Raw genomic sequence first — 260,409 nt, 5'->3', positions numbered from 1 at the left:
TTTTAAATAGGGGAAGTCTGGGGGTATGGGCAGAGTGTTTGTTTACCATCCCTTTTTCCATTCTCATATTTGCACCAAATATACTAAGATCTAAGTGTAGAGAATGCTAACAACTTTAGTAGGTATTTCAGATATATTTATAAAGTAAACATAATGCCCTACAGTAGATGGCAAAATGTTTCAAAGGCACCTTCACTGTGAGATCCTATTTTATAAGGAATCATTTTTATATTAATGTACTTATTCTGTTAGATCTCAACCCTTGAATATATACTGCTTATTATATAAAGTGAGAGATTCTTGAGGTTTCTTAGAATTGTCCTGGAGAGAAAGTTGTCTTTGAAATGAGATCAGCAGTGTCTTAATTTCACTGAGATATCTCAGTAAATGACACCTTTGAAAAACTTGGATATTAGGTCAATTAAATTTGAGGCTGGCATTATTCTACAAATTGAATTGGACTGGTTGGTTGCCAAGGTATGAATGGTACAGCTCTGAAATTCTGTAATTCTGCAGCTGGAACAGAACCTTTCTTTATGCATTTTGAATCTCTACTGATTTAAAATGTCTCAACATTTCCTGCATTTTGGTAGAAAATGAATAGCAAGTTATTTTTTTAACTACATAAATATTTTCAATAAAATTAAAACCAAGAACTTGTTCAAAATTTCATTATCCAAATGTATTCAGCTACCTGGCATATTTTATCTGTTTTATTAGTAAATATGAATACTCCATTTATCCTCTGGCTTTCGTGTTACAATGCATTTTAATTAAACTATTTAGACAAATGTTCCTGGCTTGTGGATTCATTGCAGAAACTAGCCATGTCTGACAGAACCTGGTCTTCATGAAACAAAATGAATTTCCTGGCTGAGCCCCCCTAGCTGATCTCCTACTAATGTCATTGGGGCTGCACACAGTCCTGCATCCCTGTTGGTAGAGGGATAGTCCTCAAATACCATTTTCATTGGCTCCCTTCCACTTGTGAAGCTGCAGCTGCTCCCTGTGGCATACTTATCCAATCTCTGTGGTCTCTTGTATTGTAAGCCCCTCAAATCAACAGACACTTCGTGAACCTATTGTTTTTGCCAAATACAGTTTTCCAAATCCCAATAGACTTATTCAGTGACGCAGAGTGCTGAGGAGTTTGGGCTCTGGGTTCAGGCCACCTGGCCTTCAGTTCCAGCTTGACCACGTGCCATAGATGAGTATGGACCTCCCTGAGCCCCAATGACCTCATTTATAAAATGGAGCTAAAACATTGTATTGCACAGGGTCACGGTGATGAAAAACAATCAATAGGCATGGCCAAGTCTCAATGGACAGAAAAAATAAAGCCTACTTGCCATCCCTCAACTCTGTTACACTTGGAGCAGATTGGAAGCCCCTTGAGAACTTTGTGTTCTATGGATTCTGCCTCTGCCCAGGGTTGTGCACGCAGAAGGGGTGTGAGCACCTTTTTCTTTGCTCTTTAACTGGGAGTTTGTACAAAGAGCTAGACATATGTTACTGATGATCACAGCTTCCCCAGTACTCATGAAGGTATTCAATCCAATCTCATATAAAAACAGACCATGTATTTGGAAGGTCCTCATATTTGGTTTAATGCTCTGCTATTGCTGTCTTAAAATCCTTAATACTTTTTGAAAAAAGTGTTCTGCATTTTCATTTTTGCACTGAGCCTCACAAATTTTGTAGCCTGTCTCGGCTAGGTTGGAATACCACCTGATGTCTGAAAAGGCCATTGGGAGAGGAAGGTGCCTTTTTTGCACTCAGCTTCCATCTCCCTTCTTTTAGTAAGAGGATCCTACTGAGGCAGGATAGAATAGGACATCAAGGCTGTGGTCCCTGGTCTTCTATTCAGCTTCGAAAGAGTTAATGCAAAGCTGTGAACTTCGGCTGCAAACCTCATGGGACAAAAATTTCCCCTAAAGCTCTGAAACCTCCCCAAACCATAAAAGCTTGTAAAATCATAGGCCCAAAGCAAATTCTTAGTTAATGACAGAAAGCCTGGGGTCAAAAAGGTTGTTAAACATCTGCCCAAAGACAACTTTTAGATATGTGACAGGAAGGCAGGTCACAAGTTCTGATAACTGTCTCCTCCTAGAACAAAGAAGACACTTGGTGTTCAAAGGTTGAGTATAAGAAAATCATTGTAAAACTTCCCTATATAACAAGCTAACCCACTGCCACTCAGTGAGAGCTTCTTCCTTGAACACATGCAGGTTATCTCTTTAACGTGTATTCTTTCTCTCTTTCTCTAATAAACTTTACTGCTTATTCCTACTGGCCCCTCTCGTCTCTGAATTCTTTCCACAGCAAGAGTCCTGAACCTGGAATGGGGTTCTGCCTGGCACTGTTGCCAGCAGGGTGCTGGTTATACTACTTCCCTTGAAGAAGATTATCTTTCAGTCTTGAGTGGTGACCCAAACTGGACATTAGTTCTCTTTATCAGGAATTTCAATCTTGAGAGCTATTGCCTCCTTCTTCCTTGCTAACAGAGCCCTGATCTAGATTTGGGCAGCAACAAATCCATGCCCAGAAGATGGAGCCCAATTGGTCAAAGTCAATTCCAGCTCTTCTGTCCCCGTTTGCCTGATACTCGCTTTTCCAGTCTTCCTTGTGCCTAGAGGTGGCCATTTGACCCTGTTCCAGCCAATGAAATGATAAAGGGAAGGGTGATGGGAGGCTGCCATAGCAAAAGGAAAGCCCCCTATCTCGCTCTTTCTTTTTGCTTGTGAGACTGAGAATGTGATATCTGGATTTGCAGCAGCCATCTTGTGACTGAAGAAAGAGCCAAAAGAATCTCAGAGATGCAGACCCTGACAGGCTTGAGTGGGCAACCCTCCACCCCCGAACTCCTTATCTCCAGGCTACTTGTTATACGAGATGACGAAATACCTTTCTTACATAAGCCGCTCTTGGGTATCTGTTACCTGTAGCTGAAAACATCCCAATAAAAGAGGAATGAAAGGCAGTGGGAGAGAAAGAAAACAGGAGCAGATTCATCACAACGTAAGCACCCTGAGCATACTGCTCATTTGTTCCTGTTGCTCAGATGCTCGTTACTACTTATGTTCCTTTCCTTCCTTTCCTGGATTTCAACTTTTCCCTACTTGCATAAACTACCTGGTGTATTTTGAATAAATTCACCTTCTGCTTAAATTGATCCGAGTTGGTTTCTATTGCTCATCAGGAAAGAAACCTAACCGATGCAGATGGTTTAAAAAGTACCTCTGATTATTTAAAATCCAAGATCTTGTCCACCAGTTTTAGGTGTGATTTTTTGGTTTAGCACAGGCACTTGTGGTTTCTAAATTCAAATGTCAGTAAGGGAGACCTCTAGAGAAGGGAGTAGAGGACTAAGACCAAATTCAAATACCTCTCTGGGGATGGTAAACCCATCAGGAGTGATTTGTCCAGCAAGGAGAAACTTGTGCATCAAGGTTCATTTCCCACAGGCTTTCTCCAAGCCCCTCCCTGTCCTGAAGGGGGACACAGAACCATAAACCTCCTCATTAGTGATCTTTTAGACCCTTTAGATTGCTGCCTTTTCATTGCTGTCTTTTACAATTGTTCGGTGCTAAGAACAAAGGGGACTGTGCTTTATGGTTTTGGGACAGCTTTCTGGTTCAATTAGTTTTGTCCATCACACTGTGAGCTGATCAGGAAGGGAAGTATTAGACCCAAATTACAGATGAGAAAGTTCAAACTACACAGGCAAAGGCATTTCTCCTCAAGGAGTCAGTACTCTGGCTACTGAGACAGACAATCAAGTAAAATACCCCCAAGGCTACCCTCCTGCCTGTCACTGACCAGCAGTGTGAACTCAGCTGAGTAACTTTCATTCATTCAATAAATATTTTTTTAAAAATTCTTTCTACGTGCCAAGCATTGTTCTAGTTGCTTTCTGGGCCTCGGCGTTGCATCTCAAAACTGGGGCTAATAAGACAAATCTCTCAGGGTTGTTGAAATTCAATGAATACTTGATAAACTAACTGTAAGATGTTGCTAATGTTTTCCTTCAACATGGGGACCAAATTTCTTAAGGCTAGTAAATATTCCTGTGTGATTAGTTTTTAATAATTTTTTAAAATAAACTTTAAGGATATATAAAAAAAAGTTTGGCTGTTGTGAGAAACAAGCACTATACCTAAAAAGGAATAAACGCTCATCTGATTGTGGAGAAGAAAAGAAATTTATTCACAATCTTGCAAGAACAGCACATAACCAAATTGTGGTGGCTGGCATGCAGAACAATAGAACACAGAACTATTTATCCCCTAAGCCTAACATGCAAGTCCCTCCCCTATTTCTCCATTGACTGGCTACTCCAGAGGTTACAGCCTATTCGACCCCCAGCTGCCCCCACCCTGTGTGAAAGCTAAACTTAATCTCATTCTCACAGTTGTTAACATTTACTGGATTTGGTATACTAAAACACAATCTCCTCCATCACCTCTCAGGAAATGCAGAAGGCAGCCTAGGTCTCCTTATTTTATTCTTTCAATGGGCTTGAGGTTTTGGCATCTCTGGGGAGTCTTCACTGGTCAACGGGGTAGGGTTGCCAGATTTAGCAAATAAATACACCGGACAGACAGGTAAATTGGAACTTCAAATAAACAATGAATGCTTCTTTTTAAAATCATACGTGTGTGCAATATTTGGGACACACTTAGGTAAAAAAAAAAAAAGTGTTTATCCGAAACTCAAATGTAACCGCATGTCCCGTGCTTTATGTAGCAACTCTACACGGCTGAGCAGGGGCCGTGTCTCCTGCAGGACACAACAACGAAAACTGCCTCCATTGCTCACCCCGGGCGACTCCAAACCTCCCAGTTTCGGAAGGCCGGACTAGGCTTTTGATTGGACACTCTACCCCTTCCCTTCCCTAGAGCGGGTCATGATTGGAGGAGGAGGAGGGGAAGGACCCGCCCCAGTCTGGTAACTGTTGGGCAGGAAGTTGAGCTTCAGGCGCTTGCGCACTGGAGAGAGGCGCCAAATTGGCCACGCACAGCCAGGGGCTGAAGCGACACCCACGGACGAGTGTGGGAATTCTCAACTGATTTGATTATTTTAAAGAAAAATAAAGAGAGAAGTTTTCTTTTTTATAATGGTGCTCCTCGGTGTGGAAAGTAGGAGGCAATTGGAAATTAGTAGTCCCTCTTAATTTACAGCCCAAAGAGATAATGAGTGGCAGGAATCTTGAGGTGGAAATGCCTGGGGCTGTATGCTGGGGGCAGCTAGCCTGATTGCAATGCCCGGAAGCTTCTGGATGGCCCTGTCGGACTGTCCGTAAACCCACTCGTGTAAGAGACCCAGCGTCCAGTCGGCCACCTCTCTAGGACTGAACAGCTGGGGTCCATGTTACTGTTTTTTTTTTTTTTCTGAGACTTATAGCCGAGTTAGAAATGCAGAGATGTGTGTCTCTGCATTTATGTGGATTGTCAGTGGTGGGTTTTTAATATTCATGTTTATTTTATCCTGAATGCACGCATGGTGTTCGGGATAAGGAACAGTTTCTTATTAACTACCTTACAATAAATAATTAGCACATCAGCGCCCTCCTTTCCCAACACTTTGTCCCAGGTCTTACCCCTGGGGTGAGGAGTTAAAAGCCAGGCCAAATGTCCCGTGCAAGTAGCTGGATGCTCCATAGGTGAAGGGCAAGGGAAAATCATTTTCCTCTGACTATAAAGGGAAGCAGGCAGCTGTCCCCCTCCCCTCTGGAAACTTAATGGGTCTGTATCCTAACACCAAACCTTTGGTATGTAAATAAAATCTGTCCAAGAACTAGGGAACCCAAGTCTCAGCTTTCTCACCTGGAGAAGTCTCTAAATTCTGGGATCTTTTGATGTAAACCCCTGGGGAGGTAATGCTGGAGTTTTCTGGCACTTGGGGGCTTAACCTAGAGACCTAGGCCTGGCTGTAGCCATTTGGCCTCCTCCTGGAGATCAGAGAAGGTTATTATCCTTTCATATGAGAGCAATTAAATTGACAAATGTCTACAGATCTAATTATCATGAGATGTGAAGAGTCCCAGGAGACTAGGGCTTTTTGTGGAGCACTGAGAAATCCGGGGAAGTTTTATTTCCCACTAGTCTGTATAAAAATGTATATTGTATGACTGCGTGGTTTGTGACTATATCTCAATAAAATTGAATTAATTAAAAAAAATGTGTGTATAGGCTGGTCAGTCCCACTTCCCATATTTCCAAATTTCTGAAACAAAAAGGGTTTTGCTCCTAAAAGAAAGAAGAGAAAAATGTGAAGTGTTTCCAGACAGGTCTAAAAGACTTTACTTTTGCAGAATAATTCAGATAATACATATATGAGTTTAAAATAAGTAAAAGATTTTAAAATCAGATCAACCTCAATCCAACAGAGAATAATTTGTTGAATGTCTTTTGACTGGGAAAGAAAGCTGCCAAGACAAAATATGAGCCAGAAGTTTTTTTGTGTACCAGAGAATAATGCTTTGCATTTTATCAGTATCTAAATTTATTTGGAAGGATAGGAATGAGGATGTAAGTAGATCCTTTATTTCTAATTATCCCTCAGAAACATTACATGATGACTATGAGGAAGAAATTTTTGAAGACTGGAAAAAGAGATTAGAAACTTGGTATGATTCAGATTTGAATTATCCACTGCAATCAAGGGTAATTGTTCCCTCCAGGTATGGGTAATACCTCTGCAGACAATAAACTGAAGCAAAGAATAATGTTTGTTGAATCACTGGATTTCTCAGATTTGCTTGAAGAAAAACAAAAGGCACCCAATTTTAATGAGTAGGATCCCAAACAATATCTACATGAAATTATTAACATAGAAAATAAGAATATTTCCCAATTAAATTGTCAGCAGAGGATGTGGCATTGAAGAAGCACAACTAACCTCATTCCTACTTATATAAATTTAGCAATTTTTTTTATGTTTGTGGAATATCTAGCAGAAGATTCACTATATAATTATCTAGAGACACTCTTTAATTTTTTTTTAATTCAGTTTTATTGAAATATATTCACAAACCATACAGTCATCCATGGTATACAATCAACTCTTCACAGTATGATCATATAGTTATGCGTTCATCACCACAATCTATTTCTGAACATTTTCCTTACATCAGAAAGAATCAGAATAAGAATAAAAAATAAAAGTGAAAAGAGAATACCCAAACCATCCCCCCATCCCACCCTATTTGTCATTTAGTTTTTACTCCCATTTTTCTACTGATTTTTTTTCAATTTTTTAACTTTGTTTATCAAAAAATTAAAAACAAACAGGCAAACAACAACCAAAAAAACCCCACAACATTTCAAACAAAGCAATGGATTAAGGAAAACAAATAACCTAAAATACCTACTTTGCTTCCAATATGTTCCTACCATACCCCAAGAAAATTAATAAACCATGTCCAAACAGAGGAGTAAGAAAAACAAATAATCTAATATAACTACATTGCTTCCAACATGTTCCTACCATACCCCAAGAAAATTAACAAGCCCTAAGAAAACAAAGGAATAAGAGAAAAAAAAACCTAAAATAACTCTATTGCTTCCAACATGATCTTACTATATCCGAGAAAGTTTACAAACCATAATCATTCCTGAGCATTCCCATAACATTGAGATTACCCTCCATAGTTTATCTGTTCTTATTAGATTATCATTCCCCCTCCACTAATTGGTATCTCTAGGTCCCCTACATTCTACAGTATAAAACATTGTACATTTTTCACAGAATTCACATTAGTGGTAACATACAATATCTCTCTTTTTGTGCCTGGCTTATTTTGCTTAGCATTATGTCTTTTTTTTTTTTTTTTTAATCTTCATTTTATTGAGATATATTCATATACCACGCAGTCATACAAAACAAATCGTACTTTCGATTGTTCACAGTACCATTACATAGTTGTACATTCATCACCCAAATCAATCCCTGACACCTTCATTAGCACACACACAAGAATAACAAGAATAATAATTAGAGTGAAAAAGAGCAATTGAAGTAAAAAAGAACACTGGGTACCTTTGTCTGTTTGTTTCCTTCCCCTATTTTTCTACTCATCCATCCATAAACTAGACAAAGTGGAGTGTGGTCCTTATGGCTTTCCCAATCCCCTTGTCACCCCTCATAAGCTACATTATTATACAACTGTAGAGACACTCTTTTAGAACAATATAACGAACTGAGGAAGTGATCAGTTATAGGGCCTTTATGCATTTTTTAATGTTTTGTTTCCTCATATATTTTGGCTTCTGCTGGAAATCTTGCTTATTTTAATTCCCTTCCTATGCCATGCATTGGTAAGCTGCATATTTGCAGTATCTTCAGTGAGCTTTCTTATATTCAATTGTGTGTTTTATTACTTATACTTACCACAGGACTGCTTTCCTTACTGCTATTACAATATTTGTGAATGATATCTAAATGCCCCTACATTACCATTGGGGTTCTTTACTGGATTTTTGATATTTAGCCTTGATGTTGTTCACATTTGATATTTACATTATCTAGATGTCCCTGCTTTACCCTTAGCCTTCTAGTCCTTGGGCTTGGCTCAGTTGATTCAACTCTTCCCATTGGATGCTGTGTCCAGCTCTCTTGGCTCTAGGTTTACATTGCCTTTCTTCCTATTTTATAGCAATTTAGATTTTTATGGTAATGAAAATTATGTATGCATGTCTTTGTTTCTTTTGAGGCCTACATTTTGTATATGTCTTCCCAGACATTGAAAGAAGTGTTTTTTGCTCTCCTTTATTTATTTGGGCCCCAGCATGGCATTTAGAGCTTATGTGAATACTTTCTCCTATTTATAATGTGGAACACACTTTTGGGGGTGGTCCATTATTTTATAGCTTTGGGATCACTAGACTTCATAATCCCCTTGACATTTATCTTGGTTTGCCAGAGCTGCAATGGCAAATACTACATGGTAGATTGGCTTAAACAACAAGCATTTATTGGCTCATGGATTTAGAGGCCAGAAGTCCCCCAAAAAATCTTTGGCCATGCCATGCTGTCTCCCTGGGTCGGTGGCATTCTGGTGATGGCAGTCCTCTGTCATTGTAGTGTCCTTGGTCTCCTCCTATAGTGTTCTCTTACTTCTGGCTTCTCTTTATGAGGCCTCAAGTAATATGGCTTAAAGCCCACCCTGATTCAGTTTGGCCACACCTAAATAGGCGGGACCAAGAACTTATTCGCAAATGAGTTCAACCCTTAATTGATAATACATCTTCAAAGGGTCCTATTTGCAAATGGGTTTATACCCATAGGAACTCTGATTAAGATTAAGAACATGTCTTTTGTGAAGGTACATGATTCAGTCCACTACAGAAAATTTTCAAGAATATTACCTGTACAGAGGCTTGGAGTAGCCTATAATCCTGCTTATTTACAATCTGATAGTTCTAATTCTTCCACTGAAATGGAATCTCACCAGCAACATCAAAAGTATAAGCAAAATTGGCCACCATAACACACAACCCGAAATGACTCTATGTCTGACTTTTCAAAGCAAAATATTTTCACTCAGGGCCTTTTTTTAACTCTCCCAACCAACTCTATTCTTGCAATACATTATCTCCAGGCAGAAACCAGAAAAAAGATTAATGTCGTTTATATTGATCTATGAATTGATTTAAAAGGTTAGGTAGAGTTTAGCTGACAGGAGTGAAAAATCGAAAAAAAAAAAAAATTGCCCTTTATATGAAGCTCATTATTTGAACAAAGGGAATCATTTCTATAGACTTAAATAATTCAATGATCTAATTTAATGTAATCTTCCTTATTATTAACAAAACGCTAAAATTTCAGTAGGTACATCTGGAAGATACATAAAGCTCATAACCCAGAAGAGGCTGAGAAGTGACATTTTTCAGGCTGACCCTTTGTTGGTAAGATATCAGCTCACTGGGTTGGCAGGTTCATTAATCAAAGGACACTAGCATCCAGCAAGCTGAAAAGACAGGCTTGAATTGCTGACTAGTCATTATAGGAAAACTAAATCTTATAAAAACCTCTAACAGAGCATACTTAACAAAAAAGGGATAATGACATTGGCACTGTGGATATATAGAATTTCCCAATGGAATCTCAGGATGAAATAGGGGAGTTTGGAGAATATGAGCACATTTACATTTCAATGGGTGCTAATTCAGAGGTAATTTTTCACATTAACCTAATATATTTTAAATCACAGGCCATGAAATTAATTACAGGTGTTTTCCTTGTTTGGGTTTTATTATGAAGCTGATGCCTTGGAGTTGAGCCAGGGAACCTTCTCCTGATGTGTTTTGGTTACCTATTAAGCATTACTAGAATTTAACATTTTTATTTGAAGTTTGTTTCCCAACTCTGAATGTTTGAAACTTTTTGAGTTTGTCAGATAAAATTTAGCTGATGCAAATAGAACATATCATCCATTATGTAACTGTATTAGACACAAAGGAGGTGCTTTTATTAAGCGTGCAGGTCGAGGCATATATTTAATGGCACGTAAAATATAAAAATCAGGCACAGACTTGCCTCGAAAGTCCATCCACCATAATTTGCCACATTCTTTCATGTTGTTAATGCCTGAAAGGCTTGTGCCCTGCGAGCCATTCCCCTCCTTCAAAGCTACCTCCAAAACCTACCTGATTCTCGCTGTAAAACATGGTCTTTTTTTTTCTCCTTCTGTACTTTATGCCTTTTCCAAACACATCTACATTATACATTTCCCAAGAAAGAAATAATCTGGAGGTGCACTGTACCAGCAGTCTCATTTCCCCTTTGTCTCTGTGTGACATTCTTGTCGGTACAGTTGGCCTCATTTTTGGTTTGGAAAATATGGTCACTGCTGTGATACGGTTCAGTTTCAGTGTTGTACTATATGCGTTTCTGGGGTTATGCAATAATAATCACTGCATTGTATAATGTGGTATCAGTCAACAGATATTTACTGAGATCCAATCGGACCCCAGTGAGGAATAAGGATTGATTTATAAGGTAATGTGCTATGCAGATGTAGGTTATTGGCAAACATAATTATGCACTATAATGGAATCACACTTTAGAGAAGATTTAAATGTAGGACTGATTTATCAAGGGCCCTTATTTACCTAAGGGTCTAAAGTGGCTACCTCTTTAAATGCCTGTGTTGCCTAGAAAGTGGTCTCAGGACATGGCCCTGGGGACAGATAATATAGTAAAGCCTCAGTGTAGTTCTCCTTCAGTAAATGTTCAATTGTTGTTTCTTTTTTATTTTTCGTTTGCTCAGGTGGTAGGTTGATTCTTACTTCTGACAACTGGAAAGTAATTTAGAATGTGAATGTTAGGTTAATAAATACTTAATGGAACTTACACACGAACATTGTTTAGACACTTATTTTGGGTTATTGTTTTGCTGCTTCTCTAAGAATCATCCTTCATGTCTTCTATGGTGTTTATAGATCATGTTTAGATTTTTAATGCTTACTCTACTCTGATGAAGGTAAAGAAAGAAATTTGAGAAAGACACATGCACTCTCAATGAAATACTTAATTTGTGGTTTTATTGGGTCGTTAGAGTCCTATGTCATAGGTTCTTCAAAAGTACGTTTACTCCCAAGGAAAATAATTAAAGTAACAAGCTGTGAGTTGATAAAAGAACAAGAGGACCATAACACACAGGAATTGTTTTGTTGGCTTCTTCATGTTTCAAGCACGCTACTTGGCTGCTTCATCCATGTTCTGAAGCTAATTAGTTATTCCACCACCAGGATAAAGGGCTCCAAGTCACTGCAGTCAGGCCTCTTGGCTTAGCCTAGCTGCAGGTTTGACCTAATTTCCTGCTGCCTCATAATATAATTAAGCTTGGGTTTCCTTCTCATGTTGCACCCCAAGTCTACCTGGCCTTTCCCCTCACTGCTACTGCACCTAGTTTTCACTAGATGGCGCTAACGCTCGGGTTAGAGCCACGCAAGACGATTAGGAAGCAGTTGTTCTTGGAGCCAAGCAGGCTGGAATTTGAGAACTGGAAGATACTTTTAAACATCATCTGGACAGCATTTTTGTTTTACAAATGGGGAAACAAATTCAGTGAAAATAAATATTTTGCCACAGTCCCATATAACTCTCCCCTCCTTTTCCCCCCGAATGGTTCCCGGTGTTTACTCAACACCCAGGAAGGAACCCAGGAAGAAATATAGCTAGAGAGCGACACGGTCAGATTTGCTTTTCAGAAAGTGCACCCTGGCAACTTCATGGGGTACTCTCCATTCATTCATTCATTCACTCATCATTCACTCATTAATTCAAAATGCTCTTCTTAAAAACTTACTCTTTGCTTTGCACTGTGCTAGACACTGGGATGGAAAAACTGATAAGACATGGTTCCTAGGGAAGTCATATTCTTTTAGAAATACAGAAATGCAAACAACAGCACTAAATCAAAGATGTTATAGTAGAGGTGACTATGGTACATTCTGGTCACTTATGAGAGGGATTTGCAACCAGCTGCTTGAGGAGTTTAAAGGAAGATTTTGGTGAGATAACATTGGAGTCTGAAGGACACATAGTGTCTTGTAGGCAGAGAAGAGCATGGGTGAAGGCTTAAGGAGGCGGGAAGGCTTGCTGGAGGGCAGCTGGTTGTGGCTGACGCCCAAAGTACATCAGGCAAGGGGGCACATGGCAATCCTGGAGAGAACCAGACAGACTAAAGGCCTCATCTGAGGTGTTAGGCTTAGGAATTTGACCTTTATCCTGAAGGCTGTGGGAGAGCCCAGGAAGGAGGACAGCTCAGACAGTGGTGTGGTCAGATTAGCTTTTCAGAAAGAACATTCTGCTTCATGGAGGCCCAGAGGCAGGGAAACCTCCAGATTGGAGGCTGGTGTAATGGAGCAGTGTGAGATGCAGAACAGCGGGAAGGGAGTGCAAGGTGTGTTGGAGAGAGATTTTAGCAGTAGGACCCATGGCCTTTGAAAAACAGAGATCGGAATTGCACCCACCATCCTTGGAGGGTCATTACAAGTATAATGCTTGAATTACTTATAAAGCACCAAAGAAATTAAGTTTTAATTAAATGCACATATTATTTGGATACAGATTTTGAAATTATTTTTACAATGCAACTAAATTGAAGTACATCCCATATCTTCCTTTGGAGCAACCCCCTACTTACAGGGGTCACACGGCCCCCAAATTGACTGATGGGATTTGGAAGAAACAGCACTTATATTGCCACCTTCGCCATCTCCTTCCTTTTCTGGGACATGCCACTGATGTTTTCCTTTTCATTGTCCAAATCCTTTTCCCATTAGAGCCCTCTTCCTTTGGCTACCGTCACTGATGTTGTCCAAAACATTATTTTCCTCTCTTGGGCCCACCATCACCAAGACCAGCCCGAAGTGGTCTCCTTGCTGGGGATCTGTGCTGTCTCTGAGCCTGGAGGGGCAGAACTTCTGGGGCTGGTCAGCAGCGATGCTCTGGTTAGGCCCTAAGCTACCACTTCCCCCGAGGGCCTGTGTCTTTTTAGGAATTTCCAAATCCAGAACCATCCTGCTTTCCCCTGCAGTGTTCCAGCATTAATTACATTATTAGTGTTTGTTTCATTTGGCACCAAACATTAAATATTCTGTGTTCCAGATCATATTTCCAGTGCACCCAGGGAGCTGTGATTGGAAAGAGGTGCAGCAAAGCCCTGGGTAAAATGAGGACTAAATGTTTTAAGCACATCATAATTTCTTTGTTTTGTTTGCATAGATTTCTGAGTTTGGAGTTTTCTTTAAGAGGTAATAACAGCTCCCATTTATTGAGGGCTTACCACGTGCCAGACATGTTTAGTATTTTGTCTCTAATCTTCCGAGAGCCTCCCCTGCCAGGAGGGCTCTGAGGCTGGGCTGTTTGGTCACCAGGGCACCCCCGAGCCTCGCTTGTCACCAGGGGCTCAATGCAGGTCGGTGGAGAGTGTTGACTCTCCTCATTCCATATGAGGAAGTGACCACTCAGACAAGGGGCTCCATTTCTTTAGTCCTTCATGAATTAATACTTACTCTCGTGGGGAAGTTAAGGATGGGCTCTCTGCAAAGGTGACACTCGAGCTGAGACCTGCAGGATGGGAAGGAGCCACCATATAAAGTGGTGAGTCAGCACACCCTGCCAGGGTTTGCACCCCCAAATCCCATCCTCATTCTGTGATGGTCTATGCATATTACCCACCAATACTTTCACTCCCTGAGCTTGAAAACATTTTTCCCTTAGGAAAAGGCTCTTGTGGTCACATGGCACCCCTCTGCCCTCCTGCCCCTCAGCACCACCATGAACCCTATTTCCTGAGTGTCCTCTGGGTCAAGTGTCAGCTGTGTGGTCAACAATCCTTTCCGCCACCTGCAGTGTTTCCTTAAGACCTCCCAGTCCAGTCATTTTCCCTGGTCAACTCTTTGATTTTTGCAAATGACAAAATATTTGTCTGAGTTGGCACGGTGGTACTATTAGAGGGAAGGCCCTCGTGATGGAAGATTGATAGTGGTAAAGAGTGAAAATATGGAATATAATTTCATTTGAATGTTCAGTTTTATTTCCTAAACTCTACTCTGCCCTTATATGATTGAGACCTTCATCTGCCATACTTATTTTTAATGTGTGTGTGTTGCAGTGTGTTTTGCAATGAAACCAATAGTTCAGAGTTTTTAACATCAGGAATGGAGGTGTGGGAGGAGAATTATATGAGGGAAGCTTCTAAAGTCAATATAGACAACATAATCTTGGGGTCTATGGCAGCTCAGCAGGAATGGGTGAACCCCCAGTGGAGTTCTGAAAGCTTGGTGAAAATAGCTATAATTAGTATCTCTTTAAGCAGTATTCTTTTGATTCTTAACTAAAGCCATTCATGCCATTTTAACTGCTTCAACCAAACCTTGGGGGAAGGAGGAAGCGGAGGGGAAACACAGCCTTTTCTTAAAATTGGAAGAGAAAGCAGGGAAAAATACTCAAGCAGAGAATATATATTAGTAAACTATCATATACCTATTGTCTATTTTTTATCAGAAAATATTATAATTCACTGAATGTGAAACATTTGCTAGACAATATTGCAAGTACTTTATATGTCATCTCTTTCAATTCTCACAAAAACTCCATAGAAAGGATTTCCTATGAGGAAAAGTTTAATTATGTGTTCTGTGGTCACACAGCTAGAAAATGGTGGCGTTGTGATTTGAACCTAGGACTATCTAAATCAAAATCCTGCATAGTTAAAACCTACTAATTCACATTGATTAGGGGACTACCTCACTGAATTAGTAAGCATTCTTATTAAAGAGAAAGGTTTAGTAATTTCATATCTATCTATTTTTGGTGTGTGGAAAACAAGTGTCTGTAGTGTAGACATTTCTCTTTGGGATCTGCCTTTTCTCTTTGGGATCGGGCCTAATATTATCTCTGCTGCCACCACAATGTGAAGTCCAAGGGCAGCCATGGCTTTGTGGAAATCTAACTCTTACTTTTCCAGAAAAGAAACCATTAAAGTCTTCCCTGAAGTAAAGAGGTGGATAGGGTCCTATATACTATATTAAGTTTACAAATTTATTTTCCAAACTTTTCTCTGCCCTTACATAATTGCCTTAGAAATCTAAAGGACAGGTGTCCTTTTGTTACCTTCTGTTGTCATAAAACCAAAAATACTTCACAGAATATTTTTCTATGCATTTGTCTGTCTTGATACACATTGAAATTGAAGTTGTTTTGAGAATTTGTTAACGTATTTTCATTTAAATCTGTTAAGGGAAGGGGAAGTAAAAAAGTAAAAGAAAACAAAATATGCTCGGGAATTAGTTAATAATAGAAAGTCAAAGACATTTAATTCCACGCCTGGAGCAGAACACCAGAGAGAGACAATTCTGGCCTGCATGCCGTGCATTTAATTTTTCTATGAATAGTTTGTGAACTATTCAGTGTGACAGGAAGGAAAAAGTAAAACTAAATAAACAAAAGCAAAAACAAAACAAAACCAAAAAACTAAAATTGCCTTCAGCTGCTTTAGTATTAGAACTTCACCTAGAGGCCAAGTGCTCTTGACCCTGGAGTACTTGTTGGTGAGCCTTAGGTTGGTGTAAGGAAGCTCTCAGAGTAAAAGAAGCGACCTTTCTCTGCTTTTTAAGTAGCAAGAAATTTGAAAAGAGAGTGAAAGGAAGTTTTGGGGGGTCCTGAGAGACTCAAGAAAGAGAAATGAGGAAAGGCTCTCAAGACAAGCTAAATTCAGGGAACCCGGAGGAGGGTCAAGCTCAGGCTTTCCCCACGTGGAGATGTCGTTGGACTCCTGTGGGTTTCTCTGACTTCTGGCTTCTACAGTCTTCCGGCTTCTCTGACTGCATCCAAATTTCCTCTCTTAATAAAACCTCTGGTCATATGGACTAAGGTCTGCCCTCAGTCAGCTTGGCCACAGGGAAATAGGATTGACCAAAATCTCATTCACAAATCAGTCCACACCTTAACTGATAATACATCTTCAAAGGGTCCTATTTGCAAATGGGTTCACACCCACACAGGGACGCAGATTAAGATTAAGAACGTGTCCTTGTTGGGCTACATGATTCAGTCTACCACTCCTGAACTTCACTCTGTTTTCTGGTAAGGCTGGTGGCCGCCGGGAGACTATTTGCTTCCCTTCTGAGCAGCCTTAGAAAGATAAGGCTGGCTGGTAGGGAGAGGGAAGCTGGTGCCACTCTGTCTCAGAACTAAAGCACTGACAAATCTTTAGCAGATGAGTATTTGTGACACCTGGTCCATTGTTGGCATTACTAAAACTGACCTGTCAGGCTCATTGGTATCAGGTGTCAACCAAGAAGTAAATTAAGCTGCAAGGCAACAAAGGCACTTATTTGGGGTCTTAGAATTGCAATTTGGAAGCACAGATTCAAGGAGCCACCAAATCCTGGGTCCAGTCTTGGCATTTCCAGGCAAGGGTTTTTAAAGAAAAAAAGATTACACATGTTGTTTGTGGTTGGAGCACTCTAATTGTCCTTCAGGTTAGATAGTTAATGGAGTTCTTTATCTTGTGGTTTATGGTGTCCAGTTATCCTTAGGGTTTTGAGGAACATCTTTGCTTGAGGCTTTGCATACTTTGGCAGTTATGATATCTGACTGAAACCTTCATAAGAGTAACCTCCAGAATGACCTCCTGACTCCATTTAAAATCTCTTAGCCATAGTAACTATATTTTATTTTATTTCTTTTAACACAGGGTAATACTGGCCTCATAAAATGAGCTGGGAAGTGTTCACTCTTCTATTTTCTGGAAGAGACTTTGGAGAATTGGTGTTATTTCTTCTTTAAATGTTTGGTAGATTTCACGAGAGAAATCATCTGGGCTTGGATTTTCTTTTTCAGAAGGTTTTTGACTATGAATTTGATTTCTTTTAATAGAAATAGGACTGTTTAGTTTCACTATTTTTCTTAAGAGAATTTTGGTAGTTTATGGCTTTCAGGGAATTAGTCCATTTAATCTAAGACATCACATTTATGTGCACAGGGTGCTCATATTTCCTCATTATCCTTTTAATGTCTGTGGAGTCTGTAATGACATCCACTCTTTCACCCCTTGTATTAGTAATATGTTTTTCCTCTTTTTTCTTTGTCAGTCTGCTAGAGGTTTATTAGTTTTATTAATATTTTCAAATAACCAACTTGTGGTTTCATTAAGTTTTCTCTATTGTTTCTCCATTTTCAATTTTGTTGATTTCTGTTCTTATTATTTCCCTGCTTCTGCTTGGTTTGGATTTATTTTTGTTCTTCTTTTCCTAGTTTCTTGAATGGAAGTATAACTGAGAAATTAAGAATTAAAAATGATTATAATTAACAAATTATTATATAGATATTTTTCTTTCTATATTGTAGAATAGGCAGAAGTTAATACCTGAAATTACTGAAACTCAACTAGTCTCACCTTTATTTATACTATTGTAATGGTTATTATAACCTAGTCTTGCCCTTGTTTATACTTTCTTTTGTAATGGTTACAACTCCATCCCACTCCCTTGTTTGAATCCGTAAGAACCCTGAACTCCTTAGACTTGGGGAGCTAGATTTTTGGGCTTATCGGCTGTCTGATCTCCTGCTTCACACAAGGCATTATACTCTTTCTCTTTTTGAAACCCTGGTGTCATGGATTGGCTGTTATGCCCATCCAGCAGAGAACCCACTGCTTTTGTTAGATACCAGAAACTTGGCATTATGTGTCGAGGCCTTTCTTCTTTTTGAATATAAGCATTTAATGTTATAAATTTCCCTCTGAGCACTGCTTAGTGGCACCCCACAATTTTTTCACAGATTATCTTTTCATCTGGTGAGAAACAAGCACTATTCCTAAAAAGGAATAAACGCTCACCCAATTGTGGAGAAGAAAAGAATTTATTCACAATCTTGCAAGAACGGGCCCCCAACCAAAATGTGGGGGGTTGGTGCACAGAACAATAAACCCAGCAGTATTTATTCCCTACACCTAACCACAAATCCCTCCCCTGTTTCTCCAGTGGCTGGATACATCAGAGGTTACATTCTATTAGACAAGCCTAACTAGCCCTACAAATTTGAAACATGCAGCCCACCCAAATTGGAAACATTTGAAAAAAAAGTCTCCTGAGCAAACTTGGAAGGTTTGAAACAAGTCTCCACCCCTCTTTCCTTTGTTCTTTAACTACAGAGCCAGTCTGAACTAGTTTGGTAACAACTTATGAAGCTATTTTAGGAAACTCTACTCACTCCCCAGTCTCCACCTTGCAAGGACAGTGGGCGGATAAACAGGAGGACTGGCCACCAATTATAGCTTGGCTTCTTGACCCTCTGCCATTCCCCTGAGCTGCCCCCACCCTGTGTGAAAGCTAAACTTAATCTAATTCTCACAATCTTCATTCAGTTAAAAATGTTTTCTAATTTCTCTTGAGTCTTCCTCCTTAATTCATGAATTATTTAGCAGTGTGTTTAATTTCCCAGCATCTACAGATTCTCCAGATATTTTTCTTTTTGTGTCTAGTTTAATTTCTTTATGATTAGAAAACATTCTTTATATAATTTCAAACTTTTAAATTTGTTAAGGTTTGTTTAATGACCCAGAATATGGTCTCTCTTGGTGCATGTCCTATGGGTCCTTGAAAAGAATGTGTATTCTTTTATTGGGTGGTGAGTTCCATAAAATGTCAGAGCCAGTGGGTTATTGGTGCTGCTCATTTCTTCTGTGTTCTTCGTGATTTCTGCTGACTTGTTCTATCAGTTACTGAGAAAGGAGTGTTGAAGTCTAACTATAAGATTGGATTTGTCCATTTCTTGTTTTGGTTCTATTAGTTTTTGTTTCTTGTAGTTTGAAGTTCTGCTATTAGGTGCATATACATTTAGAATTGTTATGTCTTCTTGGCGAATTGATGTTTTTATTATAATGTAATGTCCCTCCATTCCTGGTAATTTTCTTTGCTCTGGAATTTACTTTGATATTAATATAGCCATTTCCGCTTTTTATTTGCATATATATTTTTTCTATCTTTTTACTTTTAACATACCTATGTCATTATATGTAAAGTGGAGTTCTTGTACACAGCATATAGTTGGGTCAAATTCAATTTAACAATTTCTCTCTTTCAGCTGGTGTGTTTTACACTATTTGCATTCATATTTAATTATAAAAATTTAATGTAATATTAATATGTTGGATTTAGTTCCAGCATTTTATTGTTTTCTGTTTGTCCCCTCCATTTTTTATTCCACTATTTGCCCTTTTTTGCCCTCTTTTAGATTCTTTGGATGTTCTTTAGTATTCTATTTTCATTTGTCTATTGGTTTTTTAAACTATATTTCCTTGTATGGTTTTTTTATACAAAGACATTTTTATTTCTGTTAGAAAATACTCAGTTTTTTTAGTATTTTTCTAGCACTTGTATAAAAAGAAATAGTCTACAAAGTTTTTCTAATTGTTCTAGGAATTACAATATACATGCATAACTTTTCACAGTCTACTTAGAATCACTGTTTTGCCACTTCAGTGGAATGTAGAGATTTTGTCACCACACAGGTTCCCTTCCTCTCCCTGCCTGATGGGCTCATCAGAGCTCATGGAACTGTTACTCATAATATAAATGTGCTTTGAACTAAATCTCTTGAAGAAAATACAAACGTGTAGGGCTTCTAGTTAAGCACAGAGGCTTGAATATATGCATTCTTTTTACTCCTTCCGGATCCCAAATGAATGACTGTAGAGGATCAAAAAGTAAAAACCCTCAAGGATAAAGATAACAGGAGAAGAAACAATAGCAGATGAAAAGTGTCAAGGAATCTGCGTTTGGGAACACTCGGTACAGAGGAGGGGGCTGATGGGGCATCCCCTCTAGAACAGAGGGATTAAGTGAAACTCACTGAACAATGAGACTTCTGGCCTGCTTCCTCCTCTTAGGCCTCAGAATATTGGCAGGCAGGAAGGTTGACATCCAACTGAGAGGAGACAGGAGATTGACTCCTGGGGAAACTGCTCAGCTCAAGAAGAAGGGCTCAGTTGACAATGGAGGGCCACCAGGACAAGGTCCAGGTCCCCACTCCGTCTGCCTACAGCCAGGTCTTTCAATTACAAGCTCTGCCCCTATCCCACATAGTTTCCAATTAACTTTGCAGAGCCCCATTCTTAAATATGAGCAGAAAATCAGGATAATCTAACATGAAAGTCAAACTTTTTAGCAAAAGTTTTGGTTTGCTAAAGCTGCTGGAGTACAATATACCAGAAATGGATTGACTTTTACAATAGGGATTTATTAACTTGCAAATTTACAGTTCTAAGTTCATGAAAATGTCCAAATTAAGGCATCAACAGAAGGATATCTTTCCTGAAGAAAGGCTGCCGGCATCTGGGACAGCTCTGTCACATGGGAAGGCACGTGGCCAGTGTCTGCAGGTCCTTCTCTCTGGGTTCTGCTGCTTTCAGCTTCTGGCTTCAGTGGCCTTCTCTCTCAGCATCACTGGGGGTGTGGGGACCCAGGGCCCAGGCCCCCTCCCCTCCACAGTGAGACGGTTATTTCAGGAAGCTGCCTACTTGCCCAGGACAGACTTTAAAAGTCATTAGACCTCTCCAGGGGAGGAAAGAATGTATTCTAAACAAAGCATTGAAACTCCCCTCCCCTGATCCCTGTTGATAGCAAATCTCCATACCTCTGTGTCATAAGACCCTGCAGAGAAACTCTGTTCTCACACCCTATGGAACGTCCTTGTCCTAACCCTTGTAAACCACCCCCTGGCACCCCCCGCTTTGGCGGAGACTAACTTCCATCTTTCCTGGCTGGCCACTGCCATGGAACAGTCATCTCCTGTCGGTAAAGTCCTATTTACCTCGTGTCCAACTCGGTACCTGGTGTGTTCTTCGGTCTTGAAGCTAAGCTGGGTTGTAACAGGTGGATTTTCTCTTTAAACTCTCTCTTGGCTTTTTCTGCCTTTTATTCTCTCATAAAGTATTCCAGTAAAGGATTAAGACCTACCGTGAATTAGGGGGTAGGGGGTCACATCTCAGTTGAAGCAACCTAGTCAAAAAGTCCCACCGACAATAGGTCTGCACCCACAAGAATGGATTAAAAGAACATGGCCTTTTCTGAGGTACATAACAGCTTCAAACCAGCACAGTCTCTAACTAAAAAGTAAAGATCAAAACAAAACAAATAGAAAAAAGAAAACTCAGAGAATATAAACAATCCAGGGAGCAGAAGAGAAAAAACAAAACAAAACAAAACAAAACCCTATAATTAATAGTCCCAAAGAGATGAGATGCAATTGCATTCTTGAAATGCTATTAAAGAATGAATATTCACTAAACAAGAAAAAATTGCTGGTGAATTAAAAATACAATACAATGTGAAGAAAAAAATCAATAGATGGGTTGGGAGGTAAGTTGAGGAAATTTCTCAGGAACTGCAACAAAAAGAAATAGAGAAGAGAAAAAACAAGACAGTTAAAATCAAATCAGCAAATAAAAAAATTTACCAAAAGATATTACTGACAGAACAAAGAAAATGGAGGGGAGGAAAATATCAAAGAAATGACATAGGAAAATTTCCCACAGTTGAAGCATAGAGGTTTCCAGATTGAAAAAGACCTGCTGCCTGCCGAGCACAATGGCTGAAAAACTCATTCTTTAAAGGCTCAGATATCTCCGACCTGACCAGTTATTTTCACAGTGTGTTTTAATCAGCATTTTCCACTAACCAGGAAGAGTACGAGTAAGAGAGAAGAGTAGTTTGTCTCTCCCTTTAATAAATTTCTCCCTTTAAAAAATTTCCCATTACAAACTAGAGCAAAGCACTTGGACATTCTTCAATTCTTAAAATCAAGATTGTGAAGCACATGTAAGCCCAGATTCTGAGCACCTCTACTCATACCTTCTATTCTAGAAGCAGTGAGTTTACACTCTCCTCTTCTAATACAAAGGGTACTAGTAAACCTGCAGCTTAAAAGACTATATTGACTTTGACATTCTTGAAGACATTTGAGCACTTAATAAGTGCTTTAAACTAATTCCATCAGCAATGACAATGTAAAATGCCTTTCAGACACACACACAGCGGTTCATCTCAATTGGTCTGGTGTGTGTAAGTTTGCATTGTCATTATCTACAAGGTAATTTATCTCCATTAAACTGGTCTGTAGGGGATAAATTGATGAGTGGAAAATGGGTTGGACTGCTGTGCTTATTCACAATTTATTTACCCTTTCTACTGAGACCACCTATTATCAAGAAACCATTAGGGTGGTTGCCTTGAATTGGTTAACAGGGTTTTTGTCTTCAACAACAGGGCCCAATTTCAAACTAACAGAGCTACAGTTGTAAACCTCTAAGGCTTGCTGCAAGCCGGTCTGCTATTCTCCGGCACCATCTGATTACAGCAACTATTGTTCTCTGCTTGTTAAAAAGCACTGGAAGTGTGTTAATTATCATGACAGCAAAGGGGAAAACATGTTTAGGATTCTAGGATTAACGTTTCACCAAGGGGCAAAAAAGAGAGAAGAAATGAAATCATCATAGAAATTCTCTCACAAAGTTTAAGTCAATATTTTCTGCCTGGAAAACGAAAACAAAATTTCAGGTCACCACCTCCAGGGAATCTAAATTCTTTACATTTTTTTCCCAACTCAGAATTCATGCAACCTTGAAAGTTTGAAAGGGTCTGGCTACACCTCAGCTGTTTTTGTTTATGGCTGCATGAAGGAATCTCAAGCATTAAGTGCTAAATCAGGGTATATCTTTTCGTTGACAAACTATGCAGTCATTCTTAAGATTTCTTCTGTTCAGCACGAGAGGCCCTTCGGTGGTCTGCACGCCGAACTGAGAGCTGGATTCCTAAAGCATCTTAACGCTGGTCCTGACTTCCGGCTCTCTTTGTGGTCCTTCTGAAATCAATTAAATTGTTCTCTGTTTTCTTCCAGCTTTAGTCTAACAAAATCAATGAGTAAAGAACAATGACACAGGCACCTCTTACTTCCCAAGGGCATCATAAAAACAAATGAACACTCATCTGGACAAAATGAGCTTATAGCGTTAGACTCGGCAAAATGCGTGGCAATATCAAGGCATTAGATATATAAAATAATGACTTACTAAGAAAATCTTTGACTTCTGCTTTATTTTTTTAGCTAAGAACAAAGAAGCTCTGACAATAATTTTTCAGACATTTAAAAATTGTTTCACAAAGGACTCTTCCAGTATCTAAATTTAATCTATATGTATCCATATATATTTTGAACAATAAGGTGACGGGAAAGAAAAGTCTTGGTCTTCTCCTACCACACATCTGCAAATCCCCTTAAGGACTCATCCTGCCCCCCTAACAGAAAATCGGGCAGCCCTGTGCATGTTTGACATGCACAGAGTTAATTTGGAATCACAAAGGAAAACAAAGTCCTTTTTTTGATCACTTCTTTGTTTTGCTGATGAAAGAGTTTTTGTGGGTCATTGTTGAGCTCATGAAATTTATGTAAGAACTGGGTTTCCCCAGACCCAAAACCTGAGTGTTTGGGGAGGAAATCGGACTTGTTGGAAGTGAACGATGTGGACTGGTGGTACAGCCTTGAACCTGCTGCTCTGGTGACATTTTTAATCTGCTTTTCTCTTTCAACACTCGGAGAAGGAAAAAAAGAGGGGAGGACAGGTTGTCTGTGCCTAACTTCATTAAATAGTAGGGACTGGGGTGGGTCTGAGCTGGTGATGAGAGTCCACACCTGTTTGGGCTGAACAGTGCCTGCCACTCTCTCTCAGCCCAGGTGCCTGGACCCAAGGTTGGACTCCAAGCAGAACTTTGCGGTTCCAGTGTCTGCAGTGAGCCCACTTCTATTGTGATCACTCTCTATCATGCACCTTATTCAGAAATCAGTGTTTTCATTTAGAGAGTAGAGTACCTAGAAGGCCCTGCAACTGGATTGGAGGCAGCTGGGAGGCCCCAGATTGGGAAAGGAAAGGATGTGTCCGACAGCTCTCTATGCTTCTGCAGCCCCGGTGTCCGGTCTGTAGCTGAGCCCCACAGGGCTCTCAGGGCAACTGGGGACCCAGTGGGTGGGGGTTCTCCACCTCCCAGCTCCACCCAGGGCAGGGATGGTGCTCTCCCTCCACCGCCTCCTGGGATGGGGGTCGAGATGGACTTACACGAGCTGTGGCTATGATGGAGCTGTGCCTACAAGGTTGTCCACCACTCACTCCATCCACTCTCACCCTACCCCCCATCTAATCTCCCTGAGGAGCTGGAAAGTTAAAAACTTTTCCTCTGTTCTCTGTCTAATCTCTGTTCTGACAAAAATTCCATGCTCTCAGGGCCTCCTCTTCATTTCACAGATGTGTATGGAACCTCCAACACATGTCAGCCCTGAACCAACTGCCTGAGATAAACTGGCAACCCAAACAGGCAAAGATCTCCATCCTCGAAGAGCTTACTCCTCTTCACAGGTAATAAATAAACAACAGATCCCCAAAATGAGGAAATCACTTAGTATGTTACAAGGTGTTAAGGGTTTTGATGGAGAAAAGAGAAACCAGAGCAGGGTGAGGGGGTGTCAGGAGAGGGGGTTGGGGGTGGAGGACAGGGGTTGAGGAGTGGGTTGCAATTTTAAATATGGTGGTCAGGGAGGCTCACCTTGAGGAAATGACTCAAGCAGGTGGGAAGGAGGGGAGGGGATGCACCATGTGTCACCTGGGGAAAGGATATCTTAGGCAGAGGAAACAGCCCTGAGGGTGCCTGGTGGATTTAAGGAGCAGCCTGCAGGAGTTGGGGGAGGAGTTGGAGGTTCAGACCCCAGAGGAAGACAGCCAAGCAGAAGGGGCAGGGCCTCGAGGGCCGCTGTAGGTCTTTGGCTTTTTCTCTGGGTGAGATGCAAGCCATGGGAAGGTGTGGGAAACTGAGTCTTCCATGTTGCCTGAGGCATATCTAGGGTGGTGGCTTAGAACGCTAAGCCTGCATGCAACGCCATGCGGGCCCGCCCTGTAAAGATATGTGTCTTGTGACTATGATGACAACTGTTTACTATTGTCCTAAACCTAGATTGTTCCTTCTGATATGCAACAGGATATAAACATAGGTATCTGGTGGGCTCTCCTGAGCCTGAGGACATTTAGCATATACTCCCGGATCTTCTGAAATAAATAACTGGAGCAAAGGTGCATTATTGTCCACTTAGCAAGAGATGCAGTGGGCCCCCTGCTCCCTTAATTCTTAACTTTGTGTCTGTGTCTCATTCCTGCGCTGCCCTGTCAGCAACAGGAAGGTTCTGAGCATGATAATGACAAATTTTTCACTCAATCGGTCTGGCTGCTGAGTTGAGAATTGATGACCATATAGCAAGGGCTGAAGCTGGGAGACCAGTAGAAGCCCATTGCAGGAATCCAGTTGGTGGTAGCAGTGGAGATGGTGCGAAGGGGTCAGGTTCAGATAATATTTGAAGTTGGAATCAATAGGATTTGCTGACAAATGGGAACTGGGGAGTGAAAGAGAGTCAGAAGTTGAAGATGTCTTCAAGGTCTCGGGCCTGCATTGCTGGGAGGATGCAGTTGCTACCAACTGGGAGGGGAAGGGTAGGGGTGAAGCAGGATTTTTGGGTTGAAAATCAAAGTTCAAATTTAGGCATTTTGAGTTCTCACTTGAACATCAGAAGCCTAATTATCTTTGCTCCCCTTTGCCCCCCTTAACAATTCTAATTCTTCTCAAGACCATATGGGCTGTGGAAGAGACCCTGGCTGGAAAACTCAAAGAGTGACATTTCAAGATCTTCTCTAGCGACCTCGGTCTTTCCCTGGAAGCAGCAAGAGACTGCCCTCATTGTCTGTTAATTGCTGAACTAAAGACTGAATGCCCGCCTTGTTCAACACCAAAGCCACCGATGGGTCCAGCTAGGAATTGGTGAACCAAGCAGAAAATTCCCAGGCATAGGCTGCGGTAGCTCCAGCTCGGAAGATTCTGTTCCCACAGTTCATCAGAAAGAGCCTTGCTGCGAGCTGCCATGTTTGTGGCTCCAGCCCTGGTGCGGCTGAGCTGGAACAGCTGGGCCCTGCGGAGGGGGTGGATGGGAGGCCAGGAGAGAGACCCCAGTGCAGGCCGGGTTAGGGGGCCCTGGCTGTCACAGCCAGCGCTGGCCTGGGTCCAGCCCCTCCAGCAGCACCTCCAACAGAGCTGTTCTTGCCAAACTCGAAGCCCCCTCCCCAGGAAGCATCTGGATCTCCGAGATACCAGGTCCTGGCTTACAGGAAAGGAGCAGAGGGATGGGACCAGACATTGCCAAGGCGTTTGTGCTGCCTATAGATAAAGGTAAGACTCTTCTGCAGGATGGAGTGTGTGTCCTGCAAACTTTCTGAAGGTTGTTGGATCTAGGCATTTCTAGCATCTCTGTACTCTCAGAAGCTCCTGCTAACTACAGGTATCTAACCCACAGAGTACCAGATTCCTCCTGTGAATAAAATCCACAAAGACAGGCCTGAATTCAGAACCCAGCTCCATCACCTGCTGGCTGTGGGACCTGGAGCAAGTCACTTAATTGCTCAGTGCCTCCATTTCCTCATTTGTAAAGTGGGCATAATGCATGTAAAGTACTTAGTCCGGAGCCTGGCTGAGAGCAAGCATTTAATAAATGGTTGTTAATATTCACATTATGACTGTACTATGCAGCAGCTGGGTCTCTGGCAGGTAGTTCAGAATAAATTGAAAATGCTTTTATCTGAAAATTTTAGCCTTCTGGAAAATTGGAATAAGGAGTTATTTTTAAGGAAATACTTTACCCTGTCGATTTGCCTGTACACAATAGATGCTCCATGCTATTTACTTGGAGGAATTCAGTACAACTGGGTGGCCGCTCTTAGGATCCCGACTCTGCAGCCCATACTGGCTGTGAGGGCTCAAGCAAGTCACAAAACATCTCCAAAATCTCAATTTCTTCACCTATTAAAATGGGGATAATGGTCTGTATCTACTGGGTTTTTCTGAGAATAAAAAGAGAGAGTAAACTGCAAAGGGCTCTGAACAAATGCTCACGTTATTAGGATTATTTGAATTGTTTTTATTGAATTGAATTATTAAATTGAAGTATTGGACTCTTATCAAATTGTTCTCATTGCTTTTGTGCTCTTATCACTGATAGAACAATAGAGCCTGAGATGGGGGTGGGATGTGAGTGTTTGAGTGATTTCCGCTTTGTTGTGCCAGATAGCATTAATTATTTACAAGTTCATTATCTAGCGCTGCTTGATTGATTGATTCCTTCACTCACTAAGTATGTACTGAATGTTTGCTATGTTCCGGACCCCATTCCAGGCCCAGGGGATCTGGCCGGGAATAAAGAACACGTGGTTCTGCTCCCTTGGAGCTTGCAGGGCTGGTAGAGAAGGAAGGCTGAAAACAAGGTAACTTCCGGCAGTGATAAGAGCAAGTTCAAGCTTAAAATACAGAGAAGGGGGAAGGCAAGGGCTGGGAGTGGTCAGGGAAGAACTCTCTGAGGAGTTACATTTTTAGGACCTCAAGGCTGGACAGGAGCTAAGGGTGAGTGGTGGGGTGGGGGAGCCCAGACAGAGCAGAGCCCCTGAAAGGAGAAAGAGCCTGGTGTGGTGACAGAGCAGGAGGCCCCCGTTGCTAGAGACGTGCGCTGGAGGGGAGAGGCTGGGGGGCTGGATCCCCTGGGGCCTCAGGGGCCTTGGTAAGGCATTTGGGTTTAATTTAACGTAATGTGGAGTCATTGGAGGGCTGAACCTCTTCCCCAGGGTATTGTACGACAAGTCCCCTTCCCTTCCTCCTTCCAGTATTTCCTGAAATGTTCTGGACAGCGAGGCCTTCCCTGACCACCTCATCTAAATAGGCAACCCCCTATTTTAAAAGTGAGAATGAAATTCGGTCACCCACCCCACCTTCCTCCTTGGCTTCCTCCTTCCTGGTGTTACTTTTTCTCCAAAACTTGTATTCTCATCTAACACTGTACATTCCATTCTTTCATTTTATTGATTGTCATCTCCCCGACTAGAACTCAAGCTCCGGCAAGGTTGAGGAAGTGCTGGGACGGTGCTGGCCCAGAGCAGGTGCTCAAATATTTGTGGAATGAGAGACAGAAAAAGTGACCTTGACCTGGGTTACTTTATGCTTTTGCAAGGTCCCTCTGGCTGCCTTGTGGAGAGGGCATTGCTGAGGGGCCAGAGTGACACAGGAGATAGGGAGCAGGCTTCCATTGCCGTCTAGAACGAAGGTGGTAGGAGGTGGTCAATTTGACATTCACCTTGCACATGGGGCCCCCTGGACTCGCTGATGCCTGGGGCAGGAGAGGAGTCACTCCAGGTTTTTGGCTTGAGCACCTGGGGCCATTTGTTGAGATTGAGAAGGCCAGGAAAGAACAGAAGGGGAAGGAACAGTGCAAGGAGTCTATTAGACAGCTGAGAATGGGGTTGTCAATGGAAAGAGATGATGATGAAAAAGAAAGTGCTTAAAATAGTGGAGAAACCGTCAAAATGACAAATATGAATTGTTCAAGTATCATGTAATTTTAGAGCCAGGAAAAAAAAAAAAATCCAAGACCTAGATCTGAGTAAGTTTGGGTAAATAAACCTGACACTTTTATAATAAAAGCATAAAATAATATTAGCCAAAAGGCCTACATTTTAAAGTCATCAGAAGTGCTTTAAAATACATGTGCTGGTTTGGATGTATTATGTCCCCCAAAATGCCATGTTCTTTAATGCAATCTTGTGGGAGCCGCTGTATGTATTACTTTCTCCTGATCGCTGGTGTGAAGAGCAACCTGCTCCTCTCTGTTAGTTATTTGACCAATATTTAATAAATGTGTTATGTGCCAGACACTTTGCTAGGTGTGAGACAAAGCAGTGAAGAAGACAAACCCAGGATCCAGCCTCCTGGAGCTCACAAAGGCTCTTAGATTCTGTGATTGGACTCTTTGGATTAGGTTGTTTCCATGGAGATGTGACCCACCCAGCTGTGGGTAATACCTTTGGTTAGATTATTTCCATGGAGGTGTGGCCCCGTCCATTCAGCACGCGTCTTAATTAAATCACTGGAGCCCTATAAAAGCTCAGACAGAAGGAGCTCAGTGTTGCTGCAGCTTAGAAAGACAGCCACTGACAGCAGACTTTTGCTGAAACTTTGGAGATGTTAGCCCAGAGTTTGCTCCGGAGAAGCTAAGAGGAAAAACACCCCACGAGCAACATTTTGAAGAATGCACAGGAGCTGAGAGAGGAGCTGGAACACAACCTTGGATCAGCAGATTGCCAGCCACAGTGCCTTCCCAGCTAACATAGGTTTTCTGGACACCATTGGCCTTCCTTTGGTAAAGGTATACTCGTGTTGAAGCCTTAATTTGGACATTTTCATGGCCTTCAGACTGTAAATTTGTAACCAAGTAAACCCCCTTTATAAAAGCCAATCCATTTCTGATATTTTGCATAATGGCAGCATTAGCAAACCGGAACAATACATTTCAATGAAATTTAAAATAAAATGCAGGGAACAATAAAAGGAGTGTTCTCCAATTGAGAGGATTTTGTTTGTTTTTTTGCCTTTCAGTTACAGAGACATTTACAAATAATCTTTAATGTTTTAGAGAGGGATATCTCCTAAAATAAGAGTTATTTCTCAGAATGCCTTTCTCAGCTTTTACGAAGAGGCCGAGCCTGTGTGTCCCCTCTGCACGGTGCTATCCACGCCCCCCAGCAAATCCTGGAGCCAGTTCATATTTCATTCAAGTCACATTCAAGTGCAGCTCGCTGGCGCTGCACGTGGTGGTGCCTTTTTGTTGTTTGGTTCTCACATACACAGACGCTACTAATTTTCATATGATGATATTTGTGGTAATTATAAGATGCAGCAGCAGTGGTCCAGGAAGCAAACATCACAAGGCAAAACCTATAGAAAACAGATTAAGCAAAGCTCTGATAATTTACAACCCCGATAGTCTTCTTGAAAGCATTTTGCTTTTTGGAAAATGGACGGTGCAGCACCATGACAGTTTGTGCCTGTTCATTCCTTACAGGGAAGTCATAAAAGCAATATTTTCCACCCGAAGTTTTTCCTATCCCCACGAAAACGATTTGCTGATGGCTCATATTTTCCAGCACAGAGCGTGGTAACAGATACGCATGAAGCTGAGTCTTTGAGAGAAATTGCTGCAGACAAGAACAGGCAGGGCTGTAACCAGGTGACTGTATCGGGAACTCCTGGGATGTGTTTGGTATTCCATGTGTGTTGTCCTTGAAAACTGCGTGGCTGCGAGCATTGCATCAGGGCTGCCTCCAATGCTGCTGTGTATCTTGCAGGGCATGTGAATTCTGAACTAGAGACTGCTTGGAGGAGGTTTGTAGCTACAACATCAGCCACTTTTGCAAGGAAACCCCTGCCTCATTCTTTCCCCAATTGCTGAGCTTGGGGGTGCTGCTTGTTCCCCGATTTCTCTGTTCTTTGTCCTTTGTGTCAGATTTGCTGCAATATGTGGTTTGGCGCAGAAAATGGCTGTTCCTTGAGAAGAGAAAACGTGGCCGTGCATGTTAACAGTTGTAAACTACTATCTGCCGCCTCACCTCATTTCTTTTTCAACCCACTCTACTTGACCCTGGCTCAGCAAGTCAGTGTGGAACAGCACATCAGGAATCAGTGGATCTGGGTCCCCTCCTGGCTCTGCCACAGGCTGCCTACCTGAGCTGGGGGGCTCATGGCCCCCGAGCCTCATGGTTCCATCCACGCGGCGAGGAAGCTTGTGAGTATCGCCTCTTCCACCTCCGTTCCTGGTAAAGAGACAGTGGGTTCTCTGTACTGACTGTTAAAGAACCCCGGTCCAAGGGCTTTATCTGGGAGCAGCACTAGACCCCACTGAGAATACTGACAGCAGAAAATGGGCACACACTCACCCTCACACAGCCCCGAGGACACGTGTGCCGCTCACACCTGCCCAGCACAAATGCTGGGAAAATGCAAAAGTCAATTATATGATTGCCATGGCAACCTGAGCTCATGTTTGCTGCTGCATTCTCAGTGTTCTGATGGCTTTTTCTATGCAGTTGATTGAAATCTTCCGTTGTCGGGTTTGGTTATTTATAGGTTAGTAGCTGAATCGTTTGATTAAGTTACGGCCTCCTCCGTTGACCTCCCCACAATTCTCTTGTCCTCCCAAACACGCACGTGCACACACACGCACACACCCATCCACACTGGTTTGTAAAAACCTAACAGAACCCGTGACGCAAATCTTTAAAGGGCTGAGGTTAAACCCAAGAGAACTCTTCTGGAGTGAGTGTGTATGTTTTTGTTTTCTTGGTGGCCTCTGTTGCGTAAATCAAAGAGAAATGGACATTTTCATCCTGAGATCAGACAGGCTCTACCATTGATTCCCTCTTGACCTTGGATGGGCGCCCAACTTCTGGAGCCTGAGGTTGAGCTCTTTATCAGGGGAAACTGAGGCTCTTGCACCTGCTCAAGGGCTGTGACACAGGCCAAGGAGAAAACAACCTCTGTGCTGCCCCGTGCAGAGCAGCCTGCGAGCGGGGAGAGCCTGGTCTCTCTCTCGAGTCCAGCGTGTCCTGAGTTAGGGACAAGGGCCTGGGCTGGACTTGAGTTTTATTAACTGTGAAATTTTGGGTAAGTCACTTATTTCCTCTGTTCCTTGTCCATGCACTGGGGGTGACAAGAGGACTGATGACCTCTTCGGGTTGCTCTGATAATTACATGATATACCTAGAAAACACCGGCATGTCGTCAGTACCTGATTGACGTTAGCCTTTTCTTTCCCCCGTTGGTAAATGAGCTAATTTAATTTTGATATTTTTAAAATTTTGTTTTGCTTTTAAAAGAAGCTTTTTTTGTCTTTTCTGTTGTCAAAATCTTCAGATGAAATTACCTACCACAGCCTCAGATATCGGTGCAGAGACGCCTTGAGGGGCGGGGAAGGCAGCTCTCTCCCATGACTGGGCGTCTGGAACACGGGAGGGGATCGACTTCTGCTCTTACTCACGGGGTGGAGGGGCCTGCAGGAATCCAGTCATCTCTGGCAAAAGGAAAGCAGGGGAAGGGAGCTTCAGTTAGTTTTGTTTTAAATCTTCCTGAATTTTACCATCCCATCAGGGATCTTCTACTGTTTCTGCTTCCTTAGGGAAGGACGTGGAGCAGTGGCGATGGCAAAGGTCTGAGTCTGGCTAATTAACTGCCGCTTGTGCAGAGTCAAGCGCGGCCAATCTGGAAGCATTTTTACTTTACAGAAACATCAGAATTTTAACACTTGAGAAAACGTGGAGACGTGGTGAATATTGTCCAGTGAACTGGATAATCTGTATATAACCTTTGCGATAAACTTTTTTTTTAATGTTTAAAAAATGTTAGGGCAGGCAGTTTGCTCAGGGACAAACTGATGTTTCCCAGGTCTGGAATATTTGAGACAAGGAGAGCTCTGCTAAGAAGGAGCACTCAGAGACTATTTTAACAGATGGTGATCTTTTGCAAATTTTTACCAAGCAATTTGTTTGATAATATGTTTCTAAACTATGGTACGTGTATTATTTTAAAAGTAAAATGGTAAGTGCATTCCTAAATATGAATATCATTAAACTAAATATATGAAATGGGTGTGATTCTCAGCCCGAAACTCAGTTCTACACAAAACACCACTTTGAATTGCCATGGATGCATTCTAGTTTTAACCCCAAGCTCCCTTGGGGAGGGGTGGCTGCAAATTTCTTTTCAGCAATTTTAGGGCCCCGCGCCTTCCCAGGTAGCCCCGGAGCGGGGAGCTGGCTCAGAGCTGAGGAACGCGCTCTGCACATCGGTGTCCTGGTCTCCGATGCCAACACCGTGGGTGCCCTGGCTTGCAGTCCCCGGGGTGTGTGCAGGCAGCTCAGGTGGGGTTTTCTTGGGCTGGACACTCCCTCAGGCTGGGCCCTCCCTGGCCGCCACACGGGGCGCATGCTCCTGGCTCCCCAGTGCTGGGCTCACCCCTACCAGGAGGGAAGCTCCCCTGGAGCCTCAGCTCTGCATCTCCTGAGTCCTAAGCTGTCCAGGTTCAAGAATTGGGGGGGTGAGGAGGGGGCTGGTGGGGATGATGGCGAGGCTTCCCCTTGGTGCCATCACTACTCGTCCCCCACCTTGGACAAGGCGGGAAGGAGGAGCCACTGTCCCCTCCCGCAGCCTGGGTCCCTGACTTCTGTATTTATAAAAGAAAGGAAGAGCCCTTCCAAGATGATTCTGCAAAAATCCCTCTTTTAAAATACTTCTTCTGTAAGCATAAGCAAAGAAGTCCTAAGGTAGGAGCCAGGAGAGGTGGTGGCGGGAAAGGACTGGACTCTTAAAAGGAAAGCGTCTGAAGACTGTAAGTAGTTGTAATTTAAACATCTCTGTGGCAAGAAAGCACCAAAGGGTCTTGCTACCTGCCTGAAAAGGGTGGGGAGGGGAGAAAAAAAGAAACGAAACTTTCAATAAACTATCCTGCAGTGAGTGTTTACATTAAGTTCATTTTGCACCCCATCTCCCCACTACCACCAAAAGAAATCATGGGCATCTAGTTTATGGTAGTGATGCTGGTTCCTTGAGTTCCCAATTAAGGAGAATAGACTGTCGCAGGATCACATATCCTTGGGCTATCTGGTGAAGGACAGCCCTAGGTGCTAGTGGGACCAGAGGGGAGGCTGGGCCCTCACTGCTCAGAAGGTGGTCCACAGCCAGCTGCATCAGCGACACCTGGGAGCTGATTAGAAAAGCAGATGCAAGCCCCACCCCAGGCTTGCTGTGACACCCAGGTTGCATTTTAACATCCCAGGTGATTTGTGTGCACAATGCAGTTTGAGAAGCTCGGTTCCAGGTGATGGGGAATGGAGTGTGATGTCACCCAAGGAGCCTGACTCCTGCCAAGAGTTTTTGGAACACCTTGGGGTAGCAGGGTTCAGCCTTCCTGGTGTGAGCAGATGTGGTTCTAAATATAGCACTGAACTTCAGTGGTAAGACAAGCTTATCCGGAAGGAACCCCCAGTTCGGCTTAATTAGTCAGGCCCTTGTTCTGATTTCATGGTTTCTGCCTTGGGTTGTGTAATCCTCGGCTTGCAAGGCTCCAGTGTGGCATAAGTCATTGGGACTTATTTCCGACCCCAGTGACACCTCAATTGGAGGAGACGCTCCCTGGCATTGGTAAAGTCATTACCTTTGGTCTCAACTGTCCCCTCAAATATCTGAAGAGAAAAATAGTCTGACCTCATGGTGAGGTCTTTCTCACAGCAGCTGCTTCTCCAAATTTATCAGTTTCTCAGGAAAGCCCCAGTATCGCAATTACCCGAGACCCTGCGGTTGTTGGAATTGATCGTTTTGTTTCTTTCCTAAACAAGTGAATACTCTGCTTTTATTGGTTGCAACTGCTGTTAGAATAGAGGGGGCATTTTATTTTACCCAATTGTCACTACACCCCTATGAGCTGGTGGGGGTTATTACCATTTTACAGAAGGGAAAACAGGGTCAGAGGGGAAAAGTAACTTTCTCAAGATCACACAGCAAAGTAACTGGCAGAGCAGGGACTCGAATCCAGGTTCGTGTGAGTCCAAATGGGCTGTACCTGGACTTTCAGGAGACAGGATTCCTTCAGTCAAGGCTGTCTGGGGTTTTCTTTCAGGTGAGGGAGATAAGCTGGGACACCCTTCCGGATGATCCTTGTCATACTTCTTCTCCCAGCTCAGCCAAGCACCACCTGGGGCTTGCGTTGTCCCCTGGCTTCTCCTCACAGATGGCTCGGCCCCTGCAATGCGGGTCCCCTGCTCCAAGGGCTCTTAGAAAGCCAGGAAGTAACCAAGCCTAGCCCTCCAGGGACGTGCACAGCCAACAAGGGCCACGTGGCTGAGCTGCTATTCTGGCTGAGGCCCTCCCGGGGGCAGGTGCATGCCCTGCGGCTCCCTGGGACTGTCCTGGATGGGTCCTCTAACATGGGGCCTTTGGAAGGGAACAGATCTGGGTTCCAGTCCTGTTTGTGCAGGACCCATTTCACGACCCCTGGGCACTTTGGCCTTCGGGGGCCTGCCCTCCATCAAATAAACAAATAAACAAGCAAGCATATTTTTCAACTACACTGATACAAAGATAAATAGGTTACTATTATATATCAAAACTCTTTCTTTGTCATAGAAGTTCATTTTTTCCTTCTGATTTTAAATGAAGTTAAAACATTTTCATGGGCCCTTAGCATTGTGCCAACTGAGCTTAAAGGATAAGTTGCCCCTGTGCTTACTCGGTTTGTGGTGACCTTGAGCAAGTTGTCTGGCTGTTCTGAGCCTCAGTTTCCTCATCCATAAAATGGGTATAGCTGCAGTATCAGCTCTAATTCATGGAGGAATCCCCCGGGTGCCTGGTATCTAGTTAGCACTCACTCAGTGGTGCTGTTGCTGCTGCCCTCCGCTGGGGGTGAGGGCTTGACCGTGGAGGCCCACCACTGGACGCAAGCTGCTGTGTGGGGCACTTCTTTGAAAGGGCACCATGGGTGTCGCTTTAGGCTCCTCGCCCTGCTTCTTGCTCCCGCATTGCAAGGCATGAAGGCTGCGAGGGTCTGCAGTGCCTGCCCCCTCAGGCCGGTGAAGAAAACGGTCCATCAGGGCAGTGCTGGAACAGGAACCCAGGCCCAGGGCCCCACCCGGGCTGTCAGGGGGACCACACTCAGGCAGACGATTGCAAGCAAATCTCTGCAAAAATGCAGTCAATACTTTGCTGCAAGCTTCCTCCCTTCCTCCTGCCACCCACGTGGCCTCTTTGCCTCCCACCCCCCGCCTTTCACCCCAGCTTCTCAAGGCCTGTCTGCCTGCACGTGGGCTGCTGAGTGCAGCACCTGGTGAGGGCCTGGGCTGGCACAGCCCTGGGCCGAGTCCCAGCTCCACCACTGACTAGCTGCACAAGTTGCTTCACTCACAGAGCCCCGGCTTCCTGGCCTGGGAAAGGGACAAAAACACAGTTCCCACCTCACAGGGCAGTTGCAAAGATGACAGAAGCTGACGCAGGTAAAACTCCTGCAGGATGGGGAGGAGGATGGCTTGGAGCTGCTGCTTCCTCCCTTGTGCCTCTAGGAGGCTGCTTGGGGAGAGTGTACCCTCCAGGAAAGCCAACCCGGGTCTGTGGGCGCAGGGTGGGCTGCCTGGGTTAGAGCCCTCAGGCCTGCTGCCTACCAGGGGCGTGGCTCTGAGCAAGTACTCCACTTTTCTGTGCTTCAGTTCCTCACCTGAAAAGTGGGGATAATAATAGAACTTACCTTAAAGTGTTGTTGGGAGGAATAAATGCATCAAAAATGCTTAAATGGATAACTGGTACGTCATAGAGTGCTCAATGCAATTATTTTTTGTTTCTTGGTATAAGCCACAGATGAAAAAATGGCTTTTATCTTCAGGATGGAACCTTCTAGAATTCACATGGGGGTTCCAGAAAGGGAAGTTCTCAGTTCCTTCCTCTCCAAAGTGTGAGGGACTATTCGTCCCAATTCAGGGAGTTCAGGGGAATTTCTGTCCGGCATGGTCTTGTTCTTGTAGTCACTAAGACCCAAGCTGATGATCTCTCCTCAGCCTCAGAAAATGGCCACCTTACTGGGGAGGCTGTGGTCCTGAAAAATCCCTGTAACGCGCCCACAGGCAGCCTGAGGCTCTGGGCAGAGTTTGAGCTCCAGGAACTTCGAAGGAAAGGGGATAAGAAGGAAAGGGATAACAGGTGTCGAGCATCTTCTCTGTGCCAGGCCTCGGGTGCTCTTTGGCTTGGCTCCGGATTTGTGGAAACCGCCCAGCATGCAGCTCCGTCTGGTGAACGTCCTGGCAGTCGGCCGTCGGTCAGACCAAGGCACCTCGGCTCTCTGGCCTCAGCTTTTGCCGAGTCCTCACTGTGGGCAATGCCCTCGGACTTAGAACCAGCTGGATACCAAGATGTGGCCTGTGGCCTCGGCTCAAGGCAAGCTCCTGGCTCCCAAGATCACCGAAGCCAGACCCCGACCGCAAGCCCATGGAACCCACCTCGGGCTGTTCGCAGCTTGGTTTCCTTTTGGCTTTTCCCTCGTGGAATCCCTGCGATCTGATGTGGATCCTAAATGGGAGGCGATGGTGTCCGTGCCTTCCGGATGTTGCTTTCCTAAAGAGACATTTGCTAAGCCGAGTCCTTATTGGCTGCCAGCGTTAAATATTAATACCTAAGCGGGTGTGTGAGCTCCGGAGCTTCCTCGCGCGGGGTCAGGTTTCCCAGCCCCGAGGCGGCAGCCGTAGACGGGTCTGCAGCAGGTCCCGGGGTTCCCGGGCCTCAGGGCGCCGTGGAGAGGCCAGCGCTCCCGCTCCACAGCCACATTCTGGGGCCCGAGGTGCAGGCGCGTGACAGCGATGAGAGGTATGTACCTGGTGGAGCAGAGAGCGATAAGAATCTGACTTCTGGTATCTGAACTGAACTCGGCTGGGTGTCTGTGTCACTGGTCAGCAGAACAAGCTGGTTGCTTCCTGTCGAATGACTGAATCAAATCCCGCAGACACACAAGCGATGGTCAGATACAAATTCTCACACGTTCTTTCCCCCATAAACCACAGCTTCTTAATGTGGAGTCTGTGAACCCTCCTCCAGAAATGCAAAATAACTGTAGAGGTCTTCTTTTCTGGAGAGAGGATTCTCACTTTGCATTTGATTCTCAAAAGGGTCCGTACTCGAAATTTAAAAACGGTGATGTGGCAAGCAACTCCACGTCCAGGAATACATCCTACCTCGGGTAAATGAGAGGAAAGATCCAGGGACAAGGACGTGTCCCACAGGAAAAGACTAGAAATGACTCAATTATCTGCCAACAGGGGACTGATTATGTCAGTTGGGTACACTTGCCCTTCAGAAGACGTGTAACAGGAGCTGGCGGGGGTCGGGATGTGTGTTGTGGAGGGCTCTCCAGGAGGGCTTGGTGAGAAAAGCAAAGGGCTAATGTTTGTGGGGAAAGGGGCCCATTTCTTCATGTACACTTGTATACAGGGACTTTTTCTGGAAGGATCCACCAGCCATGTCAGTCATAGCAATGGTCTCAGAAGGGGAGTGGGAGACTTATTTTTCCCAATTGTATTGCTTGAAAACAGTCTGAGGAGAACAATTGCAGTGCATTGGGCTGACTTGGTTTTCAAAGGAACCCAGGCAGAGAGAGGCCCATGAGCGGTGTAACTGAGGCTAAACAAGGGGCAGCTAATTTGGGTGGGCAGCTGCCGCTCAACTAAATTAAGAAGGCGGCTGAGGGCCAAGCCTGACTCACAGCTGGCCCCGCAGTGACCACAAGAGTCATTGGAGTGGCGTCCTCCTTCCAGGGTGTTTAAAAGCCTGCTGCAGGCAAGCTCGTATCCTCGCCATAATGACAGTATCTGGGCCTCCATGGGTGGAGCCCAAAGCTCGTGTGCCAACCCCGGTTGCCCTCCTTGGAGCCCTGCGAGGCTGGGGGCAGGCCAGACTCTCACTATAGCACAGACGTGCAGTGGCTGCGGGGGACGGACAGGAGACAGGGGCCTGAGTAGCGGGGGGTGAGGTAACAGGAGGGAAGCTGCAAAATGCCTGTGCAAGGTTGGCAGCCTCCCTGTGGGGCAGAGCAGCCTGGGATTGCCCTTGGCCAGCCCCAGCCGTCCATCATCCTGCCAGGTGGATCACATTCCTCAGCCATCAAGTGCCCTGCCAATGGGCCCGAGCCCAGGTGGCTGATGCCATCCATCCTTCACGTTGGGTCCCAGCCACAGTGGCAGCTGAGGAGCCCCGAGATGCAGGTTAGCTGTGTGCCCGAGGGCCTGGCTGAGAGGTGCCACTCGGGTGGGGCCGGCTTTGTTCTGCCCATTGGCCTCACTGGCGAACCCCACAAAGGGCTGCTCACCGGCTTTGAAATCTTCTCTGAGGTGAACCCCTCATTTGGCTGGTCACCCACTGGCCCCAGCTCTCCTGGGATGGCTGGGACGTACAGCTTGCACTCTGCCTTCCTGCTGCACCCGGCCCCTGGCTGAGGATGCAGGCCCAATGGCTCTCCATGGCAGAGGAGTGGACGGCCCACAATGTTCATTTAGAGGGTTGCCTGGAAGCAGGGGGGCCAACCATCCTGCCTTGCAGAGGATTGCAGGATTTCCTAGGATGCAGGGATTTCTTTTGCTAAATCCAGGAAACCTGGACGATGGGCCACCCTCCCTGGCAGCCTGCCTCCAGGGGGCACACTCTCCCCTGCCAGCTCTGTGCACGTCTGTCCCGGAGTGGGCCTCTGTGCCTCCTTTAGAGGACAGGGACCATGTATTTTTCTTCAAATGCATAATTTCAGACTTACAGAAAAGTTGCAAGAATAATACCAAAAATTCCCAGATACCTTCCCCCAGAGCCCCAAATATTAACATTTGACTGCATTTGCTTTATCCTTTCCTCCCTCTCTCTGAACTGGTTAAGAGTAGATTGCAGAAATGATGCTTCTTTACTCAAATACTTCAGAGTATATTTCCTAAAAATCAAGGATTTCTTTTGATAGCCACTGTATAATAATCACAATCAGGAAATTAATTTTGAAACAATACTATTTACCTAACCTACAGATCTTATTGGGATTTAATCAATTGCCCCGATAATGTCCTTTATGGCAAAAGGAAATCTAAGGCCAGTGGTGTATTCAGTTGTCATGTCTTTAATCTCCTTCAGTCTCTAACAGTTGCTGATGCTTTCTTTGTATTTTATGATATTGACATTTTTGAAGAGTACAGGCCTGTTATTTGGTAGAATGAAGGGCCCTCCGGCAGTGCCTGGCACATAACTGGCACCTAGGAAATGCTACCATGTAGTGGGCGCCTACTGTATACCAGTCTTAATATACATTATCTCATTCATCTCTTCAACACACTTTGAGGGACAAGTGATGTGATTATCCCCATTTTGCACATGAGGAAGCAGGCTTAGGGAGGTTAAGAGGCTTGTCTGAGGTTGCACAGCCAGTGAGAGTTGGGCCAGGATTTTAGCCCATGCTGGTAACCATGGCACCACTGAGTGGTGGGGAATTTTACTTGCAGGTGTCATTTCCTCTAGCTTCTGGAATACAGAGGTCAGCAAATTGTTGTCAAGGTCCCCAGCCATCCCCTCCCCCCACCCCACCCCCCACACCCACAGAGATAAGAAGGCTGATCTTGGTGCTTTCCCCAGGCCTACCAGAAACAAGGGGCAATTAGCCTCAGCACCTTGGAGAGACTGTGAGCAAATGGGAGCAGAGGATTACAGGGTGTGAGTTCACCTTTGGAGTCTAAATGTCCGGCCTCCTAATTAGAATCCCTATTATGGGCTGGAATAGGATGTGGACTGAGGGATCATCCCTGGTTTGGTCCTTGTGGCTGAAGCAGCAGAGGGTCCCCTGGCTCCCCTGCCTGCCTGCTGCCCAGAACTACAGCCAGAGTCACAGGGACCTCTCCTGGGGCTCGTGCACCACGCACTGGTCACCTCCTCCAGGAGGTCCTCCCAACATGTGACCCTGGCCACCTCTCTCTGCTCTGCCCAGCAGACTTGTTCAGCACCCACCTCCTTCGCCCATTCCCAGTCCCTGTCCCCATGTCTGTCCTCTGCGGAATAGTCCTCCTCACTCACTACAGCCCTCAGCAGAGCTCACAATGAATGAATGAATGAGTGCAGGATGCCTCGGGGCCTACTTTTTGTTCGACAACTTGACAAGTAACCTTTGAAACCTTTGAGCTCTGACCAGATTCTCCATGGCCTCAGAGGCCTGCTCACTGGCCACGGGGTCTCCTCTGCACTGCTGTCGTGAAAACACCTCCTTCCGTTCCTCTCTTCTCCTGCGCTTGGCCAGGCTGGCTCCCTCGTGGCTTGTCCCCTCTCCTGGGATTTCCCCAACAGCTTCCACTGGGGCCTGGCTCCCCAGGACCACTCTCCTCGAGGCCTCGTAGCTGCCAGCCCTGTCTTTTCCCAGGCTTTCTTTGGGTCATCCATCCGGGACTCCAGATTCCCTATTGCATTCATTCACGTATTCATTCAGCAAATAGCTATTGAGCACCTACTGTGTGTCAGGCTCTGCGCTAGGTGCTGGCTGGGGTCAACAGGGAACAAGCAAAGTCCCTGCCATCATGGGAGAAAGGCAATTAAGGAGCAAACAGAACATAAGCCGGGTAACGGCAGGTCGTGTTAAGTGCACAGAGGAAATAAAGCAGGGGAACGAGATAGAGAATAACTGGGGGCCGGTGACTCTGGGCAGGTGGTCGGGGAAGGCTGCCCTGAGGAAGGGGTGGGGGGCTGAGATGGCAAGGATGGGAGCATTGTGTGCAGGATACGGGGAATGGCATTCCAGGTGGCGGAACAGCAGGTGCAAAGTCCTGGCGGCATGGCTGGGGAGCAAGAAGGAAGCCCGTGTGGCCGCCGCTGGGCTGGGTGGGCGAGGCCGGGGGGCAGCCCTGTAGGGCCTCATTGACCATGGTAAGGAGTTTGGATTCTGTTGTAAGCACCACCGAAAGCCACTGGGGATTTTTTTTTTTAATTAAATTCAGTTTTTTTGAAATATATTCATATACCACACAATCATCATGGTGTACAATCAACTGTTCACAGTACCATCACATAGTCATGCATTCATCACCCCAAACCATTCTTGAACATTTTCCTTACATCAGAAAGAATCAGAATAAAAATAAAAAATAAAAGTAAAAAAGAACACCCAAATTATCCCCCCCATTCCACCCTATTTTTCACTTAGCCTTTGTCCCCATTTATCTACTCATCCATCCATACACTGGATAAAGGGAGTGCGATCCACAAGGGTTACACAATCACGCTGTCACCCCTTGTCATCTACATTGTTATACAACCGTCTTCAAGATCCAGATTACTGGGTTGGAGTTTGACAGTTTCAGGTATTTACTTCTAGCTATTCCAATACATTAAAATCTAAAAAGTGGTATCTATATAGTGCATTAGAATGTCCACCAGAGTGACCTCTCGACTCCATTTGAAATCTCTCAGCCACTGAAGCTTTATTTCTTTTCATTTCGCATCCCCCTTTTGGTCAAGAAGATGTTCTCAATCCCACGATGTCGGGTCCAGACTCATCCCCGGGAATCATATCCTGCATTGCCAGGGAGATTCACCCCACTGGGAGTCAGGTCCCACGTAGTGGGGGAGGGCAGCGAGTTCACCTGCCGAGGCCACTGGGGATTTTTAAGCTGGAAGGTAATACAGTCTCCTTTATACCTTAAGAACTCTCTGGCTGACGTGTGGTGGGTCAGAGGGGGGCTCCCAGCTTCCCACCCTCCTGCCTGTGCCAAGTCGTGACCTCTCTCTCCCTCTGCCCCAGCCTCCTGGTCCTCAGTCCTGCTCCCCCTCCCACGAATCCCCCCCACCCTGCCCGTCTCTTCCCTGCTCTGAGAAGCTCTGAGAGTGGCATTCTCACATCCTCCCCAAGGGGCTCATCACATTGACTGTCCTTCCTGCAGACAGACCAACCCTGGGGCTTTGCACTCAGGCAAAGCTGAGCCTCAGTTTCCTCCTCTGGGAAAGGGGGGTTACTGATAGTACGTATTTCGTGGGATAGGCTGACAGCGGTGGCTGTGTCTGCACCTCGCCCCTTCTCACCTGGGAGCCGCTGGAGGAACAGCCCCCTCTGCCCTGCCTGCTGACCCCCCGGACCCCTCCACCACTCAGCTAGTAGATTCTGGACCTGGTTTCTCCCCCTTTGTAACCGCTCAAACAGCTGGCCTTGCTCAAGGCAGAGAACAATCCGGGGGAAGGGGTGGAAACCTGAGGAGGTGAATTTAAGCCACAGATTTATACTAGCTTTTATGAGCTTGGCGGGTGTAGCTGAAGCAGGTGTTATCAGTAAACACGGCAATGTCATTCACCACGCTGGGCGAATGCCCTCCGCAGGCAGAGCAGAGTCTTGGAGTGTTCACCTTAGATCCCTGTTGGGAGCCAAAGTCTCAGAGCGTGCTGCCCCTGGGGTCAAAAGATCTGCCTCTTTTGAGCTGCGTGACCTTGGCCAAGTGACTTAACAGAGCCCCGGTTTCCCCTGTGAACTATAAACCAGGCCCCTCAGGGTTGGGGTGGGGAGAATAGGAGATGATGGCCGGGAGCAGCTTTGCCAGCCTCTGGGCTGTCTTGAGGAGATGTGATGAGGGTGATGTTTGGGACAACACAGTATGGCTCTGGAGCTGGGGAGGCTGGGTTCCAGGCCCCGCTGTGTGGCCTTGGGTAAGCTGCTTAACTTCTCTGAGCCTTAGTCACCCTATCTGTAAGATGGGGCTAAGAGTTGCATCAGGGTTGTTGAGAGGATGACGTGATAATCCATGAAAAGTGCACAGTGCAATGTAATACATAGTCAGCACCATGTAAAGTTTAATGGTTGTTATTGTTCTTATTATCTTCATTTATGGCTCATGATGGGTGGTGATGGCCACGGACTTGGTGGGGGAGAGCCCTTCAAAGTCCCTGGTCCCAGCCTTGTTGAGGGTGGGGTTGACTGCCCTGGGCCTCCTGTGAGCCTTTGCCTGGGGGGTGGCTGCCCCTGGGGTGGGGCTGGCTTCCAGGAGTCCTTAGGGGGAGGGATGGGTGGGGAAGAAGGGAGGACGGGACGGGGAGGGTGGCGGCTGCCCACGGCCCGGCCCAGGCCTGGTTTCTGGAGCGCAGCTCAGCAGATGCCTCACAAACCTGTCTGGCAGCAACCCGCCCGCCGCCACCCGTAGCAGCTGCTCTCTCACTCCTCGCAGACGGCTGTGGTTTTGTAGCCGGTGCACGTGGAATGTCAGCTGCGCCGGCCGCTTGGCCAGGCCTGTGACTCACGTCGGCGGCTCTGAGCCCAGAGTTTCCCCTCTGGCTGCCAGAACCCTCGTCTTTCCGCCTAGCTCCTCCTCAGCCCCCAGAGCGGGGCCTTCCAGGGCCTTTCTCTCCAGGAAGGGAGGGCAAGACCGGCCTCTGGGACCCGTCAGCCTCCGAGGACAGATCTGTGAGGAGCCAGTTCCCCCTGGGGGCTTGTCACGGCTTCTGGGTTTGGGACAAGATGTGTGGAGGTCTGGGAGCAGTGGAGGAAAACGGCCTCCAGAATACCTGATTCCGGCACTTTCCTTGGATTGGCCACTTCCTCTTTGAGGGCCTCGGTTTGCTCTCCTGTAAATGGGGATGAAGAAGCTCCCCACAGAGGACCGTGGCCAGGACCTCAGGAGCCACTGGAAGTGGAGGGCGCTCCCCCTTCCCTTCTGCCCGACAGCGAGAGGCACATTTGCCGAACAACTATGGGTTACAGGCCAGTGGCTCAGATCTGCTGCTAAGGGGGTTTGCCCACTTCCTTCCTGCAGGTACCAGTTTATCTCCACTAATCAGGGCCAGTGCGCTTCGGGGGGTGAAGGCACTGACCACCCTCATGCCAACTGAGGTTGGAGGATGTGAAAACATGTCTGCTGGGCAGGGTGGCCCAGCCGAGTCCTTACCCAAATGGACTCCAAGGGCCCCTCAGACAGAGGTGCCCCCAGGGCACAGACTTCTAGGAGCCAAGCACTCATGGATGTCCTGAGTGGGAAGTGGCTGGAAAAGGATTCATCTGCAGGGGATTGGGGGTGTTTTTGGTGAGTCGGAAGAAAATTGTGACACCATGGACCCGGGCAACTTCTCTATGGGACCAGCCATGGCTGAGCATGGTTAAGATGCTGAAGTTTTCTCCCCTTTTCCCTGTCCCTGGAATGGAGTGTTTCTCAGGAGTGCTCCCACACTCTCACTTTCAGAGCTCATGTTTCCAACTTCAGGCATAGCACCCACTTTGGGGCACCCCAGCTTCCCTAGCAAGGAGGCCTCAGGTACTGGCACTGACATTGCAGAGTGTCCTGGTAGACCAGTCGGTCCAGGTGCTGGTGTGGTCCCAGCCCAGCCGGTGGGGGCGATGAATGAAGGACCTGTAAGCAGTCTCTGGGGCTTCTGGGAAATATTTGGAGGAGGATCCTAGAAAACACTGGGGCGGGTTGCAGCTTGGCATATGGAGACGTGGGGCATTCTGTACCTGTGGCCTGGAGCTGGCAAAACCAACACTGGAGCGATTCTGCTTATAATAATGTGCACAAATTCTGCCCCTACTCAGCCCCCCAGGATCCCCCAGGCTTGGTTATCATTTACCCAGGAGGCTTGTTGGCCATGAGAATTCGGGGCTAGTTCGGGCAGTGTCCATGACTGTGGATAAAGACAGGGTGGTCTGGAGAAGCAAAAGCAGGCCACCCCAGTCCCCAGCCATAACCTCTGATACCATCAAGTTCCAAAGATGGTATCACCCAGGACAGGGCTAGGCTAGAGCAATAGGGAGGATGCAAGACTGTTTCTAGAACTCCTTTCCTACCCAAGTCCCCTCCCATTTTCACCCACACTTGAGTTTAGCAGACTGGGTTCAGCATCTGCAGCTGCCTGGCCTCGTGGTGGACAGAAAGCACCTCAAAGATGGTAATGGTGGTCCTGACAGTAGTGATGGTGCCTCATCTGTAACATGGGATAATAGTATGTGTGCATGTCGAGTACTTAGAACATAGTACCTGGCACTTAATAAGTGCTCAATAAATGTGACCTATAATAATCATTATTGTTACAGTTGCCAATTATGAGGACTCTGAGGCTCAGAGAGGTTAAGTGCCTTACCCAAGGTCACACAGCATGAGAGCCTGAATCAGGGAGCTCCAGTCTAATGGAGACTGACCAGCTCCAATCCAGGGTGCTGAGTGACTAAGGGAAGAGTAGTGGTCCTGGGAGAGTGCTGACTGGGAAGTGTCAAGAAGGCTTCATGGAGGAGGTGATTTTTCCCTCGGCCCCTCAAGGTGAATAGTCTGCCATCGTGGGGAAGGGCATTTCAGTGGAAGTAACTGCACAAAGGTGGGGAGGCAGGAGCACATGGTAAACTCAAGGAACAGAAAAGGGTGGTCTGGGGATGGGAGGATCAATGGGAGAGAGAGCTGGGCAGGCCGGCTGCAAGTAGATGGTAAGGAGCCAGGAATGCATGCTGAGGAGTGACACACGGTGACAAGAACCCTCTTGACCGTACCCTCGAAAGGCATTATGGTGCAGCAGTTCACGACCTGGAGCAGCCTGGCTGGGGTCAAATTCAGTTTAGAGCTGGGTGCCCTTGGGTGGGTTACGTGACCTCTCAGGGCCTCAGGGCCTGCTTCTGTAGATGGGGGCTAACAGCACGTACACCTTCCAGCAGGAGGGATAAGCCCTCAGCCCAGGGCCGGGGTCTGTTCCCACAGCCTCTGCCGGTCTAGCCCCCTGGCGCGGGTTGGCTTTTCTGCCCAGGAGAGCAGTTCTGGTTCAGGGCTGCATCTCTGCCACTGCCTCGAGTCTCCTGAATCCTCCCATCTTCCCTCTGCAGGTTCCTGCTGTAGAGGCCGTGTGGACGCCAGGCCTGCCCAGGTGAGTGGTGCCGGCTGTTGGGAGTTGCTGGGCAAGGGCAGGCACAGGATGCCCAGGCTGGAGGTTTGCTTCCGAGCCGAGTGCAATCCTAGTCAGTGAGGGGCAGGTGCTTGGCCGGGACTCTCAGGAGGCGGTTACAGTCTCCTAGACTCAGCTCCCTCTGCTCACTTAGGACCGGGCATCCAGTGCTGTTTGCCCCAGATGCAGGTGAGAAGAGGATGTGCCCAGTAATCAGGGCGGCCGCTTGACTCCCCTTTCCAGCCTGCCTCCCTCCCTCCCTTCTTTCCTCCCTCCTTCCTTCCCTCTCCCCCACCCCCTTTCCTAAACAGCTTTAACATACTATAAATTTTTCCCACTTAAAGTATACCATTTAATGGTTTTTAGTATATTCACACAGTTTGCATTCATCACCTTAATCTAATTTTACATTTCCATCACCCCAAAAGGAACCTTGCACCTGTTAGCAGCCACTCTCCATCCCCGCTCTCCCAGCCCTAGGCAACTACTAATTACTCTCTTTTGCTGGTGTTCATTTGTGAAACAACTTAAGTGAGGCCGGAGCCCCCAGGTACTGAGCTGGAGTTACCCCTGCCTTGGGGGAGGCCTTCAGCGAAAGTCCTTGGGGGAACAGAATCTCAGAACCACAGGGTCCTCCCTTCCAGCTGGCCCACGTACTTCCTTGTGGCTTTAGTACTGCCAAGTTGCAAGTCAGCCCTCCTCATTTACCCAGGGAGGGATGTGAGACCCAGAGAGGGCAAGAAATCTGCCCAAGGTCACGCAGCAGGTTGGGGGTACAGCTCCTGCCTGAGTATGGACCTTTTTAAGGGCTCTGAGCCACCTTCCCACGGCCTCCCACTTGCCATTCTTCTAACAGAGTACCTCAGTTTCTCCTGTAAAATGGGATAATAACTGCTGCCCATACTGTTGTGAGGATTGAGTGAAACCAAAGGCGATCCTTTATGGAAAGAGTTTTGCACAGTGTGTGGCACACAGCTGTCCCTCAGCAAGTGTAAGGGAGCCGAAGTGGATCAAATTCCCACCTGGCCTTCAAGGCCCAGCGCATTCACACACACACACACACACACACACACACACACACACACACACACACCGAAGGTGACAGATAGAGGCCACTGAAACTACAGAGTTCCTGGTCACTGCTCCCCATCACCTGGAAGCTGGTGACGTCAGCAGGACGGGCGGAAGGTTGAGACTTGTTGTGATGACTAAGAATTGAGAGCTGTGGGAGTCTGGTTAATCAGCAGCTTCAAAATTTCCCCTTGCTGTTTGCAAACAAGTGCCACCCCGGGAGGAGGAGGACCGGGGTTTGGGGGAGAGGCTGCCAGCTGCCACAGAACCCGGGTGGGGTGATGCTGGAGGCTCAGGGCAGCCGAGAGGCTGGCAGGGCGGTCAGGGGCTGGGCTGTGGGTGTGTGTGCGCCAACGGGCCTCGCCACCCCTTACCTGGCTGCTTCCTCTGCACCGCACCCCGTCCCCAGAAACTGGAAGCTGAGTGCAGACATCAGGGCCTCTTGAGGGCTTCTCTTTCCAGGGCTGAACCATTGACGTCATTGCAAGAAGCCAGAATAGTGTTACTCCTGGCAGCCTGGGTAGAAGCTTTCCTCTATGGTGTCCCAGTGCGGTCCTGGATGGCAGGGTTGAGGGATGCCCCAGAGCCCACCTGGGGAGGTGTCTGTTCTCTGGCTGGTGGCTGGGGCTAGAGGAGCAGATGGGAGAGGGAACTCTGACTTAGGGCTCCCGGCTCGCCCTGCCCAGCCCAGCGGGCACAGACTGTCAGGCCTGAGCACCCATCAGGGGAACCAACCAGCCCCCCACACCTTGGCAGATATCGCTCAGGAGTCTTTTCATATGCCTCATCCTGCACAGGCGAGAGTTCCATGTCCAAGAGAAAACTGTAAATTACTGTGGAAAGTGCTTCTCGTCAAAAATGCTGCCAACGACTGTGTAAATTTAGTACAGCTCTCCTGAAAGCAATCTGGCAACATGCTTGGAAAGTGTAAAACAAATGTTGAGGCTCTTTATTCAGAAAGATTTTAAGAAATTAATAACCTCCCTCCCCTCAGGGGGTGCACAGGCTGCACATGGGGAGATGTTCCCAGAGATGCTGTTTATAAGAGCGAAAAAATGGGAGCTGCTCAGATACCGCAGACCTCATAGAATGGGCAGCTCAGTTGGGGCACAGCCGTTTAGAATGATCATTCTACAGAAATAAATAATTTTTAAAAATATATTTTTTATTGTGAAATATATATAAATGAAAGAGATAACTTGCAAAGTATGATTTAACAAGTAGAGAGCAAATTTCAAAGAATGTTACAGGTTACAGTTCCTCCATTTCAGCTATTTCCTTCTAGTTGTTCTAAAACCCTACAGACTAAGTACGTATATCTATATATAGATACATATTTACATAAAGATTCAGTATTCGTAATCCTTTGTTAAATCCTATCTTGTCAGTTGCTACCGTTCCCTCTCATTTGATCACTGTCTCAGTCTTCAGGGATATCTGGGCAGTGACCACCCTAACTTGTTCATATTGAAAGGGGGTGTTGACATTATGGGGAAGGGGGATGCATCTGGTTGATGTTCTTGAAGAGGCTGTTGCCTCTGGGTTTTGGGACTTATCTGGCATAGGTGTACTCTGGAGGACTTAAGTTTCTGTAAAATAAACTGAGTGAATGAAACTTGTAGAATCTCCAATAGGGACCTAGATACTTCAGGACTACTGTTGGTAAGGGCATGGCAAACTGTGGCCATTGGGAATATCTAGCCAAAGCTTGCAAAAGAGTAACCTCCAGGATAGCCTCTCGACTCTATTTGAAATCTCTCAGCCACCAAAACCTTATTTTGTTACCTTTCTTTTCCCCCTTTTGGTCAAGAAGGCCTTCTCAATCCCTTGATGCTAGGGCCAGGCTCATTCCTGGGAGTTGTGTCCCATGTCACCAGGGAGACTCACTCCCCTGGGAGTCATGTCCCATGTGTGTGGGGGGAGGGTAATGAATTTATTTGCAGAGTTAGGCTTAGAGAGAGAGAGGCCACATCTGAGCAACAAAAGAGGTTCTCTGGAAGTGACTCTTAGGCACAACCATAGGTAGGCCTAGCCTTCCTCTACAGCCATAAGTTTCACAAGAGCAAGCCTCATTATCAAGGGCTTTGACTTATTAAGTAGGGGGTTACTAATTTCACATAGCATATATTCTGTCAAAGAGAAACATTTGGTGTCTCACATTATCTTCAATTAGTTGTACAATCCTTATCACTCATAATTTTAAACAATTATCATAACCCCAAACACCCCAAAGCTCTTATCACCCCATAATTATTTATTCCTAGTATTAGTGTGGTACTAGTAAGGTATTCCTATTAAGTACAGTCCATAGTATGCAATAGGTAGTTTTTCCCATATACCACTCTGTTGTTAACTCTTTGTACCAGTGTGATATCTTAGAAGTAGATCCTGCAAGCACTTATGTATATTTGTAGAGCTAATCTGTGGGATACATGCCTTTAAACAACCCCTTTCAATCATATTCACCTTCAATATGGCACTGATACTTACAATCCCATTAACGAACCATCATTACCCCTGTCCATTCCCATGCCTTTAAGTTTACCCTCTGTTCTGGTTTGCTAATGCTGCCATTAGGCAAAATACCAGAAATGGGTTGGCTTTTATAAACAGGGTTTATTTAGTTACAAAGTTAGTCTTAAGGCCATAATAAGTGTCCAAGCTAAGGCATCAACAATAGGGTACTTTTGCTGAAGGATGGCCAATGGCATCCAGAAAACCTCTGTTAGACGGGAAGGCATGTGGCTGGCATCTGCTTGCTTCCAGGTAGCATTCCAAAATGGTGTTCTCCAAAATGTCAGCATCAGCTTTCAAGATCTTCATAGTGTCTCTCTAAGCTGCAGCAGGGCGCTCCTTCTGTCTGTGAACTCTCTTATAGGACACCAGTGATTTAATCAAGACCCATGCTGAATGGGTGGGGCCACAACTCCATGGAAATAATCTAATCAAAAGTATTACCCACAGTTGGGTGGGTGACATCTCCATGGAAACAACCTAATCCAAAGATTCCAACCTAGTCAACACTAATACCTCTGCCCCAAAAGATTGCATTAAAGAACATGGCGTTTTGGGGGACATAATACATCCAAACTGGTATACCCGCATTATCATATCTGTACATATTAGGTTATCATTCCCCCTTCACTAGCTTCTGACTATCTCTAGGTCCCCTATATTCTACATTATGAGACATTTATTTTACATTGTTCATGGAGTTCACATTAGTGGTAACACATTCAATATCTCTCCTTTTGTGTCTGACTTATTTCACTCAGCATATGTCTTCAGGGTTCATCCATGTTGTCACATGTTTCAGGACCTCACTTCTTCTTACTGCTGCACAGTATTCCATCGTATGTATACACCACTTTTTGTTTATCCATTCATTGGTTGATGGACACTTGGTTGTTTTACTCTTTTGGCAATTGGGAATAATGCTGCTATGAACATCAGTGTGCAAATATCTGTTTGGGTCACTGCTTTCAGATCTTCTGGTTATATACTGAGTAGTGGAATTGCTGGGTCATAGAGTAATCTGATATTTAGTTTTCTGAGGAACTGCCAAACTGTCTTCCACAGCAGCTGAACCATTTTACAGTCCCACCAGCAGTGAATAAGTGTTCCAATTTCTCCACATCCTCTCCAGCATTTGTAGTTTCCTGTTTGCTTAATGGCAGCCATTCTAATCGGTGTTAGATGGTATCTCATTGTGGTCTTAATTTGCATCTCCCTAATAGCTAGTGAAGGTGAACCTTTTTTCACTTGTTTTTAGTCATTCATATTTCCTCTTCAGAAAAATGTCTTTTCATATCTTTTTTCCGTTTCAGCTGTTTGTACTATTGTCATTGAGTTGTAGGATTTCTTTACATATGCTGGATATTAGTCTCTTATCAGATATATGGTTTCCAAATATTTTCTCCCATTGAGTTGGCTGCTTCTTTTTTGACAAAGTCCTTTGAGGCACAGAAGCTTTTGATTTTGAGGAGTTCCCATTTATCTATTTTTTCTTTCATTGCTTGTGCTTTAGGTGTAAGGTCTAAGAAGATATCTCCAATTACTAGGTCTTGAAGATGTTTTCCTACATTATCTTCTAGGAGTTTTATGGTACTGGCTCTTATATTGAGGTCTTTGATCCACTTTGAGTTAATTTTTGCATCATGTGTGAGGTAGGGGTTCTCTTTCATTCTTTTGGATATGGATATCTGGTTCTCCTAGCCCCATTTGTTGAAGAGACTATTCTGTCCCAGTTCAGTGGATCTGGGGGCCTTGTCAAAAATCAGTAGAACATAGATCTAGGGGTCTATTTCCGAACTCTTGATTCAATTCCATTGATCAGTATGTCTTTGTGCCAATACTATGCTGTTTTGACCACTGTGGCTTTATATCAGGATTCAAAATCAGGAAGTGTAGGTCCTCTACTTTGTTCTGCTTTTTTAGAATATTTTTGGGAATTCGAGGCTCATTTCCCTTCCAAATAAATTTGATAACTAGCTTTTCCAAGTCTGTGAAGTAGGTTGTTGGAAATTTGATTGGAATTGCATTGAATCTGTAAATCAGTTTGGGTGGAATTGACATCTTAATAATGTTTAGCCTTCCTAACCATGAACATGGAATGTCACCCCACTTATTTAGGTCCTCTTTGATTTCTTTTAGTAAAGTTTTGTAATTTTCTATGTAGAGGTAAAACTCCTTGGTTATGTTTATTCCTAGATACTTGATTCTTTTAGTTGTTATTGTGAATGGATTTTTTTTCTTGATTGCCTCTTCAGTTAGTTCATTACTAGTGTATAGAAACATTAGTGATTTTTGCTCATTAACCTCATATCCCACCACTTTGCTGAATTTGTTTATTAGCTCAAGTAGCTTTGTCATTGATTTCTCAGGATTTTCCAAATATAAGTCATATCATCTGCAAATAATGACAGTTTTACTTCTTCCTTTCCAATTTGGATGTCTTTTATTTCTTTTTCCTGCCCAATTGCTATAGCTAAGAAATGAATAATTTTTTAAAAACACAAAATAAAACTTACCTTTAAAAACAAAATAAGCAAGCAAGCAAATTAATTAATTAATTAATTAAATGGTCATTCTTTACAATCATTTTTCCTGAGCTCTAGGCATACTTCAGACTCTGAGAACCCAACACTGAATGGGATCTGGACATCGTCTTCAGTCTGGAACCCATGGTGCAGAACAGAGCAGACTTTTGTATGAAGAAGTAACTTGGAAAATGCTTATAATATGATTTAAAGTGAGTAAAGTCAGAGTGGAAAGTTGTCTCCACTCTCTGCCTCCCACCATCGCTGCTGCTAGTCTTTGTGTACCGGAAACTGGAGTAAGAGCATGACATGCCTGCTCTTATTTACTTCTCATAACAACCCAGTGTGTTAGGGACTTGGATGGCCATTTTCATAGGTGGAAACTGAGGCATGGAGAAAGTGACTGAGCTAGAATCCAAACTTGGGTCTGGCTGGTCCCCAAGCCCCCACTTTTTTTTCAATTTTTTATTGTGAAATATAACATATCTGCAGAAAAGTAATAAATTTCAAAGTATAATTTAACAAGTAGTTTTAGAGCAAATTTCAAAGTGTATTATGGGTTACAGTTCAACAATTTCAGTTATTTCCTTCTGGCAGTTTGAATACACTAGAAACTAAAAAGAAATATCTATATAATGTGTCAGTAGTCAATCATTTGTTAAATCCTAACTTCTCAGTTATAACTCCTCCCTCTCATTTGATCATTCTCTCAATCTTCAGGGATATCTGGGCAACGACCCTTCTAACGTCTTCATGCTGAAAGGGGTGTTGACATTATAGGACTGGTTGATGTTCTTGGAGAGAGACTGTACCTGTGCAACCCCCCACTTTTAACCATGGCTTTCTAGTGTCTCCCCTTAATGTAGAAATGATGTCTGCTCAAGGTAAAGTACCAGAATGAAAATCTGGGTCAATGACTATGAGTTAAGGGTGGTGTGATTTGGGGGGCTCTTTCCTCTCTTGGTTTCTACTACATTTATGCAAGCAAAAAAAATTTAAGTTTAAAAAATAAGCCACGAAGAATTTGCAGCAGATGGGGAGAAATGAACAGGCACGTGGAAGAGAAGTGGGAAGGATGTTGAGAAGGCATGTCTTGGTATAGAACAAGGAGATGGAACAATTTAGGAGCGAGAAGTGGAGCTCTGGGTGACGGGAGCAGAGGCGGTGCTGGGAGGTCTGTGGGAAGACAGTGAGTCAGAGGGGGCAGGACTAGCTCCTTGGTGAGCTTCTCCCACGGCCTTTCTTGCTAAATCTTTTTATTACCTGGTGCTTAAGTACATATCTGCTCAGTGTTTTCATTCCTCTCATTCTTTAGACTACAGGAAATGATAAAGAGGAACAACAAGTCTCATTTGCTTTTAAACTTGGAGCGCCAGGAGGGAGGGAGTTTCTGCCAAATTCTTCCTCTGGTCATAAAGGGATTTCAGGTTCCTCTCAACTTCTCAAGCTCTGTTGAGTCCGACTTCCTTGCAAATGCAGGAAAGTGGCCTCGGTCTAGATATTTTCAAGTTTGATGGTTTTACTGGAGATTGAGATGCCTCAGTTCTCTGCAGGGCCACCTGGAAATGGGAGATCTGTTTCCTTCTCCAGTGGACACGGCGAGGCTGGAGCAGGAAGGGAGAGGAGAGGAAAGTACCGTTCATTAAATGGTCTGTCGGGTACCTACTGCCTGCAGGAGGATCTCAACAGTCTGGCGTGGCCCTCCTGCACCCTGAGGCGTGTGGCTTCCCGAGGGCTGGCGCTGCTGAGCTTCCCCCAGGCTCCTAAGTTGCCCTTTATTTGCCTCGGCCCACTGCGTCCTCACCTGGTCCTCCTGGGAGGGAGGTATGTCCCCCAATTTCAGGGTGCAGGCGAGGCTCGGAAGTGAGCATGTGCCCAAGCCCTGCGGTTGATGAGGGGTGAACCTGGGACTCCAATTCACACTTGTAGGTCTGGGCACAGATCCACACCCTTCTCCTCCCAGTGACCCTTCCGGTTCTTTCTGTGGTGTTCATGACGACTATTTCAGGGGTGTCGGAAGACTTGGAATAAAAACAGTGGCTAACTGAGTCAGGATTACTTAATATGCAAGTCAACTCCAGAACATCATTCTTTAACTATTGCCCAGAACAGAGAAGGGATGTGTGCTCAGAGCAGCTGGAGGGAGCTCTTTACTGACCATGTTGACCTTATTGCTTTAAGAAGCCTTCCCCTTACTTCCTGTTGGCAAGAATTACCATCAATTTACATGGGAAGAACGTCTTTCTGATATATTTATTTAATCCACCCTGTGTTTTCCCTCTGAATTATATGTGCTCTGTTTCTTTATTCTACAAAAATGTATGTGCCACCAGCTACTGCCCAGGCTCTCCCAGTGATCAAGTCAGGGATGGGCTCTGCCCTCAGGGAGCTGGTGGACTGAGTGGCCGTGACAGTCCAGCGTGGGGAGTGTTGTGGGGTTGTGGGAGTGGAGGGGCCAGTGAGCCCAGTGGAGCCCCCCTGACCGTGCTGGGGAGGGCCAGGGAAGGCGGCCTCGAGCTTGAAGGTCAAGAAGGACCTGGCCAAGGCTGGTGGAGGCAGGTGAAGATGGGGCGAAGGCGAGAGGCCTGCCCTACGGGGAGCCCAGCATTTGCAAAGACCTAGAAGTGCTGGAATGCAAGTTAGAGCATTAAAACTGGAAAATCATGTACATCTTATCTGTGCTTTGCTCTGGGTCACTATGAGAATCAGATCAGACCCAAACTGGTTTTTCGTCCCCCCTGTTGGTTTCCCTCTGTACTCGTGACCCTTGACTGCCTCTCTGAAGGAAACCTCTACCGGGATGTTAAGGGCTTTCAAGACATTTGAGCACAAGGATGGTGCTGCTGAACCCGAAGGTACGGATTGCGGTGTTCTTGCCACTGCTTTTATGTTTGTCCCTCCCTGGGACAGCCATGCCCCGGCCAGGAGGTGGGCAGGGAGGCCAAAGGCAGAACCCAAGAGTCCTCATTCATGGGCTCCCCCAGAGGCCAGCTGAGATTCGCAGCCTGCCCGTCCGTGAAGTTTCTGGGGGTAGAAATGACCTTGGAGTCTGTATGTAGTCCCTGGTGACACTGTGCATTCCTTTTTTTTTTTAAATCCAACTGTCATGAGACAATTAGTTCTTCCATTTCAAACCAGAGTTGTGTTTGCTAGAATTCAGAAAATGCTCCTCCTAATGTCTCAGTTTTCTATTTCCTTCCCTGTTGCTTTGATTTCAATAAACTCTTAAAACTATATACATACGGCAGCGATGTATATGGGTGCACGGGTGTGCATGTGTGTACACACTGACCTATTGGATTCCTATCTCAGCTCGATCACTAAATTAATTAGTGGCTCAGTTTCCTCTGCTTTAAAAAAGGCAGATGGTGGTGCCCTCCTCCTTGGGTGTTTAGGGTTAAAGGGGAGCTTGTTTATAAAGAGCTTAGTGCCGTGCCCAGCCCAGCGTTAGCTCTGAATAAATGGCAACTATTATGTGCATAGGAAAAAAAAAAGTCTTCACTAAAATGTTGGCAGCATTTATCTCTGGTGGGTGGGATTATGGCTACAATGAACATCTATTACTTTTGTAATCAGAGAAAAGGAACAATAAATGTTATTATGAATTTTAAAACCTGGCTTTGGCTTTGTCGGAAGGAACCCGTGGTTGATGCCAATGTACTAACCCTTAATAAGATAAGGCCTCCGGATTTATACCAGGACTTTAAAGACAGCTTCTCTCCCCCAGTCAAATAATAGGGACTATAATAAATGCTTGGTTGGAAATCTAGAGGAATCTCATCCTTGCACAACCTTGTCGTCCCCTGACCACCGCTGTCTGGAGGGCAGGCAGGATTCAGAGATGTGAACTCCAAATAAGGCCTTTGCCCTAATCGGGAGGGCTCTCTGGGGCTCTTAGCTGGAAATCTCTAACTCCCCAGGGCACAATTCCAGGAGAGTGATCTTTACTCTTGTTGGGCCTTCACTCGGACATCTTGGTTAGAAAAGAAAACATACGCTAGCCCACTGCCTGTGGAGGGCCTGGGCGCGGCAGGGTCTGGCAGCTGGAGCAATCTGAGGCCCACCCAGCCTCCCAGCTCGGTGTTTGCTCCAGATTCTTGACCGCCAGGCCGGCACCCTGGCAGCGGCAGGAGATGGAGCCCACCTGGAGCCACACCAGCCCCTCTGGCCCACTCCTCACTTCTCCTGGACCACCCCCTGCCCACCATCCTCAGATTATCCGCGGAGCCATCGGCTGCAACCGGCTGGCTTCAGAGCTTGAGCTTCTGTTTTTCTCCTCCTTCCGCACCCTGGAGGGGGAATACTGCTGCTGGCTCTGGAATAAAACGCTGCCTCTGTTCGGGAGACAAAGAACAGCGTGGCTCCTCAGGTCAGCTGTCTTTCCTGGCTGGACGGCCCCTGGCCTCCCCCACAAGCCCCATAAGAAAAGCCAGGACTTCTGGGGCTAGGCTGGGAGCCCCTGCTGCTCCTGGTGCTGCGGCACGCTGAACATGTTTTCACTGGGGCTTTGAGGAATATTTTGCCTTAAAGAAACCCAAGTAGCTTCCCTGTTCTGGAAGATGCTATTTTGCTGGGGGGAAGGGTGCTGTGGCTGGGGAGGCGGCCTGTCCAATGCGTATACTAGAGCGAGTGACAGTATTAGGTGAAAGCATGTTTGAGGACTTGTGAAAGTCCATGTGTGTGCCAACTAAAGTGTGAGTAGACATGTGCAGTAGAGAGCACTGTGCAAAAGCATATGTGAGAACAGGTAGAAGTGCACGTGAGTGAACTAGGGTGTGCGAGAATGTGGGTGAAAGTGTGTGTTAGTGCATGGAAAAATGTGTACTAGAGCATGGAGAGAATGTGTGCACGTGTGAGTATGTGAAAGCAGATACATGTAAAAATAGTATGAGCATGTGTGTGAAAGCATGTGAGGGCATGTGGAAAGTGTGTGCATGTGCTACAGTGTGAGAGCATGTGTATGACAGTGTGTGAGAATGTGTGGGACTGGATAATTGTGAAAGTGTGTACTGGACTGTATACTGTATTTTGTGAGAGCATGCGAGCACATGGGAAAGTACATGTGTGGGAACCAACCAGAGTGTGTGAAAGCTTTATACTAGGGTTTGAGAATGTGTGTCCCAGAGTGTAAGAGAGTAGGTGAAAGTTGGTGTGCAAAGCATGTGGTACTAACTAGTGTGTGAATGCATGTAAGAATGTGTGAGTGTGTTTGTGTGTACTAAACGAGTGTGCAAGAACATGTGTGCAGGAGTGTCTAGCGTAAGAAAAAATGTGTACTGTGTGAGAGAGCCTGTGTGTGAAAACATGTGAGCATGTAAGTTTTCGAGTGTGCTAGCCAGAGTGTGTGCTGTGGTGTTTGAGAACCCGGGTGTGAAAGTGTGATCATGTGTGATGGGGTGTATGCCCCAGGGGGTGAGGACACACGTGAGCACCTGTGTGTGCAAGGTGCAGAAAGGCGGGAGAGCCCGAGTGGGCAGGTCTGGATGGAGCACGTGAGGCTGCAGGGTGGGAGCCCCTGCGTGTGCGTTCGAGTGGGATGGTGTGAGTGTGCAAGGGCGCGCACCCGGTCGGCGCGTGCCTGTGAGTGCGCGCGCGCCGCCAACCCCGCGGGGGTCGGAGCCGGTTGTCATGGGAACGCGCCGCGGCCGGAGCTAATCATTTCCTGTGGAAAGAGCGCGGGAGGGGCGGGCGCAGGGGCGGGCCGAGGCGGCGGCGGCGTGGAGCTGCCTCTGCCGGCGGACCCGGCCGGGCCGAGCCCCGGGCGCTGCGGCGACGCCGGAACCCTGCCTTCGCCAGGCGGGTGAGTCGGGGGCCCGGGCGGGCTGGGGACGGGCAGGGGTCCGGCTGAGACGGTCCGGTGCCGCTCGGGGCGCCGCGTGCGGGCCGGTGCTGCCCGCCGGACCCCCGTGCCCGGGCCCGCTGCGGGGGGCGCGGGGGAGGGCCCGGCCCGGGAGCCCCAGGTCTGCGCCCTCCTCCGCCGCCCCGGGGCCGTGCTGCCCTAAAGCGACCACTTTGCCCTGAGTTGGGCATGGGAGCAGTCCGTCCCCTGGCATCGGAATAGCCTGCGAGCCCCGGTTCCAGTTTCACCAGCCCCGGGGAACGTGAACCCTCCCGGGAGCCGGGTGTCAGCCAGTGCCACCCCTTCCCCTTGTGGGGTCCTCCCACCGCGGGGGGCCCTTGAAGGCTGCAGTTTTGGGCCCTCCCACCACCTCCGGGCCGTTGGCTTTCCCCTTAGCAGGGCCTGGGGGGGGCCTGCCCCTGGTTGGAAGGGCTTGGGCAGGTGCCCTCCTGCGCACGGGGGAATTGGGCCATTGCCAGCCGCAGGCTGGGGGTCCCAGCAGGAACCGTGAGCCCAGAGGCCACCCCTGTCAACCCCCACTGTCAGTTAGAGCAGAATTCAGGCGCAGTGCAGGGCCTGGTCCTGGGAAACTGGACTTTAAAGAGACACTGTATTTAAATTCTCACAGCCTTCCCCCTGTCCCATCACATCTGTCTCTAGGTTGGGGGTTGTGGCCACCCTTGGCCTTTCCCCCTTCCCTGGCTTTCCTTCTGCCTGAGGCCGGGTGAGCACCCATCTTTGCCCAGGCGGAATCCCCATGTCCTTGATAAAGTAGCTGTCTCCTTGGCCAGGGAGAGTCATTTGCCAGGAATGCAGCCTCAGAATGGGGCCCTGTGTTTGCCGTAACTGGACGTTATTAGGAATGTGGGGTGGCGAGTTCTGCTGTCCTTACGGGCACTTGGAAGCAAAGGATTGAAAATTCAGGGAGTTGTGTGTGTGCAGGGGAGGTCCCGACCCCTATACGACCTCCTTGACCTTTGCCTGCTCTGCTGGGGGCCTCAGCACCGCCCCCAGCAGCAGTCCCCAGGCACGTGTCAAGTCTGTTCCCCAGTTCCTGAAGTGTCCCTGGTCTTCAGGGGTTGGGGTGGGGGGGCTGTAGTTCTGCTGCCTTGGCCTAAACCTGAGAGGCAGCGACCCCTCTCTCCCAGCCGGCCCCTCGGCACTCACCCACCACTGGAGGGAGCTCCTTGAAAAATAAAATGTTTGAGCTCTGTGTAAGTGCCAGTATTGTTCTGAATACTTTATAGATGCATTAGCTGACCTTGACCCCAACCATGTGGAGTCCTCCCCATTTTACAGATGGAGAGAATGAGGCACAGAGAGGCAAGGTAATTCCCCCAAGGTCTCTATCATCTAGTATTTGGCAGAGTCAGGTTCCGAACCAGCATTTGGTCATAACCACTCCTCCTGAGAAACCCCCTACTCCCACTCCATGAATCCTAAGTTGGTAGAGGCCCCAGGATGCCAGGTTGGTCATCAAATGCCCTTGCAAATGAGGGGAGGGAGGGTGCTTCTTTCTGAACCCAGAATCTGGGGTTTATTTGAGGTTCCTTGATAATCTTGACCTGTCATGCACTTCTGGCTGCTAAATTTAGCTGCTTTTTCCTCTTCAGGGACTTGTACACACCCTTCCTCTTTCTTCCTGACATCTTCCTGGCTGCCTCCCCAACTTCCTTCCCTGAAAGCCACAGAAATATCATCTTCTCTGTCGCTGCCCCTCGGACCTAGCTGAGCTCTTTTAAAGTCTCTCCCGACCATGGAGGTGAGGCTCGGTGCCCTGTGCTGCCTCTTCTTTCCGGCAGCTCACCCGCAGGTGCAGCCGCCTCTCTCCCTTCTTGCCCTCTGGGCAGCTGGCCTGCAGGGTTGGTGGTGTGCCCAGCTCTGTGCCAAGCAGTCTGGAGAGAGGACGTTGGTGGCTGCCCTTGGTTTCGTCTACTCCACACTAGTCCATCTCGATTTCCTAAGTGGAGCCGGCCCAAATATTTGGATTGGCCTCCGCCCGCCCTTTGGCCCACATTCCTGCCCCCTGCCAGTGAGGTTGCACCCAGGAGCCGCCTCCTCCTGCTTGCCTTTCTCAGTCAAGGGAGGAAGAGGAGCGGGCCTTCTTCCAGGGCTCAACGTCAGACACCAGGTCTGTGTGCCTCCCAGCCCAGCCGGTTCCTGGCTCTCATCCTGCCCCTCTCTTGACCCAAATGCTAACTCTCCCCCATTCTAGAAACCACATCTTCTCTCTTCATCCCCTCTCTCCCATCCTAGCCAAACTGCCCCGAAGAGAAGGAAGTGGCTGCTTCCTCCAGCCCCCACTCCACTGCTTGAGCCTTCCCATGTCTGCCCCCTGCCCTGCCCCATTGCTCTGACCTCTCTTAAAGGGCCCCCAGGGGGTTTCTGCCTGTTTGGGTTTCCTTCCAGTTTGGTGCCTCTGTGGCATGGTTCGCTGGGAACTCACCATCCTTGCCGTCCTGTTCTCTCTCCCGTTGATTCCAAGGACTCTCCACTTGCCTGGTGTTTCTGCCATTCTCTGACCTTCTCCCTGTGGAAGTGAGCTCTATCCTCTCCCACTTGCCTCTCCTCTGCCATGGCACTGGGGATCCTTCTTTGCCTCCCAGCCTGAGTCTCAGTCTCCAGCGCCAATTTCTCTTCCGAGCTTCAATCTGAGCTTCTGCGTGCATTCGTTTCAGGGCACTCACTGTACAAGCCGTCATGGGGTGCTTGGTGTGGACATGGCATGGGCTGCAAAGAGAACGTGCTGTGGACCCTGCCCTCGGGGAGCCAGAGCCTGCTGGGGAGGTGGACACCATTCCAATAGATACCTTTACTGCCTGGTAGAAAGGGATCCACAACCCAGGTAGCGCCACTAGGAAGTCTCAGGTGCCTCCAACTCAATTTTAAAATCAAAAGCAATTCCATGTTCCCTCTCCAAGCTGACTTCTTTTCTTCTGTAAACTGCATCACCATTTGTCTGAGTCTGGGACTGTAGCTTGGTCGCCTTAAATGCCTTCTAAGCTGCCTTACACATAGTAGGTGCTCAGTAAAGACTGTGCAGTGACAGCGTGAACTCTCTTCCAATCAATTGCTCAGTTTGTGAGGGACCTATGGGCTTTCCTCCCCCAACCAGTGCTTCCCCAACCCCCATTTTCCCACAACCCTCCAGCCTCACCTGCATCCTGTTCAGATTGTGAAGGTTCGTTGAAGTGTTTATCTTCCTCCCGACCACGAGCTTTCAGTCTGTGTCTCTATGGATCAGATAGGACCCCTGGCAAGTGCCTGGCACATAGGAGTCACCCGGATAAATAATTATCAAATGACTGAATGAAACTTTGTATCCCAAACCTGTGCTTGGCACATTGTGTGCCCAGGGTGAAGACTAGTTGAATACATGAGTGAATGAGCTGACTTTAAGAGTATTTGACATCACAAACCTCACTGAGTAAGGGGACAGATGGAAATGTCACTGGCCATGACAGCCAGGGTTCCTTCTGAGCCTCGGCTCCATGAAATGTTAATATTCAGAGCAGTAGCTGGTTGGCTGACAGGCCTAGGGCAGAGGAGCCTGAAGCTTCAGGGTTAGGCACCCTGCTAAATGAAGTGAGAAAATAAGGTATGGGGGGGGGGGATCACATTTATGGAAATGCTGTCAACTCCTGCTTCCTTCATCTGAGGCTCTGTCTTCATGCTGCCAAGTTCCAGTCGGGAGTCCTGAGATGGGGAGTTTCCACCATGAGCTGATCAACTCCTTAACCCCCTACTCAATTTAACACCTCCCAAAATGATGACAGACCCAGATTCATCCCTAAGCCCGAGTCCTTGGGGGACATCGGAGTTTGGGCAGCAGCTCTGGGTAACAGGTGACCCTTCCAGGGGCCTGCCTCTAGTCCGGGGTGCCGGCCAATGGACATGACGCCCTGCCCCCCTTCTTCTCTCCGCAGGCCCCCCGGCGCCCGAAGCAGCCCGCCGAGCCCCGGGCCATGGTCCCGTCTCGCAGGACCTGGAACCTGGGAGCCACGCCCTCGCTGCGGGGCCTGTGGAGAGCGGGCGGGGCCCGGGAGCCCGCGCCGGGGATGGCTCGCCCCGCCCCCGCCGGCCCCGCCGCCCGCCCTTTCCCACACACCGGCCCGGGGAGGTTGAGAACTGGTGAGTCCGCATTTTTAAAATGCCTCTTTATTTCCCTTCGCTCCTCCAGATGCCAGGGATGGGGCTGAGGTTTCTCGCCGGTTCCTAAACTCAGTGCGAGCTGTCAGGTAATTGCAGGGCGCGCGGGGGCAGAGTGGCGAGCTCCCCGGGCGCCCCTGCCCCGCGCTCCTGCCCGCGGACGGAGGGCTCGGATCCCGAGTTACACTTCAACGCCGCCTGTGGAGCGGAGGGGAGAGCCCCGCAGGCGGGCGCGTCCTCTGGCCGGGCGGGGGACCCAGCCTCTGGGCGCCTCCGGGTCCCCGGCCGCGGGGCTCGTGGCGGCGCTGGGGCTTCTGCCCGCGGCTCGTAAACAAGGTAGGTGGAGCGGCTGCGAGCCCTTCGCGGCGCGCTGACACTCGATCCCGCTCGGGCTGGCCCGGGATGGTGTGAGGGGTGGACTGAGGCCGCTGGGGTGCGTGGCCTGGCGGGGTTGGGGTGCCATGCACTCGGGGCTTGGTGCCAGCCAGGGCGGCTTCCATGGAGACCCCGACGGCAGGTGGGTAGTGAAGGGGGACCCGAGGCTGGTTTCCGGCCGCCTCCGGGGGGAGCTGTCCACGCCAGCTCGCCTTTCTGGGTCAGGTCTCCGGGTGCCAGTCGGCAAGATGTGAGCGCCTTCTCTGATTCTGGGTAGGGGCTGGGGAGCTGCCGGTGGCCCTCCTCTCGAGCCCTGGCTTGGGCAGGTGGCCCTGGATGTGGGGAGGGGGATAGAGAAAGGGGTGTCCAGCCAGGGCACCTTTGGGAGTTTGCTGTCTGTCACTCCTGACCTATGGGGTAAAGGGGTTCGATTTCTAGACAGTCCAAGGCAAAGTCTCTTTCGCCGATCAGATCCCAAACTCCTTCAATACAGAAGGGGAAACTGAGGCCCACCAGCAAACTCCTTTTTCTTTCCCTCTCTTCTGCCACATTTGGGTTCTCAGTGGCAGACTACTTGGGGGACGCCTTTCAAGTTCTCTCTGCAGGGGGCTGACTTGGGGCTGACCACTCCCCAGTGCTGGGGCTGGTTGGGGAAAGGCTTGGGCTTTTGGGTCACATGGTCCCACTTGTCTGGAAGGGGTTGAGGATGGTCCTAAGGATTTCAAATGTCATATGAATGAGTAATGCTTTTCTGGTTAAAAACAAACAACAAATGTTCCCTTGGAAAACTAAAAAAAAACAGAAAAATATAAAGAGGAAATAAAAGCCACTTATAAGCTTGTCACTGAACATCTTATAAAGTTCCTTCCGGTCTTGTGTGTGTGCCCGCATAGAGGTCTAGTCACTGAGTATTAGGAGGATGATGGGACCATACAGAATCTTGTCCATTTTAAAAATTTAAGACAGGGGCCAAGTGAAATCCTGTGTGTGAAATGATGAGGATAATGCCTGCCACTAGGTAGGGTCTAGGCCAACTTAGCTGCCCCAAGCCCTTCTGTGCCCCGTTCCCCACCCCCCTCGCATTCTCACTGCCTCCCCTGAGCAGGACGGGGGGTAGGGTAGCCCGCCTCTGGGGCAGACTCCTGGTACCCCTGGCCTGGTGGTAACCCTCCTGGGCTTGTAGCTCCTTGCCTGTCAAGGGGGAGAGGGCACCCCCCTCTTGGGGTTGTTGTGAGATGCTGATGACAGTCATGGCCCTGGTGGTCTGCAGTGGTGGGTGCTTTGTGTTGCCAGGCACAGTACAAACATGTTATATGTCTTCTCCCGTTTAATCCTCACTGCAGGGGGTCCATTACCCACTCCCCCCATTTTGCTGATGAGGAAACTGAGGATCAAGAAGGGTGAAGGCCTGGAAAGCATTTAGACCAGGATATTATACATCCTAGGGCAGTGGTCCCAGAGTTTGCCCCAGGCAGTGAAGGGAGCCCTCTCCCCCAGCCCGTCCAGCCCCACAGGCTGGGCTGTGCCCTGGGGGGTGGAGGGTGGGGTGGGGAGGGGAGTTGGAGGATGGGTGCTGCAATCAGCACCCCCATCCCATCCAGTGGGGAGGCAATGTGTCAGAGGCATGAAGGGATGTGCTTTGCTTTAGCGAGTCCTAAATGTGCTTTTGGAGACCGCCGGGGCCAGACCACCCAACCTGGGTTAGGTCTTAATGAAGGTAGGGGAGAAGTTGCCACCTAGAGGCGTCCCGAGTAATGAAGCCGCGGCCCCGGGCTGCACCTCCTCTGAAGCTTTGCAGGCAGGTTGGCATCTGCTTCCCTCTACTGCTATCTCTAGAGGGTGCTAATGAGCAAGTGCCAGCTCCCACAGCTGCAGTGGGGTGAGAGGAGCCCCTGGGAGCAGCTTTTGGTAAGACAGGAGCACAGCCCCTGCCCCATGCTGCCCTCCCCTCTGCGTAGGGCAGGGCATGAGAGGGTGTGCGTCCCTCCTGGCCAAGCCTGGGCCAGCTGGGCATGCGTGAAAGCCGAGCTCATCCGCGGCCCTGGCCCGGTGTTGCGGTCTGCGGCTAGCAGTCTGAGTCTCACCTAACTCTCTGTCTCGGGACAGGGCGAGGAAAAGACAACCCAGTGTTACCCGGTGACGAGGACTCCGGTGCCCGAAGTGTGGCTCGCCCAGCTCTAGCTCAGTGCCGAGCCCTCAGCGTGGACTGGGCGGGGCCCGGGAGCCCCCACAGGCTCTACCTGACCGTGCAGGTAAGCCTGGGGCCGTGCGGGAATGACAGGCTCCCGGGGGAAGGAAGCACTGAGGGAGAGCCAGGGGCCTGCCGTGCACCTCTTTGCCAAGTCCTTGCACCACATCTGCCTGCGAGCCTGCCTGGATAGAGCAATTTGCTTTATTAAGTTATCTCGGGGAAAATCTCACAGGAGGTGTCAGGAGCTTTTTAGCTAAGGCGCTAAAGAGGAAATGCAGGACCTTGGCGGAGGTGGGCAGAGCCTAGAGAAGGTGTTGGGGAAACTGGCTGGCTTTGGGGCATTCATTTCCTCTTGGGAGTGTTTGTCTATGGGGGCAACACTTGTATTTCCTCATTTTTAAGTGAGAATCCAAAGTTAGACAGGGAACTTTACCAAAACTCGGGATTTCTTCTTTTGCAGTTATCACCCAGTGACTTTAAAAAGATACACTTTATGTACTTATATATATTTGACTGTAGAAGTAATACATAATGATAATGGTAACAGCCATCGTTTATTGAACACTCACCTTGGGCCAGCAGCTCTCCATGCTCTATCTACACTCATACCAGTCTGAAGACACAGATACAGTTTTTATCTGAGTTTTATAGATGAGGACATGGAAGCTCAGGGAGGGCAAGTAACTTGCTGCTGGTCACACAGTGAAATGGATCTGAACCCCTAAACATGCCTAGCATCTTGGTATGAAGAATTCACACAAGGCAGAAAAGCAGAACTGAAAACCTGAGCGCCACCCACAGTCCTGTCTCTCTGAGAAATCCACTGTTAAGAGTTTGGTTAGAACTTTTACTCTTCTGTACAATCAATTAATTATATTTATTTATATAAACCCTGTTTATTTTCACATGCTCTGTGATTGTCTCTTGCCCGCAACAGTCAATCTTGGTGATTTTTCCATACGTGCCAATATAGAGAGACCTGCCTCATTCCTTCAGACAGCTGCACAATATTCTACCGCAGGGTTCACTGTAAAGCATCTGACCGATCTCCTATTTGTATCGTTGCTGACTGCAGTGAGCCCCCTTTAACAAGGATCTGTGCGGATAGCATGGAGTATTAGCAGGGCAGCATGTTCTGGGTCAAAGGCTCTACCCATTTCTAATTAAGTCATGTGCTCAGCAGATATGTATGTAGTGCCTACTAAGTGTCAGGCACTGAGCTGGGTGCTGGGATACAGTGGAGAACAGAGATAGACTTCGCAGGCTAGTGGAGTCCCCAGAGAAGCATGGCACTTCCAGGAATGCATAAATGTGAATGTGTGAACAGCCATAAATGAAGGGACAGAGGGGAAGTAGCAGCGTTACCTGGAGATGTTGCGAAGGCCCTCCCAGAAAAGTTGTGCATGAGACAGGGGCCGCTGTTCTCACTCTCCCCTGATGTCCACGCACTTAGACACTGCCCTTTTGGGAACCACATTGGCAGAGACTTGAAGGGGAACGTCCAGGTGGGGCAGGGGTGGGGTGTGGGGACCCCTGTGCCTTTCGAGCATGTCCCTCGGGCAGAGGGAAGTCCTGGACCCTGGGCAGTGTGTGGCCCCAGGCCCTGCTCTGAACATGGGCCCAGAGGTGGATGTAGCTTTGGGGTTAATCTTGTGCTTCACGGTGTTCCCCGGCCTTTCTCGGGTTGGTTTACCTGCAAACCAAACCAGGTTTTCTAAACCCGTAAGTTCTGTGAGAGCAGGTCTGATGTGAGAACAGTTGAGGAAACCAGAGAACCCCTTGTTGCATGTTTTTATCTCCTACTCGAGCCATTGGTAGTTAAATTGGGAGGAGGATGTCAGAAACCCGGAGCCCCCAGTTGGGCGGAGGCTCTGTTCTTGAAGTTTGATTATGGGGTGTTGGGTTGTGGTTGCAGCCGAGTCCTGGGGTCAGCAGATCTGCTGAAGATCTCCAAGAAGCTCCCGCCAGCTCCCTGCGTCCACGTTCATACCCTTCCTGAGTGCTGCACAGCTCTATTATGTTTACAGGGTCACGAACGTGGGGCTGAACTAGGGCCTCAAACATTGCAATAAGGCAGACCCGGTGGGCTTGGTGATCCCCCAGCCTCTCGTCAAGCAGTTAAAATCTGAGAAGCTCCCTATGGAGGCGCCGCAGAAAATTCCTCACCCCCCGTGGGCCTGTCTGTCCTTTCTGTGGCTTGGCCAGCAGGCCAGAAATAGTATAACCCTTGCTCCAGCCAGCAAATGGAAACTTCCAGCTGCTGCCCTTGCCACCACCGCTGACCAGTCTGCTCGTAGCATGTCGTGGCAGTTGGTTGAGGTTAAGAATTCTCCTAAATCCAGGAGCCGTACTCCACCAGTCCTCCTCAAATAGAGTATGGGGTTGAGGGGTGGGGGGCGGACTGTGAAAGCACAGGCCTGCTGATACTGCTTTACTCTTCTCAATGCTCTTTACTGGCTTTTCTGAATATAAAAGTACACCAAACTGAAGGTTACAGAAATAACTTCATGATAATGGCTCCTATCTATTGCACTCTCACCACGTGCCAGGTATGTTCTGAGCCCTTTATTTAAGTTAGCTCAGCTCCTCTCACACAGGCGGCATGAGGGGGTTGCTGTCCTGTCATTTCTATTTTAACAATGAGAAACCCGAAGCTTCGGGGAAGGTAAGTAACTTGCCCACAGTCACACAGCTTCCAAGAGGCAGAGCCAGGCTTCACTCCCAGGCCTTTCTGGCCGGGCTCTGAGCATTAAAAAAATTAAAAAACAACATTTGTCTTTTTGTTTTGCATATAGAAAGTACAGGGGAACACACAAACTTATCCATTAGCTCTCTTCCCAGGTAACCTCCGTGGACATTAAAATACGAAACAAAACAAAAACACTGTAGATATTTATTAGGTTAAAAAATTCAAATTCCTAAAAGGTTCACAATGAAATATAAAAGCTCTGCTAAGTTTCTTTTTCTTCCTAATAAAGTTTAAGCAATGTATGCCTCTACCCTTAGCTACCACACAGTCATCCCGACCTCCCAGAGAGAACCACTGTCTACACTGCATGTTTCTCCAGATGTTTTCTCTGCCTATTTTATTTTTATCATCCTCAAAAGGGATCACGCTTTACATGTGGTTCTGCTGCTTGCTTTGGACATCTTTCTGTGGGAGCTGCAGGTGGTTACCTCTGGATGAAAGGCCTCTTTCTGCCCTGCTCCCCGGCCTCGTGCCCCGTCTTCCTTGGCAGGCCTGGGTGGTGCCAAGTGGGGGGAGGTGTGGGTGACAGTAGCTGGTGCCATGGGCGGGGGGGTTGCCCTGAGATTGGCGTGCACACAGTGGGGCGTGAGTAAGGAATGGGGCTGTGGGCCTCAGGCCAAGCAACTGAGTGTCTCACACTATGACACACCTGCGAGATGGCCGGGTGAGCTTCACCTGAGGCTTTCTAAGTGCCCAAGAACCTTCTCTGCTGGTGCAGAGGGCTGGCTGCTGACCGGGCCAGGAGAATGCCTGCCACCCGCTCTCCGTGGAGCCGGGCACGTCTCCTCCCCATCCGTACAGGGGACCCTCGGCAGCTGCAGGAGCACCCCATCCCCAGGCCCCAGGGGTCCCTCCCCCACAGTTGCCTTCACGTGAGGTTCTGGTTGTGTCTTGGCAGCAGGCCCTGCAGGACAAGGGGTGCGAGAGCAAGAGTCAGGGGACGAAAGAAGAGAAGCTTCTGAAGAGGCAGGCGCCAGCCCCCAGGCGGGACCGGGAGGCCCCGGAAGCTGGTGGCACCATGAATATAGAGAAATCAGGTAAAGGAGCTCTGCCCGCTGGCCAGAACAGCCCCGCCAGGGCTAGCGCAGGAGGGGAGGCCCATGCGGAGCCGGAGCTGTGCCCACACGCCGTCCTCCTGCCCCTCCCAGGCCTGGCCCGGCCAAACTGGCTGCCGTGACACAGAAACCCAGAGGCCCCAGCCTGCCGGTGCCCAGTCCCGGGGACAACTTCCCTCTCCCGCGCCACCCTCCTCCTGACGCCCCAGGGACCCCGCCCGGCGATAAGAGGCTTTGGCCAGTGAGGGCTGGGGTTGAATTTCTCGGCTTTTTGTCTTTTCCCGGCACCTGCCAAAAGCAGCGTGAGGGTGACAGCCTCGAAGACGCCACCGCTTGCAAAGAGAGGCTGAAGCCCTTCCCCTCTTATTCTCTGGGTCCGTCGTGGGGCCTGGGGGACTCCTAGGACAGGGCTTTCACTCCTCCGCTGTGAGGCTGAGAAAAGCAGCTCTTGGCTCTGCTCTTCTCTGGCGAGGCCTGCCAAGGCTTCCAGAGGCTGGCTGGCTCTGGAATATTCTACAGGTCTCCCCTTCCAGCCTCACAGGTCCATGCCGGGGGTCCCCAAAGGGAGGCCTGAGCCCAGGGGTTATCGGGAAAGAGCATCCTCGGGGAGCTGAGGGGAAGGCCAGGAGCACTTGGAGAGAAGAACAGTTGGGTCTTTGTATTGTTGTCTTCCTCCTGTTGCCAAAGGTTAATTGTGTGTCTGAAGTTGCCTGTTGGGGGGAAGGAGCCCCTCCCTTTTCTGAGGTGGTCCCAGGGCCACCCTTACCTGTCTAGGCTCCAGGCACACCTGTGTTTGGTGGCAGACATAGAGGTTTGGCCGAGGTGGGCGGACAGGCTGCAGGGAGCGGGCGTCACCTGCCCTTTGGGTAGGCTCTCCTGCCTGGGCAGCAGAGGCGTGAGAAGAGAAAGGCCCACTCCCATTCAGAGTCTGGGGCTAAGCCTGCGGTCTCTGAGTCCCGGTCCTGATGGGGTCCAGGGGAGGGGCTCTGAGGCGGCCTGTCTTTGGAAACTTGCACCGGACGCTGACCTCCGAGAGCTGTGCCTTCTCCGAGCACACGCGTTGGATCTCTTCCCCACCCCCCCAACCTCTCCCCCTGCGCCTCTTTAGAATATTTTCTCCCCGAGCACGCGCTGTTCCCGCAGCCCCATCCCCTGGAACACCGGCAAGGGCCAAGGGCAGGAGGAAACCCATCAGGCGTGGGGACTGCAGGGTTCATTAAGAACCTCCTGTGAGGCGAGCAGTGTCCCCACGAGAGGGGCTATCTGCTGTCCCATTCAGACCCCGTGGCTTGTTGCCTCCCAGGCCAGGCCTCCCTCCCGGGCCCCAGGCTCCTTTCCCAGGCTGCTTCTTTGGGCCTGGACCGTTGTCCCCATTTCATATACGAAGACCATGCCCCACCACCCACCCCGTCAAATGTCCAAGCCCGCCCCTGGGCCTGGAGTCCAGTGTGTTCCCCCCACACCGCAGCGATCTGCAGAGGCCCGAGTGCCTGCTGTCACATGCGCTCGTGGCTGCCCCGTGCCGGCCTGGAAGCCTCCCTCTGACCTCACTCTCCAGGACAGAGAGCGGAGGCCCGGCCCAGTGCACGCACATGGGCTGTGTCACATGCCAGCCACACAGCCGGGGTCGCTAGTTAAGGGACTGAGGCAGCCTGTGACTGCCCTGCCCAGCTCCCTGGGGGTTTTGAGTCAAAGTCGTCCTTCCCAGGGGCTTGGGAGCAGGGAAGAGCCGCCTTGTCCGTGAGCTCCCTGCTCTGGTTAGAGGGGCTCCCCGCCCAGCCACCCCTCCTGGGGCAGAGCTCAGGCACCCTCCCCTGCCCGGGAGCCGCTGCCCTCCCTGCGAGCTGCCTTTGGCTTTCTCTGCAGTCACAGGGAGCACACCCACTGCCTCCCAGTGGAAGCTACCAGCAGGGTGTGTGACTGCAGTGCAGGTGGCTTCCTTCACGGGGCTGCAGGTCCCGGGGGTCCCGGGGGTCCCGGGGGTCCGAGGCAGAGCGGGGCGGGTTGCTGGCACCCCAGATGCTGCTCTTCTTACTTGATTCAGCTTTGGCCAGGACCCCATCTGGGCTGCCTGAGGGTGGGAGGAGATGTGCCCCCTGCCCTCCTATCCCTCCTCTGCCCCCCTCTCTCCCCAAACTTCTTGTTGGCTCCCCACCTACAGAGAGCATGGCCTTTCATGGTGGCCTTCAAGCAAGCAGTGACCAGTTCCTCATTAGCAGGTCACCAGCCTTGATTCTTTGTCCTTCTGTCCATCCACCTCCTGCTCCTGGTGGCCGTGGGAGGAGGGGTGCTTGGCCGGAGGCCCCGTCCAGCTCGCCGTTTACAGGGTTCTCGCCCAGTGTGGTCCCAGCACAGGGCCCCGCTGAGTTCGGGCTGGGCTCCCGTCCTGTGTGCTGCGTCTGTCTCCTCTGTCCTGGTCCGTCTCTCTGTCACTCACATGCACATACTCGCCTTGCTCCCTCTCTGTGTACCGGGGCAAGGGGATAGGCTGGGGAGCCCCCACTCCTCTCCGCTGTACTCTGGAGAGGGTTTGGGCCTTAAAGAAATCCTGTTCCCCCAAGAATGGTGTTTTCTGGGGTGAGACCCTTAGACTCCTGAGGCTCTTCGTGAAGAATGTCCTTCTCAGCTGCGATTCCTCTTGGCCTGGGCGTGGGAGGGTTTAGCCCATCAGCCCGAGAACATGTGCTCAAAAGGAGTAGTCAGCAAACGTTGCTTTCCTGAGTGCTGAGCTGGGCAGACACCTGCTGCGTGGCTTCCTCCCGGGCAGGCCCTGGAGGCCCCCCGCTAACTGGTGCTGCTGCCCCCCAGCCCTCCCGCAGCTCGCCCAGCCCCTCCGCTTGCATTCCCTACCCGTGCCCGACTGTCCACCTGCGTGACGGGCACCTCTCCTCCACCAGGGTGGGCCCTCTGCTGATCGGTCATTTCTTTGCTCTAGGTGGGCGGCTCTTTGGCAGTGGCAGGTGCTCGAGCCTGTCCGGGTCACCAGGTGCGGCCCCCATGGTGCAGAGGATGGTGGAGGCCATGTCCCAGTTGCAGGAAGAGAAAGCCCGGCTGCAGGAGGAGCTGGCCGTCCTGCGGGAGAGGCTGGCCCTCCGCGACAGCGACCAGCAGGCCGCGTCCATCCAGCTGCAGAACCAGGTACCTGGGGAGTCTGGAACAGGCAGAGGCCCCTGCCCACCGTGGAACAGATCGGAGGACATTGGCCCAGGCACCTGGAATCTTCCTAGAGTCTGGCATAATAGATGGGATCCCCAATCTTCCCAGGCCCTGGGAACACTCTAGGAGGCAAGGGGGCAATAACAGAGGCCTGGGCCTCCCGTCCTGGTCATCTTTGGCCCCTTCTCCTCGCGGTTGCCAGGGGCCGGTACCTGCTTCTCCAGGAAGTGGCAGGGCCGCGGTGGAGGTGTGAGAGGAGCAGGCGGTTGCAGGGCTGCTTACCACCCGAGGCCCCGTCTCTCCCCTGTGCACCGGACTGGGCAGCCTGAGTGGCCACAGCTCACTGCAGTGGTCACCCCACAGGAAGCTGGTGAGAAATAAGAGCTCAATTTCCCATTAAAAGTAGAGGATTCAGGAGGGGCTGGTGTGTGTATATGGGAGGCAGCATTTCTGGAAATGTCTGGAAGCCAGGGAGAGCCAAAGGTTTATTCTGGTGGTGACATGTCCTTCATTGGCTGGCTGTGAGGACCCCTGGGGGCCCTGCTCCCAGCACGGCTGCTTCTCTCTCCCTTCTTTTTCTCTAACTGTGCGTGGTTCCCGAGGTCCTTTCCTGGAGCTCAGCTCCCCACCCCACCCTCACCCAAGCGCCTGTCTCCTGGGGCTGTGTCTGGCGCCCCCTGCACTCCACAAGGCCCCCAGCCCTGTCCGCTACAGCGTCCCCACTTCAGCTGTGCCCTGAGCCTTCAGGAGGGCAAGTCCTTTCTCGGTCCCAGTGGCCAGCGCTCCCTCATCAAGAGAACTTGCCCAGACACGTGGACCCACTGCTTGAGGAGGTGTCACTGAGTACTGCGATGTGTTCCCAGTTCACGGGGTAGCGGATCATTGTTATGTACTTTTTGCAGCTTACAGGTGCATCCACTTCTCTGAGGATTATGTGTCCGACCCCTCACCCCTTGCTGAGCTGAGGCCCTCACGCCCTGTCTCTCTCTGGCTACACTCACCTGTCGCTTTCCTGCCTGGCCTGCCCCTATCTGGGGGCTCCTCAAGGCAGGGGTGTCACCACCCTCATTGGGTCTCTGTTGCTGGCCATGGGGCCTGCCCACCTTCCTTGGGTGCTTGCTGAGGGCGTCCCACATGCCAGGACTGAGCCACATGTGGGAATGCCCAGCTGAACAGGTGTGTCCTGCCCTGCGGAGGCTCAAACCTGCAGGAGACGGGTTTTGTTACAGGCACACAAGTAAGGTTGGAAGAGTGACGGCCCTGAGAGAGGGGCACACACAGGGCCGGGAGGGCTTGGACGAGGGGCTCTGACCCTGTCGGGGCGGGCACTGCTGAGATAGGCCTGGAGCTGAGGGACGTGCATTCTGAGCCGCGGAGGGGCCAGCGCAAAGGGCCTGTGACAGGAGGCACAGGGTGCATCCAAGACGGACAGAAGGCCTGTGTGGCCAGGCTGTGGATGAGGGGAGGGGCTGAGGTGAGGCTGGAGGGGCCAGCAGGGCCTGACCGGGCAGGGCCTGGTGGGCAGAGGCATGGCCAGGCTGGGACACGGGCTGGAGAACTCAGGGTGGGTGAAGGAGAGAGTTGGGAAGTGGGAAGCAGGCCTGGGAGAGCCGTCGGCACGGCCTTGCAGTGTGGCATGCCCACCGCTCCCACGGTCGCCGCCAAGTCATTGGCTTGGCTTAAACACCGTTGGGAAGCTGTGCTTTTGGAGGGAATGCTCCCATCTCCCCCAGGGGCACATGAGCATGGAGACTGTGTGAAGGAGTTTTGACTGGATCCAAGGAGCACTGGGGAGCCGTGGAAGGGTCTGGGGCAGTGAGTGACCTGAGCCGAAGGAGGGCGAGGAGGGCGTAGGACTGGGGGCAGGCCATGGGCAGCCTCCCCGTCCTCCCTCCAGGTGTCAGCCTCCTCAACAGCCTCCACTGTGGGGACACAGCCCGGGGGGCCCCCAGGGGCCGTGGGGTCCGTCTGCCCCCCGCTGCAGGATGCTCGTCTCTGAGAGCTCAGCAGCAGCTCTTCCCTGCCTTGTCGGTCCCGGCTTAGGCCTTCTGGGTCCTTCACTTTCTAATCAAGTTCTTTTTAAAATTTTTGTCTTTTAAGTAACAGCTTTATTGAGATAAAATAAATATTCACCCCTTTGAAGCATAAGAATTCAATGGTTTTTCATATAGCCCCAGAATTGCGCAACTATTGCTACTGTCTAATTTCAGAACACTCTCATCACCCTAAAAAGAAACCCCATCCCCCATCCCCCCCACCCTCAGCCCGCGGCAACCACTAGTCTACTTTCTGTTTCTGTGAATTGGCCTATTCTGGACATTTTATATAAGTGGAATTATACAATATTTGGGCTTCTGTGACTTAAAACGAGTTTTTGAAAACCTTTCCCCCTTTAACTAGCAAAGCCTACTTTGCAGGGAAGGACCCAGGCTTTGCGGTACTTTAGACCTCCGGCTTTCCCACCTCTTTTCCTAGAACCAGCCGCCCCAGCTCCCTGGATGGCCCCGAACCAGAACCATTCTTAGTCTTTGCTCGCCCTTTGTCCTTGAACTTCCTAAGTGACAGCTCTTTTCTGATCGTTTCTCAGGGAGGCACCCGGAGCTGCAGTCCCCGAGCCTCTCTCTGGAGGATCCGACCCTGTGGCACTGTGACCCACCACGCAGTGCCCGGTTCAAATCTTGACTTTAGCCTGCTTGCTGTGTATCCTCAGGCTAGCTAACTGCCTCTCTGTGCCTCATTTCCTTGACTGTAAAATGGACATACTAACAGCTCTTGATGAGACGAGCTAGTGAGTTACTGGTGTTACTGCCACTGCCGCCATCCTTCCTGGGAAGGTTGGGATTTGGAACCACGTGACCAGGACTCAGGTTCTGGCTGTGCCACTTCAGAACCAGGCAGCTGCAGAAGTCACTTCTCTCTGAGCCTGCATTGCCCTGCATTTAAACGGGGGCTTATAAAAATTGTGTCATGGTTATCAAGCAGACCAGCTGAGGGGAGACAGGAACGGTAGGTGGTACACTGTAAAGGGCTGTGCCTTGGGAGGTGTCCTGCCCGGGTGCTCTGGCCTCCTGCCAGCCCCGCTGTGGTTTTTTGCACAGACTCTGACTTTCCTGGTCTTACGAACGTGGCTCCTCTAAGGAAGTCCCACCGTTGTCCCGGCTCGCCCCTGGCTGCGCCTGCTTTCCTGGAAGGCAGTGCCGCCTGGTGGTTGAGAAGGGGGGGCTGTGGAGGGGGCAGCGAGACCAGAGTTCAGACGCTAGGTCTCCCACTTCGTGGTCAGGTGACCTGGAGCTAAACCAAAGCTTACTAACCCCTGGGAACCTCGGTTTCCTCCTGTCAAGTGGGGATAAGAGTTTCTCCCTCAGGGATTGGGGGATTCACTGCCATGAGCCTAGGCAGCCCCCCAGCCCCCCGCAGCAAACACAAGGACTCAGTAAATGGGATTGCCGCTGTCACTGTTGGAACCTGGGTGTGTGGGGTCTGGGGTCTGTGCAGGCCTCCCGATCACAGGGGCTCAGGTTTACTGTGGGCAGCTCCCGGGCCCAAGGGGCATCGTCCCTGCTTGACCCCAGTCTTGGTCCGGTGGCCGGGCGGGGCTGAGGCTGCGACGACAGCTCCAGGCTGTGGACCTGCGCGCCCCTGACCTCCCGTGGATGGCCCCGGCACGGTGACCGCCACACTCCCGAGCCTCTGCCGGCTGTATGCTTCACCGGGGCTGCAGCCCTCCCCCAACATCCCCCTTAAAAAATAACTTGTCCTCAGAGGCCCCCGACTGGCCGGCTAGCCCTCGCCCCCAAATGTGTCTTGTTTGGCTTTTTAAATGATCACATTAGTTGCCAGCATTTAAATCTTAGTAACGCTCACAAAAAAATCTGGACTTCCTTTTGTTGTAAGACGTGGCCCCCATGGGCAGCCGCGTTCTTTCCGCGTGTGTTATGTTGAGCATCGGCGGTGTGTCAGGCGTTGTTCCAGCGCTGGGCTCAGCGCTACATGCACCAGCTGAAGCCCCTGCCTTCGTGTAACTTCTGCCTAGTGACTGAGCGTGTCGTGTGCTGGGCCTGCTTCCAAGCACTATGTTCTTTCTGTTGCTCTCACTTCATCCCTAACAGCACCCGCATGAGGTCAAGTCCAGGAGAAAACTGATGCCTGCCCCCAGAGCCCTCCGGAAGCACAGCCCTCAGGGTGGGAGGCTGAGGGCCTCCCTCTTGCAAGCTCACTTTCTTATTTCCCAGCCCCAGTGGAGCTGCTCATTGGGGTGCAGTCACCCCACACCGAGGGGGGCCTGTTGGGGCTGCCCGGCTGCCTTGACCAGGGCACCCTGTAGGTCAGTGGGCTGCTTACTGCCTCCACAAGCAGGAGCTGTCCGGGGGTCCAACACCCTGAGCACAGCCTCTTCCTCTAGCCCACCCCTCTGCCCCAGCCTGTCCTGTTGCAGCTGCTTCCTTCAGGAGTGACCCTCAGATTCCAGACTGAACCGGAAGTCACCCTGGGTTCTGATTATGATCCAAGAAGGAGGCAAAGTTTCGGCCACGGGTGGGTGGTGGGCAGCTGCTGAGGCCCCCCGAGCAAACCCTGGAAAACTCCGCTTCCCCTGCATTGGGGTCTGAGCGTGATGCAGCGTTAGGAGACGGTGAGGCCAGAGCGCAGCTGAGAGCCTGCTCGGGGTGGGGGTGGGGGGTGGGTGGGAGGCCCCAGTTCAGGCCAAATGGACCTTCTTGGGGTGGTTTCTGAGGGTGAAAGTGGAGGGTGGGGATACCCTGACCTTTTCCAAAGGCAGTAGATTCACTTATTCCAGGGTAGGGGGATTACACGAAGAATACATAGTCTTTGTGGAGACTTCAAAAAATACTGAAAAACATAAAGGATTTGTTGATTATAATGCTACAGCCCAGGGACCTTCACTTTTTGTATTGCATATACAATTTTGCTTTTTGATATTTTTCTTTTACTTAATATGCCGACGAGCCTTTTCCCGTCATTTGAAACTCTTGATAAACATAATGGTAATGATTACATAGTAGTCTCTGTTACATATTGATCTAACCATTCATTCCCCTAATGTTGGATTTTCGGGTTAGTCCCAGTTTTGGGACTAAGGAGTGAAAGGCTGGCTTATGCAAACCCCCCCCAACTCCCCACAAGGGAGAAGGAATCGAGCAGCCCTAACACCAGCCACTTAAGAACAGGAAGAGGGGACTGGGAGTGGGGAGGGGTGGTGCGCGCTTCGCTGTCCTGCTGTGGCCCGTGGCCCGGCGTAGTGCCAGGAATGAACTGGCAGCGACAGAGCCCTTTGTGGGTCCCGACGTGTCCGGGCCCAGCCCTTAGGTCACCTGCTTGTGCTCTAGGAGGCCGAGGGCAGCCCGGGGGGCTCCCAGCCACTCCCCCAGCCATGAGGGAGCAGCACTGGTGTCACCGGCCTGGTCTCAGAGGTGGGGGGATCCCACGGCCGCTTCCTCCCCGAGCCGCTCCAAGGACCTGAGGCCCAGCTGTCATGGCTCGGCCCAGGGAGGCAAGGCCTCTGAGCCCGAGTGCCACCTGCAGACTGACAGCATTTCAGCCACGTACAATGGGAAGCTCTGACACCCCACCCCCCACGAAATCCCAACGTCGGGCCTCACTCAAAACCTCAGAACTGGGGGCACTGGGTCTGCGTTCCCCCAGGTCCATAGTGGCTGTCTCTTTCTGGGGGACCTCAGGTGTCCAGTCCCGCACAGCCCTTCGCCCTTCTCACCTGGCCGGCTTTTGTTGGCAGTGGGTGTTGTCACCGGTTGTAGTAAGAGCCCAGTGCTCCTGTGGCCGCAGCAGGTAAACCCCCCACGCCTTCTCCAACCTGAGGCTGCTTGTCAGAAATGTCCAGCGAGAGGCACCCCAGATGTGCTCTGATGAGGGCCGGTGCCAAGTCTCTGTCTGCCTTCGGGTTACTTTCTGAGGCGAGACTCCGGGAGGTGGGCCAGTGTGGGCAGGGGCTGGGGCCTGCGGGGAGGGCAGCCGGAGGACAGCTCCGGGAAGGGTTACTGCCCTGGGCTCTGCTCTTGGGGCTGGCACTGCTGTGGGTCCCCTGGTCTCCTGATGGGGTGCACACCCCCTTCTCTCCTTAGCAGCCCTTGCCAGCCACAGCTCTCCTCCAAGGCACCTTGGGGGTCAGGTGGACACAGGGAAAATGCTGAGGACTGGGCGAGGGCAGATCTGGGTTTTGTAGGGCCTGGAGTTTATACAGTTTGGGGGCTCTTTTAAAGAAAAACAATACAAAATTACAAATACGAAAGTAGGTGCAGGGGTCCTGGAAAAGGGGCCTGTGCAATTGAGGGCCCTGAGGTGTCTGCTTCTGGAATCTTGTGCTGAGCCGCCCCTGGGTGGGCCTGGGGGTGGGTGTAGGGGTTCCTTCCCTGGCACTTGCTCTCCAGACTTCCCCACGGAAGTCTGGCCTGGTCCTGCGGGTGGGAGAGGGCACTGAAGGTTGTCGGTACCAGGCCAGGTCTGTCTCACCCAGTGCTTGAACACGGGAAGGTCGAGGCTCGTGGGGCCCCAAGAAGCCCCACTGGGCGTCCCTCGTGCTGGGAGTGGGGACTGGGTGTGGGCTGGATGTGCAGAGAGGCTCACGGTGACCCTGACCTCATCCTGGCAGGTGGAGAATCTGAAGGAGAAACTCATCAGCCAGGCCCAGGAAGTGAGCCGCCTCCGAGTGGAGCTGGTGAGGTTCGGCAGGGCCGCCCCGAGCAGGGGCAGGTGGCTGCCAGGCCCGGGCAGGGGTGCCGGTCCCGAGGCAGGGGTGCCGGCTGCAGCCCCATCCTGGCCGAGCACCCGCCGCCCTCCGAGGTCATGGGATTCGTGGCGGCGTGCGTGTGTGTGAATTCTCCTCTGCTGACGCACAATAGGAGTGTGAACTCTTGTGGATAAATATGACTTTTTCTTGTTACTTTCACACTCGGGAAAATAGAATGAAGGGGGAGGGGGCAGCAGGGAGAGCGGTTCCTGTTTTACCACCTTCTCGCACCCTCCCTCTCCTCTGCCTTATCTTTACTTCTCTCTTCTCTCTCCCTCACTGTCCTTTCTCTTTTGCTTGCTCTTTTTCTCGCTCCTTCTCCTGTTATCTGTGCCTGTCTCTCCTCATCCTTTTTCCCTCCCGTCTGCCCTTGCCACATACGCCCCCTTGGCTCTGGCTCTCTGCAGGGAGGCACCGACTTGGAGAAGCACCGGGACCTGCTGATGGTGGAGAACGAGCAACTGAGGCAGCAGCTGCGGCGCTGTGAGGCTGAGCTGCAGGAGCTGCGGGCAGAGAAGGGGGGGACCTGCCTGGGTTGCGAGCACAGCCAGGTGAGCAGGGCGGGACCCTCCCCAGACCCCCCCCCAATTCCTAACAGCGCCCTCACGCATCTTTTCTGCTTATACACCTGCCGTCTGCCTGTCTACCTTGCAGGAGAGCGCCCAGCTCCGCGACAAGCTGTCGCAGCTACAGCTGGAAGTGGCGGAGAGCAAGGGCATGCTGTCAGAGCTCAACCTGGAGGTGCAGCAGAAGACGGACCGGCTGGCCGAGGTGGAGCTGCGGCTCAAGGACTGCCTGGCAGAGAAGGCCCAGGAGGAGGAGCGGCTCAGCCGGCGCCTGCGCGACAGCCACGAGACCATCGCCAGCCTGCGTGCCCAGGCGCCGCCCGTCAAGGTGAGCCCAGGGCCGGATGGCGCACGGGGATGGAGCCGCCTGAGCTGTGCCCCCAGAGCCCGGGGCAGGGCCGGCACGTAGCGGGCTTGTCTTGGCCACTACACAGGGGTGAGCGGTTGAAGGAATCCTTTCAGCTCTGCGCTGGGTCTTGTCCCCTTCCCCTTCCTGCTGCCCAGGGCCAGGCACATAGTGGGCACCCAGCACCGATCTGGGGGTGCTCGGCGTGTCCGGGCTAAGATGCAATGCGCCCTCCGCTTCTGCCCTTGTCTTTGTCCTTCTTGTCTATTTTGTGTCCTGGCCGGGGCCACAACCAGGCTCATAGCAAGTTCTCACAAAGAGAAGATTCCAGGAGGCCCCTGCTGCATTCTGGAAAGCCAAGACCTCACAGCTCCCCTAGATTTTTCTGGGGGCCCTTAGTGGGATGTTTCTAAGGGTCCCCCCCCAACACCTCCACATTCCCGTCTCTCCCTCCCCTCACAGTATGTCATCAAGACGGTGGAGGTGGAGTCGTCCAAGAGCAAGCAGGCCCTCAGCGAGTCCCAGGCCCGGAACCAGCACCTGCAGGAGCAGGTGGCCATGCAGAGGCAGGTGCTGAAGGAGATGGAGCAGCAGCTGCAGGGCTCGCATCAACTCACGGCACAGCTCCGGGCGCAGGTGCACAGGCCACGTGGGGGTGCGTGCGTCTGCGGGTGGGGGGGGGGGGGCATGTGCACATCAGCCAGGGAGCCAGAGGGTCTGGAGGAGGCCAGAGGCCAAGCGCCCGGGGATCCCACAGACTGGGTCTGAGTCCCTCCTTCCCCCACTGGCATGGGACTAGGAGCAAGTATCGTCTCAGCCTCCGTTTCCTTATCTATAAAGTAAGTCTGAGCAGAGAAACCACTTCACAATGGGGACTCAGGGACACAGTCCCCAAGAGGCTCTTCCTGCAGGCCCAGCACACGGGTGGGCTCTAGCAGGACTGCCGCTCATCATCACCCTAAGACGTGCTCCCCCACGGCACGGCTGTGCCCCTGTATGTGCAGGGACCGGCTTGGTGCTGGGGATATTTATTGCAGGGAAGTGGTAGCTGCAGGGGGTAGCTATACGGGGCTGCAGGAAGAGAGGAGACAGCCTCTCTGCCCCCATGCTCTGTGTGTATTCACGTGCGTGTGCGGGGTAGGGGTGGGCCTCTTTCATGGTCCCCACCCCCCACCTCTGCGACACTGAGCTGTCCCCTGGCCTCCAGATTTCGATGTACGAGTCGGAGCTGGAGCGGGCACACGGGCAGATGCTGGAGGAGATGCAGTCCCTGGAGGAGGACAAGAACCGGGCCATCGAGGAGGCCTTTGCCAGAGCTCAGGTGGAGATGAAGGCTGTGCACGAGAACCTGGCAGGTGAGCTGCTGGCTGTGCCCCCCGCGCCCACCTCCGGGCCCGCCCTGGCCCTGGTGCACCCCTCGCCGCAGCCCTCAGCCCCACCTACTTCCCACCCCTGGTGGCCCACAGGCGTCCGGACCAACTTGCTGACGCTGCAGCCGGCGCTGCGGACCCTCACCAGTGACTACAACGGGCTCAAGCGGCAGGTGCGCAGCTTCCCCCTGCTGCTGCAGGAGGCCCTCAAGGGCGTCAAGGCCGAGGTGAGTGCCAGGGGGCTGGGGAGAGCTGGGGAGGTGGAGAAAGCTGAGGGGTGCTGAGGAGAGCCAGGGAGTCGCGGGGGCCGGGGAGAGCTGAGGGGTTCAGGGAGAACCAAGGCAGTGGAGCCCTCGGACAGACACAGTATCCACCCAGAGCTCCTCCAAAACTCAGACGAAGCCCCCCAGACTACAGTTCCCCTCCCCCCATACTGCTGCCCTCAGACTCCATTTGAAAGAAAACCAGACTAGGTTGGGGGCTGGTATATGGGTGCTTGTCTTACTATGAGTCTTTAAAGTGAACAAGCATGTTACATATATTTTTATACCCCAAACATGTAAGATTTCATTTAATTTTTTAAGATACACTTGCACGGACAAGTAGCATCTCTTAAGCGCCTCCTACATGCCGAGGCTTTTATAGCTGTCGGCTCCTTGAATTTGTATGACAGCTCTGCAGGGTAGACAGGCTGATGTATTTTGGGAGTAGAATATAGTTCTTCAAAAAAATATTGTGTTAAAAATACATGGACACGGTGAAGAATTCACATGCGGCCGAAGGGCATGAGATGAACGGAGCAGGGCTCTCCTGCCGCTGCAGCCCACCCCCCGAGACACCTGCCCCAGGGGGCGTCTGAGCACATTGAAGCCCATTAATGGGTACATGTGTACACTTCTTTTCACCCTACAAGAGGGAACGTGCTGGATGTGCAGATTTGCATCTTGCTGCTTTTTTCCCCTATGAAATGTCACGTGGAGACTTTTCATCTCCACCTCCAGATCCACAAGTTAGAAAATTATCTCCATTTTACGGATGACAACATCAAGGCTGAAGGAAACTGAGCAGGTTGCCGCAGGCCCAGGGGCAGAGCTGGACTGCGGGTCCAGGCACGTCGTGTCGTAGTTCGGTGCCGTGCTGCGGGTCAGGGCTGACTGGCTCTCTGCTCATAGGCAGGGCAACTGGGAGCCCCAGGCTCAGCCTCCCTGGGTCTCATCTGTACAGTGGGGGTGCGAGCAAGCAGTCGCTACCCAGAGGGTTACTGGGAAGTGCAATACATGACAGCTCGCGGAGAGTACTTAGCCCAGGGTGGGGTGGTCGAGCGAGGCCAGCGGGGCCCCGACAGCTGTGTGCACCCACCAGATCGGCCAGGCCATCGACGAGGTCAGCAGCAACAACCAGGAGCTGCTGCGCAAGTACCGGCGAGAGCTGCAGCTGCGAAAGAAGTGCCACAATGAGCTTGTGCGGCTGAAAGGTGACTGCCGGGCGGGCTGGGGCCTGTCAGTGAGGTGCTAGTTTAATCTCCCATGTAGACCAGGGCGCACAGGGAGGGTAGGAGCATGTCAGCTATGGTGAGTTTTCTCTTCATTCCGGGAACACTGGGATCCCCCTAAAGGGCTTGAAGCAAGGGGCTTCAAGAGCTGTGCCTCCAGATGCCCCGGGGGCTGCCCTGTGCCTGCACCCACTATATGTCACCAGGGACCACCTGTCTGTTCCTGTTTGCCCCTCTCATCCCCAAGCCTGTCCTACCATTCTCAGTGCCCTTTTAGAATGAAAGAACCTTCCCTTAGGCCCACGTGGGCTCAAGCCCCTCGTGGTGTAGGTGGGGAAACTGAAGTCCAGAGTGAATGAGTGTCCATTTGGCATCCCACCCAGATTGGGTGCCATGCCTGGCCCCGCACTTGACCTTTTCTCCCTGTCCCCAAGGTAAAGCTCCCACCCTCAGCTGGTCTGCTCAGGAAAAAAAATGTATCGATAAGTGAATTCATACTATAGTGTGAGTGATTGATGGCAGCTTTGTAGGACCCCTTGTCCTGGGGGGGCCTTGCTTAGAAGGCAGGGGGCAAGTCGGCTCAGGACACCAGTGGACGCCAGGGTGGGGGCAGGCTGGTCCTGACCCACTGGACCCATCGTGTGCCGCACCCAAACAATCCAGGGAACATCCGGGTGATTGCCCGTGTCCGGCCAGTCACCAAACAGGATGGGGAAGGGCCTGAGGCGGCCAATGCCGTGACCTTCGATCCCGACGATGACTCCATCATCCACCTGCTGCACAAGGGAAAGCCCGTGTCCTTCGAGTTGGACAAAGTCTTCTCCCCGCAGGCCTCGCAGCAGGACGTGAGTGTGGTCCTGGGGGGCACCCGCGGGGCAGGGGCAGAGAGCACTGGAGAGAGGGACAGACAGACTCGGGAAGAGGGAGGGATGGCAGGTGGACAGAAAGAAGTGTGAGAGTTGGGGAGACAGGACAGAAAGGGCGTAGGACCAGGGTCCCTCTTTCTCTGCCCCCCACCCCAGAGAGGAGGGCAGAAAGCTAGGACTGATGGCCTTCGGTGCCTCTCTCAGGGAGGAGAGGTCAAAGGCCAATGCCTGCGCGGCCCCTCCAGCCTATGGCCCTTCTGTGTCAGTCCCGTGGCTCTTCCGCAGGACCCCACCCACCCCACCCGAGCCCCCGCTGAGCCCTCCGTCCTGTGAGAACCATGTGGCCTCAGCCCCGCTCTCATCTCCACCCAGGGCCAGTCTGCCAGGCCTGTGTGGCCTGCGTACCTCTGCCCCAATGCCCGGCTCTACCTTTGCCCTGCTCTCTGCCCATGGATGGGCAGTGGAGGGGGTCCCAGGTGTGGGCAGACTGCTGCTGTCCTTTCACTGACCCCTGCCTTGAGAGCAGGTAAAGCCGGGGCAAGCCCCGAGCGCCAGAGCCAGCAGCCCCTTCCTCTGGGGTTTGCGGCAGGAAATGCTGCCCTGTCCCCCCACCCCCACCCCCACCCCAGCCCTCAGCAGCCAGATTGCCCACTGATGTCAGAGGTCAGTAACTACGTAGGAATCTGGGCTCCCCGGCAGCCACGGGGAGGACTGCAGCAGCGGTCCCAGCTGCCCTGGCAGGGCCTCACCCTCCACCCCACATGCCCTCCCAGGTGTTCCAGGAGGTGCAGGCCCTGATCACCTCCTGCATCGATGGCTTCAACGTCTGTATCTTTGCCTATGGCCAGACGGGCGCTGGCAAGACATACACGATGGAGGTGGGTGCAGCCGCCCTGGCGTCTCTGTGGCTGGTGAGGGAAGCCTGCCCCTTGCTGCCGCTGACCGAGGTTTCAGCATGGTCACCCCCACGGCCACCATGGGAGCAGAGCCCACTGTGCTCCGGCTGACCCTGGAGAGGGGCGCACCTTGCCGAGGTGGCACAGCAGGGAGAGAGCAGGGCTGGGGCCTCAGTGCCAGGCCACTCGGCTCTGCTCCACCTCTGCCTCCCTCCTGCCGTGGGGCTGAAAGGTTTCAAGCGGCCAGTCCCAGAGGTGATGGTACCTGGGGTACTGTCACAAACTGTCATCAGAGGCGCGGCTGCCGGGGCAGAGTCCAGGCAGGGGCATGGCCCCTCAGTGGCTGTCACTTTTGTTTGACTACATGTGTTTACTGAGCTCTGGGGTTAAGGCCGCCCCACACTAGGCCGCAGGGAATATCGAGGTGAATGGGGTGGGGTCTCAGCCCCGCAGGGGACCTGGGCAGTGGGAGATGGGCCACATGGAGGTGTCATGGGGCACCTGCCGCTTACTGTGGCTCCCAGGGCCTGGCAGGGCTCCGTCTCCCAGCTCGTGGTCACCCTCCCTCCGCGGATGGAGGAGGGCGTTTTGGGGAGGCAGACTGACAGGCAGGTGGGGCTTTGAGCAGGGAGGCTCACCTGTGAGGGGCGGCTGGGGGAGTGGGGATGCCAGGCTCACAGGGCCTCTCCCTCCACCCCCAGGGGACCCCCGAGAACCCAGGCATCAACCAGCGAGCCCTGCAGCTGCTCTTCTCTGAGGTGCATGAGAAGGAATCCGACTGGGAGTACACCATCACCGTCAGCGGGGCCGAGATCTACAACGAGGTCCTCAGGTGGGAGGCAGCGGCACGGAGCCCGGCCTCACCCATGGGGGCTGGGAGGCAGGGTGGCCCTGAAGGCAGTCCAGGGGTCCAGGTGAGGCTGTGTGGAGCCCAGGAAGGGGCCCAGACGTATGTCCGACTCAGCCCAGGCAGATTGGGGGTCCCAGGCCCCCTCCCCACAGGAGGGGCTCTCTGAGCCTGCCTTGGAAACATTTTTCTCCTCACCCTTCCTGTGGGCTGAGCAGTGTTCCTGCCCCTCCAGGTGGTGATGAGGGTGGGGGGCTCAGTGGGAGGCAGGAGCAGTGCAGGCCCCAGAGCTTTTGGGGGCATCAAACTGGCACCTCTTCATCTGAGTGCAGCGTTGGGGCCAGAGGGGCAGAGATGGGCTGAAGGAGGGGGAGAGGGCTGGGGGACCTTCCAGACAGAGGCCTAGAGGAGGGAGTGACTGTGCCGCCTGCCCCTCCAGGGACCTGCTGGGGAAGGAGCCCCAGGAGAAGCTGGAGATCCGGCTGTGCCCGGACGGCAGCGGGCAGCTGTATGTGCCGGGGCTGACCGAGTTCCGGGTGCAGAGTGTGGGCGACATCCACAAGGTGTGGGGCTGGCGGGCAGCAGGGCTGGATCTGCTGGGTGGGGGGTGGGGGAGGATGCTGGGGACCCCCTGGCTTGGGGGGTTCCAATTCAAGCTCTGCCTTGTCCTGAGTGTGACTTTGGGGCAGTCTTCTCGCCTCTCTGAGCCTGTTTGCTCGTCTGTAAAATGGGGAGGACGACGCTTATCCTCCCAGGGGGATGGGGGATTCAGAAGATCCCATCCCACCCCCGCCCCCTTGCCGCAGGTGTTTGAGTTCGGCCACACCAACCGCACTACCGAGTTCACCAACCTGAACGAGCACAGCTCGCGCTCGCACGCGCTGCTCATCGTGACGGTGCGCGGCGTGGACTGCAGCACGGGCCTGCGCACCACGGGTGAGCCGGGGGCGGGGGGCGGGCCCGGAGCCCCCCCCTGCCCCACCCCACCTCGGGCGGCCGTGACCTGCCCCGCGCCCTCCCCGCAGGAAAGCTGAACCTGGTGGACCTGGCCGGCTCGGAGCGCGTGGGCAAGTCGGGGGCGGAGGGCAGCCGCCTGCGGGAGGCGCAGCACATCAACAAGTCGCTGTCGGCCCTGGGCGACGTCATCGCCGCGCTGCGCTCCCGCCAGGGCCACGTGCCCTTCCGCAACTCCAAGCTCACCTACCTGCTGCAGGACTCGCTCAGCGGCGACAGCAAGACCCTCATGGTGGTGCAGGTGGGGGCCCCAGGGTGCGGGACCCGGCTCTGCCACCCCCGTTGTCTGGCCCCAAAGCCAGTGATGCGCCCCTGCCCCCTGCAGCAGACCTGGCCACTTGCACCGCGTGCACTTCTCCAATTGCCTCCGCTGTGCCTTTGACCGCGCGGTGTCTGCCGCCTCGACTGTCCCCTCCCTCCTGCCGTCTTCCTCCCTTCTTCCTCCTCCCTCCTCCCTCCTTCCTCCCTCCTCCCTCCTTCCTCCCTCCTCCGTCCTTGGCTTCTCCCGCCCCCAGCCGCGCGCGCCCCCTGCTGCCCGCGCAGTCCCATCGCACCGCGGGGGTGCTGCCAGCTGGCCTGGGTGGGGCGTGAGCTCTCGTGTCCCCACAGGTGTCCCCCGTGGAGAAGAACACCAGCGAGACGCTCTATTCCCTCAAGTTTGCTGAGAGGGTGCGCTCCGTGGAGCTGGGCCCCGGGTCCCGCCGGGCTGAGCTCGGATCCTGGTCGAGCCAGGAGCATCTGGAGGTACAGACCACACAGGCCCGTCTCAGGCCGTGCTGGTCAGAGGAGGGAGGCCGGGGAAACTGAGCCTGGAGTGGTAGACGCTGGAAGCGCTGGAGCCAGAACGCGAAGCCAAGCCCTGGCACTTGGGAGGTGCTCAGCTCTCACCAGTTGGCTTCTTTGTATACGTCATCTCATTCAGTCCTTACAGTAACTGAGATGCAGGTGTTGTCCTGATGCCCATTTTGCAGATGAGAAAATCGAGTTTCAGGAGACTGGGAAGGAGGGTGAGGGGGCCCTGGGCAGGAGAGGGGGCGAAAGGAGGGGCCAGGGCCACCATGCCCCCAGCCCACCCGCCCTTCTGCCCCAGTGGGAGCCAGCCTGCCAGACGCCGCAGCCCGCGGCACGAGCCCATTCCGCCCCCGGCTCCGGGACCACTAGCCGTGCTGGCTCCATCAGGAGGAAGCTGCAGCCCTCAGGTGAGCTTTTGAGGAGTGGGCCATGGTGGGTGGGGACCCTCCCCCACTGGTCAGTCACAGCCAGCTGGGCTGCCCTTACCTAGATGGGCTGCTGCTTTCCTTTTTTAGTTTATAAAACTTCTCAGAACCTGTTTCCCCGCCTCCCCAGCCACTTGGGAAGCACTCAGGACTGTCCTGTGCTCCCTTTAAAGATGGGAAACCTGGAGAAAGAGGAGTATAAGGAGGGGCCAGTCCAGGACCCGGGGGGTGGAAAGGGCAGGGGTCACCCCCATTCCCTGGATAAGTGAGGGTGGCCACAGGTCAAGAAGGCAGGGCCTACTCAGGGAAGGGCCTGGCGAGTCCTCAGTCCAGAGGGGTAGGAGCTGCAGGGGCCTATGGGGGCCTGGCCCAGGGCAGGCCCACCAGTGAGATGCCTGTCGCTTTGATTTCAGCCTGACGGCTGGGGCTGCAGCGTGTCTAGGTGAGTGTGGGGCCAGTGGCCCACGCTGCCCCGCCTGCTCGCCCGCTGTGGGTTGCTGTGCTGGGCCAGGGAGCTCGGCTGCCGAGGGCTGGCTCGTCCCGCTGCCTGCTGTCTGTGCTTCCACGGGTCCCCTGATCCTCGTGCGGCTGCCGGTGGCCGCGAGGGCGACAGTCCGGGTGCTGACCCGTCCCCGCCTCCCCCTCCTGCAGGGAAGTTGAAGCCGGTGCCTGTGTGACAGACGTGCCCACTGGTGGCGCCAGGGGCTGGGTCCCGAGGCCTTGCTGGCCTGCTCCTGCTGCAACAACCCCAGGAGAGGGAGAGCACATCGAGGTGCCTCTTCCACCCCGTCTCCCCTCGGAGATGAGAACATGCTTGGAAGGAAATGTCTCGCAGCTGTGGCTCTCAGCACGTGTGGCGTGAGCGGGATGGGCAGGCCCAGCCACCCGAGAGCCAGGCCCCCAAGGGGAGGGCAGGGGTGTGTGGGGCCCTCACCCTGCTGGGGTGAGGGGGGCTGGTCTGGTCGCTCTCCTCTATTCCCAGCCTGCAGGGCTGGGCGGCCTCTCCTGGGGGTGGCCTGAGTCTCCAGGAAGGCCCTGGAACTTGGCCGTGGGGACTGAGGAGGGCCCACGGCCGGGCATGTATATAGAGTTCCCGGGGGGACCCCGGGCTGTATTTATGCTGGCAGAGGCCGGTAGGGGTGGGGGGCCTGCTGCTCCCCTCATCTGCCTGACAGCAGGGTCTTGCTCACTGGCCTCTGGACATTTTCTCCCTTTGAAGTCCTCTATTTAAGAACTTTTGGAAGCTTAGCCATTTTTACTTATTAAAATAAAATCTTTTTACACACATTAGTCTGCAAGAGTTGGTCTTGTGAGCCTGGCTCCAGGAGCCCCAGCTCACACGGCACCAGCACGTCTGCGCTCTCCCCACTGCTGCCTTGTTCCATTGCCCATGGTCATGGCTGCTGTCCCCAGGTGCCTGCTGGTGTCACTGACTGATGTATACATGCACTTCAGAAGGGAAACTGAGGCTTGCAAGGTTCAAAGGCTGCCAGAATCAAGGCTGGTCCACGCTGCTGCGCTGACTCCACTGCTCGCGCTCTCTGCCCTGGGCTCACCCCCTCCTAGAGCCTGTGGCACGCTCCCCCCACCCCACTCTGCTGGGGGCTGCTGGTCCACACCTGGCCCCAGCTTTGAGGAAGCCCGTGCAGGGCTCCCAGGGGTCCTCTGTCCCCACCTAGGGCTGAACCCGATCCTACTGCCTCAGGAGGGGAAGGGCCAGATCTGAAGGCTGTACCCCACTGTGGGGGCTGAGCATGGGCTGAGGCGCTTGTTCTGGGCCTAGAGCCCCCAGGGGCTCCTGCGGTGTGCAGAGCTGTTTGGAGCCCTTGTCGGAGGCTGGGGCACTGTCCATGGAGGCCGTCCCTGGAAGCATGCTTGGGGGTGTGTATGAGGGGATAGCGGGCTCTGGGCCAGCCCTGCTGGGGGCATACCTCAGAGGCTGGGGTCCTGGCCCCCATAGGGTACAGCTGTTGGCCCAGGGCACCCACCAGCCTTGAAGGGGACCAAAAGGATAGCTGGGTGTGTGGGGCCTGCTCTCGCCCCGCTTCTCCTAGTCCCGGAGGGGTGGGGTTGCTGCCGCCCCCTGCTCGCCCAGAATGGGGGTCTGAGCTGCCCTTTCCGGGCAGGGCCGGTGCTCTGCTGCCCCCTGCTGGCCCGAGCTGGAGCGCGGCCTCCGGGGTGGGGGGGACCTCTGCAGCCGGCAGGGCTGGGCAGGCCGTGCAGGGCCCTGGAGAGCTGTGGTGGCCAGAGGATGCCCTCCCGCAGGGAAATCAGGAATAGTTACAAATTTAATAAAATTCACCTTATACATTACAGCAACAGCCCTGGGACTCAGCTCCCTGCACCCAGAAGCAAGAGTTGGGCAAAGCTGAGTAGCCATTACTGGACTCAGAGTTCAAGGCCGTGGAAGTGGCCAGTGGGCCAGCACCACCCCCTCCTGGACGGCCACGGGCAGCATGGGGCTCACACAGACAGAGGCTCGTGGACTGGTGGGCGCACAAGAGATAGGCATCAGGGCTGAGGCTGGGCCCTGCGAGCTGCTGAGCACCCCCACCCTCCCCAAAGGGGCTCTTCAGTCCAAACTGGCCATGAGCAGGTGCAGCTCGCGGAAGGCACTGCCATGGCGGCCACTCAGGCCCGACTTGCTCCTGACGAGGCCACTGATGCTCTTGAGCTGCTTGTAGCAGAGCCGGCACTTGTGTAGCCTGTGGGCAGAGAGCAGCGGGTATTTGAGGAGGCCACCGTGGGATCCTGGGGCTCCTCCTCCCAGAGGAAGGCCGAGCCCAGAGTGCAGGACTGCACCAGGCTGCGCCGGGGCCTAGGGGCACAGCCAGGCCACGGAAGAAGCCAGCCTCCTGCTGCCCCCAGCCCGTGCCCTCCTGGGCCCTGAGACACTGCCCCAGACACAGTGTCCTCCTCCAGGAGGTGGTCCCCGGGCCCCAAGGCCTGTGTTCCCTCATCCGCTGCAGCACCCCCACGCCCAGTGTGCACCTGGCCCCTCACCTCTCCTCCCGGGTAATGTCCACGCCCACGGAGGGAGGCGCCGCCAGAATGTCAGTGATCAGGGGCAGAAACCGCTGCAAGATCAGTTTGAGGGAGGTGCAGCCCGTCTGGACATAGCTTTGGGGACAGACGGAGTCACAGTCAGATGGACTCGGAGGAACACAGAGCCACAGACAGATGAACAGAGAGCGAGGCACGTGGAGATGGAGGGGACACAGAAAGACACAGACACCCAGAGGACCACAGGAAGCTCGGGCTTGTTTCACTTGCACCTTTCTAGACCTTAGAGGGTTGCAGGGCTTACGGACACCAGCGTGGGTGCTCAGGCCCTGGGGATCTCTCTCAGGATCCCTGAGGAGGCTTCTTGCCCTCCCCTGAGCCCCGCTGGGGCCGGCCTGGCTCCCCCACGCCTACCTCTCATACTTGCTCTGCAGCAGCTTCTCGATCTGTGGCAGGACAGCGGTGCACAGGTCCAGCTTCCACAGGGAGCTGGGGAGAGGGCCGGGGCGGGCTGTCACCACCCGGCCTGGCCTGCTCCACCCGCTCCACCCATGGCCACTTACGCTTTCTGGTTGACGATGTTCAGGAGGTCCACCACCACCGACAGGTCGTTGATGGCCACCGCAGAGTCCACTGACGTCTGTGGGAAACAGCACTGCTAGAGAGGCCTAGGGCACCGTATGGCCCCCCGTGTGGGTGTGGTGTGATGGTGGGGGTGGCTGTGGGAGGTAATGACTGTCTATAAAAGGATGAGCACAAGGCCAGGCACAGAGACAGGACTCACTGAAGGGCGGCTTGTGATAATAACAGTGGAAGTTACAATGTTAATCAGGCCACCTGATTGCCCACTCGGCCCCCCCGGCAGCCCTAAGTGGGGGGCAGCAAGTGGAGGGCTGGGCGCTTGCCTTGATGTCGCCCGTGGTCCACACGGCCCGCACCGTGTCCAGGTTCTTGTGGCGGCTGGTGAGCACCACGCACATGGTGTCGTGGCCTTTGCGGATCTGGGACATGGCATCCTCGTCCACCAGCTCCGCCTGCTGCGGGAGCTTCACAGCCTGCACGGACGGGCACCCAGATGCCAGCTTGGGACAGGCAGCAACAGTCTGCCCACACCCCATAGGTGCCCACCCCATCTGTGGGAACCCTCAGGGAGGACCCCCACTCACAGGCAGGAAGTCAGAGGCCTTCAGCCCGATGGGCTCGTTCCGGGTGGCAGGGATGATGGCAGGCTCCACCTTGGGTGCAGGTGGAGAGGTGACGACCGGGGGCCAAGACGGGGCCTCGGGCTGTGGGGGGCTGGAGCTCAGCCGACGGGTCCCGGAGGCCCCCCTCAGCCTCCGGGCATGGGAAGGCCCCCAAGCCCCCGTTCTGGACCCAGCCCCTCCCCGGGCCCCACACCATGGCCTCCCCACCTGACGTACATTTGACATTGGGCACTGGACGTCCATGGCTGGGCTGGGCTTTGCTGCCTCCTTTGCTGTGGCCATTTCTGAAAGGAAAAGGTGGCTGGGTGAGGCCAGGAGCAAGGGCTGCTGGGAAGAGGGCAGGGCTTAGAGTGGGACTCGGGGCAGCATCTGTAATTGGAGGGAGGGAGCAGGAGCCAGCGGGGCAGCCCCAGAGGAAGCCGGGGAGCCGGGACAGGGCAGCTGGGGGCCCTGGAGAGGCCCTGAGGGCAGGGCTGGACCTCCCTCATCCCTCTCCTCCTGCTCAGAGATGAGGGTCTGGTGCTGTTTGTGGTTGGGACCCAGGGAGCACCAGAGGGTGGTGGCCCTGTACCCTCACCAGGACTGGGGGGTGGGGGGCACAGTGAGGAGGAAGAGGAGAAAGGGGGAGGCTCAAGGAAACCTGGTCTCCGAGGGCAATGCGGAGCGGCCCCCTGAGGACAAAGCTGGGGTGGGGAAGGGCTGCTCTGTAGGACGAGCACCCCATCCTTGCCTCTTCTCCCATCATAAAGAGGATCCGCTTCCTTCCCTCGTGTGTTCTCCACTGGGCAGACCCAGAGCCCTGAGGAGGACCCACAGGAGCCGGCCTGCCGTGCACCCTGCCCACCCCCGCCTTCCCTTCCCACCTGGGGCCCCTCCCTCTCTCCTCTCCTCAACCAGCCCTGGGCCTCACCTCCTCGGAGGCCCTGACCTTCCTTCCACATGGGCCCTCCTGGCTTCGCTCACCACATCACTCTTTCCTCCGCAGTTTGAGTCCTGATCAGGGACCCACCTGGTGGCTGGCTGTCCCCCCCATGCTCACCTCCCGGGGGACTGCTGCTCATGCTCAGGTACCAGGGCCAGCATGGGGCCCAGCCCACAGCAGGTGCTTCCGGGCCAGTGGGTGAAGAACCCGTGGGTGAAGCTAGAGATCATGATGCAAGCAGGGAGGCCTGGGGAAGGGGGCTCGGGAGGGGCTCGAGCTCTATTCACAAGGAAGGAGAATTGGGGAGCCCAGGAGGCCAGGCTCTGCTCCAACTCACCATCCTCTGGGGGTGCAGGGAAGGGCTCACTTCTCCGGGGTGGTGTCCGACCTGCAGAGGCAAACGGGGCTGAGGACCCACCCTGGCCACCCTGGGAGCTGCCATCTGTGAACCCCCATGGTGGGTTGGTCTGGAGCCCAGGGCCTGCCGGGATGCACATGGCTGCAGACCCTGATCCTGTTCCCTGCTCCAAGGACCCTGAGCCCAGCCTTTCCCAGCCCCCATGCCCCTGCGGGCCTTTCCTTTGCTTGGGGCAGGGCAGGGCCTAGGGGTGCAGAGTGGCTCAGGGCCTCTGCTGGGGAGCACCCAGGTTCCCCCTCAGTCTCAGGGGTCTGGCCCAGCTGAGGCCCACAGGACATGAGGACTGAGAGCCTCGAGCCTGGCACTGGGTTAGGACTGCTCTGGGGGGACGTGCAGCCACCAACGCCAGCCTGGAAGGGCCCTCTGACTCCATTCCACGGATGGGGACCCCGGGGCTCAGAGGGGACCAGGAGAAGCGGGCAGGCCGGGCCTCACTGATGCTGTTCTTGGGCTGGAAGATCTCATTGTAGTCCTCGGTGTTCTGGATCTCTGCCCTGGACTCCCTCTCGTCCCGGTCGTCCTCGCTGCTGGGGCTGCGGCGCTCACTCTCCGAGTTCTGCTTCACCCTGGGGGCAGGGCCAAGCCCAAGGGTGCCGGGGTCCCCGGTGAGGCCAGCGCTGGGCCCGCCTGAGCCTCCTCGGCATGGGCCCACCTCCTGGGCACCCGTGCCCTCCAAGGGCCCCCGAGCACCCCCACCTCTGAGGCTTGCTGCAGGTCGTGCTGGGCCGCTCGTAGATGCGCCGGAGGGGTGCGCCGGGGGTGGGCGGCTGCTGTGCCAGGGGCTGGCTGTCCTGCACGGGGTCCTGGGCCACTGTGCCTGTCCTGGTGACCCGCGTCAGGTCCACCACATAGGAGGAGACGTTGCTCTGAGAGAAGGCCACGCCGATCTGCAGGAAGTGGCAGAGCTGGGGCTGTGGCCGGGGGCTGTGGCCGGGGCAGGGTGGGAATGGGGCGGCAGGGCAGGCGGCAGACGCCATGGCTCTCACCAGCTGGTCGTTGCAGATGGCCAGGTCGGCCACCTTGCCCCAGCTGACCAGGACCACGTCAAAGCAGCGCTCGGGCTCCCAGCCATAGACGCGCAGTGAGTCCTGGCAGCCGCTGTACAGGCAGCAGCCGTCAGGGTTGAACAGGACGCTCCTGGGCCGGGTGAGAGGCGGCCGTGGGTCCCGGGCTGCCCAGCCTGGCCCCCATCCCAAGAAATCCAGGGAAAGCCCAGGCCAGGGATGGAAACAGAGCACCCGCCCCCACCCGCTGGGCCCCAGCTGCCTGTGTACCTGACGGGCCCCGGCTCCCCTTCGATGCAGCTCACCACCTGGAATTTCTCCAGATCCCAGAAGCGGATCGTCCTGCAAAAGCAGACCCCACTTCTGGCCTCCACACAGTCCCCTGGCTGTGGCAGCCCAGCTCCCCTCCCCCCAGGGCCGCGGCCATTAGGGGCAGTGTTGGGGCCAGGAGCAGGGCCTGTGTGAAGCTGACCCCCTGGGCCTGCCAGGGAAGGCCAGAGCCCCCACCTGCCACCCACGGCCCTCTCTGCCTGCTGAGGATGAGGAGGGCTGGGAGTGCTCTGGGGATGGGGGAGGGGAAGGGGAGCATCACAGTTTGCTCAGGTCTCGCTGCAGCTCAGAGGCTGAAGTGGACATGGCCCCAGGCTGTGCCAGCAGCCACAGGCCTCCGGGCACTGGGGGGCCGATGAAGACACGGGCCCAGGATGCTGGGGGACCAGGGCCAGGGGAGAGGTGGGCCCAGGGCTGAGGCCTGGCTTGGCTAGAGGCCAGTTTGGTTTACATAGAATCGTCAGGTGTAGGATGGTGGGGACGGACAGAGACAGACACACACAGGGCTGCTGAGGGTCGGCAGTCACGAGCAAAGTGGCCTGTTCCTCCTCACCTGTCGGAGCTGCCAGACGCCAGGAGGTACTCGTTGGGGTGAAACTCTACCACGTTGACAGGCCCCGTGTGCCCAGGGAACTCGGACATCATCTTGCCAGCAGTCAGATCCCACAGCTGGGGGCAGGACAGGCTGGAGGTCAAGGCCAGGGGGCATCAGGGCCACCCACTCTCCCTCTCGTCCAGCCTGAGTTCCTTCTCCGTAGAGCCCTGTCCACTCTGGACAGGCTTGGGACATGACAGCCCCACCAGGAGGATGGTGAGGACTCAGCCTGGGTGTGACTGCAGACCCCAGGCCCCAGTCCCTGAGCCCATGTCAGGCCTGGCGCTACCTTCACTGTGTGGTCATCTGCAGCTGATGCCAACCACTTCCCGTCGGGGCTGAACCGGAGACACCGCACAGCCTGGCTGTGGCCCTGGAGAGAGAGGACAGGGCCCCAAGCTCACCTAGGGGCCGTCCCAGCCCTGCCCTTGACACTCAGTGCCTTCCTGGGGAGTGTGCAAGTAGGGGACAGATGTCACGTGGGGGGGAGGGGTAATAGAGGGACACTTCTCCACGTGTGGCCATGGGCTTCCAGTTCTGCAAGCTGTACCAGGAAATCAAGATGGCATGGTCACGTAAGTTTGACCTCTTCTTAGAGAGTTAAATGCACTCTTAATGACAAGGCTCTGAAACCTCCTGCTAACATTACTTGGTTAACCCCCGTGCTTCCAAACTCATATGAACAGGAACCCCTTCACCTAATGACACCTGTTACCTGCTGGCAAAACCACTGCGTGTGGAACACAGCTTGGTAAACACAGCTCTGGGGGGATTCGTGGGGAGCTGGGGGTCAAGGTGGACCACCCACATATGCCAGCTTCACTCGGGGGTTGTGTTTCTGGCCTGGGCTCTTGTTTTTCATGCCCCCCACCCCATGCTCAGTGCCTGCCTGGGACCTGTGGAGCGACCGACAAGAGGGTGCCTCCTTACCCTGTATCGGAAGACGCAGCCTTTCCTTCTGATGTCCCAGAGCTGTGCGGGAGAGAAGCAGAGGGCAGAGTCGGGGGGAGCCACAACCAAGGTGGGCCGGGGAGGCCTAGCCAAGAGCAGTCCTGCAGCCTGACCTGGAGTGCAGTCTGCGCCGGGGGAGAGAGGGGCTCAAGGTACCTCTAGTCACTACACCCCAAAATGACAGCGGTCTGACATAGTTCACAAAAGCAGGGCATTCTGAGTAGAAACATCTGGCACACACCCAGGGCCCATTCCCTGGAGGGTGTGGCCCCAGAGAGGGAGGACACCTTGACAACCCGAAACCCAAGGATGGGCCTTGGCCCGCCCTCAGCATCCCGAGGGGTGAGGACCAGGCAGGACGCACGGCCCCGGAGCCACGGGGCAGACGGCGTCTCACCTTGATGTTCGTGTCCTGGGAACCGGAGGCTACAAACTCGCCGTACGGGTGGAAATCCAGGCTGCAGATGTTGGCTTTGTGTCCCATGAGTGTGCGAAGAACTGCCCGGGAGAAAGCAGAGACAATGGTGTGAGGAGCAGAAAAAATGGCTGCAAAATGATTTGCTTGTGTGTTCTAACATGAAATGCACAGAAAAAAGAGAACAATAATATCTGCTTTACAAATGGGGGGTGAGGGGTGATCAACCAGAGTGCCATCACCCTAACAACTAATGCTCTTGTTCTCTCCTGCTGGGACCCCAGGCCCCAGGAAACACATCGCAGGCTCCCGACTGCCCCTCTGGGCTCATCACTATGCCTTCCTCACTTGCATGACACCCTGGGCAACAGAGCCAGGGAGCCACCTCACTCACTCCATCCCCTGTGGACACGGAGCTTGCAGTCTGCAGGGTGGCCAACCCCACCCGAGACAGCGCAAGGAGAGACATGCAGGAGAGGAGCAGGCTGGGGAAGAAGCTGCTTGGCTGGACAGAGAAATCCAGGCAGGCTTTCTGGAGGAGGTGGTATCTGAGCAGGCTGTCAGTGGGTGGAAGGCGAGGGGAGGGTATGTTAGACAGAAGGAGGTGGGGGGTGGACTGAGGGCCCACAGAGGGTAAGCGCAGGGTGGCCAGGGTGGCCCTGGTGCTCACACCGTCCTCTGGGGTGTTGTCTGCCCAAGGGATCTTTTGAGGGTGGCAGTGAGGCCAAGTGTGAGGGCCCGTAAGAACAGAGAAAACACAGGGAGGAAAGGACTCAGAACCTGACTGCAGCCCTAGGAAACCACGTCTGCCATCCCTGCAGGTCTTGCTGGCAGCTCCGGGACCAGGCCAGGCCTGCAGGCAAACTGCGCTACTGCCTCCGAGTATTCTCTGGCACCTTTTAAGTCTGTCTCGTCTCTGACCACGTGTCTTGATTTTTAGAGGATTTATAGTTCAGGTGTCTGGATGAAACTAATCGCCCCAGGAGTGCTGGGGCCAAGGGGTATGGAGTCCAGCCCTCCTCGGGGTTGAGCCAAGATGGAAGGGTGAGCTCTGAAGGCGGGGTGGGGGTGGGTGTTCAGGCAGACCCCGGATGCTAATGCTTTGGGGCAGAAGGGATGAGATCCAGGCCCTGGGTGGATGAAGGACACTCTACGGTACTTTCCGGGTGGGAGGCTGTACGAGCTCCTCCAGCCCGCAAGGTCGGATCAGTCCTGGCACCGCTCCTTGCCTGCAGGACCCTGGGCCATCACTTCATTCTCTCTGAGCCTCATTTTTTTTTTTTTTTTTTTGTGGGGGAAGGCAGGTAGTGGACAGAATTAAGTAAGAAAACGAACATTAAAAAAGTGCTTAGCACAGGCCTGACACACAGTGAGTGCTCCATAAATGCCAGTGATGATCATCCCGTTCTTTCTTTCTGTGAAGGCCTGCCTTCATCCCCTCCACTGTGTCCCCTTGCTGGACCCCCTGACCCCCTCCTCAGGGCTCTCCCTCTTCTGGCCTCAGTGAGGACGTTGTCCAGACACCTCCTGCACCCCCAGGATGCCTGCTGCGACGGCCCATGGGCCGACAACAGGCTGAGTGCTTCTGTGCGCCCCTCGCTGAGTCCACCCCACGACCCCAAAGGGTGGGCCGGGGCCCGAGGTGCAGAGGGCCAGGCAGGTGCTCAGGCCGAGCAGCAGGGAGCCCAGCTGAGCCTCAGGCGGGCGCTCCAGCTCTTGGCAGCTTCCTTTACACAGGTCAAAGGGGAGTGAATTCATGGACGGCCCCAAGGACGGGGCCAGGCACCCAAAGAGAGCAGAAGAGAAGCAGGCTGGGCCGTCCATCCGCCCACCACATCCGTCCATCCTGAGGGCCTCTCTGCAGCAGGCCTTGGGCTGGAGCGGGGTCTGAGTCACCTTCACGTCCTTCACAGAGTCTGACAAGGCGCCTGCCACCTCTGCCGAGTAGTATCTAACTCCACTGCACCCAAACCCGGATGGCTGTCCCCCCACCCTTTCTGCAGGGCTCTCATGTCGCGGGGGCTCAGCACCCCGTTGCTGCTTCTCAGAAACACCATGGAGGGGCTGGATCAGGGCCTGGAGGGTGCAGGCTCGTGCTGGCTCCTGCTCCATCCCAGACCCGCCCACTCTTCTGCTGGCCCTGCAGCCTGCAGCGCGGCTCTCAAAATCCCAACCATGTGGCGCGATCCCGCCCCTGCGTGGGCCGGCTTCACCAAGCTGCCAGCTTCCTGTGGGACCCGCTGGGCTGACCCACCCTTGCCCACTGGCTGTGCTGGGGAGAACAGGTGGGGCCACATTCTTCTGGCATGATTTCCCCCCTTGCTTCTCTGCTGGAGGAGGGAGGGAAGGCCTCCTGAGGCCTGGCCTCGGTCACAGGTCCTGGAGCTGCAGAGCGGAGGGGCTTGGGGTTGGTCAGCCCCACAAAGAACTTCCAAACCCTCCCAGCTGGGCAGCCGCTCGGCCTCCATCCGCCTCCTCCAGGGATGGGCTGCCTCTCCAGGGAGCTGATGCGATATTCAGGCAGCTCTTCTAGAAGCTCTTCTGCATCCGGATTTGCCTCTTCTGCACTTTCATCCATGCTGTGGTGGGTGGGAGAGGAGGGCCTGAGGTCTTAGCTCTGTCTGCTAGGGGCGTTTCTCTTCTAAGCCAGAGGCCCCGGGCTCGGGCAGCATACCGTAGAGTGGAAGGGGAGCACCAGAACGGGAGGCCCAGCACCCACGCATATCCAAGTCTCCCCCGATCCAACCACGTGGCCATCACTAAGCTCTGTGGCCCCTTGGACCTCAGTTTACCCATCTGTCAGAAAAGGGCACCCTGCCAACTTGGCTATGAGTCAGAATCACCTGGAAGCATACAGAAAACCAGATTCTGGCCCTCCCACACCCACTGCAGACCTAATGACTCAGGTTTCCTGGGTGGGGTCTGGGATGTGCATTTGTAACAAGCTCCTGGTGGAGCGGACAGCCCTGCACAGAATCAGGGTCCAGGAATTCCAGAAGTCTTCAGTTTTCATTCCCCAGCTACCTCAAGGCATTCCTCCTATTTCCCTTAGGAGGGAAACAATCATGGCTGAGAAAGCCTGGGATAGGGGGCATAGAGTCCTGTTTCTTTTGTCCATTGCCCTTCTGTGAACGGCTGGTGGGCATCCCCTGGGGTACAGTCCAAGCGACACTGACCACCTCTGCCTGAGCCCCCCGGCCCTGGCTTTCTCAGTGAGAGCCTCGGCCACCCTGGGCTGGCCCCTCTCCTGGGCTCGAGTCCAGCGATGCCCACACGCAGCAGGCCCTGAGTCCATGTGGCCAGGCAGCAGGACTGGGCCACTGAGGTGCAGCTCCTGTTTGTCCTCAACGAGGTCCTGGGGCGCCGTGTTTCTTGCAGAGACCGTCGCAGGTAAGCGAGCATCTCCCAGGAGGCCCAGGAGCATCGTCTCCCTTGAGGACCACCTGCGTGACAAGACCACCGCCATCCTCCAACAAAGTGGATGCTGGTCACTGGGCACAAGTGGGCAGATGGCCGTGTCCTGCAGCACACACAGGACGTGGCCAAGGAGGGGCCCCAAGGACCAAGGACCAAGAACTGTGGGCCTGAGTTTCCGGACTGAAAGAACCAGCGAGTGCCCAGCACAGGGATGAGAGCAGACCACCCCCCAACCAAGGACCGCCATGTGAAAGGTCAGAACACACGGGACACAGTCCTACAACGCTGCAGAGAATAGCAGGGCGCACGCCCGGGATGTGGGAGAAGGACGGCACTGGGCCTCTCACCAGCAGCCCTGGGACCTCCAAGGCAGTGGAGTGGCCCTCAAAATTCTGAGGGAAAGTCAGCTCCAACCTAGAATTCTCAAACTGTTAAAAAAAAAAAAAAAAAAGACAGGGATAGAACGAAGTTGCTCTCAGCTACAGCAGGCCTCTAAAACCGTGCCCAATGGGTATCCGCTCTCAAGGGGCTATCAGAGAACAGGCTCCCTCAAGAAGAGGGAAGAAAGCAAAAAAGACAAGGATGCGGGAGCTGGCACAGCAGAGAAGCAGAGAATTCCTCTAAGGAATCCCCCGGGGGGACAGGAGGCCCCAGATGACAGCCGGGCTGCAGGCCACTCGGACAGGAGGGCAGAGGCTCCGAGAAGAGACGTCTCGATTACGGGATAGGGCTGAGGGTAATGGGGGGGCGTTTGCCATCTGTCAGAGGAAGGGACACTATTCTGAGCCTGAAGACGAAGGGGAGAGCAGGGCACAAGCAAGGGAAGGCCAGCAAGGAGGGCTGGGGAGGATGGCCGGGGAGGAGGGCCAGGGAGGAGGGTTGAGGAGGAGGGCCGAGGAGGAAGGAGGGGAGGAGGGCCAGAGAGGGAGGGCCAGCAAGGAGGGCTGGGGAGGAGGGAGGACTGGGGAGAAGGGCCTGGGAGGAGGGTCAAGGAGGTGGGCTGGGAAGGAGGGCCAAAGAGGGAGGGCCGGGGAGGAGGGCTGGGGAGGAGGACGGAGGAGGAGGACCAGTGAGGAGGGCCAGGGAGGAGGGCCGAGGAGGAAGGCACAGAGAATGGTGGAAGAGGGAGGGCGGGGAAGAGGCCTACTTTTGGCAGCTTCCAGGTCCCAAACACGGATGGAGCCTGACTGGGAGCCGGCCACAATGAGCTCCTCGGGGGTGTTGAGGCGGACACTCTCCACAGGGGACGTGTGACCCGTCAGGCTCTGTGGAGAGAGGGCGGCAGCATCAGTGCACCGTGTGGACAGACCCCCAGCTGCCGTCCCAGGTTCTGGGGCCCCAGGAGAGGCACCGATGGGAAGTGGCTAAAGCAGAGAGGCTGCGCTCTGAGGAGGCCATGCCCAGGCCCTTGCAGAAGGCCGCCTGTCTGCTAAAAGTGGGCCAATCCCAGCCATCCTCCAACCACTTCCCACTCCCCACAGCTCCCGGCATGGACTTCACCTGCACAAACATCCCTGGAACCCGGGGAGGGGAATAACCCGCCATCCCTTTAGCCCTGAGGACAAAGCAGTGCTGGCTCAGGCTCTGCTCCTCTCCCCTCTCTGCCCTGCCTGGCCCTCAGGAAGGGCAGCCATGGCAGGTGTCTGACCCCTCAGGGATGCCTGGATCCCAGGGAGCTGCCCCTAATGGAAGAGTCTATCAGGCTCCTAGGCAGGGTTCGTGGGAACCCAGAAGGCTGGGAGATGACTCTGCTGGAGAACAAGGGGGTTCTCACCAACTCCGAGCCGGCCAGAGCTGGGCAGCACTGAGCCCGACCCGAGCCCACCTGTCTGAGGGGTGGGAAGTGCTGGGGCCTCAAGTCCACGGTGTCTTTCTCTCCTACCCAGCACCCAAGGGCCCAAGGCACAGTGGCGACTCCAACAGTGTTTCAAAGACCACACTCTCCACAAGGCTCCTGAGCAGAACTACACACGGGCCTGGGAGCTGTGAGCAGCTTGTCTGAATCCCAAACTCACTGCTCAGAGTACAAATGGCTACAAACCCCATGGAGGGAAGTGGGCAAAATGGATCTACATTGGGAATGCCCATAGCCCCCAACCCAGCAATTCCATCTCTGGGCACTTGACCTTCATAGACCCAAATCCACCAGACAACACACGGGCAAGGTCACTCACTGCAGTGAGTTTGCATTAATGAAAGGCTGGAGGCAACGTCAGCACCCATCACGGGAACTGGTTAGATGAGCTCTGACTACCCGTGGCCACCCATGGCCTCCCATGCAATGGAACTCCACTCGGCCATGAAAAAAATGAAGCAACTTTTAAAATATGGTAACGACCAAATTTCATGATACTTTTAGGTGAAAAAAGATGGACGGTGTATTTAATATGATGCCACGTGTGTCAAAAAAGGGGTGAGGCAGACATACATTTGCTTGCACAAACATAAAATAATTCTGGGAAGTCACAGGAGGGGTCAGGGAGTGTGGATGCCTCCAGGGATCAGGGCAGCCTGATCACTGTTTACCCTGCACCTTTTGGATATTGAAATGGATGCATGTATCACACATTCAAAAAACAAAAAACAAAACAAAACAAAAATAAAGACAAGTGGGCTGCCTGGAGGGGGCACAGCAGGCGCAGAAACCCCGAGCTGGGGGCAAGCCTGGAAGGCCTGGGTGGCTGGAGAGGAGGGGAGAGTAGAGGGGCTGAGATGAGGTCAGGGTGGGGGCAGCTGAGGGGAGGGAAAGGGATGCAGGGGGTGGGGGAAAGGAGAGGGGAGGGAGGGCAGGGGGTCGGGGAGCCCAGCCCCTCGGGGCTTGTGGGCCACACCTGGTGTCAGGTGTCTGGAAGGCCAGACACCAACCTATGGCCCGGGCTTCCTCTGGGGAATGAGAGCATGGGGTATGTGCTGGTTCTTTCTCAAGATGTATATGTTACTTCAGCATTTCAGAGGGGAAAAAAAAGCATCTACACCCTAAAAGCAAAATGAAACAAAAATAAAACAAAAAAAGTCTCAATTCTGTTCTTGCTGAACCGACTGTGGTTGGGTCAGACCACAGCTCCCCCCTCGGAGCGCAGAGACACAGGGGATTAAGCTTCTACTCGGAAACATCCCCTCCGCGTGCAGAGCCGCCTCGGCAAGGGGCCGCTCCCAGCTTTCTCTGGTGGTCACTGGGAAAGTCTGGCTGTCGGGGTTGACAATATTGATGATGACTAATGTTCGCCGAGAATACACTAAGAATGGAACTACACTGTTAAGTACATCCTTTAAGTTTGGGCCGGGATCACCTACTGAAGCAAAAGCCTCGCAAGCTTTGCCACGAGGCAGGGGGGAGAAAAAAGAAAATACCACCTTCCATCTTCTTTATCATGACCTTTATTTGGTCAAGTGTCAACACATCCTCAGGATGGGGGTGAAAATGTAAACTGATTTCTGGAGGGTGATTTGGCAATACATTTTGAAAGCCTTTGAAAAAGTGCACACCCTCGGATTTAACGCCAACTATCCCAGAGCTGCTGAGAGATGCGGGTAGAGGAGGATCAGCACAATGTGGTCCGGCAGAGCCACAAAACTGGAAATGGCTGCCAAGTGACAGCAGGGCGTGGCCATGCTGCTCAGGGCTCATTTCGGCAATGGGGCATCACCAAGCCATTAAACATCACATTGTAAAAGAATATTTGTTGACACTGGAAAATGTTCACAGCATTGTCATTTTAAAAAACAAAGCCACGGAAAAGTTAAGAGAGTGTTCTGGGAATATATACATTTCTATATTTACCTAGTGTGCATGGACGTGTATTTCATGCACACGTGAGTAACCTGGCATCAGCATCCAGAAGGGGGCACACCAAAACACCGGCTTGAGACACAGAACTATATGCAATGAGTTTTTGTTTTTCCCTCCATTATGCTTTTCTGTTCTCCAAGTTTGCGGCACTGAAAGTCTTACTTGTGGAAGGAGGGGGAAATGCTATTACATGACCGGCTCTTTAAGCAGCCCCTCAAATTCCTTTTTGTGTAATGAAGTGGGGAAACACACTGATGGTCTAAATGCCCAGGTGCAGCTGACCGGCAGGCAGGTGGGCAGGTGAGGGCTTCACTCTTGTGGTTCCACCACCGCAGACTGGGAGCTAGTCGACCCTTCTCAGGCAGACTCCCTGGGGCTCTGTCCCCCCGCCAGGCGACTCCCCATTCCTGAGGGCAAGCCCCTGCCCCAGCCATCCTGGGTTGTCCTCCCTGAGCAGACAGCTGGGCAAGGCCCTGACGTCGTGCTGTGTCTTCCCAAACTCCCAGCCCTGGTCCCCGAACTCCGCCCCCCGCACCCCGCCAGCCAAGGCTCACCATGATGCAGTTGGGCTTGTTGATGGACCACAGGTTGACTCGGCAGTCATCCCCGCCTGTAGCCAGCAGCCGCCCGGAGGCTTTGCCCAGCACCAGTGAGGACACGTTGCTGGCGTGGGCAACAATCTCCTCTGCACAGCAAGGGGAGAGGGGGCACAGTCAGGGGCCTCGGCGGGGCCACCCAGAGGAGGGGCAGCACCTCACCCCACTCGGCCAGCAGGAGGGCTCTGCCCCCTCCCTCCGACCCCTCCTCAGGAACTGAGGGACCCACTAGCAGGGCAGGGCTCAGGCCTGAGCCGGAAATTTCTGTTTCTCAACTTCAGTCCTTCCTGACCCACCTTAGGCCTCGTGCTTTTTTCCTTTTTGTGTACATCAACTGGTGATATTAGCGACTTACCAATTTTTTAATCAACTTCCTATTTTTACTTAGCTTTGTCTTAAATAATAGCATCTGCAAAACTGTAAGTTTGATGTGTTTGTTATACTTTTTCTACTTTACAAAAAGAAAGCTGAAAAAACTTTTTAAATAAAAATATTGATCTACGTACCTCTCAAATGCCATTCTTTGGGCCACGAACCTACTCTGGGAAAGAGACTTTAAGCATCATTCGAGTCGACGGTAGACAAGCTGTGACCAGGTGAGCTCGCACGGGTTCAGTCCCCAGAGCCCTGCTACTGCTGCCCATGTGACCTCGGAAAAGTCACTCATCCTCTCTGCGTGCTGGTGTCCCGCTCTGTTAAACAGGGACAGTCACAGCACCGACCTCCCTAGGTGGCTGCAGATTCACTGATCATGTGCGTGGGAGCTGCTGTGTAGGGAGGGGGTGCTCCATGGATGTAGACGGGTTGTAGCCCACCGAGGGGGCTAGAGGGCACGGGGGCCCCTGGCAGGCACTGGGGATGGAGGGGCGAAAAGGGCAGGAGGCAGCAGACCGAAAGGTCTGGAGATGAGAGCTGATCACACCGAGCAGGAGATGAGGCCGAGGGGGCAGCCACGAGGGGCCCTGGCCTGGGCGGGGGGACAGCCTGAAACCTCAGAAGGACCCTAGCAAAGCTCGAGGCGAGGCAGGCCCCAAGGGAGCTCCTCCTGGGAATGGGGAGGAGCAACCAGGTCTCCCCACACAGGCAGAGGGAAAGCCCCAACGTGCCGGCGCCCTGGGCAGCGGGGGGCTGGCTGGGGTGACGGCCAGCAAAAGGGTGCTGCAGCTGTTCCACCCAGGGCCCTTCCGGCATCCCAGTTCCGGACTTCCCCTGCCATGGGTGTCTCCGTGATGCAGGCTTCAGACCACAGGAGGCCGGGAAACTGGGCCCCAGACAGCTGCTTGCTAGGCACCCTAGATTGGGGGGCGAGGGCTAAGCAAAGCACCCGGGGAACCAGGCCCCAGACCGACCTCACAAATTACACCCTACCTCAGGGACCAGCCAGCCCAGTTCTGGCCACAGGCAGCACCCGGCCCCAGCCATAAGTCAGCCGGGGTCACAGGGACCCTGCCATTTGGACCAAGGGAGCTGAGCCCCTCCAAGTCTGTATGGCAACCCACACAGCCTTCTGTCTGCTTAAGAGCTTCTGCTGGGTCAAAGCAGCCACACAACCCAGAGAGGGGGCAAACCGCCTCTCCCTGAGCCCGTCTCCACCCCTCAAGCCCTCACCTTCTCAGAAGTCATTCCCTGGCATGTACAGCCCTTCCTCCATCACTGACCCAGAGGCCTGAGTCTGTCCACCCGGCTCTGACCCTGCCAGGGAAATTCCTGGCTGGGACCCCATCTCGCTGGACATCCTTGGGCACGCTGCTGCTCCTCTCTGGGCCTCAGGATCACCGGCCGGCAACAGCCATTAATTCATAATATAAATACTTGTGGATGGCTGCTCTGGGCCTGGCACTGGGAGACAGTGGGGAATGAGAGGAAGAAGGCCCTGACTTCACACCCCAGGTGATCAGAAGGCTCCTGGGACAGGGCACCTGGCTCACAGAACCACAGACCTTAGGGGGAGAAGACTCTGGAGGCTGGGTCCTTCTGGAGGGGCCCAGGCCACTCCCCTCTAAGCAGCTGACCAGCGACTGATTTGATGCCCATGGAAGGGCCAGGGGCACACCGTGGGTGCCGGGCAGAGGAGGCCTTCCCACAGGACATGGGCCCAAGAGTGCCCCCTCTCGCCTGGCTTGAAGGAAGCAACCACCAGTGGCCCAGGCCCCCACCCCACACCACGGACCCAATTTAATACAAACAAGTAAAATCCCCACAGGGTCTGCTGGTGGGCCAGGCTGACGGACATTGCTCCACCCAGTGGCACAGGCCCACGCCAGCTTCCCAAGCCCAGGTGACACAGTCTGGGCCCCACATCCAGGGCTGGGGAACACTGTGTTCTGGCCAAACTGAAGGTGCAAAGGACTGAGCTTCAATGACCCCACACTGGCCAAGCACCCTCTGATCCTCGCCAGACCCTAGAGTCACCAGGAGCCGGAGATCATTTGGCCTTGGACTCTTCAGACAGTTTATACCCATGAAAACTGCTTTGCAAAGGAAATGGTCAGCAGATTCCCACTATATCTGACCACACCACCTCCCGCTTAAACCTGACAGTTTAACCTTGCTTTAAGAGAAAGTCAAAGCCTCAGAAGGGCTAAGGTCCTGGGGATGTGTGTCCCTCCAGACCTGGCCAGACTCACGTGGCACCACACCCCCCCTGGGGCTGTGCTGCAGCCTTCTAACCTCCGTCTGGTCCTTCCAAGGCACTAAGCTTCCTGCCTCACAGCCTTTGCACACGCTACTCACATAGCTCACAGCACATGCCCAGCTCCTTAATTGACTCAGAGCACAGGTCCCAGCTGGGAATTAGAGGAGAGCTGGATATGTGTGGTTATCTGACCCCCTCTCTCCAGGCCCTGGGCGCCCCCAACTATACAGACCTTGTCTGCTTTGCCCCCCACGGCTCCCCAGTATCTGGCTCTCTGCTCTGGAAGGCCTGATGGTGAAGGGACAGATATGTAATCCTGACAAATACAAAGCCACTCTGTCCAATGTACCCTCTCGAGAGGCCAAGAACAGGATTCTCCTCAAACCCTAGAGCTTTGGTGAATAATCTGAAAAGGGCCCAAACCTCTCATTTTGCAAATGAGGAAACTAAGGCCCAGCAAAGAGCTTTACTCAGCTGTGTAGTTAAAAGGTAGAGTCTTGCCCTGTGTCCTGCTCCCCTGTCCTCCTCTGCAGGGTAAGGGGGGAGGATGGTGCTGTGACTTCCTGAGGACACCAGGGCTCACCCGAGGTTCCTGAAAACAGCCCAGGGACAGCTCACAGCATCCCCTGGTGCTTTCTGGGCCTGGAGAGGGTGGCCAGGTTGGGCACACCAAATCTCTGCCAAGCAGTTCTTATAGGTGGGCCCACAGATGCACAAATGTATACAGTAGCAGTTCTCAAAGTATGATCTGGGACCCTTGGGATCCTCAAGCCCCTTTCAGAGGTCCATGAGGATAAGCTATTTCCATACTACTACTAAGGTGTCATCTGCCTTTTGTATTCTCATCCCCTCATGAGCATATGCAGTGGAGTTTTTCAGAAAATGCATGCTTGTGCTTTTCAACTTCTCAGTGATACTATCTCACATGGTAAGCTAGACCTAACCCCACCATAAACAAAAGCTCTTTGGGATCCTTGGTAATTTTTAAGAGCATAAAGGGGTCCTAACAGCAGAGTTTGAGAACCACTGGTACAGAGGAACATTAGGAGTGGGTGGGCATGGGCTCCGTGACATACCAGAGCCCTGCCAGCATCCCTCTGCCCCCTCACTGTTCTCTGCTTGGCTAATCACCCCAAGCTGCCTTGGCTTGGGAGATGTCTGATGATTCCCAGAACATCGTTTCAGGATTTCTCGGCCCTTCCTGCCTGCCAGCCTCACCGGAAACCCTTGGGTCACTAAAAAAAACAATTATCCTAATAAAGTACCTTTGAAGGGCTAGCCCCACACTAAGTGCTTTATGTTTATTATCTCGCTTGAACCTCACAACAACTCTAGAATGCAGGTTTGATTCTTTCATTTTATAGGTGAGGAAACTGGGCCCCAGAGAGATTAAGTTAATTGCCCAATATCACCCAGCTAAGAAGCACCACAGTCACAACTTGCACCTTGGTCTACCTTACTCCAAGGCCTGGGAGTCTTTCCCTGGGCCAAGAACAGATGATGCAGCAAGTTGGGCCACCCAGCAATAAGCAGCTAACAGGTCAATGGGGCAAGAAAAGAGAAAGCAAACCACTCACGCAGCTTCCAGGCGGTCTTGGTGACCACAGGGGTGGCCATTCTTCAGCTGGCTGGCACCTGGAACCCCACCCACGAAACGGAGGACTGTGCTGTCCTCGTGGGGTGGGGGTGGATCCCCCCCAGATCTGCGAATCAAGTTGGCAGGGAGTTCCCACACATCCAGGCAGAGGGAAAGCCTCAGCTCCCAGCCCGACTGCCACGTGGTTTTAAACCATCCACACAGCAGTGACAGCAGAGCCCGTGAGCACCTGTCAGGATTCTGGATCATGGAATGTCAGGCTTGAGTCATCTCAGCTCAGCACCGGGCTGGAATACAAACAGAGGAGGTGGCTTGTTAGGAAACACTCAGTGGGAGCTCAGTACAGGGGGACCCTGGGGTTGCAGAGGTGCATGCAGCACCCTGGATCACCAAGGCAGGTTGATAAAGACCAACACCCACCAAAGCCTCTAGAGCCAGGAGCTGCACTGCAAATGTGGTTTGATAATCTGCAGAGGGAGCACATCAGGTGACCTGGAACAGGGGGAAAAAGAAGGTCCTCCCAGTGGCCAGGATGATGGCAGGTGGCTGTGCTCCAAGATGCTGGCTGCCGGAAGCGTAGCAGCCTTGGTTGGGCAGGGAAGACCACATGTTCGGGCAGATTTCTGGGAGTCATGCTTCTGCCTGACGTCTGGGAAAGTGGGTGGAGTCGGAGGCTATGCTTTGCAGGGGCCCAGGAGAGGCACCCTAGGGACAGGCACTGAGGTCCCGACTAGGGAGGCTCTCCAAGAGGGCCCTGAGGATCCAACCTCCCAGTTCATGGCAAGGGAACCACTCCTGCTCCCTGCAATTCCCAAGGACACTGTTGGGGAGTAGGCATCCAGGGACTGAACCTAAATAAGACTCCTCAATTCTTAAAAAGGCACCTCTGGGGCCTACTATGCCCTCCCTCCCAGCCACCTCACCTCCTTCCCATGAACCCTCTCCCACTCACCCGGATTGCTCCTGCCCCTCACCCCCAGTCCTGCCTCCCTAGCCCCCCCGTTCTCTTCCCCTTCTCCCGGCCGCCTGTATCTCCCCTTCACGTACATGCTTTCTCCTGAGCTCCCTAATTTGGCCCCTGCCTCGCCGGGCCCCCTTTACTCCCTTGTCCCTTTTGCTATCGGTATCCTCCATTCATTCACTCGCCTGTTTCTTGTATCCCCATTCATTACCTATCCTCCTGCAGACCCTCAGCTCGGTTTCCGCCCTCCCTCGTTTTCCCCTCCGGCCCCGCGCCAGTCCCGCTACTTCCTAGGCTGGGGCTGGGCCCTCCGCCTCGCCTGATCCTCCCACCCCTCTAAGCTTGAGGAGCACGGGCTCCGGCCTTCCGCCGCAGGGGCCCTCTCCGCCGCAACCCAGCCCGGCCCGGCCCGGCTCCGCCTCGCTTGGCCGAGTCCTGGGCCTATCGTCCCCTCGCCTCCTCTCCCCCTCGCCCGCTCGCTCACTCCACCTGCAGCTGCGGCTCCCGAGGCCGAGGCGCCGCTCCAGGCGCGACCCCCACTTGCCTCCATCCCCTACCCTGATTGGTCGCTGCTTGACAACCGACCCTCACAACAAAACCTCCGGCCCAGAGCCCCGCCCCCCTTCCCTCCTGCACCAGTCAGCCGCCGCCGGCGCTCCACCTCCCGCCAGGTTTGACCAATCGCAACAGGCGCTTCTGCCGCTTTTCCTAGATGCCCGCCTTCTTTCCCTGAATTGGACTGGTCACGAGGAAGGAGCGTTCAAGAGCCGCCCCTCGGCCTCTAATGAACCAATGTGAGCTCTCATTTTCTTTGGCCCCGCCTCCGGCTCAGCTTTCCCTTCTCTCCCCCTTTCTTTCTCTTCTTCAGACCTAGTTTGCTTTTGAAACCTCTGAGAGACGCCCTGCAATGGCGGTTGTGCCAATCACTTTAGCAACCGAAATGGTTCGCCCAATCACTGTCGGCATTATTGGAAATACCGGTTCCCACACAACCAATGGGAAGGGGACTTCAGGAACAGCGTGAAGCCGCGGACTTCCATCTTAGCGTGGGGCGAAGCGGGATCGAGGTTTCAGTCAGCGTTTTGCCTTAGTTCCTGTCTCTTCTCTGCCCCATGGAGGGTCGGCGTAGTCTGAGGACTTTGCCTCCCCTTTTTTGACCCGGATGCCGGCTGAATGAATCCCCAACAGGAGGCCTAGATGGGGACAGAGCCCGTTTCCGTGTCCGAGTCGCGGCCTGGGTGAAAGGATGAGGGGGCAAGTGGCTGCTCCCTTAAGGGGACCACACCCTGGGAATCCGAGAGGCCGCCTTCATTTGGGACTCCTTAGGCGGGGCGGGCTTCGGGAAGGGTCCGGGGGCCGCTTAGGAGGGATTCGGCCCGACCAGCCCGTGCCCCCCGGCTGCCCTGTCTGGACTGAGAGCGTGGCCCAGCCTTCCCAGGGCCCAGCGCCTCAAGTCCCTCGACCCTCCACGTTTATCTTCCAGTTGCAGCAGCTAGGGGCTGCTTGATCGCAGGCAACACCCTTAAGGAGTAGAGATTCCTGTTCCCATTCACGGATGAGGAAACTGAGGCCCGGGTTAAGGTCCTTATAAAAGGCCACACGCCAGGCTTTGAGTCCTTGCTGTTAAGGCCAAAGCCTGGGGGCTTCTCATTGTTCTGCGCCCCCTCTGCCCGAGACTGTTGGCTCTAACCCCCCACCCCCCCCACCCCCGCTTTGTACTCAGACCCTGGGAGGTGGGGATGGTTCCTATTAAAAGAGGACTAGATGAGCAGAAGAACACACGATACAGCTGCCTTGCATTTCCCCTCAACTTTTTATTGTGAATAACTTTATAGAGAAAACTTGAAAGAAGAGTGTAAGGATGTGTAACAGCATAATGATGGCCCATATACTCACCACCTGGATTTCAACACTTGTAACATTTTGCCACATTTGCTTTAAATCTGTGTGTTTGTGTGTTTTGAATCATTTGAAAGTTGTAGATGTTGTATCTCACCCCAACAGTAAATACTGAACATGTAACTCTTAAAATATAAGGCCCTTATCGTACATAATCTATCATATCTAAGAAACTAGTAATTCTCCAGGCCCTATTCTAATCTCCCCAATCATCCCCAAAACATTAATAACTTTTTGAAACCAGATCCAAACAGGATTCACACTTGGCTCTTTTTAGACTCATTCTAATTCAGCCCCCAATCTTTGTGTATGTGTGTAAGACACTGATCTTTCGAAGAGATTTACCTTGTCAGACAGCCCCACATATGGATTTGTTTTCTCCTAGTGTCATTTACCTGTTCCCTGAAGATCCTGTAAACTGGAAGTTAGGTCTAAAGGCTTGATCACATTCATGAGCAGTGTTTTAAAGCACTTTTTATTGCAGTATAATATACATACCCCAAAGGGCACATATAAAGGTTGATGAATTTTCACAGACCGAACATACCCAGGTCAGGAAGCAGAACATTGCCAGACCCCAAAAACACCCCCGCCTCGGCTTCCCCCTTCCATTCACTAACCCTCACACTGCAAGAGTGGCCAAGTGTGACCACTTTCCTGATTTCTAATACCATTGATTAATTCTGGCTGTTTTTGTTCTTTATATAAATAGAATCATACAGTATGTACTTTTTTGTATCTGACTTCTCAGTCATGTCATTCCATGTCGTTACAGTTCATTTCATTGCTTTAGAGCAGGGTCTCTTGGCCTCAATACTATTGATATTTTGGGCCAGATAGTTCTTTGTTGTGGGGGGCTGTCCTGTGCATTGTAGGATGTTTAGCAGCATCCCTGACCTCTATCCACAAGATGCCAGTGGCACTCCCCCACCTGTTATGACAACCAAAAATGTCTCTGGACCAAAATTTATATAGCCACTCTACTCTTGATGAGCATTTGGGTAATTTTAATAGTGCTATGAACATTCTAGTATGTGCCTTTTGGTGAACATATATATGCAATTCTGTTGGGTAAATACCTAGGAGCAGAATTCTGGGCCATAGGACTTATGTATGTTTAATTTTAGTAGCTACTGCCAAACAGTTGTACCAATTTACACCCCCACTAGGGAAGCTATTTATGAGAGGTCAGTTGCTTCACATCCTCACCAACACTTATTCATTCTACCTGTTCTGGTGGGGGTGTGGTATTCCATTTTCCTGATGGCTAATTTGACTGCATTTTCCTGTATTTTTATTGGCCATTTGTTAAACCAACATTTAGGGAGCGCTTTCTATGTGCTATTCCCAGTCCTCTCTCCTTATAGAGTCTTACCTCATTTAATACAACAACGCCATCCCATTTCACAGGTGGGTAAAATGTGGCTGGTAAGAAGAGCTGGGACTCAGGCCCCTGCCATCTAAGATCAGCCCCAGAGTTCTGGGGCACCCAGCTGGGCCTCGCCATCCAGCTTGGTGAGTTGGGCCACCCTAGCCACATTGAGCTCTAACCAGCTGTTTGTAGGTGGCTGTGGGACTGTCTGCAGAGGTGCTGTGAACACTCAACAGTCCAACCAAGAGAAGAACAGGAAGCAAATGGGAAGACAGCCAGGCTGTAAATGAAGAACGAAGGAGAAAAATGGCTGGTGCTGGAGCTTGTGAAACATGAGGTGCCAATGGCAATTTTAAAAGTGTGTTTATTTGCAGGAAAATCATGAGAAGCAGGAAGGAAAGGGTTGTGGGTGTGTGGGGCTGTGGCAGTAAGGCTGGGAAGAGGAGGGGGCGGTCACGAGCCAGGTGTAGGGAGGATGAGGCTGAAGGGCTGTGAGGCAGCGTTCCTTTCCCTGGGAGCTATAGCCACAGCCCCAAAAGGACATCAAAGTGGCAGATGTGCTGGAGAGACATCAAACAAAGACTTTCAGCAACTCCATCAGGCGTGGGTCCTTGTAGAGCTTTTCCTCCAGAGCTAAGTACTTCAGTGGAGCCAGCTCCTTGTGTCTGAAATCAGAGGGAGGAACAAGAGGGGTGGGGGATTACAAATCTGGTGGTCCAGCCTCCCAGGTGGTCCTCTCCAGCTCCCCTGCCCCCTCACCGATTGAGCCTCTGCTCCAGGATGTGGATGCGGAACATGGCCTGAGAGCAGTAACTCAAGTACAAGTCTTCGTCCTCAGCTGTCAAGGTCACCTGGTTCTCCTGGTACCACTGCTGCTTCTTTTGTAGCTCCTGGGTCTCCTGTAGGCATAGGGAGGGGAGAGCAGAAGGGTTGGTCACCAGACAGCTCCAAGAGGGGTGGCCCCACAGTCCTCACCAAAGAAGTCAGAGGAGCATAGGCAGTGACCATATAACATCTTGGTTGGGAGCTGCTGGGGTCATGGTTAGAGGAATGTCATGTCCATGAAGTCAGAGGAGTGGAGATCAAGGCCAAGACAACCAAGTGGCCCTGGACAAATTACCAACATTTTCAGACCCTCCAATTTCTTGTCTGCAAGATGAGGTCATTGTACCCCCCTACTAGTACTGTTTGTGAAGATTAAATGAGCTAATATGTAGGAAGTACAGTACATGGCATATGCCTGACCCACAGAAATGGGTCAAGCACTAGGCGTTGTTATAATGCACTCTTCCATCCATTCACTCATCCATCCATCTATCCATTAATCCATCCATCCATTCATCCATCCATCCACCCATCCAACCATCCATCCATCCACCATCCACCCAGCCATCCACTCATCCATCCATCCATCCACTATTCATCCATCCATCCATCCATCCATTCATCAACCTGTCTTTCCATCCATCCATCCAACTACCCATCCACCAATCCATCTTTCCATTCATCCATTCATCCATCCATCCACCCATCCATCCATCCATCCACTCATCCATCCATCCATCCACTATTCATCCACCATCCATCCATCCATTCATGCATCCATCCATCCACCCATCCATCCATCCATCCATCATCCATCCACCATACACTATCCATCCACCCATCCATCCATCATCTATCTATCCATCCATCCAATGAACACAGTGAAGAGGAATAACTCCATCATTTGGAAACTCCAAGCACTGACATACTCATCCCTTTCTCAGACCCTCACAAGTCTGAGAGGTGGCAGGGCAGAAAGCCCTGGGCCCATTTCCTGGATGAGGATGCCAAGGCCCCTCTCCTCCTAGAGCCCTGGCTGCACCTTCTCAAAGCGGGCCTGGATGAGGTTGGCCTTGTCAATGAGCCGCTGCTTGAAGTCGCTGAGGCACTCATCCTTGAGGCGCACCGCCTGCCAGCGCGTCAGCTTCTCTCCTGGCGGGAACTGCGCCAGGAACGGGGCCAGGTAGTCCAGCTGGGCCTCCACCTGTCGCAACTGCTCCTCATGCATCACACGCTCCTGTGGTGACAGGGTGGGAGGGGGTCAGCCGGACCAGCAGGGGCTTCAGGGACTTCCTCAGCCATCTCTGTGTCAACAGTGTGACCACATAAAACCAGCCTCGAGACCAGGTCTGAGATCTTGGTACCTCTGGGACTGAGGCTTTTGAGGGGTCCTGTGACTGGTCTTTGGTACCCATGTTACACGTAGCTAGGTGCCCGGCATGCAGTATGACAATTGCTCAATAAAAGGTGTTGGTTATTCATGATGTTACATTTAAAACTGCCAGTAACTCCATCCTTCCCTCTCATCCTGGGGCCTGCAGTGGCAGAAATGGGCCTGTGCAGTTGGAGATGTGGGGGCTGATTCCTGCCAGGGGTCTGAGAGCCAGTGGTCTGATGCCCTGTCCTACCTAGCCAACCCCAAACTATTTTTAGAAATCTCTGCTTGGTTGGTGAAGGAGCTTCAGAACCAGCCTTGAAAACCAAGCTGGGCCATGTAACCCAGACATCAAAGAACTCAGAAGCTGGGTGGGAGCAGTTGGCTGGGGCCGGGGCTCAGGCTGCCACCTGGGGGAGCCCTGGCAGAGGTGGGTGCACATGGGTGTGTTCTCATCCTTTCCCCAGGCAGCACAGGCCTCGGCTGGACCCCAGCCCCTGCAGGTCAGTGGAACCTGTCCTGGATCCAAGCACTCTTGGGGTAAAGTGTAGAAAAGGCCAGTCCTGCAAAATGACCACAGTGCTATGGAGAACTTCTCCCCCATAAAGGGCTTCCCAGTGGAACCCCTGATCTTCCTCTCCACCCTGGAGGCCAGGGGGTCCAGGAAAAGCTGGGCCTGGGCAAGGGAGCTAAGTTCACCATGGCCTCCCGATACTCCTTGCTCTTCTTGTTGCGTTTGGTGTCGTAGATGGAGATGGTCAGCACATGTGCCTCCTCCTCCTCCCCTCGAAGCTTCAGGATCTCCAGCACCTGGGGCGAGAAGTGGGGTGGAGGGCCTGAGTAAGGCCCTGCCTGCCCCAGCCACCTCCTAGCTGCCTGCTCGCCTATGGGCTCCTACCTCCAGCTCTGACTCCCAGGCCTGATGTCTGGACAACTTCTCCTCATTCTTCAGCTTCATCATGGCCTCGTACTGGTAGAGGAGCTTCTTGGTGTGTTCCATGGGTTCTACCTGGGACCACAACAACCACAGTGACAGGGAGAGGCAGTGATGGGCTATGGACAGACTCTGGAGCCAGATCACCTGGGTATAAATCTGTCCCTGCCTCTTTCTAGCAGTGTGACCTTGAAGAAGTTGTTCAACCTCTCTGGCCCTCAGTTTCCTCATATGTAAAACATCAGATAATAAGAGAAAAGGAACTAGAGATTCAGAGGGGTGAAGGAAGATGGCAGGATAGTGAGAATTCGAACTATGGGAGCCAGTCTTCTCCTCCTCCAGCCCAGGCCCCAGATCTGGGGTCTGCGCCATCCAGGGGTGGGAATGGGGCGGTAGGGAGGAGCCTTGGACCCCGGGCTGTCTTTCTCCTGGTGGTAGAGGGATGCTGCAGAAGGAGGGGCCCCCAGGTTGATTCTCCCAAGGGGCAGAGATGAATTTCTGGGCTGGGACCCAGGAGTTTCCCATTCCTATTCTCCCAAGTTGCTGGGTAGGGGCAGAGGGTCCCTGGTGCTTCTCTACATGGCACCCCAGCTGGCCCCGGGCAGCCCCAGCCCTGGGCCCACCTCAAAGCTGAGGCACATGTCGGGTGTCATGATGATCTTGTTGCCCTTGCTGTCCACCTCGGTGCGCCGCAGGAACTCGCGCCTGGAGGCCGTGATGTAGTCGTCCCGGCAGTGGAAGCGCAGCTGGATGCGCTCCTCGGGAATCAGAAACACCCGCTCCGCCACGTCGTCGTCCGCAGGCTTCGCTGGGTTGCGGGAGAACCGCTCAGTGATTTTCTGTGAGGTCAGAACATGCACAGGACCGGGGTGGGGTGGGATTTCCGGGCGTGACCCAAGGGCAGGAGCCGGGGACACTCGGAGACACCACGCTTTGGGTCCTTTGGGGGTTCCCGTGGAGCAGCCCCTCCAAGCTGTACAGTGGTTCTCAGGGCCCCCCGGGCACTCGGGGCCAGGCTTCACCAGCCCTGTGTGGCTCTGAGCTCCTTCTCTAGCTCCCTCAACAAGACTTGGCTTGCCTGCCTCCAGAGCTGGGAAGCTCACCACCTTTCCAGGAAGCTACTCTATCACTAGACATCCCCAACTGCTAGAAAGAGCCTCTTTGGTTTATAGCCATTAAACTCAGTTGCCAAATTTTCACTGTTTTCCAAATGTTTTGTGATGAGGATGTAACAGGAGGGAGGTAACACCTCCTTGGCCCACCATTTGAGGGCACACACCGGGATGGCACATTTGGTAAAACGCTGGCCTTGCATTCGTTGTTCAGGAAGTGCCTCAGGCCTGGGTGCTACCCCCGAGCAGGGCTCCCCGGTCCCACGGGGATCACGGCTTGCCACAGAGGGTGGGCACCTGTCCCCCCACCCCATGAGCTCCTACCACCATGGGCCGGGGGTTGGACTCGGCACTGCTGAGAGAGAGTTTCTTGACCCGGGGGCCGAAGTTGACGTGGCGGTAGGAGAGGAAGTCTGGCCGCCCCCTGAAGTGCTCCGTCATCGTCAGGGGCGTCTCCTCCCGCTTCATCAGGCCGTCCACACGGGCTGTGTGGTAAAACTCCATAACGCGGTCCATCTCGGGGAGCATGGACTTGTAGGAGTGCACTGTGGTGGGGGACGGGGCGGGTAAAAGAGACGGCAGGCTGAGGGGCTGTGGCCACTCGCAGGGTGACTGACACCAGGCCCAAGAGGAAGGCAGTGCCACCTGGGGAACCAGTCCCCTGTTGCTGGGTACTTAGGTTGTTTCCAACTTATTGTTACTGTAAACAACACCATGACAATATCTGGGACACGTTTTTTGTTCTTGCCCATTATTTGCTCAGGACAAATTCCCACCATTGGAATCACTGGATCAAACATTGTACATATTCTAAGGCTATTAAATATATTTTGCCTAACTGCCCTCCAAAAAAGCTGTGCCAATTTGTTCTCCAAAAGCAGGGACAGGGGCGACTGTCTGCTGCTTCACACACTTGTTCAGACCGTGTAGAACCACTTCTTTTTCCATCTTTGCCAACATGAAGGTTGGGAAATGGTTCCTTATTGGTTTAGTTTCACTTTTTAAACCACCAAATGAGATGGATCATTTTTTCAAATGTGGACTGGCGCTTGTGTTTTCACTTTTGTGAATTCTTGGTTAGGGTTGTTGATTCTCACCCCAAACCTGCCCTTGCCTCTTTTCCTGACCTCCTGAACATGTCCCATATCCTCTGCCCTCTCCATTGCCTTTGGGGGGCATTTGAGGTTTTGTTGCTCAGTGTCCCTGCCCCCTTTAAGTGTGGCCCCACAGTGTGCCCTCTTGGTTGGTTTCCTGCCCAACTCCAGCCACAAAATGGGCACATGGCCCCAGCTTTGACTTTCTGAGAGAAATGTTTGTCACCTGTCCTTGGATTTTCCGAGCTTCCCCTGACCTCCACGCATCTGGTTTGCTTAGGAAGGCAGAGGTGGTTTCTGTTGCTTGCCACCTGAGAATCTGTTGCTCCATGAATGCTGGCTCCTCCCACCACACACCAGCGGCCATGGAGGCTTTCTGGAGTGCAGAGGGCCTCCAACCCCGGGCCCCTGGCTGGCTGGCAGTGGGGTCCACGCACCCTGCAGAGCCAGGGGGTGGCCCGGCTTGAAGTAGTCAATCTTCAGGCCCGTGCTCTTGTTGATGTGCTTCAACTCCAGCATGTCCTCCCGGTTCTTGTACCACTCCTTTATCTCCAAAATCTTGGTGCCTGTGGTCCCAAGCAAAGCTTGCTGCAGAGGGGCCAGCTCCCCCAGCCCCCTCCACCATGCCTGGCACCCAGAGGTCAACACTGAGAGGGTGGCAGTGATGTGCCCACGGTCATGCAGCACATGGGGAAACCCAGCCCGCCTGCTCTCCGTGGCTCGGGCCCCCCACTCCTGCCCCGGCCTGGGCCCCCTTACATTCCAAATCCTCATAGGTGGTGAGGCAGCTCACGAGGCCATTGCTGTTGAGGTATGGGGCCCACTTCTCCAGCTTCGCCCTCTTGTACTGAATCACCTTCTTCCCATTTGGGCAGCGGGTCTCGAATGCTGTGGATGTAGAGCGGGCCGGTGTCTCCCCCTCCCAGATGGGGAGGTGGGGGGAGGGGAGGGGGTGGCCACCCCACCTGCCACTTGTCCACTGCCCATCACACTGTCTGCCAAGCTTCTGCCAGGCCCCAACTCGCTCGGGGAGGTGGAGGAGAAGAGTTGCCAAGGGTTCTCGGGTTTGCAGGCCAGGCCCGGCCTAGCATGCACCAGGACAGGGTTGAGCCCGCCCAGAGGATCTGCTCCCCAGACTTACCGCACTCTCCATTCCTTCAGGACTCACTGTCCCAGTAACACCAGCCCCTCCTGCCCTTGCTGGGCTGATTCCTTCTGATCCTTCCCAACTTGGATCCTGGAAGCCCTTTCTGACCCACCCCCACCCCAGCCCTTCACCCCTGGGCTGGGTGCCCTCCTTTGGGGTTCCCATGACACCTTCTCTGACACTTCCCACCCTGTTGGAAAGGCCGATACCCTCCCTGTGGGTTGCGGCACCCCTAGATGGGAACCTCCGAGGCCAGCAGGCTTTGACCTGGGGTAGTCGTCCTCTGGCTCTCCTGCTTTCTCCACCTGCCCCTCCCCAGTCTTATATCCCCTGTGCCATCCAGACAAGGGGCACCCCCTCTTCCAGGCAGGGTGGGGAGGGAGCGGGGAGGGCTGGGTCCCCGACCCTCAGTGTGCCCTGAACACAGGTGTCCTACACTCCATCCTCCAACACATGGAAACCGAGCCCCTCTTGGGTGCCAGGCTGGTGCCAGGCCCTCCGGCCACAGAGCTGAGTGTGTGTGGCAGAAACGAAGGAAAGAGGGTGCAGCAGAAGGGGGCAGGGGAGAATGAGGGGCCAGGACAGCCTCTGCCAGGCCTTCCCCCACTCTGCTTTGCTGAGGCCACAGGCCTGTCCAGATACCTGGGAACTGGTTCTGGGGAGGGTGAGGGAGAAAAATACCTTCTGGGGAGATCTCAATCTGCTCAACCCACGAGTGCGGCATGTCAAAGCTCTTCTCTTCATCTTCCTTGCCCTGTCGGAAGAGGCAGGAGGCAGGGAGGGGCAGAAGCTACTGTCAAAGCCTCTGTTTCAAACCCTCCTCCCTGCCTCCACCACCCGGGCCACCCTGGGATAGTTCAGCACTCCCCGGGGAGCCAGGGGTCACGAGCAGCTCGGACGCCTGGCACCTCTCGACTCTCAGCAGGGAGCCATCCCCTGTGCCCTTCCCTGCACCCAGCTGGCTTAGGATAGCACCCCCCCCACTAACTTCGGGGAGCACACCCTTCCTCAATCGGCAGCCAACCTCCAGGAAGAGCCAGTGTCTCCTGGACACAGGTGGACCCAAGCCCACCCTCCATCTAACACCTGCTCCGGGGCCTTGGGTGAGTGCCTTAACCTCTCTGAGCCTCAGTCTCCTAGGTTGTAAAATGGACCCCTGGGGTGGATTAAATAGCATAACCTCTATAACAGGCTCAGGACACTGCCTGGTGGCCATTGTTATTTTTTCTCTCTTAGCCTTAGTTTCCTCATCTGTAAAGTAAGGCTTGGTCTAGACAAATGATTCTCCATTTCCATGGAAATGCGGATAAGATTTTCTCAATTTAAAACTTTTCTCCCATGAACACTGCTCAGACCTCTGGCCCTTGCTCATCTAATTGTGACATCCTGCAGGTAACAAAATGGGCGAGCTGCCAGCAATGAGCCCAGGCAGGCAGGCCGCGGCTGAGGATCTTTTTTTAAATTTTTCCCTGGGAGTCCCTGACTGAGCTCCAGCTCCACAGGGATGTCACTGGTCGGTCCTCGGGGCAACCAGGTTTGGAAACCATTGGGCGAGGTGCTGGATGCTGCCTGCTGGGCCGGGCTCCTGGGCACCGGCTGGTCCATGCCTTGTGCCCAGCAGGGGGCACCCGCGCCCCAGGATTTGTCTCAAAACCGGGATTGCATGGGGAGGCCCCTTGTCTCCCCGAGGTGAAGCCCTGAGAACACTGGAGAACAGTCGCAGGCACAGCCACCCAGCTGTGCCACGTATGTCACACCAATGGTCTCCCTTCGGCCTCGGGCAGCTCCCAGAGGTGGCACTGAGTCGCTGTTGAGAACTCAGATTTGGAGCCAGAGTCTGGGTTCAAATCCCAGGGCTGTAATTTACTGCCTGTGTGACTTTGGGCAAATGACTTAACCTCCCTGTTGTATAAGTCTTCCCTTCTGTAAAAGGGGGTGATAATAATCCTGAGTGCTAACACTAGTGGAGACCTAAGTGAGTTAATTCAGCTAAAGCACCTGCAACAATACCTGGGCCATAGTAGGGCCCTGTGGGTGTTCCCTATTATTACTAGGAAGATATTGTCCCCCTTCCCCATTCTGCAGACAGATGAGGAAACAAGCTCAGAGCCAAACGGAAGCTCAGAGCCTACAGCCACGCAGACGGTAACTGAGGCCACTGGGCTCCTGACCACCAGGCACAGCCGCCTGCTGATCTGCCTGGAAGGCCCCCGGCTGGGAGATCAGAGAAAGGAGGCTGAGGCCTTGGTAGAGGCCCCAGGACAATGTCCTTTAGAAGAGGTGAGAGGACGGACAAGAGAAGCCTGCCAGTGCAGAGGGTCACAGCGGCTGTGGGAATGGCCGGCCCTGAAGGGCTCCCAGGGGGCTCTCTGAGAGGGTCTTATCACCCCACTTCAAGGGCATGCTCTCCTCAGGCAGCAGGGGCAACCCCTGAATGATCACGTCTCTGCCCTCCCCTCACCCACAGGGTGGCCCTGGGCAGGCCCCTGGTCCTGGCTGGGCCTCGGTTTACCCATCTGTAAGGTGAGGGCACCATCCAGGCTGGGAGGGCCCTTCTGCACCCCCACACATACAGAGGCTGTGGGGACATTTGTCAGGTGGGCCTGGAGCAACGCAGGGTGCGGTGCCCCACCCACACACTCCCGTGCCCACGCTCAGCCCAGCTCACCAGATTCTCCACATCATCCTCTTCATTCGTCCCTTCCTCCTCCTCCTCACTCATGGACAGGTAAGGCTTATCAGTCCCCAAAAGCAGGTACTCCCACCGCATGGAGTCTCCCAGGTCAAAGATCAAGTCCTGATGGGGGACAGGATGGGCTGAGTGTCCCCCACAGCCACCCTCCCCGTCCCCCACTACTAGGGGTTGTGGGAACAGCTGCTTCCAGAAGAGAGTAGGGACCTGGGGCAGGACTCAGAGGGCAAGAGGGAGGGTCAGCTTGAAGTGGCCTATTGACAGGCCACACACCCACCCCTCTTATTTCAACAGGGAAACTGAGGCCCCAAGGGGGGGCGGAACTCACCCCCCCTCCCGTGAAAAAATCCCATGACTGGTCTCTGCACAGGTTGGGGAGAGAACCATGCAGTGTTTACAGCAAACCCAAGCCAAGGACAGCTAATCTTTAGAGATATTATGGGAAGGGCATCTGGCAGCTTCCAGGATACAGCAGGTTTAAAGAGACTTCATCGTGTTTTTACCCATCGAGGGAGAAGGGAACCAGGTGGGGTGCACAAGTGAGTTGCACAGAGAGACAGGTGGACTCATTGTGGGGTCCTCAACCTTCTTTTCACCCCGGTTTGCCTGAGGACAAGGATCAGGTTCTCCTCAGCAAAAGTGGCTCACTCACTAGATAGCCCTTGGCAGGTGGGGTCACCTTCATTCCAATCCAGCCCCCCGGGACGGCGACCCCCCCTCCCTTGTCCTCAGAACCAGTGTTCCAGAAGGAGATCAAAGGTCAAAACAAAGCAGTCCACAAGAGGTTTTAACACTAAATGGTCCTGAAACCTGCCCTTAATTCAAGAACTTAGTATCTCAGTTAAGTCCTGGAAGGGCTCCTGAGCCTTGCTTTGCTGTAGCTGGAGTAGAGAGGAGGGCAGAATAGAGGGAGGGGGTAGGGAAGAAAGAGGGGCAGGGGAGAGGGAGGGGACAGTGGAGAGGCAGGGGACAGAGGAAAGAGAGGGGCACAAGAGAGGGAGGGGCAGAGGAGAAGTAGGGGGCAGGGGGAGAGGAGGCAGAGAGGGAGGGGCAGAGGACAGGGAGAATTAAAAACCCATGAAGGCAACGAAGGACAAAGTTAGCAAACAAATGACAGAATGGGAGAAGATACTTGCATTGTCTAAGAGTGATCTATAATTAATATCTAGAATATATAAGGAACTCCTGCAAATCATTAAGAATGAGAAACAGCGATTCCATTAGAAAAACAATGGACAAAGCATAGATGCACACAGTTGATAGAAGAGGAACTCTAATAGGTTCAAAAGCATATAAAGAGCTCCTCAAACTCTTTGCTCAACAGAGAAATGCAAATGAAGGCAAGTATCTCCTTATCCCTATTTGACTGGTAGACGGAGAAAGACAATTGATGCTAAATGTTGGGGGAGAGGGGCTCTAGGATCTACAGGCACAGCTGGTGGGAACAGAGATTGGTGCAACCATTTCAGAGAACCATCTTGCACATTTTAGTTAAATTATGTATAAACAGCCTCTAGGATCCAGCAATTCCAATCCCAGGTATATATACCAAAGAAATTCTCACACAGGTCCATGAGGGGATTTGCATGAAGATGGATGTGGTAGCAGGGAATTAGAGGCAATCTAGGCATCGTCACTGAGGATGTGGATAAATAACATGTAATGGACCACTGAGTATCATCGACCGTTTAGAAGCAACAGATTAGAACTTAAAATCTTAATGCTGAGTTGGAAAACAGAATTAGGAAGAAACAGAGGGTTCCATTTCTGGTAACGTGAACTGGGTAATTTGAGCCAACCTTCCTGCTGATAACGAGAGGTGGGAAAAATATTTAAAAAGCTATCTGTTTGAAGGCTTTATGGAACTTCTAAGGCAGTGAAGAAACAGGCCAAGATCCAAGAGAAGAAAACCTGGAGAGGTGAGTCGGCATTTGGGGTTGCTTCCCCCTGGAAGCCAGGTTTTCAAAAGAGGCAGCTGAGAAGCTAAGAAGAGCTTTAGACAGATTCACAGTGCTTGAGGGCAAAAATTGTAATTCAGAGTCCTCCCAGGGGAAAAAAGGTGATAAATCTTTGGGTTGGGGCTCTGAAGACTAACACCCTTGGAGTAAGGGTGAACCAAAAACAGGCCAGCGCGGGCAGGGACAGAATCTCGGCCTAGACCCATCTCCATCCCTAATTTGCTCAAGGTGCTCCAGGATTGCCAGAAACCCTAACTTACTAAATCATCTCTGGAGGAAGATATCAACTAGGCCTCCAATTATCTTTAGCATTTATCATGTACAGTGCTTAGCACCACACATGCACACACACACACACACATGCACACACATGCCAAGCATGTGAGGAGACAAGTTCATTATGAGCACAAAACGAGAGACAACAAACAATGGAAACAGATCTACAAAGGATCCAGATAACAGAGTTATCGGAAACAAATATTGAAAGAGTTATGCTTAATACTCAAGGAAATAAAAGACAGGAGTAAGATTCTGGCAAAGAAATGAAAATTATGAAAATGAACCAAATGGAAATTCCAGAATTGAAAAACACAATAATGAAATAAGATCTGAATGAACGAGTTGAAGAGAAAATGAGAAAATTAGACACAGTTGAAGAATCAGCGGACTGGAAGATAGATCAGGAGAAAATATCCAGGATGAGAGGAGGGATGGTTTGAAGCTGGATGTACCCCAGAAAACCATGTCCTTAAATCCAGTCCATTCCTGTGGGTGTGAACCCATTGTAAGTAGAGCCTTATGATGAGAATGCCTCAGGTAAGGTGCGACCCACTTCAATCAGGAGGGTCTTAATCCTCTTACTGGAGTCCTTTACAAAAGGGAAGAATACAGAGAGATAGAAAGCCACAGAAGCCAAGAAGCTGAAAGCAAAAAGAGAAGGAAGAGACCAGCAGATGCCCCATGTTCCTTGCCATGTGGCAGAGGAGCCAAGGATTGCCAGCAGCCAGTCTTTAGGAAGAAAGCAGCGCTCTGATGATGCCTTGAATTGGACATTTTCTCAGCCTCAAACTGTAAGCTAACAAATCCTCATTGTTTAAGCCAACCCATTTTATGATATCTGCTTTCAGCAGCCTAGGAAACTGGTGTGAGGGGGGTGGAGAGGTGAGGAAGGGAGTGGGGGAGAGAGAGAGAATAAAGAAAGTGACATTAAAAAACATACAGAATATAATGTAAAGGTCTTATACAGAAGTTCCAAAAGGAAAAGAAAGGATATGGTAAAAGCATTGTTTATAATGGTGGTGAATTTCCCAAAACTGATGATACAAAAAGCAAAATGATGACATAGACCTAACCATATCAATGTAAGTGGTATATACATACCAATTAAAAGGCAGAGACTATTAGGTTGGATAAAAAATCAAGACCCAGTTACATACTGCACTTAAAACAAAAAGACACAGATAGATTAAAAGAAAATAAAATGAAAAAAGATATACCATACTAACATAAATCAAAAGAAAGCTAGAGTGACTATATTAATATCAGACATTATTTATACGTAAAAAAAAAGAACTTCAATCCTTACCTCAAACTATACAGAAAAATTAAATGAAAACGGATCATAGATCTAAACATAAAACCTAAAACTATAAAACTTTTAGGAGAAAACTTTTATGACCTTGGGAAATGCAAATATTTCTTTGATATGACAGTAAAAGCACAGTCCATAAAGTTCATAAGATTTTAACTCTACCAACAATAAAAACTTTTGCTCTTTGAAAGACACTATTAAGGGAATACCAAGATAAGTTACAGAATGAGAGAAAATATATCATATATATTATATAGCTGATAAAGGATTTGTATTGAGACTATACAACAAACCCTCAAAACTCAGTAATAAGAAAGCAAACCACCCAATCCTTAAAAACAGGCAATAGATTTGAACAGATACTTTACCAAAGAAGCTATACAAATGGTAAATAAGCACAAGAAAAAAATGCTCAACTTCATTAGTCATTAAGGAAATATAAATTAAAATCACAATGATATATCATTACATACCTATCAGAATGATTGAATTAAAAAGTCTGTCCATTCTAAGTGTTGGCAAAGATACGGAGGTACTGGAATGCTCATACACTACTGGTGGGAATATCAAATGGTACAACTACTTTGGAAGAGCAGTTTGGCAGTTTCTTTAAACAGTTAAACCTATCATACAATGTAACCATTCCACTTCTAGACACTTACTCAAGAGGAAAGAAAACATATGTCCCTGTAAAGACTTGTGCATAAGTGTTCATAGTAGCTCTATTTGTAATAGACAAAACAGGAAACAGTCCAAATGTCCATCAACAGATGAATGAATAAACCAATGCGGTATATCCATACAATGGAAATACTACTCAGCAAGAAAAAATGTACTCTCGATACATGTGACAACCTGAATGACTCTCAAAATAATTCTGCTGACAGAAGCCCAATCAAAAAAAGGCTACATACACCTTACGAACAGTGGTTGCCAGGCAGGGGGATGAGGGTGAGGGGTGACTGCTAATGGGTATGGAATTTCTTTTGGGGGTAATGCAAATGTTCTGGAATTAGATAGTAGCGATGGTTGCAAAACATAGTGAATATACGAAAAACTACTGACTTGTACTTTAAAATGGTGAATTTTATGGTCTGTGAATTGTATCTCAATAAAAAATGCACAAAAAACAGTGCAAGTTACCCAATCACTAGAATGAAGGGGGAGAGAATCACATGATAACTTCAATAGCCACAGAAAAAGCATTTGAGAAAAACAAATTTTGTTTGATTAAAAAAAACTGCTAGCAAACTGTTCTAGTTTGCTAATGCTGCAGAATGCAAAACACCAGAGATGGATAGCTTTTATAAAATGGGGGTTTATTTCACTACACAGTTACAGTCTTAAGGCCACAAAACGTCCAAGGTAACACATCAGTAATCGGTACCTTCACTGGAGATGGCCAATGGCGTCTGGAAAACCTCTGTTAGCTGGGAAGGCACATGGCTGGCGTCTGCTCCAAAGTTCTGGTTTCAAAATGGCTTTCTCCCGGGATGTTCCTCTCTAGCAAGCTTGCTCCTCTTAAAAATGTCACTCATAGCTGCACTCCGTTCAGTCTCTTTGAGTCAGCACATTTATATGGCTCCACTGATAAAGGCCCACCCTGAATGGGCAGGGCCACACCTCCGTGGAAATATCCCATCAGTTATCATCTACAGTTGGGTGGGGCATATCTCCGAATCCAAATATTCCAACTTAATCCCCACTATTCTGTCTGCCCCACAAGATTGCACCAAAGAATATGGCTTTTTCTGGGGGACATAATACATTCAAACTGGCACATTCCACCCCCTGGACCCCAGAAAAACATATTCTTTCCAAATACAAAATACATTCATCCCACAATACCACAGAAACTTAAACCATTTCAGTAACAAAAGTTAAGTACAAGATCCCATCAAAATCAATTACAGGCGTGGTGGGTCCTAAGGCACAATTCTCCTTTAGCTTTGGATCTGTGGACTTAGAACAAGTTATATGCTTCCAATATACAAATGAGGGACATTCATAGGATAAACATTTCCATTGCCATAAGGAGAAAGCATAACAGGACCAAAACAGTTCCTAATAACTGCAGGACAAACTCCATTAGATTTCAAAGTCTGAGAGTCACTAACAAAACAACGTTGCATCCTTGGGGCTTGAGAGAGCGGGAGCCTAACCCTTCCTAAGGGCCTTTTCGGCAGCCCTTTCCTCTCCAAACGCTTAGGTGAGTGCTCCAACATACCACACATTGGGGAGACCACCTTCTCGGCCCCACCCTCCTCAAACATCGGGGCTGCTCCTGGATTCCCTTCCATCTCCGGGGCACACGCTCAACCCCTTCAGAACAGTGTGGTGGCAGCCAGGCTCTCCCCAATTCCCTGGGAATGTGCTTCAACCTCTTTGGGACCTGAGGTGGCAAAACTCTTCCAGAGCATCGAGGTGGAATGCCCACCCTCGACCTCCAGGGCAAACTCACCCTTTCCATGCATGTGGGCTGCTCCGCTCTCCCAGCCCGATACCTCCTGACTCCAGACCTCAACCTCCATGACTCTGTCTTTGAAGAGATTTTTCCTTTAATTTTTTCCTTGTCTGTCTCCTCCAGTCCAGACCGGCAATGGCTCTGTCTATAAAGATCTCGCAAAAATTCTGTTGGCTTTGCATGAAGCACACAGGGGTCAAAGCCATCAGACAATAGGACTTTCCACGAATCCTTTCTGCTTAACTCCTTTTCCAATCTTGGCTTGTACTGAAATGGCAGCTGGGTTCCATGTTTGGTTACATCCTCATGTTGGGCTGTAGCTTCTGGGATTCCACCCCCTGGAAGCTTGTGACTTTCCAAGCCATCAGCTTCTGGTTTCTTTGAACCCAAGAGTTCAGTTCTAAGTTTATCTCCCTCCGCTCGCATTTTACTATAAGCTGCAAGGAGAAGCCAGGTTACATCCTCCACAGGTAGCCTGGAGATCTCTTCAGCTAAGTATTCCAGGTTGTCACTTTTAAATTCTTCCTTCCATCTGACACCAGGACTCAATTTTGCCAAATTCTCTGCCACTTTAAAACAAGGATCGCCTTTCTTCCTGTTTACAACAACATATTCATCATTTCTGCTCAAGTCCTCATCAGAAGTATCTTTAGAGTCTATATTTCCACAAACAGTCTCTTTAAAGCAGTTTTGGCCTTTTCTATCAAGTTCCTCACAATTCTTCCAGAAACTCCCCATTATCCATTTAAAAAGCCGTTCCAACATGTTTGGTATTTGCAAACTCAGCAGCAAAAAGCACCCCACTCCTGGTACCAAAATCTGTTCTAGTTTGCTAATGCGGCAGAATGCAAAACACCAGAGATGGATAGGCTTTTATAAAATGGGGGTTTATTTCACTACACAGTTACAGTCTTAAGGCCACAAAATGTCCAAGGTAACACATCAGTAATCGGGTACCTTCACTGGAGATGGCCAATGGCGTCCAGAAAACCTCTGTTAGCTGGGAAGGCACATGGCTGGCGTCTGCTCCAAAGTTCTGGTTTCAAAATGGCTTTCTCCCGGGATGTTCCTCTCTAGCAAGCTTGCTCCTCTTAAAAATGTCACTCATAGCTGCACTCCGTTCAGTCTCTTTGAGTCAGCACATTTATATGGCTCCACTGATCAAGGCCCACCCCGAATGGGCGGGGCCACACCTCCGTGGAAATATCCCATCAGTTATCATCTACAGTTGGGTGGGGCGTATCTCCGAATCCAAATATTCCAACTTAATCCCCACTATTCTGTCTGCCCCACAAGATTGCACCAAAGAATATGGCTTTTTCTGGGGGACATAATACATTCAAACCGGCACACAAACTAAGAGGAGAAAGGAGTCTCTTTAGTCTGATAGAGGGTAACTTCTAAATAACCGACAGTAAACACCATATGAATAGTGAAATGTTACGATATTAAAGCTTATGAAGATATGAAGTCTATGAGGAATGACCCAAGGAGGTCCACTATCCCCACTTAGATTTGACATTACACTGGAGGCACTAACCAGAGAAGTAAAACAAGAGAAAGAAAAAAATAATTATAAGGAAAAGAAACAAAACTGTCACCATTCATCTGTATGATTGTTATGTAGAATATCCCAAAGTTTGCTACAGAGTAACTATTAGAATTAATAAGCAAGTTTAAACTTACTGGATATAAGGACAGTCTGTAGAAATCAATTGTATTTTTAAATGAAACCATAATGCAATACCATTACAGCTACTAGAATGGCTAAAATGAAAAATATTGAAAATATCAAGTGTCGACGAAGATCTGGAGCACCTGGAACTCTCCTGCACTGCTGGTAGGAATTTAAATGGATGCAATCATTTTGGAAAACAGGCAGTATTTACTGAAACTGAATACATGCATACCCTGTGACCCAGCAATTCCACTCCCAAGTATTACCCAACAGAAATATGTAGATTTATTCACTGAAATACATGTCCAAAAATGTTTGTAGCAGCACCATTCAAAATGGTCCCAAATTGGAAACAATCTAAATGTGCATTAACTATGAATGGATAAAGAAATTCTGGTGTAGTCAAACAGCGGAAAATCAATAAACAATGAAAACTAACAAACTACAGCTACGCACAAAATGTGGATGAATCTCACGAACATAATGCTGAATGAAAGAACTAGACATAAAATTGTATATACCATATGATTAATTTTATGTAAAGTCCTGAAATAGGCAAAACTAATGTATGGTGTTAGAAATCAGGATGGTGCTTAGCCTTGGGGAGGGTGGGCTGATAGTGGCCAGGAAGAGGCATGAGGGGCTTCTGGAGTTGTTCTTGATTATGCAGGAGTGCTCAGTGAGTGAGAATTCAATGAGCTGGGCATTCAGGTTTGTGTACTCCTCTGGGCACTCTTGCAAGAAAGAGGAGTACCTAAAAAGTAGGCAACTGAATTATATTTTGGTATGTGTATACACATGTAGGTGTGTGTGTGTGCTTGTGTGTCTGTGTATCAGTGCTATTTAAAGCAATTAAAATTACATTTGGGGGAAGGTAGAAACTGGACACAAGGGGGCTTTGGGAATTGCAGAAAATGTTCCATTTCTTGAGGTGGGCACAGGTAACCAAGTGTGTTCAATTTATGGAAATTCCTCAAGCTATACCCTTAGGATGAGTCCATTTCTCTGCATGTGTATTACACTTCAGTACTAGGCTTTTAAAAAGTCTTTCACATGAATGAGCAATCAGCATTTCAGAAGGACACACACCTCAAGAGAGAGACGTAACTGTATTGGGATGGTTCTTTATGGGCGAGAGAGTGGGCTCTGCGGACTCAGCTCTGTGGGACTCAGCTCTGTGGCCAGCTCTGGCCACCATCGCCTCCCCCTCCTCTCCCATCTGTGCCTTCGGCGCCCACCCCCAGGCCCCACTCGCACACCTTGCAGCAATTCCAGCAGTCCTGCATGTTGACCCAGTAGTTTTTGTGGTTCCAGAGGCTCTCGATGCCCAGGAAGTGGTCATCTTGGGTGCTGTAGCTGTGCGCCGTGAACGGGTCGATGAAGAAGCTCTCGGGCACCTCGCGCTTCCCCGACAACACCAGGACCCAGGCATGCACACGCAGGCCATGCAGGGAGTCGGGTGCTGCCTTCTCCTCTTCCTGCACAGGAGAGGCGGGTGGCCACGGGCCAAATGAGTGGGGAGGGGCACATCAGGGGTCCAGGCAGCTCCCCAGGACTGGGCAACTGGCAAGAGAGCTGAGTTCCAATCCAGATTGCCCCATGGCTGGCTGCATGACCTTAAGGCCTTCAACCCACCTCTGAGCCAGTTTTTTTGTCAATAAAATGGAAGGATCTGACTAGATCTGTGGTTTACAAACTGGGCTTTTCAGAGCTCTCAGGTGCCTGGGATTTGCTGGCTTTGTATGTTATGATTCCGGGTGAGAGTCTACCCATAGAAAGGTAATGGCATATGTATTATCATATAGCTACTGTCTCCATCTGGGAGAACTGTGATGTGTCATGTATCCCCAGGACTGGACCTGAAGCAGCTCAGTAAAGAGTGGATTGAAGGAAATGATAGGAGGGAGGAAGGGCAGAGGGGAGGGAGAAAGTGAGAGAAGGTGGGGGCGTGAATGGATGGGAGGACAGATGGATGGAAGGACAGATGGGAGGACAGGTGGATGGAAGAAGAAATGGATGGAGGGACGGATGGGTGAATGGATGACAGGAGAGATAGGATAGATGGGAAGATGGATGGGAAGGTGTGTGTAGACATTTCTCCAGTGAGAGGCTGGAACGCTGGAGCCACCAGCATGACATGGGTTGCCCTGGGCAGTGGCGCTCTCTGACATTAGACATCGTGCATCAACAGGCGCTGGCTGACCACCCTTGGAGATTCCCACACAGCAGAGAAGAGGCGGGGATGGTTATGGGGTGGAGAAGGGCATTTGCCCCGGGTGTCTGTGGAATACATCCCTTCCCTGATCAGTGCCTGTTTCCCTCTTCGCAGCAGCCCCTCCCCACAGCCGTGGACCCACCAGGAGGCGCTCCTCCGCCTCCTTCAGCCGCCTCTTCTCCTCCTGCTTGATGGCCTTCTGCCTCTTGATCTCCTGCTCCTGCTCAAACCTGCTGCTCAGGTCCCTGGGGGGCCTGATGGCATACTTCTTAGGTGGCGCCTTTTCCACCTCCTGGACAACCTGTCATCCCAAGGAGAGAAGAAGGGTCAGCCGCCCTGAACTGCTCCTGGAACATACGGGCTTTCTGGCCCTAAAAGCAGAAAGAGCCCCAGCTCCAGCTCCACGATCTTGGAGTTGTTCTTGATTATGCAGGAGTGTTCAGTGAATGAGAATTCAACGAGCTGGGCATTTGGGTCCTCTCACCTCTCTGAACCTCAGGCTCATCTGTAAAATGGGGTGAGAATAAAATGAACCTTCTCTCCAGAGTTGTAAAGACAAGAAAATGCCCGGGTGGGCTGCCTATCCAGGCAGAAACTTGAGGGGAGTGGGTCATCTTCTCCTCTTCTGTCCCCGCTGCCACACTTACCATGCTCCGGACCTGCTCTGGGAGGTGGGGCTGGTCATCAGCAGTCGCATTTTTCTCATCTTGTCATTGGAGTTTCATATGTTGATTTAAGGTAAGAGTTGGCTGGGCCAGGAAGGAGAAGAAAGCCTGTGTTGTGTATGGGTATGAAATGTGTGCTGAGTGGCCAGAAATGGGCCCAGGAAAGAAAACTGAAAGGTTCAGAAGAGGGACCTGTAGCGGTTATGAGGGAGAAAGAGTGAAGGTCCCCGGTTCAGGGTCAGGCAGACCCAGGCTTCAGCTGCCAGCTGTGCAACCCGGTGAAGTTATCTCCCCCCCCCACCCTTTACATCTCAACACACTCATCTGTAAACTAAGAGTGATAAGATAGGCTGTTGTGAGGGGTAACGAAGCCAACGGGACGTGAACTGGAAAGTTCCCTGCATCTGTTAGTTGTTGCTGTAATGAAGCCCCCGGTTTGGGCAGAGCCAGAAGTAATGATGGAATTTTGTTCTGTCTTCTCTTGAGGACATAAGCCTGAGAGAGCAAGGCTCTCTCCCTGCCTTCTCGCCCTCACCCCCTCCACCAGTGCCCACTCTGGGGCCCACAGGTGCCCACCCAGGTGTAACAAAGATGCACATATATCATGCTGGAAGCCCTGATCCTGGGCTCCCCACCCTGAGCTCCACCACCCAGCGTCTTCTGCCTGCAGTGCAACTATTTCCCAAATGTAAAGAGATGATTTTGTGATTTCTGGAATTAATATCCATTTAAGAATGTATTTCACGTTCACAGCAGCCTCTGCTTATTATAGAGCTCTCCACCAACAGATATATATCATATGTATATATGATATATATAAAATCACTACCTACCAGGGAGTTGGTGACATTTCTGCTGTTAAAAGGGGCTTTTTTACCTGAAAATTTAAGAAAAACTGAGACCCAAATGTCTTCCCATTTGCCTGTTATCTCATTATATAAAAACGGCTGGATGGATTTTTATCAAATGAGTAGGGTAAATTTGAAATAGTGTGACCAAATAGAAGCCGGGTGACATTCATAAAATGTACCCAGTGGGGGGCAAAGTAGCTGAAACTGAGTTACAAGGTGGGAGGGGTGGCCAGTCAGAGACTGAACTGTAAGTGTTCAGACGCTGAGGATGGAGAAACCGACAATCCGAAATATGAACTCCGGAGAGAACCTGCCCCAGGAGCCGACGAGCTGCCGGGTGACGGGGCGGCTCCCGTGTGGCCAGGGCGGGGGAGCAGCAGCAGGGACAGGCTTCTCCCGGGAAGGGAGCGACAGCGCGGCCGTACCTCCGTGGGCTTCGTGGTGAGTGGGCACACCTCCCGCGTGCGGTCCATGAAGCACAGGTCCCGCGAGCCGTAGCCGCTGACGCAGTAGGCGTCGTAGCCCGAGCCGATGAGCAGGGAGCAGAGCAGCGTGCTGAAGTCGAAGCAGTTCCCCTTCTGGTACTTGAGCACCGTGGTCGAGGAGTACAGGGACGAGGGCTGGGCACGGCGGCCCGGTCAGCACAGCCCCACCTGCCCTCCTCACCAGCTGCCGCCCACCCAGGCGAGGGCAGATGTGCCAGCTGGACCCCAACCCGGCTCTTACCCTTTGTCAAGAATGGCATGAAAATCAGAGACCCCGAAAACACAACACCACTTTGCCTATAATTTTAACGGACATAGGAACTTCCTGAAGGGAAAGAACCTCTGGAGAGGGGAAGCTTGAAGCACGCTTCTGGGTCTGATGCTGATTCGTAATTTTGGTTTTTTCACTCCAAAGTTCCCCTTACCTCCCCAAGCCCCATCCCCCATCCTTTCCTTCTCTTCCCTTGATCGGTTCTCCTCTGTTCGCCCATCCCTTTCCTCCAGCCACCTCTATTCTCAACGAGCCACTGACAGCTGGTCAGAAGCACAGAGACAGGGCGGGGAGCCATGGGCAGCACAGCCTCCTCCGTCTCTCCTTTCCACACCGCCTCAGGTCATGAAAGAGAGGCTCTGAAGGCAGAAAGGCAGAGAGGCAGGAGCCAGGAGACCTGAGTGCTACCCCCACCAGGTTGCTGTGTGACCTCAGGAAAGTGCCTGTCTCTCTCTGGGCCTGTTTCTTGACTAGGGGGTCTCTCTTTAGGCTTAACAGGTCTAAGGCTGCAGCCCCAGAGTGACACTTACCGGCTTGAGGGGGTCGGGCAGTGGCACCATGGTAAGGAAGTCAGAGACAAACTGGGCACAGCTGTCCCAGTTGTAGAGGTCGGGGTAGGGCATCAGGGTAGGCCGGATGGTTGTGCTCACAAACTTCTGTCAAGGGGAGAGACCATGGCAAGGGGGATCTGTTCAGGCAGAGCTCGTGCCTGGTGGGGCCTTCCTCCAATCCCCAGGGAAGCTGCTGGAGGGCCGGCCTCGAGGGCAACACTCCCCACACTGGGAATGTTCTAGACTCAGACCGACCCAGCTCTTACCGACTGTATGTGTGAAACTAAGCAAGGTCCACCTCACCTCTCTGAACCTCAGTTTCTTCATCTATAATGAGGGCAATCACAGGACCTCCCTCCCAGGGGTGCTGGGGGTCAGGGAGGTGACACACAGGTCTGGCACTGGCAGCACTCAATGGGGCCGTGAGGATAAAGGCTGGACAGACCCCGCTCATATCACTGGAACCCAGGGGACAGAGCAAGCTTATCCTGGATCTGGGCTGGAAGAGCATGAAGAGATGCCTTCCCCAAACCCCAAAGCACCAGGGGGAAGCTGAGATGCAGAGAAACCTAGAGAGCTGCTTGGGGTCACCCAGCAAGTTAGAGACCAAACAGGGAGCCCAGGTCTCCTGCTTCCCCAGGTTTTCCCTACATGGTCCTGAGAGCACTGTAGTCTCCTCCCCACATATCCTGCCCTCCTCTGGGCCTACAGAGGTTCTAGAGACAGTTCCCGGTTCTGGGCCAGGGGCAGCTGGATGGCCGGTTGCTGTCTCCAGCCCCAGCGACCAGCCCTGTCCAGGTAGGGGCAGAGAATAAGACAAAGTGACTAGGAAGGGTCCCAGGACCAGAGTGCAGGCCTCGTTCCTGCCAGCCCTGTGACCCAGGCCATGTCCCGGGCTTCTCTGGGCATAAGTTTCCCCACCTGCAGACAGAATGGCATGGAATTACCCCAAAGCTACCAAACAACAGCCACAAGCTGACAGGCCCCCACAGACCAGTCTCATTTGGCCCACATGGTGATTTTTTAAATTTGTATTAGCTGCCAGAATTTAAAAATTAGATTCCCATAAAAATCCCAACCTCCGACCCCCAACCTCCACTCTTGATTGGCCATACCGGGCCTGCATTTCTCCTGCAGCCCACCACCCTGAGCCCACTGGAGCCCGTTAGCATTTGAGTTTGTGCCGTCTCCGGAGCAGAAGCCAGAAGAGGCTCCATCTTGCTCTGGCCCACAGGAGGCCTGCGCCCTGGCTGCCCGCTCTGCCCCCGCTGTCTGGCTCCCACCCCTGCCCTCCACCTCCCGGCCTTACAGGCACTCCGCACTCGTTGAGCGGGTACAGGAAGAGGGGCACGCGGTCCGGGCACAGGTGGCTGTACTGGCGGGAGAAGTTGTCTGCCACCTGCAGCAGGTGCTCCTCCTTGGGCGTGTTGATCTTGTAGGAAAGGGGCAGCTCGGAGATGTCGATGGTGTCCTTGGTAAAGACCCTGCACCCGCAGGAGGGGTGGCGTTAGTTCATAATGCTGTGCCCCAAGCTGTGGGCTCTACCCTTTCCTCATTTAGTCCCACCTAGGACACAGGTATCGTCATCATCATTCTCACTTTTAAATAGACAGGAGAGCCGAGGCACAGAGAAGTTAAGTGACTTGTCTACAGTCACACAGCTACTGAAGGGCAGAGCAGAGACTCACACCAGGCAGTCTGGAAGCGGAGCCCTCACTCTGAAGCCCCTCCTCTACTGTCCTGCACCTGCCGCCCAGGGCAGGCTCACCTAGCCCCGCTCTGACCTCGCCAGGGCTGCTGGGTGTGAAGCCCCCATCCTGGCACTCACGGGGGCTCCTCTGGGATGGTGACCTTGATCTCCGACAGCTTCTGCTCCAGGTCTCTGAGCATCTCCTTCGTCAGGGTGGCTTCCTGCTTCAACGGTTCGATGGGCCTCGATGACCTCTCAGTCTTCTCGGCCCGCTCGGCCCGCTCGGCTGCCTCCTCCCGCTCAGCCGCCTCCTCCTCCTCCACTTTCTCTTTCAGGACCTCCATGCTGGCGTGTCTCGCACTGTCTGGGGGTGGGGTGTCTCTGCTGGGGAGGGACAGATGCACTTAGCTTGGCTGTCAGACCGGGAAGGAGCCCCAAGAGCCTTCATGAGTCCCCAGGAAGCCTTGGAGATGGCTGAGCTGGCTCAGATCACAGGGGGACAAAGTGATTCCCTCTTAAATGTCCTTTCCGTCAAGGAGGGAGTCTCCACTTGGTGCTAGTGTGTCTGCTACACCTTTCCAATGCTTGCACGTCTCCTCTAAAATAGAGTGAAAACAGGCCTTGGGTTGAGGGCCTTTGCCAGGGCAGGAGTAGGCAGCCCAGACTTACTAACATTGATTTGCTTCTCATATATTTATTTGTTGGACAGTTACCTTCTGCTTATGGCAAGTGATGCTAATGCCATAGGGATTAGTGTACCATAACAAAGTTTCCTATTTAGATTTATTAAGTCTAATGAGCAAATTGGCTTAAAGGAAGTTATTCATAATAGTAAGGATACAGAATATGACAAAAAATGAATGCAGCAGATGTTCACCAAATTTGGAACTGAGGCACAGAGAGGGCAAGGGCAGGGCCTCCACCAAGGCCCCTGGACAAGGGGCAGAGCAGAGAGGACAAAATCTGCACTCTTCCAGCCAAGCCCTGGGCCAGCCCCAAGGACAGGCGCCATTTTGTTGTCCACTCAAGGCACCATCTGATTCATAAATCTTGGGGAAGGCTTTGCCTGTGGCCATACTGAAATGTCCAGTCCCCCAACTTTGGCACAGGAGGACCTCAATTTTGTTGGGAGCAGCAATGTACCAGTTTGAAATGTTGGACTTCCCAGACACCCTTGCAGCTAGGGGTGGCCCTGTGATGTGATCCTGTTGTGGCCAATGAGATCAAGCAGAAGTTGCAGGGTGGGGCTTCTGAGAAGGCTCCTTCAGAGGACCAAGCTAGCTGGTCCTTTGCCCTTTGTCTTTCTCTTTCTTCCCGTTTGGAACATGGACATAAAGTGGGAGGTGGGACAGCCAACATGTGACTGTGAGATAACCACACGTGAGGACAAGAGCTGCCTGCTAAGGAAGAACAGAAAGATAGCAGGGAGCCGGGGTCCCTGGTAGTGATGAGAAGCCACCCTCCCAGGTCTGAGGTGCCATCTCCAGACTTCTGGCTGTGTGAGAAAACAGCCTCTATTTGTGTAAACCACCTCCATCAGGTTGCTGTTCCACATCACCCAAATGCTATCCCAGCCAACCCACGTCTCCTGCCTAAAATATCTATCTTCTTCACAGCAAACAAGGCAGAAAGGGGGAGAACAGAACCACAGGATGTGGATGTGGATGTTGGGGGTGGGGAGATTACTAAGAACTGGAGAGAAAAGGGAGGGTCTCCCCAGATTTGTCATCACCTCTTGGGCATCACTGAGTGGGCAAATGAGACCCCCTCCCCACACTCCATCCCTGCCTGGGTCACCTCAGCTTCTCCCAGAGGCTAATGACTGTCCACCAGCCAGGATAGAGCCTGGTTAGGGGGCAAACTTGCCAGGTGACACCTACTGCTGGACCCTTAGGCCACTCTCTGCCCTTTTCTGGGCCTCAGTTTCCCCTTCTGCACTATGAGGAAAGGGTCAGGTGTTTTCTGTCCAATTCTGACATTCTGTGCTCTAGGACTCCTGTTGCTGGAGATAGACCCCAACGGAGTCCCAGGGTTGTCAGCATCCCAGCTAAGGCCTGTGTCCAACACGCCCATTCAGAACCCCAGTTCCCTAGGGACAAGCCTCCCACTGCGACCACCGGCCAAGCAGCACAGCCTGGTCATTGGACCCATGTGTCTGCTTCTTGGGCTCAGAAATGAGTCCAGGAAGGGCTTGGCACTTACGGTTGACTGAACACCCTCTGGGTGCCAAGGGTTTTCTGGAGATAATCTCATTTGACGCCATGAGGTAGGCACAATTATGATACCCTCTTGGCAGACAAGAAAAGTCTAGAAATGTTAAATGCACTGCTGCAGGTCACAGAGCTAGTTAAGTGGCAGATCTGGGATTTCAAGTCACAGAGCTAGTTAAATTGCACATCTGGGATGTGAACTCATATATTTCTAGCTCTGAAACTCATACTTCTAAAGGCCTAATGAGATGGGGAAGTTCTAGAAGGGACATGGGCAGGTGGTGGCTAGGGGGGACTAGCAAGGAAGGAAGTGTGATGGAGAGAAGGCCGAGTGACAGAGGCAGCAAGGGCTTACAGCTGGGGCAGGCACTAAAAATGGGCCCCTGAGCCCAAGATCACACTGCAAGTTAGAGGTAAACCTATGGCTATAATCCACCCCAATACTTGAATTATTCTTCCCCTACACCAACTGCCTTTTCAGCGACAGCCAGTTTGGGGGTGGAGGGAAGTCCTGCCTCAAAGTTCCCTGAACCCTCCCCAGAGACCCTCGGCCCGGCTCCATCCCCACATGCCCCTCCCCACAGGCCCTCCCCCACAGCCTCCTCCCCAGCAGCAGCCTCTTCCTCCCCATTAGGCAGCTGCACACACACCATTCTGAAAACTTCCACAGAAAAGAAAGATCACGGTGAGAAGCCCCCTTCCTGCCACCAGCACCCACCCCCGTACCAAGCAGCGCCCAGCCACCCCCAAGCCCCTGCTCTCTCCATACCCGTCCGACAACAGCCTGCTGGGTTAGCCGGTCTCCATGGGAACGATTTCCGGAAGCTGAAGGTGGGTCCCGGGAGAGGAGGCTTCTGGGAAATGTAGTTTCTGATCGCCCCGATGCGGACAGAGAAGGGCTGCTGCTGCCGGTCGGGGTGCCGGTGGGGTGGGGGAGCCAACTGTACCTGCTCATTGTTTTTCAGGATTTTTGCTACCGTTAAGGTTAAGTTATAAAAGCTTACAGGTAAATATGTTATATTAAAACAAAACAATATTATATATTTAATAAATACTCAAAACTTAGCACTTACCAATTATTTTACTGTTTTGTTATTATCTATGCTCTTGAGGCTAGTTATGCTTATTGTATCTGTACAATGTACAATGGAAATACTATGTAATGGTTTGCTCCCTGCATCCCTTCCCACCTTCTTTCCGTTCAGTGAGGTCACATTGGTAGTTTAAAATTGGCCATGGTGGGAATATTTACAACTCAGAAACTGGCAAATGCTACAAACCAGGGCTCTCCTCCCAAGCAGTCAGTTGTTAAATATTGACCAGCACACCACGTCCTCTGCCCCACTGCACATGAATGGGGCTAAGACAGATGGAGACTTGTGTGGGTCCTGGGGCAGCTGCCCCTAATGGTGGACAGAGCCAGGGAGCCTGACCGGAGACCAAGTTTAGGTCCAGGCCTGGCCACAAATTTAGTAAATGACCTAGAAGAACAGGGTCAATTTATTCTGTAGGTTCAGAATACTTTTTGAAGCCCACAAAAATGTTTTTATTCTAATTTCTTTTGTTAAATAAATTGGCTGGGGCCTGGAGGCAACTTGTCCATATGCTTCTAAAGCCAAGGCCAACTTTACCTATACATGACCAAAGTCAAAGCTAACCAGTCTGTGCAGGTTGAAATAACCCACACATTCCTAAGCCAAGTTATCTCAGACAAGCTATCTGAGACCCTCCGAGCTTGCACAACTGCTAGGATGTTCTCACTTTCTTTGAACCTGGGTCTTGATTTTCCCCAAACCAGGACTTGGGTTGTGGCAACCTGTGGCCTGAGCAAAACAGGCCTGCAGATCCTTGGTGCCCAGCAGTCTGCATAACCTAGGCAGCTAAATGTTTATCCTTTGTCTTTCTAAGCCAGTAAAAAAAAAAAAGGGTAAATTGACCTTAAAATGTAACTTTATGCAAGCAGGCAGGAAGTGAGAGGCTCTTAGTCTCACAAAAAGAGCAAAATGTAATTGTTCAAGTTTTATTCTAGCCCTTCCTGCACCATCCCCCAGGTCAGAATCATCTATTCCTGCATCTATGCTCCAACCCTTAGGAAGGCCTTTGTCTTAAACCCTTATAAAGGGTTGTCTGTCCTTTTTGCATCGTTCAGTCGTCTTCCCTGAGAATGCGATGCCTGCCCAGCCTGACAGAGCCGTCATGATCTCTCCACAACTTCTCACCCTGTAAGTAAGCCCTGAATAAAAGTTCATGTATCAGAAAATGTTTGTTGTCTTCTTTGGCCTTTGGACAGTCATGGCCCTCTTGGGCTGCAAAAGGGATAAATAAGTTTCCCCTTAAAAGACTTGCTTTTCTTGCCAAAACAGCATGGTACTGGCACAAAGATAGACATATAGATCAATGGAATCGAATTGAGAATTCGGAGATAGACCCTCAGATCTATGGCCGACTGATCTTTGATAAGGCCCCCAAAGTCACTGAACTGAGCCATAATGGTCTTTTCAACAAATGGGGCTGGGAGAGTTGGATATCCATATCCAAAACAATGAAAGAGGACCCCTACCTCACCCCCTACACAAAAATTAACTCAAAATGGACCAAAGATCTCAATATAAAAGAAAGTACCATAAAACTCCTAGAAGATAATGTAGGAAAACATCTTCAAGACCTTGTATTAGGCGGCCACTTCCTAGACTTTACACCCAAAGCACAAGCAACAAAAGAGAAAATAGATAAATGGGAACTCCTCAAGCTTAGAAGTTTCTGCACCTCAAAGGAATTTCTCAAAAAGGTAAAGAGGCAGCCAACTCAATGGGAAAAAATTTTTGGAAACCATGTATCTGACAAAAGACTGATATCTTGCATATACAAAGAAATCCTACAACTCAATGACAATAGTACAGACAGCCCAATTATAAAATGGGCAAAAGATATGAAAAGACAGTTCTCTGAAGAGGAAATACAAATGGCCAAGAAACACATGAAAAAATGTTCAGCTTCACTAGCTATTAGAGAGATGCAAATTAAGACCACAATGAGATACCATCTAACACCGGTTAGAATGGCTGCCATTAAACAAACAGGAAACTACAAATGCTGGAGGGGATGTGGAGAAATTGGAACTCTTATTCATTGTTGGTGGGACTGTATAATGGTTCAGCCACTCTGGAAGTCAGTCTGGCAGTTCCTTAGAAAACTAGATATAGAGCTACCATTCGATCCAGCGATTGCACTTCTCGGTATATACCCGGAAGATCCGAAAGCAGTGACACGAACAGATATCTGCACGCCAATGTTCATAGCAGCATTATTCACGATTGCCAAGAGATGGAAACAAACCCAAATGTCCTTCAACAGATGAGTGGATAAATAAAATGTGGTATATACACACGATGGAATACTACGCGGCAGTAAGAAGGAACGATCTGGTGAAACATATGACAACATGGAGGAACCTTGAAGACATAATGCTGAGCGAAATAAGCCAGGCACAAAAAGAGAAATATTATATGCTACCACTAATGTGAACTTTGAAAAATGTAAAACAAATGGTTTATAATGTAGAATGTAGGGGAACTAGCAGTAGAGAGCAATTAAGGAAGGGGGAACAATAATCCAAGAAGAACAGATAAGCTATTTAACGTTCTGGGGATGCCCAGAAATGACTATGGTCTGTTAATTTCTGATGGATATAGTAGGAACAAGTTCACAGAAATGTTGCTATATTATGTAACTTTCTTGGGGTAAAGTAGGAACATGTTGGAAGTTAAGCAGTTATCTTAGGTTAGTTGTCTTTTTCTTACTCCCTTGTTATGGTCTCTTTGAAATGTTCTTTTATTGTATGTTTGTTTTCTTTTTAACTTTTTTTTTCATACAGTTGATTTAAAAAAGAAGGGAAAGTTAAAAAAAAAAAAAAAAGAAAAACAAGAAAAAAAAAAGATGTAGTGCCCCCTTGAGGAGCCTGTGGAGAATGCAGGGGTATTCGCCTACCCCACCTCCATGGTTGCTAACATGACCACAGACATAGGGGACTGGTGGTTTGATGGGTTGAGCCCTCTACCATAAGTTTTACCCTTAGGAAGACGGTTGCTGCAAAGGAGAGGCTAGGCCTCCCTATATTTGTGCCTAAGAGTCTCCTCCTGAATGCCTCTTTGTTGCTCAGATGTGGCCCTCTCTCTCTGGCTAAGCCAACGTGAAAGGTGAAATCACTGCCCTCCCCCCTACGTGGGATCAGACACCCAGGGGAGTGAATCTCCCTGGCAACGTGGAATATGACTCCCGGGGAGGAATGTAGACCCGGCATCGTGGGACGGAGAACATCTTCTTGACCAAAAGGGGGATGTGAAAGGAAATGAAATAAGCTTCAGTGGCAGAGAGATTCCAAAACGAGCCGAGAGATCACTCTGGTGGGCACTCTTACGCACACTTTAGACAACCCTTTTTAGGTTCTAAAGAATTGGGGTAGCTGGTGGTGGATACCTGAAACTATCAAACTACAACCCAGAACCCATGAATCTCGAAGACAGTTGTATAAAAATGTAGCTTATGAGGGGTGACAATGGGATTGGGAAAGCCAAAAGGACCAAACTCCACTTTGTCTAGTTTATGGATGGATGTGTAGAAAAGTAGGGGAAGGAAACAAACAGACAAAGGTACCCAGTGTTCTTTTTTACTTCAATTGCTCTTTTTCACTCTAATTATTATTCTTGTTATTTTTGTGTGTGTGCTAATGAAGGTGTCAGGGATTGATTTAGGTGATGAATGTACAACTATGTAATGGTACTGTAAACAATCGAAAGTACAATTTGTTTTGTATGACTGCGTGGTATGTGAATATATCTCAATAAAATGATGATTAAAAAAAAAAAGACTTGCTTTTCATATTGCTTTTGCTTAATTAAGCATATTTTTCTTTGTGTAACTTCATCATATTTATTCTACAAGCTTCCTGTTCTCACAGTATGCTTTTGTTTTGGCATAGGGCATGCCTCAATTTGTAAATTGTCTCCCTTTGATAAATAAGCCCTCTCTCCTTCTAAATTCTTGTCTCCCTTTGATAAATAAACTCTCCTTCTAAATTCTTTTATTTGTCTTTTATTTGACACTTGTAAAATCAGAAGAAAAAATGGATAGAATAATAATGAATAGGCCATCGGCCCAAACTCCCTGAAGATTAAGGGAGCTAGAAATCTCTGAGCGGGGAGAGGGATAGGGTTAGAATTAGGGCGGTGGTTGGATAAGCAAGGGCAAGTTCCAAGAAGCAGTCAGGCCTCAGGAGAAAGACATCTCTGAGAAGAACATCAATAAGCAGCACCTGGGGGTCAAATGACCCCCGCCTGGGTGAGTCATCTACCATCAAGCATCAACGGAAGGAGGAAAAGGGGAGGGTAGTAAAATAGTTAATAAAAATTACAAAAGGATCAAAAATCTAAAAGCAGCCTGTCCCCGTGTCAGGGCCTCTTGTCTCCCACTTCTTTCCTTGCGAGAGGCCCACATGTCCTCTTATATGTGTTTCTACCTGCTTTCTTAAATAATAAAAATAATAATAATGAATAGGTAATAGTGGATCCACCCTGGATTATATTCCTCTTTATACCAGCGGTTGTAAAATACAATCTTTACTGGCTTTGTCCTGTTTTATTTCCATGGAGAAAGGGGCCCATGAAGCAAAGGTGTCCGAGGACCCACGGAAGTCACAATTTGGCCCTGGGGTGAGTCAGAGAAATACTGAAGAGGCCCTGATGAGGTCACACAGCTGGGGTTTCTGGTGGAAATTTTGGGAACCCTCTCAATTCCCAAAAATAATGATTTGTCCTCTGTTTGGGATATCACGCAGCCATGAAAAACGAAGCGTGAGAGATAAATCAGACCAGGGACAAAGCTCATGCAAGGTCTGATCATCAGCCTTGGTACAGCCTGTGATTGCCGCTGTGGGGATCTGTGTGGGGTGAGGAAGGAAGGGAATCAGCTAAAGGAAAACAGGTGAGTGGGCAGCCAGTAGAATGGGAGGAAGGCTTTATTTCCTTCTTTTCCAGTAGAAGGTCTCATGCCTTTTCCATGCTTATTTATTCTCTTTTATCCCTACACCCACTTCCATTCCCTGCCCCCCATAAGCAACCATGCCGGTGTGTAGTCTTTTCCAAAATATGTATTGATTTGAGTGCTGGTATTTTGCACTTATGCAGATGATGTGTTACGTACCACCTTCTATTTCCTACATTTTGCTTATGTTTTCACTAAGATCATGTGTTTTTAAGACCGGTCCATGTGGCTGTGTGCACACTGCTGCTAGCCCCTCGGTGTGGATCCACACATCCTACTTCTCCACCCTCTACAATGGATGCCCAGATTTGCCACCAACTCTATTGCATGGCATCGGTCATGGACTTTCTACACAATACCCGTCAAAGAGTGTTTCTTTGGGATAAAAAGCCAGGGACAGAATTGCTGGGGGAGAGGTAGCACCAAGTTTTACTCCAGGCAACATTAGGGACCCTGGGCACCCCCATCCCTGCCAGCAATTGCTGTTATCCAGCTTTCCACTGTTTGCCGGCTTAACGGGTGCTGTGAGACCTCATTGCCATTTCAACGTGTCTTTCTCCTTCAACTGATGCTTTTAAGGGGGTCTTTATGTGCTAACTTGGGCATTTCCGCCTCTAAAATCGCCTGTTCAAAACCTCTGTCCACTTTTCTCTATTGGGGAAATGTCCTCATGTTGCTTTGCTGGGAGGGCTTCCTGATGTTAATTCCTGGTTTTAGATGTTGCTAATAGCTCCTCGCATTCTGCCTCAGTTGTGCTAACTTTGTCCACAGGGTCCTTCATTAAACAGAAAGCCTTACTTTGGATGTAGTCAAATTTAGAAATTTCTGATCAGATGTTTTGTGCTTTTGGATTTTTGTTTAAGAAGTCCTTCCTTGCCCCTTGGTCACAAAGATATTTTCCTATATTAATTTATAGTTTTATCTTCCCATTTAAACCTTTAATCAGCCTGAAATCTGTATGAAGGATTAGTAAGGATCCTCTTTTATTTCTCTCCATATAATGATCTGATTTTCTAACACCATTTACCAGGCCATCCATCCCTTCTCGGCAGTTCACCATTGTCGTATATTAAGTCCCAGGTGTACATGGGTCTGCACTGAGCCTTCTGTTCTGTTCCACTTGCTTTCATGCCTATCCCTGTACAGACACCATGTTGGGTTTACCACTATGGCTTGTAATGGCAGGAGGTCAAGTCTTCCTTCTATGCCCTTTTTCTTTAAGGTTGACTTAGTTATTTGAGAACTTTATGCCTCCATGTAAACTTTAGATTAAATTTCTTGAGAGTCTAAAAAAGTAAAATCAGCCAGAATATTTATTGGAATTGCATTGAATTAATAGACTCATTTGTGAGGGATTTACTATCTTTCAATAATAAATTGTCCGTCTGACAGTTTGGAGCAAAAGTAAGTCTTTTTGTTCTGCATGTTTGTTGTATTGTAATGGAAAAAAAATACTGCAAATGAAGAAATGTGGGCAGATCAGAGAGAACCAGGCAGGAAACCACAGCAGGGGCCCTCTCGTTAGCCCACGGAGGACCACTGCTGCCCGGGGCCTGATAACTTGGTGACCAGGACAAAGCGCTGGTTTTGTCACAATCCTGCGAGGCCAGGTGGACGAGGACACTGCAGCACCTGGCAGCCAGTAGTATCTCATTATATCCGTAGCTCTGTCCATTTGCAGACTCAGAAAGTTGAGGAATTTGCCTAAGGCAAGTTGCAGAGGTGGAATTCAGACTAGGCAGGCTGGCCTCAGGGTCCCTGCCCTCCAGTTCAGTGCCATCCCACCTGCTAGGCTGCTTTGTTACTGTCCGATGACAGGAGACCCCTGTCCATCTGCACCTGCTCTGGGCCTTACGGTTTATTTTTGCCATAGCCTCTCTTGAATTTTGCATGGTGCTCAGCTTGGCACTAGGAGGCACTGTTTGCAGTGACCTCAGGCAATGAAGGACCCCAGCCCCTGAGCCCCCGTCTGGCCCTGGGGTGGAGAACCAGCTGGAAAAGGAGAACTTGCCAACCTTAGTCACACCTCCCCATCTGCCCCCTCCATCTATACCAGGAAGCCCAGCTGCTCGGGGCTTGTGGTTTTGTGGGCCACATCCTACTGAGCACGTCTGAGAAAGCCTAGGGTTTGGGGGTCAGAGGTGAGGTGATAATTCTTGAACCTTAGGGAATGTTCCAGGAGGAGGAACTGGCAACGAAAGAGGATCCAGTCCCAGTTTCAGCCCAGCTTGCAGAGTGGCCCAGGGCAGGTGGCGGCCACCCTGTCCCTATTTCCTCGTCCCCACACAGGGCTGGCCCACTTGGCAGAGTGCTAGAGGAAGTCAGGATGGGCACTTTAGTCCTTACTCCCCTCTATTTTAGAGTCATGATTTGCTTTACGCAAAGGTTCCACCTGGTTTTGCTTTAAATGTCGTAGCCAAGGCGGTCTCGAGAAGCAAACTAGCTCCTGCCGAAACTTCATTTTTGTCACCTCATTTAATGCTTCCAAGAATCCTGAGAGGTGACGACATCTATGGACCTCATTTTACTGAGGGAGAAACTAAGGCACAGAGAAGTGAGGTGATGCACCCAGGGCCACACAGCTCCTAAGTAGCAGAGCCAAGATTTGAACCCAGGCCTGCCAGACACTGGAGCAGTTGTTCTCCCTGTGCACTGGCTGCTGACTGGGAGACTTTGGGGCCAGGGAGCCAAGCCCCTCAACGTGAGAAAAGATGTCTATGACAATAAAGTCCTCAAACCTACCAAGTTTGTCCACAAAAACTGATAACGTGGCTCAACTGTTGCAACATCCACACCCCAGAATTTCCCTTCTAGGAACAGGGGGCTTGCATAAAGTGAGAGGCCCTGCCTTCCTGTCTTCTGTCCGTTTGCAGAGTGGGGGGAGGGAGAAGCAAGGGGTCCTGAGAGTGCCGCGTCCAACCCAGTCCCACCTCAGCTCCCTGCATCTGGGGGGTAAGGGGAGGAGCTGTGGGGGAGGGTCTAATAATAATAATAACTTCTCACCTGAGGAAGGGGCTTGACAGTTGCAAAGCGTATTGGAAAGGGTGGGGTGTTGGGTAGAGGCAGTGAGATTTCCCACGGTACTTAGTAAGTTAAAGGCTAGGGTGGGGTATGCCCCTAGAGGTAGGGGGCTGGAGAAGAAGGACACTACCCCCTCATTGGGGACACCCCAAGGAGCAGCTTTCTCCCTGTACCTGTATCTGTTCTCTCTGTGTCAGTCTGTCTGTTAATTCACTTTCTCTTCCCCACTATCTCTATTATGTCTCTTTTTGGGTCCCACTGAGCAAGCCAGCATGTGACTGCAGAGCAACTGGAAGTGACAGGCCCAGCCTGGGTCTGGCCAAGAGACCTTCCCTTGGCTCAGGGCTCTGTCAGGCTGGAGCCAAACTCATACACTCATTTTCAGCCCACGGGTATTTATTCAGGGCCTGGAACGTGCCGGGCACCGAGTGCAGGCTGAAATGCTGGGTGAGGCAGTCAGGGACCCTGCCCCGTTGGAGCTCAGCCTCGCCTTCCCCCTGACCCGCACCCCGCGGCCCCCCATACTGAATAAACAGTAGCCAAATTGCCCGCCCCTCAGGCGTGCAGAGCACTCCACCGTTTGCACGCTGTCCACGAAGAAGACAGATCAGAGGTCCGGCCCCCGCAGCAGCCAGAGCAGGGGCAGGGCTTGCTTGAGGTGTCACACTCACTGAGTGGCATTCAGGGTGCCCCATCACCTGCAGGGCTGGCAGCCCCTCAGTGGGGGTGGGCTCTGCAACGAGGACGGGCCCTGGTGGGGTGGCAGAGACTAGGACAGGCTGGGAGGGTCAGCTCCCCTCCACCCTCCAAAAAAGCAACCCTCCAAGTCCACAACTCCCCCAATGCCTGAGGAGCCGGTGACCTTCCGGGGCCTTCGTGTGGCAGCACAATCAGCCAGAGGGTTGAGTTGGGGTGGGGGGCAGTGGGCAAGGGGGAGGAAGAGGAGAGGCTGGGAGCTCCTTCAAGGGGATGTGCCCACAGCAGAATTCCCTATTTAGGTGATGGCAGAGAAAGGCTGCTTGGTTATGAAGACAGGAAGTAGGATGAAGGCAACGCTCTATGCGGGGAGGGGGGCCCAAGGATTACAGGAACTTTAGACCCCGCAATCCTGGATTCACGGGGCCCGCAAACACATCTTTTGGGATATTTGAGGCCATGTGGTCCAACATGGTCCCTGCCGCACCCTCCCCAGCCATGTTGTGCAGGGAAGGAAACTGAGGCCCAGAGAGAGATGACACTGCGAGTCAGAGCCGAGTGCAGAGCCGGGGCCTCCCTACTCGTGAGAAGCCGAGTGGGTCTGGACGGCTTGGGCGGTGCCGGAGGAGGAGGGTGCAGGACCCTGACCCGGGAGGTAGAGGACGGTGAACCAGCAGAAGATGAAGACACCTGTCAGGGAGGAGAGAGGCCACTGTGAGCTGGGTGCCGGACCAGCGAGGGCACAGCCTGGCTGGGGGCTGCCGAGAGCAGAAATAGCAGCCGTCGTGAAATTCAAGAAATAATGAAAAATTTCAGACGCAAATGAAACCTCCTCCTGAAAAAAGAACCAAATAGCCATCTCGGAAATGAAAAATAGAGTCCCTCAAATAAAAATGCTTAGCAGTCAGGATAACTCTGGATGAGATAAATTGGGAGTGTAGACATTTGGAAGAGAGAGCTGAGGAATTAAACCAGAATACAGCACAGAAAAGCCAGAGGGGAGGGTATACACGTGTATGTATATATGTGTGTCTGTATGAACATATGTTACACACTTATACACACACCCAAAAGGCAGCAAAGTCAAGAGACATGGAACATAGACTAAAAGGTTCCAGTAGAATAGCAGCTCCAGAAGAAGACAATGGAAGGAATGGGGGAGCAGAGATATTTGAAGAGATAATCACTCAGAATTTCCCAGAAATGAAAGAAGTGTGAATCCTTAGAGCAAACTGCTTATTGGTGGCTGAGTGAGAAAATTAAGGCAAATCCACACTTAGACACATTGCAATGAAGCTACAGAAGGTTGAGAATAAAGAGGAAACTACCTCCCAAGCAGAACCAGCTGGCCACCCAGCAGGCCTCATCAACGACAATGCCAAGAAGAGGGAAGGTGCCACGTTTGAGAAATTATGGTAAGCACGGAAACTGACAGAAAAATAAAAAAGTGTGTGTTGATAAGAAATTTCTACCAAGAACTCTGCACAACAATAAGAATAATGAGGGGAGTTCAGTGGGTAGATAAAGTGTACTGGGGTCTCAGTTGTGCTTAGGAGGAAGAAAGACTGAACAATTCAGGCTCAGGTAGAGCTTAACTCAGTAGAGTCACGTACGCAAGCTTCAATGTTCAGCGTTGCCCCTGAAAGCATAAAGATGTTACCTATAGTTTCAAGGTGTGTCTCTCCTCAACCTTTAACCCACGGGATTTTCCATAGCTGGATTTAGGATTCTCAGCCAGGGACAGCCTGACATGGGCCTAATAATAATAACTTCCATTGCTGGTCATACAGCTCCCCTGGTTGAAGGCACCCACCCGGCACCAGCACAGTTATTCATCATGATCAGCCTACTTTCTGAATGAGTGTCAAAGGAGTTGAGTGACTTGCTGAGGTGGTGGTGGGAGCTGGGATTTGAACCCAGGTCTGTCTGGCCCCAAAGCCTGTGCCACCAACCCCCGTGCCATACAGCCTCATGAGGTATGGGACCCAGCCCTGTTCTTGTGGGCTTGCCCCGTCTTGATCCAGGCCACCTGGGCCCCTAGGAACTCCTGTGGGCAGATGAGGCTGTGAGTCAGTGCACCCACTATGCACTCCCCTCTTCGCTGTTTCCCTGACACTCAGGCTATGATACTTCCCTGACTTGTGTCTGTGAAATGGCAGTGTGAGGAACAAAGAGGGTAGGTGTGGATGAGGGAACTGGGGCCCAAGCCCTGGGCTCCTTCCCCTTGGCTGGGGTCTCAGAGGAGGGCAGGTAGCAGATCCATCCATCATTTCTCTCACTCTTCATTTCCTTCCTACCTGTTCTTGTCACATGGATATCCAATCACGTGACACGGCCCTCCTGGTCAAAGCCGACTGGACCAGAGATGGACACCCAACCAGGCTAGTTCGATCAGATCCTGACTCTCCCAAGTTTGGGAGAGACTGAATTAGTCTGTTCTGTAAACTTGGAAGATCAGGTAGGGCTGAGGCCATCATGTTGGGCAGCCATTTGGGGTCATATGAACTTGGCAGACACTAGGGGCCATGAGTAGTAATGGGCAAGCAGAGGTAGAAGAGTGAAGGCGTTTCCTTAGAGAGAAGAAAAAAGAAGATGGAAGGCTACACAGCTCCAGAAGCAAAGGTGGAGGAAGTATTTGCTTTGGTTTGGATGACTTTGCTGATCCTGTTTCCAGCTCCCACAAAGTCAGCCGCCCTTCCTGTCCCGGGGTCTGTGAGCGAGTCCTGGATATTTAAAACCAGTACACTTGACTCGAGCTTGCTTGAGTGGAATCCTGTTTCTTGCAAACTGCCCTGTCCTCCAACCCCCGATGCCTCCTGGTGCAGACCACGCAGCACCCCACCTCCCTGCCCAGGAGCCTCACCTTGCAAAGAGTTGAACAATGCAAAGATGTAGACGGTGGACAGGCCCAGGGGCGTGAGGCCAGCCAGCCACCACGTCACACCCACCAGGCTTGAGAGGCCCAGGATGGTGAGAACGCCCTTCCAGTTCTTCCTGTGCTCCTTGCCTGCTGTAGTGCTTGACAGAGTGAAGATCTTCCAGGACACCAGGCCCAGGACCACGGCGCCGAAGAGGAAGGTGATGAGGAAGTAGCCGTGAACAGTGGCATAGAGGGCAGCTTTGTTATGGAACCAGCACCTGGAGGAGGTGGGTGGCCGTTGGGACCAGAGGGGCAACCCTGCCCAGCAAGTCTCCCCATCCCCACCCACCAGTCCCCTGCTCTCCTCCTGGGAAGGGGCTGTCAATGGACCCAGGAATTGGGTGACCCTTTAGAAATAATTGGCCCCCATTTGGCCCCAAAGTGATGCTTAGTTTGCCCCATATTATGTTGTGAAGAACCTGAAATAATGGCCACCATTTAAAAACCAGAAGGTTTTACTTAAATTTCTGCTTCTCTTGTCAGACCATTCATCTCTGCAAACGTCTGTCCTCAAGGACAGTAACTGGCGACCTATTAGATGGTGCAGGAGCATCAGTCCACCGCAGTCCCCACCTGGACCCCCTCCCCAGCCCCTTTGGCCTGGTATTTCAGGCCCTGAGGACGGGACCCAGGCCTGCTGGCCCCTCCAAGCACAGAGCTAGGGGCTCAGGGGGTGGCTGCCTTGGGAGAGCCCTGGGATGGGGGTCTGGAGGCTCAGTCCAGCTCTACTCCACCGCTTCCTGGCTGCAGGGTGCAACAACCCCGAAGAGCCTGTGGAACAGCCGCCACCAGACACAGGAGACTCAGAAGACTGAGCAGGGGACAGGGCTTGCTCAAGGTCACAGCAAGGCAGGGCCAGAGCCTGGACTGCAACCAGGGCTGCAGTTAGGCAGGTGCAAGGGCACCCGGCCGAGGGGGGCAAGAGGGAGCCGAAATCTGCAAGCCCTCCGCTCATCAAGCTGAGCACCTGGTGTGGGGGCACCGGTTTCAATTTGCCCAAAGGTGCCCCATGGACCAGTGGTGGCCCAGGCAAGACAGTCTGACTTCCCGGTCCAGTTTCCACTCATCCCTTTTTCATGCCCCCTCATTTTACTTCCTCTCTCCAGGCCTCAGTTTACCCCTCCATGCCATAAGCTGGCTGGAACTGTGGATCCTTCTGGCTTTGACATGCTCCATCTCTTTTCCTAGGACTCCCTCCACTTCCCACCTCCTCTGGCCCCATGGGTGAAGCCGGGGCCTGATAACACCCCTGCTCCCCCAGCCTCCACTCACAGCTCCAGTGTGGTCCGATTCTCCGCATCAGGGATGGTGTAGATGCCGTAGCTGCTGGCACTCCCGGTGGCGATGACCATCAGTGCAGGCAGGCCTGGGTGCGAGGGGAGGAGGCATGGCATGGCTCGCCCAGCCCTCCAGCCCTGGGCCTGTCTGGCAGCCCCCTCTCTCCCCATCCCTGAGGAGGCCTGGCCGAAGGAGATGTCCAGAGCAGCCATCCCTCTGCCCATTCAAGCCGCACCTACCCCAGCCCACCAGGCTCAGCTTCAGGAAGTAGCGCCCAAAGTAAGTGTTGAAGACCTTGATGACGAGCAGGTAGAGGTGGAAGGCTTCCAGGCCCATCCAGGTGAAGGTGCAGAGCAGGAAGTAGTGGAAGGCGGCCCCCCGGGCCCAGCAGGCAGCCCCAGACCCCCGCACGCCGCCCCCCACAGTGACGAAGAAGACGAGGTTCAGGAGGAACAGGCTGATGCTTAGGGACAGGTGGACCTTAGGGGCATCCTCTGATTTGAATCTCTGCCGGTAGAACCTGGGGCGAGGAGGCCCAGTGAGAGGCTGCAAGGAGCGGCAGCTCCCGTGAGGGGCCCAGGGCCCTTCACCCGCCTCCCGAGCTCCACCCCGATGGCCCACAGTGCTCCACCCTGGCTGCCGGCCCCTGCCTGCTCCACCAGCTTCCACACCTGCCCAGCAGCCAGGGGTGCCCCCCAAGCTAAAGTCCAGGACACCTTGTGTGGCCTGTGGGCCCTGTGGGCTCCGGATCCACCAGCCTCATCCCTTGGCTCGATGTTTTAGCCAAACTGCAGGGCTTGCAATTCCCTGAATGAGCTCTGCTCCTTTACACCCCCTGGGCTTGGCCCATGCTCTCCATTCTGCTCTCAGTGCCTTCCCCTGCTCCCCTGCTCCCTGGCTCCTCCCACCTTGGCTATCTGCTGGGCTCCTACTCTGTCTTCAAAGCTCCCCTTAGATGTTTCCTTCTGGGGACGCCATCTCTGAATTGGCAGTTACAGTGTAACCGTAAGGGTAGATATTGCCTCGCCTCTCACCGCCTGAACGCGGCCTAGCAGAGGAGGCAGGGGCAGGCCCTGCCTTCATGTTGAGTGACATCTTTTGAGCTCCTAGATCCAGCCATGCCTGAAGGCAGAATCCTTGGGTTTTTCAATTACATGAATCATGCATTCATTATTATGTTTAAGCTGATTTGAGTAGGGGTTCTCCACTTACAAATGAAATAGTCCTAACATGCTCCAACCTCCAACCCCATTTAATAGACAAAAAAATGAAGGTTTGATGAGGAGAGCATAAGGTGCGCAGCCTGGGTGCTTCCTCCCTGCCCTACCATCTCCCTGGAGAACAGGAGGGAGATACGGGTTTGGGATGGGGTCACCTACCTCAGGACAAGGTAGAGAATAATCGTGAAGGCCAGGAAGATCATGGAGGCTCCACAGCCCGCCTGGGAGATGTGTGTGAGGGCCCGCACCGTGGTCTTGTCCAAGACTGGCCTCTGTGGGTGACCCCCCCAGCGGGGGCCCCATCAGTGGAGGTCAGGCCCACACACCCCACAGGCCCCAGCCCTGCCAGGCAGCCTGTTCCTGAGGGCAGGGGTCCAGGCGGAGGGGGCCGTTACCAGCAGCAGGGCGAAGAAGGTCAGGTGGTTGCAGCGGCAGACGGTCCCCTCCACTCCGGGTTCCGTGGAGCAGCCTTCAGATGCCCAGTCTCCTGTGGGCCCTGGGAGAGGAGGTGAGAAGGGAAAGGGAGGGGAGGCAAGGGGCGGGGCTCTGAGGGTGGAGCCCATCCCCTCGCGGTCTCACCCCAGAAGGGTCTCACCCCAGAAGGACCTCCAGGCCCTACCTTTACTCACATCCCAGAATACGCAGCTGAGGGTCATGTTCTGAAACCAGACAGTGGGAAGGGTGGGGAGAGGATGTGTCTTAGCATGAGGTGCCAAGCAGGCCCAATCCCGTGGGTCACCCAGAAGATGAGCAGCACCTTTTCATGCAGCCCAGATCAGCCGGTGAGGGGCGTGCGTCCGGCCATGGGTGGACAGGTCTGCGTGTCTGCATGCAGGTGCCTTTAGGGAAGTATGGATGTGGCAGACGTGTAACATGATGCACAGGCAGGTCAGTTTGATGGGCCCTATTGCAGCCCGGTGAGCACTGGGTTGGGGTATCTGGGGGCCGTGTACAGTGTGTGCAGGCTGGGCGTGCATCTCGGCACAGTTATGAGCATGGGTCTAATGAATACTCCTTGTGCATGCTTAAGGGTAGGGGGTATGGACCCCTGCGCAGGTCCGCTCTGAGCCCATAATCCCAGGTATGCCCACCCACGTGACAGCCAGCCTGGGTGGGGGACTCACTGGGGGCTGACGCTTGTGGGAGAAGGAGATCTCCAGTGGCTCGCCCAGCCCGGTGACCTGCGTTTGGCCCACGCTCACGCCCACCAGGCGATTGTTGAGCACGCTGCTGCCATCCTCCTGGCTAATCCGGGGGCCCTGCAGGGGAAGGTGGGGGCGGGGGCTGGCTGCAGCAGGGGTAGGGGTTCCTGGGAGCCTCCAGGACCTGCAACCCTTCTTGGAGGGAAAAGTCTGAGCCAGGCGGCAGGGGACAGGGATAATGGGGTGACCTTCCTCCCGTTGCTCCCTATAGTCATTGCTTGGGCTGGGCTGGGCCCTACACTCCAGGCCCACTGGCTGCAAAGCCATGCACCTGGCAGCTCTCAACTGCTGGCCTCCAGGGCTCCTCTGTCCCCTTAACCAGAGGGACACAGGGTCGGAGGAAAGATCAGTTCAGCGATGGAGGCCTGGGGGTACATCCAAATGGGTGAGCACATGCCCCCCACCCCCCACCAGCGCTCAGGGGTACAACTGTCTGCACATGGTGGAGCCACACCTCTGGATTCCCGCACGGGTTACACATCTTTTCAAGGGCATGGGCACACTTGTTTGTGTGCCCATGGCCACACATGGCCACCATGACTGTGTGTGCACAGGCATGTAAAAGGGTATGCATGATTGAGCATGCCCAGGGTGCAGGAACACAGCTGGGACACAGACAAGAGTTCAGGGGTGGCGGAAGGAGGGGTGCCCAACATCTGTGGGTGTCAGGGTGACTGCAGTCAAACTCTGCAGGACAGGGGTCTGGGATGACCTTGCTGGCAAGACTGTTTGAGAAAGACTCGAGGGGCTCACCACCTCCTCCCTCCTGTCCTGCCGCCAAACAGAGACACCAGTGAGGGTGAGCAGGGGCTGGGACCCTGGGCAACCTGGCATTTAACTTTAGAGTTGCCCTGAGACCCCATCAGGCGTCTCCTCACCTTGAAGACAACCCCCGGACCGATGTCCAGGACGGTTATGGCCAGCCGGACCATGGCCCTCTCACCCTGCAGGGATCCAAAAAGGCTCCTGGGAAGCCGGACTCTGTCAGTGGGTTTGTCCTCGTTCTCCTTAATCTGCCTCGGAATCTGCAAGCACAGCCCCAGCAGCGTCCACCTTTACCCAAGGGCTCCAGCCCCCCAACACAGCTTCTGCCAGTTCCTTGACTGAGAGGGGAAACTGAGGCCTGACAGAGGAGCAGCACCAGAGGACACCAGCTCTGAGAGGCGGGACACAAGGGCCTGGTCCCAGCTCTGCCCCTCCCAGACAAGTCACGGCACTTGCGGAGCCCTGGTTTTCCCCATTTGGAGAGTGGAGGTCAGGAAGGGCCCACTTGTCCACTGGTCAAGCTGCAAGTAGACTGTGAAGAGACGACACCTGGGGAAGCTCTTGGGTTTCATCAACCAGTGTGCCAGTGGCTGCAGCCCTGTGCTTTTGGCTAGGGTTCTAACAGCCCCTGAGTTTAAATAGGTGACGGCTTTACAGTGATGGAATAAATGGAAAGAAGAACACAGTCAGAAAAATGTGACGGTCTTGGAGCGCAGGAAGGGGACAGCAGGGAAGGATGGAAGACACGAGAATCCACGCTGACTGTGAGTTCCCCATCCCTGCCCCGGACAACAAGTGAAAAAAGCTAAGCGTGGTCAAAACATGTCAAAACAATAAAATAACTGACACTGGTAATCACAAAAAAGTCACCAAAAAACAAAGTTTTATTCATTCTCTGAGCCCGCTGTCCCCTCTGGGGCTGCACCTGATCCCACCTGGTTCCTGCCTCAAAAGTGTTCCATGGGCCGTGGAACAGGGGGAGCCAAGAGTTGGAGCTGAAGACCCCAACTTTCTCCTACCCAGTGCAGACCCTGTGTCAAAGCGCTTGTGGGGGATTCCCGGGGCCGGTGTGTACCCCACGCAGAGGGCTCAGCTTCGTGCATGACTCATAAAGGGTTGAGAAAGACCCTATCTCCCTTCCGTCTCCCCTCTCCAGGCCTCGATGATAACCAACCTGCCTTGCTCGGACTCCCACCATTAGGTTCAGGGAGTCTGGAGACCATCATCGAATCTAGGTGTAAGTGTTCCCTGAGATGATCTTATTTGCTCCCCCCAGTAAACTTGAATGTGAGCAATGCCACTGCCATTTTACAGACGGGGAAGCCAAGACTCTGAAACATTCAGTAATTTGCCCAAGATCACACTAACTGATAAGGGGCGTGACGGATTTGAACCCAGACTAACGTAAATCCCGTCTTCCATTTACCCACTTGGCTATACTGCCATGTGTTCCCTTTATCTGGTTTCAAAAGTGCTCCCTGGGTGGAAGAGCTCATTGGAATTTTTTAGACTCTGGAGGAGTCTTAAGAGTTAATCTCACCAATGAGAATTCAGGGACCCAGCGGGGAGAAGGGTTTTCCTGGAGGTCACCTACTGAAGTGGTGGAAAGTCCAGGACTGCAACTCAGGTCTCTGGACTCTCAATTCAGTGCTCTTCTGTATGACTGTTAGAAGCACCCTGGCTATAATCTACCTCTAAGATCCACTCATCCAGTTAACTCAACATCACCCATTAGCAAGGTAGCAGGACGCTACCAAAATGGGATGCAGGAGGATACGTTTTGATGGGTACCAGGTACAGACTGTGACTCTCTCAGAATTCTAAAAAATATGCTTGAAGGAAATAAGGCCAGGACTAGCCAACAGGGCTGGGTGTGGACTTTTCACCTGATAGGGCATCACAGAGAAAAGCACGTCTTCTGAGGTGTTGGTATTGAAGTTCCAGACCAAAGACTTCACGGAAGACGTATTTACTGTCTCCATTAAACTGTTCTCCACCAGGTGACTCTCATAGTTCAGCCAGTATCTGCAAGGGGCCAGGCATCAGGGAGAGAGTGGGGTCTTGCAGACAGAGTTTCCCACTCACCTGGTCCCCAGCCCGGATGCCAGGAGGAGAGAAAGTATGGACAGTAATCAGCAGCTCCCTTGGGTGAAAGGTGACCCGGAATGCTCGGGGGCAGGAGGGAGGGGTGCTGAGAGGCTCCAGCCAGTGGCCCCTGTAAGTCTCTTAGGCATTTGTCTTTTTTTTATTGTGGCGAAATAAACATACCATAATACTTACCACTTTAACCATTTCAAAGTGTACAATTTGGTAGCATTAAGTACATTCATAATGTTGTGCAACCATCACTGCTGTCTAGTTCCGGAACTTATTCATCACCCCCAAAAGGAAATCTTGTACTTGTTTAGCTGTCATTCCTCATCTCCCCCTCCCCATCCCCTGGCAACCGCTAATCTGCTCTCTGTCTCTAAGGATTTGCCTATTCTGAATATTTCATATAAATGGAATCACACGATACGTGGCCTTTTGTGTCTGGCTTTTTTCACTTAGCCCAATGTTTTCAAGGTTCATCCGTGTTGTAGCACGGATCAGTACTTCCTTCCTTTTTATGGCTGAACAACAAACATCCCATTGTATGCATATACCACGTTTTATTTGTCAGTCGATGGACATTTGGGTTGTTTTCCTCTCTGGGCTCTTCCAAATAGTGCCACTATGAACATTCCTGTCCAACTTTACAGAACACAGTTCTTTTAAAAGTTCTGTTTTCAATTCTTTGCGGTATATATCTCAGAGTGGAAGTGCTGGGTCATATGGTGATTCTACATTTAACCCCTGAGGAACTGCCAAACTGTTTTCCACAGTGGCTGCACTATTTTACATTCCCACCAGCCAATATACGAGGATTCCAATTTCTCTACATTCTGGTCAACACTCATTATTTTCCAATTTTTAAAAAATAGTCATTCTAGTGGGTGTGACGTGGTATTTCATTGTGGTTTTGATTTGCATGTTCCTAATGACCAGCGGTGCTATCATCCTTTCATGTGCTTATTGGCCGTTTGTATATTTCTTTGGAAAAAACACCTCTGAGTGTTTTAAACTGTGGGAAGTTAATTGTGCGGGTGAGTGAGCACATCAGCACATTTATTGAGTGCTAACTGAATACTGGGAATTCAGCCTCTGAAGACTGAGCATGCATGGGGGCAGAGCTGGGGCAGAGCTTGGGCACACAAAAGTTACCGAGGCTTTCTTGCCATCCTCTAAAATGTTAGGGTAAGACTAGTACTGAAATTTCTCTATATGCCTGGGGTCCTGGGAGCTGCTGCCCAACCTCTCTCAGTAATTCTGGACAGGTGAAGGCCGAGGTGGTGACGAGAAACAGAGAAGGGGAACAAAAACAGATATAACCAGAGCACAGCAGTTGCAAAGGAGTAGCTAGAGAGGGCTTAGCAGGAGACAAAAGGGCAGGCTTTTATTTTAACATCATTTTTGAACAGTCAGTTATCAAGAAAAAACTCCCAAAAGAGACCACAGAAAAATATTAAACAACACAAAAAATTATCCATGCAAATATGTGCAAATGGGCTTAAATGGGGCAGACAAGAACACCAGCCAGCCAGAAACAGTGGGTCCAAATCCATTAATTGAGCTACACCAGATTGATCCTAGATTTTATTTGCCTTTTAAAAATCTATACAAAGAAGTGTTGTGATTTTAGTTGTCACCAAATAAAACAGTGAATTGTATTTCACAATACAGATAACTTATTTCATGTACTTTAAAAAAAATATCCTCCTAAGGCATCTCAAGTACTTGCTACTCTCTGCTCATCAGATTCAATGAACATAATTTTGTAGATATAGTGGACTAGTGTGATGCTCTGCAGAATGTCAGGGTGGTCACAGTCTGTGCAGACTATATTATGACAGAGCAGGAGAACTGATATAACTCAGAGGAGATGATACAGAGGTAGACTCTTGGTTCCACTGGGTTAAAATAGGCTGCTTCTGGTGGTCCTTAAAAAAAACGGCATGGATAAAGAGGCATTAGTCATGTAAGAGCTGCATACCAATTGCCAGGAACTGTGATGATTTGTTTGAGTTAATAATATTCATCTGGAATACCAGCTGCAATTGGATTCACTGATTAAGTTTACAAATCATCCACAGTAATTCTCCAAGATGCAGTTGACTTCCAGTGAGTTAAATGGGAATGAGATAGATATCACCAACCCTGGCTTATTTCAAGTGTTTGACAGTGGCCTTAATCTCTGTATTCCCATCACCCACTTCACCTCTCCCCCTGCCCCCCTTCCCAGGGATGTAGTTTTGCCTCTGGTTTTCTATTTTGTTAGGGAGAGGACGTTCCAGGAATTTCCATTTAGCCCTTCTACCATAATAGCCCTCACCCTATGTGTCAGAGAGCCAGTATGAGGAGTCTACCAGTTTCCAAGTATCTCTATTCCATAAATAAACCCTCACATTTATGGTTGATTGATTTTTGACAAATGTGCCAAGAAAATTCGATGGAGAAAGGGTACCATTTTCAACAAACGGTTTTGGAACAATTGGCTATCCAAATGCAAAAAAGAAGCTTAGACATTTATCTCACACCATACACAAAACTAACTCAAAATGGATAACCTAATTCTAAGGTCCAAAACTATAAAAGAAAACTTAGGAGAAAAATATTTGTAATTTTGGACTAGATGAACATTTCCTTGATATGATACCAAAAACACATGCAAAAAATTTAAATTGGACTTAAAGACTTCTTTTCAAAAGCCATCATTAGGAAATGAAAAGACAAGACACATACACTGAGAAAATATCTCAAATCATACATCTGATAAAGATATATCAAGATTTTTTTAAAAGTCAACAATAATAAGAAGACAAACAACCCAATGAAAAGTGGGGGAAATTTGAATAGACTCACCAAAGAAAAGAAACAGATGGCTAATAAACATATAAAAAGATGTTCAGCATCATTAGTCATTTGTGATATGCAAATTAAAACCACATGAGATAATGCTACATGCCCACTAGAATGGCTATAACCAAAAAGACTGATATTAAAAGGATGTGTTGAAACTAGAACCCTTTTACATTGCTGATGAGCAAGTAAAATGATGCAGCCACAGTGAGAAACAGTTTGGCGATTCTTAGAAAGAAAAACATACATTTACCATACAACCTCGCAATCGCATTCCAAAAGAAATAAAAACATATGTCCATACAAAGACTTGAATTCAAATGTTCATGGCAGCATTATTCATAACAGTCCCAAACTGAAAGCAATCTAAATGTCCATCAATTGGTAAATGAATAAACAAAAATGAAGTATCAGCATACCTCAGAGATATTGCAGGTTTGGTTCCAGACCGCCACAATAAAGCAAATATCTCAATAAAACCAGGCACATGAATTTTTTGGATTCCCATTGCATATAAAAGTTATGTTTACACTATATTATAGTCTATTAAATGTGCAATAGAATTATGCCAAAAAAAAAAGACAATATACATTCCTTAATTTAAAAATACTTTATTGCTAAAAAATGCTAACCATCATCTGAGCCTTCAGTGAGTCATAATCTCTTTGCTGGTGGAAGGTCTTGCCTCGATGTTGATGGCCGCTGACTGATCAGGATGGTGGTTGCTGAAGCTTGGGGTGGCTGTGGCAATTTATTAAAATAAGACAACAATGAAGTTTGCTGCATCAACTCTTCCTTTCACAAAAGAGCTCTCTGTAGCATATGATGCTGTTTGACAGCATTTTACCCAAAGAAGAACTTCTCTGAGTTGGAATCACTCCTCTCAAATCCTTCAACTGCCTTATCAACTAAGTTTACATAATAGTCTAAATCCTTTGTTGTCATTTCAACTATGTTCACAGTATTTTCACTAGGAATAGATTCCATCTCAAGAAACCACTTTCTTTGCTTCTCCATAAGAAGCAATTCCTCATTGTTAAAGTTTTACCATGAGATTGCAACAGTCTCCACTTCTACTCTAGTTCTCTTGTTATTTCCATCACATCTGCAGCTACTTCCTCCACTGAAGTCTTGAACCCCTCAACATCATACATCAGGGTTGATAGCAGCTTCTTCCAAACTCCTGTTAATGCTGATATTTTAACCTCCTCTCAAGAATCACGAATGTTCTTAATGGCATCTGGGATGGTGAATCCTTTCCAGAAGGCTTTCAATTTACTTTGCCCAGATCCATCAGAAGAATTGCTGTCTTTGGAGCTTTAGCCTTACAAAATGTATTTTTTAAATAATAAGATGTAAAAGTTGAAATGACTCCTTGATCCATGGACTGCAGAATGGATGTTGTGTTAGCAGGCATGAAAACAATGCACATCTCGTACATCACCATGAGAACTCTTGGGTGACCAGGTGCACTGTCAAAGAGCAGTACTATTTTGAAAGGTATCTTTTATGCTGAATGGTAGTTCTCAGCAGTCGGCTTAAAATATTCAGTAAAACATGTTGCAAACAGATGTGCTGTCATCCAGGCTTTGTTGTTCCATTTATAGAGCATAAACAGAGTAGATTTAGCATGATTCTTAAGGACCCTAGAATTTTCTGAATGGTAAATGAGCATTGGCTCCCACTTAAAGTCACCGGCTACATTAGCCCCTAACGAGAGTCAGCCAGTCCTTTGAAGCTTTGAAACCAGGCGTTGACTTCTCCTCTCTAGTTAGGAAAGTCCTAGTTGGCATCTTCTTCCAATAGAAGACTGTTTTGTCTACACTGAAAATCTATTGTTTAGTGTAGCCACCTTCATCAACTATCTTAGCTAGATCGGGATAACTTACTGTAGCTTCTACATCAGCACTTGCTGCTTCACCTTGCACTTTTATGTTACGCTGACAGCTTTTTTTTTTTTTTTTTTTTTTTTTGTTTTTTTTTGTTTTTTTTTTTTTTTTTTTTTTTTTTTTTTTTTTTTTTTTTTTTTTTTTTTTTTTTTTTTTTAATTCAGTTTTATTGAAATATATTCATAAACCATACAGTCATCCATGGTATACAATCAACTGTTCACAGTATGATCATATAGTTATGTGTTCATCACCACAATCTATTTCTGAACATTTTCCTTACATCAGAAAGAATCAGAATAAGAATAAAAAATAAAAGTGAAAAGAGAATACCCAAACCATCCCCCCATCCCACCCTATTTGTCATTTAGTTTTTACTCCCATTTTTCTACTGATTTTTTTTTCAATTTTTTAACTTTGTTTATCAAAAAATTAAAAACAAACAGGCAAACAACAACCAAAAAAACCCCACAACATTTCAAACAAAGCAATGGATTAATGAAAACAAATAACCTAAAATAACTACTTTGCTTCCAATATGTTCCTACCATACCCCAAGAAAATTAATAAACCATGTCCAAACAGAGGAGTAAGAAAAACAAATAATCTAAAATAACTGCATTGCTTCCAACATGTTCCTACCATACCCCAAGAAAATTAACAACCCCTAAGAAAACAAAGGAATAAGAGAAAAAAAAAACCTAAAATAACTCTATTGCTTCCAACATGATCTTACTATATCCAAGAAAGTTTACAAACCATAATCATTCCTGAGCATTCCCATAACATTGAGATTACCCTCCATAGTTTATCTGTTCTTATTAGATTATCATTCCCCCTCCACTAATTGGTATCTCTAGGTCCCCTACATTCTACAGTATAAAACATTGTACATTTTTCACAGAATTCACATTAGTGGTAACATACAATATCTCTCTTTTTGTGCCTGGCTTATTTTGCTCAGCATTATGTCTTTTTTTTTTTTTTTTTTAATCTTCATTTTATTGAGATATATTCATATACCACGCAGTCATACAAAACAAATCGTACTTTCGATTGTTCACAGTACCATTACATAGTTGTACATTCATCACCCAAATCAATCCCTGACACCTTCATTAGCACACACACAAGAATAACAAGAATAATAATTAGAGTGAAAAAGAGCAATTGAAGTAAAAAAGAACACTGGGTACCTTTGTCTGTTTGTTTCCTTCCCCTATTTTTCTACTCATCCATCCATAAACTAGACGAAGTGGAGTGTGGTCCTTATGGCTTTCCCAATCCCCTTGTCACCCCTCATAAGCTACATTTTTATACAACTGTCTTCGAGATTCATGGGTTCTGGGTTGTAGTTTGATAGTTTCAGGTATCCACCACCAGCTACCCCAATTCTTTAGAACCTAAAAAGGGTTGTCTAAAGTGTGCGTAAGAGTGCCCACCAGAGTGACCTCTCGGCTCCTTTTGGATTCTCTCTGCCACTGAAAGACAGCTTCTTTTCTTAAACCTCAAGAACCAACCTCTGCTAGCTTCCAAGTTTCCTTCTGCAGCTTCCTCACCCTTCTCTGCCTCCATAGAATTGAAGAGAGTTAGGGCCTTTCTCTAGATGAGGCTTTGGCTTAAGGGAATTCTATAGCTGGTTTGATCTTCTATCCAGACCACTAAAACTTTCTCCATATCAGCAATAAGGCTGTTTGGCTTTCTTATTATTAATGTGTTCACCAGAGTAGCATTTTTAATTTCCTTCGAGAGCTTTTCCTCTGTATTCACAACTTGGCTAACTGTTTGGTGCAAGAGGCCTAGCTTTTGGTCTATCTTGGCTTTCGAGATGTCCTCTTCACTAAGCTTAATCACTAAGCTTAATTTGTAGCTTTCAATTTAAAGTGAGAGATGTGCAACTCTTCCTTTAACTTGAACACTTAGAGGTCATTGTAGGGTTATTAATTGGCCTAATTTCAATATTTTTGTGTCTCAGGGAACAGGGAGGCCCAAAGAGAGGGAGAGAAACGGGAAATGGCCAGTCGGTGGAGCAGTGAGAACACACAAAATATTTATCAAATAAGCTCACCACCTTACATGGGTGTGGTTTGTGGTGTCCCCAAACAATTTCAATAGTGTACTGGTTTGTATATATTGTGTCCCCCAGAAAAAGCCATGTTCTTTGATGTAATCTTGTGGGGGTAGACATGTTAGTGGGGATTAAGTTGCAACGTTTGGATTAGGTTGATTCCGTGGAGATGTGCCCCACCCAACTGTAGGTGATAACTCTGATTGGATAATTTCCACGGAAGCATGGCCCCGCCCATTCAGCATGGGCCTTGATTAGTTTACTGGAGCACTATATAAGCTCAGACAGAAGGAGTGAGCTTGCTACAGCCAAGAGGGACACTTTGAAGAATGCACAGGAGCTGAGACGGGAACTGCAGTTTACAGAGACATTTTGGAGATGGCCTTTGAAAGCAGACTTTTGCTCTGGAGAAGCTAAGAGAGGACAAATGCCCCAAGAGCAACTGAGAGTGACATTTTGGAGAGAAGCTGAAGCCTAGAGAGGAACTTCCTGGGAGAAAGCCATTTTGAAACCAGAACTCCAGAGCAGACACCAGCCATGTGCCTTCCCAGCTAACAGAAGTTTTCCAGACACCACTGGCCATCCTCCAGTGAAGGTACCTGATTGTTGATGTGTTACCTTGGACACTTAAGGCCTTAAGACTGTAACTGTGTAACCAAATAACCCCCTTTTATAAAAGCCAATCCATCTCTGGTGTTTTGCATCCCGGCAGCATTAGCAAACTAGAACAAATAGGAACATCAAAAATCACAGATCACAGATCACCATAACAGACATATAATAATGAAAATCTTGAAATATTATGAGAATTACCAAAATGTGACATACAGACATGAAGTGAGCACATGCTGTTGGAAAAATGGCACCAATAGACTTGCTTGATGCAGGGTTGCCACGAAACTTCAATGTGTAAAAAATGAAATATATGCAGAGCACAATAAAGCAAAGCATAATAAAGCGAGGTATGCCTGAATATTCGTCTGATGGGTTACTACTCAGCAATAAAAATAAACTATTGATACATGCTACAACATAAATGAACCTCAAAAACATTTTGCTAAGTGAAAGTAGCTGGAAACCAAATACAACATATCATATGAGTCCCTTTATACAAAAGCCACTAAAGATAAATCTATAGAAATTAAAAACAGATCAGTGGTTGACAGTGGCTGGCTAAGGGAGCAGGGATTGAAAATAGGCACGAAGTCCTTTTCGGGGTGATGAAAGTCTTAAAACTGGATTGTGGTGATGATTGCACATAATTGTATAAAAATACTAAAACTTATTGAACTGTACACCAACAATGTATAGAATGTATGGTATATAAGCTGTACCTCAATAAAGCTATCAAAATTAAAATTACAATGTAATACCACTCTATACTCATCAGAATGTCTAAAACTGTAAGTATTGCATGTATTGCAAGGATGGGGAGCAACTGGAACTCTCTCACATTGCTGGGGGTGGTGAAAATTGGTAAAACCACCATGGAAAACGATGGCAGTACTTACTAAAACTAATCATATGCCTGCTTTCGACCACAATTCCATCTCTAGGTATTCACCCAAGTGAAATGAGTGTCCATGGAATGACATGTGCAAAAATATTCATGGCAGCAGCTTTATTCATAAATGCACTGTGCTGGTTTGAAGCTGTTATGCACCCCAGAAACGGCTACGTTCTTTTAACCCCTTCCTGAGGGTGCAGATCTGTTGTGGTTGGGACCTTTTGTTTAGGTTATTTCAGTTGAGATGTGACCCTCCAATTCAAGGTGGGTCTTAAACCTTTACTGGAGTCCTTTATGAAAGGATAAAGGACACAGAAAATGTCCAGAGAGCTCAAAGAGAAACAGCCAGAGAAGTTTAGAGAGAAAAGCCCTGGAGGAGTTAAGAGAGAACCCACAAAAGCTCGGAGACAAGGCCACCGGAACCAGGAGCTGAAAGCAACGAAACCCGGGAGTAAAGGACCAGCAGATGCCAGCCATGTGCCTTGCTAGCTGACAGAGGAACCCCAGATGCTAGTGGCCTTTCTTCAGAGAAGGTATCGTTCAGTTGATGCCTTAACTGGAACATTTTCATGGGCTTAGAACTGTAATTTTGTAAACTAATAAATCCCCATTGTAAAAGCCAACCCATTTCTGGTATATTGCATTCCGGCAGCTTTAGCAAACTGAAACAAGCACCAAACCAGAAACAACGGAAATGCCCTTTAACAGCAGGAGAGATAATAAATAGTGGTGTTCATACAGTAGAATACCAAACAGCAGTAATTTTGCCACATACAAAACAGTGCTACATACCACAAAACAAAACAAAACACAGAGGAATCTCACAGGCCACTGTATGATGCTATTTATATGAAGTTCAAGAACAGGTAAAACTAATATTTGGCTGTAGAAGTTAGAATAATGGTTACCAAGATGGGGTGTTACTGACTGGAAAGGAGTGTGAGGGACCCTTCTGTGATTCTAGAAATGTTTTACAGCTTCATGGGACTGGTGGTTAAAGGGTATTTATACAAATAGGTAAAAATTCATTGAGCTGTACAATGAGCATTTGCATGTTTTATTGTTATGTATAATGCCTCAAAAATTTTTATTAGAAAAAGTTAGGGCTTTGAACTTCCACTTTGAGTAGGGTGAAGTAGTTTGTGATAGATCAGTGTTCCCACCCAGCACAAAATAATCTGTTTAAGGGCATCCAAGAGACACCGGAACATGGAGGACCAGAGGGGTTAATATTCTGCAGAGGAGAGACAACCTGTAAGTCACTGTTCTCCTGGGCACTTTTGCTCATTCTGAGCAACAATGATAACAAAAGACTGAGAATTTAGGTTTTGTCTGGATAGAGGTCACCAGCATGACTTTGGGTGGTCGTAGGGATGCAGGGGAGGCTGGAGAAACAAACCGAGGCCCCTGACGGACCTCAAATAGTCAGCTGATTTCTCCTCCAGACATTTTCAGCTGCATTATCTGGAAGGCATTAGCTAAGTGGAGAACCTCTGAAAAGCAGAGCAGTTTTCCAGTCTTTTACTGTTCTTTTAGTGAATTGTAGATATAAATGACTTCTAAAAGCTTTATTGCTTTTCGAAGAAATCATACAAGAGTATCTTCATGATTTGGGGGTAGGCAGAGATTTCTTAAATAGGACATAGAAACATTAACTAGAATGTAAAAATTTCATTACATCAAAATTAAGAACTTCCGTCATTAGTAAAAAGACAGTACTAAGAGAATGAAAGGCAGTCCGCAATTTGGAGAAGAGATTATATTTAATGAATATATCAATATGGTTACTATTAATTATATCAATATATATTAAATATATTTGACAAAGGACATGAATCCAGAATACATAAAGAACCCCTAAAAATCACTAAAACAAATTCAAACAACCCCATAGAACAACTGGCAAAAGACTCAAAGAAGCACTTCACAAATATCCAAATGGTCAATAAACATATGGAAAGTGTTAATTTTCATTAGTAGCCAGGGAAATGGAATTAAAATCACTATGAGATACTCTACAAACCTCCCAGAAGGCTAAAATGAAAAGGCAGACAATGCCAAGTGTCAAGAAGGATGTAAAGCAACCGGAATTATCATATACTGTTGATGGGAGTGAAATTTGGTTCAGCCTCTTTGGAAAACTGTTTGGCAGTTTCTACCAAAGTTAGTCATGTGTGTAAAGTATGACCTCCCCAGTTCCACTGCTAGGTATATTCCTTACAAAACCCATACATATGTTCACCAAAATACATGAACAAGAATATTCATAGCAACACTATTTGTGTAAGCCAGAAACTGGAGACCAACCAAATATCAACATAGTAGAATGGATAAATGAGTTGTGGTAGAGTGTTAAGCCAATTAGTTAACTGCAAATATATACATTTTATGTCTCTAGGTACATATACATAAAAGGATAAAAATAAATATGTTAAAATTGTGATTATCTTTGGATAGTGAGATTAGGGGAATTTTAAAATTTCTTTTCTATAGTTATTTTCCAAATATTTTACAAGTATGTATTACTTTTATAATCGGAAAGTCATTTAAAAATTAACATTTATTAGGCTCCTACTATTTTCTGATAACTTTATATGCATTATTTCATTTAATCTCAACAACAACCCTATGAAGTATGTACAAGAAGAAGGTCAAGAACAAAAACTTTGGAATAGTACTAAAATGATAAGACTGATTGGATAATGATAAGAGCTAACATGTATGAATTATAACATTTAATCCTTCAATAAATTATGTAAGTTAGGTGTTACTTTTACCCCATTTTACAGATGACTAAACTGAAAGGCAACCTGTCCAAAGCCTGGCAGCACTTTTGAGTACTGGCAGGCTGACCCCTGTCTGTATTACACTATATACCTTGCCTTCTACCTTCCAGTCTTAGATTCACGCTTGACTTTGCTACTTACCAGCTGTGTAACTACGGGCATATTATTTAACCTTTTGGAGCCTGGGAAATGGGTTGATTTTCCCATTGGACCTGCCTCATGGAGTTGTTGTGATGATACGAGATGACTCGAAGCACTTGCCACAGCGTGAGTGATAAGAGTTGGGAATGGAACCACATAACCCACATGTCTTCAGGTCCCAGAACCAGAACCCCTAATTTTTCTGTGATATCCCTACCATGAGGCAGCACAAACAGACTCTTGAACAGCCTTTTGGAGCTAAGAAGCTACTGGAGCAGCTGTAGGTGAGAATGGGAGAATTTTCAGGCCACTGAAATGATACAGTTGAATCAGGTTGCTCTCCTACCACCAAACCTCAGAACGCGGGGCTTTCATTTATTATTCAACACTTATTTAGTGAGTAATGGATGGTGATGATGGTAGCACAAGATTGTGAATGTGATTAACACCACCGAATGGTATTCTTGAAAGTGTGTTAAGTTGGGAAATGGTATATTATATATATGGTACCATAAAAAATTAAATTAACAAATATATTTATCGAGTGCCAACCATAAACCAGGCCAGTTCTAGTTGTCTTAGAAGAGTTGACAATTTTGACTGAAAAAGGAGAGGAAGGGAGAGAGGCAGAGGTATTTTTGGAGATGACTTTTGGAGATGTTGTATCCTAAACCCCTTCTTCTCCCTCATCCCCATTTCTAATCAGTCTCCTGGTCTTACGGATTCCCTCTGACCCATCCTTCCTTTCCAGATGCACAGTGCCCACTGGTGATGGTGATTTTGCTGTTGGTTCAGCCCTTACTCTCACCCAGACCACTGCATTTACTTCCTACCTGGTCACGTCCCCTCCTGCATCTCTGCCCTCTGTATCCCTCCTTGAAACCTGAGATATCTTTCTTCTAAACTGGAAAGTTGATTATGGTCTTCTCTGCTTAAAATATATCATTGTCCTCCTCCACCACCACCATCTCCCATTGGTCAAGTCCAGACTCCTCTACATGGCTCACTTGACCCATCACATTTTGGGGTCTGCTTATACTTCCAGTCCAATTCACCCCACTCTGCCACTCTACCTCCCGATTGTCACTCTCCTTCCCCAGCCCTTACTGTCTCACAGTTCAAAGCACTTCCCAGTACTCTCTGAGTTCTGTACCCTGTATCACCCACCATCTTCTGGGCCCAACTCCTATTCAGCCTTCAGAACCCTTTCATGGGTTGCCTCCTCTGTGAAGCCTTGGCAGACTTCTCTGCTCTGGGCTTACTTGGTCTCCTGTCTACCTTTCTAGTCTGTAAAATAGTACTTTGGAGTTATCATCATTTGGACTCATGCCTGTCCCTTCACAACTCCTAAGGGCAGGGACAGGGACTTAGTCACCTCTGCATCTGCTGGACCAACGGAGCCCCCTGATTCCCAGGGACACTTGGTGGTGGTGAGGTGTGGGTGTCTCACAAGGGCAAGATCGGGGCAGTGTTTGCTGGGGATGTGGGGGCTGAAGACTCTGCGCCCTTTCTAATCATCTCTACCTCTCCTCCCGAAGCCCCAGATTCCTGCCCCAGCTCAGAGGGCCCCTCACCTTTGCAGTGTCTCCAGAGGGCAGAAGTCATCCCCCAGCCTACACATGGTGAAGCAAGTAGCAGTGCTGTTCAGCGCCAAGGCATCAAAGTAGTTGCCAATGCTGCTCTCCAGGCAGGGATTTCTCGGAGACTCCAGTTCTTCTGTGGAACTTTCCGAACCTGAGGGAAGGATGCAGAGGGTGTGATTGGGATGGGTGGGGAGGGGCAGGAGGGGATTGGGAAGGAGGTCAGAGTCCAGAGTCTGGTGGTGTGGACTGGAATCCCAGCTTCATCCACAATAGCTGTGCACTTGAGCTGGACGCATAACCTCCCAGGGCCTTGGTTTCCAAGGGGAAGGAGATAGCACCCCTCCCTCCATCTTGCAGAGTCAATGGGATGCTTTGGGGAAAGTGTGTACAAAGGGCTTGGTACGTGTCTCTGTATATTAAAGGTTTCATATGTGAATGTTATCACTCTTTTACCACCTCCTCCAGGGAGTTTTCCCAGCTTTCCTTGATTGCTCCATATCAGACTTTCCAAAGCCCTCTCAATTGGTATGACCACTGGATGTATTGTCTTGGTTTGTCCCTTTCTCCGACATTCACTGCAGAGCTCTCACAGCTACCTCCTGGGGTGGGTAGAGATTACAGCCAACTGATGCCCTGTGGAGAACAGTGACTCGGGACCAGGCTGCATGACTTCTAATCCAGTCCTCTTTCACCTGGTTTAGGGGATGGTGGGAAGGCTTTGGGTCACTTACTAGCTGGGTGACTTCAGGTGAGTTACTTAAACTCTCTAAGGCACAATCTGCTCATCTGTTCAAAGAGTCATTACGACTTATTCCTGGAGAGGAGAATTCTGTTGTAAGACTATTTGTATATTTACATATTTGCTTTGGACATGTGTATGTGTGTCTACATATCTGTCTATCAACAAAAGTAATACATGCATAGAGTAAAAAAACTGAACAGTACAATATAACATAAATGAAAGGTTAAAGTCCTTCTCCCTGTACCTCCCAGGCCACATTAAACTACCTTTAACAGTTTATTGCACAACCTTTCAGAAATTTTCTATGCATTTACAAATGTATGTGTGTGTGTGTGTGTGTGTGTGTGTGTGTGTGTGTGTGTGTAGATCATTTTTAAGTTTACGTGAAAGGAATCACTTAGCGATATATCTGGAAGACCACATCATACATTGATCCACTGCATTCTTTATATCACTGTATACTATTCCATTTCATGGGTGCGGCAACACTTTTTCAACTAGACCCCACTGATGGACACTTAGGTATTTTTTTGTTTGTTTTGTTTTGTTTTTTGTTATTTTTAACAGTGCTTCAGTGAGAATCTTTAAGCCTACATCTTTGCCATCTCGTGTTGAGAATAAATAGAAAACATTCCTATCATAGGAATTTCTGGGTTAAAATGTATATGCTTTTAAAAATTGTTACAGATCACTGAATTTCCCCCCCAAAAAGGGTGCACCTATTTATATTCTACCAAAAGTGGACAAGAGGATGAATCCTTCAGTACTTCAAAGGACTTTGTCAAAAGGGTGAAAAGGCAACCAACTCAATGAGAGAAAATGTTTGGAAACCACATATCTGATAAGGGTTTGATACCCAGAATATATAAAGAAATCCTACAACTCAACAATAAAAAGTCAAACAACCCAATTAAAAAATGGGCAAAAAACATGAATAGACATTTTTCCAAAGAGGAAATACAGATGGCTAAGAGGCATATGAAAAGATGCTCAGCTTCACTAGCTATTAGGGAAATGCAAATCAAAACCACCATGAGGTATCATCTCACACCTACTAGAATGGCAGGAAACTACAAGTGTTGGAGAGGATGTGGAGATATTGGAGCACGTTCCCTGCTGATGGGAGTGTAAATGTTACAGTCACTATGGAGGACAGTTTGGTGGTTCCTCAGGAAGCTAAGTTAAAAGTTGCCTTTCGACCCAGCAACATATACCTAGAAGAACTGAGAGCAAGGATGCAAGCAGACGTTTGCACACCGATGTTCATAGTGGCATTATTCACAATTGCTGAAAGATGCGAACAACCCAAGTGTCCATCAACAAATGAGTGGATAAAAAATGTGGTATATACATACAATGGAATGCGATTCAGCAGTAAGAAGGAACGAAGTCCTGAAGCATGTGACAACATGGATGAACCTTGAGGACATTATGTTAAGTGATATAAGTCAGGCACAAAAGGTCAAATATTGTATGATCTCACTGATATGAACTAATCATAAATGTAAACTCATAGACATAAAATATAGAATATTGGTTACCAGGATATAGAATGAGGATAGAATGGGGAGCAGTTGCTTAATATGTACAGAATGTTTAACCAGGTTGAACTTAAATATTTGGAAATGGACAGAGGTGACAGTAGCATGTTTTTGTGAGCATAATTAACAGTGCTGAATGATGTGTGAATGTGGGGGAAAGGGGAAGTTTAGAGTCATGTGTGCCATGGAAAGGAAAGTTGGAAGCTAAACATGGGAATGTATAACACAGTGAATGTTGTGGTGGACAATGTCTGTGATTAATTGTACAAATATTAAAAAGTTCCTTCATGAACTAGAGCAGATGTATGACACTATTACAAGGAATTAATAATAGAGGAGTATATGGGGGGGGATGTACCTACTGCAAACTAGGGACTACAGTCAGCAGTGATATTTTAATACTCGTTCATCAACAGCAACAAATGTACCATACCAACACTATGCGTCAACAACAGGGGGGGATAAGGGGTATGAGAGGATTTAGTTTTCTTTTTTATTTTTCTTTCTTTCCTGGGGCAATGAAAATGTTCTAAAAGTGATCTTGGGGATATAGGCACAACTATGTGATAATACCATGAGCAATTGTATACTTCCGATGGTTTGTATGTGAATATATCTCAATAAAATTGCATTAAAAAATGAACAAGAGGGAATATTCCCTCACATGCTCACAATCCTAGGTTTTGCCAGACTTTTGTTTGCCAATCTGAAAAGTAAAACTTAATCTCATTTTAATTTAAGAAGGCGTTTGAGCACAGATCTGTACATTTGCTGGCCATTCGCATCTCTTTTTTCTACAAACTGCTTTGTGGGATTCTTTACCATTTGAAGGTGCAGAGTGGAACTCCACTATCTGTGGGTAAAATGTTTCCACAGAAGGACACACCAGGAACTGTTGTGGGGGCTGCCTGGGGGAGTGTACAATGCTGGACAAAAGGTGGGCAGGGGGACATTTACCTTTCATTTTTTATACCCTTCCCTGGTGTTTGATTAAAAATTTTGCACAGAGGCGGGGCAAGATGGCAGACTGGTGAGCTGTATGTTTTAGTTACTCCTCCAGGAAAGTAGGTAGAAAGCCAGGAACTGCGTGGACTGGACACCACAGAGCAATCTGACTTTGGGCATACTTCATACAACACTCATGAAAATGTGGAACTGCTGAGATCAGTGAAGTCTGTAAGTTTTTGCGGCCAGGGGACCCGCGCCCCTCCCTGCCAGGCTCAGTCCCGTGGGAGGAGGGGCTGTCAGCTCCAGGAAGGAGAAGGGAGAACTGCAGAGGCAGCCCTTACTGGAAACTCATTCTACTGATCCAAACTCCAACCATAGATAGACTGAGACCAGACACCAGAGAATCTGAGAGCAGCCAGCCCAGCAGAGAGGAGACAGGCATAGAGAAAAAAAACAACACGAAAAACTCCAAAATAAAAGCGGAGGATTTTTGGAGTTCTGGTGAACATAGAAAGGGGAAGGGCCCTGAGGCGCATATGCAAATCCCGAAGAAAAGCTGATCTCTCTGCCCTGTGGACCTTTCCTTAATGGCCCTGGTTGCTTTGTCTCTTAGCATTTCAATAACCCATTAGATCTCTGAGGAGGCCCTTTTTTTTTTTTTAATCCTTTTTTCTTTTTCTAAAACAATTACTCTAAGAAGCCCAATACAGAAAGCTTCAAAGACTTGCAATTTGGGCAGGTCAAGTCAAGAGCAGAACTAAGAGACCTCTGAGACAAAAGGCAATAATCCAGTGGCTGAGAAAATTCACTAAACAACACAACTTCCCAAGAAAAGGGGGGTGTCCGCTCACAGCCATCATCCTGGTGGACAGGAAACACTCCTGCCCATCACCAGCCCCATAGCCCAGAGCTGCCCCACACAACCCAGTGTGACGGAAGTGCTTCAAATAACAGGCACACACCACAAAACTGGGCATGGACATTAGCCTTCCCTGCAACCTCAGCTGATTGTCCCAGAGCTGGGAAGGTGGAGCAGTGTGAATTAACAAAGCCCCATTCAGCCATCATTTCAGCAGACTGGGAGCCTCCCTACACAGCCCAGCAGCCCAGAACTGCCCTGGGGGGACGGCACTCACCTGAGACATAGCACAGTCATCCCTCAACAGAGGACCCGGGGTGCATGGCCTGGAAGAGGGGCCCACTTGCAAGTCTCAGGAGCCATACGCCAATACCAAGGACTTGTGGGTCAGTGGCAGAGACAAACTGTGGCAGGACTGAACTAAAGGATTAGACTATTGCAGCAGCTTTAAAACTCTAGGATCACCAGGGAGATTTGATTGTTAGAGCCACCCCCACTCCCTGACTGCCCAGAAACACGCCCCACATACAGGGCAGGCAACACCAACTACACACGCAAGCTTAGTACACCAATTGGACCCCACAAGACTCACTCCCCCACTCACCAAAAAGGCTAAACAGGGGAGAACTGGCTTGTGGAGAACAGGTGGCTCGTGGACACCACCTGCTGGTTAGTTAGAGAAAGTGTACTCCACGAAGCTGTAGATCTGATAAATTAGAGATAAGGACTTCAATTGGTCTACAAATCCTAAAAGAACCCTATCAAGTTCAGCAAATGCCATGAGGCCAAAAACAACAGAAAATTATAAAGCATATGAAAAAACCAGACGATATGGATAACCCAAGCCCAAGCACCCAAACCAAAAGCTCAGAAGAGACACAGCACCTAGAGCAGATACTCAAAGAACTAAAGATGAACAATGAGACCATAGTACGGGATATGAAGGAAATCAAGAAGACCCTAGAAGAGCATAAAGAAGACATTGCAAGACTAAATAAAAAAATGGATGATCTTATGGAAATTAAAGAAACTGTTGACCAAATTAAAAAGATTCTGGACACTCATAGTACAAGACTAGAGGAAGTTGAACAACGAATCAGTGACCTCGAAGATGACAGAATGGAAAATGAAAGCATAAAAGAAAGAATGGGGAAAAAAATTTGAAAAAATCGAAATGGACCTCAGGGATATGATAGATAATATGAAACGTCCGAATATAAGACTCATTGGTGTCCCAGAAGGGGAAGAAAAGGGTAAAGGTCTAGGAAGAGAATTCAAAGAAATTGTTGGGGAAAACTTCCCAAATCTTCTAAACAACATAAATACAAAAATCATAAATGCTCAGCGAACTCCAAATAGAATAAATCCAAATAAACCCACTCCGAGACATATACTGATCACACTGTCAAACACAGAAGAGAAGGAGCAAGTTCTGAAAGCAGCAAGAGAAAAGCAATTCACCACATACAAAGGAAACAGCATAAGACTAAGTAGTGACTACCCAGCAGCCACCATGGAGGCGAGAAGGCAGTGGCACAATATATTTAAAATTCTGAGTGAGAAAATTTTCCAGCCAAGAATACTTTATCCAGCAAAGCTCTCCTTCAAATTTGAGGGGGAGCTTAAATTTTTCACAGACAAACAAATGCTGAGAGAATTTGCTAACAAGAGACCTGCCCTACTGGAGATACTAAAGGGAGCCCTACAGACAGAGAAACAAAGAAAGGACAGAGAGACTTGGAGAAAGGTTCAGTACTAAAGAGATTCGGTATGGGTACAATAAAGGATATTAATAGACAGAGGGGAAAAATATGACAAACATAAACCAAAGGATAAGATGGCTGATTCAAGAAATGCCTTCACGGTTATAACGCTGAATGTAAATGGATTAAACTCCCCAATTAAAAGATATAGATTCGCAGAATGGATCAAAAAAAATGAACCATCAATATGTTGCATACAAGAGACTCATCTTAGACACAGGGACACAAAGAAACTGAAAGTGAAAGGATGGAAAAAAATATTTCATGCAAGCTACAGCCAAAAGAAAGCAGGTGTAGCAATATTAATCTCAGATAAAATAGACTTCAAATGCAGGGATGTTTTGAGAAACAAAGAAGGCCACTACATATTAATAAAAGGGGCAATTCAGCAAGAAGAAATAACAATCGTAAATGTCTATGCACCCAATCAAGGTGCCACAAAATACATGAGAGAAACACTGGCAAAACTAAATGAAGCAATTGATGTTTCCACAATAATTGTGGGAGACTTCAACACATCACTCTCTCCTATAGATAGATCAACCAGACAGAAGACCAATAAGGAAATTGAAAACCTAAACAATCTGATAAATGAATTAGATTTAACAGACATATACAGGACATTACATCCCAAATCACCAGGATACACATACTTTTCTAGTGCTCACGGAACTTTCTCCAGAATAGATCATATGCTGGGACATAAAACAAGCCTCAATAAATTTAAAAAGATAGAAATTATTCAAAGCACATTCTCTGACCACAGTGGAATACAATTAGAAATCAATAACCATCAGAGACTTAGAAAATTCACAAATACCTGGAGGTTAAACAACACACTCCTAAACAATCAGTGGGTTAAAGAAGAAATAGCAAGAGAAATTGCTAAATATATAGAGACGAATGAAAATGAGAACACAACATACCAAAACCTATGGGATGCAGCAAAAGCAGTGCTAAGGGGGAAATTTATAGCACTAAACGCATATATTAAAAAGGAAGAAAGAGCCAAAATCAAAGAACTAATGGATCAACTGAAGAAGCTAGAAAATGAACAACAAACCAATCCTAAACCAAGTAGAAGAAAAGAAATCACAAGGATTAAAGCAGAAATAAATGACATAGAGAACAAAAAAACGATAGAGAGGATAAATATCACCAAAAGTTGGTTCTTTGAGAAGATCAACAAGATTGACAAGCCCCTAGCTAGACTGACAAAATCAAAAAGAGAGAAGACCCATATAAACAAAATAATGAATGAAAAAGGTGACATAACTGCAGATCCTGAAGAAATTAAAAAAATTATAAGAGGATACTATGAACAACTGTATGGCAACAAACTGGATAATGTAGAGGAAATGGACAATTTCCTGGAAACATATGAACAACCTAGACTGACCAGAGAAGAAATAGAAGACCTCAACCAACCCATCACAAGCAAAGAGATCCAATCAGTCATCAGAAACCTTCCCACAAATAAATGCCCAGGGCCAGATGGCTTCACAGGGGAATTCTACCAAACTTTCCAGAAAGAACTGACACCAATCTTACTCAAACTCTTTCAAAACATTGAAAAAAATGGAACACTACCTAACTCATTTTATGAAGCTAACATCAATCTAATACCAAAACCAGGCAAAGATGCTACAAAAAAGGAAAACTACCGGCCAATCTCCCTAATGAATATAGATGCAAAAATCCTCAACAAAATACTTGCAAATCGAATCCAAAGACACATTAAAAAAATCATACACCATGACGAAGTGGGGTTTATTCCAGGCATGCAAGGATGGTTCAACATAAGAAAATCAATCAATGTATTACAACACATTAACAAGTCAAAAGGGAAAAATCAATTGATCATCTCAATAGATGCTGAAAAAGCATTTGACAAAATCCAACATCCCTTTTTGATAAAAACACTTCAAAAGGTAGGAATTGAAGGAAACTTCCTCAACATGATAAAGAGCATATATGAAAAACCCACAGCCAGCATAGTACTCAATGGTGAGAGACCGAAAGCCTTCCCTCTAAGATCAGGAACAAGACAAGGATGCCCACTGTCACCACTGTTATTCAACATTGTGCTGGAAGTGCTAGCCAGGGCAATCCGGCAAGACAAAGAAATAAAAGGCATCCAAATTGGAAAAGAAGAAGTAAAACTGTCATTGTTTGCAGATGATATGATCTTATATCTAGAAAACCCTGAGAAATCGACGATACAGCTACTAGAGCTAATAAACAAATTTAGCAAAGTAGCGGGATACAAGATTAATGCACATAAGTCAGTAATGTTCCTATATGCTAGAAATGAACAAACTGAAGAGACACTCAAGAAGAAGATACCATTTTCAATAGCAACTAAAAAAATCAAGTACCTAGGAATAAACTTAACCAAAGATGTAAAAGACCTATACAAAGAAAACTACGTAACTCTACTAAAAGAAATAGAAGGGGACCTTAAAAGATGGAAAAATATTCCATGTTGATGGATAGGAAGACTAAATGTCATTAAGATGTCAATTCTACCCAAACTCATCTACAGATTCAATGCAATCCCAATCAAAATTCCAACAACCTACTTTGCAGACTTGGAAAAGCTAGTTATCAAATTTATTTGGAAAGGGAAGATGCCTCGAATTGCTAAAGACACTCTAAAAAAGAAAAACGAAGTGGGAGGACTTACACTCCCTGACTTTGAAGCTTATTATAAAGCCACAGTTGCCAAAACAGCATGGTACTGGCACAAAGATAGACATATAGATCAATGGAATCGAATTGAGAATTCAGAGATAGACCCTCAGATCTATGGCCGACTGATCTTTGATAAGGCCCCCAAAGTCACTGAACTGAGTCATAATGGTCTTTTCAACAAATGGGGCTGGGAGAGTTGGATATCCATATTCAAAAGAATGAAAGAGGACCCCTACCTCACCCCCTACACAAAAATTAATTCAAAATGGACTAAAGATCTCAATATAAAAGAAAGTACCATAAAACTCCTAGAAGATAATGTAGGAAAACATCTTCAAGACCTTGTATTAGGCGGCCACTTCCTAGACTTTACACCCAAAGCACAAGCAACAAAAGAGAAAATAGATAAATGGGAACTCCTCAAGCTTAGAAGTTTCTGCACCTCAAAGGAATTTCTCAAAAAGGTAAAGAGGCAGCCAACTCAATGGGAAAAAAATTTTGGAAACCATGTATCTGACAAAAGACTGATATCTTGCATATATAAAGAAATCCTACAACTCAATGACAGTAGTACAGACGGCCCAATTATAAAATGGGCAAAAGATGTGAAAAGACAGTTCTCTGAAGAGGAAATACAAATGGCCAAGAAACACATGAAAAAATGTTCAGCTTCACTAGCTATCAGAGAGATGCAAATTAAGACCACAATGAGATACCATCTAACACCGGTTAGAATGGCTGCCATTAAATAAACAGGAAACTACAAATGCTGGAGGGGATGTGGAGAAATTGGAACTCTTATTCATTGTTGGTGGGACTGTATAATGGTTCAGCCACTCTGGAAGTCAGTCTGGCAGTTCCTTAGAAAACTAGATATAGAGCTACCATTCGATCCAGCGATTGCACTTCTCAGTATATACCCGGAAGATTGGAAAGCAGTGACACGAACAGATATCTGCACGCCAATGTTCATAGCAGCATTATTCACAATTGCCAAGAGATGGAAACAACCCAAATGTCCTTCAACAGATGAGTGGATAAATAAAATGTGGTATATACACACGATGGAATACTACGCGGCAGTAAGAAGGAACGATCTCGTGAAACATATGACAACATGGATGAACCTTGAAGACATAATGCTAAGCGAAATAAGCCAGGCACAAAAAGAGAAATATTATATGCTACCACTAATGTGAACTTTGAAAAATGTAAAACAAATGGCTTATAATGTAGAATGTAGGGGAACTAGCAGTAGAGAGCAATTAAGGAAGGGGGAACAATAATCCAAGAAGAACAGATAAGCTATTTAACGTTCTGGGGATGCCCAGGAATGACTATGGTCTGTTAATTTCTGATGGATATAGTAGGAGCAAGTTCACAGAAATGTTGCTATATTAGGTAACTTTCTTGGGGTAAAGTAGGAACATGTTGGAAGTTAAGCAGTTATCTTAGGTTAGTTGTCTTTTTCTTACTCCCTTTTTATGGTCTCTTTGAAATGTTCTTTTATTGTATGTTTGTTTTCTTTTTAACTTTTTTTTCATACAGTTGATTTAAAAAAGAAGGGAAAGTTAAAAAAAAAAAAAAAGAAAAACAAGGAAAAAAAAAAAAGATGTAGTGCCCCCTTGAGGAGCCTGTGGAGAATGCAGGGGTATTCACCTACCCCACCTCGATGGTTGCTAACATGACCACAGACATAGGGGACTGGTGGTTTGATGAGTTGAGCCCACTACCACAGGATTTACCCTTGGGAAGACGGTTGCTGCAAAGGAGAGGCTAGGCCTCCCTATGGTTGTGCCTAAGAGCCTCCTCCCGAATGCCTCTTTGTTGCTCAGATGTGGCCCTGTCTCTCTAGCTAAGCCAACTTGAAAGGTGAAATCACTGCCCTCCCCCCTACATGGGATCAGACACCCAGGGGAGTGAATCTCCCTGGCAACATGGAATATGACCCCTGGGGAGGAATGTAGACCTGGCATCGTGGGACGGAGAACATCTTCTTGACCAAAAGGGGGATGTGAAAGGAAATGAAATAAGCTTCAGTGGCAGAGAGATTCCAAAAGGAGCCGAGAGGTCACTCTGGTGGGCACTCTTATGCACACTTTAGACAACCCTTTTTAGGTTCTAAAGAATTGGGGTAGCTGGTGGTGGATACCTGAAACTATCAACTACAATCCAGAACCCATGAATCTCGAAGACAGTTGTATAAAAATGTAGCTTATGAGGGGTGACAATGGGATTGGGAAAGCCATAAGGACCATACTCCACTTTGTCTAGTTTATGGATGGATGAGTAGAAAAATAGGGGAAGGAAACAAACAGACAAAGGTACCCAGTGTTCTTTTTTACTTCAATTGCTCTTTTTCACTCTAATTATTATTCTTGTTATTTTTGTGTGTGTGCTAATGAAGGTGTCAGGGATTGATTTGGGTGATGAATGTACCACTATGTAATGGTACTGTAAACAATCGAAAGTACGATTTGTTTTGTATGACTGCGTGGTATGTGAATATATCTCAATAAAATGAAGATTAAAAAAAAAAAGTAGCTTAAGAGGGGTGACAATGTGATTGGGAAAACCATGTGGATCACACTCCCCTTTGTCCAGTGTATGGATGGATGAGTAGAAAAATGGGGGCAAAAAAAAAAAAAAGCACCCAGTGTTCTTTTTTACTTTGTTCTTTTTCACTTTAATTTTTATTCTTATTATTTTTGTGTGTGGTAATGAAAATGTTCAGAAATTTATTTTGGTGATGAATGTACAACTATATAATGGTACTGTGAACAACTGAATGTAAGCTTTGTATTACTGCATGGTATGTGAATATATCTCAATAAAAATTGAATTAAAAAAAGAAAAAAAAATGATACTGAAGGTACATGAAAAAAAAAATTTTGCACAGTACTACTTGCAAAACTTAAAAAAAAAAAGAAAACTAGTTAATTTTTAATCATTAAGATGAAAATAAAATAAAGACAAAGATAAAACAAATTTAGAATAAATGTATGATTAAAAAAGTAAGAGTGGATTTTCTAATATTTAGATCTATATATGGACAATGTTTTAATTTGCCTATAAAAGAACTTCAAATTTCTATTAGATTGTAAAGATATTCATGATACACCATTGAAGGGGAAAAAGCAAATGATAGGTGAACATGTACATGAAATCATCCACATTTGCTTTTTTAAATAAAAGGGAGACAGAGAGAGAGGAGAGTAGGGAAGAAGAGAGAAAAAGAGAAAGAGGGAAGAAGGGAGGGGAGAGCAGGGGAGAAAATTGTCAACTGGAAGGGAGGTGCCATTCTCTTTGTAATCCCAACCCTTTGAATGCCAAGGGCTTACAGATGGGTGCTGGGTGCTGGGTGCTGGTGGCCCGTGGTGGGTGAGAACACAGCCTCCCTCCTGATCCGCTGTGAAATTTCAGAGCAGCCATGCATGTGACGCTCTTGGCAAGAAACTAGCACAGAGCAGATTATTAAACGGTGTGCGTGTGCTCATTTACGGACGTCTTTGGAAGACCCTGACCTAGGTGCACGTGAGGGACGCTGCCCTCCGCCCTCCGACCCGCGTGCTCCCACCCCCACCCGGCTCTCTGCCCCACAGGCCGCCGCGGGGGGGGCCGCAGGCTCGCTCTGGCTTCCGGCGCCGCAGGCAAGAGGCCCGGGGGCAGGGGGCGGGGCGGGGGCGGGGCGGGCGTTGGCTCCGCCCCCGCCCCGCTCTTCCAGCCAGTGGCCCCAGCCTGTTCTCCCCAGTTCTGGGGACCGCCTCCTGCCTCCCGCCCCCGGCCCTCCAGGCCTCGCGTCGCTGAGAGCTTCCTTAGGGGACAGGTTTCGCTTGCCCTTCCGACACCTTTGTCCTTTTATTAAAGCTCCTCCAGGGCCCGTCCGAGGCCGGGTCAGTCTCCTGCTGGGCCCTGACTGCCCGGCCCCCACATGCTGAGCTCCCACCTCACCCTCGGGCTGCCTTTGAGGCGCTGTGTTACTCTGCTAGACTGAGAGCCCCTGAGGGCAGGACCCCGTGGCACCCCAGCACCCCAGTCCAGGGCTCCCCACAGCTCTCTGAATGAATGAATGAGTGAACGAACGAGGAGCTGAATGAATGGCGACTAACCTGCAAATGTCCACAAAGGAGGGAGCACTACCTCGACAGGTAGATGTAAATTTCTCGAGGCTCGTTACACGTTCACACGGCTGGTGCCTTGCCAGAGCCAGCCCACCCACATCGCCACAGGGTAATCGAATCCTCTGGGAATAGCCTCAAAGCCCTGGCCGGAGTTACAGCTTTTGTGGAGGACGCAGTGTTCTTCGAACAGTGCCGCCTCACCCCACTGGGTAATGATAAGTTAATTAATTTGATTAACCCAGCAAGTGTCTGGGTCTGTACCAGTCCTCCCCAAGCCACTAAAGAGATAGTTGCCGTTTTCTACCCTTTTTCTGAGCAAGGAACTGACCTCTCCCAACATTTGCCAGAAGCAGAGTTCTTCGAAGCGCAAAGAGGTTGGTCACTGTGCCCAAAGTCACACGGCCAGGCACCAGGACGTGGGGGCTGATTCAATTCCACGTTTCTCTGCCTCCAGAGCACCGGGCCGTTAGCTCCATGGGCAGGATACAGGGGAGACAGACGCCGAGACACGCAGACACACAGACCACTCACTGAATCAAGGGCAAGGCAAGGACAGGCTGTGGGAGGCGGGCACCACAGGGAGCACTGATCTCCGTCTCCTGAGGGCATGGCCACAGACTGCTCAGAGGCGGCCGAGAAGACTAGGGCCAGCAGGCCGGGTCGGGGGAGGTGATGGAGAGGGCAGGGGCCGGGGGCTCAGCTGCTGGGTGACCATGGCCTTTGTGCGCCGGGTGGAGCGAGGAGACGGCACGAGTTTCGTTCCCAGCTTGTGTAATTGAGGATGTGGGGCCATTTGCTGAGTTGGGGAGTGGGCAGCCAGTGTGGGGGTGTGGAAGGGTGGAGGGGGCCAGACGAAGGGGGTGGGGAGGGACAGTGCAACCCTGCCTGGCCTCAGCTTCCAGAGGGCCCCATCCCCCTTCCCAGGAGGTCAGAGGCCAGCCGGAGAACAGCTTGTCCAGGGCCCACCATGTCACAGAGCCAGGCCTGCCAGGGAACCACAGCTCGGGCTGGGAGAGCAGGGGGTGCTCTCCATCACCCCACCCCCGACTCCACCCGCTCCAGGGCACGGTGGGGAAACCAAGAGACCCCACCCTGATCCCAGTCTACCAGGATGGCAAGACCAACCTGGAGGGTCCAGGTTAGCGGAGAGGGAGGTGAGCAGTCAGGGCTGCTCCTCAGGGGGCGTGGCCTAGATACCCCCACCCCCACCTCTTTCCTGCCCTGGGCTCTCCCTTCCCCTCCCCCCCCACCTGGCCCCTGAGCAGGGCAGGTCTCCCAGGCTTGACAGAGGAGGAATGAGGAGCTCACCTGAGGCCACAAGCAGGAGAAGCAGGAGCCCGAGGCCCCCGAGCACCGCCATCCTTGTCCAGCCTTTCCCACACTGGCGGGAACCCCACAACCGTCTGGCCGTCTGGTCCCAGGCTCTGCCGTAAGGCCGTCCCCGCCCCATCGCTGCTTCCTGTAGCCTCTTTCTCACCCTTCCTGCCCAGTGGCGCCATCGCGATCGGTTGGGTTGTGAAAGGTGAGTATGGGGAACTGGGAAGGGTTCCCAGGCTTGCCCCCCCCCATGACCACCTGCAGAGGGAGCTGCTAGACCCACCAGGGCGCTGCATCCAGGGCCCCCTGGGTGGGTGCTGTGGGGCTGGGGTCCAGTGGTCCAGAGGCCTAGAGTCTTCCGTGCAGAGCAACACTGGCAAGTGGCGATGCATACAGGCTTTGGGGTTGGACACAGCTGGCTCAGACCTCTCCTCTCACAAGCTGGGGGCTCAATGGAGCCTGGGCTCCCCTGGGCCGAGAGCTGGGTCCCAGTCTCCTCTGTAAAGCAGAGACCACAAATGGTGCTGCTTTCCAGGGCTAGGTCCGAGGTGAGGGGAGCCGGGCTCAGGGCCTGGCCGCAGGAATGAGGATGGAGACAGACTGGGGCTCACCCTGCTTGAGCCCATGCCTGCCGGGGCCTGGGGGGAGATGGTGAGATGGCAGGGGCACAGGAGCGTGACCTCTGGAGTTGGCCAGGCCTGGACTCACAGCCATCTGGCCACTTCCTGGCCAGGTGGCCTTGCGTGAGCTGTCCACTGCTCGGAGCCTCCAGGCGGTGGCCCCCGGAGATGGTGCAAGCGGTGCGTGCAGCCTTGTGCAGCCCGGGGGCATGACCATGGTCATCACTACTGTTTTAGGATTATCATTTCTATGAGGTTACTGCCCTCATCTTCCGGCTGGTCGTGGGTGACCAGGGCAGGAAGCAGAGGCAGCCAACACACATGGGGAGGGGCGGGGAGGCCCTCACTCTGGTGGCCCCAAGGAAGCTGTGTGGATAAGGCCAGGCTGGGTGCAGTCCCACAGCCATTCTGAGAACAGAAGATGAAGGGTTCCACCAACCAGGCCCACATCACCACCTCCCCTCGGCCCCACAGGACCACAGTCAGCCCTGCTCCACATCGGGGTCTAACTGGCCAACTGCCCGGCCCCTGCTGGCCTCTATTTTCCCTTCCTCTCACATGGTGTCCAGACAGGACTCAGGCCCCCGCTGGCCCTCTGGGCCTAGGGAGGGCTGAAGAGGGAATGTCGGGGTCACTCACAGAGTGTGGGGAGGACAGTGGGAATCTGTCAAGGAGCAGCAGGTCAGAACCCAGGGGTTCCTGAAGCCCAGGCACTTCTGCTGCCGGGAAGGCTGGGGAGGGCGGATGGGAACCATGGGGCCTGCACCTGCTCCCCACCCAGCCAGCCTCCCCTGGCCTGCTGGCCTCCCTCTCAGCTTCAACTCCAGGAGGTGAGGTGGTGGACAAGGGCTTTGTAGACTGTGACGTGCAGGGTCCACCCCGGAACCGGCCCTGGCCCTCAGAAGGGCTCACTTGTGCCTGTGTGTGAAGGGCCTGGAGATAGGACACAGAGCATCCAGAACACTGGGAAAGCCGGGCTGGGGAACTGGGAAAGCAGCTGGGTAAGTCTGGCATGCCCAGGGGAGGTCACATCTCCTTACAGTGCCTTCTCCAAAAGACAAGCCTCCTAGGCCCCATGGGGATCAAGGACTGGCCTGGAGCCACTTACAGAGTGCTGGGACCCCCAAATCCTGGGGCAAACAGAACCATGGCCCCTCTTCCCCCCTGACCCCTAGTTGGTTTGTCCCAGCAGCTCCAGGTGGGCACTTGTCTCCTGGGGCAAGGCCTCAAGTCCTCTTGCCAGTCTGGGCCAGCAGCCTGCCCTCTGGCCATTCCAATCCATTTCCACACCAGAGAGATCTTTCCAGACACAAGCTGGGTCCGGTCCCATTGTCCAAAGCCCCCAGACCAGGAAGGTGCCAGATAAGAACCATCAGGGTCAAAAGGAGCAGCAGCAGGAGTGCCATGTGTCCCCACCAGGTGTACCATGAGAAGATGGGACCAGACCCAAGACCCCCTCCCCACCGCCCCACCCAACCGCAGAATGGGAAACTAGATGTTCAAGAGTTCTCAGAAGTGGGAGAACTCATCTGAGGGACCTGCCGTCTGCCCGGGGGCGGGGGCTGGTTTCTCCCCCTCCCCATGAGGATGGGGAAGGTAAGGTGGCCCCGCAGCCACCCTCTCACTGAGACTGCAGGGCCTGGAAGGAGGGAGCTGGCTCTGCCACCAGGAGCGGGTTGCCGAGGAGGCGTCAAGGGGAGGCAGGGCAGAGGGTGCCCATGCACCGAATTCCCCGCAGCCCCCCAGAGGCCCCACACCCAGGTCCCCAGAGGGCCCTGCCAGCCCACCCCTGGCCACCAAGGGGGCTTCACACCCATCCCACCCAACTCAGAGGCCCCTTTGCCCTGTCTGCACTCACCCTGGAGCAGCCAGGAGACAAGATGGGAGACTGTGGAGGGGAGAACACATTCGGGGAGACCTGGGGCTGCGTTTTGATTTAGACTGGACTGGACTGCTATGCCTGGACACAAAATGTAATGATACAACATGACTGCTCATACCCGCACGGGGACAGAAACCCGAGACCTACCGACTGTTGTCACGGGCAGGGAGGAGAGCTCCAGCAGAACAAGACTGGAGGCGGAGATGGGGCTCCATGCAGCCCACGCTGCCACAGGTCAATAAACTGCCACATATGTCTGTGTCCAGCCATGGGCCGAGGTCAGCCTCAAATGTGATTTCTTTGGCCAGTGATTTCATTTTTCATTAGCCATAACTCTAAAATCAAGGGATTTCATCTCACAATTCGGGCTTGTCATTTGTCTTAAAAGGCAGGGCCACGAATGGCTGGAGCTGAGTCGTGCCACCCCTGGGTGGGGGGCCAGTCATCTCCACTTCTCCACAGACGCTGCCGCTCCCTGTCCCCTGTGCCGACCCCTTCCTCCCCTCCTTGTCCTGCCCACTAAGGTCCCCAGCAATGGACTTTTCACACATGGTTGTCTTCTCCTGTCCATGTTACCTGTCTGGCCCCGAGACCTTCAATTCAGCGACTTTTATGATTGAAACACAGGAAGAGGCTCAGAAGGAAATGCTCCAAAGTGTTTACGCTGGTTTGCTAGGTAACAACGGCAGCTGATTTTTATTGCCTTCTTTATACTATTCTACAGTTTGACTTCTCTACAATGAACTTTTTTATCTTAAATAACCAAAAGACAAATGAATTGGTACTTAAAAAGAAAATCCTCCCCATCTAAAAGGGTGAGATCCAATGCTACCTCCTGCAGAAAGGGTTCCTGGATTCTCAGCCAGGAGCTCTTGCCTCATCATGCCTCGTGCCCTGAGAGTGGGTAGGGTCTGGTCATCTGTGTCCCTCCCACCTAGCCCAGGGCTGGACACAACTGGCCGTTGACTGGTGTGTGTGTTGGACAGAACTGACTGTGATGGACAGCTGGGTGGGCTCGAGGTCATTTGCAGGGAGTTGGAGATGACCCTTAGGAGAGCATCGACCTCTAGGCCAGTGTCCCCAGTGGAAGTATGTCTCAGTCTTCAGAGTGCTGGGGTGGAAACAAGGTTTGACAGCTACCCCCAAGGTTCTTGCCACAGGAGGGCTTTGGGGGTGGCGGAGGGCCCCTCTGAGGTGTGGGCTTGGCAGTTGGGAGAAAGGACAATGCCATTTATAGAGAAGCCCAGAAGGACAGATGGACCTACTAAGTCCAGAACATCTACCCTAAGCCCGAGATAGAGGTTTACAGCAGACACCAGGAGGCTCTTGGGAACTACTATCCAAAATACAGCATGGGACCCTGGGCTGTGAGCAGAGGGCTGGGGAGGGGGAGGGGAGGACTGGGGAGCCCCAGGAGAGGAGGGAAGTTAGAGGAGACTGGCAGGGGAGGAGGGGAGGACCATGGAGGCCTTTAGGAGGGGAGAGGGAGGGCTGGGGAGGCTGAGGGAGGGAGAGGGTCCTGGTCTTGGCGGTAGGGGAGCTGTGCTCCGGGGAGGAGCCTCTCCTCCTGCACGGCTCTGGCTCCAAAGCTCTGCCCTGGCCACACTCCCTGGGTGCTGGCCTTCGGTGAACATAGTGGGGGGCTGCAGAGTGCCCGCATGGCAATCACCCCTGAGGGCTGGGCCCAGGGACTGTGAAGGGAGACGGTGCCTTAGCCCCAGAGTAGGATGGCGGGGTGGTGGTCCCATGTCCAGCGGGATGAGGCACTCCTGAGCCACTCAGGAGCTGGATCCAAGAGCCTAGTTGTCCCCAAAGCCAATTCGGAAGGCCCAGCCTGGGAGTCCGGTCTCCGTGATCACCACCCTACTACCCCTTTGAAATCCTTGGGCCTTCTCCAGTCTCCGGCTGACTGGCCAAGCGCTGAGCCCGCAGGGCCTGGCAGGTGAGAAGGGCCGCATCTCTGCCTCCTCATCCTGGGCCGGTGGGCTGGTGGCCTAGATGCGGCTGGACGAGGTGCTGCCCGAGCTGATGGGGAGCTTGGCGCTGTCCGAGCTGTTCTTCAGAGCGGAGGGTCCGCCCCGGGCCTGCAGCCGCATGGACCAGTACCAGAGGAAGATGAGGAAGCCTGCGGGCAGTGGGGGCACGGGGCTCAGCAGGGGCAGCCCCCCACCCCTCCTCTTCCCTCCCAGAGCCACCTCGACTCAGCTCTGCCCCCAGTGCCACCCGGGGAGCCCCTTCCATGTGCTGGGCAATGTGCTGAGTCGTTGACAGGCATCGCCTCACTTTATTCTTTCACGATCCCTAGGAGGTGGGCTCTCTTCATGATTATTCTGCTTTACAAATGAGGAGACTGAGGCCCAGAGAGGTAAAGGGACTTGGCTGAGTTGGAAGTGGCAGAGCCAGGAGCCCGCAGCGCTGGAGGATATTACCAGCAGTATTGCTTTCCCCTACTCACAACCCTATGATTTACCAATAGCTCAATAAAAGTTTGCCATGTGAATTTATGGACATTATTTATAATCCTCAGAGGCCACTTCGTTTCACAGGTGACGAAATGAAGACTCAAAAGTTCAATTGCCTGCATGCAGCTAGCAAGAGCTGGGATTTGGTACCCCCTTCTCAATTCTCCCGTTCTACAGGGACTCTGGGGTGGTGGGGGAGGGCAGGAGCTGGCCTTCACAACCCAAACTGAGTCCCTGGCCTGGCTCTGCTTCCCTGTTTTCCTGCCCAACCTCTCCCCACCCAGGCTGGCCAGTCCCCCACTCCCCCCAGGCACCATCGCTCACATCACTCACCGATAATTCTCCATGCCCCAACGTCGCCTTTGACGGCTGCTGGCTTGCTTACTCATTGTCTTCCCCACTAGAACAGGAGCTCACAGCTGTAGCCCCAGGTCTTAGCCTAGTGCCTGCACATAGTAGGTGCTCCACAAACCCTGGTCGGCTGTAGCTTGGATGCCCCCATTTTACAGATGGGAAGACTATGGTCCCAGAACAGGTAAACCTTCAAGTTCCCTCGGTCCTCTCTTCCCTGCCCTGTGCTCCACGTTATGGCCCCACTGCCTGGGCTGGGGGTGACGAGGTCTTCTCCATGCCTACCTTGGAAGGAGGTGATGATGCTGAAGAGGTAGAGGACAACGAGCTGGAAGGTACCGGAAGCAAAAGAGAAGAAGACCAAGGCCCAGGGCAGGCCAAGCACCAGGCTGAGGCCCAGCAGCGTCAGCACGTGGGGCCACTTCGGGGTGTGTGGCCGCAGCCTCAGGATCTGCCCCACCATCGTACACAGCATGGCCGTGTTGAACAGAAACACCAGGCCAAAGAGGCCCAGGTTGGTGACGTGGCTGACCAGGGAGTCTCGGATCCAGCACCTGTGGGCAGGGGCGTGAGGGCTCAGCGTGCAGCCCTCGCTGCAGCACTTCCTGGGCTGGGGGCAGGCACCACGGTAGACCCCAGTGTCTCCATGCACAGCTGATTTACAGGGGAGCTGCTCTAAGCGCCATGGACTCGGCGTGAGAACCTCTCTCTTTTCCCTCCTATTTTATTTTTTCTCTTTGTCTGGGGAAAGGCTTCCCTTTGGTGCTAATACATCTTTAAAGTCTCTTGACACTTGTCTCCTTTTTCAACAGACAGAGCAGCCTCGGGCTCACAGCTCTCAGCCCCAACATGACCAAGCTATAATTCAGTCACAGGGTTTTGTTGTCAACCTGTTAGTTTTCAGGATTACTTGCTGTTTATGACAAGTAATACTTGTGTTCTATTCACAGAGTGGATGAGGTTTTTAAAATATACATTTAAACTTAAAAAATCAGATGATTTAAAGAAAAATATTAAGTAAATAATGATACAGATGATTCAAGGGTGAGGCAAAAATCATGGGGTCAGGGTGTGAAGGGCTGAAATTCTCAAGATGCTGAGCCAGAGGGAAGGGTCCCTGCCCGACCTGGGGCTCAGACAACCTGCTTCTAGTCCTGCCTCTGCTGCTGACCCTCAGCGTGGCCAGGAGCTGACCCTGCCTTTTCGGGCCTCGGAGGAGTACAGCAGAGGGACATAGTGGGCTCATCTGCTTCTACCGACGTCCCCATTCACAGATGGGGAAACTGAGGCCCAGAGAGGGGCCAGGACCTGTGCAAGGTCACCCAGAGAGTGAGTGGCAGAGCTGACTGCTCTTGCCCTCCCTGACCTCTGCCCACTGCTCTGGGAACCACCAGGCTGGCCCCTCCTAGCCAGCATGGCCCAGGCCTGGCTGCTCTCCAGCCTCAGCCACCCCAGGCCCCCATTCCTGCCCCCACCCCACACAGCCACTCACATGGAGGGGTAGATGATACTTTCCGGAGTCTTGTGCACAGCCAGGACGATGGGGCCATAGTTGTTCACATCCACCAGCGCCACCAATGTCACCAGGAAGATGGGGAACCCTGCGGGCAGCAAAGTGGGGAGCTCCATCTCCCACCCCCAAGGCCCGCCCTTTCCCCTGACCTTATGGACTCCTCAGGCCTGTGCTCTCAGAGCCTAGCCAGTCCCATCTGGGGAAGGGTTCCCCGAGCTCAGACCCTCCCATTCTCCTAGCAGTTGATATTCCCATGGTGGGGCCCATCTTGCCTGGACTTGACCTTGCTCCTTGCTGTCATGGGAGCCTCTAGAAGGAAGAGCCTAGAGTTCCCTGCTGAAGAGCTGATGTCACAAGGAGAGATGGGAGGGGCAGGACACTGGTGGGACCAGGGAGAGTTCAAGGGGTTCTATCCCTAGGAAACAGCTGGGCTGGGCCTTGACCTCGTCCATGAGATGGAGAGGGGGAGCTCCCTGCAGGGGGCCGCCCACCGCCAAATGCCCAGGTGCTGAGCCCAGGCAACATCGTGTGAACAGTTGGAGTGAACCAAGAGGGGGATGAGTGAGAAGCACGGGAGGGAGTACTGGCTGGCAGTGGGGACATAGAGAGGTGGAAAGGCCTGTGAAACATCCAAAAGGATTTGTAGTGGGAGCCCTGGCCTCCAGGTCTGGCCCAAGAGAGATCTGAGCCCTAGGTTAATTAGGCTGTCCTGGGCTGAGAATTAAAGCCAAAGCCATGGGGAACCTCTTACCTGGGGTCCCAGGGGGCCCACAGGCAGGGCTGTGGCAGCCTGAGAGAATTAGGTGAGCTGAGGAGGACTGAGTTTCAGTCCCATTCATCTCCTAACTGGGTGCCTTTGAGCAGTCTACAACCTGCACATCCATACATGGTAGCCCTGCCCACCAGCCTTCTTTTAAGGGGATGAGTAATGTGGAGAATTTCTTGGGGAGAGAGAGGACCCACTGCCTCATTTACCTAAAGACAACCTTGACCCAGCCAAGGTGAAGGACCCCTGAGGATGGGTGAGTGACAGAAACAGAGAGAGAATAGAGAGGTAGGTGGAGAAGCAGAACCAGGTGCTTGCATTTTGCCAAGTAGGAGAGGTAGGTTGGGGGGACACCAGCAGACCCCTCCTGAGCCAGGGAGGGACCCCCACCTCCACCACTCACCCCAGCCCACGAGGCTCAGCTTGAGCAGGTAGCCAGGCACGTAGGTGCCGAAGACCTCCACCACGAGTCGGTAGAGGTTGTAGCCCTCGAGGCCCATCCAGGAGAGGCAGGCGAGCAGAGAGAAGTGCAGGAGGATGGCGCTGGCACGACAGCCTGCCTCGGAGCCCGCCAGGGCCACGGGCTCGCTGAGCAGGAAGCTCACGTCCAGCAGGAAGACGGCCAGCAGCAGGTTCATGTGCACCTTGATGGTGTAGTCCCGCAGCTTCCTCCTGCATGAGGGGAGGGGCAGGGTCACCCTGGCGGGCCAGTGGAGGAAGGCAACCAGCGTGTGTGTGCGTGTGTGTGCACGCCCGTGACCCCCTGCTCCTCCTCCCACCTCTCCCCTCCCAGTCAAGGATGGTGGGGACACCCCAAGTACCCCACAGAATTAACGGTGTCTCCCCTCCACCCATACGGGCACAGAGCCGGACCCCAATTTAGACCCAGCCAAGCACTGATGCTCCAGACCCCCACCCGGGGGCTGGGGCTGGGTGGAGGTACCCGCGGGTTCCTTCTCCCCTGAAGCATCCAAATGGACTGCATGATAGAAAGCTCTTGGGTGCTGGGGGGTGGGGAGGGGGTGAAACTGCCAAGGGCGGGCTCCAAAGCAGACACCAAGGAGTAGGGGGCTGGAGAGAATCCTTGAGGCTTTGCCTGTCCACAGCAGCTGCTGTCACTCAGCCCCGGAGACTGGCCATGGGGCCCTGGAGCCAGCCCGCAGGTCCAAGGTCTGCCTCTGCCACGGCCTCGCTGGGCCACATCAGGCAGATTGCTCCCCCTCTCTGAGCACTCCCTCCTAGGGTCGCTGGGGCTGAACTGAGCTAATCCCTAAAAAGCACTTAGGGCAGGGCCCAGGACACAGGAAGTGCGATGAAAGTGCAAAAATGATAACTATCGTTATCATCACCCTTTTATTATTGTGTGGACCCCAGTGGAATCTGGCAAAAATACAGGTTCTTATGTGAACTCTCCCAGTGGTGATTAATTAGAATCTGTAAACACCATGCACAGATCCGAGGATGAGACACGGCCTCCCGGGGCTAGCAGACTGCAGCCCCCACCACCAAACCCTGCACCTCCCCACGCACACCTCCGGGTCCGTTGGGCAGGCCAGTCCCTGGGGCGGGTCTCCATGTCGTGGTGCTTCTCCCTCCCCTCTCCCACCCCCCAGGGGCCCTACCTGGAGCAGAGGTAGGCGGCGATGGTGAGGATGCAGGCCACGGCGGAGACGACGCAGCCCACGTAGGAGAGGAGGGTCAGGTAGTGCTTGTGCACGGCATCCACCTCCACAGAGGACACCTGGGCCGGGAGACCGGTCGGGGCTGGCCTCAGTGTCCCCAACTGACACTGGGGGTTTGACCCAGGTGAGGGACAACTGCGGCCCCCAGACGGGCCTGGGGCATCTGTGACCCACCCCCCAACTCGAGCAGATGGCATCCGCATGAGGAGGGCATTTTCGGGGGTAACTGCGGAAGGTTCTACAGCTTTCGCCACATTCTCAAATGTACCCTTCACCCACAAATGTCAAGAATCCTCCACTGAAAGCCTCTTTTCCATCCTGGCATTCGGGATTTTCTACAACATTCAACGTGGGAATAGGTCTCCTGCGAGGGAACCCCCACCCTGCCCCCGGCGGGTTCAGACCACAGCTGGGCCCCTCAAGAAGGGCTGGAGGGTCTCTGGGTCCCGCTGACCCCAGGATCCTAAGACTCTGGGAGCATGAACCTGGGCCCTGGAGCCCACCTTGCTGACCTCAGCCTTCCCTGGGGCTCATTTAGAAACACACTCAGGGCCCCAGCCCAGCCCCATGGGATCGACATCCTAGATGGGGCCAGCCCCTTCCCTTAGAGCTGTGTGGCCTTGGGCAAATGCTTAACCTCCCTAAGCCTCAGTTTCCTGATCTGTAAAATGGGGCAACAGGAGCTGCCCCGGGGGGTGGTTCAGAGGAGTAAATGACAATCTGTGAAAGTGCCCGGCACAGAACAAGAACTCGGCCGTGATGGGACTGCGAGTGGGAGGGGAGCAGCTCACCATCAGCACTGCGAAGTAGGTGAGATGGTTGCAGAGGCAGGATGTCTGCGTTTCTTGCCTGATGGTGTCACACCCAGCGTCGCTCCAGCTGCCCGGGCTGCTTACTGAGGAAGGGGCGACATGGAGCTCTGGTCAAACCCAGCCCCCCAGGGCCCTGTCATGGCCTCCTAGATGCTTGACTGTGTCATTTTTCCAAGGCTTTGTTCCACCTGACAGATCCCTAGCCATCTATCATTCCCTCTTCAAAGCCCACCTTCCTCCAGGAAGCCTTCCCTGATTAACTCCATTTCCATCACCCTCCAGCACATCCCCCACTCTGGATACTTGCCCAGCCCAGAACCCTCCTCCACACTCACATGTTGGGCCTTCAACCCAGAATACACATTGCAGAGTCACATTCTTCTGTAAGGACAAGAAAGGAAGAGAAAGGATTTATCACAGTCCACCCCGTTATGGCCCAGGCAGAGGAAGTCTAGGACAGTGTCAGGCCACCACCCTGTTTGGACCTGGCTAGCTGATACCTTCAGCCAGGTGATCTTTTTGTTAAAGACAAGTTGAGTGGTGTGGGGTGGGGTGGCATGGGGTGGAAAGGAAGACATGGTTGGTTGGTTTTCTCCCACTCACCGGCTGGGGCTGGTGCTGGAAGGTGAGCACCACAGGCTCCGTGAGGTTGGTTACTTTGGTGTTCTGCACAACAATACCCAAGACCTTCTCGCCCAAGACTTGGCTGGAATTCTTGTCCTAGATATATGGGGTTGAGGGAAGAGAGCAGGGAGGGGGCTCAGGGCTGAGGAAGAAAGGCCCAAGCCCCTGAAGCTCTCAATTTTCCCCTAGGGTCTCTTCCAATACATTGCTCTGAGATGCTGGGTCTCCCTTTGGAAACAATTCTTTCATGTGTAGTCATTTACACCATAGTTAGAACAACACCTAGGGGCCCTCTCCAGGACAGATTTATACATTGCGGTGCAATTTCTGATTTCACAAGGAAAGGCTTTGATTCCTGGAGGAGGGGGCTTGGCTCCACGCCTGCTTTCCATCTCACCATCAGACAGAAATTGCTTTCTCCAGGGGAAGGCAGAGGGGCGAGGGCCCCATACCTGGAATAGAGCTTGGCTGCTGAAATCTACCAGGAGGAGTCTCTTCTCGGCCTCCCCTCTTCGGCCTTTGGCCCTCTGGAAAAGCACACGTGGCAGCAGCACTGAGTATTCCAGGACCTCGCTCTGTTCCTCCTGCAGAACCAGAGCCCTTTACAGCTCAGCCAGAGGCGGGCCCCCGGGATCCCCCCACCAACACACACACCCACGCTTTCCCGGATGCTGCCATCACTAAGCCCACCTCTTTGAGGACGCCATGCCTGACTCCCCACAGCCCTGGGGAGCCTTGTGGTTAGAGCACAGGCCTGGGGGGATCACGAGGCTGTGCTGCTGTCCACAGCTCCGGCCCCAACCCCGCTGTCAGCAGGCTGGTGTGGTGGGCTGCACGGGCAGCATGGGTGGCTCCCAGCCAACCAGACCCACTGAGGGGCAGTCTCAAGACAGGGGTGTGTAGACAGGCAGGTTCTCTGTCTCTGTCCTCACCACTGGGCCCAGGAAGGGTTCTTGCACCGTGGGGAGCCACTGACTGGGGAGGGTCCTCCTTGGGCCTGGGGAGAGGCTGAGGCAGGGGCGCTGCACTGCGGGGGCACCCATGGCCTCCACTTCCCACCGGCCCCACATCTGTTTCCTTCCCTGGGCCAAGCCTGATCCTGACCCCTGACCTCTTGTCGGGAATGGATGTGCAGGTCTTGGAAGCCGGCTGAGGGCTGGAGCTTCCAAACTGTGGCATTGACCCCATCCTCCTCAAAGGACACTGTGTCCCCCATGAATCTCACAGAGGACAGCTTCGACTCGAGGCTCTGCAGGTGCCTGGCAGGGAAGAGAGGGGAGGTGACTGTGGGGGGAGGTGGATCTTTAGGGGCAGGGGGTAGAGAGGGAGAGGGTGAGCGAGAGAGGGCGAGAGGAGCCTCAGGCAGATTCAGGGGAAGAGGCAGAGGCAGAGAGACGGCAAGGGGGCAACTGAGAAAAACAGCCAGACAAGTGCGTGCAGGAGAGAGCAGGCCGGATGGAGGACGGCAGTGGGCGGGGGGGCGGAGAGGAGGCTGGAGTGGTGGGCAATGGAGACAACAGGAAAAGAGAGAGGCTGGCGGGGGCGGGGAGCTCTCCTGGGGCCCAGCTCTGCCTGGAATGACCCAGTCTGTAGCCATGGGGCGGCTCTGCTCATCTCTGGGCCTCAGCCTGCTGAGCTCCAAAAGGGACCAATAGTTCCTCCAGGGAAGGGGGGCTTGGGAGCGGCCATCTTGGGATGGGAATGTGAACAGTCTGTCCTGACTCAGGCAGGTGAGGGGCTTGGCCTGAGGGACTGTTTCTCAGGTCTCCCAAGAGGAGAAAGAAAGATGAGCCAGAGAAGAGGAAGCCCAGGGAACGTTCCAGCCCCAGGAGAGGCCTCCAACCTGTCTCCGGGCTCCAGGTCCCTGCCCTGCCTGGTGCCCCCTGCCAACCCCCACACCCCGGGACCAGCCACACTTACTGGCCAGTGGGGGCAGACGAGGGCCTCCTGGAGCTCTTCCTGGGATGCTTCAGAAGCTGGCTCAGCAGCTGCAGGTCCCTTTTCAGCTCACACATGTCCACCGAGCCATTGTGGGAGGCCTTCTGGGGAGGCTCTGGGGGAGAGGGAGGGGCAGACCCACCTGAAGCCTGTTGAGTGAGGTGATTTAGTCCTCATGACCATTCTGAATGGCTCAATCCCCATTTTACAGAAGAGGAAACCGAGGCACCAAGAGGCAAGTTGGACTTGCCCAAGGTCACTCAGAAATCCAGATGGGGTGGGGGCTCTGCAAATGGAGCCCTCCAGTAACTCCAGCCCCAGCAAGGTGGGGTGGGTACCACACTGCCTAGCCCCTCCCCAGGCCCCTCTGGTTGTGCATATGGAGCCAGGACCACCCATCCCAGGGCCTGCGCGCCACCAGGTAGCCTCTAGGAGGGATGTGGGAGGCCCGGCATGGTGTTTTGGGGAGCTCCCCACCCCCAGGCTCCGGGCTCCCCCCCCAGGGCTGCCGACCTGGTGTCTCCAGGGGCCAGGTAGGGAACACAGATGAGCTGGGCTGACGAGAGGGGGGATGGGAGACACGGTGTGGGGATACTTCCTGGGCCATCGAGAAAGGCAGGCCCAGGATAGCCACATTTTCCTAACGACAAGTCAGAAAGCCTAATCTGTTATGTGATTTTAAAACTCTGGCTCGTGTTTTTTTAAAAAACTCTACAGGCCAAACAATACCAAGCCACATTTTGTTCTTCAGGATGCCAATTTGCAACTCTGCTTGTCACTGCCCTAAGATCTCCCAGGATAGGGGTGGGAGATCTCCATCCTCCTCCCAGCTGCACCAGATGGCACCCAGCCCAGAGCTGGGCCTGCCCCTGCCACCCCCCTCCTTAGAATGTTCCAAGTGCTGTGCCCCCCAACCCTGGGGGCAGAGGAAGGAATCCCTGCCCCAAACTGGAGCTGCCTGGAAGGAGTCAGAATCAGGGATATCCTAGACCCCAGCAAAGCCCTGAGCCCCTCTGGTCCCCCTCTCCTGTCCACCCCTAGTCCAGCACATAAGAAGAGGTAGCGGCTACATCACACCCATCTCACTCCAGGCAGGACACACACAGGCTCCACGCCTCAGGGCCAGCCAGCTCCTCTCCTGACCGTTGACCTCTCCCTGCTTCCCCCTCTCCCACTTTAAGCCAATCAGCTGCCAATTCAAATCCTACTCCCCACCTCCCTTACTGGCTGTGCAACTTTGGGCAGCCTCTCGACCTCAGTTTCCTCCTCTGTGAAATGAGGATAAAAAATCTACCCTGATGCTGATGACGGTGGATTCTTCGTCTGGCTCCTGACCACCTTCCCATCCCTCCATTCCCTCCCCTTAAATCTATGCAGACCTCGTTCCTCACTTGGGCCTTCCTTGCAGCCCCTGGATGGGACATTGCCCCTCCATCCTCATTCTTAGCATCCCGCAAAGCTTCCCGAAGAGGGCCTTGGGGCAGGCTCCTGCCCACTCTCAAGCCTGCCTTGCATCTTGCCTCCCCTGCCTCTGGTCCTGTGCCCGAGCTGTTCCTTCTGCATGGAAGCCCCCTTACTGTGGAAGGAGAAGGTGAAGCCGGGGGCACTGGGCAGGCTGGTGTTCTGGGGGCTCCACCAGGATCTGACAGAGGTGGAGAGCAGTGGGGGGCCCTGGGCCGAGCTCTCCTTCTGATGCAGGAAGCACAGGAGGCCAGAAGCCTGTTTGCTCAGCAAGAAGTCACGCTTGCCGTAGCGGAGGTGCAGTTTCCCAGTGTGATGGTTCCAATAGAGGCAGAAGTGGTAGAGGCCCCTGCGGTCGGGGAAGATCTGGGAAGCATCAGGGGCTCCAGGGAAGGGGGCATGGACTCTGAGGGCCTCCTCGGAGTTCTGGATGGAGATGTGCAGCTGGGTCGTCTGCTCGTAATGGAGGCGGCTCCGCGTGTGTGTCTGGTTCCGCTGGCCGCAGAAGCGGAAGTCCTCCCTGGGGGTCCCGCCGTAGGCACCTGGGGAGGAAGAGGCTACGATGGGGCTCAGGTGCCAGCCTAGGGCCTGGGACGGGTAGGCCCTGGGCTGAGAACACACAGCTGAGCACTTGTGATCCACACACGTTCCAAGGGTCTACACCTCAGAGGGGTATAAAAAATATGTGAGTCCACCCCCCTCCTAGAAAGTATTGGCTTCAAAATATGAGAATAAAAGAGCAAACTCAAAATTAATAGTGATTTCAAAGGCAAAAAAAAAAATTAACAACAATACAGTCTTTAACGAGGCCATGGCTACCATAGACAGTTGTGCAGGCTGTGCACTGCACAAGGATGCGCTGGCTGCAGATGAGAAGGGGTTTGAAATCCAGTCCATGCCCCCCAACCCAAACTGTGCCCCCTGTGTGAGAATGCATCTGCCAGGAGGAAAGGGTCCCTTTTTATTTTCTCCAAGATACCATCCATTTGTGAAGCTGTGCCTGCAAGCCTGTTCCTGCCCGAGGGGTTAGTGTATGTGCTAGCAGCTGCCCATGTAACTTGCAACCGCCCCAGGGTATCTCCAGGAAAGCCTTACCTTGGACCAGGAGGAGCAGACCCAGCCGGAGCAGCACTGGCTGCAGCAGCTCTTGGGCAGCCATCGTCCTCCCTAGAAGTCACACTGAGAAGTCGTCACCTGAAAGAAGCCGGGACTGTTAGCTGGGGGCCTGGACCACAGGGTGGTTGGGCCAGCCCTGCAGGGGGCCACCTGTAGCATGGATGTGGGACAGGAGATGGAGAGGCAAGTGTGGAAACAGCCCAGGGACCTCCCCAGAGCTGCCAGAAGCTGTGCTTCAAGGGGCAGTGGCTGTTTGGAGCCTGACTGAGTTCAAGTCCCAGTTCCATCCTCATTTGCTGCATGACCCTGTGTAAGTCACCAAAAATGGGGCTAATAACAGTACCTCCCTCCTGGGCCCTGGGGTGATGGGGTAGTCTGGTCCAGAACCCAGAAGTGCCAATTCCACAGCACCACCTGGAACTAACCCACTCCCATCCCCACCAGGCCTGGAGAAGATAAAGAAGGAAGGGGGAGTTCACCAAGTACCTCACTGTCATCATCCCTGAGACCTAGTCTGGAGGACACATCCTCCAGGAAGCCTTCCTGGACTCCCTCTAGTCAGCCCTAGCCTCCTTTGATTCCCATGATTGACCAAAACTCCTTCTGTCAGGCCTTCCCAGGTGGTGCCAGATGGCATATCCCCTCCTCAGTCAGCCAAGTTGCTCCTGATGCATCTCTGGACAGGTCCTAGTGCACTGATATTTGCTGGGTAAAGGCTGGGCAGGTGGACGGGCGAGGGGAAACAGAGTAAAAAATTTGCGCGCCCACAGCACCCTCTAGAGGGGCTGCAGGGAAGGGCGATCCCATCATGACCACCAGGGGGAGCCAGTTCCCAGTGCCCTGGCCAGCTGCCGAGGGAGGTCCCGGTGTCTCCAGGATGCCCCAGCTGATCCACCCAACCCCCGCATCTCTGACCCCCTCCCCACAGCCTCTATTAGCTGAGCCCCTATGATGTGCCAGCCTCTGTGCTGACCTGCCCCACCCAGGCGTTAGTCCTCATTCCAATCTTGTGAAGTGGGCAATACTGTTGGGTCATTTCACAGACTGGGAACCTAAGGCCCCATGGTTCCCAGTGACTCGCTTGAGATTGCTCCCGAGACCAGGGGCTTTCCCTCCCTGGTCAGGACTGTGGCCCTTGTGGAGAGCCGCCAGGTGGCTTGGCCCTCCCCACTGTCAGCTGCAGCCCAGCCCTGTGACCGAGCTGGATGCCAACAGAGACTGACAGCCACCCCCACTCTGTGAGGAGCTGCATCTGCTGGCGGTCACAGATGCAACCATCTACCACAGGCCAGACGAAGGGAGGCTTGGCAACCTGGAGTCTGCGTTGGAGAGAAACCTAGGGGGGCTTCCGGAAAGAGGTGGCCTTTGAACTGCATATTCAGAACTGAAAAGGAAAGGGTGTCCCAAGCAGATAATTGTCTTGAATGAACCTGGCCCCTCCAAGCCAGAGCCATTCCCCAGTGTCCCATCATGTGTCATGGAACCCCAACTTCTCGGGCCTTGTCAGCCCGATCAGATGTCAAATGGGCTCATCGTCTTGCCCCTGGTGGCATTACAGGAAACCTGGAGAAGAAGGATATGAAAGCGTTTGGGGGAAGGCTGCCATTTCCTAGTTTGGGATTGTTACAGTTTCACTCTGCATCCTCTAAGCATTTTGGTTCCTTTTGAAACCACCTCATGCCACCTAAGGTCAGCAGAAGGAAACCCAGCATCCCTCCAAGACCCTCTCTTTCCTTCTCTTTTCTGCTGGTTTCTGTTGCTCTCCAGTTCCAATCCCCAGTCCAAATGTCACCTCCTCCAGGCAGCCCTCATGCTGCAACCACTGTTCTACACTGGTAAACTTGTGGCTCACAGATCACTTAGAGCATTTGGCTCCAATTCCCCATTTTATAGTGTTTGGATCCAAGGCCCAGAGAACCCGTGTAACTCTCTGGGCTAATGACCTTCAGTGTGAGCTGCTACTTCAGGGGATAAGGTCCCAAATGGGCAGAAACATCTACCTTGCACAAACCATCCTGGATTGGCCCTTGAGGGCAGAGGAGGTGGAGACAGGGACTGAGCCGCCTGTCACTGGAGGGGTGTGAGTGAGGCTGCACCACCGGGGCATTTTGTGGAAGGGATTCAGACACTGGAAGTGCACAGACAGCACGGCCCTGATGGTTCCTGAGTCATCCCCACTCCACCTGGGCTATCTCACCAGCCACTCCAAGACGGACAATTCTGCCCCCATCGGCATTCTTGGGGGTCTGTTGGGGGTGAGAGGAGGTGGCTTGGTTTCCTTTAACCCACTCTTGGTCAGTGGAGTGGACTCTGGGACCAGACTACCTGGGTTCAAATCCCAGCTACCCCTCTCACTAGCTGTGTGTACTTGGGCTAGTTACTCCCCCTCTCTGAGCCTCAATTTTCTCACCTGTAAATAGGAATAAAAATAGAGACTACCTCAAGGGTCTTTGTGAGAATTAAGTGAATAGATATGTGTAAAGGGTTTAGGACAGGCCACACTTATTGTGCTAAATACTTCTGTCCAGTTCATGCCTGCCCCTAATTCACTCCACTGGGCCTGTCACAGGCCCTGGCCCCTCCCTCCCCCCGCCCCCACTTGTGCCCCCTCCCCCCGGCCCCCACAGCCAGCTCAACCTCCAGTGCACCTTGAGGGGAAATTCTCAGAGCATGAAACTTCCTTTCCGGGAGGGCAAAGGGAAGGCCGGAACCCCACCCAGAAAACTTCCCTCCTTGCAGCCTCTGCCCGGGACTGTCCGCAGAACCCTGAGGGTCAGGAGAACCGAGCTAAGGTCAAGGAGGTGATTCCAACCCAGATCAAGCAGGAGGAGGGCTCTGTCCTGCTTGTGCACCTGGCACTGCCCACATGTCACAGAGAACCTTCCCATTGCCCATCTCCCCACACCCGCCTTCCTCCCTTCAGCCCATGTCAAAGGCCAGGCAAGCCCCCAGGCCTGCCCCCCAGCCCCCGCCCTCACACACTCACCCGCCACTCCCCCCCACCCCTCCCCCCCAGGGGCAGGCTGTGTCCATGACAAAGGCCACGCCCCCAGCGTCCCCAGCAGGACTTCCCGAATGCGGAATGCGAGGGTCTCCGGCCTGGCTCAGCCAGGTAACAGGGGGAGGGGGAAGGGGGCTCCGGGTTCTGAAACCTGAAACCAGGATCCAGGGGCTCCTCCCGGCCTCCGGAATTGTAGACACGCAGAGCAGGGCAGGCCTCACCCCTTCGGGTACTCTCAGAACCAACCCCGGCCCCGAGAGGCCCATGTCTACCCTCACACAGCACTGGGCCAGAACCCAGGGGGGTCCGAGAAGGGGGTGTTCTAGCAACACCACCACAGTAATAATAGCCGCGGCAACATCTGCCTTATCACAGTAAATCCTCAGAGCCAGCTGGGAGGCTGTTCCTGCCGCTTTCCCATTTTACAGACCAGGAAACTGAGGCTGGGAAGGACTGCCTGTGCCGAGGTCACACAGGGCTAGGGCTGGAATGTGAACCTGGGTCTCTGCACCCATCTGAGCCCTCCTCTCCTCCGAGGTCCCAGGGATCCACGCTCCCCTCGCTTTGGGGGATCAGGTAGACTAAGGCTCTCAGGAGAGAAAAAATGGGGGGTAGCCAGGGTCACAGGCGGCACTGAGGATTCCAGCCAGGGAGAGAGGGTGTGGGGGGCGGTCTCCCAGGAGACCCCCCCCCCAACATCCCCTTCGGAGCAGCCTCTCTTGACCTCGGGCCTTCCGTAAACAGACACACAGAGAACAGAACAGTCCGGCCCAGCCCGACACAATGGGGACCACCGTCACGAGTCCCAAGGGTCCAGGCAGAACAGGGGGTGGGCTGGGCTTGTCTGAGCCAAGACCCCCCCACCACGACCCCACCCCCAGTGCTGGCAGGGCCAGGGGAAGGGGCTCCAGCTTCAGTTCCAGCCCTGCCCTCCACATGGTGGAGTGGGGGTGGGGCGGGGGGGGGTAGGGGACCCTCAGCTCACTTTCTCCCCCAGAGGCCTGAGTCACTTCCTCTGCCATCCTGTGTGGAGCCACGAGTCACAGCCAGCCCAGTCCCGGCTCCTGGAAAACCCATTTCCTCTCGGATGGAGGTGGAAGTTGAGTGGACCGGACCTGGGTGGCTCTGGATTAGCCCTTCCTGGGCAGGCGCCACCCCGACACCTCCAAGCAGGAAGATGCCAGACCTGGGCCCCCACCTCCTATTTTCCCCTCCCCTTTACGTACACTGGGTAATGTGTGGGCCCCTCTCAGCCGTCTGCATCCCACCTCCAAACCTTTGCTCACGCTGTTTGCCATGTCTGCAATGCTGCCATCCCTGTGACAGTCCTACTTGTCTTTGGGGACCCATTTAATCCACACCCTCCCCCACGAAGTTTTACCTGATCCCCTCAGAATTACCCTCCCCCACCCCAATTCCTGCCGGCCCACGAACCACACTTAACCCTATACACTCCCCATGGCCATAAAGTGTCCAAACCTGCCCATGGATCAGAACCACGCCAGGGAGTTGCCAAAATGCAGACTCACAGGCTGGCAGACTGAGGGTCTGCTGCAGGAGGCCTGGGGTGGTGCTCGGGAGCCTGGCTTTAACAGGCAATACCCTGACCGACACTCTGCAGGCTTGGGAAGCAGTGGCCAAGCAGCCTGGGGTCAACACCAGTAGCCCTGTATCCACGGAGGCCCAGAGAAGGGAGGGGACCACCCAAGGTCACTCGGCTGGTAGACAGCAGGGCCGGGATGCAGGGCCAGGGAGTCCGTGTCCCAGCTGTTGCCTCTCCTCTACCCCGTGCAAGGATGCGTCACGTTCCTCTGTGCTACACCCAGCATTTAGCAGGGTGCCAGGAACCTGCAAAGGCCCCCAGAGAGGACAGCCAGGAGAAGGGAGGGCATGGGTGGTGGACAGGGCCCCAGCAGGGAGGGAGGGAGCCCCAGGGTCAGCCCTCGGCCCAGTCTTGCTCACCTGAGTGCCGCTTCCTCAAATGGGCCCTCACTGGGAGGGACAGAAGGGAGAGGACCCGCCCAGCTCCCCCCTGCCCCTGTCCCCATCCTGAGCTGCTCCAGTGGGGGGTGGGCATGGAGCTGCTGACCCCTCCCCCACCTTGGAAAGGACAGATTTGGCCCAGAAGAGGGACCAGGAGAGGGGTGAGAACCAAAGCTCGAGAGTGTAAGTGTGCAAGTCAGTGTGTACACATGTATCTACATGTGAGCCTACATGTGTGTGCACGTGTGTGTTCACGTGTGTGGGGGGCTGGGATTCAGGGAAACAAGGGAGTGTCACCTGAGAGACCTCAAAGGCCAGAGGGCAGAGCACGTTGGAACAGAGACTCGGAGGCTCTTGCAGGTGCTTCCTCCACGGGGGTGGGCTGGGGGGCTGCAAGAACCCTCCTTCCAGCCGTTTGTAGACTATTTTTTTTTATAAAAGTAAATCTTACTTGGAACCACCATGTGCCCAACAGTTCAAAGTGGAGGTGACCCCATCAGGGCCGGGTGGAACCCAGGGCCACACCCCCCTCCCACCCCAGCCCCCAGCTCCCCCAGCAGCACCCAGGACCCCTTGGGGCACAGCTCGCAAGTGCTGAGCCACTCTCTTTCTTCCATCCCCACTCCACAGCTGGAGTGACCAAGGCCCACAGAGACCCCTGGGAAGTGCATTCCGGGATCGCCAGGGGAAGCAGAGTGACTTCAGGTTTCAGGAATTTTTCTAAAGTAAAGGAGAATAAAAATTAAGCTAGTTGCCTGCCCCCGGAAGGCTGGCAACTGCCAAGGCCTTGCCTGCTCGCTGCTCTGCTGGGAGGCGGCCCCAACCAGCTCAGGGCCCCCCTTCCCGTGGTCCTGGTCCAGCCAAGTCCCTGGGGCTGTGATTCCCTCCACACGTCCAGACAGGTCCTGGCTGCGTGGGGAGAATGAGGAAGGGAAGGAGTGGGGTGCTACCTGCCAGCTCGGGGTAGGGAGAGAGGGGCTGCCCATGAAAAGGGATGCTGAGCCCTCCCTGGAACAGGTTACTCAAAGCCCCCCAGTGGCTGCCCCTTCTCTGGAACTGGGGCGTTTGCTTAAGAGGCCTCAGGGGAGCCCCCAGTGTCACCCACCTCCCAGCCCTCGCACCCACTCCTCCTCCTGGGGACGCCAGGGTGGTGACGCGTCCATGAGGGTCCCCTTGCCCTGGGCCACAGGCCTCCCCGGGGCCTGGCTAGACACCAGATGGTGGGCGGGGGTACACAGGGGTCTGTCTGACACAGAGAAAAGGATGCGGAACTCCAAAAGATGGGGGAGGGTATCATCACAACTCCCGTTTAGCAAGTGCTCAGTTTGTGCCTGGGATCATGCAAAGCACTTTTCACAAATTAATCATTTCATACTCACAATAACCCTCTGAAGTAAATCCTATTATTATTTCCACTTTAAAGATAAGGAAACTGAAGAGTCCAAAGAGGTGAAGCCTTACCCAAGATCACATAGCAAGTAAGTGGCTAAGTCAGGACGCCACCCCCAGCCCACCTGACCTCAGGCCTGTGCCTTTAGCTATTGTGGTCCTCTGATCCCCTCCCTTCCCTGCACTCAGTCTTCCCAGCTTTGCCATGAGGTCACTTGCCAAAGCACTGTCGAAGGAGCACTAGTGCTCAAGTTAGAGAAATGCTGCAGGCGTTACATGCTCCTGAGACGCATATCGGAGGCTCTGATAAGTCCTGCAGGAAAGAAGCCCACAGTCTCCCAGCCCAATGTGATGGCGCAGCTCTTCTTGCATGGACATCTTCATGAAGAACACGGTCTCAGAATACATGCAGCCCTGCCGATAAGAAGCCTGCCGCCCGCATCCCTCCCCCATCCCCAGCACCCTCCCCTCTGAGCTGCCCCAGAGGCCATTAGCTGGCAGGAGATGGGCTGCAGGGGCCTCCAGGCTGTGGCAGTCCCCAAAGCAGCTCATCACCATCACTGACACTTCCAGGCGAGAGGTCCTTGGGGTCTAGTTGGTGCCATCCACCTCCCTTCTGCTCTGAAGCACCAGCTCTTGGGGAAAGGGGCACTGCCAGCCCAGTCCCCCAGGTGGGCCCTTCCATTAAATTCAGCCATGGCCAGCTGGGCCCTCAGCCCTGCTGCCAGCAGCTGAGATACTCGGAAGGTTGGGAGGGAGAGAGGGAGAGAGGGAGAGAGGGAGAGAGAGAGAGAGAGAGAGAGAGAGAGAGAGAGAGAGAGAGAGAGGGAGAATCAAAGCTTCTTAGGATTTTGGAATTGATTGAGAAGACTTAGAACCTAAGGGAAGATATGGGAGGTGTTCCAGATCTGGCTGCCCTAGAGTCAGCTCTGTCTGGGGTGGGGGTTGGGGGGCAGGCACTGGGGTTTTTTCAGCGCAGACTCTGATGCCACCTGTTCAGCCCCTGCTCCCAGGGCAGTCTAGGGCCAGGCAGAGGTCTGTGGCCAAACCTCCCCCCTGCCCATGCCCAATGAGCAGCTGAGGCTGGACACCAGGGCACCAGGGGCCATGCCAGTCAGCACCTGCCCAGGGAATGCAAACACCCAGGGCAGGGGTGGTGGGTGACCAGGAGTTGGGGCCCCGAGGTCTGGCTCTGTGGCCAACTGGCCTAGGACCTTTGGGCCAGCTGTCTCCTCTCAGGGCCTCACCCTCCTGCTCTGTGATCCCTGCCCTCCCGCCTTCCTTCTCTATAGCCCAGCTCCCCTCCCCACCCCAGGATCCCATCAAAACTGAGCAGGCCTCAGGGTGCCTTCAGGTGAGGGCAGGCCTACCTCTGAGCTGGCAGCAAGGGGCAAAGACAATGCAGGGGCCGTCTCCTTCCTTCTCCCTGGCCAGACTCCCTTCCTTCTCAAGCCACAGACCACGACGGCGACCGTCTGGCTGCAGTTCTGGCTGCAGTTCCCCTTCCCCAGCTGCATCCCCACATTGCCCAAGGTCAGACCCACAAGGTCGGCCAGTTACTGCCCTGCTTGCTTCTGGGGGTGGCAGTTCAGCTACCCTGGGCCAGGCAGAACTCCCGTCTTTGGAATGTGGGGCCCTGGGTGTTCCCAAGGTCAGCTACCAGCCCTCCTCCTCCTCTGGTCCCAGATCCCTGGCTGAGGGGCGGGCAGGACACACACCCAGGCGCCCTCCCCCACTGAGGCCCCGGGAGCTGTCCTGGCCCATGTCCCCAGCCTCTGTGCCCAAGTCCCCTCCAGGGGCCTTTCCCAGGACCAGGATTCCATCCCAGTCCACTGAGCACCCAGCACAGCATCAGCCAAGGTCAAGGGGGCTGCACACCCCGTGGGAGGGCAGGGTGTGCACTACCGCCAGAAATCACAGCTGACAATAATTAAACTCTGAAAATGCAAGACTTGATTCTAAGCTCTTTACATGTATTAACACATTTAATCAGCCCCAAACCTAGAGACAGTTACTATCATATGTACCCATTTAACAAATAAGGAAACTGAGGCCCTAGGAGGTCATGTTACCGGTCCAAGGTCACAGCTAGTGAGTGGTGGGGATGAGATGTGAATTCACTCAATTTCACAGTCAAATTCCCCTTGACCTTACCTGTTAGAAAGGGCTTCTCTTAAAAACGCTTATAAAAAAGTGTTGACTTGCATTTAGCTAAACGCCTTCTCCCAATGGGCCTTGTTGCTGGGGCAGGTGGGCTCACCCAGGCACCCCCTCATCCCCAGCCCTGCTCCAGTGGCTCTTCAAGTGCTCCTTGCCCTGGAAACGCTACTCCCAGCACCCTCAGAGGCTTGTCTCTGACTAAGGGAGTGTGGTCCAGGGACTGAAAATAATTTAAGCTGCGGTCTGACTGAGGAGAGGGGTATGGGGTCTGCACCCCCACACTTCCTTGTAGTTCTTGAGGCTGTTGTCTAATTGACCAATTCCCCCAGAGAGATTCCCCCAATGTCTCTAGTGCCAAGCCAAGCCCCACTCCAGCCAGCAGCTACTCTATCGATGTGGGGGAGGAGGGGATGGAGGGGAAGGGGGGTGGAAGGAGAGGGAAATGTAGGGGGGGATGGAGGGAGAGAAGAGGTAGAGGGTGGAGGGAAGGAGGAAGAAGGGAAAGATAAATGGAGGGGGAGGAAGGAGTGGGAGGGAGGGGAGGGCAAGGAAAGGGAGATGGGGAGGAGGGGGATGAAGGGAGAGAAGAGGTGGGAAGAGTGGAGGCGGAAGAAGGGGAGGGAGGGGGTGGAGGGAAAGGAAGAAGGGAAAGATAAATGGAGGGGGAGGAGGGGTGGAAGATGGAGGGGGAGAGAAATGAGGGGGAGGAGGGAGGGGGAGGAGTGCAAGGAAAGGAGATGGGGAACGAAGGTTGGGGGTGAAGGGGGAGAGGAAGGAGAGAAGGGGTGGGGTGGAGGGGGAGGGAGATGGAGGGGAAGGGGGGAGGATAGACTGAAGAGTGAAGGAGGAGGAGAGAGGCAGAGGGGGAGGGGGAGAGGGACCAAGACAGAGAGACAGAGGGGGGAGGGGAAGGATCCTACCTGGACTCCTTTGTGGCATAAGGTGGACTATAAATACCTGAAGAGCGTTAATGCGTGGGCAAGGGGCGCTCCTCGTTTGCAGGCTGTGGCCCTGCTGGGTTGCAGAGTCAGTTTCTCCCCCGAGTTCAGGAGGCCCCCTCACAGGAGCTTCAGACAATGGGGGCAGCCTGGGAAGAAGGGCTGACAAGCTCCAGCCGCCAGCCCGCCGAGAAGGGGCGCAGGTGACAGCAGCCCCTGGCAACCGTTCCCTTGGCAACCGCTGGCTGCTGCGGGGGCGACGTCACTGCCAGGCTCCGACCCAGCCCAGTGTGGGCAGCCCAGCTTGTCCCTGCACCCAAGATCCCTGACTTGGCTGTTCCTGCCAGGCAGGGAGCTGGCAGGAGGGAGGGCAGGATTTAGGACAGCGGGTTATGGGGAGCACTGAGGGATACCTGCCTGGATCTCAAAGCACTAAAGCTTCCAATTTCTCAAAAGAAGCAGAAACAGAGGTTTTTACATGAAATTGGCAAATTTGTCAACATCGACTTGAAACTCAAAGAACCCAGCGGGGGCCACCCCTGTGGCTGAATGAATAGCAGCTATCAGCAACTGGATTTGGACCCATGGGGGCTGCCAGCCTGTGGCCTTGGCCTCAAGCCAGGCTGGACACCCCCTAATTCCACCCCCCCACTGGCTGCTGTGAGCCCAGAATATGCCACACTAACCCACAAACTTCTTAGGGGCACAACTCTTCCAGGAAGCCTTCCCAGATTGCAATTGCCCACCAGGGATCCCCCTTCTGAGTTAGCTCTGGGGTTGGGGAGTCGCCCTGGCCAGGGCTCCTCACTCCTGGCTAGGAGTGGATCAGATCTCCCTTTCTGTGATCCAAATTAAATGCCAGTCCAGGAGGGAGGGAAAGAGCAGCACTGCCAGGCCACACTGGGCATTTTGGAGATCTGTTTCCACCACTCTGTAAGATCAGTCCTGTTGAACCCATCTCACAGATGGAAAAACAGAGACTCAGGGAGGTGCTATGCCTTGTCCAAATCACCTAGCTAATAGGGGAGGCATATGGAATTCACACCCAGATCTCCTCAGAGACATGATGACACCAAATGCCCATCTGATGCTCGGTCAAGCACCACCACCCCCAACCCGTCACCATCCACTGCAATCCAAACTATTTGATCACCTCCAGTGGCTCACTTCCTCCCAAGAGGACACAACCCTTTGACTTCCAAAAAGTTCCCCACAGCCATTGAGTCAAAGGAAACAACAGCAAAGCCGTGGGGAGGCCTCTGTGTGCCGGTCAGGGCACCCCCTCCAAGCCCTTCAGTTCCAGACCAGAGCTGGGGGTGCTGCTCAGGCGACAAAGGGGTCCACTTCTCAGCCAAGCAGCTGAAGTGCCTCTCCAGGCAAGCGGGGAGCCCTATTGGCCGTCAGCTCCAAGGGGACAGAAGTGCTTTGGGGCTGGTTTCTGGCAGAAGCCATGGGAAAGGCAGCAGGGGCTTGGGGCCGCGGGAACGGAGGGCCTGTGCCCCATCCCCTCCCCCGCCCCACGCAGGGGCCAGAGCCAGGAGGCTGCTATTGTCTCGCTGCCGCCCCAGAGCAGGCCCCATTCAGGCACTATTTTTGCCCCCCCGGCGGAAGAGGAAAAGAAAGCAAAGAAAGGGGTTGCTGTTCTCGGGTGAAAACTTCGCCTGGAAAGGATTCCAGGGCCTGCTGAGCCAGGGAAGGCAGCCGCTGTCAGATCAGAGAATCCTGCGCTTAAAGGGAGCTGGTAGGGAGCTGCAGTTTGGGGGAGCTGGGGGAAGGGCATGGATGGGGCACCCCTGGCATTTTGCATTCACTAGGCGCTCAGTTTCTGCAGTGACGCCCAGAGAAACAGAGGCACGGCACCCCACGTCCCGGCCATAGTCGCTAAGCAACCCACTCACTTACAATAAAAATACCTGCAATAGTTCATCGCCACCCAGAGCCAAGTCTCTGACAAAAAGATTTACGATCCACTCTCTCACTTCACACCCATGACAATCCTGACCTCAGTGGAAGTTGGGGACAAAACTGATAAGGCTCATTTAATAAGACGGATAACTGAGGCTCAGTGAGCAGCATGACAGCCCGAATAACAACCTAGTGGCCCCACCTAGCTCCCCCTACCTTACCCTACTCCATCCCTCCCTGCATTTACCAGCTCCAGCCCTCTGCCCACTCTCTGTCTGCACACACACCTCAGGACCCTCACACATGCTTTCCCCTCAGCACAGAATATTTTTTTCTGGCACCCTTTGTCTGACTGGCTCCTTCTCAGACCTAAACTCAAATGTCCCTTCCCCTGAGAAGCCTTCCCTGATCATCCAACCAAAATTATCCTCCCACCCGTCTCTCTCTCTCCTACGTCACCTTGTCTTATTGTTTTACAGCACTTAACGCAATCTGAAATTACCCTATTTGCCTACTTGTTATCCATTTCTCAATAATTGCTCCATCTTGTCTGTCTTGTTCACCACTTGCATTTCCAGTATCTAGCACAGTGCCTGGTACATGGTAGAGGCTCCATAAATGTTTGTGGAATAGTGAATGAGACAGCACTGGGGCTCTAAGCCAGGCCAGGCTGGCTTGAGGCCTCTTCCCAATAGGAGCTGATTCCTGAGGCTGAAGTTCCCACACAAAGTTGCCACTCAGGCAGCGGCTCCAGCACTGAGCCATCTCTGCTCTCTAGCCTCTGGCTCCTTGGGGACAGGGACATACAGACCTTTGCCAGGTGCTAGACCAGAGAGAAAGGACTGTGCACAGCTCAAGAGCAGGGATACGACCTGAAATCCCGGCCCAACTCCCCTCCTGGAGACTCTCAATATACATCTGCCTGGTAAAGGCTCTGGGAAGTCCTGCAATGCCCAGGTCTTTCCTAAATCCACAGACATGCTTTTAAAGTCGCTGGATTAAATGATCTCTGAGATCCCATCTTGAATCGGTGATCAACAAACCTTGGGTTTTCTCTCTTCTTAAAGGCTAACTAACCCCTCCCAAGTCCTGTGAAGGCCTCCTGTGGCCCAGAGGGGGTCCAAGGAGGGAGTCTGCCAGTGGAGATGGGTCGGGTTCTCATTGCTGCAACAAAAAGGGAGCAGGGAGGGAAAGCCATATGTGCCTGTGGCCAGGGCATCCTGGGGTCTAGGAACCCAGGGTGGGGGTGATAATCACAAAGACCAGGCTGCAGAGACCCACGAGGGAGCTGGCACAGGGAAGGGAACAACATGATGTGACTGACCTCCTGGAATGCACACAGCCACCCTGTGAGGTACAACTGTTCCCGTTTTATAGCTGAGGAAACCAAGGCTCAGCGAGAAGCCACACAGCTGGTAAAACTGGATCCAAATCCAACTCTGTCCAAAACTTGGCCCGTGCTGCCTCCAATGTCCCGCCTGATATACCCCTACCCCTTGACCCCCAGTGGAGGCAGGTGGACATGGAGGCCCAGAGAGGCCAGTGATGGGTCTGAAGCCTCACAGCCCAGGAATGGGGCCCAGACCCCATCACCCCTAATCTCACTCTTTGGCCCACTCACTATGGTCGCCGAACACTCCCATGTGGTCATCCTCCCTGGACAGCAATTACCACAGCTTCTGACTCCGGTTCCCCAAACCCCAGGTGGGGGAACACAGGCAGGTCTCCCGGGTATGCTGACATCTGCCACAGTGTCTCTCCCACGGCTGGCGATGAGTGCCACCCTGGCCCTGGCTCTCCTGCTCCCAGTCAGGCACCAGGACCCAGGCAGCTAACAGAACCTGCCTGTCTGGTCCCAGGCTGGGTTCATAGGTAGCAGGGCCCACAGAGGGAGCAGCAGTTGCAGGTACAGGCAGACGCAGGATAAGGACAGCTCAGGGGAAACGGCACACAAGGATGCCTTCTGGGTCCTGCCTCCCAGCCTCCCCCCCTCCCTGGCTCTAGCAAGGCCATGTCACACGCAGGTGTGTGGACTGGTGGAAGGTCAGTCAAGGTCACAGGCAAAGCTACGGAGAGGGTTTCTAGATGGAGGCACCATCTGCCCACGAACATTGCCCGATGCCCCCAGAGTGACCCGTGTGTTGCCAAGAGACTCATCACTGGGGAGAAAGTGGGAAAAGTTGCCTCTCTCCCCAGCATCAGAAAAGCTCAGGGATGTAAAGAACCCCACATGATGCCCATGTTCCCTCTACAACTTCCCTGCCAACCTTAAACACCTGCAGGGATGGGCAACTCACTACCTACAGGGGGAAGAGTCATTCTGGGGTGCCATAAGGAAAAGCACACTCCTGGAGGCAGGAGACTTGGTTCAAGTCTCTGTTACCACTGATTGGCAGGGGGCCCTTGAACCTGTCAGCTGTAAAGTGTGGATACAGATAAAGATAAAAGGATCTTTGTAGTTAGCAAAGCTCTGTGCATGAGGGGAGGGGGGCTGGGCTATGAGTCGCCCCCTGCTGTTAGCCACACACTCAGCGGTGACACAGCCGAAGGAGCAGTGGGCAGCGGGCAGTGTGCCAGGCGTGACTCAGCTGCACCCACAGCCCCTGGGGCTCACCGCTTGCATGTGTCACCGTCGAGGCAGGTGGGACTGGGCAGTTGTCTCCCTGCCATAAGGTGGGAGACCAGGATAGCAGCCACATAACTCAGCGCCCGCAGAGAAGTGACCACAGAGTCCTGCTCAGCCCCAGGACACCAGCCCCGCTGGAACCCAAGCCTCCGCTCCAGACCCAGGCAGGTCAAGCCTCAGTCCAAGGCTGCAGGGAGAGCCCCAGGTCGTCTAGGAAGTGCCAGGACTGGACAGCTCCTCAGGCCGGCGGATCAGGACCCCGTTGGGTGGGCGTGGCCAAGGGGGCGGGCTCTGCAGGGATTGGTGCCCCTCCCAGCGCGTCGCGGGAGGGCGGGGCTGGTGCTCAGGGATAAGCTTCCCGAGCTAGGCTGGAATGACGACAACGCTTGCCTCGGTGGCTCATTTAAACTTCTCAAGGTGCCATTACCATCCTCGTTTTTAAGATGAGGGGAGCGAGGCACAGAGAGGTTAATACACTTGTCCAAGTTCACACAGCTGGTGGACAGAACCAGACAGCCCCAGAGCCCACACCCCTAGCCACCCGACTTGTGTGCCTCTCCCAAGGTGGGAGGCGAGCCGGGTGATGGAGGAGCAAAGGTCTGGGGCAGCTGGGGGTTGGGGTCTACAGCTCATGAGCCCCTGCATCGTGTGGCTCACTTGATCCCCACAGGGTCTCTGAGATTTAAGTATCATCATCCCCACTGTATAGCCTAAGTAATGAGGCTTAGAGAAATTAAGCCACATGGTTGAGGCAGGTTTTCAAGAATTTGAATCTAATTCTAACTCAACCACCCCATGACCCTGAAGATCAAACTTTCAGCTGAGCTCTGAGGAGGACTTTGCAGGCTAAGTCTACATTGTGCAGCCATTATTGCCCCAAATTCCAGCAACAACCCTGCAAGGGGTGGCATTGTCCTCTCCATCTTACAAACTGAGGTCCAGAGAGGTTGCACACTTCGTCAGTGGGATACGAGCTCCCTAAACCCTTCAATTTTCACCTCACACACACACACGCACACCCCGCTCCACCCTGTGGGCCTTGAGAACCCAGTCCAGGGCTTCTGGGAGGAGGAGGAAGGCAGAGGCCTGAGGAAGGAGGGAAGGGGAGGAGATTCTGTAAGGAAAGGGAGTCCGGGAGGTGGCAGTGGCCGCTTCAGCATTTCACTGTTGCTCATTTTGGAGTTAAAGTGGCCCTAAGCCTGGGAAGCCAGGCCAGTGCCGTAAAGTGGCAGAACTGTCTACCTTTCAGGGGCCTGAGCCTGGTCTGGCTCCCGGACAGCAAGGTACCCACCCCCAGGCCATCTCCCACAAACACACACAGGCCGGTTCACTGGTGCCCAGAAGCCTCGCCAGCTCCACAAGGCTGAGCTCTTATCTCTGCCTGCCGTTACATGTCTTTTCCTGGAACTGCCAAGCACACCACAAACTATTTTAGCCTGAGCAGGCGCCAGTGACGGAGCCACACTGGTCTCCCCACCGAAGCACAAGTCAGGCTGGGAAAGGACTAGGGAGGGTCCTGCCGGGCCCAGGTGGCCCCCACTCTCCCAGGGATGAAAGAAGTACTCCCAAGTAATTGCATCCATCTGTCCAATGGGAGAGAGAATAATAAAGATTATTCAGTGGCTAAAAGATTTAAAATAGAGTTGAAGGGCTATCCTGGAAGTTTCTCTTATACAAGCTCCAGCTAGATATCCCAAATGGCCACAGTATGCCATGCCCTAATCAACAGTTGTCCTGAAAATACCAAAGAATACCTCGGTCCCTATATGAGACTCTATAAAAGTTTCACTAACTAAGTTTACTTTTCAGAAAGTTAAATCCCCCAGAGTGTTCCTATGCCAGATAAGTCCCGAAACCCAGAGGCAACAGCCTCTTCATTAACGAGATGCAGCCCCCTTGCCCATAATGTCGACACCCCTTTTCAATATGAACAAGTTAGGGTGGTCACTGACCAGATATCTCTTTAGATTGAGACAGTGATCAAAAGAGAGGAAGGGGTAGCAACAGACAAGATAGGATTTAACAAAGGATTACGAATACTGAATATTTACATAAATAGTTGTTTTTAGTTTCTAGGGTATTAGAATAGGTAGAAGGAAAGAACTGAAATGGTAGAACTGTAACCCATAGCATTCTTTGAAATTTGCTCTATAGCTACTTGTTAAATTGTACTTTGAAAATTATCATCTTTCTGTATATATGTTGTATTTCACAATAAGGAAATAATTGAAATTGTGGAACTGTAAATAATAATAATAATAACAAAGGTTAACACTTACAAGGGCCAGGTGCTGTTCTAAGCACTTTACTAATATTAACTCCCTCAATTCTTGCACCAGTCCTCTTTTCGTAGATGAGGAAACTGAGACGCAAACCAAAGGTCACATGACCAGAGAGGCATAAAGTCGGGATTCTCACCCAGCCAAGCTGGCCTTGCCATCTCTTTGGGTCCTGTCACCTACGAGGCACATGGGCTTTGCTGTGGCAGGGACCCTCCAGGGCCCAGCACTGGCCTGGCCAAGGAGCCGCCTCACTGCCTCCAAGGGGGCAGGAGAGCACAGTGGACAAGAGCCCAGATTCTGGAGCCCCAAAGATACAGGTTTAGTCCCTGGGTGAGCTCCCTGTGCCTCAGTGTCCTCATCGTGAAAGTGGGCCCAGCAGGAGCACCTTCTAGGAATGAAGATGCACGCAAGCGCTGACCCCAGGACCCAGCAGGGTCTGAGGTCAGGGAAGGAATTGTGCTGGCCCAGGCCAAGCCACCAGGCAACCAGGGCGAGTTTGCGTTAAAGAGCCTAGGAAGGTGCCTCAGCCCCTCACGGCAGGGCAGACTGGAGTCAGTGGGTGGTCAGAAAATGTGTATCCTGAGCCCCTTCCCAGCAGCCCAGGCCTGTCCCCAGAACCTTCCAGGCCTCAAGAAACTCCAGACAGGGTATAAGCACCAGAGCCTGGAGGGGTGGCACAGTCCCAGCCAAGTGACAGCTCTGGAGAGAGCAGACTCTGGCCCAGCCAGGGCTCCGCCCACCCCTATCTAAAAGGCCCCTTTGTGCCAACCATGCCCCACCCCCCATTTGCCATCTGCCCCTTCCCTGGGGTCCTGGTTACCCTCGACTGTGGGTTTACTCACGTGATGCCCCCATCTGCCATGAGTCAGAAGGCAGAGTCCAAGGGCCGCCCCCAAGGACCCAGGGGAAGCAGTGGGGTGCTGAGCCCTGCTCAGGCACTGGGTGGGGAGGAGGAGGCAGTATGGGGGCTTGGGGCTGCTTTGCCACAGCTCCCCCATCCTCCTCCCCACCCCCACCGTCCCCACTGCCTCCTCCAAGGCCTGCCTCAGGAGCCCGGCCCCCAGCTCCTCACACCTGCCCCACTGAAGCCTCCGTTCCTGTAACCCTGAAAGGGGCAGCACCCAGCATGTGCCACCCGCTCACAGCTCCAGCAGAGGAGGAATTGCCAAGGGCTGGAGCGCCACTAGCATGGTCCCCTTCAAGGCTGTCCCTGCCCTCTCCTGCCTCCAGCCTTTGTCCTGTGGTGCCCCTGCTAGGAAGGCCATCCCCACAGCACACACAGACCCTGCGATGGCTCTTGGAGCTCTCCCCCAAGCACAAGCCTCTAGCAGAGCAGCCGGAGGCCTGGAGCCCCCACATCACAAACTTTCCCCTCCCCATCCTCTGGGGATCGCAGCCTGGGTCCCTGGCTCCCGCACCCCCCCCACCTGGCCTTGCTGCTGGCAGTTCACCCCCGCCCACATCCTCCCCCCATCCCTTCCCCTACAAAGGTGAATTGGGACCTGCCGGCTGGCACTCAAAGCCCTTAAGGGGACCCTGCCAGGTCCCCTGTGCCCTCCTGGATCCTCCCAGTTCTTTGTCCTTCCCCAAACCAGGCTTTTCTCACGTGGTTTCCTCTGCCAGGAATGCCTCTCTCCCGCCGCCCCCCACCTATCACCCACCTCCCCCATTCTCAGAAATCTAGAAAGCCCAGCCCCAGCCCCTCCAGGGAACTTGGAAAGGGTCTCTCCTTCTCCAGGCCCTCAATTAGTGCTTATCTCACTCCCCAGTCTCACATCCTAACTGCCTTGTTTGTTTGTGTCTTGACAAGATAAGGCGTCAGGCCAGGCTGACCGGCCTGTGCCCACGGCCAGGGCACTGAAGCGTGCCGATGGCGCAGGCTGTGCCACAGTCTCTCCCCCACAGACCATGCCTGGAGCCCCCAAGCTGCAGGACTGGAGCCTCTGGGAGCCGAGCCCCAGGACCACGGGAGGCAGGGCAGCTCTTCCCACCCCCACCCACCCACCCACCCATTTAGGAGCTAGAGCAACTGAGGCCGGGAAGGTGACCACTGTGACACTGTGACCAAGGTGGGTCTGAATCTCAGGGCCCTCCTGTCCCTGCAGGAAAGGAAGGTCAGGCTGACCCCAAGAGCTAGTGCACCCCTGGACACTGGCAGGAAGACCCCACAGGACCCCTGGCCTGGGATTCGGGAACCACTCAGCTGCCAGTGGCTCTCACAGACCAGAGCTGCCTCTTCCCATGGAGGATCCCACTAAGTCTCCCAAAGAGCCAGTCCTCTGCCTTTAGGGTACCCCACAGGGAAAGGGGCAGGGGGCTTGAGCTGGGGCCACCTATGAGTTCCAGGAGATCTTATTTGTCTCATTCACTGTCATGTCCTCTGTGCCCAGGTCAGAAATGGGCACAGAGTAGCTGCTCAATAAATGTTTATATGAAGAACTTCCTTGGTCCCCCGAAGGAGCCACAAAGGTGGTTTCTCCCAGCTACACCTGCCCCAGGGGAAGGATGAGGGGGGCTCTGTCTCAACTCACGACCCCCCAGCTGCCCCTTCAGTAAAATGAGCCCCAGGCCCCCTCCCACGGGGCCCCTGGAGACTCCAACTCAGCACCATCCAAAGGAGGCTGGTTAGGGAGGGGGAAGTACAGGAACCATCGGTTTCCCACCCACCCAACCCCGGGTGGGACAGAGTGGGCGCTGCGGTGGCATCAGGAGGAGAAAGAAGATCCTATCAGCCCCAAGCAGACCGCAGCCTGAGGTCTGGTGGTTAACGGGCAGGGGGCTCACTGGTCTCCAGCCTCTGCTTTCCCAACTACCTGCCTCCCCATTCCCAGGACCCTCTCTTGCCCTGGTGCCCCATGCCCAGACCCCCCTGCTGGAACCACCTCATCCCATAGGTGGTCTGGGTGATGACGAGCCAACTGCCCCAAGGCAGCTACAAGGGGTGCTGCTCCCAGAGATGTCCTCTCATCCCAGACACTGGACCGGCTCTCCATCCCCAGACTTCTGCCTTCTCAGAGCCTCGGTCCTCCCATCTGTGCAGCGGGGGCAGGAGTGGCTCCAAGAGGTTCCTTTCCTCCTCTGGGGCCCGTCCCCTTCCCAGGCATCCCCCTGTCCCTGCGCCCTCACGCCAGAGACCCCTCCCCAACAGCAAGACCCATTTAAGCTAGATCCCCCCGAGATGCCAGGACTCCCCAATTCCCCATTCCACCATCCCCACCCTCTGCTCAACAGCTACACACATGCACACACACACACCCCTGTCCCTCATCCCTCCTTGTCACACCCTTGGCCTCATACCTGGAGCCAGGCGGAGGGTCCTGTGTGGGGCCAGGCGGCCGGACCACGTCTCGGGACGCACCCCAGAAGTGCAGCCTGCCGGGGCGCCCCCGCGCGAGCGAGCTGGTGAGCGTGGGAGGCCCGCAGCCCCTCTCCTGCGCCGGGCAGGGCGGGCAGCCAGCGCGGACAGAGCCAGAGCCCGGGCAGGGGCGGGGTGTGTTTGCGGGGGCCCCCCCCACCGCCCCTGTTGGCTCCTCCCTCCTCCCTGGGCTCGGCAGGGCAGGCCGGGGATGACTGAGTCACTACCGACTTCTCAGAGGGAGGCCGGGAGGGGGCAGGGCTGAGGGCGCCATGGCCGGGACCCTGGGGGACGCCCGTGACTCAGCGCCGGGCATGGGGCCCCTCGCCTCACACCCCGCTCAGCAGACAGGTGCCAGGCTTCACGGACGCGGGCCGGGGGTAGCTCTGCCGCCTCGCCCGCCATCTGTCGCTTCCCCAGAGCCCTTGTCCCCTGCAGTTCCCGCCGAGAGGCCAGGGTTGCCACGGCAACGGGCCAGCGGTCAGATGCTGCCCCCCCAGACCCGGGCGACAACTGCCCCTTCCTGGCGGAGAGTCCAGCCTCCTCGGCAGCGGACAGGAGCCGGCGCGGCCCGGCGGAGCGGAAGGCAAGCCGGGAGCGGGGACAGGTGGCCGGGCGTGGGGCCAGCCAGGCCACTCCCAGGCGACCACCTGACCTCGGGCCTCAGGGACCCTCAGCCGCGAAGGGGCCCCTCGCGGTGCTCCCCCAGGTAGGCCTGGCATCGACTTCCCGAGACTCAAGTTCTGGATTCTGAGACCCCCAGTGGCTTTTGTAAATGGCTTCCCTTAGTCCACCTGCTGGGCCAAAGGGGAAACTGAGGAAGCGCCAAACGCTCAGAGAGAGAAATCTGGAACTGGGCCACCGCCCCCTCCTCTTTCTGGCCACTCGCCTCTGCCAGTGGCTCCCTCCGGCTGCTCTGGGAGTCAGGAAGCTTCCGAGAAACTCCTCCGCCCTGCCGAGTGGGGCCTCCCCGGCTTCCCTCAGCCGTGCCACAGGGAAAAGTGATGCCCAAGCCTCAGGGTGCTGCAAGGATTTCACCACGTGGTGCGGGCGAGCGATGAAAATAACAATTATAACCGGTGGGAACAGTCTAATGGTGGTGACGACACTTACTGGCCATTGACTTCATTCCAGACTCCTCCCTCCCGCCATCCCCACCGCACCACGGGGCACAGGCCAAGAGCAGAATGTGTTGCCGAGAAACCAGTGCCCGGCCCTCGGTGAGCCCTCGGTAAGGACTCGCTAGAAGATGATGATGGAGAAGGAAGAGGACAAGACGGAGAAGCACGGCTCAGGGAAGAGAATTCACCCCGGGTCACACAGCTGGGACGGAGCTCATGGCCCCAGCCTCCCCAGACCTCCAGCGTGGGGCCTGGACCCCGCAGACGCTCAGGGACTCTGCTTCCAGGGACCGGCATCCTAAAAGAGGGAGCCTGGAAAAGTCATCTGCTGCTGCACGGAGGCGGCATGAATGGAGGCATTTCAGGGCGCCTGAGAGGATGGGGGTTGCCGAAGGTGAAGTCCACCCCTCACGTGTCTGCCCTAACTCGGGCCGCAGGGAAGGGGAAGGGCAGGAAAGCCAGCCCATGGGTGCGGAGGCCCCGAGGCCAGAGCTCCCAGAGGCTTCCATGCTAACAGCCCTGCTGTCCAGGTAGTGGGCATGTGCCCCTTCTCAGGCCTGCCGCTTCCTCCCATGGCCTCAGGAGCCCTCCTTTATTGCCAGGGACAGGAAACACAGGAGTGGAAGTGAGTTATCCAGGAAAGGATGAGGAGTCCCTGGTACACTGTGTGCTCTGGGCAACTTGCCACCCCTCTTGAAGCCTCAGTTTCCCTGGTATCTGGGGCAGCCTCAGCGGTTCCCCAGGGTCCAGGCCACAGGGCAGCTGCCCCCGCCCCACCACACACACCACAGAGCATGCAGGCCAGCAGGGCACAGATGGGGAGCTGCAGGCGCCAATCTCTCTGCAGCAGCAGGGGCTGGCTGAGCTGGACTCCGAGCGAGGGACCCAGAAACCTGGAGTCAGCTGCTGCTCTGGCCACATAGGAAAGACCTGCCAAGCTCCACCTGCCCTCTCAGATCAGGTTTCCATCTAAGACCTACTACATGTGGGGTCCTGGGCTGTCCCCACTTTAGAGATGGTCAAAGAGGGGAAGTGTGGCCTCTAACCCAGCACCTACTAGGTGCCAGGCCCTCGTTGGGTACTTTATATTCACCGTCTCCTTTGCTTCTCACACTAGTCGCTATCCCCACTTTACAGAAGAGGGACCGAGGCCCAAAGAGGGGGGAGGGGGCTCGCCTGAGCCTTAGAGACACCTGCAGGGTGTGAACCAAGTCCGTGGACTCCAGAGCCCCTGCTGGCCAGGAGTGGGGGCAGGGGTTTCGACACAGACATTTGGGCGGGAAGGGCATGCCAGGCTGAGGGAACAGCATAAACAGACGAGGAGAGGTGGGAATGTGGGGGCCGTGCTCAGTCTCAAGTGGGTTCTAATTAGGAGAGTAGAGGGAAGATTCTGGAAGACTTTGAAAGCATTCAATTTGGGGCTTAATCAAAGGCAGTGGGGAGCCAGGGAAGCTGTTTGGTTAGGGAGGGGGTGATCAGTGCTCAAAATGTGGTCCACACACCTGCAGCATCACCTGAGAACTTGTTAGAAATCCAGCATCTCAGGTGGGCCCCAGGCCTGTGGAATCAGGGTTTGTGGCTTAACTAAATGCCCAGGTGATTCCAGGGTGCATTCAGGTGGGAGAGGCCTGGTCTAGATTCTAGGGGATTGTATCATGGGTTGGATGCCTGGAGGGGTGGAGGGCGGGCCAGGGTCCAGCTGGGGGCTTGGAGAAGAGGCGGCTGAGGAGGGATTTTGGTGCAAGAGACCAGACACAGGGCTGGGAACCTCCCCTACCCAACACATGAAGGCTGGGGAAGGGGGGAGGGAAGAGGCCAGAAACTGCCCTGAGCTGGAGGCACAGGATGGGGTGCAGCTCTGGGAGGCAGGGGAGATGCTGCCCTTAGGGACACTGGAGTGCAGGTGTTGCTAGGACATGCAGAAGAGCCTGCCAACAGACAGCTGGGAGCGTGGTGCAGGGCTCAGGGGTGAGGGGGTGGGGCCCCCTGGGCCCAGAGAAGGCCGTGAGTGCTGCAGGCTGGTGGTGGAGGCCAGATGGGGTGGAGAGGCCAGAACTGCAGAGAGGCCTTCATTTTAAGGGGCAGAGGCTGGGGGCCCAGACTTGGGCTCTGTCGCCTGGCTTCTCCAAGGCCCTGCCAGCTGGGCGATGCAGGGAATCATCAGTCTAACCAGCCGCCTCCCCACCTGTCAAATGGAAACCATAATTACACCACCTATTGGGCAGATTAAATGAGGCCTCTCAAGTAAAGTTCATAGCCCCAGCCTGGCACAGAATCTCACCCCCTTCAGGAGACAGAGATGGGGCTGCCAGGGAGGGGGAAGAAGATACACATCACAGGACATGGATAAGATGAGGGCAGGGTAGGGCAGGGCTGGAAGGGGGCCTTCAGCCCTTTGCTCCTGGAGGCCTCACCCTTGTCCATCTCTAACCCTCTAGCCAGGGCAGCATTTGAGCGAGAACCAGCCTGACAAGCAGTTAAAAGCCTTGCCCACCTGTGCACCCCTCTGCAGAGGGGGTGCTTATTGGACAAGAGAAGTTCGAGGCCTGGCCCTTCCCTTGCAAGCAGAGTAACCTCGTAAATCATTGAGCACGGTGCCTGGCACACAGTAGGTGCCCAATAAATGTTGGCCATTGCCATTATTATCACTAAGCCAACACAAATGCCAAAGGCCCAGCACTTCACAGTTTGCAAAGCCCTTTCACATCCAGTATCTCCTCTATATTTCACATCTTCCTTTCAAAACAAAACAGTTATGATTGCTTGCATTTAACCGAGATGGAAACTGAGGTTCAGAAAGAGGAGATTCCCAAAGCCTCAGAGCAAATCAACGACAGTGTCAGGATTAGAACCCAGGTCCTGCAACCCAGCCCATGTGCTTCATGGCCAGTGTTCTGGACCACCACCCTGTGCGTTCCTGTGGGAAAGCCTCTTACTCAGAGGCCCCGTGATAGCGTCACCACCGTCATGCCTGCCCCGGGGCCTAGTGGGGAGTGGTGCCATGTGACTCAGCTGCCCTCACAAAGGGAGCTGTGTGCCCCGTTCCCGAGGCCTGCTGTCCCCACCCACTGCCCATCCCCAGCTGGGGAAAGCGCAGAGAGCTGGACAGATCCAAGATTCAGGACGAGCAAGAGCTATCCCAGACCTTTAAAAGAGGACACGTCCAATAGAGATTCAAGCCCAGACTTGGGACACAAGGGTGCAATGAAACGCCACCTGCAACGGTGAAATGAAACGCCAGGCAAGCAGAGAAGGCCCAGGTCCAAGCCTGTTTCCAAGACCTTATTTGGAGCTCCAAGATCAGACAACGCAGATGGCTCTGCGGGGGTTGGAGCCCACCCAGGTGCTCCGCCCACATTTACCTGCATCAGTTTTCAAAAGCACTGGGGCTTGTGATCAGGGAAGAGACACTCCCTGGATGCCAGTGGGCTGTGTCCACACCTGATCCGAGCACGGGCCTCTCACCACCTCTCCCTGCTGAAAGTTCCAGAGTCAGGGCCCATGGGCACCAACTAGGCACACACTGTGTGCCAGGCAAATGGCTTGCATTTTCTCCCACAACCCTAACAAGGAAGCTTTGCTCCTTTCCTGGAGCTCAGAGAGGGAGGGGGCCCAGCCCAAGGTCACACAGCATTTGAGCCAGAGTCCAACTTCAAGGTCTGTTTCCTCCCCCTGTAACCCCTTCCTGGTTCCCGTGGCGTCCTGGCCACATACCAACAACAGTGGCCTTGGAACCAGCTCAGACAGACAAGCAGACAGACGTTCTCCCTCCCCCATGGTCACCCTGTTCCTGCCCTGCTGGGAGGGAGCCACTGCAGGATACAGACCCTTAGACAGAGGCCAGGCTGGCTGGGCCTCTCAGGCCACCCCTGCTGATTTCCCCAGGAGGTGGACACGCCTGGGTGCCCAGCTGCCCAAAGCAGAAGGTAGCCAGGGCAGCGGCCTCCCCTTCTTCAGCATGACGGAATGTCTGACCCTCAGCCCAGTCCCCCAAGGGCACTTGGCAGGAGGATGGGAGCTCGCCAGAACCAGCCTGGAAGGTCATTCTGGCCACGCCCATGCCACCCAGCCCTCAGAAGCCCCCCGAGCCCAGGGCAAGGTTGGTCATGCTACAAGCCCTCTCCCCATCACCTTGCAGAGGGAAGGGGGTGCAGGGCTGCTGTCCAGGTGTGTGAGTTCCTCAGGCAGACCCTGCCCGTCTCTGGGCTTCAGGGTTTCCATTTGCAGCTCTGGGGCTGGGAGCTAGATGGTCAGAATGTGCCTTCCCAGTCTGCCCCTGGAGCCAGGAGGGCCGGCTCTCCTAGGACAGGACTCCTGGGAGGACCACTCTCTCCCAGGGGGCCCCCAGGTGCTTTGCCTGGGGGAGACCCAGTGATTGGGAGGCTCCGAGCTGCCCCTCACCCCACACAGACTCCTCCCAACATTGCTCCAAATAGCAAAGCAGAGAGTCTGGCATCAAATTGTTCTCGTTTGGGCTCTCTGTGCTTCAGTGTCCTCACAGTAAAACGGGGATAACAGCGCTGTCCTTATCCCATATTTGGGTTTAGCTGGTTCTCCCACTGGGTTCTCTTTTAAAATGCAAATTTACCCCAGTAGGGGGGATGCAGAAGAGGCTCTGTCCCTCTGTCAGCGCCTCCTTCCAGAACAAGAGGGCCTAGACTTGCCTGGCACCCCAAGGCCAGCCCAGCTGCTGAAGATGCCTTGGCAGTAGCGCCTGCCCTGGCGGGAGAGGCTCAGGTTGCAGCTGCCACCCAAGGGTCCGGCCAGGTGCCCCCGGTGGGGCAGCATCGCTCCCATTCCAAGGGAGGCAGGTAAGGCCCAGAGACTCTTGTAACTCCCCGGGGCAGCAGAGCCCGCGGGCACAGCTGGCTCTTGCTTCAGCTCGAAGTGGGTGGCGATGTGCAAGGCCACTTGATCTCGGCTTTGCTCTGCCCTGAGGCCCCCACCCCTCACGCTGCCCCACACACCCAGGTGCCTAGCACAGAGCTGTGTTAAGGTGTTGGCTGCAGGACACCCACCCGGAGGGTCAGAAAGCGGGTGCCTGTTTCCACACCCGGAATCCAGGGCTGCTGCCCCTTCTCTTTTGGTAAAATAAGGAGCTGGAGTTGGAAGCGCTTTGAGAAAACCCCACAGAGCACCCAGCCCCCTGCCCCAGGAGATACCCCAGCACCTCCCAGAAGCACTGCCTTTGGCATGTGCCTCTGTCCCCACAGCCAGGGAGCCCCCAGGGTCTCCCCTTAAGTGCTGAAGCACAATGGAGCAGCCATGGGGTGAGCAGAGGCCCCCTGGTTAACGCAGGGAATGTGGGGGCCCCATTTTGCTGTCCACACACCCCAGGGAGCCAAGCTTGGAAAGGCAGAGAAGGCACAATGCCAGGCCCCCCTCCCGACTAAACCCTACTTCTGTGTGGCTGACATGGAGTCCTCATGAGACTGGGCTAGCAAGGGGGGCTCCACTGCTCTGGTGTTCGTTTTAAATCACGGCTTTTGTCCAAATCCCTCAGGGTACAGATAAGGAAACAGGCCTAGAGAGAGGAAGGGACCACCCAGGGCAGCCCCCAGCTGCCCCCATAGTGGCCTGGCCCAGGGGGGCAGCCGCAGGGAAGCAATTTGACTTTCACCTTCCGCCTCTTGCAGCCGGGATAGAGAGAGCTGCGTTGCTCAGTGAAGGGGGCTGCAGAAAGACGGAGGGACCCTCTGCTGGCAGCTGCCCCACCCCCCTCCCGCCCCAGGCTGGGCCCTGTCCCCCTCCACTCCTGCTTATGGGGGTGGAGGCGGGGGAGGCCTCCTTCCTCCTCCCTGCCACAAGTCAAGCAACCTGGGCCAACCTGTTCCCAAACCGGTTGATTTCCCGTGGCATCCCAGGAGGAGGCAGGCTCCGGGGGAAGGAGGCAGGAGGCTCAGGGCCCCTGTGCAAGCCCCAGGTCCGCAGCCTAACCCTTGCTGTAGACTTCCAGCATTCTCCTCAGGACCCTGCCACCAGCTTCCCCGCGCTGAGCAGCCTGGGGGAGCCCTGGAACAACTGGGGCCTGCCACTGGAGGCACGCAGAACCCTGGGCAGTCCGAGGGCCCGGCCTCCTCACACTTGCCCAGGTGCCCACATGGCTCTGAACCGGAACTGAGGGGCCCGCCAGGTCAGGTGAGCTAGGCCGGAGCCACACCCTCCTGGCCTTCCCTGCCCCCAACCCCAGCCCTGAACGGCAGCCTCTTACCTCTGGGTCTGGGCAGGCCCCTCACCACTCTCAGCCAAGGCTGCTCCTCCCTTCCCACCTCCTCCCCGGACTCCGGGCACCCAGTGTGAGCTGTCCCGGCGGGCGGCCCCAGGTGAGGCTCCGCCTGTCTGTCTAGCCCCACTTCCGGCTGGCCCCACGGCGAGGCTGCCACCACCCTCTCTCTTACCTGGGCTTCCCCACAAGGGCTCACCTGGCCCCTTGGGTGCTGAGTCCCCTACCCCCAGCCCTGCCTCAGCCCTCCAGGGCTTTCAGCACCTCCCCCAGGGATACATGTCAGTGGAGCCACGTGGCTGCTGGCCCATCCCTGGCTGAGCCCGTGGGAGTCACTGAAGGTCTTTGAGCCTCAGTGCCCCCCACCCAGGGCTGTAGTGGAGTAGAGAAAAGCTGCCTCTGGCTGCTGGAATCTGCCAGCTCTCTGTGAGTTCTCTCCTGCCTCCTCCCTGAGCTCAGGCCCACCTGCCTCTGCAGCCTGCAATAAAAAAGCAAACAGTCAGCGTTGGCTGGAGGCTGGAGGGGGAGGGCGAGGTGGGGCATGGGGGGGTGGCAGGTAGGGGGTGACAGTCCTTGCTCTCAGAATGTCCAGCCTCCTGTGAAACATGAGACAGACAAAGAGTGGGGCCTGGATGGGAGCCACTTCCCAGGGAGGGGAGCTGGCAGCTGCTGTAGGCACCCTGGGAGGGTGCTGACAGGGAGTGCTCTGGGCAGGCTCTCCCCACAGCAGGGAGGCCCCGGGCCTGGCCCTCCCACCAATGTGAAAAGCCTCCTCTGGACCACTCACCCACACCCCTGCCCACCTGACCCCCACTGCATTCTCAAGGCGAGCCACACCCAGGCACCCACTCCCCCACCCACCCCCACTTCCCCGGAGGCTGATATGCCCTGGTGGGGGGAGATGGCAGGCACATGTATCTGTAAGGGTCCCAGCTTCTGAACCCCACCCCCAACTCCAACATGGAGAACCCACCGACTAAGCCACTACTTCCAGGAAGCCATCTGGAAGTCACTGTCCTTCCATTCAACACAGTTTGCATCAGGTGCCACCAAGGGCCAGGCCCTGAACAAGCCTGGAGAACCTTCCTTTGCCTCCCCCACCCCGCTGTGTCACCCCCAGCCCCGTGGGCTCCCCCTCTCCTGGGACCGACCCCCAGTGTCAGAAGCATCTCTTTCCTCCTCTGTGTCTCCCACCAGGTCGCTGAGCCCATGCGCCAGCTCAGGGCCTGATGCAGAGGAACTGGGTGAATGCTGGAGAAGCAGGGAGCATGGGAAGAGTAGACGATGGATGGATAGGCGGACGGAGGGGGGATGGGTGGATGGATTCAGCCATGCATTTAGTGAGTGTTTATTGAGCACCTACGGTGTGCCAGACATGGCTCTAGGTACTGGGGATACCACAGTGAACAAAACACAAAAATCTAAAAAGGCCCTGTTAGAACTGTGGGGAGATGGGCAATAAACAAACAAGCAAATGAATATGGAATCCATCCAGTGGTGAGAACTACGGAGAAAAATAATGCAGGGGGAGGGGAAGGACAGGGACACAGGGGAGGGTTGTTTTAGAGTCTGTCTGAGAAGGGGACACTTGAGCATGACTGAATGTGGCAAAGGAGGTAGCTGCTGGGAAGTCTGGACTGAGTGCTCTCAGGTGAAAGGGACAGTGTGTGTGTGCAAGGGCCTTGGATGGCCGGGAGCCAGGAGGGATCCAGGTCGAGCGAAGTGTTGGAGATCTCTGATCCCAAGAAGGTGAGAGAAGCGACTGTCTGGTGGCTCCAGCTCAGACCTGTTCCCAGAGGCCGGCTGAGACCCCATGGAGGTGCCTGGTCTCCAGGGTCCCCCCTTACCCCACTTCCCCCTAGTTCCCCACTGCTGAAGTCCATGGCACTGCTCTGCCCACAGCACGTACACCTGCTCTGCCCTACAGGAAGCTGTGGGCTTCCCCAGTGAGCATGGATGAGGGGGCACCAGGAGGGAGAGTGGGCGTCCCAGAGAGTGGCACACCTGCAAGGGGACAGCCTGACCCCTAAAGCCCCAGGAGTTTCCCCAGGGCCCTGGGGGCTGGGCCCATGCCCCAGCGATGCCACACACTCTGATAAAGATACCAGGGGAGTCCCCGTGACTTCCTGGATGCCCGCTGGTGAGTCCCCCACTCCCGACACCCACACCCACCCCCACTCCACCCTCGGTGCCCTGGTACATGATGTAATCGCCAAGATCTGCCGAGCAGGCAGCAGCGTCCGGGGCTGAAGCCCTGGGCCCAGACCCTCACTTCAGGGTGACCTTGGGGAGGTTGCTTAACCTTTGTGTGCCTCGATTCATCCATGAAATGAGGACACAGACTTGGCCTTGCTCGCCTTCCACAGGCAAGGGGAGGACACGGGATGGGCTCAGCAAAGCCCCGGGCCTGCCAGAGCAGGTACCTGGGGAGCATTTGTGGGGCTGGAGGCTTTGTCTTCAGGACTCTCCAAGCCAGGACCTGGCCCAGTGGCCTGCTGCCATACCCGATGGCAACAGTGACAAGGACAATAGCCACCATGGTGGCAGCCAGGCCCCATGCTGGCCACCACGTGGCTTATCCTATGGGCTACTCACTATAGGAGCCACTTGTTCATGCCCGTTTAACAGATAAGGCTCAGGGAGGTGAAGTAACATACCCGTGGTCCCACTCAGGCAACCTGACTCCAGAACTCCCTCCAGGACTTGGGGGCCGTCTATCCGGCCCCAGGTAAGCCCAGCCCCCCTCTGCTCACCCCCCACTCCTGCTCAGGGGAGCCTGAGGAAACACAGACCCCTTCCCCATCTGGGCATTCCGGAGGTATGGAGGGGCAGGGAGAGCCCCCAGCTCTGACAGCTCATGCTGCAGCAGGACTTCAGCTTCAGCCTCCATGCTCTCCCTGAGATCTGGTGCTGCCCACGAGGTCAGGTAGTGAGCTCCCCGTCTCCAGGGCTAAGCAGGTGCTTAGCTGGGGTTTTGGAGGGAAGAGGCCTGCCCATCAGCAGGGAGGACAAAATGGTCTCCAACGTTGCTTTCTACTCAGAGGTTTATCCACGTGGGCCTTTTTTCATGGATTCATTTATTCATCCGCTAAACTGATTGATGTTTGTGGGGTGCCAACAGGTGCCAGGACCTTAAGTTTTGGAAAACAAACTGCCAATAGGGCTGGCAGCAGAGGTGTGACTCAGCAGGGGCTTGAGAACAGACTGCTTAAGAGGGGTTGCAGCTCCACCAACAGCTACCGGTCACTTTACCTCTCTTGGTCTTGGTTTCCTTATCTGAAAGCTGGGGGTGATAGCAGGATATCTATCCATGGAAGGGCTATGAGGATTAAAGGAGAAAATGCCAAAGTCCTTCCAAAAGAGTCTGGCACTTGAAAAGAGCTCAGAAAAAAATGTGCACCATATCTGAAGGGAGAGGGGAATTAAAATTATCCACCTTTTAAAGCCCCTTCTGGGTCTTCAGTGTTGTCACTCTATGCGTGGAACTGGCCTCTGCTCCCTCCATTAGAATGGCTGAAAACTTGCCTCCATTTGGCCACATCTGGAAGAAGCTGGTCTCTGCAGGCAGCCCCAGGGGTACCAGCCCACAGCTCCAGAGCCAGCCCCAGGAGCAGCCAAGTGCTGGGAAACTGGGCAGAGGGCTGGCTGACAGCATCAGGCTGCTTCCCCTGATGAGCTCATTCTCCTCCCACTTCAGCCTATGATCATAGCCAGGTCCGGCCTTCTAGATTCTGTCAATTCTTGGTCATCCCTCTGTGCTCTGCCTGGGTCCAGCACTCACCAACTCTATGATGCTGGGCAAGTCAGTGTTCTCTGAGCCTCAGTGTTCCTCATCTGTGAAACAGGGATAATCAGAGAACCCAACTGCAGTGTTTACGGGTGTCACGTGAGGAAACTGGGGTTGGGGGGATCCACTCCGAAATGTAGTCTGCCAACCAACAGGCCTAGGTGACAGTCCAGGCAACCCTTAGCAGTGTCTGTCCCCATTTCACAGTTGGGGAGACTGAGGGCAACCCAGAGAGTCGGAGTAGTTCACCAAGCCCATGTGAGTCAGTACCATCAGACCACATCTTGATGTTCAGTGAGGCTGCAGGAGTTTTCTTGTTTCGCCCCGTAGGGCATCTCCGGCTTTGACCATGTCTCGCATTGACCGAGTTTGTCGCAAGCTGAGTCATCTTCTCCTGGGGTATCTTCAGCTGGTGTACCCCACATGTAGTCGAGGTCAGCCACATGACAACCAAACACAGTTAACAGACACAAGCCCAAATGTCAAGGCTGTGGGGGCAGGAAGCTGCAGCCTAGAACAGGGCAGCTGTCACCCCCACCTTACTGTCATGTGGTCACAAAAGAAAAACTGCTTAGCGTACTAAATGCCATGCAAATAAGCAGAAAACAAAGGTGGTGTCTTCACCTGTCTCGGGAACCAGTTTCCCACTCTGAGGCAGGACTAGTACCCAGGGCCCACTCGGAAAAGCTCTGTGTGGCATGAACCATGGTGTAGAATCTGTGTTTCTGGGTCAGGCCTAAAGGTGGCAGGGATGTGGGGCAAGGAGGGGCAGCCCCGAGGAGTGGGTGGGCACAGGGACTCTGGAGCTGGGTAGCACTGTGACCCTGAAGAGGGGACTGAACACCTCTGTGCCTCAGTTTCCCCCTCTATGACATGTTCTTACATAGCTTCTGTGAGATCAACTATGGAAATTACTTAGTGCTTAAGTGATGTTCTTAGGCAGCAAAATCAGCTGATGCGTTGGTGGCTTTTTTTTTTTTTTTTACAAATCTTTCCGTTCTTACTGTTCTAATGTTGTTTGTGCAATAATAATAATAATAATAATAAACAAAAAAAACACACAAAAAAACTTGAGTATCTATGTACCCAGGTGCATATAAATAAGCCTGAAATGAAATAGGCTGCGGTGGGGAGGGTGAAGTGGGTGGCTGCCCCCTGCAGCTATGGCTGGCACCAGAGAAGCACGCCATTCCTGGAAGTGGGTCTTTGGAGCAACTGGCAGGAGATGCAGGTGGGGCCTTCCTGAGGCTCTGTGGACCCAGGTCAGCTCCAGCTGAGGAAATGAGATGTGGGGCGGTGTGGGGGGTGGGGGTGAGGGTGGGGGTGGGGTGCTGCTCCTGAGCCAGAGAGGTTGTCTGTGTTGCCAGGGTAGCCCAGCGTAGCACGATGTGGCCCACCTCCGCAGGCTGACACAGATTTTGTCCCCCACTGCTTCCTGCAGAGACAGAGCTCAGCAACTTGGGGCTGCCGGGGTCCTGGAGGGAGGAAACTCAGCCCCATTACACGGAAGGGGTAGCCGAAGCCCCTTCCAGTCTACACGGGGATAGAGCCCTCTGCTTTTGCACTTGTCCCTGAGCTCCAGTCCAAACAGTAAGGATGTCCTATATGTACAGTTGGGGAGACGGAGGGTGAAGTTTAAAGGGGTGCCCATCTCAGGTGCCAATCACCCTGCACCCCATGTTGATCCTTCTATGATTCTACCAGGCAGGCTCTGTTCTCATCCTGTTTTAGAATTGAAAAAGCCAAGACTGAGAGAGTGGAAGATGTGGGCCCTGGAAAGGGGCAGAGTCAAGATTTGAACTGAGACCCCATCAGACTCCAGTGCTCACCACTGGCCATCCCTCCTCCCCAGCACGCAGGCCCCTGCGGACCCTCAGGAGCCCCGCGTGGTGGAGAGCACGCTGAAGCTCAAGTGTGCAGGCGGCATTTGGGGTCCCATCTCTGTCCAGCATCCAGCCCCACCCACATCCCCATTTTATAGGTGGGGAGACTGAGGTTCAGAAAGGTGAAGGTTCAGTAACTTAAGGAGCGAGGTGGCCTCTCTGAGCACAGACAGCCACAGATGTGACCCCTTCACTACCCCAAAGCTTCAAGGAGCTCACTGAATGGAGAAGAGGGGGCTGTAGGGCCAAGGATAATACTGCCCACACCGTCTCAGGGCCACGTTTCCTTTGCTGCCCCTCCCTCAGCCTGCTTGTCTCTGAGCTGAAGAGGCCTCAGCCGGGACAACCACGTCCCCAGCCCACTGCTGCTGTGTGACCCTTAGCAAATCCCTATCCCTCTCTGGGCTCCTATCCATCTAGACCCAAGGCCCTCCCACCCCAGTTGCTGATTTAATTGGTTTGGAATGGGGCTCAGAGTTGGTATTTTTAAAGAGCTCCCTTCCAAGTGACTGCAGTCAGGAGTGGGGAGAACCGTGCTTTCTTCTCAGGGGTCTTGAGTATCGGGCTCTCAGCCCACCAGCCTCAGCTTTACCCCTGGAATTGTGGGGGCCGCGGAGGGCAGTGATCTGGAAGGCCATCTGTGAGAGGCCCTCTAGGGTCAAAGTTTGGGCCAGTCAGCAGCAGAGAATAAAAAGGCTTTTCTGGCCAAACACCAGGAGGTTACACCTGCCGCTCTGCAAACATGCCTGCTGCCGCCACTGCCCAGCTTCCCGGCAGGCCCTGCGTAGCCTCCGCCAGAGCGAGAGGGGCCCTCGTGGGACAGGGGTGCACCACGGCTCCCCACGGGGTAGGCCACAGGGCATCACGGAAGCAGCCTGCCCCAGAGCCACTCGGGCCAGGGGTCTAGTTCCCCCTCCATTGCCGACTCGCAGTGATCTTGGACAAGTCCCTTCACAACCTTGAGCCCCGATGAGCTTTATCTCAGCAACAATGTGATAAAGAGGCCAGGCCAGGGCCTGGCTCGGAGCCGCTGCAGCCAACGGCCTGTTATTAAGAAGCATCATAACAGGAAGAGGGGGAAAAAAAGCTGTCCACAGATGCTGTCTGGGGTTAACAAATCAAGAAACAGCAGAAGGAGCATGTTAAATAACATTGCCCTGGAATAACTACTGCCTAAACTAAGACTGTTAGAAGTGGTGGCCTCCGGGAAGGGGGTGTGCAGGAAACCAGGGCTTTCCATCATAAGTCCTTTGTGCCAGTTCATGGGTTTGAAGGTCTGTTCATGTAATAGAAGGATTTATTAAAAAGTGACTCAGCTTCTCCAATGTTGTGAGAGGTCCCACTGTTACCAGAAGACTCTATATCTATAAGGCCATATATATAGTTAAGTGCTCAGGTTGTGGAGTCAGCCGTCCAGGCTTCAAATCCCTGCTCTGCAACTTACTGGCTGTGCCACCTGGGGCAACTTACTTAACCACTCTGTGCCTCAGTTTCCTCATCTACAGAAAAAGAATGCTAATGATTTTTGGCATATATGGTAAGAAATCGGTTAAGCATTAGACATTATTATTGTATATACCTCTAACTGCTATATGCAGGTGTTTTAAAAAAACAGGATTAGTATGCTATATGCAGTTTTTGCAACTTGCTTTCTTTGTCAAGATATAATGGACATCTTTTCAGGTCAGTACATGTAGCTCTATTTCATTCTTTTTAATTGATGCAAGAATTCCATTGTACTGATTTATTTAGCCATAGCCTTCAATGAAAGCAAATTTAGGTGGCTTACAATTTTCAGTATAATATACTTCACAGTAATTAAAACATTTTTTGGGGCACATGTGACTATTTCTGAAGGAATAAATTCTCAGAAAAGGGATTTCTGGGTCACAGAGTTTGTGCAATTAAAATTTGTATAGACATTGCTAAATAACCCCCCTTTTAAAAGTAGTATGATTTAGATTCCCACTGAAATTGCATGAAAGTACCCATTTCCCCACACCCATACCAAAGATTTTTTAATTTTTGCTAAGTGTTTTGGTATGCTAAAGCTGACCAAATGCAATATACCAGAAATAAGTTGGCTTTTTCAATGGGGGTTTATTAACTTATGAATTTACAGTTCTGAGGCCGCGAACCAAGGCATCAACAAGACAATACATTCTCCCTGAAGACCGGCTGCAGGTGATCCTTGGCTCCTCTGCCCCATGAGAAGGCACGTGGCACTGTCTGCTGGTCCCAGGTTCTGTGGCTTTCAGTTTCTGCTCCAGTGGCTTCCTCTCAGAGCCTCTGTGTGCTTCTCTCTTTTAGATTCTGTCTCTCTTAGCTTCTGTGTGTCCTTCTCTCTAAGCTTCTCTGAGTCTTCTCTCAGTGTTTTCTCCTTTTATGAAGGACTCCAGTAAGACCCACCCTGGGGCAGGCCTCAACTGAAATAACCTAATCAAGAAGTCCCACCACAGTAGGTTTACACCCACAGGAATGGATTAAAAGAACATGATCTTTTCAGGGGTACATACAGCTTCAAACCATCACACTAAGCTAGAGAACGATCATCTCATTGTTGCAATTTGCATAACTGTATTTATGAAGGCAACTGAACATCTTTTCATGACTTCATTATCCATTTTTACTTCATATTCTGTGTAACAATTGTTTATATCCTTTATCCACTTTTAATTGGTCTTTTTGTCATTTTCTTACAGATTTAGAGGCCCTCTTTGCACATTAGAAATTTCAGTTCTTTTTTGTAATGCAATTTTATTGAGATATATTCACACACCATATAATCCATCCAAAGTATACATTCAATGGCTCACAGTTTCATCATATTGTTTGGCATTCATCACCACATTCAATTTTAGAACATTTTCATTACTCCGAAATAGTGAATCAAAATAAAAATGAAAAAGAACACCCAAAACATCCCATACCCCTCCCCCATATTGTTTATTTATATTCTTTGTCTTTATTTTATTACTCATCTGCCCTTACACTGGGTAAAAGGAGTGTCAGTCACAGATTTTCACAATCACACAGTCACACAATAAAAGGTATATAGTCATACAATCATCATCAAGAATCAAGTCTACTGGATTACAGTTCAACAGATTCAGGTATTTCCTTCTAGCTATTCTAATACACTAGAAACTAAAAAGGAATATCTATATAATGCATAAGAATAACCTCCAGAATGACCTCTCGACTGTATTTGAAATCTCTTAGCCACTGAAACTTTATTCTGTTTCATTTATTTTCCCCCTTTTGGTCAAGAAGGCATATTCAATCCCACGATACCAGGGCCAGGCTCATCCCTGGGAGTCAAGTCCCATGTAGAGGGGAGGGTAGTAAGTTTATTTGCAGAGCTGGCTGAGAGAAAGAGACCACATCTGGGCAGCACAAAGGGTTTTCTGAGGGTGCCTCTTAGGCATAAATATAAGCAGGCTTAGCTTCTCCTTTGCAGGAATAAGAGAAATTTTAATTCTTTAATACAGATGTGGCAAGTATTTTTCCATGCTCTACTGCACCCTTTTTTTTTTTTTCTTTTATAAAGGGGTCTATTGCACACCTTTTTTTTTTTTTTTTTTGCAGTGTATCTAGATACATTTATTTATTTAACAAATGGGCATTAGGGGCACAAGGGAAGACTAAACATTATCCCTGCTTTCAATGAGCTTGCAGTGGTTAGGTTCGTGTGTCAACTTGGCCAGGTGATGGTGTCCAGGTGTCTGGTCAAGCAAACACTGGCTTAACTGTTACTGTAAGGACATTTGTGGTTGGTTAATAAACCAGAAGGCTGGTTTATTAAATCATCAGTCAATTGACTGCAACTGTGACTGATTACATCAACAAAGGGCGTGTCTTCTGCAATGAGAGAATTCAGTCAACTGGATTTAATCCAATCAGTTGAAAACTTTTTTTTAAATTTAGTTTTATTGAGAAATATTCACATACCATACAATCATCCATGGTGTACAATCAGCTGTTCACAGTACCATCTTGTACTTGTGCATTCATCACCCCAATCTATTTTTGAACATTTTCCTTACACCAGAAAGAATCAGAATTAAAAATAAATAAATAAATAAATAAATAAACAAACCACCCAGATCACCTCCCCCATCCCACCCTATTTTTCATTTAGGTTTTGTCCCCATTTTTCTACTCATCCATCCATACGATGGATGAAGGGAGTGCGATTCACAGGGTTTTCACAATCACACTGTCACCCATTGTAAGCTACATTGTTATACAATTGTCTTCAAAGAGTCAAGGCCACTGGGTTGGAGTTTGGTAGTTTCAGGTATTTACTTCTAGCTATTGCAATATATTAAAACCTAAAAAGTGTTACCTATATAGTGTGTAAGAATGCCCACCAGAGTGACCTCTCAACTCCATGTGAAATCTCTCAGCCACTGAAGCTTTATTTCGTTTCATTTTGCAGCCCCCTTTTGGTCAAGAAGATGTTCTCAATCCCATGATGCCGGGTCCAGATTTATCCCCGGGAGTCATATCGTGCATTGCCAGGGAGATTTACACCCCTGGGAGTTGGGTCCCATGTAGGGGGGAGGGCAATGAGTTCACCTGCCAAGGAGGCTCAGTTAGAGAGAGAGAGAGAGGGCCACATCTGAGCAACAAAGAGGTACTCGGGGGAGACTCTTAGGCACAATTACAAGCAGGGTTAGCCTTTCCTTTACTGCACACCTTTTAACTAAATTCTTTGCATCTTTGGTCAGAGAAAAGTGTTACATTATTATGTAGTTAAATGACTTCTGCCTTTCATGTCTTGCTTTAAAAAGTTTTTCTCTGAAGTCTATAAAAAAATTCTCATATATTTTCTTTTAGTTGTATTATAGCTTTTGTTTAGCATACAGAACTTTAATCCATTTGGAGTTTTTGTGTTTGTGTATGCATGTAATGTGAGGTAGAGAACTAATTTTATTTTCTTCCAAATCAAAAGCCAATTTTCCCAACACAGTTTATTGATTAATCCCCCTTTCCTGTCTGATTCACAACGTCCCTTTGCCAAATGTATCTCTCTGACATTTTATGCATCCTTGTTGGCTTTGGGATCAGCTGAAATGACAGCTGAATTGGAACTAGCATATACTATAGTTCAGCAAAGCTCAGGTCTCAGAACTCCAGAACTGGAAAAAAACATGAGTGACTCCCAACATAAATGGATATTTGCAGCTTTGTTTTTGTTTTTAAATCAAATTTTTTTACCTACAATAAAATTTTCACATTTGAAGTGCACAGGTTTGTGACTTTTGACAACTGTTTACACACGTGTAACAACCCCAATCAAGATGTAGAACATTTCCATCTTTCCAGCAAGTTCCCTTATGCCTCTTGTAGCCAATCGTCCCTCCACTTCCACCCCAGGCAACTAGAATTAACTTAAAACCATGTGCATGTAGTACATTGATAACATTTTCAGAATAATAAATAACCCGGCTGCAGTATAGTCCGTTGGCTAAGAAGGAAGGCCAACTTCCCCTTGGGTAAAGGACTTCTCTCTTAGGGCTAAAAATACCTCCCAGGGCCTGTTTGGTTAAGAAGAGATGGGGTAACCCAGACTGGGTCTCCCCAGATTCAGGCAAGCAAGTTCCATTCTCACAGGTTTTGTCCAAGTCTAGAACTCAAACCTAGTAAATATTTTCTTAATATTTTATTTTAGGTCTATTGGCCTTTTAAAATGTAATTAAAATATTGTTTTTAAAAGAAAACATAAACAAAATGTGATATATATATATATATATATATATATATATATATATATATACACACACACACACACAGAGTGAGTATTATTCATTCCATTCCATAAAAAGGAATGAAGTTCTGATACATATGACAACATGGATGAAACTTGAAGAAATTATACTGAATGAAATAAGCCAGACACAATAGGATAAACATTGTATGATTTTACTTACATGAAATACCTAGAATAAGCAAATACATAGAAAATAGAGTACAGGTTACCATGAACTGGGGGATAGGGTGGAGCTTGGGAATGGGGAGTTATTGGTTAATGGGTACAGACTTACTATTTGGAGTGGTAAAAAAAAAAAATGGGAAATTTTGTGTTGCACATTACGTTCCAGACGTAAAAAGAAATAGAAGGGTATTGGAGGGGCCACGCCAGGGGAAATACTTTTGTAGTCAGGGAGACTGGTACCCATTCAGTCTCAAATTAGTTATGTGACCTCAGGGAACAGAATAACATGTTGGAGCCTCAGTTTTCTCACCTGTAAAGTGGAGATAGTAAAAGCACCTTATTGAAAGGACTCAGTGAGAGAGGGTTTGCGAAGCATGGCTCCTGGCACAGACCCAGCTCTCTGCTAATGATAACCGGTTACCTTTTTTTATCCCCTAGGGCCTTGTAAGATGCAGACATCAGCCTTTGTTTGAGTGGCCCAGTGGTTAATAAAATCAGTCCTTGCTGAGAGAACTGGCTCTGGCAATCACCGGTTTTATTAATTAATTGCTCACTAAAGTCTGAATGTTTTGCTAATGGAGGCAATTAACTGCCTGCAAACTGGTGGCCCTAACTAAATGATGACTTATTTGGGGGTTGGCTTGGAGGCAGGGCGGGATCTGGGGGTGTGGAAGCCCCAGCCGCAGGAGGGGTCTGGGGCACCTGCTCCGGCTCCGCTCAGCTGGGGCCTCTTCTAGGTTCAAGCTTCCTCTGGGGGTGCAGACGTGGGAGCTGCCAGGGGCTGGGGGCTGACTGCGGCCCCTGAGGCCTGCCAGGTGCAGGGAACCGCTTGCTTCCCCCACCTGCAGCCCTAGGCGACACAAGGCACTCGTTTAAGTGCTCTACAATTATTAACTTGTTTACTTCCCTATCAAGTCTATGAGCTCATTACTGTTACTGTGATCCCCATATTTACAGATCTGGAAACTAAGGCACAGAGAGGTTAGGTAACTTGGCCCAGTTTAGGTAACTAGTAAGTGGGGGAGCTGGGATTTCTTGGGACTGTCACCCAGGTGCTGTTGTCTTTTCGCCTGGGGTGGGAGCTGGTGGAGATCTAGGCCAGGCACTACAAGGGACGGTCACACAAGGCAGGACAGGAGGGGCCCTTGGACCCGCCTACACCGTGCCCTGTCCCGTTTCACTGAATGGAGGCTGAGACACAGAGTCCAGGGTCAGGCAGAGAGTTAGGGGCCAGACTCCGGCCTCCTGCCTCAGCTCAGGGAAGGCCTGCCCGAGGAGGGCTCGGAGGCCCAGAGAGGCACGTCTGTCTGTCTGCGTTCATCTAGTCAAAAGGCCCCAGCAAAATCTCACCCACGGTATCACCCGCCCATCCCCCCGTGAGAAGCTGCCAACCCGAGCTAGATGTTGGGCAGCACCTGCTGAAGTGCTCTCAGCACGGAAGCACTGGTCTGAGGCTGCAAGTTCTCTAGCTTGTGGGTTCTCATCACGACACCCCACACACCTCCCCCACACCCCCACCAGGCCTTTTGGGTCCTTGAGTCACCCCAGCAATCACAAACCCCAAACCTCCCAGGACAGACTCTGGGGCTTGGCCGTAACACCCCAAGGGTCCAACGAAGCAGGAGCAGGAGGAGGGATAACTGATCCTTCCCCTTGGCCCACCAGTGGGTAAACTGAGGCCCAGAGATGGAGGAAACTAAGCCGTAGTCACACAGCAGTGAGTGGTGACTGAGCATGGACAAGAACCCTGGAGTCCTGCCCCCCAGGTCAGGGAGCCAGCGGCCTGGTGGGGGTCTCTGCTGAGTCCCCACCCTCTCCGGGTCTCAGTCTCTCACCCAAAAGATGAAAGGATTGCACTAAATAAAAATAACAAAAGCAATAGTAATAATCGTGTCCATCATTTCAGTTGACCCTGAAAGGTGGGTAAAACAGGCCTTATCACTCCATTTTTATTTAAACAGATGCTTTATAGTGCTTATTGTGTGCCAGGAACTCTTTTTTAAACAACTTTTTTGAGATATAATTCACATACCACACAATTCACCCATTTAAAGGATGTAGTATACTCACAGAGTTGTGCGTGCATCAGCACAGTCAATTTTAGAAATTTCCATTAGCACAAGAAGGTCCCCCATCCTCACCCCTTAACTGTCACGCCCCCAATCTCCCCTCCTTTGCAGCCTCAGGCAATGCCAGGTGCTCTTTTAAGTGCATTAAAATTATTAACTTGTTTATTCCCCTACCAACTCCATAAGTTAGTTACTATGATTAAGATCCCCACATTACAGACCTGGAAACTGAGGCTTGGAGAGGTCAGGCAACTTGCCCAGAGTGACACAACCAGTAATGGGGGGAGCAGGGCTTTCCACCCAGCCAGCCGGCTTCAGAGTCCCTGCTCTCAGCCAGCCCACCACTCCGCTCCTCATTTCATAAGCCATCCTTGGAGGGGAAGGCAGGAGGTCCTTAGGGCAGCTTCGGGGGGCGGGGGACATAGGAAAGGTGGAAGTTGACGGGCTCCCTCTTGCTGGCCCCACATGGAGGGAAGGCATCTCCTGCTCACACCGTCTCAGAGGATATGGTGTCCTGGCAATGGTACCCAGGAAAGAAGGCCACCTGCCGACTGGGTGGGTGTGGAAACAGGGGTTACGAAGGGACTGGTGCCCTCTTGTTTTCTATTTTGCAAACCAATGCATAATGGTCACTTAATAAGCATGCCCCCTCAGGCCCTCCACTCAGGGAGTCTAAAACTGATCTCAAGAATCCCTTCTCCGGTTACAGCAGGCTACACTATTTGGACAAATACTCCCATGGAACACAGTGAAAATTGCTTAGTAAAATATATTTTTCTTGCAATTTTATTGAGATATAGTCACATACCATACAATCATCCAAAGCATACAATTAGTTGTTCACCGTATTGTCATATAGTTGTGCATTCATCACCACAGTCAATTTTTTAACATTTTCATTTCTCCAAAAAAATAATAAAAATAAAAGTAAAAAAGAACATCAAAAACAACCTATTCCCCATACCCTCCCCTATTATTCATATACTTGTTGTCCCCATTCTTCTACTCATCTGTCCTTAAACTGGAAAAAGGGAGTATGAGTCACAAGGTTTTCACAATCACACAGTCACACTGTGTAAGCTGCATAGTTATACACATGTCTTCAAGAAGCAAGGCTACTGGGTTGCAGTTCAACAGTTTCTCTTATTTCCTTCTAGTTATTCTAGTACACTAAAAACTGCAAAGGGATATCTATATAGCACATAAGAATAACCTCCAGAATGACCTCTTGACTCCACTTGAAATCTCTCAGCCCCTGAAACTTTGTTTCATTTCTCTTCCCCTTTTTGGTCAAGAAGTCTTCCTGAATCCCACAATGCTGGGTCCAGACTCATCCCCTGGAGTCATGTCCCATGTCGTCAGGGAGATTTACACCCCTGGAAGTCATGTCCTACATAGAGGGGAGGCAGCAAGTCCACCTGCCAAGTTTGCTTAGAGAGACAGTCCACATCTGAGCAACAAGAGGTTCCCTGGGGGTGACTCTTAGGCACAATTATAATTAGGCTTAGCCTCTCCTTTGCAGTGACAGGCTTCATAAGGGCAAGTCCCAAGATCGAGGGCTCGGGCTACTAAATTTGTAGTCCTCAATGTTTGCAAGAATATAAGGAATTCCCCAGGTGGGTATGAGTAAAATATTTTAAAGGATTGAAGAACTAAAAAAAGATCATGGGAAACCAGCAAGCTAAATTTGAGGAGAAGATATGAACCCAGAGAAGTAAGCAAAAAGACAGGTCCACCAAAGCCACTTCTACATTAAGAGCATTTGCAAATAGACCACACCTTTGAGTTTTGGTTTGAGGACTCTCACAGGGAACAAATCAAATCTCTCTCACGGAAATCAAATCCCAAGGCCAGCCAAGGAGGGGAGTCTCATAGCAGACTCTCCTTATTTAAATTGGGGCCCCCATTCCCCATCCCAGGGAAAGGGTAAACCAGAATTAAACCATTTCCCTGGCCCCAGAAAGCTGTTTGGTATAGAGAAGAACTCTAGCAAAAGGGGAGGGGAAGAAACCCATTCTGAGAAGCCCCAGAGCCTGGCCCTCATTGCGTTGCCTCCCAGGAACAATAGCCTGGGCACCCAAGAAACCTTTAGCTGTGAACTGTTAAAGGCCCCCAAAGTCTGTCAGAAAGGATGTGAATCCAGGAGGGGCCACATCCCATCCAGGCCTTGGTAGAACCCCTACAAATAATTTTCCAAAGTCAGTGACCATAAAAAAGTCACAGATGACAAAGTACACAAAGACAAGAGGAAAGATAAGCAAGAACCAGCAGAAACTGATCCATGGTGACTTCAGATATCGTAATAATCTGGTAAAGTATATATAATAACTATTCTTACTGTTTTAAAAAATAAACAGCAAACTTGAAAATATCTGCAGGGAACATGAAATTATAAAAAGTGGCATGGTATATTTGAAAAAGAACCTAAAGGGACTTCTAGGTATAAAAAGTATGATAATTTTTAAAAAATGTAATGGATACATTTAGCAGCAGATTAGATGTAGTAGAAGAGATAATTAGTGAACTTGAAGAGAGCAGAAGAAATTCTCTGGAAGGCACTCCAAAGAGTCAAAAAGATGGTCAACACTGATAGGAGCATAGGAAGCACAGAGAATACAGTGAGAAAATCTAACAATCAGAATCCCAAGAAAAGAGAGTGAATGGTACAAAGGAGATACCTGAAGAGACAGTGACTGAATATTTGGAGTATTTTCTAGAATCAGTGCAGACATGCATTCACAGATACAAGTGGCCCAGAAAATCCCAAGCAGGGAAAATACAAAGAAACTTATACCTAACAGAAGGACAAAGTCAATGAGAAAATATTAAAGAATAAGGAGCAGAGAAACTGGTAAATATGTGGGCAAACATTGACTGCATAGAACAGTAGTGATATTGCCTAGTGGAGTTAAAATTAAAATACCAGACAGCATAACTATATAAGTTGAAAGTTGGGCATAAATAGAATCAAGATATTCTAATATCAATGTATTATCCAGGGGGAAGAGTAAAGGTTTTGATTAATTCTAAATTCTGTTAAGTTAAGTGTATGTATTATAATTTCTAGGGTAAACACCAAAGCAGGGGTTGGAAAACTATGGTCCATGGACAAAATCCAGGCCACAGACTGTTTTTGTATGTCCTGCAAGCTAAGTATGTTTTGGTTTTTTGTTTGTTTGTTTGTTTTTTACATTTTTAAAGGGTTGTAAAAAAACAAACAAGAAGAATGTGTGTCAGAGACTATATGTGGCCCACAAAGCCTCAAATAAATTACCATCTGGCTGCTTACAGAAAAGGTTGCCAACTCCTGCAGTAAAGGAATACAAATAGAGTACATCATTTCAAACTAGCTGACATAATAAATGGAACAATAAAATACATGCAGACAATTTTTTAAAGGTAAGAAACAAGAGAAAAAGAAACAGGATGAGTAAGATAACTATCAAAAAAATAAGATGGTAGATTTAATACCAAATATATCAGCTTGTACATTAATGGACTAAATACTCCAGAAAAAATGACGAAGAATTCCAGGCTGAATGGGGGTGGGGGGTGCAGCACAAAAACTAAATGCCATTTTCAAGAGAAGAGTCCCATCTAAAATGAAAGAAAAGTTTAAAATGATGAGATAAAAATACTAATAAAAAACAAGCTAATACTGAACAAAACAGACTATGGCAAAAGCATTACCAGAGGAAAAAAAAGTGATAAAAAGTTAATTTCACTAGGAGGATATAACAATTTTAAATTTGAATGCACCTAACAATATAAGCTTAAAATATCTAAAGCAAAACTTAACAGAACTACATGGAAAAACAGACAAATCAACAGCCATAATAGGGGATTTTAGGACACCATTCTCAATTTGACAGGAGAGGAGACAAAATCATGAGGATATAGAAAGTTTGAAGAACTCAGTTAATAATCTAGACTTACTAGAACACTGAAAACAACAATTGTAAAATACACATTTGTTTCAAGCACATCCAGAACATTTATAAATATTGCTCATATTCTGGGCCATAAAACAAATTTCAGTAAATATCAAGGGATTTAATTCATTTGGATAATGTTTCTCTGAACACAATGCAATTAAGCTAAAGGCAACAAAAATAAATAATTTTTAAAATCTCTATATACTTGGAAAAATTTTAAACACTTCTTTATAGCATATAGATCAAAGAGAAATCATAATAAAAAGTTAGAAATATTTTTAATTCAACAATAATGAAAATATATATCAAAACCAGTAGGAATGTAGCTAAATTAATACTTACAAAGAAATATGCAGCATATATTAGAAAATAATAAATGCTTAAAATTAATAAGCTAAGCATCTGTTCCAGTTTGCTAATGCTGCCATTATGCAAAATAACAGAAATGGACTGGCCTTTATAAAGGGCATTTATTTGGTTATAAAGCTGCAGTCTGAAGGTCATGAAAATGTCCAAATTAAGGCCTCAACACAAGTGTACCTTCACCAAAGGAAGGCCAGTGTCATCCAAAAAACTTCTATTAACTGGGAAGGCACATGGCTGACATCTGCTGGTCCCGGGTTGTGTTCCTGCTCCTCTCTCAGCTTCTGTATGTTCTTCAAAATGTTGTCCTTGGGGCGTTCTGTCCTCTCTTAGCTTCTCTGGAGCAAACTCTGGGCTAGCATAAGTCTGCTTTCAATGGCCATCTCCAAAATGTCTCTCTCAGTTGATCTCCAAAATGTCACTCACAGATGTTCTGAGGTCCTTCTGTTTGTGAGCTCTTTTATAAGACTCCAGTGATTAAATCAAGACCCACCCTGAATGGGCAGGGTCCATATCTCCATGGAAATCATCCAATCAAATATTTCACTCACCGTTGATTGAGTCACACCTCCATGGAAACACTCAATCAAAGGATTCTGTCTGCCCTCACAAAAGAACATGCATTTTGGGGGACATAATACATCCAAACCAACACAGCATCTATCTTAAGGAGTTAAAAAAAGAATAGTAAAATAAGCCCCAAAAAAAGTGTAAGGAAGAAAGTAATAAAGATAAAAGCACAATAAAATGGAAAGCAAACATAAATTAAGAAAATCAACAAAAAATTTAAATTGGCTTTATCAGAAGACTAATAAAATTGGCAAACCTCTGGAAAACTGATCAAGGAAAAAATTTTTAAAATCACAAATAACCCATGTCAGATAGGAAAAGGGGAACACCATTATGCTATAATAGTAAGCATATAAAAAAGAACATTATGAACAGCTTTAGACCAATAAATTCATATTTTTAGAAAAACCCTATAAAAACACTGCTTACCTAAACTGACTTAAGATGAAATAGAAATCCTGAATAGCCCTGTATATTAAGAACTTGTATCTATAGTAACAAAAAATCATCCTGGATTGAAAACTTAAGACCAGATAGCTTTACTGGCAACTTCTTCCAAACATTCTAGAAAGAAATAATAATTCCAGGCTGGCCCAGACACCTAGGAAGAATCAAACTCATTTTATAAGGTTAGCATAATCTTGATACCAAAACCCAAGAAGACAATATGGGGGGGTGGGGGAGGGGGGTAGATTACCGGCTACTTTCTCTCAAGAATATAGCTGCAAAAATTGTAAACAAAATGTTAGCAACCTAAATCTAGTAATGTATAAAAGAATAATGTTATGATTAAGTTAGGTTTAACCAATGCAAGGTAGTTTCAACATTAGGGAAACTTAATGTAATTCACAACAGTAATCAATCAAAGTAGAAAAAATTCAGCATCATTCATAATATACAAAGGAAATAAAACTCTTAGCCAACTAGAAACAGAAGGGAGCTTCCTAAATCTGACAAAGGGCATATTTTTAAAAACCCTACTTTCCCTTTGAGATTGGTAACAGGATAAGGAAACCTAGTATCGCCACAGGTGTTTGACATTGTTCTGTAATACCTAACCTGTGTAGTAAAGAAAGGAATAGAAATACAACACACAAGGATTGGAAAAAAAAAAAACAAATTTCATCATTCACAGCTGATATGATGTACACATAAAAAAATCCAAAAGAATTTACAGATGAACTATTAGAATTAAAAGAATTTCATGAGATTTCTGGATTAAAAAAATCAATATCAGAATAGCATTATGCAATATTATCTAGTAGCCACAAAATATTAGAAAATGAAAATTTTTTTAAAAATCACAGTAGTAGGCAGCCTCGGAGACGGCCCCCAGTGATTCTCACCTCTCGGTACTCGTCCCTGGTGTACTCCCCTCCCCTTAGTGTGGACTGTACTTAGTGACTTGCTTCTGCAGAATAGACGGTGGCAGGAATCATGGGATGTCACTTCTGATATTAGGTTATAGGAAGACTGAGGCTTCCACCCTGAGTGCTCCTTCACTCTCTCAGGTCATTTGCTCTGGGGAACGTCAGAGGCCATGTCCAGAGGCAGCTCTGTGGATAAACCCTCAGACGAGGCCACAGGTTGGCCAACAGCTCGACTCAACCTCATAAAGTTACCTAACCCACAAAACCAACAGGTAATTAATGTTGTTCTAGCCATTAAGTTTCGGGATAATTTGCTACGTATCAGTAGATAACTAATGACAAATAAAATCTCCTAGGCCCAACATGGAGGCGCCTGTGCTAATCCCACAACAAGTTTCTATTTCTTGTAAATGTCCAACTCACCCAGAAGACCAAATTTAAATAAAGCCAGATCTTTATCAATTACTGCCAGCTAACTTCCTCATTCCTACACCAACAAAATTCCTCATTCCTCAGTGTGCTGGTTTACATCTCTTATGTACTATGTTCTTTTAATCCAGTCTTGTGGGGGCAGACTTATTGTGGGTGGGACCTTTTGATTAGGTTGTTTCAATTGAGATGTGATCCACCTGTTGTAGTTTGCTAATGCTGCCGGAAAGCAAAACAACAGAAATGGATTGGCTTTTGTAAAGGGGGTTTATTTGGTTACAAAGTTACAGTCTTAAGGCCATAAAGTGTCCAAGGTAACACATCAGCAATTGGGTACCTTCACTGGAGGATGGTCAATGGCGTCCAGAAAACCTCTGTTAGCTGGGAAGGCACATGGCTGGCGTCTGCTCCAAAGTTCTCATTTCAAAATGGCTTTCTCCCAGGATGTTCCTCTCTAGGCTGTGGTTCCTGAAAAATGTCACTCTTAGTTGCTCTTGGGGTATTTGTCCTCTGTTAGCTTCTCCAGAGCAAGAGTCTGCTTTCAATGGCCGTCTTCAAACTGTCTCTCACCTGCAGCTCCTGTGCTTTCTTCAAAGTGTCCCTCTTGTCTGTAGCTCCTCTTCAAACCGTCACTCACAGCTGTAGCTGCACTGAGTTCCTTCTGTTTTTCAGTCCATTTATATGGCTCCATGATCAAGGCCTGCCCTGAATAGGTGGGGCCACACCTCCATGGAAATATCTCATCAGAGTTATCAGCTACAGATGGGTGGGGCACATTTCCATGCAAACAACCTAATCCAAAGGTTGCAACTTAATCCCCACTAATATGTCTGCCCCACAAGATTGCATCAAAGAATATGGCTTTTTCTGGGGGACATACTACATTCAAACTGGCACACCACCCAATTCAAGGTGAGTCTTAATCTTTTTCTGGAGTCCTTTAAGAGAGACAGAAACACCCCAGGAGAAACAAGCAAGGACCCACAGGAGCTGAGACAGAAGCCCAGAGACATTTTGAGAAAGCCACCAAAACCAGAAGCTAAACATGGGAGAGAAGGTTCAGCAGAGCCAGCCTCTTCCCATGTAACAGAGGAACCCCGGATGCCATCGGCATTTCCTCAGAGAAGGTATCTACCCCTTGATGCCTTAATTTGGACATTTTCATGGCCTTAGTACTGTATATTTGCAACCTAATAAATCCCCATTGAAAAACCCAACCCATTTCTGATATATTGCATTACGGCAGCTTTAGCAAACTGAAACACTCAGTGACCACCTGCTCCCCACTTTGTAAGACCCCCCTAAGTAAAATGTAAACTTACTGTCAATGAGAACATTTCCTCACTTGCTTCCTCATTTACCTAAATGGGCTTCTCCTTCTACCCCTCCCAGGAGTGTTCTTTTACTTTCTGAGAGGGATGCTGCCCAATTCATGAATTGCTCAGTAAAGCTGTGAGATCCTAAACTGCATGGAAAGTTTTTCTTTTAACCTGAATACAACCACCATTTATGATACTTCAAAATACACCAAGTACCTAGTAGTAAGTCAAAACAGAAATGTACAAAACCTCTTAATGGAGATGTGGTGTGGACTAGTGCAGAAATAGACAAACCCCTTTACCAGCAGTCACACATGTGTGTAGCCTCCTGGTTTATGACAGAGGTGGCACTTCAGAGCATTGGGGAAAGGGTTGGCTTTTCAATAAGTGGTGTCAAGACACTTGTGTATATGTATGGGGAAAAATGAAATTTGACCCTAGAACTTACCATTCACAAAAATCAGTTCCAAGTGAATTAAAGACCTGATGGTGAAAAGCTATAAAACTTCTAGGTAATAATGTAGCAGAATGGTTTCCTGACTTTGGAGAAGGGAAAGATTTCTTAAACTCATAGAATTAACCATAAAGTAAAAGATTTATCAATTTGATTAAACTAAACTGAAGAATTTCTGTTCATCCAAAGACAACAGAAAAAAGTGAAAAGACAAGTCACTGAGTGGGGGAACATGTTTGCAGTAAAATAAATGACAAAGGAGTAGAATCCAAAATATATAAATATCACCTATAAATCAGTAAGAAAAAAGATGAAAAGCAGAGCCTGAGACAAGGACTTGGGTGCAGGCAGTTGTTCTGGTTTGCTAATGCTGCGGGAATGCAAAACACCAGAGATGGATTGGCTTTTATAAAAGGAGGTTTATTTGGTTACACAGTTACAGTCTTAAGGCCATAAAGTGTCCATAAACAAAGGGTACCTTCACTGATGAAAGGCCATTGGAATCCGGAGAACCTCTGTTAGCTGGGAAGGCACGTGGTTGGCATCTGCTTGATCCCACGTTGCATTTCAAAATGGCGTTCTCCAAAATATCTGCATCAGCTTCCAACGGCCATCTTCAAAATGTCTGTCTCAGCTCCAGCTTGCTATTAGCTCCTTCTGTCTGAGCTTATATAATGCTCTAGTAAACTAAACTAGGCCCACACTGAATGGGTGGGGCCACACCTCCATGGAAATTATCCAATCAGAGTTATCACCTACAGTTGGGTGGGTCACATTTCCATGGACACTGAACCAATAGGTTCCAACCCAATCCACACTAATACGTCTGCCCCCACAAGAATGCATTTAAGAATATGGCTTTTTCTAGGGGACATAAATATACAAACCAGCACAGCAATGTACCTGCAAGGTAATGCCAGGAGCAAAAGGGAGGGGTGGGAGACCATGGGACAGAGGCAGAAACCTCAAGATCAGGGTGTTATCGAGGTCACTGCTGTGGGCAGTGGAGACTGGGTTCTACCAGGACCTCCCAGACCTCTGAGGAGCTCCAGAGTTGGTCTGGAGGCTGGAGCACTTTCCATCAGCTATCATCTCCCACCCTCCTTTCAGGCTTTCCCACCTTGCTGGAGAAGGCCCTGGGCCGGGGGGTGGACTGTAGAAAGGCCTGCTCTCTGGCAGTGGGAGGTTTGTCTGGGCTCACACAGAACTGTCCACCACCCAGCAGCTGAAGTCAGAGGTGGTCCAAGGGGGTGATCTGGCCCCTTCTTGTCCTTCTGGGTTGTCCTCTTGTCCCTTCCAATGCTCCTCAGCTCCCCAGGCCCACTTGCCTGCACTCTCTGCCCCTCCCCTTCCCTACCTCTGAACCCCAAGCCTTTGCCGGAAATGCTTCTTCCCCTCGCCCTTCCCCTGTCCAACCCTGTTCCACATTGAGGTCTCAACATCGACATCCCTCTCATAGGAAACCATCCTGCCCACCACCCACCCCACCCAGGCGGGGTGAGATCTCTCACCCTGTCTTAACACCCAGCCTCAGGAAGCAGCCAAGCCCTCAGGCTCTGGGTCTCCAGAGAGGTTTGTGTTCCCACAGCCTGGGCTCCAGAGGGAAGAGGTGACGGAGTGAGGCCAGGGCCCGACTCAGACCAGAGGCTCCCACTGCTGGGAACACCTGATGGAAAGTGTGGGGGTACCCTTGTTCTTAGCTTACCCTGCACCAGGAAGCCCAGAGAGGAGCAGGGAAGGGGGGTGGCCTAAGAGACCAGTGGGCTGAAATAGTAGGGCATCAGCAGTGACCGTGACAGGCAGAAGTGTAACCAAACGCCCTTTCCCATTGTCTTTCTGGGAGCAACATAAGCCTCCCAGATTTTTGTTTAACCCAAAGTCCTTCTTCACAAAGCAAATTGAATTTCCTGCCCATCCAAGGGATAGGGGACCTTGAAGTCTAATGTGATGAAAAATAAATACTGAAATGTGACATTTTTGTACCCCCAAGTATGTCCACATAGATCACACAATATCATCATTGCCTTGTACATCTCTAGTCACCAGACACTGAGCTCAGAGAGAGTAGGAACCAGGTCTCCTTCTTCATACAGTGCTCCAGGGGTGAGCAGGGTCTGGCTCAACTTAGGAGCTCAGTGCATGTGGGATGGATGGATGGGTGGATGGATGGATGGATGGATGATGGACAGATGGGCAGACAGACATTAGGATAGATGGGTGGATGAAGGGATGGAGAGAGGGGTAGGCGGATGGATGGATGAAGGGATAGGTGAATGGATACACAGGCAGATGAAAGATGAAGGAATAGTGGTTGGATGGACAGACAGAATGAATGAATGAACAGATGAGTGAAGGGACAAAGACACAAATGTATGAATGGATGAATAGGCAGGTGGATGGATGGGTGGGTGGATGGATGGATGGATGGATAGACCAACAGACAAATAAGCAGATGGATGTAAGAATAATAGACAGCCTGACAGATGGATGGACAGAATAATGAATTTTCTTCTGTAACAGAAGTGAGAAAGCCCAGTGAGGGCCTCAGACACACTTTTGCTGGAAATGCTCTGCCTCCTGGGACACAGTGTTGCAGTTGCCCCACCGCCCTCTGCCTGCTGCCTGCAGGCTCTAGGACAAGGGAAGAAAGCAGAAGAGGCCAGCCCTGATCCTTGGGGTGGCCATGGGAATGGCCACCTCAAAGTATGGCTTGTCTGCTCTGCCTGTTTCCAGCCAGCTGGCGAGCAAGCCCCCTCACCTTCACCCCAGACCCTGACCTCCAGCCCCAAGGCTGAGGCTGCCCTCAGAACCTTCTTTGACACTGTTCCCAAGACATGTGGTGTGTCATGTGCTGGACCAGGCATGCACTCACGCCCTGGAGGGTCTGCTCTTGGCAACACCCTGTTAGAGCCTAGAGAGAGCTGCTGGGGACATCCCTGGACAGTGACTGATCACGACCAACAAATAAGAATCTTTAGCATGCCTGGCCCGGGGCCAGAACATGCACCCCTTTCTCTTCCATCACACCAGCCCTTGAAGCAACAACTAGGACAACCCCCAACTTTATAGAAAGTTCCCGATAAGCCCTTATGGGTTCTTGACACCAATCCGAGTCAACTATAGGTGTAAACAACTCTCCCCAGCTTTGACATGTCTCATCACTTGCTTTGAGATGTGTCTTGGTTAGCAGGAGTTATTATGCAGTTAGATGTAGTGATCTTTTCATCATGGTTATCACTTTTTTGTGTGTATTCAGAATCCTGGTCAGAGAGATACTTACCTATATTTTCTTCAAACATATTGAAATTGTGCTTTGGGCAGGTTTTAACCAATCTGGGACTAATTCTTGCATCTGCTGTAAGAGAGCTAGCAACCCAACCATGCTTTTCACCCCATGTAAAACCAATTCCACCAGCCCTGTGTATTGAATAGTGCCTCGTTCCCCACTGCTCTGCCATGCTTCCGCTGTCACACAGCAAAATTCTGCATATGGCTCCATCTGTTTCTAGGCTTTCTTTTCTATTCCCTTAGTCAATTTGTCTATCCCTCAGACAATTTTCCAAATATATGGGGATTTTAAAAATTATATTATTGTAATTACCCTTGAACTTCATTGCATTGTAAGCAGAGAATATGCTCTGTATCACATCTATTCTTTGAAATTGTTGAAGCTTGCTTTCCAATCTAGTGAACACTCATTTTTATAAACAGGCCATGAGTGTGTCAGAGAATCTGATGATAAACTTCAGAATTCCATTAACGTCCATTAGATCAAGCTGGTTACTTAAGTTGGTCAAATCTTCTACATCTTGGCTAATTTTTTCAGCTTGACCATCAATGATTAAGAAAGGCATTGAAATATTCCATGCTGATGGTGGATTTGTCATTTTCCCTATTTTCTCAAATTTTTTAAATTCAGGTTTATTGAAATAAGTTTACAGGCAATAGAATTCACTGTTCAGATGAACAATTTATGAGTTTTGACAAAGATAGTTATTAATCACTGTCAATCACTACTATCAAAATATATAATTTTTCATCATTTGAAAAAGTTCCCTCATGAGAGAGTAAGACATTGCCAGATAAACAAAAGCTGAGGGAGTTCATCACCACCAGATCGGACCTACAAGAGATGCTAAAGAGAGTTCTGCACGTTGAAAGGAAAGGACAATAGACAATAGATCGAGGCCACATGAAGAAATCAACATCTCCAGTGCAGGTAATGACAATATAAATGCTGGTATTACTGTATTTTTGGTTTGTAACTCCACTTTTTATTTCCTATGGGACCTAGAAGGAAAATGTTTGAAATGTGATGATAAATCAGTGGTTTGGAATTTACGATTTATAAACATGTAATTTGTGATAAGAACTGCATTCAAGTAGGGGGACGAAGGGATGCAGGAACATAGTTTGTATATACTATTGAAGGTAAGTTGTTATCAAAGATTCAGGATGTTAAATTTAAGCCCCATGGTAACTAAAAGGAAATATTGGAGGATATGCAAGCAGAAATTAGAGACAGAAATGAGAGTAAAGGTTGCCATGGGAGGGCCAGGTGGGGGGTGGGGGGAATTGCTGCATAATGGGTGTAGGATTTCTGTTTGGGGAGATAGGAAAGTTTTAGTAATGGAAGGTTGTGAATGTGATTCAATACTGTGAATGTGATTAATCCCACTGAATGGCATGCTTGGGAGCGTTGAGCCGGGAAAGTTTATGTTGTGTATATGTTCCCATAATTAACAAAAAGAAGAAAGAGCAACTAAAGAGACGAGAATTAAATGGATACATGATCCTGGATGGAATCTAGCAAGACAGGAGAGAAGGTTCAAAGAGACATTTTTGAGACCTATGAAAAAAATGGAATATAGACTGGAAGCTTTATATCAATGTGAAAATTTCTTGCACTTGATGATTGCACTTAAGGAGGTTATGTAAGTAAATATCCTTGTTCTTAGGAAATGTGCATGGCAGTATTAAGTGTTCAAGGAGCATGATGTTTATAATCTACACTCAAGTGTTCATAAAATGGATTTATAAATATATAGACAGATGGACAGGCAGATAGATGAATAGATATATAGAATGATATGTCAAATGCAGCAACGTGTTAAAACTCCTGAGGGGTAGGGGAATGTTGGAGTTCTCTGTATGGGGCTTCTATTTTTGTAACTGTCCTGTAAGTTTCAAAGTATTTCAAAATAAAAAAGATTTTAAAAAAATTTTCTTTATAAACCTGACAAACATGACCTCAGCCTGGTACTAAAGATTAAAACCAACAGTGATAAGGCATGTGCCCTTGATGATGGGATGAGAATGTGATTTTACCTCTGTGCTATTCCTCCATCAAATCAATAAACCCAATCTAATCATGAGGACAATGTCAGACAAATCCAAATTGAAAGTTATGCTACAAAATACCTGCCAATATTCCTCAAAACTGTCAAGGTCATCAAAAATAGGAAAAGGCTAAGAAATGGTCATAGTCAAGAGAAACCTAAGGAGACTAAACGTAATGTGGTGTCCTGGATGGGATCCCGAAACAGTCAACAGGAAATTTGAAAAAATGGACGAAATCTGGATAAAGTGTGGACTTTAGATATTAATAATGTATCGATATTGGTTCATTGATTGTGACAAATGTACTGTTCTAATGTAAGATGCTAATAATAGAAGAAAATGAATATGGGGTAGATGGCAACTCTCTATCTTTGCAATTTGTCTTCTGTAAACCTAAAATTATTCTACAATGAACAGTCTAATTTTTTTAAAGTTTCTTTTATAACTGGCCAGTTTAAGCCATTTATATTTATTATAATTATTGATATATTTGGATTTGTTTGTACCATCTTACTTTTTGATCTCTATTGCCCACTCTTTCTATGTTTCTTTTTTCTCCTTCTTTTCCCTTTTTTTTCTGAGTTTTATTTGTTTTCCTACCACTTTTCCCTACTGGTCTAAAAGGTACAAACACTCTATTTTTATTTTTTTAATGGTTACCCTTGAAATTTTACACTGCACGTTTGATGAACAATACCTATTGTTAAACAATATCTTGACCCACACTTTCCACTAATGCAAGGACTTTAAAACAATTTGCCTCCTATCTTACCCCTTCTGAACTACATACTATTGTTGTCTAACATTTCAGATCTGTCTTTCTTTAACGTCACTGTTCTAGTTTGCTAATGCTGCTGGAATGCAGAGATGGATTGGCTTTTATAAAAGGGAGTTTATTTGGTTACAAAGTTACAGTCTTAAGGCCGTAAAGTGTCCAAGGTAACACATCAGCAATCGGGTACCTTCACTGGAGGATGGCCAATGGTGTCCAGAAAACCTCTGTTAGCTGGGAAGGCACATGGCTGGCATCTGCTCCAAAGTTCTGGTTTCTAAATGGCTTTTGCCTGGGACGTTCCTCTCTAGGCTGCAGTTCCTCAAAAACATCACTCTTAGTTGCACTTGGGATATTTGTCCTCTCTCAGCTTCTCTGGAGCAAGAGTCTGCTTTCAACAGCCATCTTCCAACTGTCTCTCATCTGCAGCTCCTGTGCTTTCTTCAAAGTTCCCCCTTGGCTGCAGTAGCTCGCTCCTTCTGTCTGATCTTACATAGTGCTCCAGTAGTTTAATTCAGACCTACCCTGAATGGGTGGGGCCAAAACCTCCAAGGAAATTATCCAGTCAGAGTCATCACCAACAGTTGGGTGGGGCGCATCTCCATGGAAACACTCAAAGAATTACAATCTAATTAACACTGATAGGTCTGCCCACACAAGATTACATCAAAGATAATGGCATTTGGGGGGACATAATACATTCAAACTGGCACAGCCACAAATAAGATATTGTTATATCACATAGATGATTTTTATTGGCTTTGTGTGTATTTATCATGGTATGTACTCACACTTCCTTCTTGCACTTCAGACTGACTTTCTGGAATCATTTTCCTTCTTGAATGACATCCTTTGGAAGTTCCCTTGGAGCAGTCTCAGCTTTTTTTTTTTTTTTTTTAACCTGTAAATGTTCAAAAGAAATCCATTTTCTTTTTGTCTTAGTTCTTGAAAGGTAATTTTGCTAGACATAATTCTATGTTGACATTTAATTGTTCTCATTATGTTAAAGATATTCTTCCTGTCTTTTAGTTTCTGTTGTGGTTTTGAGGCCTCAGCTCACATTCTGGTGTCCTTTTGTAGATGTTCTATCCTTTCTCTCTGACTGCTTTCAACATTTTTCTACCTTTGGCAGTCTGCAGTTTCATTATAATGTGTATAAACATGGTGTGTTGTTTTCAATCTGTTATGTACCCCATAAAAGCCATGTTTTCTAATGCAGTCTTGTGGGAGCAGACCTATTGTGGGTGGGATCTTTTGATTAGGTTGTTTCCATGGAGATGTGACCCCACCCATTTAGGGTGGGTCTTGATTAGTTTACTGGAGTCCTTAAGAGAGCTTAGACCCTTGGAGATGCAGACAGAAAGATGTTTGGAGATGCTAACCTAAGAGATGAAGCCCAGAGTTTGTCCTGGAGAAACTAAGTGAGAACCCAAAGATGCTTAGAAAGAAAATGCCCAGAGATATTTTGGAGACAGCCATTAAAACCAGAACCAGGAAAGAATCTAAGAGACAAAATCCAGAGTTTGCCCCAGAGAAGCTGAGAGGACCCCCAGATGTTTAGAGAGAAATGCCCTGGGAGAACCAAGCAAGGATGCACAGGAGCTGAGAGAGAGAAGCTAAGACAGATGCCCAGAGACATTTTGGAGAAAGCAAAGGAATAGAGAAGCTAATCCTGAGAGAGGCCCAGCAGACTCTGGCCATGTGCCTTTCCAGGTGCTGGAGGAACCCCAGAAGCCACTGGCCTTTCTTCAGTGAAGGTATCCTCTTGTTGATGCCTTAGTCTGGACACTTTTATGGCCTTAGAACTGTAAATTTGCAACCTAATAAATCCCCATTGAAAAAGCCAATCCATTCTGATATATATATTGCATTTTGGCAGCTTTAGAAAACCAGAACACATGGATTTCTTTTTATTTATTAGGTTTGAGATATTTTGAGTTTCCTGGTTCTTGGGACCTATGTTTTTCATCACTTCCAAAAAATTTGCAGCATTTTCATCCTCAACACTTCCTCTTCTCCACTCTCTTTGTTTCTACTTCTGGGACTCCAGCTTGGAAGATTTTCTCATTCTATTCCCTGTATCTCTTAATCTCTCATATTTTCCATCTCCTTATCTCCCTTTGCTGTATTCTTCATATATAATATCTGGTTCACTAACTTTCATTTCAACCATTTATCATCTATTGACTTTTAGATATTGACATTAAATTTTTCATTTCTAGAAATTCCATCACTTCCCCCAAGCCCCCAGCCTCTCTTCAGGCCTATGTATTATATGCTCATCTTTTAATTGCACCCTTTATTTCTTTAAACATCACATATGTGGCTACTCTATAGTCTGTCTTTGGGGGTCTAAATCTGTTGCTGCTTTTTTTCTGCTGACTCTCGCTCATGGTGGTGTGACTTCTTGTGATTTGGTGAGTTTTGTATTTAAGCTCACTGCTTGATTTTACTCTCTGGGGGTTCCTTCTGGCCTAACTTAGAGAAGCTTTCTTCTGCATTGAGTTTGCTTTTGCTTCTTCCTGTATCCAGAGGGCACCATGACCTCAGGCCATCTCAGTCCCCTCAAGAATTTTATCTCAGGGCAGCTGCATCTAACCATCTTTCCCACCCCTAACTCTCCCAAAGTTCACTATCACCACATGGCAAAGCTACTACAGAACTCTGGCCTTGGGAACATCCCTCCATTCCAGGCAAACAGCAAGTGCAGACCAGTGCTCTGACACAACTCCATGCCCCCACCTCCAGCACCCCTGGATTCAATCTCCAGCTCCCCTCTGCTGAAATTTGGTCTCCTGGCCAATCTTTCTCCTCACTCTTCTTTATTTTTATTCATAGCACCTGTCATATATTATATTTATTTGTCAGGTTGCTTATTGCAGGATACCTCCCACTGGAATGTGAAGATTTGTTCACTAATAAATCCTCAGCAACTAGGGCAGTGTCTGGAATATGATAGTTGCTTAACAATCATAAATGAACAAATAAATGGAGGAATGAGTTAATGAGACCTAGTTCCTGTCTCCAAAATGCTCTCGGTCTGGCAGCTGATCCAGACATTGATGCAGTCAGTCATAATACAAAATAGCCTTCATCACGTGGGAGGACAGAGGTTGTGGAGCTGGGAGAAGGCCCTGTTCAGGATTCTGAAGTCAGAAACAGCCTCCCAGGCCAGACCCGGGGGGCTCAGGGATGTGCAGGGCCATCATCTCTCCATGAATGAAAGGCACAAGGGAGAGTGGTCCAGGCAAAGCGGGCTGCTTGTGAAACTCTTGGAGGCGAGGAAGAATTCATTCAGAGAAATGAAGGTAGCTCAGTGTGGCAGGACCGAGGAGGATCAGGAAGGAGTGGGTGGGAGATGGGCTGGAGAGGTGGGCACAAGCCAGACCCCCAGGGCCTTTTGAGCTCCCAGGGGGAGTCTGGCAATGGGAAGGGGGAGGATATGGAAGGATTTCAGCAAGGAGGACATAGCCAGGCCACAAGGTGGAAAATCTCTGGCTTCTAGGTGAAGCTCACGCTGGGAGTGAGGAGTCAAGGAGGTCAGAGAGGAGGCCCTGCGGGGGATGGAGGCTGGGTCTAGACCAGAGATGATGGCGTGTGGTGGTGGCTTGGGAAGTGGAGCAGTGAGGAGGAGTCTCGAGTTGAGTCGGCTGTGAATGTGCAGGACTCTTTCCGTGGGCAGAGGGACTGCCCAGTCAGTGGACATTGGGTTCATCTGAAGGGTAAAACAGTCCACACCCCAAACTCTGGAGCCAATACTCCTTTCAACTAGTGGTGCCAAATTTAGCAAAAAATGGTAGATAATACATATACAATGGAATATTAACTGTAGAAAGGAATGAAGATCTGATACATGCTACTACATGGATGAACCTTGAAGACATCAGGTTAAGTGAAATAAGTCAAACACTAAGCAACAGATATTGTATGACTCCACTTATATGAAATAGCTAGAACATGCAAATGCATAGACAGGAAGTGGAGTGCAGGTTGTCAGGGCCAGGAGGCAGAGGGACTGAGGCGTTAATGCATGATGGGTGCAGGGTTTCTGCTTGGGGTGATGAGAAAGTTCTGGTAATGGATGGTGAAGGACAGCACAATTTTTGAGTGTGATTGATCCATCTGAATAGTACGTTTGGGAGTGGTTCAGAAGGGAAAGTTTATGTTGTATATATGTGTTCCGGTTTGCTAAATGCTGCCATTATGCAAAACACCAGAAATGGATTAGCTTTTATAAAGGAGGTTTATTTGGTTACAAGGTTACAGTCTTAAGGCCATAAAGTGTCCAAGGTAAGGCCTCAACAATAGGGTACCTTCACTGAAAAAAGGCCATTGGTGTCCGGAAAACCTTTGTTAGCTCAGAAGGCACGTGGCTGGCATCAGCTTGCTCCCAAGTTGCATTTCAAAATGGCATTCTCCAAAATGTTGCTCTTGGGGTGTTTTGTCTTCTCTTAGCTGCAGCTCCTCTTCAAAATGTCACTCTCAGTTGCTCTGGGGTCCTTCTGTCTGTGAATTCCTTTATAGGACTCCAGTGATCCAATTAACACCCACCCTGAATGGGTGGGGTAACAACTCCATGGAAATTATCCAATCAAGTGTTTCACTCACAGTTGATTGAGTCACATCTCCATGGAAACATTCAATCAAAGATTCCAACCTAATCAACACTAATACATGTGCCCCCACAAAATTGCATCAAAGATAATGGTGTTTTGGGGGACATAATACATCCAAACTAACATAATATGTTTCCACAATTTAAAAAATGAGCAACTAAAGAGACAATGACAATTAAATGCCACTCATGATCCTGGAGTGGATCTAATACTGGAGGAGAAAAGGCTCAAAAAGACATTCTTGGAATATAAGAAAAAAATAGATTATAGACTGAAAGTTTTATACCAATGTTAAAGTTCTTGAACTTAATAACTTGACTTAAGGTGGTTACATAAGTGGACATCCTTGTACTTAGGAAATGTGTTCAAGAAACATGATGTATACAATCTGCTCTCAAACATTTAGAATATGTATAGATAGACAGAATGATGCATCAAATGTGGCAAAATGTTAAAACCGGTGGATTGGGGTATCTGGACATGGGGAGATGTTGGAATTCTCTGTTTAGCTTTTGTATTATTTTTGCAATTGTCCTGT

At 50.8% G+C, this 260,409-nt stretch overlaps 5 protein-coding genes and 1 long non-coding RNA gene across 25 annotated transcripts; 1 reads left to right on the top strand and 5 right to left on the bottom strand.

Annotated features, from left to right (window-relative positions):
• Positions 1-58,622: 58,622 nt before the first annotated feature.
• Positions 58,623-89,147, top strand: KIFC3 (kinesin family member C3). Of its 5 annotated transcripts, XM_037815704.1 has the most exons (22): positions 58,623-58,766; positions 62,732-62,936; positions 65,436-65,581; positions 69,168-69,306; positions 72,260-72,462; positions 79,106-79,171; positions 79,651-79,794; positions 79,898-80,137; positions 80,618-80,791; positions 81,363-81,510; positions 81,622-81,752; positions 82,888-82,999; positions 83,681-83,862; positions 84,657-84,761; positions 85,481-85,611; positions 86,066-86,189; positions 86,433-86,562; positions 86,652-86,881; positions 87,250-87,384; positions 87,731-87,839; positions 88,271-88,299; positions 88,509-89,147. In XM_037815704.1, exons 2-21 carry the CDS (start codon positions 62,771-62,773, stop codon positions 88,273-88,275), a joined length of 2,820 nt encoding a protein of 939 aa, XP_037671632.1. In that variant the 5' UTR covers positions 58,623-58,766; positions 62,732-62,770; the 3' UTR covers positions 88,276-88,299; positions 88,509-89,147. The 5 variants fall into 5 exon arrangements, with proteins under 5 accessions (XP_037671632.1, XP_037671631.1, XP_037671630.1 ...); XM_037815703.1 differs by lacking the exon at positions 88,271-88,299 and having other exon boundaries at positions 69,171-69,306; XM_037815702.1 differs by lacking the exon at positions 88,271-88,299.
• Positions 82,008-87,064, bottom strand: LOC119518516. Of its 5 annotated transcripts, none has more exons than XR_005213794.1 (6): positions 86,831-87,064; positions 86,478-86,719; positions 85,045-86,346; positions 84,686-84,908; positions 83,516-83,793; positions 82,008-82,959 (listed from the first exon to the last, which is right to left on the bottom strand). It is a non-coding gene; the product is annotated as an uncharacterized LOC119518516 (long non-coding RNA). The 5 variants fall into 5 exon arrangements; XR_005213793.1 differs by having other exon boundaries at positions 84,686-85,052; positions 85,418-86,346; XR_005213791.1 differs by having other exon boundaries at positions 84,686-85,699; positions 85,825-86,346.
• A 980-nt stretch (positions 89,148-90,127) lies between the features above and the next one.
• Positions 90,128-110,261, bottom strand: KATNB1 (katanin regulatory subunit B1). 4 transcript variants are annotated; one of them, XM_037815707.1, is made up of 20 exons: positions 110,186-110,261; positions 108,716-109,022; positions 104,462-104,592; positions 101,265-101,382; positions 96,683-96,783; positions 96,265-96,306; positions 95,624-95,707; positions 95,293-95,408; positions 94,680-94,751; positions 94,392-94,542; positions 94,102-94,292; positions 93,841-93,971; positions 93,325-93,375; positions 92,282-92,349; positions 92,027-92,146; positions 91,766-91,915; positions 91,424-91,500; positions 91,275-91,349; positions 90,861-90,977; positions 90,128-90,562 (listed from the first exon to the last, which is right to left on the bottom strand). In XM_037815707.1, the coding sequence occupies exons 2-20, from the start codon at positions 108,753-108,755 to the stop codon at positions 90,430-90,432; spliced, it is 1,968 nt and encodes a 655-aa protein (XP_037671635.1). In that variant the 5' UTR covers positions 108,756-109,022; positions 110,186-110,261; the 3' UTR covers positions 90,128-90,429. The 4 variants fall into 4 exon arrangements, with proteins under 4 accessions (XP_037671635.1, XP_037671637.1, XP_037671636.1 ...); XM_037815709.1 differs by having other exon boundaries at positions 92,027-92,095; XM_037815708.1 differs by lacking the exon at positions 110,186-110,261 and adding an exon at positions 109,156-109,227.
• A 3,052-nt stretch (positions 110,262-113,313) lies between these two features.
• DRC7 (dynein regulatory complex subunit 7) lies at positions 113,314-139,674 on the bottom strand. 3 transcript variants are annotated; one of them, XM_037816286.1, is made up of 18 exons: positions 139,545-139,674; positions 136,704-136,946; positions 136,185-136,359; positions 134,855-134,980; positions 133,994-134,188; positions 132,195-132,353; positions 131,097-131,315; positions 122,123-122,251; positions 120,136-120,208; positions 119,067-119,195; positions 118,745-118,873; positions 117,538-117,758; positions 116,725-116,940; positions 116,066-116,176; positions 115,867-115,977; positions 114,835-115,029; positions 113,727-113,866; positions 113,314-113,632 (listed from the first exon to the last, which is right to left on the bottom strand). In XM_037816286.1, exons 2-18 carry the CDS (start codon positions 136,907-136,909, stop codon positions 113,539-113,541), a joined length of 2,628 nt encoding a protein of 875 aa, XP_037672214.1. In that variant the 5' UTR covers positions 136,910-136,946; positions 139,545-139,674; the 3' UTR covers positions 113,314-113,538. The 3 variants fall into 3 exon arrangements, with proteins under 3 accessions (XP_037672214.1, XP_037672215.1, XP_037672213.1); XM_037816287.1 differs by having other exon boundaries at positions 117,538-117,698; positions 136,704-136,949; positions 139,545-139,644; XM_037816285.1 differs by having other exon boundaries at positions 136,704-136,949; positions 139,545-139,643.
• A 6,700-nt stretch (positions 139,675-146,374) lies between these two features.
• On the bottom strand, positions 146,375-185,222 carry ADGRG3 (adhesion G protein-coupled receptor G3). 3 transcript variants are annotated; one of them, XM_037815588.1, is made up of 13 exons: positions 185,097-185,222; positions 184,805-184,978; positions 170,820-170,979; positions 157,803-157,941; positions 156,030-156,176; positions 155,074-155,208; positions 154,569-154,608; positions 154,345-154,445; positions 154,109-154,221; positions 152,969-153,249; positions 152,724-152,817; positions 151,395-151,669; positions 146,375-149,221 (listed from the first exon to the last, which is right to left on the bottom strand). In XM_037815588.1, exons 1-13 carry the CDS (start codon positions 185,203-185,205, stop codon positions 149,109-149,111), a joined length of 1,881 nt encoding a protein of 626 aa, XP_037671516.1. In that variant the 5' UTR covers positions 185,206-185,222; the 3' UTR covers positions 146,375-149,108. The 3 variants fall into 3 exon arrangements, with proteins under 3 accessions (XP_037671516.1, XP_037671518.1, XP_037671517.1); XM_037815590.1 differs by lacking the exons at positions 146,375-149,221; positions 151,395-151,669 and adding an exon at positions 151,702-151,982; XM_037815589.1 differs by lacking the exons at positions 146,375-149,221; positions 151,395-151,669 and adding an exon at positions 151,702-151,982 and having other exon boundaries at positions 152,724-153,249.
• Positions 185,223-187,979: 2,757 nt separating this feature from the next.
• On the bottom strand, positions 187,980-227,058 carry ADGRG1 (adhesion G protein-coupled receptor G1). 5 transcript variants are annotated; one of them, XM_037815593.1, is made up of 14 exons: positions 227,012-227,058; positions 200,020-200,118; positions 199,041-199,466; positions 197,446-197,578; positions 196,637-196,784; positions 195,978-196,109; positions 195,505-195,621; positions 195,237-195,282; positions 194,881-194,984; positions 194,030-194,148; positions 192,811-193,079; positions 191,621-191,729; positions 190,414-190,682; positions 187,980-189,440 (listed from the first exon to the last, which is right to left on the bottom strand). In XM_037815593.1, exons 2-14 carry the CDS (start codon positions 200,081-200,083, stop codon positions 189,310-189,312), a joined length of 2,067 nt encoding a protein of 688 aa, XP_037671521.1. In that variant the 5' UTR covers positions 200,084-200,118; positions 227,012-227,058; the 3' UTR covers positions 187,980-189,309. The 5 variants fall into 5 exon arrangements, with proteins under 5 accessions (XP_037671521.1, XP_037671519.1, XP_037671520.1 ...); XM_037815591.1 differs by lacking the exon at positions 227,012-227,058 and adding an exon at positions 219,622-220,415; XM_037815592.1 differs by lacking the exon at positions 227,012-227,058 and adding an exon at positions 209,531-209,796.
• Between the last annotated feature and the right edge of the window lie 33,351 nt (positions 227,059-260,409).

Source organism: Choloepus didactylus, chromosome 22 (assembly GCF_015220235.1).
Source record: "Choloepus didactylus isolate mChoDid1 chromosome 22, mChoDid1.pri, whole genome shotgun sequence".
NCBI lineage: Eukaryota > Metazoa > Chordata > Mammalia > Pilosa > Megalonychidae > Choloepus > Choloepus didactylus.
Note: the sequence above shows the minus strand (reverse complement) of the source record. Positions and strands in the feature narration are given on the sequence as shown.

Excerpts from the sequence above, each read along its gene's own strand:
- KIFC3 (XM_037815702.1), top strand. The coding sequence starts at position 62,771 with ATGGTCCCGTCTCGCAGGACCTGGAACCTGGGAGCCACGCCCTCGCTG. Across the intron at positions 65,582-69,167 it reads GGCTCTACCTGACCGTGCAG|CAGGCCCTGCAGGACAAGGG; the intron begins GTAAGCCTGGGG and ends GTGTCTTGGCAG. Across the intron at positions 85,612-86,065 it reads ATCTACAACGAGGTCCTCAG|GGACCTGCTGGGGAAGGAGC; the intron begins GTGGGAGGCAGC and ends CTGCCCCTCCAG.
- KATNB1 (XM_037815707.1), bottom strand. The coding sequence starts at position 108,755 with ATGGCCACCCCTGTGGTCACCAAGACCGCCTGGAAGCTGC. Across the intron at positions 96,784-101,264 it reads GGACCTGGAAGCTGCCAAAA|TTCTTCGCACACTCATGGGA; the intron begins GTAGGCCTCTTC and ends TCTCCCGGGCAG. Across the intron at positions 96,307-96,682 it reads CCCAGGACACGAACATCAAG|CTCTGGGACATCAGAAGGAA; the intron begins GTGAGACGCCGT and ends TCTCCCGCACAG.
- DRC7 (XM_037816286.1), bottom strand. The coding sequence starts at position 136,909 with ATGGAGGTCCTGAAAGAGAAAGTGGAGGAGGAGGAGGCGGCTGAGCGG. Across the intron at positions 117,759-118,744 it reads CCACCCCCTGGCTCTGCAGG|TGCACTCCTACAAGTCCATG; the intron begins GTGCGTGGACCC and ends CCCCCACCACAG. Across the intron at positions 115,030-115,866 it reads AGGAGTATCGGGAGGCCATG|GAGCGTGTGATGCATGAGGA; the intron begins GTGAACTTAGCT and ends CTGTCACCACAG.
- ADGRG3 (XM_037815588.1), bottom strand. The coding sequence starts at position 185,205 with ATGCATCGCCACTTGCCAGTGTTGCTCTGCACGGAAGACTCTAGGCCT. Across the intron at positions 155,209-156,029 it reads GTCCGGGGGTTGTCTTCAAG|GGCCCCCGGATTAGCCAGGA; the intron begins GTGAGGAGACGC and ends CTTCCCCTGCAG. Across the intron at positions 154,446-154,568 it reads ATTCTGGGATGTGAGTAAAG|GGCCCACAGGAGACTGGGCA; the intron begins GTAGGGCCTGGA and ends CTCCTCTCCCAG.
- ADGRG1 (XM_037815593.1), bottom strand. The coding sequence starts at position 200,083 with ATGGCTGCCCAAGAGCTGCTGCAGCCAGTGCTGCTCCGGCTGGGTCTG. Across the intron at positions 191,730-192,810 it reads GCTGAGCCTCGTGGGCTGGG|GGTTCCCCATCTTCCTGGTG; the intron begins GTGAGTGGTGGA and ends TGCTGCCCGCAG. Across the intron at positions 189,441-190,413 it reads CATCATCACCTCCTTCCAAG|GCTTCCTCATCTTCCTCTGG; the intron begins GTAGGCATGGAG and ends CACTGCCCGCAG.